Here is a 288,358-nt window from a genome sequence, read left to right on the forward strand (position 1 = left end):
TGGAATTATACGTGCCAAGTGGTTATCACAGTGCCCGCCACTGGCGGAAGATGAGACAATGTGGACGGCGAGGAAATGGGAGCATCGGCTGGAAACCAGGGCTGAAGATAGGATGCGGGGCGGGCAAGGGCACAGCGGAAAGGGTGGGCGAGGGATCCGTGTCCCAACTCGCCGGGTCGCAGCTCTGCCCTGCGAGCTTCCGCCGAGACCGCCCCCCGGGAAGCCGCGTTTCCTTCCTGCAGTCGCGGTACAGCATGGGGCACCGAGGGGCTCACGTACCCAGGAGCGCGCAGGCCTTCCCGAGGGCGTGCCCGCAGCGCGTTCCGCCCCGGAAACACGCCCACTGCCGCCTTGGCGGGCTTTCGAAACGTTCAGGTTTCCTAGCGTCCCGCTGCTTGGGAACTTATTTCTTGCCTGCCAAGCCCGCCTCCACCCGGGCGCGGCGGGACTCCTAGACCCGGCGCTGCGATGAAGAGGACCCGCGAGGAGGTGGATGCGACGCTGCAGATCGCCAAGCTGAACGCGGCCGAACTGCTGCCAGCGGTGCACTGCCTGGGCTTCGGCCCGGGGGCCAGCGGCGCTGCCGCCGGCGACTTCTGCCTGCTGGAGCTGGAGCCCACGCTGTGCCAGCAGCTGGAAGATGGACACAGGTGAGCCCTGGACACACCGCGCCCGCAGCCTCGGGCCGGCCACGTTATTTTCTAATCGGGGAAACTCGGGATGAGGAAACGGCCAGAGAGATGCACTGACTTGGCGGGGGGCTCATAGCCTGTTCCCGAGGAGTCCACGCCTCCGGTGGGCAGTCCAGTTAGCTGCACTGCGGTGATGAGTAGCACTGGTCCAGCTGACTTTGGGGACCTGTGTCAGCGGGAGCAGGTCAGGAAATACTAATACAACCTCAGTGAAGTTTTTGAAGAGTTACCGTTGATTACAGGGACTCTACAGGACACCGGTCATGGTCATTCTACCTTAAAATACAGTGGTGATATCCACTATTTATAGAATTCTTGCCTTCCACTTATATTTATTTTACTCAGACGATAGATAGGAAGTGTTGGGAATCAGCTTACAGACTTGGTAATTGGGTGAGACCCCCACCCACCCCAAAGCAAACTTGCTCAGTAGGGATCTGAAGCTGTTTCTAATTCCAGGTCAGAAACAAAGTTGCTGCAAGATGATTGATTAAAAGTCGAAGTTGAGGTAGTTTTTTTAAAGCAGTCTTGAGAAGTCTAGAGAATCGTTGTATCCCTCCACCCTGTGCAGTCCCAACTCCTGCAAAATAGGAAGCTCCAGCTTGATTCTCTTCTGCACAATTGGTCCTCCGACACCTATATTTTATTAGGCTATTTTTTCTCTTTTTTCTTAATGGAATCCTTTAGGCTGTCTTTCAATTTTCTAACTTTGCCCACCAAAGAGTTTTAGCGTAAACTGGCCATTCTTCAGATACTTACTATATACCTCAAAGTACCTTTAACGGAACTGAAAGAACTTCACTCGTCTGTTTCCATCCCAGCTCAGTTGGTGGAGAGTTGCGAAAGGAACTCAGGTGTGAGGGCTTTCTCTCGGTCCAGTTCTAGTTAATCCAGCTGGCAAAAACAAACAAACAAACAAAGGCCCTGGAAACGTGTGTTTTTAATTTTGGGGTGTAGGGAGGGATGGTATAAACAAAATATTTCAAAGTGGGGGTGGTGCAGTTAGACAAATAAATGTTAAAGACTAGGTACTTGGGCCTATCAAGCATTTATTAGCGCTGGGAATCTAAAAAACCTTTTATTCTTTTCACTTAAATGAAGACTTAGTCAAAAATAAATACACAGTCTGCTATTTCTGGTTTCTTATTATTTATTCAAAAGAAACGAGTTGCGCACAGGAGTATTAAATACTTTACAGACAAGGAAAACTGCTAGAACCAACTCCCCTGTCGTTGCCATCATCTTTGTCTTTAGTCCTTCCTTTTCCTCCCCTTCACCTTCATCCTTTCCCTCTTCCTTCTTTTTTCTTTATCTTTTTTTTGGGAAGAGGGTGGTGGGAACAGGGTCTCACTCTTGTTAGCCAGGCTGCAGTGGAGTGGCACAATCATGGCTCACTGCATGATGGTACCGTGACTACTCGGGCTCAGGTGATCCTCCCACCAGCTTCCTGAGTAGCTGAGACTTCAGATGTGCACCACCACACCCAGCCAACTTTAAAATTTTTCTTTTGTAGAGATGGGGTCTTGCTCTGTTTCTCAGGCTGGTCTCAAACTCCTGCTCTCAAGCAATCTTCTGGCCTCAGCCTCCTAAAGTGCTAGGATTACAGGCATGAGCCACGGTGTCCTTGCTTTTCTTCAACTGTGACAAAATCCCTTTGTCAAAGTCTTTGGTTTAGTCCAGTTTGTAAACATATCCTTTTCATATTTTTCATTCACCACTGCATCCTTTTTTTCATAAGGTCCCAATTTTTTGGCAACACAACTTATGGTTGGGCCAGGATGTGCTGTTTTGATTGTGAGGGAATACTCAGAACAAAACAAGGACGACACTTGGGTGGTACCAGGAGCAGCAGCTTGGCCTTTCTTGGGGAGCTTGTTAGAAATACAGGACCCTGGGTCCCATCCCAGACCCACTGAATCCCACTTTGCTTTTAAACAACATTCTCTAAGATGCCTGTGCATACATTTGAGAAGTACCACTTTAGCATGTTGTAGAAAATTTGACAGCTTGACTGAGGCTTCAAGATGCTTTGTCTTATGTTCTTTCCAGCAGTTTTCACAAAGATGCCATGTAGTGCCATTTGTCCTCTTGGCCTCTGTGGATCTGTCTTGTCCATCTTTAGTTATTTTTCCTTAATGAGGCTCTGGGTGGGCCGTCTGTGTGGCTCTCACTTAGCCCAATGCTTGCTGTGTGGAATCCATCATTGTGCTAGCAGGGGGCAGAGGCAGCATCAAAACTTAATTCTAAGTTCTGTAAGCCTAGAGGGTTTGAGAACTGTTTCTAATGAAAATGTCTACTGGAATGTCAATAAATTATGTATTTTTCCCCCATTTTGCTACAGTCTTGTGATTCGTGGCGATAAAGACGAGCAAGCTGTGCTGTGCAGTAAAGACAAAACATACGACTTGAAGATAGCAGACACTTCCAATATGTTGCTTTTCATTCCTGGTTGTAAAACTCCAGACCAGCTGAAGAAGGAAGATTCACACTGTAACATTATTCACACTGAGGTGCTCTTTTCTGTACTCTGATTTATAAAAGTCTGAGAATGAAAACAGATATGGTAATTTGGTCTTTAAAAACTTTACGTGGAAAATCTATCATCAGGGAGAATCTAAGAAGTTCTTTAAAGAAATTTGAATTTCTCAGCATTTTGCTTGTTTGTTGCTTGTTTGTTGGAGTCTTGTGAACTGGTTTGTTGGAGTCTTGTGAACTTGTCTGATTTTTCCTATTTTGATTTTCAAGTCCCAGACAATTTGATCTTTTTTCTATAATGTGCAAAGTTTGTTATTCAATGACTCATTCTAAAAATCCTACTTATTTTTAGTAGATTTTGCTGTGGATATGTTTTGAAAGGAGACTCCCTCAAACCATAACTGGTTCATTTGATAATATTTATGAGGAGGAGAAATGAAGAAATTTGAGCCAGGTGTGGTGGCTCACGCCTGTAATCCTAGCACTTTGGGAGGCCAAGGTGGGGAGATTGCCAGAGCTCAGGAGTTTGAGAGCAGTCTGGGCAACACAGTAAAACTCTGTCTCTACTAAAATACAAAAAATTAGCCAGGCGTGGTGGCATACACCTGTAATCCAAGCTACTTGGAAGGCTGAGGCAGGAGAATTGCTTGAACCCAGGAGGCAGAGGTTGCAGAGAGCTGAGATCATGCCACTGCACTCCAGCCTGGGCGATAGAGCGAGACTCTGTCTCCAGAAAAGAAATGAAGAAATTTGAGTTTTTGAAGGAAGTGTGTTTCTTAGCTTTGAAGTTGGTTTAGTTCATTAATATCCATCACCAAGTATAATAAATTTTTAATTATTTTGGAGAATATTGATGGCAGTAACCAAACAAATCTCCATTCTGTCTGTTACATATATAACAATCCAAGCATAGCCCTTATTTCTTTGAGAATGACTTTAGGCCAACTATATCCTTAAATACAGAGTTGGAGAGGAACGAAGGGAAAATGCTGGGAAGCTTCAGTGATTCATGTGATGTTACTAGAACAGAGGAACATCCAGTAAATACACTAGGTTGGTTTTTATAGGGTTTTAAGTCTTTCATTGTAATTAACTAAAAATATTGGCAGTTCATCCTATTGTAAAAAAGTAATTTTTCCATCACTTATGTGTTCTGTAGGTGTTTTTGTGAGGGCATAATAATGTCTATAAGAATCTTTGAGCTCTTGCTTGTTATGGAAATTCTATGTACTGAGATTGGCTAAAACTTCAGGATCTGCTAACCAAAGCCATAATCGTGATTGAAACTCAGATGCTTAAAGGGTTACATAAGAAATAGGCTGGGGTTGATAAATGGTGGTAGATACCCAGGAGTAACAGGGAGTGGTTGGGTCTGCAGCAAATGGCAAAGCACAATCCCCAAGTAGGTGGATGGCCACTACTCAGCTGCCTTGTGGGAAAGTAGGCCCAGCATTGCTAGACTTATTTTTTCCAAGTAATTCTTGAAATTTAGATTTTTGGGGTGAAATCTAATTTTTTTAATGTTGGTATCTAATTGAAACACTATGCCAAACCTCCCCTAGCACACAAAAGCATACCACAATATCTGTGTATTGGATGTAGCCAGAAGGCTGCCATTTTTTTGTTTTGCTTTGTTTTTCCTGAGATGATCATGAAACAGCAAACCACTTTTAACTATGGATAAAATCAGTCTGTCAGATTTGGTCCTTAAGCTCTTCTTTGGGAGGCCTTAGATTCAGCAACATCTCCTTCAGGCTCTAGGCCTCATCTTGTCAATCAAGCCTTATCCTAGTTTGAAAGTAGAAGCATCCCCTGTCCTTCCATTTCAGAGTTGGAGGGCATCCCAAAGGTAATCCAGTTTAGCCTTTTTTTTTCTTTTATGAAACACTTTTTTTTTTTTTTTGAGATGGAGTCTAGCTGTGTTGCCCAGGCTGGAGTGCAGTGGCCGGATCTCGGCTCACTGCAAGCTCCGCCTCCCAGGTTTAGGCCATTCTCCTGCCTCAGCCTCCCGAGTAGCTGGGACTACAGGTGCCCGCCACCTCGCCCGGCTAGATTTTTTTGTATTTTTTTAGTAGAGACGGGGTTTCACCATGTTAGCCAGGAGGGTCTCAATCTCCTGACCTCGTGATCCGCCTGTCTCGTCCTCCCAAAGTGCTGGGATTACAGGCTTGAGCCACCGCGCCCGGCCTGAAACACTTATTGAGCAACTACTCAGTGCTAGGAACTAGGCAAGTCCTGTAGGTGCAGGCAAGGATAACAGATACTCATCCATTCTCTGGCCTCTTATCAAATGGATTTTGAGTGGTAGGCTCTCACTATTTCACAAATCAAACAGAGGAATTAGCTGCAGTTCTAACCAGTACAAAGATCTTGCATTCAACAGAAATCTCTCCTTTAGCTTTTGCCTCATTTTGACATGAGCAACACACTCCCTCTTCCCTTTAACGTCCCTATTTGAAGACTATGATAATACCTTTTCTCTGTTTTCTGCTTTTTTTTTTTTTTTGCCTAAGTATATTCATTTTTAGTTGTTTCCACCTGGTTTGGAGAATTGTCACCATCCTGGTCATTTTTTCTGGGCATACTCTAGTTTTCAGAGTATATTTGAGATGTGACACTCAATTATTGATTCTTACAATGTTGACAGTATCTTATTAAGGGGATCTGAAAAGATGGTCTTGAGGATGCCCATCCATCTAGTCAAGATGGCTGGAAAAATACCTTCCTGATACAAAGCAGAATACCTTGGAGCTTCCTTTTCTCAGTACTTGTTGAGGGGGCAGATTAATAAGTTGGAATTTTATATGAAATTTTCCTTTAGAATGGCCCCTAAAAGGTTATGATATATTACAATTTCCAGATCTTTGGTTTTTCTAATAATTATTGGGAATTAAGAAGATGTAGACCTAAGTTAAAGAAGCTAAAGAAACTTTTGATGGAAAATCCGTATGAAGGACCTGACAGTCAAAAAGAGAAGGATTCAAATAGCTCAAAAGTAAGACTCTTATTTTCACTTTTTTTATTTGGAATTTAACAACTATAATCAGAGGCACTCAATGGTCACATTCTTTTTAAAATTTATGTTATATAGCTGTTAAATGCTTGTGTTAAAAAAAGTTACAAAATTTCAAGCATACCCCAAAACAGACAGAGTAGTATAATGACCCCCATATATTCATCATTCACTTGAACAATTAATGTCCTGTCAGTCTTGTTTCTTCTATCCCCTTTCTATCCTTCCATCTTTTTAATTTTTCTAGAGTATTTTAAGGCAGATCCTATATATCATAATGCCATTTATATAGCTAAAAGCTTCTCATATTCTTAACTTTGAAATAATAGTTTTTTAGAGGTAAAAAATTTTTTTATTTAATTAAAAATATGACTAGATGCTCTTGAGAGGGGCATAATGGAAGATATTCTTACTCCAGTGTCAAAATTAACTAATTCCTGAAAGTATGGAAAAATATAAACAAAGTAAAAAACAGTTTTAAAGTGTTTTTTTGTTTTTTTTTTTGAGATGGAGTCTTGCTTTGTTGCCCAGGCTGGAGTGCAGTGGTGGGATCTCGGCTCACTGCAAGCTCCGCCTCCCGGGTTTAGGCCATTCTCCTGCCTCAGCCTCCCGTGTAGCTGGGACTACAGGCGCCCGCCACCACGCCCGGCTAATTTTTTTGTATTTTCGGTAAAGATGGGGTTTCACCGTGTTCGCCCAGGATGGTCTCCATCTCCTGACCTCGTGATCTGCCCGCCTCGGCCTCCCAAAGTGCTGGGATTACAGGCGTGAGCCACTGCGCCCGGCCAGTTTTAAAGTTTTTAAAGTAAAAATGACAGAACTCTGCTGGTATATGAAGATCATGTTTATACTAGAAGTTCCCTTTTTTTCCAATGGGCTCTTCCTAAAACTTTTTTTGGTAACAGCTTTATTGAGATATATAATTCACATACCAAACAATTCACCAATTTTAAAGTGTGCAATTGAATACTTTTTAGTACATTCACAGAGTTGTGAAACCATTACCACCATCACGTTTAGAACATTTTTATAACCCCAGAAAGAAACCCTGTAGCCTTTAGCTGTCACCTTCCAGTACCACTTTCTTCTTTCCCCTTTCCCCTTAGCTCTAGGCTACCACTAATAAACTTTGTCTATATATATGCCTATTCTGGACATTTCATATAAATGGAATCATATAATATGTGGCCTTTTCTGACCGGCTTCTTTCACTTAGCCTAATCATTTCAAGGTTCATTTATGTTGTAGCATGTATCAGTGTTTTGTTTTGTTTTGTTTTGTTTGCAGATGGAGTTTTGCTCTTCTTGTCCAGGCTGGAGTGCAATGGCACAATCTTGGCTCACTGCAACCTCCACCTCCTGGGTTCAAGTGATTTTCCTGCCTCAGCCTTCCGAATAGCTGGGATTACAGGTGCACGCCACCATGCCCAGCTAATTTTTTACTTTTAGTAGAGATGGGGTTTCACCATGTTGGCCAGGCTAGTCTTGGGACTCCTGACCTCAGGTGATCTGCCCGCCTCAGCCTCCCAAAGTGGTGGGATAACAGGCATGAGCCACCACGCCCGGCTGCAGTGTTTTATTCCTTTTCTTGCTGAATAATATCTCATTTTACGGACATACCGATATTTTATTCATTCACTTGTCAGCTAATAGACATTTGTGTAACTTCTACTTCTTGGTTATTATGAATAATGCTTTTGTGAACATTCATGTACAAGTTTTTATGTGGACCTATGTTTTCATTTTTCTTGGGTATGTACCTAGGAGTGGAATTGATGGGTCATGTGGTGACTCTGTATAAGCTTTCAAGCTGCCATACTGTCTTCCAGAGTGGCTGCACTAGTTTCCATTGATGTTGAACACCTCACAGGCTTATTGACGATTTGTATATCTTTGGAGAAATGCCTATTCAGTTTCTTTGCCTGATTTTTAGTTATTTGTCTTTTTATTACTGAGTTGTAAGCAAATTCTTTAGATAGTCTAGATACTAGTCCTTTATCAGATATATTATTCGCAAATATTTTCTCCCATTTTGTGGGCTGTCTTTTGACTTTCTTGCTTTTTTTTATTGCAGTAAAATATACATAACATAAAATTTAACATTTTTGGGGTTGGGGGCAGTGGTTCACACCTGTAATCCCAGCAATTTAGGAGGCCAGGGTGGGAGTATTGCTTGAGCCCAGGAGTTTGGGACCATTCTGGGCAACACAGCAAGAACCTGTCTCTACAAAAAATTTAAAAATTAGCTGGGCATAGTTGCATACCTCTAGTCCCAGGATGAGGTGAGAGAATCACCTGAGCCTAGGAGGTTGGGGCTGCAAGTGAGCCATGATCACACCACTGCAGTCCAGCCTGGTGACAGCATGAGACCTTGTATTAAAAAAAAAAAAAAGAGGCCGGGCGGGGTGGTTCACGCCTGTAGTCCCAGCACTTTGGGGGACCAAGGCAGGCAGATCACCTGAGGCCGGCAGTTCGAGACCAGCCTGACCAACATGTAGAAACCCCGTCTCTACTAAAAATACAAAATTTGCCGGGCGTGGTGGCGCACGCTTATAATCCCAGCTACTCGGGAGGCTGAGGCAGGAGAATCACTTGAACCTGGGAGGTGCAGGTTGCAGTGAGCTGAGATCGTGCCATTCCACTCCAGCCTGGGCAACAAGAGCAAAACTCCATCTCAAAAAAAAAAAGAAAGAAAAAATAAAATTTACCATTTTAAAGTATACAGTTCAGTAGCATCAAGTACATTCATAGTGGTATGCAGTCTTTATCACCATCCATCTCTATAACTTTTTCATTTTCTCAAACTGCAACTCTGTGCTTGTTAAACAATAACTCCTGTTTCTGCGTCCCCTCAGCCCCTGGCAACCACCATTCTACTTCCTGTCTCTATGAATTTCACTGCTTTTAATACCTCAGATAAGGGGAATCATACAGTATTTGTCCTTTTGTGGTGATAATGTTTTGAAGTACAAAAGTTTATTATTTCGGTGATGTTCAGTTGATCTACTTTTTCTTTTGTTGCTTGGTTTTTGGTGTCATTTAACAAGCCATCACCAAATCCAGTGTCATGAAGATTTACCTCTTTGTTTTCTAAGATATACATTGATTTTGTGTAGAAATCATTATACATTAAGAAAAGAAACTGAGCTACTGCATAAATATTGCCTTAATCTGTTCATGTATTTATTCCCCAATATTCAGCAAGAAATCTAAAAACAAAATATTCTTCAAAGGTCTTGAAATATTTTTTTCTTTTTGCAGTATACGACTGAAGATTTGCTTGATCAAATTCAGGCAAGTGAGGAAGAAATAATGACCCAATTACAAGTTCTAAATGCCTGTGAGATTGGAGGTAGTGTTACTTACTACTATTATAACAATGATGACATTGGCCATCATAAAGGAGAGAAGTTTTTGGACATCTTCACCCTACTGCATATAGTTTATTTAATATTCTTTTGGGTTTAAGGATGGTGTCATTTGGGCCGGGCGCAGTGGCTTACGCCTGTAATCCTAGCACTTTGGGAAGCTGAGGCGGGTGGATCACTTGAGGCCAGGAGTTTGAGACCAGCCTGGCCAACGTGGTGAAACCCTGTCTCCATGAAAATACAAAATTAACTGGGTGTAGTGGGGCATGCCTGTAATTCCAGCTACTTGGGAGGCTGAGGCACGAGAGTTGCTTGAACCTGGGAGGCAAAGGTTGCAGAGAGCTGAGATGGTACCACTGTACTTTAGCTTGGGCATCAGAGTGAAACTCTGTCTAAAAAAAGAAAAGATGGTAATATTTGTCTTTCTCGTTGTGGGATAGAGACTATATGTGATCATCTTTACATGAGGTCAGTCTGCTACCAGTGACTTTAATCACACTTTGACTCCTTCCAATTTTTTTGAATTAAATGGTAAAGGAAGAACCATGTTTGATTAAGAAAGGTCCAGGCTGGGCGTGGTGGCTCAAACCTGTAATCCCAGCACTTTGGGAGGCCGAGGCTGGCCGATCACAAGGTCAGGAGTTCGAGACCAGCCTAGCCAACATGGTGAAACTCCATCTCTACTAAAAATACAAAAATTAACCAGGCGTGTTGGTGGGCGCCTGTAATCCCAGCTACTCGGGAGGCTGAGGCAGGAGAATCCCTTGAAACTGGAAGGCGGAGGTTGTAATGAGTGGAGATCGCATCACTGCCCTCCAGCCTGGGTGAAAGAGTGAAACTCCGTCAAATAAATAAATAAATAAAGTCCTTAGACATCAAATAGTCTAATCTTTTATTTTTTATAAATGGTAAGGAAACTAAGGCCTAGGAAGGGCAACTAACTTGTCCAGGGTACATGTGGAGTTAGTGACAGCATATGGCATATAACCCAGGTCCTTGAACTAGCAAAATTAATTTTTTTTTTTTTTGGATGGAGTCTCACTCTGTCACCCAGGCTGGAGTAAAGTGGCGTGATCTTGGCTCACTGCAGCCTCCGCCTCGTGGGTTCAAGTGATTCTCATGCCTCAACCTCCTGAGTAGCTGGGGTTACAGGCACGTGCCACCACATCCAGCTAATTTTTGTGTTTTTGGTAGAGATGGGGTTTTGCCATGTTGGCCAGGCTGGTCTTGAACCCCTCACTTCAGGTAATCCTCCTGCCTTGGCCTTCCAACGTGCTGGAATTACAGGTGTGAGCCATGGTGCCCGGCCCTAAAGCTTTTCTTTTTTTTTTTTTTTAAAAAAAAAAGGCAGATGAAACTATGCATTTTAATGCAGCCCTTTGCATTATTAACAGCATGGGGATGGATACAATTTCTGTAGGGGGATGCATAGATTACTTCTCGCTTTCTTCCTCAGTTTTACATCACACAATCCATTTTTTAAATGTTGCCTTTATGTTTTCAGAGTAAGACTAGAAACATTCTCCCTTAGAAATGGTGGATGTATACTTTTCTTTCTCTGGGGTGGTGGTCCTGCCATCAGTTATAAAATGGCATTTCATGGCCAGGCATAGTGGCTCATGCCTGTAGTCCCAGCCCTTTTGAGGCCGAGGCAAGTGGACCACCTGAGGTCAGGAATTCGAGACCAGCCTGGCCAACATGGCAAAACCCTGTCTAGTAAAAATACAAAAAACTTGGCTGGGCATGTTGGCGCATGCCTATAGTCCCAGCTACTCAGGAGGCTAAGGCAGGAGAATCACTTGAACCCGGGAGGTGGAGGTTGCAGTGAGCTGAGATCATGCCACTACACTCCACGCTGGGCAACAGAGTGAGACTCCATCACAAATAAATAATAAATAAATAAAATGGCATGTCATAATCTCTCACAGGAATAGGAAAGGGATCTTTATGATGCCCAGCCCTTAACTTGGCCCTCATCCACCTTGTACCTCAGAGTCTATCATCTCTTTGGTGAGCTGGACTTCTTTATGAGTATAGAAATGCCTCTGCAGGATAGCTGTGATGAGAGTTATAACCATGGTAGTGCAGCACAGCAAAGATGATCATGAATAGTGAACCTATGACCTTTACCTCATTTGTATGATACTCTAATGAAATGACTGTACCAACTGCAGATTTCCTAATTTCTGTTTAGAATGACAAGATTATTGTGAGATAGTTGAATGTCAAAGCACTGGAGAGAAGGGTGCCATGCTATGTGCCTTTAATATCCCAGCTACTCTGTAGGCTGAGGCAGGAGGATCATTTGAGCACAGGAGTTTAAGACCAGCTTGGGCAAGAGTAAGACCCCATTTCTAAGGAAAAAAAAAAAAAAAAAAAAAGAAGAAGAAAGAAAGCACTTGAGAAAAGCTAGTCATATGTAAAGTACTCTTGAAAAACAACTTGATCTCCCTGAAGATACAATTTAAAATGATTGGGAGAAAAGCTTAAGAAGAAGCACTGTTTACAGAAAGTGAATAGTTGTTTTTTTTTTTTTTTTGAGACAGTCTCACCATTGCCCAGGCTGGAGTGCAGTGGTGTAATCGTGGCTCACTGCAACCTTGGCCTCCCAGGTTCAAGCAATTCTCATACCTCAGCCTCCTGAGCAGCTGGGATTATAGGTGTGTGCCACCGTGCCCAGCTAAGTTTTTGTATTTTTAGTAGACATGGGGTTTCACTGTGTTGGCCAGGCTGGTCTCAAACTCCTGGCCTCAGGATCCCAAAGTGCTGGGATTACAGGAGTGAGCCAGCACACCCAGCCTATTGTCTCATTTTTGCAGTAGGCAAGAGTATGCTGTGACTTTATCAATCTATTAGCTAGTTTACATAAAATGTTCTTTGGGCCAGGCACAGTGGCTCATGCCTGTAATCCCAGCATTTTGGGAGGCCGAGGTGGGCTGCTCATGTGAGGTCGAAAGTTCAAGACCAGCCTGGCCAACATGGTAGACCCCTGTTTGTACTAAAAATACAAAAATTAGCCAGGCATGATAGTGCATGCCTGTAGTCCCAGCTACTTCGGAGGTTGAGATGGGAGAATTGCTTGAACTCAGGAGGCGGAGGTTGTAATGAGCTGAGATCACGCTACTGTACTCCAGCTTGGGTGACAGAGTTGAGACCCTGCCTTAAAAAAAAAAGTTCTTTGGTAAATATAACTTATGCAATTTGTAGGTTATTGGAGGATTCTTGAATTTGATTATGAGATGAAACTTCTGAATCATGTAACTCAGCTTGTGGATTCTGAATCATGGTCTTTTAGCAAAGTTCCTTTGAATACATGCCTTCAGGAACTTGGACCATTGGAGCCAGAGTAAGTATTTTAATTTCTTGTCTATCCAGATTTCCTTAAGGGGAAGGGAGTTCTTTTATAGATTGGAATTAAACCCAGGGCATAAACTATAATAGTTATATTTTGATATCTTTGAGAAATGTTTAAAATTACAACCAAAGAAGATTTGGGAATTTTGGTCACTGGGGTGAATACATATGCATTATCTTGTTTGTTTTTGGCCATAAAAATATAAAGAAATAGGCCAGGCGCAGTGGCTTATGCCTGTAATTCCAGCACTTTGGAAGGACAAGGTGGGTGGATCACGAGGTCGGGAGATCGAGACTGTCCTGGCCAACATCGTGACACCCAGTCTCTACTAAAAAATACAAAAATTAGCTGGGCGTACTGGTGCTTGCCTGTAGTCCCAGCTGCTTGGGAGGCCGAGGCAGGAGAATTGCTTGAACTCCAGAAGTGGAAGTTGCAGTGAGCCGAGATCGTACTACTGCACTCTCAAAAAAAAAAATAAATAAATAAATAATAATAAATAAAGTAAGGAAATAATATGTTTGAGCTATTTTATAATAATAAATGTAAATAAATAAATAAATATAATTATTTATATAATAATAAATATAAAATAATAATATTATTTTATAATAATAAATGCTTACATAATTGATGTTAAAATGTTTAGCATGGGGCCTGGCACATAGTAGCTACTCAGTATATTTTAGTTCCTACTTTAAATAAAATATTATTTGGCAACCAAAATCACTTAGTATTTGAAATATCAAATTTCTTTCTTAATTTTGAGTTGGCAGTGGAGTTAAAATATAGTGCATAAAAATACTTATAACTTTTCAAATGGGTGTTTTAAATTTTTCAGGGAAATGATAGAACACTGTCTTAAATGTTATGGGAAGAAATATGTAGATGAAGGTAAGATTTGGAAAATATTCTCATTTAACTCTTATATGTTAAAACTGGCATACCTTTCTAAAGCCTGTTGGTGTTAAAAATAAGAACTCTGGCTGGGTGCAGTGGCTCACACCTATAATCCCAGCACTTTGGGAGGCTGAGGTGGGTGGATCACTTGAGCCCAGGATTTCGACACCAGCTTGGAGAACATGATAAAACGCTGTCTCCACAAAAAAATACAAAAATTAGCTGGGTGTGGCAGCACAGGCCTGTAGTCCCAGCTACTCAGGAATCTGAGGTGGGAAGATCACCTGAGCCTGGGAAGGTCAAGGCTACAGTGAGCCTTGATTGTGCCACTGCTCTCTGGCCTGGGCGAGAGTGAGACCTTCTCAAAAAAAAAAAAAAAAAAAAAAAAAAAAAGGCCGGCACAGTGGCTCACGCCTGTAATCCCAGCCCTTTGGAAGGCCAAGGTGGGCAGATCACCTGAGGTGTGAGAAGTTCGAGACAAGCCTGGCCAACATGGTGAAAAACCATCTCTACTAAAAATAAAAAAAATTAGCTAGGCGTGGTGGCGCACACCTGTAATCCCAGCTTCTTGGGAGGCTGGGACAGGATAATCACTTGAACCCAGGAGGTGGAGGTTGCAGTGAGCCAAGATCACACCCAGGCTGGAGTGCATTGGCGTGATAGATAGAGCGAGACTCTATCTCAAAAACAAAAAAACAAAAAAAAACGAACTACAGGGTTGTGGAAGTGAGTTTAGGTGTATAATTCCTTTCAAGAAACTGCAGTAAAAAAAGGAAATGTTAGTATAGTATTTAATTATAAGATGATAATTTGAAACTATCTGATACCTTTTCCTTAGGCGAAGTTTATTTTGAGTTGGATGCTGATAAAATATGCAGAGCAACAGCACAAATGCTACTTCAGAATGCAGTGAAATTCAATCTCGCTGAGTTTCAAGAAGTATGGCAGCAGAGTGTTCCTGAAGGAATGATAACTAGTCTTGATCAGCTTAAGGTAATAGCAATAGACATTTCCACCTTACTTCAACAGTTGATTAATTACTAGGTGAATGATACTTGAGTTGGAGCTGAATTTGGAACCAATTTCTTTTCCTAGACACCCATTAGGAGTGCATGTACATCCAATCCATCACATAGTCCTTAAAACCCAATAAAGTATTGGAGTATACTTAACATATTATAAACTACACCTTTTAAATATTTTTAATAATTTTAGTAAGTTGCTGTCACTACAATACAGTTTTAGAACATATCTATCACCTCTGTAAGATTGCTTGGGTCCATTTCCTCTTAATCCCTCTTCCTACTCAGGTATCTTATTTTGTTCCATTTCTCACTATTTGTAGCACCCCCTCCTAGTCCAGACTACCTTGATTTTCTGCCTCTAAACAGCAATAGCATCCCTAGGCAGGCCCCTTGCACTTTTACTTTTGCTCCCTTCCAATCCGTTCTCTGTGGTGCTACTAGAATGATCTTTTAAAAATGCCAGTCAGACCAAGTGTGGTGGCTCACGCCTGTAATCCCAGCACTTTGAGAGGCCAAGGCAGGCAGACCACCTGAGGTCAGGAGTTCAAGACCAGCCTGGTCAACATGGCCAAAGCCCGTCTCTACTAAGCATACAAAAATTAGCCAGGTGTGGTGGCGGGCACCTGTAATCCCAGTTACTCGAGAGGCTGAGGCAGGAGAATCCCTTGAACCTGGGAGGCGGGGGCTGCAGTGAGCCGAGTTTATGCCAGTGTGCTCTAGCCTGGGTGACAGCGAGACTCTGTCTCAAAAAAAAAAAAAAAAAAAAAGTAATAAATAAATAAATGCCAGTCAGATCAGATGAATGTCCTGCTTAAATCACTTTATTTATTTAGTTAGTTTTGATACTGAGTCTCATTCAGTGGCTCAATCTCAGCTCACTGCAACCCCCGCCTCCTGGGTTCCAGGGATTCTCCTGCCTCAGGCTCCCAAGTAGCTGGGATTACAGGCACCCACCACCACACCCAGCTAATTTTTGTATGTTTGGTAGAGAGGGTTTCGCCATGTTGGTCAGGCTGGTCTCGAACTCCTGACCTCAGGAGGTTCGCCCACCTTGGCCTCCCAAAGTGCTGGGATTATAGGGGTGAGCCACTGCACCTGGCCTTAAATCAGTTTAATGGTTGCCTATTGCACTCAGGATTGAAAAAACTCAGAATTCATGTCTTGGCCTATAAAGGCCCTTCAGGATCACCTTCATAGCTTCATCTCTGGCTACTTTCCCTTCTGCTCACTGCATACCAGCCCTCTTTCAGGTTTTCAAGATCATCAAGCTCTCACCTACCTTAGGACCTTCAAACAAAGCTTTTTGTTCTAGAATGATACTCTAATTTCATCTGGTCACCTCCTGCTCATCTGAGTCACTTCATCAAGGAGGCCTTCCTTCATTCTCCGCTTGAAGCAAAGGCCTCTGATTTTACTGTTCGATAGCACGCTATGCTTTCCTTCACGGCACTCTCCCCTTAGCTTGGAAAAATGTTTATGTGGTTCACCGCTCTCTACTTTGATGGCATTTTGTTTGCTGTTGCTTGCTAGTATGTAGCATACTGCTTGGCATGTGGCGTATACTCGGTAAATATACCGTTAGTTAAATGTAAAGATTTGCTTGGTATTTATGGAGTTCTATGTCGAGGCACCATGCTAGGTGCTCAGGAGAAAATGTCATACAAGGTGTCATCATGGTGCTTAGCCTGGGGACTCGCAATGGGGTATGGACACATATTACATGCATAAATCTGTTCTTACAATGCAGAGTGATCTACGCCACGGGAAAGGCGTGCACACGATGTTATGAGAGCAAAGAAAAGGGGCTTAGCTATCAGACTGGTCAATCATGGGTGACTTTCTGAAGGAACAGACGTTTTAGCTGCTGAGTGGAAAGATGAACTGTTGCTCTCTAGATGGTAGGAAGGCCAGAGGTGGAAATCTGGGACAGCATGGCAAAGTTGGGGGGCAAATAAAAACTGAGGCACTGTTGTAGGGATGCATGGGCTGGAGTAAAGGATGCTTGTGAGGTAAGGACACTATGGACTGCGCTAAGGAATTTCAACTCTATCTAGAAAGCTCTTTGAGGCCACTGAGTGACGTTAATTAGAGGGGTTACCTCATTAGAAACGCATCAGTTTGGCCTTTTGAAAAGAATACTATGACAGTAAAGAAGATGGACAGATGGAAGGTTGGTTAGATTTGAAAAAGGATTACTGTGCAGGCTGTCAACACATATGTTCCCAACTAAGAGAGTACTGGTCAAAGAGATAGGTAATGGGGGAATGGATAGAGGAATCCTGAAGTCTTAACATCTATTACATAGACTTCAGTGACCACATAGGTATGGTGTTTGACTAATGGAATCAAAGCTGATGCCTAGGTTTCCTGTTTTCCTAGGATAGTGGAACTAGAGCAGGTTTGGATGATAAACGAGTTCATGTATAGATTTGGATACAGAGGTCTGGGACTCAAAAGAGACATCTGAGCTGAAGATATAAATATTATAGTCATTAGCAAGTAAGTGGTGGCTTAGGCTACAGGTTTAGATGAGGTTACTCAGTAGAGTGACAGTGAAGCAAGTAGAGTGGTTGGGATGGAAGCCTCAGGGAGCTACAACATCAAGTTATGAGGAAAATAAGACTGTGATGTCAGGGATGGAGAGAGATTTAAAGAAGAAGGAGTAATCAACAGTAATGAAGAAAATAGAGGGCTAGGGACTGGGCAAAGTGGCTCACACCTGTAATCCCAGCACTTTGGGAGGCTGAGGAGGGTGGATCACTTGAGGCCAGGAGTTCAAGACCAGCCTGACCTACATGGTGAAACCCCTTCTCTACTAAAAATATAAAAATTAGCTGGACGTGGTGGCCTGTACCTGTAGTCACAGCTACTCAGGAGGTGGAGTCAGGAGACTCTCTTGAACCCAGGAGGCAGAGGTTGCAGTGAGCCAAGACTGCGCCACTGCACTCCAGCCTGGGTGACAGAGCAAGACTCTGTCTCAAAAAGAAAATAGAAGGCTAACACGATGAATCCAAGAAAAGGGCCCACTGGATTTGGCAATGACAGGTTACTGGTGACCTTTAGAACCAGAGCTATCTTGATAAACTACTGGTGGTAGAAGCCAGATTGCAGAGGAGGAAAGAAGTCACTGCTTAAAGGAGCTCTTTGTATGAAAAAGGCTGTTGTAAATCTCTGGATAGTTTAAGTTCCATGTAGCTGACATTTTGAATATCTTGAGCTAAGCTAAACCTAAAGGTAAAAGAATGAGTCATGTTTAAACATTACAACATTACTTTAACTGCTGTGTTTCTTCTCATTTCTTGTAGGGTTTAGCGCTGGTGGATAGACACTCGAGACCAGAAATCATATCTTTGCTGAAAGTAGATGATTTACCTGAGGATAATCAGGAACGTTTTAATAGCCTTTTCTCTCTAAGGGAGAAGTGGACAGAAGAAGATATTGCCCCATATATTCAGTAAGTAATTTATTAAAGACGGATTTTGAGGGTTGTTTTTACGGTGAGTGGCACAGCATTTTAGATTTATGATTGGAACACAATTTTCTTGAGTATTCCCTGAGGATACTGCTTCCCTAGAAACTCTTAGGTGGTGGCTGTCTTCTCTGTCCTCCACAATTATTGCTTCTGGAGGTGGAGTATGTGTTATCTCTGCTCCTCACTATTGCTTCTAAAACCACTTCTTTGCTCTCATTCCTGGAAAACTGTCCCCTTTGAGGGACAAAATATATATCCCACTATGACTCTAAGGCCAACACCCCTCTCTGATTGCCACCTCATGCCTTACTTTATTTAACATTTTGGGAGAGGCCAGATTGCAGTAGAACACGTTAGCCCCAAAGTTACTTCTTACAAAATCTTGAGTCCCCTCATGCTTGAAATCAACTAACACTACAACTTTGTCACTGTGTCACACCTCTCAGGTGTTCTTTCTTCTCTTTACCCAGCTCGAATCCCGTGGCCAATCTTCTTAGCTCTTACTGTCTACACTTTACTCCTGTGGCCCTCTCTCCCTCTTGCCATATCTGTCTGGCAAAAAGCTAAAAAGATTAAACCCAACTTTCTGCTTACTCTGTGCCTACACATGGCCAGCTAAAACTTTCTGGAGAATACTACACAATGAAGCTGCCAGTCTTGCTTAAGAACCTAGTGGTACTTAGAACAGCCCCTCGCCAGGCATGATTTCCTCATGGAACTTCTCTACCCTTGGAGCTTCTTCTACATCTTCTTTTCCTTTTTCATACCAGCAGTACCCTCTGTTTCCTTTTATGATCTTATTTGTTTCAGAACATAGAAGCAGTGCTTCCAGAACAACCTTCTTTCTCACTGCCAAATCAGCCAACCTCCTCATGTGTACACCTACTTCCTTTGCAGTCCTGTGTAGTGTATGAATTTTCCATGCTCCTAAGGCCAGTCTTTCTGCAGTAGGTCCATCTCCTCTGCCTTCTTAAAGACTTGGATCCTCGAGTTACCCCTTTCACCCCTTGTGTTATTATGTCTCCCTCTTCTGGATCAACCCCACCAGCATACAAAATTCTGTAATATTGCCCATCTTGAAAGACAACAATAGCAACCTATTGGACCCCATGTCCTTTGCTCTCCTTCATAAGAAAATGTCTTTTACAAGTTTCCTATACTCACTCTATGCTTTTCACCTCCCATTCTTTCCTTTACTCAATGACATCTTCTTAATCCAATGACATCCGTCTTTCTACACTCAATGCTTAATCATTTGTCCTTGATTACTTGACTTAGCACTATTTGACAGTGTCTGCTTCCTCCTACTTGAAACACAAGTTTCTCCCCTCTTCCTTGGATGAGAGGGGAGAAAACCATCTCTTTTGTTGATGTCTCCCTTTCCTTCTCAATCTTTAAATGTTGGAGTGCTCCGGGTCTATTTTTCGGCCATCTTCTCTTCTGTTTATACTTTTCCTTTGGTGCCCTCATCTAGGCCTGGAAACAAATTTAACGACTTCCTAATTTCATCTTCATACTTGCCCTTTTCCCTGAAGTCCAGATTCCTATATCTAGTTGCCTAATTCACCTTTCCAGTTGGAATATCCAATAGGAATTTCAAGCTTAACATGTTCATAACAGAATCGTTGCTTCTCCCTCGGCCTTACCCCGCTTCATCAATATAGTTAACAGCACCACTACTAATCCAGTTACTTAAACCAAAGTCTAGGAATCATCCCTATCCTTTCCTTCCCCTACCTTCTGGTTCAAACTATGAGCAAACCCTGATGGATCATATTGTACCTGCCTCTGAATTGCTCTCCCCGTTCTATTTTTGCCCCCTTCCCCTTTTTCCTTCTTATACTGTTTAAATATTCAAGTGACAATATAATGAAACCAGCTTCCATAATCAACTCATTGGCTCCTTTATTTATTTATTTATTTATTTATTTGAGACGGCGTCTCACTCTGTTGCCCAGGTTGGAGTGCAGTGGTGTGATCTTGGCTCACTGCAAACTCTGCCTCCTGAGTTCAAGCGATTCTCCTGCCTTAGCCTCCCGAGTAGCTGGGACTACTGGCGTGCACTACTGTACCCAGCTAATTTTTGTGTTTTTAGTAGAGACAGGGTTTCACTATGTTGGCCCGGCTGGTCTCAAACTCCTGACCTCAAGTAATCTGCCTACTTTGGCCTCCTAAAGTGCTGGCATTACAGGCGTGAGCTACCGTGCCCGGCCACCTCCATTATTTAAAACTTACATCATGTTGTACTTTTCCATTAATTAAAACACTCTTAGTGTTTTAATTATGTAATCTTCCCATTACATGTAGAATTAAGTCACAATTCTTTTTCCCTGTGCTTCAAGGTTCTACACGATCTAGCTATTGCCCCTTCTCCAGCTCATGTCCTCCTATTCCTCCCTCTCCTCGTTATGTTCCAGTCATAATCTTCTTCTCTTTGAGGTACAGAAGAGGAAACCAAAGTTCAGGAAGCATTGGTAACCTAGACACGTTCACACAGGTACCCTGTATCCAGGTTCTCTGACTCTAGGCCCTGCTGTATAGGCCTCACTACTGCTTGTATTTCTAATTTAGAGGCTGTGTGATATAATAGAAATAGCATAGACTTTGAAGTTATACAAACCTGGTGGCAGAATTTGACTCTGTCATTTATTACTTGTCTGAGCCATAGTTCCTTATATCTAACATACGGTGAAATAATACATTACTCCTAGTTTTTGTTTTTTGCTTTTTTTTGGTTTTTTGAGACGGAGTCTCACAGCGTCGCCCAGGCTGGTGTAGTGGCGCAATCTCCGCTCACTGCAACCTCCGCCTCCTGGGTTGAAGCAATTCTCCTGCCCCAGCCTCCCAAGTAGCTGGAATTACAGGCACCCACCACCACGCCCTGCTATTTTTTTTTCTCTTTTTAGTAGAGACAGGGTTTCACTATGTTGGCCAGGCTGTTCTTGAACTCCTGACCTTGTGATCTGCCCACATCGGCCTCCCAAAGTGCTGGGATTACAGGCATGAGCCACCCACCTGGCCTACTCCTACTTTTATTGTGTGGGTTAAATGAGATAATACATGTAATGTACTTAATTTAATTAAAACTTAGAACCACTTCCCACCCTATCTCTCCCACAAACATCTACACTTATGTTTGTTGAGAAGACAGATTCGGGGGAGAGAGATAAAATATGTACATAATACTGTATCATAATATGTTGCCTAAAATATTCTTTTTTTTTTTTTTTTTATTGTTCCTACAGAGATTTGTGTGGAGAGAAGCAGACCATAGGTGCATTACTCACTAAATATTCTCGTTCTTCGATGCAAAATGGTGTTAAAGTATATAATTCGAGAAGACCCATTTCTTAAAAGAACAACAGTTTTTCCTTCGGGACTCAAGTTGCTTTATAAAGTTGCTGGATACAAGAAAAATAACTTGTACTTTTATATCTGACTTTTAAAAACCTAGTTTTCTAAGGCCTTTTCCTCCTCATGTTAAGCATTTTGAAACTACTGTTGTTATTTCTTAAATGTTATAGGATGTAGCTTTCAAATTATATTTGTACTATGTACACAGTGTAAACAAGGACAAAAGAAAGTATTGTTTCCTATGTTATGTCTGAGGTCTCTGTGATTTATTTAAAGTTTGGCTTTTTATTTTTAAAGTGTCATTTCTTTATTTAGGATTTGATGTTCTAATCATTAATACATTTTAAGTTTTCCAGAGAACTAAATAGTAATAGTTTCATAGAAGAGAATTCTTTATTCACTTAAATATCATTTCTCAAGTGAGTGAGTTCCCCTCTACTTTTACCCTTCTACCCAAACTGGAAGCCACTAGGTGCTATCAATTATTTATATTCGTTGTTTACATCCATGAAATTGGCTGAATAATTACTCCTCTGCCTGGCGTAGACATGCACTTTGGGGAAAAAATGGGTTTATCATCCTATAATGAAGAATACTGGCACAGGCAGTGCTCACTCGAAAACTTCAAGTAATTTCTAGTTGGTTTTGGAATGCTTGTTAAAGTTCCTTTATAGCTTTATTTTCCTGATTTGTTTTGGTTTAGATCAAAGTGCAAATTAATTTTAACTTAGCTAATGAACTGGTCACCAGGACAGTTGGAGGGGGTACAGGCCAAGGTTAAATGGTCCAAGTTTCAAAAATGTTAATGGATAATCCATAATTAATTAAACAAGGTTTAACTGTTACTGAAGTTTACAAGTTTTTATTGTCACGAACATGAAATACAAACACAATGGCTTTGAAATGTCTTTTAATAAATGTTTCTGCATTTATATGGATTATATGATATATATACATACACAGTATATCGATGTGTAGTCTATTTATTTATTTGTTTTGAGATGGAGTCTCGCTTTGTCGCCCAGGCTGGAGTGCAGTGGCATGATCTCAGCTCACTGCAAACTCAGCTTCCCAAGTTCAGGTGATTCTGATGCCTCACCCTCCTGAGTGGCTGGGAATACAGGCGCACGCCACGACGCAGGGCTAATTTGTGTATTTTTAGTAGAGACAGGTTTTCACCATGTTGGCCAGGCTGGTCTTGAACTCCTGACCCCAAGTGATACGCCTGCCTCGTCTTCCCAAAGTGCTGGGATTACAGGCGTAAGCCACCACGGCTGGCCTCTGGTCTATATTTTATTCTTTTTCTTTTTTTTTTTCCTGAGACAGTCTCGGCTCTGTCGCCCAGGCTGGAGTGCAGTGGAACGATCTCAGCTCACTGCAACTTACGTCTCCCGGGTTCAAGCAATTCTCATGCCTCAGCCTCCCAAGTAGCTGGGATTACAGGCGTGCACCACGCCCAGCTAATTTTGTATAATTTTTAGTAAAGACGGGGTTTCACCATGTTGGTCAGGCTGGTCTCGAACTCCTGACCTCAAATTATCGGCCCGCCTCGGCCCCCCAGTGTTGGGATTACAGGAGTGAGCCACTGCGCCTGGCCTTGTAATCTATATTTTAAAATAAATACTAAGGCAGCAGTGCCTAGTGAGAGCTCTGGAGTGCTGGAGTTTTGACATTTAGACTATCTGCAGTCTAATCACATATTTTAGAGCTTAAATCACCGGACCCAGTGTGTCTGTTGACACAGCAAGCCAGAGGCACGCACCTTCTGATTTAGGGAGACTTCCCACCACCCCACCCCGCCCGGTTACTAGCACCCTGCCCCAGCCTATTTATACCTGGCTCTTCGCAAACTTTGTCCTCCATTCTTCTTAATATGCTTGTACTAGAAAACTACCTTTCCTCCTTTTGTTGCTGCTGTTCTCGCTTCATCCACCAAATAGTTTCTTCGCTTTCCTAAATTTTAACAATTTTTTACGATAAGGCACAGGCGAAAATCGCAAGCCCTGCCCATTGACAAGACTTCCTAGTTCTACCCCCGCCGCCGTTCCACTTCCGCTGACGTCGGAGGTCAGAGGTTTCAGACAAGATGTCGGCCGATGGTCACTTTGAGCATTTGCGGAGAGGAGCATCTCTGTGACAGAAGCTTGTTGACGGCGGCTTCTAGGAGCTAGTCGAAGGATCGAGGTTGAGACGGGCAGCACCCTTCAGTTCGCTCCCCTGGGGACTGGCCGGCTGCGAGACGTGACTTTTGGGGACCGCAGGGGAGCGGGGAGTGTGAGGTGCCAAAGACCAGTAATGCCCTGTATCCCACCGGGAAGCCGGGAAGCCAAGCTCCGCGGGACCACTTCATGCCGCTGACTAGTGTAGAGCCCGCCAGAATGAACAGGAAGAAAGGAGACAAGGGCTTTGAAAGCCCAAGGCCATATAAATTATAAGTATTTTTTCATTTCCCTTCCTTCCTTTTGGTTTTGTTGCCATTAATTACATTTTGTGATTGCTTGAAATTGACTTGGTGGGCCTGGGAAACTAGAATTTACTAGTTGGATGGAAATGGTGTTTGTAAGGTAAAAATGTTTTGAATGACAGTGTTATTCAGCAAATTTAATTCCCGTTGCAGGTTACTTAAGTTTTTTTTCTAAGTACTAGATTGTATTTCTGTAAAATCTGTTTTCGTGACTGTAGCTAGATTTGTAAAAATCATCCCAATTGGTAGAGGTTTTTTTTTTTTTTTTTTTTTTAATTTTTTATTTTTTTAGATGGAGTCTCTCTGTCGCCCAGGCTGGAGTGCAGCGACGCGATCTCGGCTCACTGCAGCCACCACCTCCCGGGCTCAAGCTTTTCTACTGGCTCAGCCTCCTGAGTAGCCGGGATTACAGGCATGTGCCACGATGCCCGGCTGACTTTTGTATTTTCAGTAGAGACTGGGTTTCACTCTGTTGGCCAGGCTGGGCTCGAACTCCTGACCTCATGATCTGCTTGCCTCGGCCTCCCAAAGTGCTGGGATTACAGGCGTGTGAGCCACCGCACCAGGCCCCGATTTGTAGAGTTTTAAAATGAAATATTGACATGCAAGTTTGAATTACTTAGCACATAGTCCTAATTTATACTTGGATATAATTATACTTTAATAAGAAAAATTATTTCTTCCTTATTTTCTTTTTATATTTATTAATATACAACCCATCAGGTCGTCTGCATCAACAACATAAATTTCCAGAGAAAATCTGTTGTGGTAAGTTTATTCTCAACAATTATAAACAGTAACAAGTCCACTATAAAGAGTAACAATCCACCCCTCACAGTACTTAGAAAGTTTATAGTCTTCCAGATAATTGTTTCGAGAATAGGTAAGAATTAAAATTAGGGTCTGTATGATTACAAGTTCCATGGTCCTTCTACTAATACCTATCGCCTCCCAAATTCTCCCTTTCCTTTTTTTTTCAATTTCCTAATTAAAATTTTATTACTCTTTATCTGGTATATAGTGTGAAAGCTTGTATAGCCAAGCATTTTATAATTGTGCATGAAACAAGTATAAGACCATAGCGACATTTCTTCTATGAAAAAGATTAAGATTAATACACTCACTGACTTGGCTTCTAAGAGGCTACTTTTGCTTCTTGACTAGGTGATGTTGCTTTGTAATGAAGTTTTAGACAGAGAATTTGAGATCTAGAAACCCTCTACCTCCCCCCACCCCCCAACACAATTTAGATGTATGAATTGCTGATATAATCAATTTTAGGAAAAAGCTTGAACACTCAAGTTTTTTGTTTGTTTGTTTGTTTGAGACAGAGTCTCGCTCTGTCACCCAGGCTGGAGTGCGGTGCTGTGATCTTGGCTTACTGCAACCTCCACCTCCTGGGTTCAAGTAGTTCTCCTACCTCAACCTCCCAAGTAGCTTGAATTACAGGTGTGCACGACCACGCCCGACTTATTTTTTTATTTTTAGTGGAGTCAGAGTTTCTCCATGTTGGCCAGGCTGGTCTCGAACTCCTGACCTCAAGTGATTCACCTGCCTCTGCCTCCCAAAATGCTGGGATTACAGGCATGAACCACTGCACCTGGCTGAAAACTCAAGTATTTATTTAATTTACTTTCTTAGGGCTACCTTTATTACATAGACTAAAATGTTAATGAGAGCTGGTTTTCCTTGAGTGATGGTATCAACTTCTCTGTCAGATTTGTTACCCATGTATGGACATGTTTACTTAGGATAAGCTGAATAGATAGAAAAATGTCACTTTTCATAAGAGTCATAGAATCTTAGATTTGTAATATTCCTAAAAGGTTTATTAAATCTAGTCTCCTCATTTATGGAATTTCTCATGCAGTCTTCTCTAAGTTATGTACCTTGTATCTTATAGTAGGATACTTGAGTTGTATTATGTTGTATGAATTGGGTAGGAAACACAAGGGAATTAGGGAGTCTCGTTCAGAGGTTACTGCAGTAATCTAGGGGAGAAATGGTGAAGTCCTAAATGAAGATAGCCTTTGTGAAAATGGAATTGAAATAGAGTTGACATGATTGAATTAGTGAACATATATTTAGCCATTAATCTATGTAAGGTATCTTCTAAGGTTAATGTGTATTAACTCAATCTTCATAATTACCTTATGAGGTAGATAATATTTTAATCCTCATATTAGGATTAAGGCATAATTGAGGCAGCTAAAAGAATGGAGGTTAAGTAACTTTCTTAAGGGCATAAAGTTGGCAAATGATAAGAGTTCGATGCACTTTCTTTACATCTGTCATTCCCCCTTCCACCTGTGTTGTCCCACAGGAATCAATAGACAGAAGTTGCACATGACTTTTTCAGGACTGCTATAAAGGGGTTGTGGATGACTTAAGTTTCCCACTGGAAACTTTGGTTGGATGTTGTGTGGGTTAGGATCTTGGCAGGAAGTAAATGGCATATATATATACATATATATATATGTATATATATGCTAATTGAGGGAAATGAATGGACTATTTAGAACAGAGTTAACAGAAACCAACATGAGGTGGAGGAACCCTCTGAGCTATTAACAGTGAGGAACAGTTGCCACTTCCAGGCCTGAAACAACAAAGGGAAGGGGAAGTTACTAGAACCTACTGTAGCCATGGAAAGAGTTACCTTGTAGGAACTGTGTCTTTTAATAGAAGAATGAAGCTACTGCTTACCTGCAGCCTGGCAGAAAGGAATCTGGGGTAATTAATATAAACTTGCTTTCCTTCTGCTTTCCAGTTTCCTTTCTGTGGAAACTGTTGGACCAACCCATCTAGAAGGGTAGAGCCCAGTTAATGAAACTCCTAGGGTATTGAGTAGCGTAGAGAGCAGATCAGGAGGGGCAAAAGGAGAATAATCAGAAGAGTCTATCTTTTTAACCCCAACACATCCACTATTGTCTTTGATTGAGATGAAAAGCTAATGCTGCTAACATGGGGAACTTACAAAGTTCTATGAGCCACTGAAAGAGTTGGCAATGGCTGACTACTTATTTTTTAAGTGAACTGTTACCTGAACACAGCCATCCCCATTTAGTTATATATTGACTATGGAGGTTTTGGAGCTACACTGGCAGAGGTGAGTAGCTGAGACAGACTGTGTGACCCACAAAGCCTAAAATATTTCTATCTGGCCCTTTAAGAGAGAGTTTGCTAACCCCTGAGCTATTCTGTTAGTGTGAGAGATGACAGTTCAGCCCTGTTCCCACCTAAAATATTAGTCACCTCTAGCGTCTTTTATGCAAGATAGTGGAAAGAAAAGTGGTTGAAAGAAATAGTATAAAACTAAATTGTAACAGTCCCTGCTTCCCTTAGCTGGTAGCATGGCCGAAGCTGATATACACTGCTTTATTTCTCCACTCCTTTGGTGTTTCCTTTTCCTTCTGCTGACATTTCTATTGGGATGACCTAGACCCTTGTTTCTTTAGGACGTTCAGTGCTGTTCATGTCTTTATTGGGTTGTTGCAGTTTCTGTTGCCTAGGACTGTTAGGGGGGATCTGAGAGGCATCTCAGGAAATCCCCTAGATTTCAGATGTGATTCTTGTCTGTATTGTATAGCAAAGCTTTAATTTTCTCTTTGGTAGTTGAAATGATTCATTCCAGCCAGAAGAGGACCCCTTTCGCTGCTTTTTGGTTCTTTGGGATGAGGAGCTCAAGGTGGTCAAGAGGTAACCTCAACTTCCAATGGAATGGAATCATGAGTATATGCCCTCCTGGATGCATTCTTCACTTGGGCACTAGGACCTCTCAACACACTGAACCCAGGGTCAGAGACAGGAGGCAAAAATTCCTTCCATGGCTGGGCACGGTGGCTCACACCTGTAATCCCAGCACTTTGGGAGACTGAGGTGGGTGGATCACCTGAGGTCAGGAGTTCGAGACCAGTCTGACCAACATGGTGAAACCCCATCTCTACTAAAATTACAAAAATTGGCCAGACGCAGTGGCTCATGCTTGTAATCCTAGCACTTTGGGAGGCCGACGCGGGCACATCACGAGGTCAGGAGTTTGAGACCAGCCTGGCCAACATAATGAAACCCTATCTCCACTAAAAATAAAATTAGCTGAGCATGGTGGCAGGCACCTGTAATCCCAGCTACTTGGGAGGCTGAGGCAGGAGAATCACTTGAACACGGGAGGCAGAGGTTGCAGTGAGCCAAGATTGTGCCATTGCACTCCAGCCTGGGCAACAAGACAAAACTCTGTCCCAAAAAAAACCAAGAAAATTCCTTCCATGACCTTTTTGGTGTAATAGTGAGAGTAGTCACTCCAACTTTCAACCTTTGGTTCTCAGTTCTGTTTTGGCTAGGAGAGATAATCCTATATATTGTCCACTAATTTAAGGCAGCATCCCGTGGGAGGTTTCTCAGTTGTTGCTGTAACTGAGCCTTCAGCAATTGATCATGCCATCTACTTCTGTGTGATAGAGTACAAGATAAAATGCATAAGTTTAAACAAATGGTTACTCTGTGTATGGAAGGGAAGGGCAGCAGGTTTGAGAGGAAAGATTCATAGGTCAGATTAGAAAATGTTACATTTCATGCACTGTGGGGTTATTGAGATGAATAGTGGGTAGGTGGCTACATGTCTGTGCAGATAAAGGATGGTGAGAGAGATTTGGGAGCCTTTGATATACAATTGTTCATAAAGGGTGTGGAAAAGCTCACTTAGAGTATCTAGCAGGAAGTGAGCATCAGGGAGAAATATCTGAAGAATATGATATTTGAGAAAACTGACACTTGGCCTGTAGAAACCAGCGAAAACCTTTTTTTTGAGACAGGATCTCACTGTCACCTAGGCTGGAGTACAGTGGTGCAGTCACAGCTCACTGCAGCCTCAACCTCCCTGGCCTCAGGTGCTTATCCTACCTCAGCCTCCTGACTAGCTGGGACCACAGGCACATACCACCAGCCTGGCTAATTTTTGTATTTTTTGTAGAGATGGAGTTTTGCCATTTTGCTTAGGCTGGTCTCAAACTCCTGGGCTCAAGCGATCCACCCTACTTCGGCTTTCCAAAGTGCTGGGATTACAGGTGTGAGCCACTGCACCTGGCTGAAAAACATATTTTAAGAAGGAGGAGGCTGGGCGTGGTGGCTCACACCTGTAATCCCAGCACTTTGGGAGGCCGAGGCCGGTGGATCATGAGGTGAGGAGTTTGAAACCAGACTGGCCAACATGGTGAAACCCCACCTCTACTAAGAATACAAAAAAATTAGCTGTGTGTGGTGGCAGACGCCTGTAATCCCAGCTACTCGGGAGGCTGAGGCAGGAGAGTCGCTTGAACCCAGGAGGTAGAGGTTCCAGTGAGCCGAAATTGCACCACTGCACTCCAGCCTGGGCAACAAGAGTGAAGCTCCATCTCAAAAAAAAAAAAAAAAAAAAAGAAATGGTTATTAATTTTAAATGTAAACAGTAAGTATAAACTTGAAAACTGAAAGTAATTCTTGGCCATTAGTGACCACAGCAAGGGTAATGTATTAGTCCATGTTCATGCTGCTAATAAAGACATACCTGAAACTGGGCAATTTACAAAGGAAAGCAGTTTAGTGGAGAACTAATAGTTCCATGTGGCTGGGGACGCCTCACAATCATGGCAGAACGCAAGGAGTAGCAAGCCACCTCTTACATGGATGGCAGCAGGCAAAAAGAGAGCTTGTGCAGAAAAACTCCCGGTTTTTTTTGTTGTTGTTGCTTTTTGTTTGTTTTTTAATTATACTTTAAGTTCTGGGTTACATGTGCAGATCGTGCAGTTTTGCTACATAGGTATACACGTGCCCTGGTAATTAGCTGCACCCATAAACTTGTCACCTACATTAGGTATTTTTTCTAATGTTATCCCTCCCCTAGTCACCCACCCCCCAACAGGCCCTGGTGTTTGATGTTCCCCTCCCTGTGTCCATGTGTTCTCGTTATTCAATTCCCACTTATGAGTGAGAACATGTGGTATTTGGAAAAACTCCTGTTTTTAAAACCATCAGATTGCCAGGTGCAGTGGCTCACGCCTGTAATCGCAGTGCTTTGGGAGGCCGAGATGGGCGGATCCCCTGAGGTCAGGAGTTCAAGACCAGCTTGGCCAACGTGGTGAAACCCCATCTCTACAAAAATACAAAAATTAGCCGGGCCTGATGGTGGGTGCCTGTAATCCCAGCTGCTTGGGAGGCTGAGACCGGAGAATCTCTTGAACCTGGGAGAGGGAGGTTGCAGTGAGCCAAGATCGTGCCATTGCACTCCAGCCTGGGTGACAGAGCGAGACTTTATCTCAACAACAAACAAACAAACCGTCAGATCTCGTGAGACTTATGATCATGAGAACAGCGCAGGAAAGACTTGCCCCCATGATTCAGTTACCTCCCACTGGGTCCCTCCCACAACACATGGAAATTCAAGATGAGATTTGGGTGGGAACACAGCCAAATTGTATCATTGTGCCCCTGGCCCCTCCCAGTTCTTACGTCCTCACATTTCAAAACCAATCATTCCTTCCCAAAGTCCCCCAAAATCTTAACTCATTTTAGCATTAACTCAGAAGTCCACAGTCCAAAGTCTTATCCGAGACAAGGCAAGTCCCTTCTGCCTATGACCCTGTAAAATCAAAAGCAAGTTAGTTACTTCCTAGATACAATGAGAGTACAGGCAATGGGTGACTACAGCCATTCCAAATGGCAGAAATTAGCCAAAACAAGGGGGCTACAGGCCCCATGCAAATCTGAGATCGAGCAGGGCAGTCAAATCTTAAAGCTCCAAAATGATCTCCGTTGACTCTATGTCACATCCAGGTCATGCTGATGTAAGAGGTAGGTTCCCATAGTTTTGGGCAGCTCTGCCCCTGTGACTTTGCAGGTTGCAGCCTCCCGCTCCCGTGACTGGATGTCATTGAGTGTCTGCAGGTTTTCCAGGTGCACGGTGCATGTTGTCAGCGGACCATTCTGGGGTCTGGAGGATGGTGGCCGTCTTCTCACAGCTCCACTAGGCGGTGCCTCAGTAGGGACCCTGTGGGGGCTCTGACACCGCATATCTCTTCTGCACTGGCCTAGGAGAGGTTCTCCGTGAGGATCCTTCCCCTGCAGCAAATTTCTGCCTGGGCATCCAGGCGTTTCCATACATCTTCTGAAATCTAGATGGAGGTTCCCAAACCTCAATTCTTGACTTTTGTGTACTCACAGGCTCACCACTACATGGAAGCTGCCAAGACTTGAGGCTTGTACCCTCTGAACCTACGGCTCAAGCTCTAAGTTGGCCCCTTTCAGCCCTGACTGGAGTGGCTAGGATGCAGGGCACCAAGTCCCTAGGCTGCACACAGCGTGGGGACCCCGGGCCTGGCCCACAAAACCACTTTTTCCTCCTAGGCCTCCCGGTCTATGATGGGAGGGGCTGTGTGAAGACCTCTGATGTGCCCTGGAGACATCATTTTCCTCATTTTCTTGGGGATTAACATTTAGCTCCCAATTACTTATGCAAATTTCTATAGCCGGCTTGGATTTCTCCTCAGAAAATGGGATTTTCTTTTTTTTTTTTTTTTTTTTTTTTTGAGACGGAGTCTCGCTTTGTTCCCCAGGCTGGAGTGCAGTGGCTCGATCTCAGCTCGCTGCAACCTCCGCCTCCCGGGTTCAAGCAATTCTCTATCTCAGCCTCCTGAGTAGCTGGGATTACAGGCGCCCACCACCATGCCAAGCTAATTTTTTGTGTTTTTAGTAGAGATGGGGTTTCATCATCTTGGCCAGGCTGGTCTTGAGTTCCTGACCTCGTGATCCACCTGCCTTGGCCTCCAAATGTCCTGGGATTACAGGTGTGAGCCACCATCCCCAGTCGGGATTTTCTTTTCTATCATTGTCAGGCTGGAAATTTTCCACACTTTTATGCTGTACTTTCATTATAAAATGGAATGCCTTTAACAGTACCCAAGTCACCTCTTGAATGCTTTGCTGCTTAGACATTTCTTCTACCAGATACCCTAAATCATCTTTCGCAAGTTCAAAGTTCCACAGATCTCTAGGGCAGGGCAAAATACTGCCAGTCTCTATGCTAAAAATAACAAGAGTCACCTTTGCTTTAGTTCCCAACAAGTTCCTCATCTCCATCTGAGACCACCTCAGCCTGGACCTTATTGTCCATATCACTATCAGCATTTTGGTCAAAGCCATTCAACAAGTCTCTAGGAAGTTCCAAACTTTCCCGTATTTTCTTGTCTTCTTCTGAGCCCTCCAAACTGTTCCAGCCTCTGCCTGTTACCCAGTTCCAAAGTTGCTTCCACATTTTCAGGTAACTTTTTAGCAGCACCCCACTCTACTGGTAGTAGTTTACTGTATTGGTTCATTTTCATGCTGCTGGTAAAGACGTACCTGAGACTGGGCAGTTTACAAAGGAAATAGGTTTAATGGAGATCTTACAGTTCCACGTGGCTGGGGAAGCCTCACAATCATGGCAGAAGGCAAGGAGGAGCAAGTCATCTCTTACATGGATGGCGGCAGGCAAAAAGAGCTTGTGCAGAAAAATTCCCGTTTTTCAAACTGTCAGATTTCATGAGATTTATTCACTTTACGAGAACAGCACGGAAAGACTGACCCTCATGATTCAGTTACCCCTCACCATGTCTCACCCACAACACATGAGAATTCAAGATGAGATTTGGGTGGGGACACAGCCAGACCATATCAGGTAACTTCAGTGGAATGATGACTGCGTAAGTCATATTGTACTGAATGGAAGAGAGAGTTGGAACAGTGAACACATTCTACTTTTTCAAGAATTTCTCTTTTGAAGGTATGAGAGAAAGATGGCAAAACATTCATTTGAGGGTAGCATAGATCTAAAGACTTTTAAAACCTTGAGTCTTGAACATATTTATAGGCATAGGAAAAACATTCTACAGAAAGGAAAGATTGTAATTATAGGAGAGAGACAAACTGATATTTCTGAGGATACTGTGGGGAGTGGGTGCTGAAGGACCTTTGGATGTATCATTCTTTTTTTTTTTTTTTTTTTTTTGAGACGGAGTCTCGCTCTGTCGCCCAGGCTGGAGTACAGTGGCCGGATCTCAGCTCACTGCAAGCTCCGCCTCCCGGGTTTACGCCATTCTCCTGCCTCAGCCTCCCAAGTAGCTGGGACTACAGGCGCCTGCCACCTCACCCGGCTAGTTTTTTGTATTTTTTAGTAGAGACGGGGTTTCACCGTGTTAGCCAGGATAGTCTCGATCTCCTGACCTCGTGATCCGCCCGTCTCGGCCTCCCAAAGTGCTGGGATTACAGGCTTGAGCCACCGCGCCCGGCCGGATATATCATTCTTAAACAGAAGGGAAAGATGGATACATGAAACAGAGGGGCAAGATAATTGGTAGTTGGCAGAGGAGTGGTTGAATTTAAGGATTTAGGGTGAAGGGAGTGCCAAGAAGATTGTGGTGAGAAACTGGAAGAAGTCAAGGACAGGAGGATTTCAGGCAGTTGAACAGGAGGACTGGTAGAGAAGTAATGAGAAGGGTGAGGAGAGGCATTGTGGACATTTGAGTTCATGTCAGCATCAGAGCAGTTCTAAGCAGTGATGAAGTGCTTTTCAGAGTGTGATCTTGATTCTTCCTGGATGGAAGTGAAGATTGTAGGAATTGAGGTCAGAGAACTTTGAGGCAGTTTTATTGGTTGGATCAGACACATCTATATTCAAGTCACTTAGAGTGATGGGAGACGTGTGTTACAAAAGAAGAGTATGTGACCAGGTGCAGTATTTATACCTGTAATCCCAGTGCTCTGGGAGGCTGAGATAGGAGGGTCCTTGAGGCCAGAAGTTCCAGACCGGCTTGGGCAACATGATAAGACCCATCTCTAGAGAAAAAAATTTTTAATTAACCAGAAGTAGTAGTGCATGCCTGTAGTCCCCAGCTATTCTGGAGGCTGAGGTGAGAGGATCACTTGAGCCTGGGAGGTTGAGGCTGTAGTGTGCCATGATTGCTACACCGCACTCCAGCCTGGGTGACAGAACAAAACCTTGTCTCTGAAAAGAAAAAAAAAAAGAGTATGAGCCTTCAGCAAATGTTGGGGAATTTCATAGACATTAATGAAGAAGCATAGAGGATAGTGTACCTGTAGAGCATGAACACAAAGGATAAACAGAAAAGAATAACAAAAGCATTTATTAAGCATATACTAGATGCCAGCTATAATTTTAAGTGTTTTCCATATAGTAAGTTTTTCAGTTGTCTTTGTTTTTGTTTTGTTTTGTTTTTGAGATGTGATCTTGCTCTGTCACCCGTGTCACAATCACGACTCGCTGCAGCCTCAACCTCCCAGGCTCAAGCAATCCTTCTACCTCAGCCTCCCCAGTAGCTGGAACTGCAGCCACCATGCCTGGCTAATTTTTTAGTAGTTTGTAGAGATAGGGTCTTGTTATATTGACCAGGCTGGTTCTGAACTCCTGGACTCAAGCAATCCTCCTGCCTCAGCCTCCCAAAGTGCTAGGATTACAGGAGTGAGCCCATGCCTGGCTGTTCGGTTGTCATAATAACACTAATAGGCCAGTAATGTCATTATTTTTTATGAAGAAACTGAGGCACAGTGAGCTGGAGTCACTAGCCCAAGATCATACAGTTACTAAGTGGTAGAGCTAGGATTTCTATACAGGGAGTCTACCTCCAAAACACCTGCTTTTAACGGTGACACCACACTGTCCTTAACCTTATAGTGTACGTTAAATAAAATCCTATAAATGGCCTGGAAGTAGTTGTGGAAACTAGGAGAATGCCTATTTTCCACTACCCTCATTTATAGTGAGTGGGAGAGTAAGTAACTTCTTGTCTAGGAGGATTCAGGAGCCATTTCATTTAAGGCAAGAGGGCAGAAAGGGAGTTTTAGAAAAGGTTGAAAGGCACAAAGGGAATGTTTAAAATGGAATGTGGGCTCCAGGAGGATGGTTATCTGTAAAGTGGTGGGGAGAGAGCAAGAAGCAAGGAGTGAGAGGCTAGACGACCTGAGGGGCTTGCAGTTATGCCAGTGGCTAAGGGCAGCAGAGATTGAAGACTTGTAGAGGTTAATGGGTCTGAATGTTTCGGGCAGGTGTAGGTTAGAGCCCTAGGCGGTGGCAGAGGCCTGATGGTGCAAGGAGACTGGGCTTTTCCTATCTTCCTGAATTACATTTCATCATTCTATTATTGTTACCAGAGTTTAGAAAGCCAGATGCTGTTCTTATGTCTCACCCAAGTAGCAATTGACAGTACTTTCTTTAATCTTTTGTTTTGTAGTTGTCTTGGTTCTAATTCTTATCTTTCAGCTGATCCAAACTCTTTTAAATTTAGAATGGTCATTGGATGACAGATTCTAATTAAAAGGAATTCTGGTCATCCTTCCTACAGCTCTTCATAGTTTACACCTTTAAACACAAAATCTTCATCAACTGTATTTTGGACTTTGCTCTTTTGTTCTCTGTGTTTCTAACTCACAGATATGTGCAGATTGTTCTGATTTAAGAGTGTGTGGCTCTCCTCTTACTTGGGAATTGAGAACAAAGGGGCTACAGAATCTCTAGGCTTTCTTGAGCAATTGGGGCTAAATGTTACCTAAAAACAACTTTGCATATTATTTAAAACCCTTGTACCCAGAGGCATTATGGCATAGTGGGATTTGTTTGGAATTATTTAGTTGTGTTTGAATCTCTATTCCCTACTTATTACTGACCTAATTTTTTTTTGCCTTTGTTATCTTATCTGTAAAAAGTTAACTTTTTAAAACACTTTACAGTAATATTTGTAGCTTCTTTGTAAAAAGTATAAAGTAGTCTCTTAGAGTTGGTATTAGGATTAGAGGGAACATAGGAAAGTATCTAGTGTAATGTCTGGTACATGGTAGCAGCCATTATAATCTAGTCCTCTATGGTTGCTATCTGAATTTTCTCTTAAATATTTCTGTTATAGCCTCTGAAATTTTTCTGTTCACTTTGGAGCCCCTGAAATACTGCAATTTCATGCCCTCCCTTGTTTTATGTTTGAGTATATCAGTTTTCAACCCAAGATATTAAAATCAATGAACATATATTCCGTGTTTAATCTGTTCGTCTTTCGCATTGATTCAATACAAGAGGGTGGTGAACAGTCTGTATTTAACTGTTTTTCATGTGTTGGACAAGAGACATTGCTAACATACAGCTAACACGGTAGAACTACATACGGCCTCTGACAGCTAACATGGTCGAACTACATACGGCCTCTGGACGACTTGATAGGAAGTGATCGAACACTGTGACGTATCTGCCGCTCCTGAATATAGCAGCAGATTTTTCCTACTTGCCTTGGTATCTTTTGTAGCTCTTGCCATTTTACGTGTCCTAATTTACTCATGAGCAGAAACTCATACTTGTTGCTTTCAGTGGTATCATTTTTTACCCCTTTTTTCTGACATGTTCTTTCACTCATCAACCTTCTGGTTTTGATTCTCTTTCTGCTCTGTCATTTTTTTTTCTTCCCTTTTTAGATCCTAGTCTGTTTAAAAATTCTGGTTTTTGAGAGTAGCGAGCCCTTTTACTTTTTTCTGACTGCCTAATTTTCACTAATCGTGAATATGAACCACCAGGATGATAAAGTATACATAATTCACACCCATTCAGTCACTAGGACAATCATGTTTGAAAGTAAGATACTTGGAGAGCATACATATGTATGTAGCTATTTGGGATTTTGTGTCTGGAGTGTAATATGTGTGTAAGTGGTAAAAATAAAAGAAATATATTCTGAAACATACCAGTCTTTGTAATGAAGTTGTTATTCTCTATCTTTGCAGGGATTTGTGGAACTGACTGTATTTCCCACAGTTGCAAACTTGAATAGAATCAAGTTGAACAGTAAACAGTGTAGAATATACCGAGTAAGGATCAATGATTTAGAGGCTGCCTTTATTTATAATGACCCAACCTTGGAAGTTTGTCACAGTGAATCAAAACAGTAAGTTATGCACTTTAAAAGTCATTATTTTTAACAGTTTTGAAAAAATGTTTTTAATGATTGGATTAGTTTTTCTCGAAGTATTTTTTTTTTTTAACATTGTTATTAGGCTTTGAATCCCAATCTTTTTGATCTGTTTTACCACTCTGTACATTTGGTTCAAGTGATTTTGCTAGCTGTGCCCAACGTAGTTACTAAGTTTCCCTTCTGCATGTTAAAACTCTAAGGAAGTATTATCTGGGAACTGTAAGTAGATTTTCTTAGTTTTTTTTTTTTTTTTTTTTTTTTTACTTTTACTGTTTTTCTTAACTATTTACTTCATAAATATTGAAAGTAATTTTCAGTGGGTTAGATGGTCACTGTAATCTGTAGACCAGAGGCTACTTCAAAATATTCTGTGAAATATTCTATTGAAAAGTTTTAGAAAGTAGCTAATGAAATTGACTGCCTTAAACTATCTTATATTAGGTCTAAAGTAGCTTATTTCTTCACCTTAAATAAATACTACATCTGTTGAGGCTACTTCTAGTTTTTATCATTAAATATGTATTGCTGTTATCAGTTTTATGTTCTACTTTTTGTATTTCATAGTTTGTTTCCATTTTCTGTGTGTTTGTGTGCTTCATTTTTTGTCATCTTTATGGTTAAATAATACTCCATTTGCTCAGTGTACTATAGTTTGTATAATTATTCTCCAGTAGTTTGGCATTTTGCAGTCGTAAGTGGTGAGTGAATGTTTTGGCACATACAAATTTTTTCCCTTTCATTATTTTACTTGTCATTTCTAATGGCTCTTTTCAGTATTTTACCTGATTGTGCCCTAGTATTTAAATTTATGCTAATTTAAATTAGCATAAATTTAAATACTATCAATACATGTGAGGACACTTACTTTTTCAAAGCTTTGATAACATTGGGTTATGTTATTTCTGTGATTCCTTGTGTTTAGGGGTAGGATGCCAAAACTTTATCATAAACTTTTTAGTCGAGATGATGTTTTAACTAGTCTAGATGTATAATGCCTTAAGGCAGCAGTTCTTAAAGTGTGATTCCCAGACAAGCATCAACTGGGAACTTGTTCGACTGACCAGTTCTCAAACAATACCCTAGACCTGAATCAGAAATTGTGGATAGGCTCCTACAGTTTGTGTTTTAACAAGCTTGCCAGGTAATTCTGATACAGACCAAAACTTGAGAACCACTGCCATAAGGAATTGCAAAGGTTTACAAGGGCGGCTTGTTTTTAGACATATTTATGGTCCCAATAATCATTGGTTTAAAATCTTTCACATTTAGAGAGGAGATACACAAATGGGATTGGAAAAATTCAGGGAATCCCTGATTTACTCCTGTAACTTTCCATTTCACAAAGGTGAGTTGTTGAAATTACATTGCTTTTAAAGCCACATTTGTAGAACTGACATGAAAAGACTTATTACAAAATTATCTGCATCCCTTTTCCCCCAGAAAACAAAAACAAAAACTTCTGCCTTTGAGGAGGTTAGTATACACCACTAATAAATGGAAAGATCACCTGATGAAGAGCAGATAGAGGACCAATTACCTTGCCGGAAGGTCAAAATATCCACCCTATCCAGCCTAGAACTCTGCATTTGATAATAGGGCAAGGTACCTGTTTGTCGGTCACAAAACACAGTGTCTTTACTTCTTTTTTACTAATAATTTGTTGTTGCTGCCCAGGTCTCAAGATAATCTGTTAAGTGTAATGACAGGACTCTTGGTCTGTTAAGGAAGCAAGCTTTACTTTGCTCTTTTTATTTTGATGATATTCCCTAAACATTTTCCCTAAAATTTTTCTCTAGTGATATTCCCTAAATTTTTTCTCTAGCGATAATGGAAGATGCCTCATTACTTTTAGTGTTCTAAGTCAGTGGTTTCGTGGAAGACAGTTTTTCCACGGACCAGGGGGCAGAGGGCGTTTTGGATGAAACTTCCACCTGAGATCATCAGGCATTAGATTCTCATAAGTAGCGTGTGACCTATATCTCTTGCATGTGCAGTTCACAATAGAGTTTGGGCTCCTATGAGAATCTGGTGCTGCTGGTGATCTGACAGGAGGCAGAGCTCAGAAGGTAATGCTTGCTCACCTGCTACTCACCTCCTGCTGTGTGGCCTGGTTCCTAACACGCCACAGACCTGTATATATTTATAATTTAAAGAATGAAGAGGAAGTTCTAAAAGAGAATCTTTTCAAAGGTTAGGCTAGGAAATTGGGAAAGATGGAATGTATTTAAAATTTTTCATTCAACTAGAACCATAGCTCTGTTGGCCATGGCCACTTAGTAAATGCTTGACTAAGAATTGACTAGTATGCATGACTATCCCTGCTTTTTTGCTTAGCTTTAGAATCTTTATTACTCTTTAAGAGAGGTGATTTTCGTATTTTTGCTTCTGTTTATCCTCTGAATTATTCAAAAATAAATTGATTTTAGAGTTTTATTAGACATAAGTTTTAGAAAGTAGCTAATGAAATTAGCATGAAGGGTAAGCAAGTATAGGATGGTGGTGGATATTCACTATTAAGTTACTGCACAAGTCCTAGAGGAAAACTGCAGATTTGTGTCTTATATTTCTGATTGCCATAGCAAAGAGGGTTTTTAAGATTCATAAGACATGACAAAAACACACCAATTATTCAGAAGAAATATTATGTTTATTGGCAGTTAGATGTGAAAAAGACCTGTGAAAGACGTTACTTTTAAAGAGAACTTTGGGAAAGGCAGATAGCTAAGGCCTTTAGCATGCTCCTAGATGCTTCTGTTACTTATTTCTGAAATAACTTTCCTTCTTTAATGAACCAATAAAGCTAAAACAGAAATTAAATATAGCAGTTTTGAAATTAAAAGTGAAACTTCAAATTCAGTAGTAAATTTGATTTTACCATTGATTTTACATACAAGTATGTCTTAACACTGAGAGAAGTAATGTACTATACTATTTAATCACATTTTATTATTTTAAAGTTAAGGTGCCATGCCCTCCCTATTTTTGATTGAAAGAGTGTGTTTACAATGGTTGAGATTCAGCTCCTTTGAACTGTAGGGGAATGTAAGGAAAAGAAACATTTGAATAAGAGGCTGAAAGGCATTTCTATCTATTTTATCCAACTGTTAGCTGACATGTTACATTACGTATACTAACAATTTAAAAACATATTGGTTATGTAATATGTATAAGCAGCTGTCTTTTTGCTTTACAGTTTCTCAGTAAAATAATTCAGCACTTGAAATTTTCCTACATATATTTTGTGTGTGAATCTTATGGATTGTAGATAGATTGTAGATTGTCTCCACAGGAGCTACAGCGCTTCAGTGTTTTTGTTTTTGCTGTACTTCTCTTTTCTTAGAAAAAGTTAAATGTAGACTTTGTCAGGGAGACTTTAACCTACCGTGACTGATAGCTCTTTTTCCTCTTTGTTTTATTCCTAGATAGGCTTTGCCACTTTTTCTTTTTCTTTTTCTTTTTTTATTTAAGACCAAGTCTCGCTCTATCGTCCAAGCTGGAGTGCGATGGTGCTATCTCTGCTCACTGCAACCTTCGCCTCTAGGTTCAAGTGATTCTCCTGCCTCACCCTCCTGAGTAACTGGGATTATAGGCACGTGCTACCACACCTGGCTAATTTTTGTATTTTTAGTAGAGACAGGGTTTCACCATGTTGGTCAGGTTGATCTCGAACTTGTGACCTTGTGATCTGCTTGCCTTGGCTTCCCAAAGTTCTGGGATTACAGGCGTGAGCCACTGCATCTGGCCAGGCTTTTCCACTTTGAGAAGCCCCCAACCTTTTTTTTTTTTGTTTGTTTGTTTTTTAAGACAGAGTCTTGTTCTGTTGTCCAGGCTGGAATGCAGTGGCACAATCTCGGCTCACTGCAACTTCCGCCTCCTGGATTCAAGCGATTCTCCTGCCTCAGCTTCCCTAGTAGCTGGTACTACGGGTGCGCGCCAGCACACCCAGCTAATTTTTTGTTTGTTTTTTGTTTTTGTTTTTGTATTTTTGGTAGAGACAGGGTTTCAGCCCATCGGCCAGGCTGGTCTCGAACTCCTGACCTCATGATCTGCCCGCCTCAGCCTCCCAAAGTGCTGGGATTACAGGCGTGAGCCACCACGTCCAGCCGAGAAGCCCCTTTTTATTTTACTTGAAATGTCCCAACTTTTCAGTGTCAAAAATAAGTTTAATTTCCACCAAGGAGTGGCAGCGGGAATGAAATTACCTATTTTAGTATATAAATGAAGTAATTATCCAGTTATAATTTTTTTTTTAAATTGCTGGGTTTGGTTTTTTTAATATTTTGTAGATTCTATATTTTAATGCAGACTTCTACATGGAGCTTTAACATTATTTCATTAATGTCATGTAATATAAATTGGTAATTCCCTTATTGATTATGGTTAAGTAATATCAATATTTTAACTCAGCTACAATGATGCACTGCCAGTTGGTTTATTAGTATTAGAATTAAGTTATCTTAGAGTTGGAGGGACATTAGAGTTCATTTAGTCTAAAATTCAACATGAAGCCTTACTATATTTCATTTTCTGCTTGAATACTTCCAGTTCGGCAGGGCTCATAATGTATTTTTCTTAATTTTTTTATTTTTTTATTTTTATATTTTTAAAGACAGAGCCTTGCTCTGTCACCCAGGCTGGAATGCAGTGGTGCGATCATAGCTTACTACAGCCTTGAACTCCTGCACTCAAGCCATCCTCTGCCTTAGCTTCTCAAGTAGCTGGGACAATATGTGCCCGCCACCACGTTTGGTTAATTAATTTTTTTTTTATTATTTACTGGATGCATGGTCTCACTATGTTGCCTAAACTGGTTTTGAACTCCTGGCCTCAAGTGGTCCTTCTGCCTTGGTCTCCCAAAGTGCCGCAGTTACAGGTGTGAGCCACCATGCCTGGTCCTCATTATATTTTAAAGCACCCCTTTCATTATTTCTAAATGCTGGAAAGTTCTTTATTACATTGAGCTACAGTTTGTTTTGTCTTAATAGTCACAAACTTAATCCTAACTAAATAAATACCTTTCCCCTAAGTTTTCTTTTCTTCAGGCTACAGAATTATTGAGATTATTCTCAACCATTCCTCATGTTAGAAACTCTTTCTCAATTTATTTCCATCCTCTTTGTCCTTCTCTGGATAATCTCAGATTTGATACTGTGTTTTCTTAAATGTGGTAATCCCTGAACTCTAGATATGGTTCTTCCTATTTGGACTAGATCAGTATATACATTTCAGTAGATCCATTTTGTCCTTTATCTAGATAAAGTATTTCTAGTAGCTTGAAACTCATTCGCCTTTTAAAAGTTGTTTTAGAATTAAAAATCACAAACCAAATATCCACTGTCCTCAAGAGAATCACCTAACACCCACAAGGATTCTTGCAGACTCACGGTAAAGGGGTGGAAAAACATATACCATGCAAATAGAAACCAAAATCAAGCAGGAGTAGCTGTTCTTTTATATCAGATAAAACACATTAAAGCAACATGAATAGACTTTTGTTAAAAGAAGATATACAAATAGCCAACACATATTAAAAAAATTCTCAACATCACTAATGATCAGGGAAATGCAAATTAAAACCACAATGACATACCCCTTATCCCAGCCAGAATGGCCATTATGAAAAAGTAAAAACAAAGAAAAAAACCCATAGATGTTGGCATGGATATGATGAAAAGGGAATGCTTATACACTGCTGGTGAGAGTGTAAATGAGTACAACCTGTGTGGAAAACAGTACGGAGAGTTCAAGTAGATCTACCATTTGATCTAGCGTTCTCACTACTGGCTATCTATTCAAAGGAAAATAAGTCCCTATGTCAAAAAAGACATCTACATGTCTATGTTTATTGCAGCACGATTCACAATTGCAAAGATATGGAACCAGTCTAAGTCCACATTAACTGATGAGTGGATAAAGGAAATGTGGTGTGTATACACATGTGTATACATACACACACACCACATATATAGACACACACATACACACATATATACATACATACACACACACACACACACACCTCATGGGATACTACTCAGCCATAAAAAAGTAATGAAATGTCTTTTGTAGCAACATGGCTGGAACTGGAGGCCACTATTCTGAGTGAAGTAACTCGGAAATGGAAAATCAAATACCATATGTTCTCATTTTTTATTTGTATGTTGAAATCTAAACCATCAGAGTATTCGAGACTAAGCTATGGGTATGTGAAGACATACAGAGTGATATATCTGGATATTGGAGACTCAGAAGCAGGGAGGAGGGAGAGATTTTTAAAATGACATATTGGGTACAAGGTACACTACTTGGGCAACAGGTACACTAAAATCTCAGACTTTCCTTTGTATAATTCATCTATGTAACCAAAAACCACTTGTACACAAAAAGCTATTGAAATTAAAAAAAAAAAAAAAATGAGGCAGCAATCACATTCTGCTTCCTGCCTTGAGCTATCTATTCATGCCTTGAAACTTCTTGTTATGGCCCAGGTAGTTAGTTAACCTAACAGTGTCACATAGGATACTATAACCCAGACCCTATAGCTTAAAAATGTGTAACCAATCACTAATCAATGTTATTTCTTTAAACCCGTGAGAATCCCTGACAGACTGTTTTGTGTCAACCCACTTCCTGTCCCTCTTTTTTGTCTTTAAAAACTTGGATGCAACAGAATTTAAATGGAGGTCATATCCAAGGTTACTTGGGTAAGTCTTCTGAGCAGCTGTTGTCACTTTGGCTCACATAAACTCTCTAAATTAAAAAAAAAAAAAAAAGTTGCATTAGTAGTTGGATCAAATTTGAACTTGTAAGCAGTGAAACCCTTAGGTTTTTTCATAGGAAAACCTGGTAAGGTAGATTTTTCACTCAGCAGCCTTATGTCACGGTTCCAGGTTAAATTTTGTCTTGCTTATTTTTAGAGTCATCCTTATTCATTGTGGTTTTGGCTTATTACTTGCATTTTTCAGTTTGTGAAAATGTATCGAGCTGTTTGCTAGGGTATATGTAGCTTTCTGATTTACTTCCATAAAAGTTTACTTCTATAAAAAAATTTTTAAATAGAGGGAAAGTTTACAAATAATTGAAACTGAAGTTTTATAAAATCTGCACCTATAGTTTTAAGAGGCAAATGTTCTTTATTTGATAAAGGATTATCAGATTATATTAATTTAATATGGATATTTAAAATTCTTAGAGAAAATTATATCTGTTCCCTTAATTTACTAATTTTTCAATATCTATAGCGTTTCTTCTCTTTAAGTTGCATTCCTGTAAGGAGGATTGAGAGATGGGGATGGTAGGGGTTATAGGGCAAGGACATATTAAATACTTTGTAGTCATTATTATTCTGAAGATTGAAAACACATTATAATTTTATACTGTAATTTTTGACTTCTGTGAAGTTATGAAAGAAAACATTTGATTTGTATATTGAAATGTAAACCATCAGATTATTTGAGACTGACTTCCCAGTTGATTCCATTTATAATAACTCATTTTATTTGGACCACTTCACCTTTTCTCAGGAAATGAGGAGATTAAATGAAAATAATTTCCCATAAAAAAACTAATAACTCTAATATGTAATGTTTAAATCTGGCTTTCTTTTTATATAATAGTTATTTTATTTTTGCATTTCCCTGATAACTTGGGGGGGAATACAGGTTTTACAATCATCAAATTTTATGTTTTTGAAATTTTATTGAAAATAAATTATACTCTGTAGATAAAACAGTCGTTAAATTAGATGGTGCGTGCGTTAAGTGCTGACAAGGATTTGGAGCAACTGGCACGTTCAGATCTTGCTGCTAGCAATGCAGAATGGTACTACTCTTCTGAGAGTTTTGTAGATTTTTAGAAAGTTAAATGTGTTTACCATATGACTCAGTAGTCCCACTGTTAGGTATTTGTACTACAGAGATGAAGCTTATATTCACACAAAAACCTGTACACAAGTGTTCATAACAGTTTTATTTCATACTTCCAAAGCGGAAAATAACCTAAATGCCCTTCAGCTGGTCAATGGATCAACAAACTGCTACAGTCTCTACAATATAATACCACTCAATGGCAAAAGGATCAAATTATTAATATATGTAACAACTTGAATGAATTTCAAAAACCTAGTGACACAAGCCAGTCTCAAAAGGTAGCATTCTATGTGATTCCATTTATCTGACAAAAGGATAGCATAAGGGACTTTTTGGGGATGACAGAACTGTTCTATATCCTGATTTTGGTGGTTAACTGAATCTGTACATATGTTGAATTTTATACAACTGTAGACCCCCAGAAAAGGTTTGTTTTTTTTTTGTATGATAATTTTAAAAAAACCCACAGGTGTACCTCCTTTTATTGTGCTTTGCTCTATTGTGCCTCGCAGATACCGTTTTTTCACAAATTGAAGGTTTGTGATAACCTTGCATCAAGAAAGTTTATCAGTGCCGTTTTTCCAACAACACATGCTCATTTCATGTCTCCATGTCACATTTTTGTAATTCTTGCAATATTTCAAACTTTTTCATTATTATATCTGTTAAGGTAATCTGTGATCAGAGATCTTTGATATTACAATTGTAATTGTTTTGGGGATGCCACACATGGCATCCGTATCAGATGGCAAACTTAAATGATAAACATTGTGTGTGTTCTGACTACTCTGTGGACCAGCTGTTCCCTGTCTCTGTCCCCCTCCTCGGGCCTCCCTATTTGCTGAGACACACAATATTGAAATTAGGTCAATTAATAACCCTACAATAGCCTCTGAACATGCAAGTGAAAGGAAGAGCCTCATATCTCTCACCTTGAACCAAAAGCTATAGAAATGGTGAAGCTTAGGGAGGAAGGCCAAAAGCTGGGCCTCTTGGCGCCAGTTAGCTAAGTTGTGACTGCAAAGGAAAAGTTCTTAAAGGAAATTAAAAGTACTGCTCCAATGAATACACAAATGATAAAAAAATGGAACAGCCTTATTGCTGATGTGGAGAAGGTTTTAAAGATCTGGATAGAAGATCAAACAGCCACACCATCCCTTAAGGCCAAGCCTAATCCAGAGCAAGACCCTAACTCTCTTCAGTTCTGTGAATGCTGAGAGGTGAGGAAGCTGCAGAAGAACATTTTGAAGCTAGGAGAGGCTGGTTCATGAGGTTTAAGAAAAGAAACTTTGTCCATAACATGAAAGTGCAAGGTGAAGCAACAAGTGCTGATATAGAAGCTACAGCAAGTTATCTAGAAGATTTAGCTAAGGTTTTTGATGAAGGTTGCTACACTAAGCAACAGATTTTCAATGTAGATGAAACAACCTTCTACTAGAAGAAGATGCTATCTAGAACTTTCCCAGCTAAAAAGAAGTCAGTGCCTGGCTTCAAAGGACAGGCTGACTCTTTTATTAGGGGCTAATGCAGCTGGGGACTTTTAAGTTAAAGCCAATGCTCATTTACCATTCCAAAAAATCCTGCAGCCCTTAACAATTATGCTAAATCTATTCTGCCTGTTCTCTGTAAATGAAGCAACAAAGCCTGGATGACAACAGGTGTTCACAGTATGGCTTACTGAATTGAATATTTTAAGCCCACTGTTGAGATTTCTGGTCAGAACAAGAGTCCTTTTAATATGGTACTGCTTATTGACAAGACACCTGGTTACCCAAGAGCTCTGATGGAGATGTACTAGGAGATTAATACTGTTTTTATGTGTGCTAACGTAACATCTATTCTGCAGCCTGTAGATTAAGGAGTAATTTCTACTTTCAAGTCTTATTATTTAAGAAATGCATTTCATAAGGCTATAGCTGCCATAGGTAGTGATTCCTCTGAGGCATCTGGACAAAGTCAGTTGAAACTCTGAAAAGGATTCACCATTCTAGATGCCATTAAGGACATTGATGATTTAGGGAGGAGATCAAAACATCAACATGTTTGGAAGAAGTAGCTTCCAAACCTCATGGATGACTTTGAGGGATTTAGAGAAGGAAGTAACTGCAGTTGTGGTAGAAATAGCAATGAAACTAGAATTAGAAGTGGAGCCTGAAGGGAAGACTGAATTGCTGCAATCTTTTTTTTTTTTTTTTTTTTTTTGAGACGGAGTCTCGCTCTGCCACCCAGGCTGGAGTGCAGTGGCCAGATCTCGGCTCACTGCAAGCTCCACATCTCGGGTTCACGCCATTCTCCTGCCTCAGCCTCCCGAGTAGCTGGGACTACAGGCGCCCGCCACCTCGCCCAGCTAGTTTTTTGTATTTTTTAGTAGAGACGGGGTTTCACCGTGTCAGCCAGGATGGTCTCGATCTCCTGACCTCATGATCCGCCCGTCTCGGCCTCCCAAAGTGCTGGGATTACAGGCTTGAGCCACCGCGCCCGGCCTGCTGCAGTCTTATGATACAACTTTAATGGATGGAGGGGTTGCTGCTTATGGATGAGCAAAGAAACTAGTTTCTTGAGATGGGATCTACTGGTGAAGATGCTCTGAACATTTTTGGAATGTCAGTGTTCATTGTCAACAATATTTGCTTAACAGAAATAAATTATTAAAATATATTGAGAAGTCTTTTCACTTTCAGAACTCTATGCTTTGTAGTTGTTACCTTGAATAGTTGTTAAAGCCATAGTTATGTTATATCCTTTCTAATTGGTAGAGAGATGGATGAAGATGGAGAAGGAATGACCTCTGTTAAGAGTCTATAGCCTTAATGTTTCTTTAATGGCTTTTCCCATTTTATTTTTCCTTTGATTATTCCGTAGAGTATTTGGAACTTGTCTTTTTATTTTTATTTTTTAATTTTTTTGAGACAGAGTCTCACTCTGTTGCCCAGGTTGGAGTGGAGTGGTGCAGTCTCAGCTCACTGCAACTTCTGCCTCCTGGGCTCCAGCGAGTCTCGTGCCTCAGCCTCCTGAGTAACTGGGATTACAGGCATGCACCACCATGCCTGGCTAATTTTTGTATTTTTAGTAGAGACAGGGTTTTGTCATATTGGCTGGGCTGGACTCGAACTCCTGGCCTCAGGTGACTCACCACCTCTGCCTCCCAAAGTGCTGGGATTATAGGCGTGAGCCACCGTGCCCAGCTCAAACTTGTCTTTTAACTAGATGAAAAAATTATTAAGCTATGGGAATGTCACTAATTTCACCTTGTGGCTACACCTAATGACAGGATGGCAGACACAAAGGTGTACAATAAGGATGTGGCTCATGGTGTTTGTGTATTTCATCTTGTATTCTTGCCCTTCCCATTCCATATCTTTTTTCTGTCTTTCATTTCTTTTGTATTTTTTTTAACTAATTTCAGCGAGGAAATGTAATATGTGTATATATACACATATAAGTTGCTTTTATGGGGTACAGTTTAAAAACCAGTTGAGAACAACATTTTCACATTTCCGTAAGACTTCATCGTATTGTTTTCATCAAATGGGAAATAAGGTCAGATAACTGTGGAACAAATATTTATGTAGTAGTCTCTCCTGACATAGTGAATATAACAGTGAGTCTGCTGAAAATTCTCTGCTTCATTAAGCTTACATTGTGATGCACTAATGGGTGGAGGTAGGTGCTATTACATTGTGAGGAATTGAGTCCCATCCTGATTTGTTTTCGACGTCTTAATTTTTGTCAAATTATAAAGCTTGTTGAATCCATTCAATTTTTTTGCCAGATTGATAGGGAATAATTATTTATTCAATTCTTCACGTATTCTTTACATTTATATCAAAATAGTATAGTGGCTTTGGCATTCCAAAATTAACAAAGAATGTGATAGTCATAGTAATAGTCATGTAACTTGGTGAGTAGAACATATATTCTGTTGTATTCATAGTTTAATAGTTTTTGACATGGTGAGTAGAACAAACCATTACTTGGCTAAAGAGTGTTTTTAGGAATTATATAAGAAGATAAAATGCTTACAAACAATTGGTATCAACTGATATTTAAGAAAATGCTCAGAGGCTGGGTGTGGTGGCTCATGCCTGTAATCAGAGGCACTTTGGGAGGCCAAGGAGAATGGGTCACTAGAGGTTAAGAGTTCGAGACCAGCCTGACCAACATGGTGAAACACCATCTCTACTAAAAATACAAAAATTAGCCGGTTGTGGTGGTGGGTGCCTGTAATCCCAGCTACTCGGGAGGCTGAGGGACGAGAATGCTTGAACCTGGGAGGTGGAGGTTGCAGTGAGTTGAGATAGTGCCACTGAACTCTGGCCTGGGTAACAGAGTGAGACTTCATCTCAAAAAAAAAAAAAGGAAAAAGAAAATGCTTGGTAAGATATATGTCTTATTATCTTATTATTAAAAGTTGGCTCTTTTTTTTTCCCCAGGAGAAACCTCAATTATTTTTCTAATGCTTATGCAGCTGCAGTTAGTGCGGTGGACCCTGATGCAGGAAATGGAGAACTTTGCATTAAGGTTCCATCAGAGCTGTGGAAACACGTTGATGGTAAAGCACCAAGAATATATTGACTATATACTAAAATCATGTTAGATTCAGAGACTAGAGAATTTTACATGAAGACTAATGATGCTGGCCAGGCACGGTGCCTCATACCCATAATCCCAGCACTTTGGGAGGCCAAGGTGGGCAGATCACCTAAGATTAGGAGTTCAAGACCAGCCTGGCCAACGTGGCAAAACCCCGTCTCTACTAAAAATACAAAAATTAGCCAGGCATGGTGGTGGGCGCCTGTAATCCCAGCTACTCAGGAGGCTGAGGCAGGAGAATTGCTTGAACCCAGGAGGTGGAGATTGCAGTAAGCTGAGATCACACCCCTGCACTCAAGCCTGTGCAACAGAGTGAGACTCCGTCTAATAAAAAAAAAACAAACACCAATGATGTCAAAATTGTAAATTAACCAGTTGAAATATACAGAATGGGTTGGAAGCCCTTTTTCTTTTTAAGGATCACTGGCTAACAGGATAATATCAGTTCAGAGCTGTGAAAAAAGCAATTTATTTCACCGTTTTTTAAAGCAAAAAAATATTTTTTTTTTTTTTTTGAGATGGAGTTTTGCTCTCCTCACCCAGGGTGGAGTGTAATGGTGCAATCTTGGCTCACTGCAACCTCCGCCTCCCAAGTTCAAGCGATTCTCCTGCCGCAGCCACTGAGTAACTGGGATTACAGGCTCCTGCCACCACGCCTGGCTAATTTTTGTAATTTTAGAGGAGACGGGGTTTTACCATGTTGGCCAGACTAGTCTCGAACTCCTCACCTCAGGTGATCCGCCCACTTTGGCCTCCCAAAGTGCTGGGATTACAGGGGTGAGCCACTGCACCTGGCGGTGAAAAATATTTTTAAAAAATCATGTAGATAGAACCATTTGTCAAGATTTGAGAACCCGGACAATATCAAATTAGTTTAGAATTATAGCATTTTGTAGCAGGAAAGATCCTGAAAAATCTGGTTCAATTCCTTCTTTTTACAGAAGAGTAATCTGAAGTCTAATGAGAGTGAGTAACCTGCTGAACTTCACTTAGCAAATTATTGGTGGAGTTAAAGCTAAAACACAGGGTTCCTGATACTCAGTCTGCAGACTTTTTAAACCTTCTTTGTGTCTTGTATAAAGTTTTAGCCACTGTAATATTGTACATTAGCTTCTGCCTTGCTTATTTAGCCTTATAAAAATCAAGATAAGGAAGTAAAAGACTTCTTGTTTTGTTTATTGCTTTATGTTGTGGGTGCTGGGGGTGGGATAGGGTTTGTGGAGGAACTTACCCTAATTTAGGGGACAGACGTGGAAGTCGTCATTGCCTTTTTAGTGTTTGGAGATAGTGCATATGATTGTAATGCTTGGAGGGAAATTAGAATCTTACAAAAGCAATGCAGTTTACAGTGAAGAAATCAAGCGTAACAAAATACATGATAATAATGCAAATTCTCGAGTAGTGTTCCCTACTCTACCTCTCATCCTTGTACTCCCCAAAGTCACCTAGGGTTAATTTTGCAGGAGAATGTAATAGGAGAAAGAACTTGAAAAGTAAGTGTGTTAGTCTGTTTTCATGCTGCTGATAAAAGACATACCTCAGACTAGGAAGAAAAAGAGGTTTAATGAACTTACAGTTCCGCATGGCTGGGGAGACCTCACAATCTTGGCAGAAGGCAAGTAGGAGCAAGTCATGTCTTCTGCAGATGGTGGCCAGCAAAAAGAGAGAGAGAGCTTGTGCAGGGAAACTCCCATTTTGAAAACCATCAGATCTTGTGACACTTATTCACTATCGTGAGAATAGCACGGGAAAGACTTGCCCCCGTGATTCAATTACCTCCTACCGGGTCCCTCCCATACCATGTGGGAGTTATGGGAGCTACAAGATTTGGGTGGGAACACAGAGCCAAACTGTATCAGTAAGTTTGGGATTGGATTTGGAAGGTGTAAGTGTGCAGTGTGGGAGTTTTGGACTTTTTAGGCATTGTACGTTGTCAGAAATGTTGAGAGGAGGATATGGCGTAACCAAAGGTGTATTTTGGGAAAATAATACAAGCAATAGTTATAATTGATTGGAGGTAGAAATACCAATAGTAGCAGCCTGTTGAGTTAATATAGGCAGACATATGGTAAAAGTCTAAACTAGGGTAAGTAGTGTGGTTTTTCATATAAATCTCAGTCCTCAATTCCATTTCATGTTCAGCATTAAATCTTTGTCTTTATTATATAGACCACTGTACTTATTTATGTATCAATGTGTGTGTATGTTTATTTGTTGCAGAGTTAAAGGTCCTGAAGATACACATCAATTTTTCTCTGGATCAGCCCAAAGGAGGTCTTCATTTTGTGGTACCCAGTGTAGAGGGAAGTATGGCAGAGAGAGGTGCTCATGTTTTCTCTTGTGGGTATCAAAATTCTACAAGGTAGATTATAGATTCTTAAATATTTCAGTTAATTTTTAAATTGCATTTTTTATGTATAAGCAAGGCATACATTTGGTGTAAAACAAGAAATACTAGTTTTATTCCCTCCCAAATTCAGAGTTCTTTCAAATTACTTTGTTAGTCATTCCTCCTAAAAAAAATTTTTTTTTTTGAGACAGTCTTGCTCTGTCACCCTTGTTGGGGTGCGCTGGGGTGCTATCTCTGCTCACTGCAACCTCTACCTCCTAGGTTCAAGTGATTCTCATGCCTCAGCCTCTCAAGTAGCTGGTATTACAGGTATTCACCACTACACCTGCCTAATTTTTTATATTTTTAGTAGAGATGGGATTTCACCATGTTGGCTAGGCTGGCCTTTAACTCCTGACCTCAAGTGATCCGCCCACCTTGGCCTCCCAAAGTGCTGGGATTACAGGCATGAGCCACGGCACCCAGCCCTCCTTAATGTTACATCTCCCTTATTCTCTCTCATTTTCATGTTTACCGTTCTAAAATAATCATCTCACTTGATTCCTTCTTTTTTAAAAACTTTATATTGAAGTAAAACATACATATAGAAAATTGCACAGAATGTAAACTTCGATGAATTTTCACAAGTGAACAAGCCCACATAATTTACACTTAGACACAATATTACAAGCATTACAGAGACCTCCTCTCACCTGCTTTCATTCTCTACTTCCCCACTTCACATTCTACTTCTCAACTCTGCTTATATATTTATTTATTTATTTATTTTTTGAAACAGAGTCTCATTCTGTTGGCCAGGCTGGAGTACAGTGGCATAATCTTGGCTCACTGCAACCCCCACCTCCTGGACTGCAGTGATTCTCCTGCCTAGCCTCCCAAGTAGCTGGGACTACAGGCATGTGCCACCACACCTGGCTAATTATTGTATTTTTAGTAGAGACGGGGTTTCCTCATGTCTTTAGTAGAGACAGCCTGTCGCACAGGCTGGAGTGCAGTGGCGCAATCTCGGTTCATACAGCCTCCACCTTCCAGGTTCAAGTGATCCTCCTGCCTCAGCCTCTGGAGTAGCTGGGATTACAAGCAGATGCATCATTCCTGGCTGATTTTTGCATTTTTAGTAGAGACAGGTTTCACCATGTTGGCCAGGCTGGTTTCAAACTCCTGACCTCAGGTAATCCACCGGCCTCAGCCTCCCATAGTGCTGGGATTACAGGCGTCAGCCACTGCGCCCAGCCTCTCCTCAGATTATTATAACTCCTCTAAACCAGGTATAATGTCTTACACACTTTTATGCCTCAATACTAAGTACCTACCCTGTCACATAACACCTTACCCGAATTGATGAAAGCTGACTATAAATTTTATATCTGGCTTTACCAGCACTCAGTTTGAATTTATACAATGCGTTACATACTTCAAAAAAGCAGTTTTATAATTTAATCAAATTCTGAATATTCGTTATGCTTTATAAAACTTTTTACTGTAAGCCTTTTTTAGTTTCTAGAAATGAATGCTGCATAAAAACTGACTAATGTGCATATACAAGTTAAAATTATTTTTTAAAACATTGGAAACTAAGAATTGCTTAACTCTTTTTAGGGTTTGAACTGATGGTAACACATAATTTTTTTTTTAATGTTGCCAAATAGTATTTGGAAACAGATTTTATTTTATCAGATTTTTTTTAGGTTGTACAGTAAAAAGCTTCAGTAGCCAAATAGCTAAAGGTTTTGTTTGTTCATTTTCTAGAAATGCTAAAATAACTTGCATGTTGGGAAAGCAATGTAGGGGACACTTTGAATACATTTTCTATACTGTCAATCTTTTTTCTAGATTTTGGTTCCCTTGTGTTGATTCATACTCTGAATTGTGTACATGGAAATTAGAATTTACAGTAGATGCTGCAATGGTTGCTGTTTCTAATGGCGATTTGGTGGAGACAGTGTATACCCATGATATGAGGAAGAAAACTTTCCATTATATGCTTACCATTCCTACAGCAGCGTCAAATATCTCCTTGGCCATTGGACCATTTGAAATACTTGTAGATCCATACATGCATGAGGTAAGTCAGAGAGCTCTCCCCTCTTACTCTTCTCCTGGCCTTTTACTGCTTTTAAAAAGATGGATATTGACTGGGTGCAGTGGCTCACGCCTGTAATCCCAGCACTTTGGGAGGCCAAGGCATGTGGATCACGAGGTCGGGAGATCGATCCTGGCCAACACAGCAAAACCCGATCATTACTAAAAATACAAAAACTTAGCCAGGCATGGTGGTGGGCACCTCTAGTCCTAACTACTTGGGAGGCTGAGGCAGGAGAATGGCTTGAACCCGGGAGGCGGAGCTTGCATTGAGCTAAGATTGCGCCACTGCACTCCAGCCTGGGCAACAGCCTGAGACTCTGTCTCAAAAAATAAATAAATAAATAAGTTTCCTTATCTGATATATATAATGATGTGAATTCTTGAATGAATTTCTTTTAAAATGTTGTATTTAAATTTCAGATTATTTTCCAACAGAGTCTTAGCATTTCAAAAGAGCTTCAGTTATTTAGAGTATAGGTTGATTTCTATAACTAATTCTGTTCATTACTAATGTCATCTTTTTGTTTATCATGTTTTTGCATGTTGTGGTCCCATCTCTGGTATGTAAAATATTGTAAATTCAAAATTAAAGAGGAAGATTTATTCTCTCTTCAACCTATACAGAGGAAAATAGACAGTTAGAAACCCAGTTAGCATACTCAGGAAGACTTCTAGTTTCTTCCCAGCACATATCTTATCATAATTCATTTATCAATTGACAGGCCAAATAGCAGTTTTAGGCCTCCCCAAGCATGAGACTTCTGCTGATTAGAAAATGATTTATTAGTTGTTACCTCTCTTCTTTAGTCTCAACTTAGGTTTTTTTTTTTTTTTTTAAAGAAATATATAAACATGTAATTTGACCATGTATATCTCAACAGCATTTCTTTTAGTCATGTGAATAAAAATTGAGGGCAGCAGGCTTTCAATGAGCTCCTCAGTTTGCCTTTTATATTTTCTTTGCCGAAATTCACAGGATTTGTAAAATCACTCATGGAAAAGATTCAGGATATTTTGTGTTGGTTTTGCTTATGTTGTCTTAACAATGACTCTTTTGGGGAGGGGGGAGGGATTGCATTGGGAGTTATACCTGATGTAAATGACGAGTTGATGGGTGCAGCACAGCAACATGGCACAAGTATACATATGTAACAAACCTGCACGTTATGCACATGTACCCTACAACTTAAAGTATAATAATAATAAATAAATTTAAAAAAAAAAAAAAAACAATGACTCTTTTGAAAGGTTTATCCACTGATAAGATTGGCAGTGAACTTTATTGTCTTTGGTAACTTTAAAATCAATGTTTGATTAGTACCTATTTTGTATTTCAGAAGAATTTTTTCCTACTCTGAGTTATTGAATAGGAACAAGGCAAATGATAGTCAAGAATTGTTTTTCCTGACTTAGTCTTTCTCTGTGTCAAATACATGAGTTGTTACCTGCATTATCAGTAAATTTGCTGTCTTGTAGGTTTGTCTAAAAATGAGTCCTTTTTCTGATGAATAGTATTTTTTATTTGCATACACAAATAAAATTATGATTAAATATCATGATTAATACAAAGGGAATGTTAATCATGATACTGTTTGGGGCCCTGATCATTAATAATACATAGATACTTTTCTCCACTCTTATGGTAGCCTCTAATCTGTTCTTTTAAATGTTATTAGAAGAATAATTGTTATGATAAATTAAAAACTTCCCTTGCCTTTATAATTCTGCAGTAATTAGAACTCTTTAGCATGGCTTTCAAGATCTTCTGTAATTTGACTCTAATAGATGTTATAGTCAAAATAGTTTACTTAGACTTCTCTGATCGTACCTTTTTTCTTCCCATCTTTGACTCTGGGATGTTCCCTTTTCCTATACCAAAAATTCCCTATCAAACTTCTGTTGAACTCAAAAAGATTACAACGGCTTCACACTCCTGCGTGAAACCTTACATGGTTGTTCTAGTCAGTGATCTGTGTCATTGTTGATGGCACTCATGTGGCACAGTATCGGGGGAACCAGCCCCCAGTATTTCAGTGTAGGTTCTTTTCTATTTTCCCTAAGTGTCAGCTGGTCTGAGAAATAAAGAGAAAGCGTACAAAAGAGACAAATTTTACAACTGGGCCTCTGGGGATGACATCACCTATTGGTAGGTTCCATGATGCCCCTTGAGCTGCAAAACCAGGAAGTTTTTATTAGGGATTTCAAAAGGGGAAGGGGGTACAAACAGGGAGTAAGTCACAAAGATGACATGCTTCAAAGGGCAATAAAAGATCACAAGGGTAGAAGGACAGAGCAAGATCACAAGGCCAGGGTGAAATTAGAATTACTGATGAGGTTCCATGTCCTGTTGGGCACGCATTGGCACTGATAAACATCTTAACAGGAAACAGGGTTCGAGAGCAGACAACTGGTCTGACTAGAATTTGCCAGGCTGGAATTTCCTAATCCTAGCAAGCCTGAGGGTACTGCAGGAGACTAGGGCGTATTTCATCCCTTATCATCAACCGCATAAGACAGACACTCCTAGAGTGGCCATTTAGAGGCCTCCCCCTGGGAATGCATTCCTTTCCCAGGGTTATTCCTTACTGGGGAAAGAATTCCGCGATATTTCTCTTATTTGCTTTCTGCAAGAAGAGAAATATGACTTTGTTCTGCCCGGCCCCACAGGCAGTCAGACTTTATGGTTATCTCCCTTGTTCCCTGGAAATTGCTGTTACCCTGTTCCTTTTTAGGATACCAAGATTTCATATTGTTCAAACACACATGTTTTACAAACAATCTGTGCAGATAATGCAATCATCACAGGGTCCTGAGGCGACATACATCCTCAGCTTACGAAGATGACGGGATTAAGAGATTAAAGACAGGCATAGGAAATTTAAGAGTATTGATTGAGGAAGTGATAAATGTCCACGAAATCTTCACAGTTTATGTTCAGAGATTGCAGTAAAGACAGGCGTAAGAAATTATAAAAGTATTAATTTGGGGAACTAATAAATGTCCATGAAATCTTCACAATTTATGTTCTTCTGCCATGGCTTCAGCCAGTCTGTCCGTTCAGGGTCCCTGACTTCCTGCAACAGCACAGATCACAGTAAGAGATAGCATACAATAATTGTGTGACCAAAGTGAGATGTAACCTAATGAAAAAAACCAGAGTTACTATTTCTGTTGCAGGCATTTTTTAATCTCCTAACTGCCATTAAGTTTTTCTGCAGTTTTTGGTATGTAATTGAAATATTAGAGGGGGACTACAGTAATTATTTTTTATATGCAGATAATATGATTAACATTAACAGTTGATAAGATGCATTATTATAACATGCATTATTCACTAGATTAGATATTTATGAATAAGAAGTATGTTTATAATAAGCCTTTGAAATTTAAATCTTTCTTATTATGTGTACATATGAGAAAAAATTTTAATTGAATTTGGAACCAGAGTTATATTTTAGTTGGTCTAAGCATTCCACAGACTTATAATACACCATGAATTTAATTTTTAAGTACAATTAATATTTTATAAATGTGATCAGTAAAAGTAATCACTATTTTCACATTTTCTTTTTTTTTTTTTAATTTATTTATTATTATTATACTTTAAGTTGTAGGGTACATGTGCATAACGTGCAGGTTTGTTACATATGTATACTTGTGCCATGTTGCTGTGCTGCACCCATCAACTCATCATTTACATCAGGTATAACTCCCAATGCAATCCCTCCCCCCTCCCCCCTCCCCATGATAGGCCCCTGTGTGTGATGTTCCCCTTCCTGAGTCCAAGTGATCTTATTGTTCAGTTCCCACCTATGAGTGAGAACATGCAGTGTTTGGTTTTCTGTTCTTGTGATAGTTTGCTAAGAAAGATGGTTTCCAGCTGCATCATGTCCCTACAAAGGACACAAACTCATCCTTTTTGCTGGCTGCATAGTATTCCATGGTGTATATGTGCCACATTTTCTTAATCCAATCTGTCACTGATGGACATTTGGGTTGATTCCAAGTCTTTGCTATTGTGAATAGTGCTGCAATAAACATACGTGTGCATGTGTCTTTATAGCAGCATAATTTATAATCCTTTGGGTATATACCCAGTAATGGGATGGCTGGGTCATATGGTACATCTAGTTCTAGATCCTTGAGGAATCGCCATACTGTTTTCCATAATGGTTGAACTAGTTTACAATCCCACCAACATTGTAAAAGCGTTCCTATTTCTCCACATCCTCTCCAGCACCTGTTGTTTCCTGACTTTTTAATGATCGCCATTCTAACTGGTGTGAGATGGTATCTCATTGTGGTTTTGATTTGCATTTCTCTGATGGCCAGTGATGATGAGCATTTTTTCATGTGTCTGTTGGCTGTATGAATGTCTTCTTTTGAGAAATGTCTGTTCATATCCTTTGCCCACTTTTTGATGGGGTTGTTTGTTTTTTTCTTGTAAATTTGATTGAGTTCTTTGTAGGTTCTGGATATTAGCCCTTTGTCAGATGAGTAGATTGCAAAAATGTTCTCCCATTCTGTAGGTTGCCTGTTCACTCTGATGGTAGTTTCTTTTGCTGTGCAGAAGCTCTTTAGTTTAATGAGATCCCATTTGTCAATTTTGGCTTTTGCTGCCGTTGCTTTTGGTGTTTTAGACATGAAGTCTTTGCCCATGCCTATGTCCTGAATGGTACTACCTAGGTTTTCCTCTAGGATTTTTATGGTATTAGGTCTAACATTTAAGTCTCTAATCCATCTTGAATTAATTTTCATATATGGAGTAAGGAAAGGATCCAGTTTCAGCTTTCTACTTATGGCTAGCCAATTTTCCCAGCACCATTTATTAAATAGGGAATCCTTTCCCCATTTCTTGTTTCTCTCAGGTTTGTCAAAGATCAGATGGCTGTAGATGTGTGGTATTATTTCTGAGGACTCTGTTCTGTTCCATTGGTCTATATCTCTGTTTTGGTACCAGTACCATGCTGTTTTGGTTACTGTAGCCTTGTAGTATAGTTTGAAGTCAGGTAGCGTGATGCCTCCAGCTTTGTTCTTTTGACTTAGGATTGTCTTGGAGATGCGGGCTCTTTTTTGGTTCCATATGAACTTTAAAGCAGTTTTGTCCAATTCTGTGAAGAAACTCATTGGTAGCTTGATGGGGATGGCATTGAATCTATAAATTACCTTGGGCAGTATGGCCATTTTCACGATATTGATTCTTCCTATCCATGAGCATGGTATGTTCTTCCATTTGTTTGTGTCCTCTTTTATTTCACTGAGCAGTGGTTTGTAGTTCTCCTTGAAGAGGTCCTTTACATCCCTTGTCAGTTGGATTCCTAGGTATTTTATTCTCTTTGAAGCAATTGTGAATGGAAGTTCATTCCTGATTTGGCTCTCTGTTTGTCTGTTACTGGTGTATAAGAATGCTTGTGATTTTTGCACATTTATTTTGTATCCTGAGACTTTGCTGAAGTTGCTTAATAAAATACTGGCAAACCGGATTCAGCAACACATCAAAAAGCTTATCCACCATGATCAAGTGGGCTTCATCCCTGGGATGCAAGGCTGGTTCAACATTCGCAAATCAATAAACATAATCCAGCATATAAACAGAACCAAAGACAAGAACCACATGATTATCTCAATAGATGCAGAAAAGGCTTTTGACAAAATTCAACAGCCCTTCATGCTAAAAACGCTCAATAAATTCGGTATTGATGGAACGTACCTCAAAATAATAAGAGCTATTTATGACAAACCCACAGCCAATATCATACTGAATGGGCAAAAACTGGAAAAATTCCCTTTGAAAACTGGCACAAGACAGGGATGCCCTCTCTCACCACTCCTATTCAACATAGTGTTGGAAGTTCTGGCTAGGGCAATTAGGCAAGAGAAAGAAATCAAGGGTATTCAGTTAGGAAAAGAAGAAGTCAAACTGTCCCTGTTTGCAGATGACATGATTGTATATTTAGAAAACCCCATTGTCTCAGCCCAAAATCTCCTTAAGCTGATAAGCAACTTCAGCAAAGTCTCAGGATATTTTCACATTTTCTTTCAGCATCTTGAAATTATTAAAGAATAGATTTATGAGAACATTTATTTATAATTGAGATATTTAGGAAATTTACAATATTAAAGGTAACTGTTTCATTTAGATGATCTTCCTTGCTTCTTCTTTTCAGGTTACTCATTTTTGTTTGCCCCAACTTCTTCCATTGCTGAAACATACCACATCATACCTTCATGAAGTCTTTGAATTTTATGAAGAAATTCTTACGTGTCGATACCCATACTCCTGTTTTAAGACTGTCTTCATTGATGAGGCTTATGTTGAAGTGGCTGCTTATGCTTCCATGAGCATTTTTAGGTTGGTATCTCTTCATATTTGAAATGCCTAAATTAAGGTAATGATATGAAGAAAAGTTACTGATTTTGTGGTCAATTTTAAGACGAGCTTTGACCTTTTTTCTCCAATTTAAATGTGATTGGCTTTGTAGAAAATTTGGTTTTTCAAATTTGTAAATGTAGAAAAACATGAAGACAAGAATTTTGAGATAACTCAAAAGGCTCATCTTCATCCAGAATTAACTAATATTAATATTTTCCCCATTTTAGTCTTGTTTTCGTGAATTCTTTAAAAATTGTACAAATTATTGAATGACTAGTATGAATTTTTTTCTAGCACTATTTAAAAATGTACTGATATTGTCAGAAATTTACTGATATCATCAGTGGAAAATGTTGTGTTCTTTGTTTTGAGCAAAAGTTACTAAGATGAGGAATTTTAACTAAATTTTGAAAAGATTAGAAAGCTGGGATAATTTTTTTTTCTATTTTATATCTAACTTCTGTTGTTTTAAAAGTGGAATTATTTTATTTTCACTGAATAAGTATTTATTTCTTGGTTATAATGAGCTTTCTTCTCTTTTAAATTCCAGCACGAATCTTTTACACAGTGCCATGATTATAGATGAGACACCTTTGACTAGAAGGTGTTTAGCCCAGTCCTTGGCCCAGCAGTTTTTTGGATGTTTCATATCTAGAATGTCTTGGTGAGTAACCTGAAAGTTCATACTACTGAGAAAAGAATCAAGTTTATTTTTCTTTTCTTTTCCTGCATTTAAGCTGACCTTTGCCCTAATTGCAGATAGCTAGTTTAAGAGACACTGTTCTAGATGTATTTAAAGAAAAATGATTGTAAGTTTCATCCTAACTTTTTGGACATGAAATCAATATAATCACTTCTGTGGTTTATAAGGTAAGATTTTGGTAAGACGGTGTCTTAAAGAACCAAATGAATTCTGTAAATAAAAGAACATAAATGTACAGAAAACTGTTGTTAGAATTTTGATGTCAGTGTTCAAAGCAATTGGAAATAACTTAATATTTAATGTAAAATAGTGCTCCTCTGCAGTATTAATAATTATTTAGGGATTTGCCTACTATTGCTCAGCTTTGTACCAGTTTGTTGAAAGAAATGAAAGGTATAAATGCTCTTTCTTTTCTTTTTTATTAACTTGAGGATGATTTAGAAGATAACAGAAAAATTAAGATTATAATTGTGAACATTCTATACTATATAGAGTATATAAATCTTGGTTTTCTTTTTTCGCCTGCTGGAGTGGAGAGGGCAGAGGCTAAACATAGATCTCTTGATTTGTAATTTTCCTAAATCCACATGTAGAAGTTTCATTAAAGAATAGTGCTTGGAACGTAGTAGGCAAAATATGGGTGGCTGGCTGGATGTATGGATGGATGGATGGGGTGGGTGGATGGATAGATGGATGAGTATACAAATGACTAAATGAGTGAGTGATGTTAATTGCCATTTTTCTAGAGAAAGCAACAAAAATGAATGAAGCAATTAAACTTTAGGTTTTAGAATGTCATTATTAATGGCATAATGCATGGGATTGGCAATAATAGCATGTGGACTTTTAGAATTCAACAGTATAGTCCTGACTATGAGCAAGTATTTCCCTAGAGGCAAAGACAGTAAGAACAGAGTTGGGCAGGAGGGAAGCAACACTGTCAGAGTAGAACATATACTCTAGTAATTTATACCTGAAGCAAGACTGTAAAGCAGTCTCATAATTAATGGTAAAGGCAGGTGTGAATAAGGTATAATGAATGGGCAAGCAGAACTCAGCCAGAGGAAGTTGGGGAACCTAATGATTTGTTAATAATTTTCATTTTCTTTATGAAGGCAGGGAAATACACACTACACTTATTCCATTATCCTCTTCGACATTTTCTGAGGAGTTTTTATGATTAAAAGTAATCTGTACTTTGACTTTTTGCTCAGGTCTGATGAATGGGTGCTGAAGGGAATTTCAGGCTATATCTATGGACTTTGGATGAAAAAAACTTTTGGTGTTAATGAATACCGCCATTGGATTAAAGAGGTAATGACAGCTAGATCCCTCATCCACTTACAAGTCAGTAAGACTGTTAATGTTCTCCTGATTTCCAGGTCTCATGTCCTCCATTTTTAATGACTGTAAAATACTTCAAAATACTACTTGAAAATCCCTAATTTTTCCCAGCAAAATGGGAATCGATTTACTGAGAAAGACTAATGGTCTATTTTATCTAATCTCCATTGTCAACATTGGCCCCTAAAAACATTTTTTCCTCTATGGAAGAGAATATTTAAGTTCCTTAAACATCAGATTGGTTGTTAGGTATGTCCCAGCTCCTTTTAGTAGTCATTTGTAATTGTGCTTCCTAAATTTGTTTAGCTTTGTGACCTTAATCTTTCCAAGTCTCATCTGTTTCTTGAGGGCAGTCGTAGTGTCTGCCCATGGGCAGAGATTATTAGACATTATACATGTAATGTGCATGATGCTTTGCACATATTAACTGCTTATATTCTGGCTAGGCCTTGAATGCATTTGTGTTGTCATTTCATGTCTTTTTTTTTTTTTTTTAAACAATTTAAAGATTTGGCCAAAAATATAACATCAATTGTATTTTACTTAGCACATTCTGGTCATATACATAAACATTTTAATCATATCATGCTTAGTGTCTTCCTTCTCAGATGGAAAAATTGCAGCCTTTAATATCTTTATTAAACAAACCTTATCATCTTCCCCTTATTCTCATTTTACATATTATTATCATCCAAGAGTAAACTCAAGCCAAAAAGTTAATTTTCGAATACTTTAAACATCTAGAGCTATTAAGGTATTTGTACATCTATAACTGAAGGAGTCTCTTCTTTATTTCAGAAACTATTAAAGAAGAAGAACAGAATAACACAACACTTAAAATGTTTCAGGCACTGTTACCAATGTTTTATAAATATTAATGAACCTAATTCTCCTAACTACCTTGCTATTATTCCCATTTTATAGATGAAGAAACTGAGGCACAGAAAGAAAGGTTAAATTATGTGGTCAAAGTATACAGCTAGTAAGTAGTAGGCCCAGGATTCTAGCTTGGCTTTTAGTTTCTTCCCTATGCTGTTTGCCACTTTTCTATACTACATCTATATTATTTAAAGCAGTTATGAGTTTCCAATGTTGCAGGAAGTCAGGGACCCCGAATGGAGGGACCGACTGGAGCTGCAGCAGAGGAACATAAATTGTGAAGATTTCATTTTAATATGGACATTTATCAGTTCCCAAATAATACTTTTATAATTTCTTATGCCTGTCTTTACTTTAATCTGTTAATCCTGTTATCTTCATAAGCTGAGGATGTACGTCACCTCAGGACCACTGTGATAATTGTGTTAACTGTACAAATTGATTGTGAAACCTGTGTTTGAACAAAATGAAATCAGTGCACCTTGAAAAAGAACAGAATAACAGTGATTTTTTAGGGAACAAGGGAAGACAACCATGAGGTGTGACTGCCTGTGGGGTCGGGCAAAAAGAGCCATATTTTTATTCTTGCAGAGAGCCTATAAACAGACATGCAAGTAGGGAAGATATCGCTAAATTCTTTTTGTAGCAAGGAATATTAATATTAATACCCTGGGAAAGGAATGCATTCCTGTGGGGGGAGGTCTATAAACGGCCACTCTGGGAACGTCTGTCTTATGTGGTTGAGATAAGGACTGGGATATGCCCTGGTCTCCTGCAGGACCCCCAGGCTTACTAGGGTGGGGAAAAATTCCGCCCTGGTAAATTTGTGGTCAGACTGGTTCTCTGTTCTCGGACCCTGTTTTCTCTTATTTAAGATGTTTATCAAGACAATACACGCACTGCTGAGCGTAGACCCTTATCAGTAGTTCTGCTTTTGCCCTTTGCCTTGTGACCTTTGTTGGACCCTTATCAGTAGTTCTGCTTTTGCCTTTTGTGCTATTCCCTCAGAAGCATATGATCTTTGTTAGACCCTTACTAGCCTTTTGCCCTTTGACGCATGTGATCTTTGTACCTACTCCCTATTCTTACACTCCCTCCCCTTTTAAAACCCTTAATAAAAACTTGCTGGTCTGAGACTCGGGTCGGCATCATAGTCCTACTGATATGTGATGTCACCCTCGGCGGCCCAGCTGTAAAATTCTTCTCTTTATACTGTCTCTCTTTATTTCTCAGCCGGCCGACACTTACGGAAAATAGAAAGAACCTATGTTGAAATATTGAAGGCGGGTTCCCCCAATATTCCAGCACAATTGTGGTAGTGTTTTTTTTTCACTTATGCTTTTCTTTTTTTTTGAGACGGAGTCTCACTCTGTTGCCCAGGCTGTAGTGCAGTGGCACAATCTTGGCTCACTGCAACCTCTGCGTCTGGGTTTAAGTGATTCTTCTACCTTAGCCTCCTGAGAGCTGGAATTATAGGCACCTGCCATCATGCCCGGCTAATTGTTTGTATTTTTAGTAGAGACATGGTTTTACCATGTTGGCCAGGATGGTCTCGAACTCCTGACCTCATGATCCACTCGCCTCAGCTTCCCGAAGTGCTGGGATGGATTACAGGTGTGAGCCACTGTGCCCACCTTCACTTATGCTTTTTTTTTATTTTAATTAACCAGGCATGGTGGCATGTGCCTGTAGTTCCAGCTTCTTGGAAGGCTGAGGTGGGAGGATCACCTAAGCCAAGGTGGTTAAGGCTGCGGTAAGCCATAATCAGCTACTGAACTCCAGCCTGGGTTACAGAGTAAAACCCTGTCTCAAAACAAAACAAAAAACAACCCCCTGCACCCTGCTTTTTTTTTTTTCTGTTTAAAAAAAAATCCCTTTTTTTAAAGTTCGATTTATGTCATGTTAGAGAAGACTGGAGAAGTTTAAAATGATGGATTCCTGACATAATTTATTCCCATTCCTTTTTACTCGCCTGAATTCCTTGAAGCAAAATACAGAGAAGGAAAAAATAAACTTGGAGACAGCTCAGAGAGATTGAGAACAGCCATAAGAAAAAGTTGCCAGGCTGCTGTCCAGCCCTGAAGTCACAAAGTAGGGAAGTCTTTGGCTTTTGTCATTCTGCCAGCTACATGGGCTGCTTTATTTATAAGAACATAAACTACTCTTTAAATACATTTCACTTATTTTAAGAAATTTACATCTGATTTTAGGAAATGAGAATTCAGTTTAATTCTAAAATTTGGTATGTAAAAAAATGTTACTTTACAAATTTTACTGACTCCTATTTTTATATATTTTTTAGGAGCTAGACAGAATTGTGGCATATGAACTGAAAACTGGTGGAGTTTTACTACATCCCATATTTGGTGGAGGAAAAGAGAAGGATAAGTATGTTTATTGTTCAGAGATGATATTATAAATCTTGACTATATATGAAAATTATTTCATTTAAGAGCTAAATAGTATTTCATTATACCTCAGAATTTAACCTTTTTGTTTATTGCTGTCCTTTGCTAAAGCTTACAAACTCGTAAAGCTCTTAAGGTTGGAAGTAATAAGTAAAATATAAAAATAATTTTTAAAATGTCAGATTGATTAAAGTATTTTAAGTTTTAATATGCCACATTTAAAAAAAAAAATTTTATTGTTTTTTTAAGTGAGATCTCACATTGTTACCCAGGCTGATCTCAAACTCTTGGGCTCAAGCAATCCTCCTGCCTTAACCAATATGCTACATTTTGAAGGAGATGTGTGATACCACTTGCCATAGTTTGTTTATGCTACTATAACAAAGTACCACAGACTGGGCAATAATATAAACAATAGAAATTTACTTCTTGTTCTGAAGGCTGGGAAGTTCCAGATTGAGGCACTGGGAGGATTGGTGTCTGGTGAGGGCTGCTCTCCGCACCTAGTTGGCACCTAGTCGCTGCGTCCTCCAGCGGGGAAGAATGTTGTGTCCTCACAAGGTGGAAGGGATGGCAGGGCAAGAGAACACTCCCTTCAGCCTGGAGCCTTTTTATGAGGGCGCTAATCCCATTTATGAGGGTAGATCCCTCATGACTTAATCACATCCCAAAGGCCACCCCTCTTAAAACTGTTGCATTGGGGTTTAAGTTTCAATATGAATTTTGGAGGGGGCACCATCATTCAAACAAACCATAGCACCACTCGTACACTGTGAGAGTATAGTTCAATATAGTGTTTCTGATGGGGAATTTAGTGTGGTACTAATCAGAATTGTACAATGGGTAATTTTTAGATGCAGCAATTCTTCTAGGTATGTGATCATGTAGATATTCTTGTGGCCCAGCATGGGAGCTTATGCCTGTAACCCCAGCACTTTGGGAGGCTGGGCAGGTGGACCACCAGAGTTCAGGAGTTTGACACCAGCCTGGCCAACATGACAAAACCCCATCTCTACCAAAAAATACAAAAATTAGCCAGGCATGGTGGCAGGTGCCTGGTCCGAACTACTCCGGAGGCTGAGGCAAGAGAATCGCTTGAACCCAGGAGGCAGAGGTTGCAGTGAGCCTAGATTGTGCCACTGCACTTCGACCTGGGGACAAGAGGGAGACTCTATCCGCTCCCCCACCAAAAAGAAATTCTTCTTCTAGGCATTTATCATACAGAAATATTTGCACATGTGTAAAAAGATATTCACCATAGCATTATTTTGTCTAGTGATAATTTGTAAACAACTTAAATGTTCATGTATGTCATAAATATTTTCTAGACTATCTTTCTCTAAATGTATGATCCTTTTCATTATGTCAAAAATTTTTATTTTTACATAGTCATTGTGGTCTTTATATCTTCCAGATTTTATATTTTTTCTTAGGAAAGTTTTTCCCATTCCAAAATTATAAAGAGAAATTTTTTCCTTCATTTCTTTTAGTACTTTTTAAATGGTTTTTGTTTTATATATATATAATCAATCCTTAATATACATTTGTGCATGCTTCAGTGTTGGGATATTTATTGGAATTGCATTGATCGTATTGACAAATTTGGGGAGAATGCAAGTATTTACAGTATTGTATCTTCCCATCTAGGAGCTTGCTATTTGTTTCTTTTTATTCAGATTTTCCTTTATGTCCTTAAGTAAAACTTCATAATTTTCTTCCAGTTAAGTTTGTTTTTAAATGTTTCTTAGTACTAAGGAAATTGTTTATATATTCCCATGAGGTTTTTTTGGGTATTTTCTTGATGTGGTCATGAAATTTATTGTTTATTAATAGTCAAATTTGCTGTATTAGGTAAATGTGTTTATTTTTTTTAGTCCAGCTTCCCATCTACACTTTTCAATAAAGCATCCACATACGCTGTCCTGGGAATACTACACTATGTTTCAGTGTAAAGCCCACCTTGTGATGAGATTGATTGAAAATAGGATCAGTATGGAATTTATGCTACAGGTAAGTATTAAAGTTAAGAACTTAACAATGGTAAATAAATATCTGTATGTGTGCAACCTGAATATGTTTCTGTAGAATAGGAGTCAGGACATCTGGATATATAGTTTTGTCTGCCCACTAAGCAACCTGTGCTTTATATTTGCATTTCCTCAGATGTAGAATGGATATCAATACCAGAACAACTTAGCACATGATTTTTATGAAGACAGAATGTAGTGGTTGGGCATGGCATCTCATGCCTATAATCCCAGCACTTTGGGAGGCTGAGGTGGGATGATTGCTTGAGGCCAGGTGTTCGAGACTAGCCTGGGCAATGTAATAAGACCCCATCTAAAAAAAATTTATATTACAAAGTCAGGCATAGTGGCATGATTCTGTAGTCCCACCTTCTTGGGAGGTGGAGGCAGGAGGATTGCTTGAGTCCAGGAGGTTGAAGCGGCAGTGAGCTATGACTGTGCCACTTCACACCAGCCTGGGCGACAGAGCGAGACTCTGTCTCAAGAGAAAAAAAAAATTAGAATTGTCGGGATGAAAGTAAAACATATCTATGCATATGAATTTGTGTTCTGCATTATATTAAGGATGAAATGCCACTTTAAACTGTTTTCAATAGAAAAATGTAAACCAATATAAAAAATGTTTGTTTTTGCTATTGCTAAATTTTGCCATATATTTTAAGCAAGTTTCAGTGTAAATAGTTGTGATTTAGTAGTTGAGAGTGGAAACCAAATGTTCAGCCATTTTTTTTCATTGATAACATTCTTAGAGGCAGGTAAAAAATAATTTTTTTAAAGCATTTTAAGTTTGCTATAAAGTTCAGTTTCTTTAATCTTTCTTTCACCTTGCCTTTTTTTTGGTCTGTTTTGTTTGTTTTTTGAGATAGGGTCTTACTCTGTTGCCCAGGCTGGAGTGCAGTGGTGCAGTCACGGCCCACTGCAGCCTTGATCTCCCAGGCTCAAGGGATCCTCTCATCTTTCTCAGCCTCCTGAGTTGCTGGGACTATAAGCATGCACCATCACCCCTGGCTAATTTTTGTATTGTTTGTAGAGATGGGGTTTCACCATGTTGCCCAGTCTGGTTTCAAACTCCTGGGCTCAAGCTACCCACCTACTTTGGTCTGTCAAAGTGCTGGGATTACAGGCATGAGCCACCGCACCCAGCCTTTAGAATGAAGAACAGAAACATTAAATGAGAGATGGTCCATAAAGAGCCACTCAGGCTTTGGAGTAGTATAAATCCTGATGAGTATCATTAACTTCTTAATTTCTAGCTTCTATGTAAACTCGTAACACAATAAATTATTGGTATTATGTAGGCACCAGCCCCACAGGGTTGGTGGGTTTTTCTGTCCGTGTGCAGAGACAAGAGATCATAGAAATAAAGACACAAGACCAAGAGATAAAAGACAGCTGGGCCTGAGGGACCACTACCACCAAGACGCGGAGACCAGTAGTGGCCCCGAATGCCTGGCTGTGCTGTTATTTGTTGGATACAAAGCAAAAGGGGGCAGGGTAAAGAGTGTGAGTCATCTCCAATGATTGATAAGGTCATGTGAGTCACATGTCCACCAGACAGGGGTCCCTTCCCTGTTAGGTAGCCAAGGCGGAGAGAGAGAGGACAGCTTACATCATTATTTCTTCTATGCTCTTTTCAGAAAAGTCAGAGACTTTAATACTTTCACTAATTTTGCTACTGCTATCTAGAGGGTGGAGCCAGGTGGGCGGAGCCAGGTGTACGGAATGGAACATGAAAGTGAAACAGGAGCATGACTGCTGAAGCACAGCATCACAGGGAGACGGTTAGGCCTCCGGATAACTGCGGGCGGGCCTGATGGATGTCAAGGCCCTCCACAAGAGGTGGTAGAGCAGAGTCTTCTCTAAACTCCCCCGGGGAAAGGGAGACTCCCTTTCCCAGTCTGCTAAGTAGCGGGTGCTTTTCCTTGGCACTGACGCCACTGCTAGACCATGGTCTGCTTGGTAGTAGGCGTCTTCCCAGACACTGGTGTTACCGCTAGATCAAGGAGCTCTCTAGTGGCCCTGTCCGGGCATGACAGAGGCTCACATTCTTGTCTTCTGGTCACTTCTCACTGTGCCCCTTCAGCTCCTATCTCTGTATGGCCTGGTTTTTCCTAGGTTATAATTATAGAGCAAGGATTATTATAATATTGGAATAAAGAGTAATTGCTACAAACTAATGATTAATGATATTCATATATAATCGTATCTATGATCTATATCTAGTATAACTATTCTTATTTTATCTATTTTCTTTATTATACTGGAACAGCTCGTGCCCTTGGTCTCTTGCTTTGGCACCTGGGTGACTTGCCGCCCACAGTATTATATACTTACTGTAATTCTTAATGAACAGTATTATGCAGTGTATCATTAACATTCAATAATGTTTATATGAAGAATGGTTTTGTATTCTGGCTGCTTATATCTTTGCATATTTCTGTTGCTGGTAGTCTTTAGAATAATCTATGTAATAGTGAAATTATTGTCTTCTATAATTGACTATAATAAAGTTATAGTGCGAAGTGAGTATTCTATATAATTGAAAAGAATCTGTTATATGAACTTACTAAATGATTTTATCCTTACAGGTTTTCAATAAACTGCTAAGTCTGGCTAGTACTGCTTCATCTCAGAAGTTCCAGTCACATATGTGGAGTCAGATGTTGGTTTCCACATCTGGGTTTTTGAAATCCATTTCAAATGTCTCTGGCAAAGATATTCAGCCGTTAATAAAGCAGTGGGTGTATCCTTTTCAATAGCAGTTCAACAAAGTGGGGAAGGGAATAAGGTATATGTGCAAGGGGAAGATGGAAGGAGAGGTTTGAGGGGGACTAAAGGAAGTATGAACTGTTTATATTTCTAAACAGTGGTAGAAATAACGATGAACTGTGGATTGTTTCATCTGAGATTCCTACTAGACATTAAGGTCCACACACGTATGTTTATATTTGTAAAGTTTGGCATATTTTAAAGTATTTTCTAGTGAGTAAAGACTATGTGAGTAAAAAAACTGGTTTGATGGTAGGATAGGTAAGTAATCTGCCAGAGAGGCCTGTAGAATTACTTGTGAGGTGCAGTAGTTTGGTGACTTGTGGATGTAGTTAGGGGTTGGCACAATTGGAGTGGTATCTTGGAATTTTGCAATTTTTGCATTTTTCACTTTATTATATTAATAACCTTGTATAGTGGTTCTGCTTCTTTCAAAACACAAATTTGTCAGTGTTTCAGAAATTTTATTTAAATCTGGGAAAGCATTTTTCACAAGTACTTTGAAAACTTTGCGACCTGATTTACAGCAGAGTATGCTCTCAAACTTTGAACTGGTGGGAATTCACTTGAAAATTACTAATACCAAGATGGATAATTTATTTTGTTTAGTACATATTCACTTTTGTATGTAAAATTTCCTTTACAATTCTTCAGAGATCAGAGTGGAGTGGTAAAATTTTATGGAAGTTTTGCATTTAATAGAAAACGAAATGTCTTGGAATTGGAAATAAAACAGGACTATACATCTCCTGGAACTCAGAAATATGTGGTAAGTGTTTTTCCAAAATGGCCTTTGTATTGCTATCTCCTCAGTTTCAATAGAAGAGGGACTTAGGGATGGGTTACTACTTAGAAATTAATGAGATTTTGTTTGCAGAGGATAATTTGTGAAAACATTGGCTTTGTCAAAGAAGGGAAGTGGAGGTACAGAGATATCAGGGGACTCTGAATCTTCCAGTTGCCCTCTTTGGCACCAATTGCCTATCTAGGTCTCCAGATACTCATTTTGTGTAATATCATTTTATATCTTGATTTATATTTCTCTGTACACATAAGCATACATATTGGTATTTTTTAAATCACATCTCTGAACAGTGTGTTGTTTTTTTAAAAAGGGACCACTTAAAGTGACAGTGCAGGAGTTAGATGGATCCTTCAATCATACGCTGCAAATTGAAGAAAACAGCCTTAAACACGATATACCCTGCCATTCCAAAAGTAGAAGGTAGGCATTACATAATAACTATAAATTGAAGGGTAAACTACAAATCTCACAGACTAAAATGCCAAAATAAAAATTCTGTTGTATACCTAATTTTTAAAAATTATACTTTAAGTTGTGGGATACATGTACAGAACGTGCAGGTTTGTTTCATAGGTATACACGTGCCATGGTGGTTTGCTGCACCCATCAACCCGTCATCTGCATTAGGTATATCTCCTAATGCTATTCCTCCCCTAGACCCCGACCGCCCAACAGGCCCTGGTGTGTGATGTTCCGCTGCCTGTGTCCTTGTGTTCTCATTGTTCAACTCCCACTTATGAGTGAGAACATGTGGTGTTTGGTTTTCTGTTCCTGTGTTAGTTTGCTGAGAATGATGGTTTCCAGCTTCATCCATGTCCCTGCAAAGGACATGAACTCATTCTTTTTTATGGCTGCGTAGTATTCTATGGTATATATGTGCCACGTTTTCTTTATCCAGTTTATCATTGATGGGCATTTGGGTTGGTTCCCAGTCTTTGCTATTGTGAACAGTGCTGCGATAAACATATGTCCATGTGTCTTTATAGGAGAATGATTTATAATCCTTTGGGTAATACCCAGTAATGGGATTTCTGGGTCAAATGGTATTTCTGGTTCTAGATCCTTGAGGAATTGCCACACTGCCTTCCACAATAGTTGAACTAATTTACACTTCCACCAACAGTGTAAAAGCATTCCTATTTCTCCACATCCTCTCTAGCATCTGCTGTTTCCTGACTTTTTAATGATGGCCATTCTAACTGGCGTGAGATGGTATCTCATTATGGTTTTGATTTGCGTTTCTCTAATGACCAGTGATGATGAGCTTTTTTTCATGTTTGTTGCCGCATAAATGTTTTCTTTTGAGAAGTGTCTGTTCATATCCTTAACCCACTTTTGATGGGGTTGGTTTTTTTCTTGTAAGTTTAAGTTCCTTGTAGATTCTGGATATTAGCCCTTTGTCAGATGGATAGATTGCAAAAATTTTCTCCCATTCTGTAGGTTGCCTGTTCACTCTAATGGTAGCTTCTTTACCTGTGCAGAAGCTCTTTAGTTTCATTAGATCCCATTTGTCAATTTTGACTTTTGTTGCCAATACTTTTGGTGTTTTAGTCATAAAGCCTTTGCCCATGCCTATGTCCTGAATGGTATTACCTAGGTTTTCTTCTGGGGTTTTTGTGGTTTTAGGTATACCTAATTTTTTTAGACAGAGTCTTGCTCTGCCGCCCAGGCTGGAGTGCAGTGGCGTGATCTCAGCTCATTGCAATCTCCGCCTCCTGGTTCAAGCAATTCTCCTGCATCAGCCTCCTGAGTAGCAGGGATTACAGGCACCTGCCACCACCCCCTGCTACTTTTTGTATTTTTAGTAGTGACGGGGTTTCATCATGTTAACCAAGCTGGTCTTGAACTCCTGACCTCAGATGATCCGCCCACCTCGGCCTCCCAAAGTGCTGGGATTACGGGCATGAGCCACCATGCCCAGCCTATGTATACCTACTTTTTTAGGTAGAGAACATGCTATCAGATATCTTTTTTTCCTCATTTTACTTCCAGTTAGTATTACCAAACATTCTTTGTTTGCTTGCCTTCTTGATGACATTTTTATCTTTAGAATTAAATAACACTTTTTTAACATTTAGCTTTAAGAATCCTCATTTTGTTGGAAGGTAGAGGCTGAGGGGTGAGAATGGAAGTTCGAGTTTTTGGTACTAGAAAAAAATTCAAGACAAATAGGTTCATTCTTACTAGTCTTGTTGGATCAATACCTACAGGAAATATTAGAAAAAATGGTGATTGAAGGGAAAGAGCTCAATATGTCATGAAAAGCCTCTGCATCTTGCTGTGTCTTTTTTGCTTTTTTCTCTATATTATCATGCCCCTTCAGAATCTTCTCGATGTATTTCAAAGGCAAATTCCCACTTTTCTTTAATATATTTTTCAGTTACCACTTATTTGGCACAACAATTAGTATGTACTCTGAATAGTGAGAGATGAGAACATGTCTGTGCTTTGCTGGAGAAATACGAACTTTCAGGAACAGAAGTGTTATACTCATGACTGTGTTTAGTTCACTCAGATAGATGAGAGTGTCTGTTGACTTTGAAGTCCTTTAAAGAACTTGATTCTGAAATCTTACAGTCATTCTTACTCTGAGAAAATTCTTCCTTAAATCAGAGTGAGTTACTTATTTCTTTTTGTCCTATCAGCCTTGGAAATTGGTAACATTTGATTGCTATTCTCAGGTTTTTTTTCTCTGTAATAACAGAATGTCATTTGAGTATTCTCTGGTATGAGGAACACAGGAAAACTTTTCTCCGTGCCTGTTTTTATTTGCCCTTCCCCAGTTAACATAAAAACAGTTGCTTTTGTTTTTGCTTATCTTGAATCTTGTGCATATTAATTGGTTCTACATATGATCAGTACTCTTACGATATTTTATTAGTTAATTCATGTAGGACAGAACTTTGCATATATGCAGCAGACAACTCAGAATTATTCGTTTCCCATTTCAAGCCTGATCCTTTTTCTATTTAAGAGTTTTCTTTACTGATATATCCCCTTTTCTATACAAAATTGCAGCTACCAGTTCTTGGAATATATGTTTTAGGTTGACATTTTATTATATATTTATGCTTCTTGTTAACATTTGATCAGGAAAATAATTTGATATTTACTTGATTCCCACCAGCTTTTAAATAAACACTTTGTTCTATTTAAATTTTATTACATTTGATAGCCATTTTTCCTAAGGATAGCTTTCAATGTTGTGTGAAATCCTTTATTTGAACTTTAGCTGCTGTTAATCTCCATTCAGAATTAGAAATCTCACAGTTTTCTAACCTACTTTTTCTTAAACGTAGGAATAAAAAGAAAAAAATCCCACTGATGAATGGGGAGGAAGTTGACATGGATCTTTCTGCAATGGAGTAAGTTAGTTAACTTAAATATAAGGTTATAATTTTTCTGCATTCTCATTTGTCTACTTCATTATGCATATGTAAAAGCATGTAACTGTCCTCCAGATGAGTGCTTTAAAATTTTTTTTAATAGAAACTCTATGTTAAAACAGTTTATGTAAAATCATAACTAATCAAAGAGATAAAAGTAAGTCTGCAGAGCCTAGGTGAAATTAAGAGGAAATGCATTATGGTTGAGGGGTGGGCATAACTTTGACTAGGCAGCTTTCTTGTTCTCTCTTGGTGGCCTCTAGAGCAGTGCTCAAACTATAACGTGCATGTGAATCAGTTGGGGACCTTCCCAAAATGCAGTTTCTGATCCAGTACTACACTAGTGAGGCCTGATAGTTTGCATTACTCGTGAGCTCCCTGGTGATACTGATTCTTTGTCCTTAGAACAAAGGTCTGGGGTGCCTTAAGTCTCCCTATGCTTGCGAAACAATTTAAAAACCACTGTTCTAAACTTTATGTGGTAATATTTATTGATTGACAGTGTTTTATTTTTAAATATGATACAGCTCAGACTTTCTGATTTTGCCCATTCTGTACCTGTATATTTTTTATAAAACCTCTGTAGTTATTTACTAACTTGATTGCCAGATTATCACTACTGTTTATATACAGATTATGTTCATTTGCCCTTCAAGATCAGTGTTAATTTTTTTTTTTTTTTTTTTTTTTTGAGGCAGAGTCTTGCTTGATTGCCCAGGCTGGAGTGCAGTGGCACCATCTTGGCTCACTGCATGCCTGGCTGCATGCCACCATGCCTGGCTAATTTTTGTATTGTTAGTAGATTTGGGGTTTTGCCATGTTGGCCAGGTTAGCCTTGAACTCCTGACCTCAAATGATCCACCAGCCTCGACCTCCCAAAGTGCTGGGATTACAGGCATGAGCCACTGCACCCAACTGAGATCAGTGTTAATTTGATTTTTTCATAGCAAGTACTTGGCCCGTAGTAAGCACGCAATATTTGCTGAATTTGAATTAATATTACAGATGGTGTTTTTTTTTTTTTTTTTTTTTTTTGAGACGGAGTCTTGCTGTGTCGCCCAGGCTGGAGTGCAGTGGCGCGATCTCGGCTCACTGCAAGCTACAGGTGGTGTTTTTTTCATGGAAGTGTTGACATAGACTAGATGTTTTAAACAGTGTTACTTTCAGAAATACATGCAAATAAATTTGTGATATGCCTCCAAATCAGATTTCAGAACTTGCTGTTTGAAAAAGGCAATCATGAGTCTAGTATTTTTAAAAGTTTTAAGTCAGCTGAACAAGAAATTCGTCTCATTCTTTTTTTCGCCTCATATAATTACAAATCAAAATCACCAAAATAATTTCAGATGGGAAGTAAGAGATTCAGTATCCTTTGTAAAAGACAATTAATATTTTCTTATTTTTGAATGTCCTTTTAACAAGATGGATATGGATCAGACATTGTGAGAAAGTTGATATATGTTAAACATTATGAGGAATTTGTCAGTGCAGTTTTAAAAAATGAATACAGTAAAACTCCAGGCAGTCTTGAATACTACATCTAAAAGGGAACCTGGTTAATAAATGCTTTGTATTTATTTTCTAAATATGTAGATTATAAGTTTAAAAATTAAATTAAAAATAAAATTATATTTTCTTTCAGTGCCGATTCCCCTTTGCTGTGGATAAGGATAGACCCAGACATGTCAGTATTGAGAAAGGTAGAATTTGAGCAAGCTGATTTTATGTGGCAGTATCAGCTCCGGTATGAGAGAGATGTTGTTGCACAGCAGGAATCCATTTTGGCTTTGGAAAAATTCCCTACTCCAGCATCTCGGCTTGCACTCACTGATATATTAGAACAAGAGCAGTGTTTCTACAGAGTAAGAATGTCAGCTTGCTTCTGTCTTGCAAAGGTGAGATTATATATAGCATAAAGGAAATAAAGATGACTATTGTATATATTCTTTATATCTCTGAAAATAAATTAAAATTCACCTAGTCTTTAAATTTACTTGGTAGCTGATTCTTTGAAAGCTTTTGTCAAATGCTTTTAAATTAATAGGACTATTTTGAAAGAAACATGTTTTGACCTGAAAACAGATATGCAGAATAATTTTATAATTGTCAAAATGAAAAGTTAGAGATTTTAAAAATCAAAGAGAATTTTCACCATTTTGTTGAATTGTCAACCACGTTTTTAAAGTGAAGAATATATTTGGTGAGCAATTTCTTGGTTTGAGTGATGTTTTACATTAAAGTACATGAAATCTCTGAGTGTGTGTGCGTGTGTGTGTGTGTGTGTGTGTGTGTGTGTGTGTATGTGTATGTATTTTGTTTTTTTAAATAAAGACAAGATCTCACAATGTTGCCCAGAATGGTCTCAAACTCTTGGGCTTGAGTGATACTTCTGCCTCAGCCCCCGACACAGCTGGGATTACAGGCATGTGCTGCCATGTTCCACTGTATTCAATTGATTGATTAATCTTAATTATCCCACTGTAATAATTATTCACATTGATTTGAGTTTATAAATTGGCATTAGTGATAAGTAACTTAAAATGGTAGACTCTATAATATTCTAGAAAAGTTAATTAAGAAAACCAAATATGTTTCTTTAGATGCAAATTATCTGAAGGTAGAACAAATGGAAACCAGAAAAATGCAGACAAAATTTTGGCCAGGAATAATGTTTTCCAGGTATTTTTTTAAAACTTGATAGTAGGGCCGGGCGCGGTGGCTCAAGCCTGTAATCCTAGCACTTTGGGAGGCCGAGACGGGCGGATCACGAGGTCAGGAGTTCGAGACCATCCTGGCTAACACGGTGAAACCCCGTCTCTACTAAAAAATACAAAAAGCTAGCCGGGCGAGGTGGCTGGCGCCTGTAGTCCCAGCTACTTGGGAGGCTGAGGCAGGAGAATGGCATAAACCCAGGAGGCGGAGCTTGCAGTGAGCTGAGATCCGGCCACTGTATTCCAGCCTGGGCGACAGGGCGAGACTCTGTCTCAAAAAAAAAAAAAAAAAAAAAACTTGATAGTAGGTTCATTTTCCATTTAGTGATTCTTGCCTTCCTCACTGTTAAATCCATTTGTCCTATATTTCAACAAGTTTATAATGGTTTTGATTTCTTTTTAATGATAATAAGTGAGTAGTTTAATACCTATGTTCTCAGATATGTGAGAGAAAGCAGTGATTTTCTTTGATAAAACCATCTGCAGAGAATATAATTTCATTGTTTCTATTAAGATCTTTGTGATCCCTGTATGCTAAAATCTTAGCAGGTCTATAAAATTGTAGAATATGTTGTTTAATCATAATTTCATTTTTTGGGGGCATGATTTTTATATACCCTAAAAATATCAATAGCAAGACATAGGGTAAAGCAAGATACGCTTTTGTAAAGCATGCTTGCAGGCTTAAATAGTAGCACTGCATTTGGCTTCTTGTTCAGTTAGGGTAGATTGAAAAACCTTATTTAAAATTCATGATGATGTTTCTGTCTGATGAGGTTAAAATATTACAATTATGTCTGTCTAAATGAATAAAGACAGACTATTCAAAATATGAGTCTTTTGCATACGTATTTTTCTAAAACGTTAATACTGCCATTTAGAAATTAACTTGTAGAAAATAATTATAAGTACATGTAAGAATTATTTTGACCGAGTGCAGTGGCTCACGCCTGTAATTCTAACACTTTGGGAGTCCGAGGCAATTGGATCACTTGAGGTCAATAGTTCAAAACCAGCCTGGCCAACATGGTGAAACCCCATCTCTACCAAAAATACAAAAATTAGCCAGGTGTGGTTGTGTGCACCTGTCGTCCCAGCTACTCAGGAGGCTGAGGAAGGAGAATCTCTGGAGCCCAGGAAAGCCCAGGACACAGCGGTTGCAGTGAGCTGTGATCGTACCACTGCGCTTTAGCCTGAACGATAGAACAAGACTCCATCTCAAAAAAAAGGAAAAATAATTTTTTTTTTTTGGAGATGGAGTCTGTCACCCAGGGTGGAGTGTGATGGTGCCATCTTGACTCACTGCGACCTCCCCCTCCTGAATGAAGCAGTTCTCCCACATCAGCCTCCCAAGTAGCTGGGATTACAGGCACCCGCCATCAAGCCCAGCTAATTTTTTTTGTATTTTTGTAGAGACGGGGTTTCACCATGTTGGCCAGGCTGGTTTTGAACTCCTGACCTCAGGTGATTCACCCTCTTCGGCCTCCCAAAGTGCTGGGATTACAGGTGTGAGCCACCATGCCCGGCTGGAAAAAGAATTTTTTTGCAGGGTGAGTTTGTATAGTTTCTTGGAAATGGTGATAAAATGCTAAATTGTTATAAATTTCTGAGAAGTGAAGTTGTTGAAAAACCAATGCAGTTATAGTATTGATAACTTTTAAGAAGCTGTTTTATTTAAAAGTATGTTTGCATTGGTAATGGAAATTACTTTGTTTTTTAATTATTTACAGATTGCAAATTCAATGGTGAGCACATGGACAGGACCACCAGCCATGAAGTCACTCTTTACTAGGATGTTTTGTTGTAAAAGTTGTCCAAACATTGTGAAAACAAATAACTTTATGAGCTTTCAAAGTTATTTTCTACAGAAGGTACAGTTTACTTTCTAATTTTCTCATGGTTTTTATATATCTCAATTTAAGTTGGAGACTGTTCAAATAATAGGTGTATTTACTTTCTTTGCCTCTATTCTTTTTTTTTTTTTTTTTTTTTTTTGAGATGAAGTCTCGCTCTGTGGCCCAGGCTGGAGTGCAGTGGCGTGATCTCAGCTCACTGCAAGCTCCGCCTCCCAGGTTCACGCCATTCTCCTGCCTCAGCCTCCTGAATAGCTGGGACTACAGGCGCCCGCCACCACACCCGGCTCATTTTTTGTGTTTTTAGTAGAGACTGGGTTTTACCGTGTTAGCCAGGATGGACTCGATCTCCTGACCTCGCAATCTGCCTGCCTTGGCCTCCTGAAGTGCTGGAATTACAGTCATGAGCCACTGCACCCGGCCTCTTTTTTTACTTTTAAACTTTTTTCCAAACTGATTAAGTGATTATTGATTTTGTGATCTGTGTGCAAGTGACTCATTGGCCACATTAATATTAAAGAAATGTTAAATAAATTAAGAAATTAAATTAAAGAAATATTAAAATTAAAATTAAAGAAATATTAAAGAAATTAAACAGAAATGTTTAATTTGCCTTTTTGATTGGTTACCTGAGGGATGGAGAAGTGAGTAGGCCCTTCTGTTGGCAGTCCTAGAATGTGGACAGCACATCTGAGTCAGAGACAGCACAGCATGGAGTTCTAGTGTTAGTCCCAGTCCACTACTCACCAGCAGTTTGCACATGTACAAGTTTCTTAACCTTCTACACCTCAGTTTAAAATTTATCTTTTTTAGAATTAAGATCAAGTATGTAAAGTGTTTTATACTACACTTATATTAAGTTTTCTATAAGTGGAATTTTTAGAAAGTGGTGGCGTGCTATGGTCTAGTTAGAATCATTGTTTTAGGAAAGGATATGGGAATGACAGGATGGTCAGCATTTGGGCTATTTGGATATCACACATAGAGTTTTTTTTAGTAATTTCATAATAATGAAGGCAGAGATCAGGTTAACTAGATTGAACTAGAAAGGAGGAGTGAAGTTGAAGTGGAGAGAACTAATGAAGCCTGTTCTTTCATGATTTCAGTCAAAGATGTAAGAAAGGATACTATGTTGAGGATGAAGCAAGGTTGAGAAAAGGACTTTTTGAGTTTGTTTTGTACAGAGGAAGAACAAACTTGATGCATGTGTGACACAGGGAAAAGAGCCAGTGGAGAGGGAGAGATGAAATAGTCAAGTGGAGAAAGTAAATAGAGAAGGTTGAGCAAGTTCTGGAAGTGTTAGAGGGTGGGGCGCAGTAGGGAAGTAAATTTTAGAAAAGATAAGAACATTCCTTTTTTTGAGGCAGGTGGAATGTAGATTAAAAACAAGTGAAAAGATAGATGTTGAGGGAAATGTTAGGCAAGTTGAAATGTATTTATGATGGAAAAGAAGTAGATTGCACAGCAGCATTGGGGTGCCTTTTGAGAGTGGAAGCCAGGATGTATTTATAGTAAATCTAATCAGCAGGACAGATCCAGGGTGATCCAGGTTTTGGGAAAGGTAATAATGGTGTGATCAAAGAAGTCTGTGGCATCCTGTTATTTTATTTTTAAGAACTGCTCTGTATTACCATTTCACGAATTTATGGTATGGAAGCAAGTTGATTTCTGTGTCCACCTTATATTTGTCTCATGATGCCACTGTGCCTTCATGTAGCTTAGGTCAATGTTTCAATCTGGAGTTATGAACCGTTAGTGAAGGGATCATGAAATCAGTGCAGTTTTTTTTTTTTTGTTTGTTTGTTTTAAATAAAACAGAATAGGTAGTATTCAGTATAAGCCATTTGTGGTTTACTTTTAAATTTGTATATAGTGCATTTAAAGTGTGTGTGTGTGTGTGTGTGTTAGGTTGTGTTATAAAATGTAGTTTTTCCTGTTAGCTACTGTCAGAAAAATTGGAAAGTCAATGCTTTTATTCCAATTCGCCTTTCTGATAATACTTCTAGTGGACAGGAGAGAGAGAGAGATTGGTACCTAAATGAAACTTGAGTCTCAAAGGGCAGAAAGGGCATAAGACAGGTGTTTCTATGGAAAAGAGCCTCTCCCTCAGTTGTTCCTATGGTACTAACACTGACTATTGTTGCTCTTGTTATCTCTGCTTCTTCAAGCAATAAAATAAGCCATTCTCCTTTCTGACCTCCATTTTAGAGGAATAATTATTTTGAGTAAGAGGGGTTAGTCCATATCTCCCTATGTGCTAAAGACTAAGATGTCTAGTCATCTGTAGTCCTGCCTAGAATTTAATTAGGTTTGTTTTACTGACAGAGTTAACCAATGTGTGTAAGTCATGTTTCTACTTTCTTAAAAATGTTGCCTGTGAAGATTTGGAAAGAGAAAAATTAGGCTGCATTTCAGATGATTTATCATTTTTTCCCTAGGTTGAGGATTGGGTGTTCCTGAGGATTAGGTGTTGGGAGAATCAGTTTGTTCTAAGACTGAGTGGCTCCACCTACTTATGTCGTTTAATCCTGAAAATGGTTGTGAGGAAATGAGGCTCCTACTCAATAGGCAACTAGCTAAAGACACCTAGCACAGAAGGTAGTAGAGTTTAGTTATTGAATAATGGTCCATCTAATGCTGAAATCTGTACCTTTTCCATTGTATTACACAGAAGTAATTCTAAAATCTATGCCTTTTCCACTGTATCACATATAAGCGAATTTATATAATTTACATCACATGTATTTCCTCCGGCAAATGAGGACCAAGGCACATAGCCTACAGAGTGATGTGCAGTCATGCAACTCTTCCCTTAGTTTCCTGCCCAGCTCTTCTCTTATGTTAGAATGCTTTGAGATATGTTGTCAGTGGGAGGGGTTGGGATGTGGAGGTGTTAGGCTCCGTCCAGATATCTGTGTCAGCCCAAGAGTAACTCTTTTCTACTTAGAGTTCAATGAATTGTAGTAACAAAAAGTTAGGTTATGTGCTTTTAAAAGCTCTTTTTTTTTTCTTTTGTAGACTATGCCAGTTGCAATGGCTTTATTAAGAGATGTTCATAATCTTTGTCCTAAAGAAGTCTTAACGTTTATTTTAGACTTAATCAAGTACAATGACAACAGGAAAAATAAGGTGAGGTACTTTTATTTTCTTATCTTCTACAACAGTTTTCTTAGAAAGGCAGAGTAATTTTCTTAATATTACAAAACTACCCAATGGTATTTGTTTCTGAATAAATAGTCTATAAAAATCATCGTTGAGTCCATAGTACTTGAAATTTCTAGAGACAGAGGCATGTAAACACGATTTATTAGAATAACCAGTGGATAAAAAACAAGATTAGTTTTTAAATGTTCTTCAGACCTCTTGTAGTGTGGAGAGGAGTAGTGCATCAAATTTGGGATAGCCAGCTAAAACTTGGTAAAACCTGACAATACAATTTTATTTATATACATTTATTTTTTTGTTCACCTAGTGATACCTAAAAGAGTTCTCGATTGGGATTAACTTGTTTCTTGATTCATTTGACCTTTTTCTTTTTTCTTTTCTTTACCATTATGTCTTTATTCATTTATTTAGCAAATAGCAATTGGGTGTCATGCTTCAAAAATTATTTCATCCTACTTTTTAACAGTCCAACAATCAACAAATGTTTTTAAGAATATATGCTATGCTAGAGAGTGTCCCATGTTACCTGGAATGGAAAGATGGTTGATGTCTTAATGAACTTTATTTATTCATTAAACAACTGCTCTATATTAGTCTGATTTTATACCATCAAGGACACAACCTGGTAGGGAAATCAGACAAGTAAACAGTTGGCAGTCATATGTGATAATTGATCCAATGGAAGTATATATGATTCCCTAGGGGAATGCAAGGTGTAGTCCTCTCTCAATATCCATGGGGGATTGGTTCCAGGACCCCCTTTTTGGATACCAAAATCTACAAATGTTGAAGTCCTTTATATAAATATTTGCATATAACCTATTCACATTCTTTCATATACTTTTAAATCATCTCTAGATTACTTGTAATACCTAATACAATGTAAATGCCATATATATCATTGTTAATACTGTACTGTTTAGAAAAGAATGGCAAGGAAAAAAGTCCATATGTGTTCAGTGCAGGCACAGCCTTCCTTTTTCTTCCCCCAAATATTTTTGATCTGAGGTTGGTGGAATTCACAGATGCAGAATCCATGGATATGGAAGCCACATATACAGAGAGAGGGTCAGATATAGTGTCTACTTCGAAGGATGTAGAGAGAGACTCAGGGAAGTTTAGTATAGAAGTAGTGACCCTCAAACTGAGTCATAAAGATGAATAGGATTTTCCCAGAGTTTGAGTAGGACCAGTCTAGGAAGATTGTTCTAGCAGAAGGAACAGCACATACGAAGACACAAGTAAGTGTTAGGATAAGTCAAATTGATGAAACTTTTAATAAAACATTACAACGGTAAAAAAAAAAAAAAAGTCACAGGCATGTTTATTAAAAGATGACTATTTTAATGAAAATCAGGAAAAAAATATTGCCTCTTTAACATTCAAATAATTTTAAGCTTAAAGACTCCTTTAAAAATTAACATTTTAAAAGAATATGTTAACTCATTTTTTCTTGCCACTGTTTAATACTGTTGACTTCATCTCTGATAGGGTTTATGGTCATTGGTCTCTCCCAGAATAAGGCATATTAGGGACATAGGAGTCCAAGGTTATCTTTTAGTTGCCTTTGTCATGATAGTCCAACCTTTTTTAATGAGTAGTAAGCTCATCTATGCATACTAATTTTAGGAAGCATGTGCTTTTTATTCTTTCATTATTGTTTTGCTCAAATGGCTCAGATTTTCATGTAATTTAATACTAAATTAGAATAATAAAACTAATAACTAGTAACTAAAACTAGTAACATTAAATTAACATAAGTTATCTAGTGTTTTATTTCACTCAATACATAGGTGGCTAAGTAGTTCCCAGGGAAATTTTATCTGATGGATGGTATAACAGGCTGTTTCCCATTATTTCACTTAAAAGTTAATTTCATGATTATGTTAAAGTTTTTTCAGCAATCAACCTTTATTTTTTATTTATTTATTATTATTTTTTGAGATAGAGTCTCGCTCTGTCACCCAGACTGGAGTACACTGGCGTGATCTCGGCACACTGCAACCTCCACCTCCCAGGTTCAAGCGATTCTCCTGCCTCAGCCTCCCAGGTAGCTGGGACTATAGGCATGTACCCCCACACCTAGCTAATTGTTGTACTTTTAGTAGAGACGAGGTTTCACCATGTTGGCCAGGCTGGCCTCGAACTCCTGACCTCAAGTGATCTGCCTGCCTCGGCCTCCCAAAGTGCTGGGATTACAGGTGTGAGCCACCATGACCAGCTGCAGTCAACCTTTAAATTGTGTTGGCCTGCTTGTAGGAAGCCCTCAAATGTACCTAAAACACATAATTACTATTTTTTTTTTAATTACTCTCTGATGCTTGATTTGGGGATTTGATTTCCAATTTTTTTTTTTTTTCTTGAAGCAGGGTCTGGCTTTGTTACCAGGCTGGAGTACAGTGGCGCAATCCTGGCTCACTGCACCCTCTGCCTCCTGGGTTCAAGTGATTCTCCTGCCTTAGCCTCCTGAGTAGCTGAGATTACAGGCACGTGCCACCACAACTGGCTAATTTTTGTATTTTTTTAGTAGAGACAGGGTTTCACCATGTTGGCCAGGGTGGTCTCGATCTCTTAACCTTGTGATCCACCCTCCTTGGCCTCCCAAAGTTCTGGGATTACAGGTGTGAGCCACCACGCTTGGCCTCCAATTTTTTAAATATTTAATAAAGTTCTTTTTTTGTCCTGTCAGGCTTTGTTAGAGGTTTTTTGTTTGTTTTTACCATGTATGTTGCATTAAAATAGGTCCGAGGATCCTACTAGGAGTAAATTGAAATTTTTTAATGAGCCGTTTTATTCGTATGATGCTGGAGTGTCTTTCTAATAGCACCAGGTTCAAATCTCATGGAACACTACAACTACAAGAAGCCAGATGCGTAATTTAGTTCAGCTATTTGCTTTGTAACAGGACTAAGAGCATATAAGGGGAAGTAATTATCTCTGCTGCTTTTAAAGAAGTCCAAAATTGGGATTTTAGGACCAGTTTTACTAATCAAGTCAGTATGTGGTTTTGTAAAGAAATTTTCTCCGTGTAAATCAGGGATGTCCAATCTTTTGGCTTCCCTGGTCCACATTGGAAGAAGACTTACCTTGGGCCACACATAAAATACACTAACACTAACACTCATCAGCTCATAGCTGATGAGCTAAAAAAAAAAAAATTGCAAAAAAACACACAATATTTTAAGAAAGTTTATGAATTTGTGTTGGGCCACATTCAAAGCTGTTCTGGGCTGTCTTGAACAAGCTTGGTGTAGATAGTCTATATGTGTAGATAGTCTACATGTCATAGTAAATATATAAAATACTGGTTAATAGTAGATGCCTTTTAGTTATCTTTCTCTAAGTGAGACACTTAAAGTTCATTTATTTAATAGACATTATTACTAGGTTTTGATGATACTGAGATGAATAACTTATGATCTTTCCAGGTACTTAATCTATAATGAAAGAAATACACAAAAGATCAATTTTTTTTTTTTTCGCGACTGAGTCTCGCTCTGTGGCCCAGACTGGAGTGCAGTGGCGCAATCTTGGGTCACTGCAAGCTCCTCCTGCCAGGTTCACGCCATTCTCCTGCCTCAGCCTCCCGAGTAGCTGGGACTACAGGCGCCCACCACCAGGCCTGGCTAATATTTTGTATTTTTAGTAGAGACGGGGTTTCACCGTGTTAGCCAGGATGGTCTCAATCTCCTGACCTCATTGTCTACCTGCCTCGGCCTCTCAAAGTGCTGGGATTACAAGCGTGAGCCACCGCGCCTGACCAAGAACAGTATTTTTAGTAAGATAAGTATTATGACATTAGGTTAACTAACCTGCTGAGGAAGTGCTTGGAAGGATTAACCCAAATTAAGGATGGGGAAGCCAGAAAAGGCTTCCTGGGAAAGGTTGAATCTAGAGAGAGCTGTAAGTTGATGAGGTGAAAGGACAGGAGAGGAGGAATACATGGTCAATTATAGAATCTTAAAAGTATAGAGAGGGAGCTTTTTGAATTTGAGAGGTTTCAAGAAGATCATTATTTTAGAAGTTATTTTTATAACTTTTGGCATATTTCTTGAAAATGGATCCATCTTCCTCATATTTTTACTTACTTTGTAAGATGTGAATATCTTAACTCCTACTATAAATCCAGTTTCTATTATTGTATAAATTATATAAGTACAAAGAGGATATAGATATAAATTTAAAAGTATATCAACTTTTAACTTGGAACTTATCAGCAAACTGAGCTCTTCAGACTTCTTTGTATTTTTTTTTACATAATAGAAATGGTAGTGTATTATAAGAATAGCTTTAGCACAGTGCTATTTGGAAAAGAATAATCTACTTATTAGATAATTGTGCTATTTAATTTTGTAGCCAAATTGTGCTATTATTTCTTCTCCTATCTTTTTAAAAAAGGAAATTTTTAAAGAAAGGTAACCATAGGGTTTTTTGGTGTTTTGTTTGTTTGCTGTTTGTTTTTGAGAAAGTCCAAGCTTGCTTTTTCAATAATGATGTTGATTCTGATGTCCACTTATTGAGTGCTTAATACGTTCTTAGTACCATAAGTGTTTTTCCTATATTTTCTTATTTTAAGTAATATTATTATTTGAGATGGAGTCTCTCTCTTGTCACCCAGCCTGGAGTGCAGTGGCATGATCTCGGCTCACTGCAGCCTCCACCTCCTGGGTTCAAGTGATTCTCCTGCCTCAGCCTCCTGAGTAAGTGGGATTATAGGCTTCTGCCACCACACCCAGCTAATTTTTATTTTTAGTAGAGACGGGGTTTCACTATGTTGGCCTGGCTGGTCTCGAACTCCTGACCTCAGGTGATCACCCACCTTGGCCTCCCAAAGTTATGGGATTACAAGCGTGAGCCACCAGGCCCAGCCTTATTTTAATTAATATTATTATTTTATATTATGTGTCTTTTAAAATTTTATTTTGTTTTAGATTGAAGAGTTGGGTACGTCTGCAGTTTGTTACATAGATATATTACCTAATGTTTGGGTTTGGACTTCTAGCGTACCCATTACCCAAATAGTAACCATTGTACCCAATAGGTAATTTTTCAACCCTCACTTCCCTCCTAGCCTCTCCTCTTTTGGAATTCCCAGTTCCTATTATTTCCTTCTTTATGTCCATGTGTACCCATTGTTTAGTTCCCACTTATAAGTGAGAGGATATGCTATTTGATCGTCTGTTTCTGAGTTATTTCACTTACGATAATGACTTCCAACTGCAGTCATGTTGCTGCACAATACTATTTTGTTGTTTTTGTGACTGCATAGTACTCCATTCGGTATATATGCTACATTTTCTTTGTTCAATCCAAATTAGGTTGTTAATTTGAGATCTGTCTTTTTGATGTAGGCATGTAACGTAATCAACTTTACTCTTAGCATTGCTTTTGCTGTATCCAAGAGGCTTTGGTATGTTGCATCTCTATTTCATTCAATTTTTTTTTATTTGTCTTGATTTTATAGCTTACCCAAAGGTCATTTGGGATCAAGTTGTTCCGTTTCCATTTGCTCATGTAGTTTTGAGAGTTCCTCTTGATATTGATTTGTAATTTTATTCCACTGTGGTCTGAGAAGATACTTGATATGATTTTGGTTTTTTTGAATTTATTGAGATTTGCATTTTGGCCAAGCATATAGTCAATCTGGGGGAATGTTCCAGTTCAGATGAGAAAAACGTATATTCTGCAGTTGTGGGTAAAATTATCTGTAAATGTCTGTTAGGTCCATTTGGTCTAGATTCTAGTTTAAGTCCAGAGTTTCTTTGTTGACTTTCTGCCTCAATGACCTGTCTAGTGTTTTCAGTGGGGTGTTGAAGTCCTCCACTATTATTGCATTGCTGTCAATCTTTTCTTAGGTGTAGGTGTTGTTTTATGAATCTGGGTGCTGCAGTGCTGGGTGTGTATATAATTAAATCTTGGTTTTGTTTTAAACTTTGTCAGTATGTAATGCCTTTCATTTTGTTTCTTTCTTTCTTTACTGTTGTCAGTTTAAAGTCTGTTTTATCTGATATAAAAATGGCTACTCCTGGCTGGGCACAGTGGCTTATCCTGTAATCCCAGTGCTTTCAGAGGTCGAGGAGGGCAGATCTCTTGAAGTCAAGAGAACAAGATCAGCCTGGCCAACATGGTGAAACCTCATCTCTACTTAAAAATATAAAAATTAGCCATGTGTAGTGGCGCATGCTTGTAATCCCAGCTACTCAGGAGGCTGAGGCAGGTGAATCACTTGAACCCAGGACAGGGAGGTTGCAGTGAGCTGAGGTTGCACCACAGCACTCCATCCTGGGCGACAGAGCGAGAACCTGTCTCAAAAAAAAAAAAAAAAAAAAAAAAGAGTGGCTACTCCTGCTCGCTTTTATTTTTCATTTGCGTAGTATATCTTTTTCCATCCCTTTATTTTGAGTCTGTAGGTGTCTTTTGTCATTAAGGGGGTCTCTTCTAGGCAATAGATAGTAGTGTCTTTTTTTTTATCCAACATGCCATTGTGTATCTTTTTTTTTTTTTTTTAAGAGACAGAGTCTCGCTCTGTCGCCCAGGCTGGAGCGCAGTGGCATGATCTCAGCTCACTGCAACTTCCACCTCCCAGGTTCAAGCATTTCTCCTGCCTCAGCCTCCTGAGTAGCAGGGACTACAGGCGCATGCTGCCACACCCAGCTAATTTTTTGTATTTTAGTAGAGACAGGGTTTCACCATGTTGCCCAGGCTGGTCCGGAACTCCTGAGCTCAGGCAGTCAGCCCTCAGTCTCCCAAAGTGGTGGGATTACAGGCGTAAGCCACTGTACCCGGCCACACTATATCTTTTAAGTGGAACATTTATGCCATTTATGTTCAAGGTTAATATTGAAAAGTGAGGTTTTCTTCCTGTCATACTGTTGTAGGTAGTTGCCTTGGAGCCTTAATTGTGTAATTATAGGATCTGTGAGCTTTCTGCTTGCATGTGCTTTTATGTTGGTGAGCGTCAGTCATCCTTTCATTTCTATGTTTAGAACTCCTTTGAGCATTTATTATAGGTCTGGTCTAGTGGTGATGAATTCCCCTTGATTTGCTTGTCTGGGAAAGACTTTATTTTTCCTTCATTTATGAAGCTTGGTTTGGCAGGATATCAAATTCTTGGCTGGCATCTTTTTTCTTTAAAGAAGTGAAAAATAGACCCCCAATCTCTTCCAGTTTATAAGGTTTCTGCTGAGAAGTCTGATGGGATTTCCTTTATAGGTGATTTGACACTTCTCTCTAGCTGCTTTTAAGATTTGTTCTTTTAAGTTGACCTTGGGTGGTCTGGCCCCTATATGCTCTTGTGAGATTTGTCTTATTTCATTATCTCCCAGTTGTTATCTGGATGTCTTGTCTGGATATCTATCACTGTAGTGAGATTGGGGAAATTTTCCTGAATTAGTTCCTCAAATATGCTTTCTAAACTTACTACTTTTTTTTTCTGCCCCAGGAATGCCTATAAGTTATAGGTTTGGTCACTTTATGTATTCCATATTTCTTGAAGACTTTGTTCATTTAAAAAAAAATTGGGGGCTGGGTGCAGTGGCTCATGCTTGTAGTCCCAGCACTTGGGGAGGCCGAGATGGGCGGATCACTAGGTCAGGAGACAGAGACCATCCTGGCTTACATGGTGATACCCTGTCTCTACTAAAAGTACAAAAAATTAGCTAGGCATGGTGGCACGTGCCTGTAGTCCCAGCTACTTGTGGGGCTGAGGCAGGAGAATCGCTTGAACCCAGGAGGTGGAGGTTGCAGGGAGCCGAGATCACACCATTGCAGTCCAGCTTGGGGACAAGAGCGAGACTCCGTCTCAAAAAATAAAAATAAAAAATAAAAAAGTTTTAACTGGGTTAATTCAAAAGACCAGTCTTCAAACTCTGAAATTCTTTCTTCTGCTCGGTCTAGTATGTTGTTAAAGCCTTCACCTGTGTTTTGAAATTCTTTAAGTGAATTTTTCATTTCCAGAAGTTCTGTTTATTGCTTTTTAAAAAATACATCTATCTGGTCTTTCATCTCCTGAATTGTTTTTCTAGTTTCTTTGTGTTGGTTTTCCACTTTCTCTTGTGTCTCATTGGGTTTCCTTGCAATCCATGTTTTGAATTCTTTATCCATCATTTCAAAGTTTTCATTTAGGTTAGGATCCACTGATAAGTGAGCTAGTGTGTCACAATATTGTTTCTTCATGATGCTGGAGTTGTGCTCATTCCTTCTCATCTGTAGCTGTTGTCACTTCTGATTTTTGAATTTACTTTCGTTTGGATGGGACTCCCTCTCCCCTCCCACCTTGAGGGTGCGACTGTAGAGTATATTGGGTAGGGTATTTTTTTTGGCTGGGTTTCTATTGTATTGGGTTATGCAGTTCAGCCTACAAGCCAGTAGGTGGTGCTTACAGGTAAGAGCCAGCTGTGGTAAAAGCAGATGGGTGTGTACTTGATCTTTGTTTACTGTGTGGTACTCTTTTTTTTGTTTTAGCCCTGACGGGGGTGGCTGGTGAAGCTCCTAGTGAATGCACTGAAGTCTCTGCAGGAGGGCTGCACTAGCTCCAAGTCTTAGGCAGGAACGTGATCTCTTTCCCTGTCACACTCTTGTTCTGGGGCTCATAACTCTCCATGCAGATACACACTGTATCTGTCTCCAGGCCATAGTGTGAGTGAGAATCGCAGAAGGCACCTCTCCCCCCGCTCTCCGCTGGAGTGGTTTCATGCTGGACTCCTCACTCAGCCCAGTACAGACAGCTTTGTGGCTCTCGCCTGTTCTCCAGTGTGGTAATGCTGCTGCTTTGAGCAGAGAGGGGAAAGCGCTCCATCTTTTGGCACAAGCAGGTGGGTGTCAGCTGTGGTGCTGTCAGCTGACTGGGTCAGCTTAAGTCCAGACTCGATGGACCTAATAGACATTTACAGATTATTCTATCCAACAACTGCAGAATATGTATTTCTCCTCTGCACATAGAACATTCCCCCAAATTGACCATATGCTTGGCCAGAAAGCAAATCTCAGTACATTCAAAAAAATCAAAATCATATCAAGTATCTTCTCAGACCACAGTGGAATAAAATTAGAAATCAATACCAAGAGGAAAAAATAAGGAGTTTTTCAATAGGTAGAGGAAGGAGAAAGGTGCCCTGGGGTTAAGAACATATTAACAAAAGTACAAGAGGCATGAAAATGCAGTGTGTTAAAGAAAGAGAAAAGTTAGTGATGCACCTTCATGGTAAAGGGGTACAAAGCTGGAGGTAGTGGACTGGACAAGGCAAACCTCCAAGCCCAGAGCCTGTAAATGGCCTGCTTGATGGTGTATGGGAATCCTCAGGCAGTAACAACTGAGTTGGTGACAGAATACACAGGTGGTGGGAACCCCAGGGTTGATCACAGGCCTGTCAGCATAGGCTCTCAGAAGGGCTCTGGCTGGCAGCTGAAACAGTTGGGTGGGAGCAGGGTGGCCACGCTGCTATTCTTTTGCTGAGGAAGGCAGACTCCCTCAGCTGGAGCAATGGAGGCTGGCTGCTGTGGGATGCGTGACCTGCTTGCACTTCCCTTTTACAGGAGTGGTGGTGTATTTTGCTGTTGGGGACATGCAAACATGCTCAGCCTCCCCCTCTCTCCCTGGCCTTGGGGTGGCAGTGTGGCATCTGTGGTGGCCTATGGTGGTGACAACTGCTGTGGCAGGAGCCAAAGGGCAGGTCCCTGGCTTCTTGGGGCTTGGCTCTCACAACACTGGACCACAGCCAAAATATACATGCAGTGGCAGGGCGGCTGTGCTGTGGACCCAGCGCTGAAGAAGTGGGAACCTGTTTAGCAAAGAGTAGCTGAAGCAGACTTCCTGCCTGCTCCTCTCTACTGTGCTGCCGTATCTGTCTTTGGGTTGTGTGAAAATACCGGGCCTGCCTCCTCCTCCCCTGGTGGGGCAGTAGCAGCTGGCACCTGACTGCTCAAGGACCAAAGCCTGTGGGATTCCACGTAGACTCCAGCAGTCTCTCTACAGTCTCCAGGCAGCTCTCTGTATTAGACTGGAGGCCTGAGGGGCCAAGAGGACTTGGCTCCCTGTGGCTAGGATTGTAAAAGTTCTTAGTAGAAGTGTGGAACCCCAGGGATCTCTCACTCACTCATCCTTTCCCCACATCAGGGAGCTTCTTCCAGCTCCACACTTGCCCTGGTTCAGCTGGCTGCCAGGCTTTGCTCTCCTCTGCTTTCCATGATTCCCATTGCTTCTCTGATGAATTCCAGCATGCCCTCTTAAGATGATAATAGTTGAAATGTTCATATTTACTTGCTACTTTGATTCCTGTCTGTGAGAGAGGCTCCCACTAGTTGCTTCTAACCAACCATCTTGAACCAGAACCTCAGTGTTAATATTTTATATCACTATTTCTATATTTTTATTTCATTTTAGATACTTTTCCTCCACAAAGTTTTATCAGTCACATTATAAGAATTGATGAGATTGGAAGGTAGTCCTATATCCCCCTGTTGTCAGTGGCTGTCAGTTCTGTCTCATATGAATTAAATTTGTGGAGGCTTACTGAACCAGAAGATATATGCAGGTGTGTGTAAATATGTGTAGGCATGTAAATCAGAAAGCATGCGTAACACTTTTTTTAATGATTCTGAGAGCTCTTCTCTACCCTATTTATATACTTTTCCGGAAGAGGTTATATGTACCTACATATATCATGTATCTTCCATCAGCAACTTTTTTTGTTATTTTTTTGAGAGAGAGTCTTGCTCTGTTGCCCAGGCTGGAGTGCAGTGGTGCGATCTTAGCCCACAGCAACCTCTGCCTCCTGGGTTCGAGATTCTCCTGTCTCAGCCTCCCGAGTAGCTGGGATTATAGGCATCTACCACCACACTCAGCTACTTTTTGTATGTTTAGTGGAGATAGGGTTTCACTATATTGGCCAGGGTAGTCTTGAACTCCTGACCTCAAGTGATCTGCCCACCTCAGCCTCCCAAAGTCCTGGCATTACAGGTATGAGCCACCGTAAGTCTTCACTGGTAAGCAAAGCTTCCATAGACTATCCAGCCTTATTCATGCTGTAGCTTTATGATGTAAAATATTTATACCCTTTCATGTCTAACAGGTTTTCTCAACCATGGCACTTCTAACATTTTGGGTTGGATAATTGTTGTGGGGGTGTCCTGTACCCAGCAGCATGTTTAGTAGTATCCCTGGCCTCTACCCATTAAACGCTCTTAGCACCCCTTACCTCAGTTATGATATCCAGAAATCTCTCTAGACATTGCCAGAAAGTCTGAGGGGCAGAATTGTGTTGAGAACCACTGATGTGTAGGGATAATATTAAGAAATATATAAATAGTTTATTAGAACAGATAAATCACTAAGTAGGTTAGCTGAGATAAAGTTGTAAAAATGAATTTATTTGTGAAGTTAAATTGAATGTAATATCATGGTTGTAGTGTATATCACCAAGCATAAGACTTCATTCTTCCTTTCAGCAGCTGTGATACCTGCATCATCTTTTCTATTTCAGTGACCTAGTTCAGGCCTTTGTTATTCTCTGGACTCCAGAAAAAACTCTGTCATCTTGAGCAAATTACTTAATCTCAGTGTCTTAGTTTCTTCTTCTATTAAGAAAAAGGGTGTTATTAATAGTACCTCTATCTCATAAGATTTTTATGGAGATTACACAAGATAATACATATATAGCACTTAGAAGAATCCCTCCAGTTATTTTGCCTATCATTAGCAATTGCAACATTATCATCATTCCTAGCTTAATATCCCAATACCTTTCCTCTTAAAATATTGTTGTAGTTAAATCAGAGTAGTCTTTGTGATGGAGCCCACCTGAGTTTCTTTCCTCCTTATAAAAATTCCCTCCTTAAAAACCTTCAAAGACTGTGCAGTGCTTATAAGTAAATTTATGCATGGCATTCAAAAACATTTTGAATGTTGGTGGTCCCAGTCCACGTCTCCAGCTTTGCACATCTTTTCTGTGAAGTTGCATCAGTAACTTTTCTCTTCCTTTAACACACTGCATTTTCATGCCTCTTGTCCTTTTGTTAATGTTGTCTCCTTAACGCAAGGGCGCCTTTCTCCTTCCTCTACCTATTGAAAAACTCCTTATTTTTCTAAGATCAGTATATCCTCCTGATAGGATGCATTGTTTCATTTTGTTTCATTTTCTTGACTCCTGGAACAATTTGATTACTTTTCCTGTCTTCTTACTCTTGTTTTCTATTTTGCTTGCAAATAAACTAGTTCTTGTCTTGAAGAAGTCGTCTTATCTCTGTGCCTCCAGAACACTTAACAAGTACTAGATGCCTATATTTATGTATTCATTTAATTGTGTCTGTGTGTCACAGTCACTTTCTCAATCATTATCTGGCTACTATTTAGGAAGTATTTAATTTCTCTCCTTTAATCAGAAAGCCCACAGAACTTATTACATTGTATAATAGCAAAAACACAACAAGGGAGATAATTAGATTTAAATTTCCTCTCAATAACCAGATGTTTTATTTCCTTTGAGAACTGTTATACCTGACCTTCTGCCTTCTGGATTTAAAATATGTATTTTTTAAATAAAAACATTAATTAAAAGCATTTTGGTAAGATTCTTTCCTTCCTAGTCTGCTAGTTTAGTTTGGCCTTAATTTTTAGTGTTCCTTTTTTCCCCAATACTTGAATTTCTTTTACTTGAAGAAATTAGAATTTAGGATGGTGGCAAATCACATTATAGTCAAATGGAAAAGGAAAATGTTTTATACATTATGTCATTTTTTTTGTGGAGTGTTTATATAATTTAATTCCTTTATACTACTTTCTAATTTGTATAGTGATTTTACTCACCTTAAATTCTTTGAAATGTGCCTATTCCTGTGGTTTAAGGTGTTTGTCAACCCTTGTTTGACAAAAGTAAGACACAGAAATTGAGAGTCTAAAATTACACAGGGAATGTAATCTGGGAATTGTGCTGTAAGGCCCTGCTACCCATTTGTGTGGTGATGTTTTTAGTATTACCATGCTACCTTACAGCATGCCATTATGCTTGTCATCATTTATGATTTTGTGTGGCACACACTGGTATATTATTAAATTTTATACTTCAGTATTGTTGTAAGGCTCATTGTGTGTTCATTTTGAAAAGAAGGCTTATCAGTTTTTATAGTCAGATGCTGTAAATTAAGTAGTTTTATATGACTTAGTACCTCAGAATACTAAGGATAACATAAATGCAAATAATAACTACAATAGGTAACACTAATAGTTACTAAGTTCTTGTGTGTTCCATGCCTTATGCCAAAACATAGATGATCTAATATCCCCACCAGACCGCTGAAATAAATACTATATTTATTTATTTATTTTATTTTAATTTTTTTGAGACGGAGTCTCGCTCTGCTGCCCAGGCTGGAGTGCAGTGGTGCAATCTCAGCTCACGGCAACCTCCGCCTCTCAGGTTCAAGCAATTCTCCTGCCTCAGCCTCCCAAGTATCTGGGATTACAGGCATGTGCTACCACACCCTGCTAATTTTTGTATTTAGTAGAGACAGAGTTTTACCATGTTGGTCAGGCTGGTCTCAAACTCCTGATGTGATCTGCCTGCTTCAGCCTCCCAAAGTGCTGAGATTACAGGTGTGAGCCACCACACCTGGCCTATTATTATTATTTTTTGAGGCAGATTCTTGCTCTGTCACCCAGGCTGGAGTGCGGTGGTGCAGTCTTGGCTCACTTGAGATGGAATCTTGCTCTGTCACCCAGGCTGGAGTACAGTGGTGCAATCTCGGCTCACTACAACCTCTGTCTCCTGGGTTCAAGTGAGTCCCATGCCTCAGCCTCCCGAGTAGCTGGGACTACAGGCGCCTGCCACCACACCTGGCTAATTTTTGTATTTTTAGTAGAGATGGAGTTTCACCCTGTTAGCCAGGCTGGTCTCTAACTCCTATCTTAAGTGTTCCACCTACCTCTGACCTTAAGTATTCCGCCTACCTCTGCCTCCCAAAGTGCTGGGATTACAGACGTGAGCCACCACTTCCAGCCTTAAATACTATTATTGTCCCAGTTTTCATGTGAGAAGATTGAGGCTTATAAAAGTTAAGATCTTGAGTTACCCAAAGTCACATGATTGTTTTCTGTGGTTCCAGTAAACTGAAGCTATAGAAATTAAAATTTCAATCATTATAGTGGTCTGAAAGCAAAACTTTATAGTGAATACTTTTGGGGTATTTTTTCTTTGGTGGTGTTTGTTTGTATGTGCCTTCTTTTTTTTTCCTGCCCCGTATTTGAACATAAAAATGTTTAGGGACTGTGCAATATGTGTGTCAATGTGAGCTTCTGCCTCCACAGTAGAAATCAAAAGGGGGCAGGTATTCTTCTTCCAGTCCCTTGGCAGTTTGTGTTAGCACAAAATATTCTCAGCATGCTGATAGAATTCATTTGCTTGCTCCGTGTTGAATTTCCCAGGCCACAGCATCTGATTTGCTGAGTATAAATCAAGCCACATCCAGGTCACTTTTCAATAAATTGCTTCTGTGAGAATTGACTGCCATATAGATTAGGATTTGTTTTTTTTTAATGGCTTCCTTCTCTTTTCTGCTTCTCTGACTGGAACTCCCACATCAACCCTCCAGTTTCCTTATGCTTTCCCTCCTATTTTCTATCTCTTTTTTTTTTTTGCTGAAAACTTTGGGATTCTTTTTTCTGTTTTATATTCCAATTTAATTTTGATCCTTATTTCCTGCATGTTTCTTTCTTTTTAAAATAATGTTATGCTATTGGAAGGCATACCTTAATTGATTATTTCTCAGACAATATTAATGATAGCTTTTAAATTTTTTTGTTCCCTACTGGTTTTCTTTTCCTTGAATTCTCTGTTTCTTCCATGTTGGTTTTTTGTTTTTTGTTTTTGGATTTTTTTTTTTTTTTTTTTTTGGTCTTTGTTCTGGTGTCTATTTTTTATTTTGATGCTTCCTTCAAATATCTGATGATCATTGCTTGTGTGTTAATATGTTAAAGTATAGCATCAAATTTGAAACTGTGTTATAGCAATACTGTAGTCTCCTTTTAGAAGTATCTGGCTAAGTTACTGTAAGAGTACCTGAGAAGTAGTGAGTATTTATTCAGTAAGCTAATGTATCGTTATAGTGAATCTCTTTCACTGTTTTCAGAGTGACTGTATGCAAAGGGTGGAGTTGAATATTTACCAGAGGACTTGCTTGTGTTTTGGGAAAAATTTTATTTTATCTAAAATATAATTGTACAAATTTTATTTTGTTAATTTTGATCAGAAGAGTTAATTTTGTTATCTTCACTTAATTTTTCTTTGGCCTAGTTTTCAGATAACTATTATCGTGCAGAAATGATTGATGCCCTGGCCAACTCTGTTACACCTGCAGTCAGTGTGAATAATGAAGTTAGAACTTTGGATAACTTAAATCCTGATGTGCGACTCATTCTTGAAGAAATCACCAGATTTTTGAATATGGAAAAACTTCTTCCGAGTTATAGACATACCATCACTGTCAGGTAGGATTAAATTCCTTACTTTAAACTTATTCTTATAACTATAAAAGAAATTTATTTTCATTGTAGAAAATTGGGAAATATAGTAAAGTAAAGGAGAAAACTAAAATTCTGTATGATTCTACCACCCACAGATAAATTATTAGTATTTGGAGAATGTCCTTATAAATTTTTTCTCTCTTTAATTACATAAATTTTTAATTACTTGAGATTATACTGTATATGTAGTTTTTGTATTGTTTATATCATAAATATTTTCTCATGTCATCACAAATTCTTCATAAGCATTGCTTTGATGTCTGCATACTCTTTTTCCCGTTGGATTTTGTATAAACATTCTCTATTGTTAGCCTTTTTTTAAGATGACTTTTCACTTTTACCAGCTTTATATGGCTGTCAAGAAGTTCTGCCAATTTAAGAGTTTGCTCAAAGTTGATTCAAACATAAACAATTTTAACTTTCCATATAGCGAATATATTACTAAAACATTTGGAGAAAATATTTAAATTATATTTTATGTTAAATACTTCTTTTTCTGAAAACTATTCCTGTTACAAGTATAATGACACTTGAAACTTTGAGTTTGGGAATTTGTTTTCTTTTTTTCTTTCTGGTTTTTTTTTTTTTTTTTTTTTTTTTTTGAGACCGAGTTTTGCTCCTGTTCCCCAGGCTGGAGTGCAATGGCTCACCACAACCTCCGCCTCCCGTGTTCAAGTGATTCTCCTGCCTCAGCCTTCCGAATAGCTGGGATTACAGCCATGCACTACCATGCCTGGCTAATTTTTGTATTTTCAGTAGAGATGGGGTTTCACCGTGTTAGTCAGGTTTGTCTCGAACTTCCAACCTCAGGTGATCCACCCACCTTGGCCTCCCAAAGTGCTGGGATTACAGTCGTGAGCCACCACACCCGGCTGGAATTTGTTTTCTTTTAACAGAATTTAGATATTAATTTTGAATTTTTATCATTGCAAAAATTTATTATAGCTATATGTCACTTAACAACAGGCGTATGTTCTGAGAAATGAGTCATTAGGCAATTTTGTTGTTTATGCAAATGTCATAGAGTATATTTACACAAACCAAATGGTGTAGCCTGCTGTATACCTGGGCTTTATGGTATAGCCTATTGCTCTGTTGCTCTTAGGCTATAAAGCTGTATAGCATGTTACTATACTGACTGTCGTAGGTAATTGATAACACAGTGGTAAGTACTTACATATTTAAACATATCCAAACATATGAAAGGTATGGTAAAAATATGGTATAAAAGATAATAAATGGTACCCCCGTATAGGACATTTATCATAAGATAAATGGAGCTTGCAGGCCTGGAAGCTGCTGTGGATTTATCAGTGAGTGAGTAGTGAGTGAATGTGAAGGTGTAGGACATAATTATTGTATACTACAGTGGACATAATAAACACTGTGGACTTAGACTACACTAAATATATTAAAAACATTTTTTCTTCAGTGATAAATTAATTTTAGCTTGCTAAACCGCCATTGTATATGCAGTTCATCATTGACTAAGATGTCTTTTATGTGGCATGTGACTCTATTACAAAATTGAAGGTGGATTAAAATCACATCAGTTTTTAAATTGATTGCCACAAAGGAATCTCTAATGTCTAGGAAACAAATTGATTCATAATACCTCAGTGAAAGTAGTTAACATACGTATTTTTTTCCCTAGTTGTTTGAGAGCCATACGGGTACTTCAGAAAAACGGACATGTGCCAAGTGATCCAGCTCTTTTTAAATCTTATGCTGAATATGGCCACTTTGTGGACATTAGGATAGCAGCTTTGGAAGCAGTTGTTGATTATACTAAAGGTAATACTTTAGAAATACATGCTTTTATCATTTTAGAAAGAAATATTTACTTTTTAAAGCCTGTGTTACTTATTGGGGTTTTCATAATAGTACAGTACAGATATTTTAATTTTAAATTCTTGACTCAGTGATTTAGAAATCATCTTTGATAAATGTAGAATTCACATAACAGTTAATAAATGAGGGAAAGGAATAAAATTATAGGCATCTTTAGCCTTTCCAAGAAGTCAGTGTTCATCCTGTAGCTTTAATTGGATGTTATTTTAGGAAATAGAAGATTTTTGGGGAAATTTCTATGAAGGATTCAAGAAAACATCTCACACCTGTGTAAAAATTTGTGTCTGTGAAGGTAGAGGATTAGACATAAACACAAACTTCAGTAGAGGAATTAGGCAAGGCATCATGAATATGGAAAAAACATAAGGCCAAAAAATCGCTAAGAGAAGAATACACATATATATATATATATATTTTTTTTATTTAGGGGAGAAGGATACAGAGATGGAAATGTGAAAAAGTCATGAAGAATAGAGCAGGTAGAAGACGAGCAGTAATCTAAGAAATAACAGAATACTCTGGGACTGTGTAAATGAAGCAGACCTATAGTAGTTTCTGATGAAATTTTAATTTTTAAGGCTAAGGGAAAATGTGTGAGTTTCTAGGACTATCAGAACCAGATTATTGTACAAGGCAAAAGAATAGTATGGCCTCCGAATTCTTTAGAATATGAAGAATCAAAAGACAGTGAACAAATGGCTATGTCATTATTAGGGAAAATTATGCCCCAAGATTTTCTGCCTTGCCAAAGTTGTGTTGCTCATGTAGCCTTGGAGAATTAGAACTGCATCTCTTATGTAACATTCTTAAAAACATAACTCCCAAAGATAATTTTCAGCTGACCTGGATGTGAGTCAAAATAATAACTCAAGACTGGTGAAAATGTGAAATGAAAGAACTGGTGATGAATAACTATGCCTGTCAAATACTTAAGCTTAAATATTTGTTAAACTGATTGTAAAATTTAATGTGTATTTCAAAAATAATTTTAAAAAATTATGAAAATAGAAGAAACATGTAAATGTAATCTAAGTCTAAAATTCCAGATTCTAGCACTAAAATATGAGAGGAGTAAAAAACTTAAAATATGCTAAACTTTCGTCTGACTGTGGAAAGAGAAGAAGGGTTGAGAGAAGTTCTTCAGTAGATACTGGTCCATTTTTAAGTAGGGAAAAGTATACTCAAATCTTTGTAATTTTTGGTAAATTTGTGTAGAAATACTTGTTTACAGTCAGAAAATAAAGAGTAATAACATAATGTGTATATTCTTATGTGTTGATCTAACTTCGAAAAGGACTGTCATTTGTGCTTCGTTTTTATTGAAGGTTTAAAATATCCTTTCCTGTTAGAAATAATTATGAAAACAGTGATTTTGTTGTTAAATGTATTTTTTGGCATGAAAGAAAATGTAATCCTATATCCGTCTCCATTTCTGTTTTGACAAGTTTTGAGATCCACCAAATATGCCATTGTTGCCAGTCTTTCCCAAGATGTATGAATGGTTTTTAATGTCTCGTAAATATGAGTAAGATTTTATGAACTTGTACTACCTGAAATGAAATAGAATACTAATATTAGGATTTTCAAAAGAATGCTAAACTTAGATATAATTTAATTGTGAAATGTGAATCTACATTTCACTTTTGTTCATGTCTAAATGTGAACTATGACTTTAGACTTCATGTTTTGTTAAATTGTAAATTTAAATATTGATACTCAAGTTAGAAAATGGAAGAAATGAAAAGTATTGCGAATAAAATTCTGAAGACGCAGCTTTTCAAATTATGAAAGCAAAACTTGTTTGAAAAGGTGAATGGAAATAGCTAGTCATTTTATGTCAACTATATTCGTAGCACTATTTTTGTAACTGCCTTTTATATTATGCTTGAAAAGTAAAACTGTTCTTTAGTCTTAAATGGAAGAAACCACTTGGGCAAAAACAGTGGACTATACTATATAATATAGTTGAGATACCATTGAGTGTCAAACCTCTCCATCATTTAGGCATCTAGGAAAACAATTGTATTTAAACAGATTTTGTCCAGTTAATCATCTGTAATTTAGGGTTCTTAATTACAACTTGCTTTATGTTATGCTTGCCATTGGTTTGAACTTTAGTAAAAAAATATATTCTTGATGCAACTTTATGTCTTGGCTCTAATATATAGCTTGATACTTATAAAACTTACAAAGTGGCTCATTGCATAAAAATGTAAGAGCTTACCTGTAACCTTCAACTCTGATTGAAAACTCAGCTAAGGCAGACTCCTAAATATTAAATGTAAACTCCCTGCTTATCACTCATTATTCATTATTTTATTTGGTATAATTAACAACAAATATATTTTCTTTTATTTTCAGTGGACAGAAGTTATGAAGAACTGCAATGGCTACTTAATATGATTCAGAATGACCCTGTACCCTATGTAAGGTTAGTTCATGTGCTATGATGCTATGATATTTTGTAAGTCCTATAATGAACTGAGTAATTTCAGATTAAGCATAAAATGCTTGTTTATGATTTTTGAAAATATGGAAATATCTTTTGCATTTATTCATGTCCTTTTTTAATTTGATTTTCAACATAAATTTTTTTGAGATGGAGTCTCATTCTGGCCCAGGCTGGAGTGCAGTGGCGTGATCTCGGCTTACTGCAACCTCCGCCTCCCAGGTTCAAGCGATTCTTCTGCTTTAGCCTCTCCGGTAGCTGGGATTACAGGCATGCACCACCACACCTGGCTAATTTTTGTATTTTTAATACAAAATTAAACCACACATGTTGGCCAGGCTGGTCTCGAACTCCTGGCCTCAAGTTATCCACCCCCTTGGGCCTCCCAAAGTGCTAGGATTACAGGCGTGAGCCACTGCACTCAGCTAAAAAAAATAAAATAATAAAATAAAATAATTATTAGCAGACCTTACTTGGCATTTAGAGTAATTTGGGTGACTTGGAAAGCAGCCAGACAGAAACTTCACTTTTCTTCTTCAAGCAAATTAAAAGTATAACAACTTAAAATGCAATAAAGAATAAACTCACATTTTGAAATATTTTATTTACCTATATTACTGATCGGCTCTTACAAATAGAGTATGAGGCCTGAAGGAGAGGAATTGTGTTTATATATAAAGATGAAAATATGGATATGAAATATCCATAAAGATTTATATCGCCATTTATATTACCTATCTGTAAATTGCATTCTGTAATTACATTTCACTTTTATTCTTAAAACCCTTCAGTAGTCTTATTTTACACAGTCTTAAATTTCAAAGCACAAGAGGATGTTAACAGAATCTACATCTTTTAGGTTTATAGACATTAAATTGCAGCCAAAAGGGGTTAAATTATTTACAATCTGGCAGTTTCACTTTTCTCCCATCTCTTTCTCAATTACAAATCCAATTTGATGTCTTACTACCATCAATTAAATGTAAAAATTTCCCCAATTCACCTTCTTTAAAGTTTTGCCAACCTCCATAAGAATTACAACCCAATTTCTTTCTCCCTCACTTATATCCAAGCATTGCAGTTACTCTTAGTAATTTCTCAAACTTGGTCCTAGAGCTGATGTTGATGCTTTCATTAAATGCTAGACTACTGCAGTAGGTTTCTTCTCCTTTCTTTTCTCTAGCCTTTGATGGTGTCTTCTACTCATAGCAGTGGATGTTTTCTTTTCCAAATTTTGTTTTCATTGCATTGCCCTATATTTTAGAGAACTCCATAATATGTTCAGGTAGCCTCTCATATGAGATAAAAACTCCCACTAGTAGAGTTTAAATGTTACCCTCTAGTAGGATACTCTTCTCAACCTCAGCTTGTTTTAAGGAAAACTTTTTACAGTCTTTATATTTAAAATACTTCTGCACATTTCCATGTTTTACAAATATACTATAGTAATCACATATATGTTCATTTTATTATCTCGAATATAGACTTATTGGTCTATATATAGATTTTTTTGCTCTGTGTTAAGATTTTTATACTTACCAATCATTGTACATATATCTAAGCAGAGTGGAATGTTCATTTTAGAAAGTGGGATGGGAAAGATTGGTTAGGATTATGTGGAGTCAGGTTTTAGAAGATCTCATCACACAGTAAGGTGATTTTAGAAAGACCAAATCCACCAGAATTTTTTTAAATTACTCTCTTATCCAAACCCCAGAGTGTTTCAGTGAAAAAACAAGTAGTAAATATTCAGGATGTGACATGGTGTCTTTGGAAATTAAACTAAATAAACGCAAAGCAAGATTTAAGAGAGAAAGTGATAAAATAGGAAGGAGAAACTACAGATAATTTTTCAATGTTCATGGTGTCTCCTACTCATAGCATCTGTCAGTAAATGGTCAGTGAAACTTTGATTTTTTTTTTTAATCTTTCAGGCATAAGATTCTCAACATGTTGACTAAGAACCCACCATTTACTAAGAACATGGAGTCTCCCTTATGCAATGAAGCCCTGGTAGATCAACTTTGGAAACTTATGAATTCTGGTGAGAGAGCAGTGATTTAAATTTTTTTTATTATTGTTATTAGAGTAGTTTGATTTTACAACAGGTTTTCAATTCAGTAGCATTTAGAACTAAAGGTAAAAGTTGAGATTTTTTTTTTCTTTTAAGTAGACTATCACACCTTCACAGTGGTGGCTGTGATAACATTTATTAAGGATACTCACTTTACTCCATAGGGTGGTTAAGGAAACAAAAATATTTATTTATATGAAAGTGTCAAATGGTTAAGGTGCTATAAACATCAGCCTGCAAAGTATTATTATTATTTCAGAAAGTTACAAAGGAGTGAAAAATGTCTTCTCACATCTTTCCCTGACCATCTAGTGGCCTTTTCCAGAGGTAACCAATTTTTTGTGTATCCTTCCAGAGGCAGTCAGTGCATATAGAATAACATACAGACTGTATTTTTTCAAAGTACTTACTGTTATTGTTCTGTACTGTGGAGATCATGATATCTCATCACAGTTTTTATTTTTTAATTTATTTTTATTTTTTTGAGATAGAGTCTCTGTCGCCCAGGCTGGAGTGCAGTGGTGTAACCTCCACCTCCCAGGTTCAAGTGATTCTTCTGCCTCACCCTCCTAAGTAGCTGGGATTACAGGCATGCGCCACTATGCCTGACTACTTTTTGTATTTTTAGTAGAGACAGAGTTTTACTATGTTGGCCAGGCTGGTTTCAAACTCCTGACCTCAGGTGACCCACCCTCCTTGGCCTTCCAAAGTGGTGGGATTACAGGCGTGAGCCACTGCACCCAACCTTGTCACAGTTTTAATTTACATTACTTGAGTGAGGTCAAGAGCTAAGAAACAGTGCTTAGGAGTGCTAGCTCTGGAACCACTTTGCAAAGGGTTGAATTTATTTATTGTGTGATTTGTCTGAACTGTTGTCATTTGTAAAATGTAGGTGATAATGATACCTACTTCAAATCGAATTAAATTAGTATTTGTAAAACACAGTGTCTGGCTCATATTGAATACTCAAAAATGTTATACTAGTATAATGATAGTTATGCTTCTCATATATTTGAGCTATTTGTATTTCTATTTTTGCAGGTTATTCATATTCTTTGCCATTTTATTTAATTGAATTATTGATTCTTTTCTATTGATTTATAAATGTGTATATTTAAAGAAAAATTGCCTTATGTCTGTGATAGGTTGAAATTATAATAATGGTTTTGGTTTAAAGATTCAATAAAAAGCTAGGCTGAAATGTGTTTTGCTTAAAGATAGCAAGAGTTGTTGCAGATAGATAGTGGGAGAGCAGTGGATATTTATGCAATTTTTTTTTTTTTTTTTTTTGAGACAGTCTTGCTCTGTTGCCCAGGCTGGAGTGCAATGGCACGATCTCAGCTCGCTGCAGCCTCTGCCTCCCAAGTTCAGGCGATTGTCCTGCCTCAGCCTTCCGAGTTGCTGGGATTACAGGCGCCCACCACAGTGCCCAGCTAATTTCTGTATTTTTAGTAGAGACGGGATTTCACCATGTTGGCCAGGCTGGTCTCGAACTCCTGACCTTGTGATCCACCGCCTCAGCCTCCGGAAATGCTGGGATTACAGGCGTGAGCCACCATACCTGGCCTATCCAAATATTTAAAAGTTTTGAGTACGTCACTTTATTTGCTCTTTATAATATTGGAAAATAACTTGTCCTGCCTGTCTCATTAGTAGCTACTTCACTGACTCACAATTAAATACCAAATTTTAATTCTTTTATTTTATTACTTAGTTCACTAATATTGAGATGTTAAGTGGTTGTATAACTTCTGTTTTTCGGTTTCATAATAATAGTGCAATACCACCAAGTAAAGACACCATAGTAGATATTTATGTGAAATATAATAAAATTGAAAATAGGATAACCTTGTCCTCAAGGTCTTTAGAAAACAACACATAAAACCAGTTTATACTAAAATATTGCTTATTTTTTTCCTAATGTTTTCTTTAATCTCTGAAAGAATAATTGCTGCTTTTTACATAATGTTTTATATTTGCTACCTTTGGCTACCTTAAAAGATATTATTATTTGTGCTATTTAGACCCAGGGTATTAACACATAAGTTCAGGAACTTACAAAGGTTCATTCAGCAGTTCATATGTGGCAGTAACTCTGCTGTATTGAATATCTTCTTAACCAGAATACATGATTCCTTGATCATGATAAGTTACAAATTTAAAGAAAGCATAGTGAAATATGAAGAATTCTTTTATTATTTTCTAAAGAAGATGTTTTGGACAAAATAAATATGTGTTCAAGATTAATGAGACAATTTTTATAAAACATTTGAAGCTCATTGGAAGGTTTGATTATATGAATGCAAGTTCTGGCTGATGTTTAGTATTTAATTTTAATAGTGTGCAGTGTAGTACAGTTCTGCTTTGGTTTAAAATTCTCTGCCAATATCTAAACCAGTGAGATCAGTGAGGCTATAGTCATAAACAGTTTATTACTCAGTTTTTCAGATTTATAAATGGAATAGTATGAACAATGGGAGTGGCATGAATAATTGGGAGGGTTAAAAAAATGTTTTTCTAGAACACTGGACTAGATAGTGAAGATGGACAAGAGAGAATTGTCATTTCCTTTCCAAGTCTGAACCTTTGGGATAAATGAATGAATCTGATCTAAGAAATCCTTCTTTTATTTGATTAAAAAATCATTAATGGTAAAAGTAATATAATCATGTTACAGAGTTTATCTGAAAAAACTACAAAGAAAGGAAATATTACATAATTCTGTTACATCAACACTATTAAGATTTGGGTATATTTGGCCTTTAGGAAAAAATAATTGTGTGTGTGTGTTGTGTTACATAGTTATAGTTGAAATAAAAGTTTTAAAACAGCATTTTACCATGAGAATTTTTCACATTGCTATATTCTTAATGGTTATTGTTTTAAGAAATGGTAGTGAGGGTTCATCAATAACAAAAGGAACTAGAACATCATCTAGGTCCCCAAATCCAGTGGAACCCTGCCTGCTCCTCATTTTGGGGCTTCTGGGCTATCTAGTCACTTGAGATAAGCATTATCTGGGAAACAAAAACTGTGAACAATGCAGATGTAATTATATTCATTTATTTCTCTCTTTCTACAAAGTGGATTTGAGGTATATTGACTTCACCTAGTTACAAAATTTACTGAACCAATTTAAAATATATAGGAGAGAATATCATGGCTGTTCAGAAGGATCATCTTATCATGTGCTTTTGAAGAATTAGAGTTTGTTTTCTTATTCTGAAGAATCAGAAACTTTTCAACAAGAGAGAGAAATTGTGGTTGGGCTTACAGAAGCAGGATTTCAAAAATTGAAATCAATTTGAGAGTGAGACAGAATGATACTCATGACTTTTAAAAATTCATATGCCATTCAGTTAATACTAGTACTCATTTTAGAAATATTCTAGGGGAATTTGGAGCTGAGAGACTGGTACAGAAACTGAGGACTCTTGGTAGCTGAATCACTTTAGTGACCATACCCCAGAGGGAAGGCTGTCAGACTTAAACTTTTTGAGATCTCAGGGCTGCCTGGTTTCTGCGTGTTTCTTGGTGTGTAGTAACTCCACTTAGCCTTAAATTCTGGGAGGTACTCTGGTATCTTTCCAACAGTTTTTGCTTTGTAAATATATACACACACCGACCTATATATGTGTATATTCACTCATACACATGTCAGATATCTTAACCCATTCTGTATGTAGTTTAATTTTTCATATACATATTTATCTTCAGCATTTTGTTTTTAAAATTTTTAAAGCTTAAAAGTTTAAAGAATAATACAATGCATAATCATATACTTTCAGCTTGATTCACCAGTTAAAATTTTACCATTTACTTTATCTCCTTTCCTTCTGTTTCTTTATATTATATTTATACCCTGTTTTTTTCTGAATCATTTGAAAATAAATGGCATCATGATCCTCTTCCCAATAGTATATACTCCTGAGAATAAGGTCATTGTACATATCCACAATATGATCATCAAACCCCACCCAGTATATAGCCCATATTCACAGTTCCCAAGTTGTTTCCAAAAATGCTCCTTGCAATTCCCATGACAGCTTTTAAATTAATGCTCCACAGAAATATAGTAAACATTTTTAAAGACAAGGATCTTTTACATTATATGGTCTTTGTCCATGGTTGCTTAAGATTCTTAAATAAATAGGTTTATGTTTAATTGAAAATATTTGCCAGGGGCAGTCATTTTTAAAGGTTTCACATATTAATTCACTAGTTTTTTCTTGAGCACTTTCTGTTTGCCACTATGCTACGTTTTCTGTGTATTAACTAAGTATAATGGAAAGAGAGACATAGGAACAGATACATTATAATATGAAGAGATAGTTGCTAAAGAGAACAAACTATTTGGGGAACCCAAAGAAAGGAGCCATGAACCCTGTCTGGAATACTAAAAAGTTCATGGAGAGGTAGTATTTGAGCTAGCTCTTAATGAATGGAAAGGAGTTTTCCAGCAGGATAAATACATTTTGAGGTGGTAGAATTATATATATAAAAGCCTCATGTTCTGAAGGAGTGTTGAGAAAATAGTATTATCTGGAAAGATAGATTAGAATCTAAATGCGAAGGGACTGGGGAGTTTAGGTTTTATGCTCTGGGCAATGAGGAACAGGTGTTGTTAGAACCAGGCTGACTTTGGTTAGCTGTGTGTGGTAGCTTTTTTCCACACAAAGAAATGATTTTCCTCTTCCAAAGGAATATGTATCAAAATTCAGAACATATATGATCCTGCCTTTATTAAGTAAGATACTGAATTACAGGCCAAAATAACAGTAATTTTAAAATACATTAAAAAATTAAAACCTAAGAATTGGAGATTTTTATTGGTGCTTCATATTTAATTTAAGACATAAATACTTTTGCTGGTCTTGCCTAATTGGGTGTTTTTTTAATATCTGAAGAAACAGATCTTCATTGAGGAGATAGTATCTTTGACTCTTTATCATTATGAAGGAAATTTTAACTGTTGCTTCCACATTGACCTTTAGTGTCTGGCTTCCACATTGACCTTTAGTGTCTGGCATATTACTATAAGAATGACATGAAAACATGAATTGTTCAAGTCATTGAATGCTGTTTATTTACATCATAATTTTTAGTGTTTGGAAATTTACAGCTACACTCAAGGGGGTAGAATGAGGGACAACTTCTAATTCGGTTTGATAGGATTTGCTAGGTTTCAGAGTAAGAAAATAAACAGTTTTGATATTAACATCAAAAGGTTTCAAAGTTCTGTCCCACCATCTCTCTCTCCCTAATACCTTCCTTCTTAGGAATGGAAATGGTGGAAGAAAATTAAAACATACTGATTCATCTGCTTAGGAAATTATATATGTATACACACACACATAAATAGAAATGAATTTGCTGTTTTTTTAATTGTAAGATGGACAGAACAGTCAGGATAGTAATACCCAGTGGAAATTGTATTTCTGGCTTAACTGTGTACAAATTTCTAAGCTTCAGTCATCAATAAAGAGTGCTGGATTTATTCAGAAGTGTCCTGAAAACAGTGGCTTTCAAAGTGAGTTTTCTTCTTAGCAGCTTTTTTAGTTGATCAGTTGTTTGTTTGTTTGTTTTTGAGATGGAATCTCACTCTGTCATCCAGGCTGTTGTGCAGTGGTACGATCTCGGCTCACTGCAAGCTCCGCCTCCCGGGTTCACGCCATTCTCATGCCTCAGCCTCTGAGTAGCTGGGACTACAGGCACCCACCACCACGTCCAGCTAATTTTTGTATTTTTAGTAGAGACTGAGTTTCACTGTGTTAACCAGGATGGTCTCGATCTCCTGACATCGTGATCCTCCCGCCTCGGCCTAGTTGATCAATTTTAATAGCAGTTACCTCAGAAAATGAAGAGATGATTTTTCGGTAGGATCAGATTTACTATTTTGGTGGTGTTTGTCTCAAGGCACTTTCTGATTTGAATAGACAACATTAATACTGGGTTTCTTACTTCTTGAATGTTGTTGTTCTGATTCAGATAAACAGGGTTGGTCTCAGAGTATAACTGCTAATGAAGACAGGATGAATAGCAATTTTCCTGGGAGGAGAGACTAGTGACTGTTATTTTGTCGTATGTGATCATTCGTTGCCATAAGTGATAGGGAGAGGGGAGGTAGCTGGAAGATGAAAGATGGGTCTTCAGAATACTGTAACTGAAGGCAGAAATCAGAGGCTGTTTCAGGGCCTCTCTCTAATGGGATTGATTGACTTGGAATCATCGAATTTTAGACCTGATGAGGGGGTCTTAAAGATCATCTGAGTGAACTACTCTAATCATCTCAGTTATAGCCCAGACAGCTGACTTGCCCAAGGTCACAGAGCTAACAGGCAATTAATTAGAAGTGTTTTTCTCCCATTCTGTCTCTCAACTTAATTGAAATATACTAACGTACTAACATGACAACCATCTTAAGATTTTATTCCATGATTTTGAAATACAATGAAATTTTGGCTTTTATCTCTATTTTTTTGCTCTCTCTTGTAATTTTAACAAAAGTACTGCTATTCATTTTTTAGCTCCCTTGTAGTCCCCAATTTTAATATGTAAGTTCATTTTTAGGAGACAGAAAACACTATCAAGAACCTCCCTCAGGAACAAAACAGTGGTGTCCATTCCTTTGTCCAAATTAGAAGTCTAGCAAAACCAAAAACCCACATAGAAATAAAAAGTAACCAAAATCATATTGGAGGGCTTCAGTGCACTTAGCAGCCTTTACTGTGCTGCCTAATCATCCTTAAGCTGATGTTCCAAAACCAAATAAAAGCCCTAGCTCATCAAAATACACATACTCAATTTGTCTTTTAAAATTAACATATATATTTTTAAATGTTAAGGAATTCACAATTGAATGACTCATTTTGAGATCTTCGACAGCATATAAAAGTTCAGGCTGGTTTTTGCACACACATGATTAAGCAATATTGATCTTCAAGGTTTAATTTTCTTCCAAACAGCAAATATACTCTAAACTGTTCTATTTTTTTTTTTCTTTTAACTGATAAAATGGCTAAGATTCACTCCTTTTCTTGTTATACCCGTGGATAGAGAGATACAGCTGCTCTGGATTGCTTACTCCTGGCATTTCTTCCCTTCCCTCAGAGGGTTGAGACCGTCTAGCCTTTGCTAATAGAAGCCCCCAGGAATCTGATAACCTCCTCTCTGTGGAGCGTCTATATATGTAAAATGCTTTGAGGAGGAGAAATGAATGCCTACAAAATAATACTACCTCAAGCTGTTGAAGTGTCCACATATGCATATTCCAGGAAGGGAAAATGGGTTTCCAATGTAAAATTCTTGCTTTTACTGTGTCATGTTTTTTCCATTACTTGGTTCTCTGTAGCTCTTGCCTCTCTCTTGCTTCTGCCAGTGTTATATGTCACACAGCAGCAAAACTGAAAATGTCTCAAGTAGGAATGATGAGAGCTGTTTCACAACATTATAGCATGCACAGTGGCCTAGTACAATGCACTCTCTAGTATGAAAGTGAATTTACAATTTTTCCTGTTGCAGATTTGCATATAATTAATAGCTACCTGTTAGAGTAAATGTGATGAGAATTACTATTAGTTGATAATGTATTTACTTATACTAATATTTGTTGTTGACAACCACAAAGTTTAATATTTATGATATCCAAATTTTTTCCTTTTTGTTTCTCCTTTTTAAATGTGGTACTCTTTGGAAACAACAGTTCTTGGTAAAAATTAGGTATTTATAGGGCCTTCCTTCCCCCCTTCCGTCTCTCCCTTCCTTTCTTTCTTTATTTTTTGAGACAAGGTCTCACTCTGTTGCCCAGGTTTGAGTGCAGTGGTGCAATCTTGGCTCACTGCAGCCTCCGCCTCCTGGGTTTAAGCGATTCTCCTGCCTCCCCCACCCAGGTAGCTGGGATTACAGTCATGCGCCACCACACCCAGCTAATTTTTGTGTTTTTCAGTAGAGAGAGGGCTTCGCCATGTTGCCCAGGCTTGTTTTTAACTTCTGAGCTCAAGCCATCTGCCCACCTCGGCCTCCCAAGGTGCTGGGATTACAGGCATGAGCCGCCATGCCCGGCCGGGCTTATTTTTCTTCTCAAGAAGAATATCCACTTTTCTTCTTTTCACTTATTCTATACTCTTCAAGTCATTTAAAATTCTGACTAGAAACCATAGAGGTTGTGTAATCCTAGTTGACAAATTTCATCTTTTCAGTCTATTTGATGACAATATCTACTGGAGTGTTCTACTGGGGAGAAAAGGAAGGTGAAAAAACCCTGGTATCAATGTGCTGTGATCTGTCATTGCTATGGGGTAAGGTATGACTTGAGACCAAAACTCCTATTTTGGAGATGAAAAAACTGAGACTCAGAGAAATGGAAAGAACTTGCCTCTAGTGTCTGAACTAGGAGAAACCGAACTTCTACCCAGGCAGTTATTTTCTAGTCAAGCCCATGTCTACTGCCCGTTGTCATGCTTGTGGTTTGCTTATTTCTGTTATTTAAAAATCAGAAATAAGTTCTCACTACAGTAACACAAATATAAAGGTGTTTAGCAAAATATTTTCCTCCTCTTCAATAAGTCCAATAGTAGTTGCATGGTTTCTTACTATATGTAAAACCTGAAAGTAGTAAGTTCTAGAGATCAGAAAATTTGTTTCCATGATAGGGAATGTAAAGGCTCATGGAGGCTGTCTTCCTAACAGGCTGTTAATGAAGAGAATCAGACAAGATGAACAGAGAATGAGTGAATGTGGGATAATTACTGAGGAGAGAGAATAAAAAGGAAGATTTAAGGCTACAAAAAATACGATTTTTGGGGCCGGGCGCGGTGGCTCAAGCCTGTAATCCCAGCACTTTGGGAGGCCGAGACGGGCGGATCACGAGGTCAGGAGATCGAGACCATCCTGGCTGACATGGTGAAACCCCGTCTCTACTTTAAAAATACAAAAAACTAGCCGGGCGAGGTGGCGGGCGCCTATAGTCCCAGCTACTCGGGAGGCTGAGGCAGGAGAATGGCGTGAACCCGGGAGGCGGAGCTTGCAGTGAGCTGAGATCCGGCCACTGCCCTCCAGCCTGGGCGGCAGAGCGAGACTCTGTCTCAACAACAACAAAAAAAAAAAAAAAAAAAAAGACAATTTTTGGAATGTTAGATTTTTGGTTCATGTCTAGTATTCATTTTGTAAGATGAAAGGTGTGATAAAGGTTTTTCCAGTTATAAAGTTCCTTTTGTTGTACAGGTTCTGGGACAGTTAAAATGTATGAATCAATGTGCATGTTGACTTAATTCTTTATTACGTACTTTTTAGGTACTTCACATGACTGGAGGTTACGGTGTGGTGCTGTGGACTTGTACTTCACACTTTTTGGCCTCAGTAGACCTTCCTGTTTACCCTTGCCAGAGCTTGGGTTGGTTCTTAATCTAAAGGAGAAAAAAGCTGTCTTGAATCCTACCATAATTCCAGAGGCAGTAGCCGGCAACCAAGAAGCTGCAAATAATCCAAGCAGTCACCCACAGCTAGTTGGATTTCAGAACCCTGTAAGAATCACATGTATTACAGAAGATGTAGTTTCATTATATAGAGCCATCTAGAGAAGAGAATTGTTTCCTGTGAACTAGTGAATTTTATAGCCACTAACACAGTTTATTGTGTCCTTTGAAAACATGCTGGCTGACATTTGATTAGCACTGTGCAAATTATAAAATGCTACTGGCAACTATAAAACTGCACATAACAAATGATGTGCTCCTGGTCCCTTTACTCCTATTGTGATAATCTAATGATTTTTTTTATACTTGAACATAGAATTTCTTCTCTGAGTAGCAAAAGATAGAAATGAATATTTAACCTTTTTTTTTTTTTTTTGAGACAGAGTTCCATTCTTGTTCCCCAGGCTGGAGTGCAATGGCTCAATCTCAGCTCACTGCGACCTCTGCCTCCTGGGTTCAAGCAATTCTCCTGCCTTAGCCTCCTGAGTAGCTGGGATTACGGGTGATTGCCACCATGCCTGGCTAAGTTTTTGTATTTTTGGAAGAGACGGAGTTTCACCATGTTGTCCAGACTGGTCCCAAACACCTGACTTCAGGTGATCCACCCACCTTGGCCTCCCAAAGTGCTAGGATTACAGGCATGAGCCACCACACCCAGCTGAATATTTAACCTATTACATATTAACCCATCTTGTCCCATATGTGTTAATGGCAAGCCATGTGAAAACAGGGGCCTTGTCTTTTTAAAATTGTTGCTCTGTGTAATGCCTAGCACAGTTCTAAACATATGATAAATGCCTGGCAAATGCTTGTTGAATGAAATAAAGAATGAATGAATGAATGACGAGGTAAATTAATAATCTGCTGATTTGGGAGGAGACTGTGTGTTACATTTTAAAACGTTTTATATATATACACACAGACACACACACACACACAGAGATATATATATGTTTGTTTGCCTTCAGAGAAGCTTTTATTTCTGCCTCTGTATTATAAAATTACCATTTTGTAGAAAGACTTATAAGATACATATTAATCATTTTACTGTAATTTAAAGGAATTTTTCCTGAAATGTTTTTTTATTGATGACAAAATGTCTCCAATACTTCAAGCTTCATTTTTCACCAATATTTAGACCAGATTACTTGCCTGGCAATTCCCTACTGGTGTTTTGACACTTTAAATTGCAGATTCTCTCTATGCTAGTTAGTAATAGTTCATGTTAAATTTGCTTACTCACCTAAATTTTCTGAAGTATCATCATACTTATTTGTTGTCGATTTAAAATATGTCCTAGAGTTTGGGTTATGAAGAAGTAAGACAAATACTTACATAGAAAAAAAAAGTCTCATTAAAGAGCTCTTTCAGATCTACATATTTATCAGCCTGTGAAAATGGATATATTTATAATTCTTGCTCATATATGTTAATTAATCCACATTCACACTGCAGGTTAAGAGGAGAAAATGCATCAAAGGACATGTTCTTTGGGGAAAGCTCTGAAAGTTCACTTAAATACCTCCCTTCTCCCCCTAAAAAAGACCAACAGACAAGAAAAGATTACATTTATTTTAAGCCCATTGCTGATAATTTCTAGCCACTGGGCATGCTCTAATCTGCATGGTTGCTATAGCTATTAGTTTTCAGCTGTAATATGAGCTACTCGTTTTCAGAAATCTAATTTTCATCTTGAATATTGCCGCAGGAAGATGATCACCTTGCCAAGGAAGCATCATGTAATATATCAGCTCATCAGCAGGGAGTGAAGAGGAAGTCTGATACACCACTGGGGTTCCCACTAGAACCTGGTCAAATACTGGAGAAGAATGAGGATAGCAGTAAAGTCAAACTCAAAATCAGAGTAAGAAATACAGGTTAAACCTGTATTAACAGTGTAGGATATTCACCTTCTTGTAAATCTTTTTGAATACTTGCAGTGGTTTTTCCTTAGCAGGAACACATGCGACAGACTGCATTATAAAACTCAAATGTCCTTCTGAGACATTCGAACCAAGCATTTAACTTATATTATCGCATAATTCTTCTCTATTTGGGGGAGGAACTATGTGTGCACGTTTCACCACAACTCATCACTTTTTCCCACAAAATAGGAGTAGATTTTAGTTGCTATTACATTTCCAGTAATTTCTAATTGGAGGCTGGACCACAAAAATTTTCTTTCTCTTAATATCTTTGAAGAAAGAAACTACTTTTTACTTTAAGATTATATGGGGGTATATCCTATGGCCTCTCTGCTACTTTTCCTAAGAGCTAAGATCCAAACATAACGTGATGTAATGGTTCTTTTGTTCCTCTGTTTTATGTGTGTATGTGTTTTAGTTTTCAAGTTCTCAAGATGAGGAGGAGATTGATATGGATACTGTTCATGATAGCCAGGCCTTCATTTCCCATCATTTAAACATGCTTGAAAGGCCGTCAACTCCGGGTAAGATTAGTATTCTGCAGTCATTGAGGAGATGGAGACATTGATTGATACCAGTTTTTTAATGTGTGTTACTTTATTTTCAAATGAACAAATATAAAGTTTAAAATTAGCCAGCTTAAAATATTAAATTGTATCAGGTTGCAACAGAAATTAGCAAAATAACAAATAGAAAAAGTGCTGCTTTTGGCTGTTTTATTTTGGTCTTTTTTAAGTATTTGCTTGTATAAAATCCATCATTCAGATTCTTTCTAGTAGCTCTGATTTCTTTTTTGTGTGTGTATGTTGTAGACTTGACTTCATGTAACCATAGTTAGATTAATTTTTTTTAACTGCAGTTAATGCTGCTTGTAGCACCACTTTCTCTTTTTGCCTGCCTATCTCATATAATATTATGTCAGTCATTTTCATAGGTCATTCAAAAAGCATCATGTTTTCTTTTGAAAATACTACCTAAGGGCCGCGCATGGTGGCTCACGCCTGTAATCCCAGCACTTTGGGAGGCCGAGGCAGGTGGATCACGAGGTCAGGAGTTCAAGACCAGCCTGGCCCAGATGGTGAAACCCCGTCTCTACTAAAAATACAAAAAAATTAGCCGGGCGTGGTGGCACGCACCTGTAATCCCAGCTACTCCGGAGGCTGAGGCAGAGAATTGCTTAAACCTGGAGGAGCAGAGGTTGCAGTGAGCCAAAATCGTGCTACTGCACTCCAGCCTGGGCAACAGAGCGAGACTCCATCGCAAAAAAAAAAAAAAAAAAATTCCTAAGACAACATAGAGAGTCAATATATTAAAATTTACCTTGTCATTTCCTTGTTGATAGGCATTAGGTTGTTTTTCCTTTTTATATATTGTTGGTAATTCTGCACTTTATCTTTTTGTTAAATTATGTTTCTTGGATAAATTCCCCAAAATGTATTTTTAGTGAAAAGATTAATGTTAGCTATATTGTGAGATACATGTCTTTAGATTTTCGTAGCTCTTGATACTTATTGCCATGTTTTTTGAGAGATTATACCAGTTCATATCATAAGCTTTTTCTAATTTTTAAGAAATAAAAGCCTTTGATTAAAGTTACGACATACAAATATCTGCGTACGTGCCACCCAAGTTAACATGTACACAATATATCATGCACGGATGTTTCCTATCTCTTTATCCCTGGTCCTGTTCTGCCTTTCCACTACAAGTAACTACTATCTCACATTTTCTTTTTTTTTCTTTTTCCTTAATTTCATTCTGTTGCTTTTCTTTATAGTGTTCCACATAGGTATGTGATCCTGTATGTTTAGTTGCACTTGTTTTTTGAATTTTTTAAGAAATGGTATAACATGACTTGCTTTTTTTTACTCGGCATTATGTTTCTAAAATTCTTATTGGTATATAAATTGTAATTCTTTAATTTTCTTTATGATCATTATCTGTCATAGCACTTGTCATCAGTGTAATAATTCAGAACTTTTAGAGTAACTGTAAAATAACACGTTTACTGTTTTTGCTTTTGGGGCTTTTTTTTTTTTTTTTTTTTTTAAGATAGAGTCTCACTCTGTCGCCCAGGCTAGAGTGCAGTAGTGCCGTCTCTGCTGACTGCAGCCTTTGCCTTCCGGGTTCAAGTGATTCTCTTGCCTCAGCCTCCCAAGTAGCTGGGACTACAGGCGCGCACCACCATGCCCGGCTAATTTTTGTATTTTTAGTAGAGACGGGCTTTTGCCATGTTGGCCAGGCTGGACTCAAACTCCTGACCTCAAGTGATTCGCCTGCTTTGGCCTCCCGAATTGTGGGGATTATAGGCGTGAGCCACTGTGCCCTTCCAAGTTTACTTTTTAATGCATTTCTTCTATTATGGGTATGACTGTTTGTCTCTTTTTTTCTGGGTAATGTTTCTATTTTTTTGTTTGGAAATCTTTTTCATTGCCCATGGTTGTTGTATTTTAGGATGTTTACATATGAATGAGATTTTTTTTTCTCTTTCGTTTTTAACGTGTTACATTTGTGCTAAAGACTTTATTACTCCTGTTGCTTTGCTTTTTATTTGGCTTTTTGTTTTAATTTTATTTATGAGACCTAAATTATTTTTTCATTATCTAGTAATCTAAGATGAGCTACTAGAATTTGAGAACTTGCTGCAGGTAGGACATGAATCTAAGATACATTTGAAGACTGATAGGTCATGAATTCTTTGGGTTTTATAGTTGAAGCTTAACAGTTATTTTATCTATTCTGTCCATTTAAGTAGACAAGTAGAGAGATGCTAAGTGACTTGCCCTGGATGACATACCCAGGTAGTGGCCAACTAAGGGCTAAATCTTAGGACAAGTGAAGGAATGTGACAAGTGAAGGATTTAAGACATAAAGAGATAAAATATCTTACTCAGAATGTATTTCTGATTTTTTTGATAAGTTTGGAATCAAAACCTCAATCTCCAGATTCCACTACAGTGCTGTTCACATTACGCAATTAGACCATTTTCTGTTTTAAATGTCTTCTATAGTCCCTAAACTATCTTGGATCTATTTGTTGAGTAAATTTTATAATGGTATTTGTTACCAAAATTTGGGGGGCTGGGCAAACTACTCTATACAGAGTTCCACATAAATAATAAAAAATATGAAATGGTTCCTGCCCCAGAATACAGGGTTTAATTTATATGTTCAGCAAGTCATTCAAGCTTATTGCCTCTCTTGAATGCTTTATTCTACTCAGACTTAAGCTTACAAGAACCATGACAAAGGATTAAATTAAATGAGATTTTTAGTAGTTTTAAAATAGTTTTTTTTTTTCTTCTAAAGGCACAGAGTCGCACTCTGTGGCCCAGGCTAGATTACAGTGACATGATCATAGCTCACTCCAACCTCGAACTCCTGGGCTCAATACATCCTCCCACCTCAGCCTCCCAAGTAACTAGGACCACAGGTACATGCCACCATACCTGGCTGATTTTATTTATTTATTTTCTGCAGTAGAGATGTGGTCTCACTGTGATGGCTAGGCTGGTCTTGAACTCCTGGCCTCAAGCGATCCTCCCTCCTCAGCCTCCCAAAGCATTGCCATTAAAGGTGTGAGCCGCTCCACCCAGCTAGTATTCTTTCAACTGTTAGAATTTTACTGTGGATGAACTGTTTCTGTCTTTAAGGCTAGTTTATAAAAACCTGTCAGCCTTTTTTTCTTTTGGGAAACAAAGAAATAAATCCCTCTTTTTTCTCGTTTGGCATTTTAGGGCTCTCGAAATATCGGCCAGCTAGCTCCCGATCTGCTTTAATACCCCAGCACTCAACAGGCTGTGACAGCACACCCACCACAAAACCCCAGTGGAGTTTGGAACTTGCACGGAAGGGAACAGGTAAAAATAATTAATCAGAATTAATATTATTTTGTTGAAGAACAAATCTATAAATGTAATAGAGTTACTTCATCAACTTTAAAAAACCCTTTAAAATTACAGATCTTAGGATTTGGCTTTTTTTGTAATACATTGAGCTTATATTATCTAACTTTAAAGACTATTTTAAAATAGACTTTTCTTTTTCAAAAGTAATGTATTCCTATTATAGAAAACTTGGAAATAACAGAAAATTAAGTGAGAAAAAAAAAATCCCCCATATGCCATTTAAAGATAATTTAAAAGATAATGCCATTTAATTATTATGAACATTTTGCTCTTTCTTTGCCATGCTTTTTCTAAGAATATTATGACAAATGTCAACTTCAATAGAAACCATTTAATTTGTACCTTTATAAAAAAAAAATAAAGGCATGAAATAAAAAATCAACCACTTATCCCCCACTCATATAATTGGTGATTCATTCATGAAGACTTGATGCTATATTCCCTTATATCATTTCACAGTAATTGGGCTTAAGTTTGTGGAATGTACTTTAATTCAGATGTGTTTGTTACCTATTCTGTTTCACATTGTTTTCTGCTTATTCTGTTTCATCACTTACAAAGAGAGGATTATAATCCAAATGAAGTGCAAACATTTGATGCAGATGAACTACCGTGAAACAAAGATTCAGTCCTCAAAATCTGAAGGAACAGGGAATGAAAAAACAAGATACATAAACAAAATCATTTTTAAAGAATAGTTTTTCCAGAAGTAGACAGACTTTACAGTCTGTGAACTTCTGATTATATTCCAGTTGATGGATTTTGGTTATATAAATTATGTTTTTATCTAATATTTTAAAGAGTGCTGTTTATTGCTTTGAGGAACTTATGAATCAACTGTTATTAATAGGGGACTTCAAGTGTTGGAACCGAACTGTCGATTCCCCCCTGGGCAGGGGTCGCCGCGAAGGATCACCGACATGAGATTCACAGCAGAGAGTTATTTATTACTAGCGCGCTAGGGTCCCAAGCTCTAAGTTGGCCCTGGGACCCCGACTGCTTGTTACAGGCTGTTTATATAGGCAAACACAAGTTCAAACACAGTTTATGGCGCGAAATTCAAACAAAGCTTAAGGCGCAAAATGATTGGGTCTAGCTATGGCCTGAGCAAGGTGTCTTATGCTAATTGGTTAGAGCAGGACCTTATGAGGTTTTTTTCCTGGAGTTGTTGATTCCGGGAACTTCGAGGCAGGGTGGGACCCCCGGAATTGGCAGGGTGGGACCCCATGAGGTTGGGTCCTTATCGAGGCAGGGTGGGACCCTATCCAGAGCCACCTGGTGTTAATTTTTTTCTATATGAGGCCTAGTTTCTAAGTTTTATGAGGCCTAGTTTCATTCCCTCCTCTTTTTGTGTCAGAGGCTCAATCTTGAGCCTCTTCTTCAGTCCTGAGGGTCTGGTATTGTTGGGTCAGAACCATAGCATGTACTATGTTTAATCTATTTTTAATAAGGGTGAGTAAGCGGTTGAGTATGCATGGCCCGAAAGTCAGGATGAGCGTGAGCAGGATGAGGGGTCCTAAGATGGTGGAGATTAGGGTGCTAAGCCAAGGGGATTGGTTGTACCAATTTTCAAACCAATTCTGCTGAGATTCTCTCTCTTTTTTTCTCTTGTCTAATCTTTCTCTTAGTTTTGCCATAGAATCTTTAACTACTCCTGAATGATCTGCATAAAAACAACATTGCTCTTTCAGGGCTGCACAGAGCCCGCCCTCTTTCAGAAAGACAATTTCTAGCCCTCGTCGGTTTTGTAATACAACTTCAGACAGAGAAGTCAAGGACTCTTCAAGTTTTGTGATGGATTGTTCTATGGCTCTAAGGTCTTCATCTATGGCTACTCTAAGTTGTTGCAGATGATGGTTACCATGCACTAGGGCTGCTGTCCCAGTCCCAACTCCAGCCGCTACCCCAATTCCTAACATTACGGCGAGGGTGAGGGAGATAGGTTCTCTCTTTGGTCTAGTATGAGTTTTTTGCTCATACCGGAGATCAAAGGAGTCTCCAGAGTGATAGTATACTCGGGGAACAACTTGTACCAACACGCAATAGTGGGTGCCACTGCTAAAAACGGCTGTGGATATACAGGGGGTGAGCCCAGTGTTGCAAGCCCACCAGTCCGTCTCGGAGGGGACCAAATAGTGATTGGAGCTGGGTACTGTCAAGGTTACATTACAAAGATGCTGGTGACTAGGGGGCACTTGGCCTATGCAGGTTCCCGACCCAGAAACTTCAGCCAGGGTTAGTTTTCTTTGTTGTTCCCATGCGCATCCAGTAGGATTGGCGGAGTTAGTGAAATTATTAGTGGAGGCAATGCCTTCATAGTAAGGGGGGCCTGTTGCCAGACATAGCCAGCAAGAGGAGGTAAATTCTGGCTTTGTCTGGTTTAAAGCGAAATAGGAGCCCTTTATGAGATTTAGGAGCCTGTCACCTATTCCCAGGTCAAGGGGCCCGCGGGTGACGTTTTGGGCTGAGGGTGTGTATTTAGAGGAGGTGGAGATTAGAGGCGGGGAGGTGCTTTTAGGAGCTCTTGGTTGGGGCTCTCTTGGTGCAGGAACCAGGGGCTTCCTTGTTTCTGATAAAACTTGGTTTGGTCCTACTGCGACAGGGGTTGTGATAGGGTTGACTATTAATTTGATTTGGATAGGGATTCCATACAGTGGCTTTTGGTATAAATATAGGCCCCATATTAACCCAGATATCCAACGGTTATCAGATTTTGCTGCATCTTCAAACTTGATGCGGACCAGATTGCAAGTTTTTGAATATCGGGTTCTGGTGCAGCGCTGGACAAAGGACATGGTTATGTACCAGGGTTTCGTGGCCCATTTCCATTCTCCATCATTAGTAGTTATACAGGACCAACTAGCGCAAAACAGGGCATTTATTTCTCCACAGGTTTTTCTCATTTCTCCTGTCCTGAATCCGGGACAGGCATAGAACCCGTTCCGGCTTACGGACACCCTTCTAGCCTGTTTTCTCCATTCTCCCCCTTCCATGTCATCTATCTTTGCTATTTTGTCTAGGTTGAAATAGAGGTCAGGGAACCAAGTCCCCATAGGAGCAATTTTTGAGGTTTTATCTAAGACCTCATGAGTACTAAAGTCAATTACCTGCCAGGTCAGGTTATATGGCCGGTGGGGGTTATTACTGTCAGCGACGCAGGGAAGGAGGGCTAGTAATAAGCAAGGGGCTAGACACGAGAGAGTCTTATCTTGAGCGGGTCCTCAGAGCGTCGGAGTCTCCATGTCTTAGGTGGAGTTGGTCCGGGCGTCTCTAGAGCAGCCTTGGCGTGGGATGCGTGGATCCAAGTGGAGATTCCGTCAACCTTTATGGCTGTGGGCGTGGTCAGGAGAACAATGTAGGGTCCTTTCCACCGAGGCTCTAGTCCTTGAGTGCGATGCCGTCTAACGTAGACAGAGTCTCCCACCTGGAAGGGGTGACTGGTCTGTGGATGTCCTGGTTGGTACAGTTCTGCCAAGGGGGCCCAGATTTGGGCCTGTACTGCTTGGAGTCCTTTTAGCCGGGCCTGTAGGTCAGTCTTAGGATCGGAGGGGGAGAAGGAATTAAGCAAGGTTGACAAAGGGGGAGGTCCTCCGTAGAGGATTTCATATGAAGTGAGCCCAAAACGGTTAGGCGTATTTCGGGCCCTTAACAGAGCTAAGGATAGGAGGCGTCTCCAATCTTTTAAACCAGTCTCTAAGGTCAATTTAGTAAGGGTCTCTTTTATTGTTCTATTCATTCTTTCTACCTGTCCTGAGCTCTGGGGTCTATAGGCACAATGTAATTTCCAATTAATCCCCAATATCCTGGCGAACCCCTGACTTACCTGAGAAACGAAGGCCGGCCCGTTATCTGACCCAATTACCTTGGGAAGTCCGAATCTAGGAAAGATTTCTTCCAAAATTTTCTTGGCTACTATGTGTGCCGTTTCTTGCCGGGTGGGGTAGGCTTCTACCCATCCTGAAAAGGTATCTACAAACACCAGTAAGTACTTATATCCAGCATAGTGAGGTTTTACTTCAGTGAAGTCTATTTCCCAATAGACTCCTGGGCGGTTACCACGAGTTCGTTTCCCTTCTGGCACTCGGGTAGCCCCAGCGTTTACCTGCTGACAGACCTTACAGGCAGATGTCACTTGTTCTACGAGGGTACTTGCCTTTGGGATTAGAAAGTCAGTTTTTTCAATCAGTAATTTTAGCTTTCGATTACTCAGGTGTGTCCAGGCATGCATCTGCTGGATCATTGCCAGGGCCTCCTTTTGGGGAAGGACTATTTTTCCTCCTTTTTCCCAGTTTTTAGTGTCTTTGTTTTCTATAGCCCCTATGGCCTTTGCTTCTTCCTGGTCTTCTGGGGTATAAGTATGTTCAATAGTTATGTGGCTGGTTTCGTCAGGTTCTGTGGCTAGGGTCAGTACTTCCGCCATGGCGGCTTGCCTGGCTACTTGGTCAGCCTGTCTGTTTCCTACTGCGACTGGATCCTGTCCTTTCTGATGCCCGGGGCAGTGAATTATAGCCACTTCTTGAGGAGGAAAAAGGGCTTTTAATAAGGCAATTATTTCAACTTTGTTCTTGATTTCCTTTCCTTCTGAGGTTAGGAGACCTCTTCTTTCATAGATACTTCCATGAGTATGAGCCGTTGCAAAGGCATACTGGCTATCAGTATAAATGTTAGCTTTCTTTCCCTTGGACAGCTCTACGGCCTTGGTTAGTGCTATTAACTCAGCCTTCTGTGCAGACGTGCCAGGAGGTAGTGATTGTGCCCAAATGGTGTTGTGGCCATCTACTACCGCCGCTCCCGCCCTCCGGGTACCTGAGTCAAGGTAACTGCTGCCGTCTGTGTACCAGGTGTGATCCGCGTCTGGGAGTTCTTGGTCTTTAAGGTCTTCCCGTGTTCCATGGGTCTCAGCCAGTACTTGCCGACAATCGTGTGGGCTTGGTTGGTCTTCTGGTACCGGCAGCAGCGTAGCAGGGTTTAGGGTGACCGGAGGGCCAAACTGGACGCGGTCCGTGTCCAGTAGGAGGGCCTGGTAGTGGGTTAGGCGTGCGTTGGTTATCCACCGGTCCGGGGGCTGCCGCACTATGGCCTCTAGAGCATGTGGGGTAATAACAGTCAGTGGCTGCCCAAGGGTTAACTTAGCAGAGTCCTTGACCAGCATAGCGGTGGCTGCCATGATACGAAGACACGGGGGCCAGCCAGCCGCCACAGGGTCCAGCTTTTTAGACAGGTATGCTACCGGTCTCTTCCAAGGCCCTAATTTTTGGGTCAAGACCCCTTTGGCAATCCCTTGCCTCTCGTCCAGGAAGAGGGTAAAGGGCTTTGAGGTGTCCGGTAACCCAAGGGCCGGGGCAGACAAGAGTGCTTGTTTTAGTGCCTCAAAAGCCAATTGATGCTCTGTCTGCCAGGTGAAAGGGGTGCTTTCCTTGGTGAGTGCATAAAGGGGGGCGGCCAGTTCAGCAAAACCGGGTATCCACAAGCGACAGAACCCAGCAGTTCCCAAGAATTCACGTACCTCCCTGGGATTTCGTGGTGGTGGAAGGCGAGCCACTGTCTCTATGCGCCCAGGAGTGAGCCACCTTTTCCCTTCACTCAGGATATACCCCAGATATGTTACCTTGGTCTGACAGAGCTGTGCCTTCTTGGCGGATGCCCGGTATCCTTTTTCACCCAGTGCCTGGAGTAGATGCCTGGTACCTTGTATACAGATTTCTTTTGTAGGAGCAGCCAAGAGGAGGTCATCCACATACTGGAGTAGAGTCACTTCTGGATTTTGGGTCCGGAAGTCGGTCAGGTCTCGATGAAGAGCCTCATCAAAGAGAGTGGGAGAGTTCTTGAATCCTTGGGGAAGCCGGGTCCAGGTCAGTTGGCCCGAAATTCCTTTCTCAGGATCCTTCCACTCAAAGGCAAAGAGTTCTTGGCTTTGGGGGGCCAGAGGTAAACAGAAGAAAGCATCTTTTAAATCTAATACTGTATACCAGTTATAGCCTGGTTTTAAGGTGCTGAGTAAGTTGTAAGGATTGGGGACCGTGGGATGGATGTCCATGGTTCTTTTGTTAATTTCTCTCAAGTCTTGGACAGGCCTGTAATCCTGAGTACCAGGCTTTTTTACTGGCAGAAGAGGAGTGTTCCAGGGCGAGCGACAAGGTCGCAACACTCCGAGTTCTAGAAATTTGTTAATGTGCTGCCGAATTCCTATATGAGCCTCTCGGCTCATGGGATATTGCTTGATAGACACGGGCACCGCCGTGGGCTTTAAATCAATTATGATTGGGGCTTGATACTTAGCTAGTCCGAGTCCTCCCGTTTCCGCCCAAGCTTGGGGAAAGTCTTGCAACCAAATATCAGGGAGGCTAGTGATGACCGGAGCGTCGAAAAGCCGATGCTCATCTTGCAGAGACACAGTTAAAATTTGGATGGGCTGACCGTCCCGATCTAATACTTGGGCCCCAGTCTTGGAGAAGTGGATTTGGGCTCCGAGCTTGATCAGAAGATCTCGCCCTAGGAGGGGGTAGGGGCATTCAGGTGCCACCAAGAAGGAGTGTGTCACCATTCCTTGTCCAAGATTAACTGTCCGGTGGTTAGTCCACTTGTGCAATTTTCCCCCTGTTGCCCCCTGGACCCAGGATGTGCGGGAAGACAGGGGCCCGTCTGCCTTTGTCAAAACTGAATGTTGGGCCCCTGTGTCCACCAAGAAGGTGGTGGGATGCCCCCCTACAGAGAGAGTTAGCCGGGGCTCGGGGGGGGCTCCAGAGCCTTGACACCCCTATTCGCTATCTTCACCTAGGGTGAGGACAGCGTCAGGTTTCTTTTGGTCTTTAGGACGCTTGGGGCAATCTTTAATCCAATGTCCCCGTTCTTTGCAGTAGGCACACTGGTCTTTTTCCACTTTTGGCCGCCTCCGCTTCTCTCCCTCTCTCCCTGGTCCTTTCTCTCTCACAACTGCCGCCAGGATTTTTGTTAAATGCTTATCCCTCACTCGGTCCCTACGATCCTCTCGCTCCATCTGTTCCTTCGCTAACCTAGCTTCCTTTTCCTCAGGGGTTTCTCTCTTATTATACACTTTTTCTGCCTCCCTAACCAATTCCTGTAATCCATAGGTTTGGATTCCATCTAGCCTTTGGAGTTTTCCTTTTATATCTAATGCAGCTTGGTCTATGAATGCCATAGCTACGGTAGCCTTATGTTCTAGGGCCTCTGGATCGAATGGGGTATACATTCGGAACCCTTCCAGAAGCCTTTCCATGAAGGCTGCCGGGCTTTCGTCCCTTTCCTGAGTTATGGTCCTTACCTTGGCCAAATTTGTGGGGCGCTTTCCTGCCCCTTTGAGACCCGCCAACAGAGCCTGGCAATAGATTTGGAGACTCTCCCTACCTGGTGCTGTTTCATAGTCCCAGTCTGGGCGGGTGAGGGGAAATCCCTCGTCTATTTCATTGGGAAGTTAGGTTGGGAGACCTCCTGGTCCTGGCACATTTTTCCGGGCCTCCAGGAGGACTCGCTGCCTTTCTTCAGTGGTTAGGAGGACCTGCAAGAGTTGCTGGCAATCATCCCAAGTGGGCTGGTGAGTGAGGAGAATGGATTCTATCAACGAGGTTAGGGCCTGGGGGTCTTGGGAAAAGGAAGGGTTATGGGTTTTCCAGTTGTAGAGGTCAGAGGCAGAGAAGGGCCAGTACTGGACCGTGCGATTGACAGTACGGAGGGGAAAAAGGGAGGATTGCCAAGTGGAAGGGCCATCTGGGTCCTCAGTCCGCCGCAAGCGGAGACGTGGAGGTGTTGGCGGCGGCGTCCGAGGGGTGAGCTTGGGCGGGGCTGGAGAAGGAGACGGGGTGGAGGGAGGGGCCGAGGGAGAAGTTGGAGAAAGGGTAGGGGCCGAGGCGGTAGAGGAAAGAGCTGGGGACAAGACAGGGGGCAAGGGTGAAGCGTAAGGTGGAGGTCCCAGAAGGGGGTTCTGGGGTGGAGGAGGCAGGGGGTCAAGAAGGAGGAGATCCCTCTGGGGTTCATCTGGGAGGACTGGCTTAGGCGGGTCCGGATTCCGATTCTTTGGGGCTTCTAAGGCAAGGAGGGTAGATTGGGATGGGGAAGGGGAATGGAGGAAGGGTTTCACTCAAGAGGGAGAATTTCGGACCAGATCCTCCCAAATAATTATGTAGGCCACCTGGTCCTGGTGTCCGAGTGGCCCAGGATCCATCACTTTTGCTTTAACCTGCAAGATAATTGAGAGGTTAAATGTTCCGTCTCGGGGCCACTCCCCATGGAGGGTTGGCCATTCGGACGAGCAGAATGTTTTCCATCGTCCCTTACGGACTTCTACAGAGAGGTGGTGGGCTCGAGCCCGGACGTCAGGGAAGTGAGTCAGGGTTAGAGACAAAGGAGTCGTCAACGTCTGTCCCATTTCGTCCACGTATAACAAGGACAAAACGAAAGTAACAAAAATAAAGACCAGACAAGTAAGGAGAAGCCGCGCGGCCAGAGAGTGGCGCCACAAGATCACAAAATATTCAGACGGCAGGGGCGGCCTGCCTACAGATTTGAGGAGGCTGACTGAGTCGTCAGCCTTCTCCCAGACTACCGCCAGGGCGTCCCCCGGGGCGTAAGTGGGAAGGTGCCGGACATGTCTGTCCCCCTTCCCCACTTAATTCAGAAGGAGTACTCCCCAGAGTTCAGAGTTAGCCGGCAAGACAGACAGAACAAAACGAAAGTACCTGGTGGGTCCGTTCAGTCAGCAGTCCGTGGCCCGGGCCAGATGGTTCTCCGCCAGATGGGTCGGGGGTCCTCGGACGACCCCACTTCCCGGCCAACGCACCAAATGTTGGAACCGAACTGTCGATTCCCTCCTGGGCAGGGGTCGCCACGAAGGATCACCGACACGAGATTCACAGCAGAGAGTTATTTATTACTAGCGCGCTAGGGTCCCAAGCTCTAAGTTGGCCCTGGGACCCCGACTGCTTGTTACAGGCTGTTTATATAGGCAAACACAAGTTCAAACACAGCTTATGGCGCGAAATTCAAACAAAGCTTAAGGCGCAAAATGATTGGGTCTAGCTATGGCCTGAGCAAGGTGTCTTATGCTAATTGGTTAGAGCAGGACCTTATGAGGTTTTTTTCCTGGAGTTGTTGATTCCGGGAACTTCGAGGCAGGGTGGGACCCCCGGAATTGGCAGGGTGGGACCCCATGAGGTTGGGTCCTTATCGAGGCAGGGTGGGACCCTATCCAGAGCCACCTGGTGTTAATTTTTTTCTATATGAGGCCTAGTTTCTAAGTTTTATGAGGCCTAGTTTCACAAGCAAAAGCAGCACGTTAAACTGTTTTGATGTTGAGACCCCCCAGACTGTTGATTACTTACCGTTCTTTGTGTGTTCTGTGCATTTATTGGAATAGATTCACCCAAAATATGTTTCAGAAGGAAATCAGCTGGGGACTTTAGCCCTTACTTTAATGAGTGAATTTTGATATTTCTTGGCCCTTCCAGAATTTTTGTATTCTTTTGGTTTTGGTTTTGGTTTTGGTGTAATTTTGCTTTATTATCATTATGCTTATTGAAATTGTACTAGATGTAAAGAATTTTCTACATTTTTAAATATTATAAAGCTTAGAGAATTTCAAACTCCTTGACACAGTTTGAGGAGGATGCTTCTGCTTACCTTTAAAAGAAAAAATTCTCTCTGAATTTCCAAGAGTCTAATCAATTTCTGTTCCAAAAAGAGTCAGAATACGTTTGGTTTTTCTTAGCAGTGTGGCACATTAACCTATGTAGAAGCAAATCTGAACACTTTTTTTGTGCCCACCAGTGTGCCTTTTTTATCATTGTTCCTTATTGCTTTTAAAAATACATTTTCACTTTTTTTCAGGTCTTTCTTTATAGGCTTTTAGTTCTCATGACATCATATGGGAAGACTGGGGAGAAAGAAACACAGCCCTAATGGTGGGGAATAGGAATGCATTAACATTTTAATTTTGGCTGCTATTAGTGTAGGGTCCTTTCTTGGCATGAGGCAAAAATGTATACCAGTTAGATGGACTGATCTAGTAATCATAACTTTGAATATATTCTTTAATGTGACTATAATTTCCTTTAAATGTCCTTTTGCTATTCAGTACTCTGAGGCCACTGAGCAAGTCTTAAAATTCAACAGTGATATTATAAGAATGTAGAAAACCTTCATTTTACAAATAACAGTGTTTTGAAGGTTTATTTGTAAATATATTTATTTTAGAATTTTGAATGCAGTTTTTCTATAGTTTTTTCTTTTCTTTTTCTTTTTTTTTTTTTGAGACAATCTTGCTCTATCACCTAGGCTGGAATGCAGTGATGCGATCTTGGCTCACTGCAACCTCTGCCTCCTGGGTTCAAGTGATTCTCATGCCTCAGCTTCCTGAGTAGCTGGGATTACAGGCGTGCATCACCACACCCGGCTAGTTTTTTTTTTTTTTTTTTTAGTAGAGACAGGATTTCACTATATTGGCTAGGCTAGTCTCAAACCACTGGCCTCAAGTGATCACCAGCCTCAGCCTCCCAAAGTGCTAGGATCACAGGTGTGAGCCACCAGGCCTGGCAACATTGTTGTATTTGTTAAGTAACTTTCCCAAAATAGCTGGACAAAAACCTTACAACTTCTACCATACATCAAGAATACAAATATCAAACCTAGCCCTTGTGTGTATCGACGTTTCTGTGAGAAGATTCACTCAGAGCTCCAACTTTTGGCATACGGGAAGCACAACTTTAGCCTAACCCAAGTCAAGTCAAAATGACAGTGAAAAAGGAATTTCTTCTCTTCCTGCCTCCCAGCAGGAGCTGAAGATCTCTTACCATGGCAGCCGACTTTCTTGGGGTTGAGAGTTGCCGTTTCTTGGAGTTGAGAGTTGCGGGTTTAGGAGGGAGACAGCACTGGTGAGGGAAGCTGTGACCTCTCTTCAGTCTCTAGGGATTCTAGATTAGAGGTCACAAATGAGGTTTTTTGGCCCATATGCATGCAGTTCATCAAGCTGAGGCATCTTCCTGTAAGTCTCACAAAAGTTTTTTAACTAGATAACTAAAAATAAAGAGGTTACACATAAAAATATGGATTTCCTTTTACTCTGATGGAAGACATTCGGGAAACAAAGAAAAAAGAAATTCTGGATTTATAGCTTTTCTTGAAAAAGAGTGAGAGGCCCTTTTAGTAAGGCATATTAATCTCTTATGCTGCACCCAGTAGTCTGTTTACTCATTTATGCTGTTCCTCAGGCAAAGGCTTTTGAGTTTCCAGCCTCTGCTTTTTATTTTATTTTAATTTAATTTAATTTAATTTTAATTTTATTTATTATTTGTGAGTTGAGATGAAGTCCTAGATGGCCCCCTTAGAGCCAAGGAGCCAGATGATAATTGAGAACTGGAATGTGTTACAGTCCTTGTCTAGGAGGGATAGAAAAAGAATGTGGATTTAAAGAAGAGACGGAAACTGTTAAGTAGAGGACACGTTATGGTTTACTTTTTAACCTTGCTTCCCCAGTTCTCCCTTTCCTTGCATTTGATAGTAGAATATTTTAGGGCAGGATCATATGTGGGTATTAGATTAAGCCATTGGGATGAGAAGGGAGAAATGGCAAGAGTATTTTCCTTCATTACTTTATTATTTATTTTCCTTTTCCTGAGGTAAGGAAGGGGATACAGAGAAATGGCCATTATGGTTCCCATGGTTTTAGGGATGAACATACAATATTCTCTCCCTTTTCACCACAGCAGCTCCCTGTCTACTACTGCAGAGCCTGAGGTGACTGGACTGTCTGCCAGGTTGCTGTAGGGATTGCAGTGCTGGAGAGGAGAGGCCAGGCAAGGGGAACAAGGAGCAAGGGAATTCCCTAGTGGTTTTTGTGGGAAGGAAGCGGAGAGTTTCTGCAGCTGCCTCGCTAGGGCTGCAGTATTATGTAATGCCTTCTTGCATAAGTCAGAAGAACACAATTCTGGTAAATTTTTTAATTAAAAAAAAAAAAACACACAACTTTTTTAAAGCTTGAGAGCTTGCCCTAGAGGTCTTTCTTTTGAAACTAATATGAAAAACAGCCTTTGATTTTTTTATCCTTAAATTATAATGATATAATTCTACATTTTTTTACAGTGATCTAAACAATCTGAAGAATAGAACTTACACCTTTCCTAATGAAAACTGCAGGTTTTGTGTTAAATTTAAATGTATACCTAAGGTGAATGAATTTACTGGAATTAGCAGATTATTCACGGTTTCTTATCAGCACTTTCATCACATGGGCTGAAAAGCTTCCACATTAGACTTACATTAAGTACCTCTTTCTGTTTGTTTTACATTTGTTAACTCGACTGCAGCTAACCCTTATCCATGGTGCGTTTTATTTGGTCTCCAGGAAAGATTTTACATTAGTAGAACAATACAACTCTGAACATCTCTTTTGTTCTTTCCATATAACATGAAATAGGAAAAATTTTTTTATTGTGAACTAAATGTATCTCCTTTCTCTCATGTATTTGCTATTTAGAAGAGTTATGTGTATTTCACTTTAGTAAAAGGACTTTCATTAGCCTAAAGATGAGTGGTGCCTGTGGATGGACAAGTTAGCAGGCGTCTTGTAAACCCCTGAAAGGATATGTGAAATTATGTGTGTAAATGTTTGTATCAAGGGATGGTAATATATGTATTGTCTTGATAGAGTTCTATAGATGACTTCATTATGCTCCTGTGAGAGTAAACTTTTGTGTGTCCCAAATCTAATTATAAGGAAATTACACTTTCTTACCACCTTAGATTAGACCTGGTAAACATTATTTAGGAAAGATAGATAATAAGCAAAACATATATATGTACATATATATATAGAGTAAAAGAATATATAAACATATATTGTCTATATAGAGAGGGAATAAATAAAACATATTATATATACAATTGTATATATAATATATATACTTCATACAATTATAGTATATAGTATACAATTATAGTAAATAGTATAAATGAAAAGAGCTAAAGGTTGTTTGTGATGATAGGGTAGCACAGATCATTTGTTCTCCTGTTACTGCCAATTAATATATTTGTATATGTGTCTTTTCACATATGCATGAGCATATTAACGGGATTAAATTTCTAGAAAACTTTCTAAAGGAATATAAGCATGTAACACTTTCATGGTATTGCCAGATTGCTTTAATTTCTCCTTTAAAAAAAAGCTTTGGGCCAGGCACAGTGGCTCATGCCTGTAATTCCCGCACTTTGGGAGGCCAAGGTAGGTGGATCATTTGAGGTCAGGAGTTCAAGACCAGCCTGACCAACATGGTGAAATCCCGCTTCTACTAAAAATACAAAAATTAGCCGGGCGTGGTGGTACGCACCTGTAATTCCAGCTACTCGGGAGGCTGAGGCAGGAGAATCTCTGGGAGGCGGAGGTTGCAGTGAGCTGAAAGCACGCCACTGCACTCCAGCCTGGGCAACAGAGCGAGACTCTGTCTCCAAAAAAAAGAAAGGAAAGAAAAAGAAAAAAGCTTTATTATAGAGAACTGTAAAGTAGTCAGACAAGTATAATGAGGCCCCTGTATGTATTACTCAGCTTCAACAATAATTGGTTCATGGTCAGTCTTATTTAATCTTACCCATTTCTACCCTTCTGAATATTTTGAAGTGAATCCCAAATATCATATAATTTTATTCATAAATTATTTAGTATGTATCTCTAAAAGGTAGCACTTTAAAAAGTCATAACCACAGTAATGTTATACCTAAAAAAAGTACTAATTCTTTTATGTCATTAAATATCCAGTCACTGTTTAAATTTCAGTTGACTCTAAATACCATTATTTATTTTTATTTTTTACAATTTATTTGTTTAAATCAGTGTCCACATAAGGTCCACATTCCAGTTGGCTGATACAGCCTTTGTATCTTTTTTAATCTAACATTTCTAGTTCATACCTTTTTTCTTTTCCTCCCTTACAATGTATTTGTTAAAGAAGCCAGAGTTTTGTTCTGTACTTTTTATTCTAATGTTTCCAACTCATACCTCTTTTCTTTTCCTCTCTTGCCATGTATTTGTTAAAGAAACTAGGTTTTGTTCTGTACTTTTCAAGTCTGTATTTTATTAATTTTATACCCATGATATAATTAGCATGTTAAGTTCTCTAGTTTCTGTCAATTTGTAGTTGTATCTAGAATTCTTATTGGATTCAGGTTTATAAAGGGTGTGTGTTCTTTAGTCTGGAAGCATACAATGTCTGGTTGACTCTTTGAGGTTAACCACTATAGATGTTCAACCTAGATTCCTTAATTCATTAAGTTGCAAGATAGTGATATTTCAATTTATACTTTCATTTTTATTTATAAGCTGGATTACTTCTGTAAAGCTAAATTTCTCCTCGTTTACTATTACCCAGTGGTATAAGTCTATAGGAAAACAAAGCTTAATTATTCTATGTATTTAATAATTTTCAAAATAATGAGTTATTGACTAGCAATCTCCAATGCTGATCAGTCATTTTCAGTCTGTCACAATTATTGTCCTTATCATATTCAGTTTGTTCCATCTTTGGACTGAATTCATTTGATAAGACTTTAACTTCTTTGCAGTTACACCCTGTGTTTCAAGCTCATCTTGTAAATATTCTGCCATAGACCTGAGATTAGCCATTTGTCCTAGGAGCCCTGGTTTCTAACTCCTTTGTCCTTGGTGCTAACTAATCCATTGTCTTCTTAGTAGACTTCATGTATCTCAAGAAAAATGCAAGATTTATTACCAATATTTCTTTGATGCAAAGTGTAAGGCCACTGTCTAGACAAAAAAAAATGGATTCACTTTTGAAGTGGTTTTAAGTATTCTTTGGAAAGATTATACCTACAAATGCTCATTTGCCCATTAGGCAACTGAGAAGTACAGGTTCCAACATAATGATTGGCTTTCTGCAATCCAAGTAGTTTGGTAGGTATTTAGGATTAAATGGTAAAACTTCTCTCTTCTCTGAAATGCAGAAGAGAACCTCAAGCTCCCAAGAGTGCAGACAGCCAACGAGAAAGCTGCAAAGTCTGTTGATATAGAATGATTAAATAATGAGATGGAAGCTAAAGGAATTTGTTCATGAGACTTTAAAGCTTCTTATTACTTCTTATCACCCACCTGTGTATTCTGTTAGGTGTTGGCCTATTTTCCCATATTTATAGAATCAGGAACATATTCATGCAATTTATGTATTAAAATCCGAATTAAAATATGGTAGCATATATGGCTGAAACTAAATCAGATAATCCTCAATATTTTTGTTCTTTTAAAGAATATCTGGGTGCCAATTATTACAGAAGATATAGTTCCCCAAACTTGCCTCTATATATAAATAAGATATTTAGCTTTTACTTTAGTATTAGTTTTGGCTTTATTACAAAGATCATTAGTATAAGAAATAGAATTTGAGGATACTAAAATGTGAATAATCTGTGAGAACAGAAACTTTAATTTGTTCACATGTTCTGAAATATTAGAGCAGTGCCTAACACAGAGGAAGTACAGGAGTCAAATACCACTTGAATGGATGAGCTATAATAGTTTTTGTGCATTATTCTTCTCTCCTCAAAATCAGTGACCTTCAGGTTGTATTTAGTTGGACTAAGCTCACTTGACATTTAAAAAGAAACACAACTGTATAATTCTGTTATATTAATTAATTCATTCATTTAACAAGCTTTGTTAAGGGGGCGTGCTAGGGGATGATAGAAACTGTGCTATATGTTGGGACACAAAGATGAAAAAGACAGACTTCCTGTCCTCAAGAGGCTATCAGTTTAATGGAAGAGACTCAAAGACAACAGAAATACAGCAGTCCATGTTTGTGTAGATGGACACTGTAGCATCGTGGTTAAGATTAAGACCCTGGAGTCAGGCTCTTCAGATTTGTAGCTCAGACCCGCCAGTACCACCTTGGGCAAATTACTTAAATCTCTCTTTGACTTAATTCCCTTATCTGTATTATGCTGTGGAAACATGAAGGAACCAGTTCCTTTGGGAAATTTGAAGAAAACCTTTCAAAGAAACATTTGAGTTAGGTTTTAAATTATTGAAGAGACTAAAATGTTCTTTGTTTCGTTATCTCTTCCTTTAGGTTGCAGCTTAACCATTACTTTCCTGGAGAACTTTGCCTCTCTGATCCCCCCTTCCCCCAACTAATTTAAGTCTCCTATTGTGCTCCTGTTTCACTTTATGTTTTGCCTTTTTATTTACTCAGGTTCACTTACTCAATTTATTTCTTATTTGCTAGTCTGCTATCTCCTAGGAGGGAGGAGGGCTGATATCTGTCTAGTTTATCCATATTTTCCCCAGTTCCAATTAGTTTCTGATGTTTGTTAAATGAGTATATCAGTTAAACAAAGAATAAGGAAAGAAGGACATCCCAAGCATAGGGAATAGCATTTAGAAATACACAGTGTTATGAAAGGTTTAGCCTAGAGTAGTATATAGAAAGGAAGAATGGGAGGCTGGAAAGGTAACTTCAGGACAGATTACGAACTGTCAATAAGTAAAATTAGTACTGCAATGTAATTTTTAGAAAGCTTCTATGGTGATATCTGTTTGGGTGAAAACCATGATTTGGGGACAGGTTTGGATCAAAATTAGTGCTGAGAAATTTACTTTTTAAAAAAAAGAAACTACATTGAAATCTATTTTAGTGAAAAGTCTTTTTTTTTTTTTTAAGCTAGTTTGGATTAATATATATAATATATATTTTCAGAAATTCCTGCACTGAAGTCCAAGGAGTTTGTCTTTTGTCCTGTCAGTATAACCAACTGGGTTTTTAAGCAGATAAAAAGCAGCTTTGTTTAGGAAGACCATGATGCAGCAGGGTTTCCCAGCCTGGACACTGTTGACATTTTAGGCATAATTCTTTGTTGGAGGTATAGGGGTGTGTTGTGCATTTTAAGATGTTTGCCAGCATTCTGGCCTCTACTCGTAGGATGTCAGTAACAAAATATCTCTGAACATTGCCAATTGCCAATTTTGTCCCTTTGGGGGCAGAATCACCCCTGGTGATCTGAGAACCACTGCTGTGAACTACATATACATTAGACACTTAACCCATAAGATACTTCAGGCAGAGAAACCTTAGTGACTAGGAGGAGACTAGTACCAAGTACCTATAATACTAGTACCCATAACCCCGATGAGGTGAGGTGGTCTGAATTAATACAGTTGCAGACTGGATTAGGATGGCGGGTGGATTTAAGAGATACTTATGAGAATCAACAAGATTTGGTAACCAGGTAGCTCTGGAAGGGAGGGTATCTGAGATGAATCTTGGGCTTAAGTTGGCTGCATATAAAGCAATGCCATTAACCTATGGTAATAGAGATTTGTTTCTCAGAGTATGGCCCAAGGATTATAGGCCTGTGGGTCTGGAGGAAAAAGCAAATCTGTACACTAGAGTTGGAGAACTACTATGATAGATTCCTAGACTGATAGAATGTTAAAACTGTAGAGAACCTTTGAGGACATTTGATCTAGATTTTTAGATGATAAACTAGGCCCAGAGAGATGAAGTATAGCTAAAGGCTAACAGGACAACCTAGTCTAGAGTATGGGCCTGCTAATTCTGTTTCTTTCTTTGTAGTGACACTACTCTCATCTGTGTAGAGAGACAGATGTTCCCTTTATAGACTCCCCACCTTTTCTGGGTTTCTTAAGCTGTGTGTTCTGAATCTTCTTAGAGTTCATGTTGTCTATCCCTAGAAATTGTCTTAAGGAGCTATACAAATGTTTGATTTTCACTGAGATACCATTATCAGTAGCTAGAATATCATGTTTATGTGTATATCAGTTGTTCTCCAGATGGCACAAAGAAAATAGAGTCATCCCTTGCTATACACAGGGGGGATTAGTTCCAAGACCCCTCCCCGGTGTACGAAAATCCATGCATACTCAAGCCCTGCAGTCGGCCCATATGAGAAACCAGCTTTTCTATCTATACGCAGGTTTGCATCCTTCAAATCTGTATTTTCAATCTGCGTTTGGTTAAAAACAAAAAAAGTCCACATATAAATGGGCTCATGCAGTTCAAACCCATGTTGATCAAGGGTCAACTGTATTGTCATCTCCCCCTCCCCAATACCTTAGAGCAGAAATGTAGTTGAGTGAGTTATGTTTTCATTGACCAGTGTTGGTCGTTTGTTGTTTGTTTATTAAGATGGAATCTCACTCTATCACCCAGGCTGGAGTGCAGTGGCATGATCTCGGCTCACTGCAACCTTGGCCTCCCAGGTTCAAGTGATTCTCCTACCTCAGCCTCTCGAGTACCTGGGATTACAGGCGCCCGCCACCATTCCTGGCTAATTTTTGTATTTTTGGTAAAGATGGAATTTCACCACATTGGCCAGGCTGGTTTTGAACTCCTGACCTCAAGTGATCCACCTGCCTTGGCCTCCCAAAGTACCGGGATTACAGGAGTGAGCCACCGCGCCCAGCCCCAGTGTGAGTCTTAACTTATAACACCATGTGTAATATTGTTTTTTCATAATACTTAGAAAATACTAATTTTTAAAAGATTATTTGGTAACACACTGGTATATGGCTGAATCGGTAGACTATAAGGGACTATATATTCAACTTCCTGGCCACAATGCTGAAAAACTGTGTGTAACTAATTACATGTCTTATTTAGATACTTCTCTCATTCCTAATAGAAGTGATAAAAATTTAGGAATCCCTCTTTACATACTGTCATCACCTTCCTCCTTCTTTATTCTGGCTTTCCCTATTATCAACAGGAATTCATTTGGGTATTTTTAATCTTGAAGGTAAAGAACAATCACCTTTGGAGATGGGTATGCATCCAGTGGCAAGCGCTCCACTCTCAGTCTTTACTAAGGAATCTACAGCCTCCAAACACAGTGACCACCATCACCACCATCACCATGAGCACAAGAAAAAGAAGAAGAAGCACAAACATAAGCACAAACACAAGCATAAGCATGACAGTAAAGAAAAGGACAAGGAGCCTTTCACTTTCTCCAGCCCTGCCAGTGGCAGGTCTATTCGTTCTCCTTCCCTTTCAGACTGAGAAGGGGACAAAGAGACCTTTCCTTCCATGTCCAGAAGAATGTATGTAACTAAAGCTTTGTCCTCTCTGATGAATGATAAAAGGGAGGGGGGAAAGGATTTGCCTCTCCTACAGAAATTCTGAATTCATTTAAGTACTAAGCATTTGATTTACATTATTTATACAGTTGGGATCTAATTAGGAAAATGTGTTTTGTAGTTCTGGATAGACTATTTCTTCCGCTGTTTCCTCCTCAAAACATACACACAGAGCAAACTCCTTTTCATAAAAGCCCTCATATCCACTGGCAGTCCCCATTCGCATCATGCTCTCCATGTGTACTGCCAGAGTCAATTATGTTTGAAAGCCTTTGGTGGATGTTATGGGGCAAAGTATGATTTACACAGAAGCAACTGCCAAATCCGTGGTGCAACCACTATCTCCAGTGAAATATTGTATAACACCATTTGGAACTACTGAAAAGACAGAGGCTTTTCTACAGGGCTCTTCCTTATTGCACCATTTTTGTATTAACCATAGAAACTAAGCATCAGAATTTATGTACAAAGAATATGTTATTTTTCCTTTTGCTCTGAAATACTGAGATTTGGGGAAGCAAATCTTTTTTAAAAAAATTTTGAATAACTATCTTTTGATAACACATTCGGCAGTTATGATGTTGGAATTTAGCAGAACTATCAAATCCAAAATTGTTTTCAAATCAAGATGTTTAAATTATAAGTTGTTTTGTTTTCCAGTAAGTATGAATGAAAATATTCATATGTAAAATATGTTTTGCTAAATTTGGACAATTTACACACCCAACATTTACTTTTTCCAAAATTATTTCTGTGGGACACAAAGTATACCTTTAAAAAGGTGACCTTATATATTGTTTATTAACATAGAAATAGACAATTTGGCTCTCATACCATAAGCATTTTAAAACACATATGAAACGTTTTGATTTCATTGTATGGTGGTGTGTTTTTATTTTTATTTCTGAATTTTCCATATGCTTTAATACTTGTTTAAGAATATTTTTATATCTGTTCCATTTTTATCATTTCCCTTATCGTTAGAAAGTTTGACAAAAATACTTGAATATTGGTTCTCTAAATATACTTTTAGTTGTGTTTAACTTGTTTAATAAATAACTTTTTAAGTTGATCATTCTGTCTTTGTAGCTTTTTATATCTTGTGTTACCTTCTTGTGTGTGTATATGTAATAAACCTCTCCACATACTTTGCAGAGAGCTTTGTGAATAGGTGGGATTTTTAGCTGGCCTCACTAGGAGGAATGATTTCAGTAGGCGGAGATGGAGTAAAGTTCTCTCAGCAGAAGAAACAGTATCTTCAATGGTATGTAGCAAAGCATGGGTGTGTTCAGGAATTAGAAGGCTGTGTGGTTGGCCTGGAGTTTAAGTGCAAAGGGAATATGATCAGATATTGAAGCGCCTAAATGACAGTTATTTAAAGTTTCAATTAATTGAATGTTGTCCAGCTGAAATTATTTTTGGAAAATAGGATATTTTAGAGTGTATAGTGATACCATGTATAGAATTCCCAACTTTGAAAATTCTAAGCACACATTTCAAAATAATTACTTGTGTTATAGGAAGACATTGATAAATAATAGCTACCTATTATAATTCAAGCACCTCTTGTATGCTAGGCATTGTACCAGGAAGTTTGTGTTATGTATATTATTTCTTAATCAGATGTTTATATTAGATGTTTCTTCCAAGGAACATTTTTTTATGGTGAAGTCTCGATTATTTAAGCTTTTATTTGGGAGCAGACAATGCAAAGGTATTTTATTCACATTTTTGAAATAGATAATTAAACACAATGCAGTTTCAATCTAAGTCTCCAGTCTCTTTTCCCAGAGGCAGTACTTTTTGACAGTATTATATATATCTTTCCAGCACTCGTCTATATATATATTTCCATATATTTTTACAATATGTACAGATTTTTTAAAACAAGCAGTAGCATATAATACAGACTTGCAGAAATTGTTTTAATTATGCTTTATCTTTTATGGCTTTTGCATATTATTGCATAGTTACAAAGAACTTCCTTATTCTATGATTATATAATTCTTTCACTTTTTTTAAATGTTCTTAAAATTTTATGTTTCAGGTTTACATTCTTCATCCAACTTGAATCCATCTGCAATTTATTTTAATAAAAAAAGAGGGGCTCAACTTTTTTTTCCTTCTATTTAATTTTTTCTTTTTTCTTTCTTTCTTTTTTTTTTTGTTTTGATAGGGACAGAGTCTCACCATGTTGTGCAGGCTGGTCTTGAACTTCTGGCCACGGGCCATCCTCCCACCTCAACCTCCCAAAGCATTGGGATTACAGGCATGAACCACCACACCCAGCCTTGCCTCAACATATTTTTTAAGTTCCCTTTTAATTTCTTCATTGACTCATTGGTGGTTCATGCATTCAAGAGCATGTTGTTTAATTTCCATATACTTATGAATTTTCTGAAGTTCTTGTTTTGACTTCTAGTTTCGTAATTGTGGTCAGAAAAATATGATTTCAAGTAGAATTTTCAGAATTTTGAAATGGACTGAAATGTAATTGAATTGACAGAAATCAAGAAGATTTCAGTCTTCTTAAATTCACTGAAGCTTGTTTTGTGCCCCAGCATGTTAGATTCTGGAGAATGGTTCATATGTGCTCCAGAAGAATGTATACTCTATTGCTCTTGGATTGAATGTTTTGCTTAAGTCTGTTAGGTACATTTGGTCTAAAGTGTTAAAGTTCAGTGTTTCCTTGTTAATATGTCTGAATGATCTGTCCATTGTTGAAAGTGGGGTATTGAAGCCTCCTTCAGTATCTCCTGCAATACTATATTACAGTCTATCTCTCCTTCAGATCCTTTATTAAGATGCTTTGATGTTGAGTGCATATATATTTACAATTGTTACACCCTCTGAATGAATTGGCCCTTTTGTCATTTTGTCCTTTGCCTCTTTTTTATAGTTTTTGGCTTAAATTCTATTTTGTCTGATACAATTTTTAATGTCACCCTGATACGTATACTATTTGGACTATTTTTATCATCAAAGTATGGTTTCCTTTACAATTATATATTATTCTAAAAATTTTATTACTACTTAAAAATCAGGGCTTAAAAGTATTTTTACTGTCCCGGGCACAGTGGCTTACGCCTGTAATCCCAGCACTTTGGGAGGCCGAGGAGGGCAGATCACAGGGTCAGGAGTTTGAGACCAGCCTGACCAACATGGTGAAACCCCGTCTCTACTAAAAATACAAAAATTAGCTGGGCATGGTGGCACGCGCCTGTAATCTCAGCTACTCAGGAGGCTGAGGCACGAAAATTGCTTGAACCCGGGAGGCAGAGGTTACAGTGAGCTGAGATTGTGCCACTGTGCTCTGGCCTGGGCGACAGAGTGAGACTCCATCTCAAAATATATATATATATATGTGTGTGTGTGTATATATATATATATTTACTATAGTAAAATGACACATAATTAATGAGACCTCCTTTGTTTATCATACTAGAATATTGTGGCTTTATAAAATTTCCGAGCAACTGCTGTTCCATATACAAATTTTTAAACTTATTACCTGTGTAACTTAACCACAGTAATTGAAGGTCAGTCCACTCAGCATTGTTTCTTTCTGAAACAAACTCGCTTTATTTGGTTTAGCCCAGTAATCTCTAAACATTTTTGCTTTTTTATTCCATTCATTTTCTTTAAAAAATGAGTGTACATATCTAATGCATGTATATTTATTATATGTAAATATATATGTATTAATATAGTATGTTCATTATAAAGTATATGTAAAGCTGAGCATGGTGGCTCATGCCTGTAATTCCAGCACCTTGGGAGGCTGAGGTGGGAGGACGGCTGATGCCAGGAGTTCAGTATCAGCCTGGGCAACACAGCAAGACCCCATTTCTACAAAAAATGAAAATGAAGACAACCAGGCATGGTGGCATGAGCCTATAGTCTCAGCTACTCAGGAGATTGAGGTGGGAGGTTCGCTTGTGCCCAGAAGTTTGAGGTTGTAGTGAGCTATGATCATGCCAGTGCATTCCATTCTGGGCGATAGCACAAGACCCAGTCTTAAAATTTTTATTTTTTTCTTGAGACAAAGTCTCACTCTGTTGCTCAGGATGGAGTGCAGTGGTATGATCTCAGCTCACTGCATCCTCTACTTCCCAGAGTTAAGCAATTCTCGTACATCCGCCTCCCGAGTAGCTGAGACTACAGGCATGCACCACTATGCCAAACTAATTTTTGTATTTATAGTAGAGACAGGGTTTCACCATGTTGTCCAGGCTGGTCTCAAAACTCCTGACCTCAGGTGATCCTCTCACCTCAGCCTCCCAAAGTGCTGGGATTATAGGTGTGAGCCACTGGGCCCGGCCAAAAAAAAAAAAAATTATATTTTTCATTTTCATGTGTTTACTTTTGAGGCAGGGTCTTCCTTTGTCACCCAGACTGAAGTGCAGTAGCACAATCACAGCTCACTGCAGCCTCAACCTCCTGGGCTCAAGCAATCCTCCCGCCTCTGCAACCCAAGTAGCTGGGACTATAGGCACCCACCATCACACCTGGCTAATTTGTATTTTTTTGTAGAGATGGGATTTTGCCATGTTGTCTATGGTCTCGAACTCCAGAGCTGGTCTTGAACTCCTGAGCTCAAGCAATCCACCCGCCTCAGCCTCCCAGGGTGCTGGGATTACAGGTGTGAGCCACAATGCCCAGTGAAATTATAATTAAAAAAAAAAAAAAAGAAGAAAGTGTCACGATAGGATAAAGATGAAGTATTAGGTTGGTGCAAACGTAATTGTGGTTTTTGCATTACTTTCAATGGCAAAAACCACAAATATGTTTGCACCAACCTAATAAATTATTTGTTAATGTCCTGCAGTTTGTGATAGCTTCATACTAAGTACTGAATTTATGAAGCCCCAATGTAAACTTAGTTCAAGGTTCATTAGTAACAAAAGTTTGTCAATTCATAATTCAAATTATTTTAATTTTTTTTGCTTTTTTTCCTCAAATCTGACTATGAGATTAAAAACTTACCATTTATCTTGCAATATTTAAGTACTTTTTATGCCTTAACTATTTAATTTTAGGCCAGGCGCGGTGTCTCACACCTATAATCCCAGCACTTTGGGAGGCTGAGGCGGGCAATCACCTAAGGTCAAGAGTTTGAGACCAGCCTGGCCAACATGGAGAAACCCCATCTCTACTAAAAATACAAAATTAGCCAGGCGTGGTGGCGTGCGCCTGTAATCCCAGCTTCTCAGGAGGCTGAGGCAGGAGAATCGCTTGAACCTGGGAGGCAGAGGTTGCAGTGAGCCGAGATCGTGCTGCTGCACTCCAGCCTGGGCAACAAGAGCGAAACTCTGTCTTAAAAAAATAATAATAATAATTTTAGCAACAGCCATATGAGATAGGTATTATGATTATGATAAAGACTTTGAGGCACGGGGAAGTTAAGCCAAAGGTCACAGAGTTTGTATGTGATCGCATTTGGATTCAAACCCAAGGGCCTGGCTCTATTTGTGTTTCCTAGATATGTGCTGCCCAATGTGGTAGCCACTAGCCTATGTGGCTATTTAAATAATTATATTTTTAAAATAAAACTTTAGTCCACTTAGCTATATTTCAAGTGTTCAGAAACAAGATAAACCTAGTGACTATCATGTGGATAGTGCCAATCTAGAACATTTCCAGCATCACAGTAAGTTCTATTGAGTGAAACAATTGGTTACCATGTTTTATCTTTTAATGTAGCTTTGGAAGAGCTCATCCTATGAGATGAGCGTTAGTTTAACTTTTTTCAGTTATTTGTCCATGCGTGCATGATTGTTATTATTTTCAATCCACTGTTTGTAGGAATCTTTGAAGGACAGTTGTCTATTTTGTAGTGTTTAATTAAAACAGATGATACGGGCCAGATGTGGTGGCTCACGCCTGTAATCCCAACACTGTGGGAGGCTGAGGCAGGCGGATCACTTGAGGTCAGGAGAGACCAGCCTGGCCAACATGGCAAAACTCATCTCTACTAAAAATTCAGAAATTAGCTGGGCATGGTGGCATGCACCTATAGTCCCAGCTACTTGGGAGGCCGAGGCAGGAGAATCACTTGAACCTGGGAGGTGGAGGTTGCAAGTGAGCCAAGATCACACCACTGCACTCCAGCCTGGGTGACAGAGTGAGACTCTCTCAAAAAAAAGAAAGAAAGAAAACTAGATGATAGGCCAAGTGCAGTGGCTCATGCCTGTAATCCCAGCACTTTCCAAGGCCAACGCAGGATTGCTTGAGTCCAGGAGTTCAAGAGCAGTCTGGGCAACGTAGAGACTATTTGTCTCTACAAAAAGTTTTTTTAAAAAATTAGCCAAGCATGGCCGGGCACGGTGGCTCACGCCTGTAACACTTTGGGAGGCCGAGGCAGGCGGATTACCTGAGGTCAGGAGTTCGAGACCAATCTGGCCAACATGGTGAAACCCTATCTCTACTAAAAAGAAAAAAAAGAAAAAAATTAGCTGGGCGTGGTGGCACACGCCTGTAATCCCAGCTACTCAGGAGGCTGAGGCAGGAGAATCACTTGAACCCAGGAGGCAGAGGTCGCAGTGAGCCAAGATTGGGCCACCACACTCCAGCCTGGGTAACAGAGCAAGACTCAGTCTCAAAGAAAAAAAAAATTAGCCAAGCGTGATGGCACATGGCTGTGGTTCCAGCTACTCGGGAGACTGAGGTGGAAGGATTGCTTGAACCTAGGAGATCAAGTCTGTAGAGAGCTATGATCATGCCACAGAACTTTAATTAATTCATTAATTAAATATAAATATTAACCAGATGATATCTATAAGTTTATCTAGCTGGACACATATAAACTGCAATATGCCAAATACTGGAATGGGTGAGAGCACCACTGTCACCAACCCCTTGATACTGGGAAATACCTAAAATAAATAAATGAATAAAAAAATGTAAATAGTAAAGAGAAAACAAAAACCAGATGATATATTTAAGTTCATTTAGCTGGACACATATAAACTGCAATATGCTAAATACAAAAATGGGTGAGAACACTGTCACCAACCCCTTGATACTGGGAAATACATAGTCTGATGCATGATTCAGGTGAGAACCTCAGTGTCAATTTTCAGAAATAAATAAAAGCAGAGGTTCTACTATAGTCTCCCTTTGTCTCCTGGATGCTTCTCGGAGTATGTAAGCACCCTACTTTGGAGGTCACTATTCTAAATCCTTTTTCTTACATTCCTGACCTATTTATTTACCTCTTCAGTGTTTTGCCATTTTATCATTTGTCTGTCTTCATCTTTGCAAAGGAATAAGCAAGTCTTCTATCAAACTCAGCAGAACTATTGCTCAGCAGGGGAACAGAAATCTTACAGGGACACAGATGTTTACTATGTGAAATACACGGCCAGGAGACCATAAAGAAAGGATGAAAATAGTTCTCAAGTTGCTTTGTTTGATTTCCTTAAAATATTGTCTTGACTGCTTCTGTGACCAGGTAAAATTCTTTGTAATGGTTTTTGCAAACATATTTTCTGCATGTAGTGCCACATTTTCTGCACCATTTTCTTTAGAACTTTAAAAAATGTATGCATTTATAAAAATTGCATTTTAATTGATTTTTTTCTTAAACAAGATAAGATCTGATATCTATCCAGTTGTTCATGTATGTGAGACAACGGAATGGAGGTAAGTGTAATTTCTTGTGCAAGTACTTTTCAAACAGCCGTGCAGTTTTATATGTTTGTGTTAAAGTGAAAGATGGCAGGAAAGTAATAGATGTCATGCCCTGTAAGACAATGCTGTCCTTTTTTTTTTTTTTTTTTTTTTTAGGCAAGGTCTTTGCTTTGCTTCCCAGGCTGGAATGCAGTGGCACAAACACAACTCACTGCATCTCCAGCTCAAGTGATCCTCCTGCCTCAGCCTCCCAAGTAGCTAACACTACAGGTGCATGCCACCACACCTGGCTAATTTTTGTATTTTTTATAGAGACAGGGTTTTGCCATGTTGCCCAGGCTGGTCTCGAACTCCTGGGCTCAAGCAATCTGCCTTCTTCAGCCTCCTAAAGTACTAGGATTAGGAACATGAGCCACCGTGCCCAACAATGTTGTGCTTTTCAGTGAGAGCACAACTGGGCATTTTAAATTGCCTTGAGACAATCTCATTTTATATTTTTCAAGGAAACTGGCTTAGGTATTTTGTGTAGAACTGTCTGTCCCACACTTTACTGGACAGTTAATATCTCTGGTCTGGTCCCTCCCCCCAATCATCATGAACATATCCAGTCATTAGACAACCATAGACTCCTCACCTGTCTTCAAATGCCCCTCCTAGTGATGGGTACTGCTCGAGTTGAGAAATACTGGGCTAACCACATTCTCTTCCGACTCTCATTACTGCCTCTCAGCTTATAATACAGAGGATTATACAATTATAAAATTGGATTAAACACTTTCATTCCAAAAAACAAAAGTCTTTCTGTTTCTAATAATCACTCTGATTCATAAGCATTCACCGTGTGCCTGGTGCTGTGCTACACACTTCATATGCATATTCTCATATGCTCATTGTACCGTGTAAAATGAGTGCCAGCATCCTCATTTTACAGACGAGAAAACTATCAAGTGCACCGTACGTGATTAAAATTTATCACCCAATATTTATTAAGTACATTCTGTGTGCACAATACTGAGATAAATTCAGAACGAGGTAGGCAGATTTTGTCCTCAAGGAGCTTGAAGTTGCACAGCTAAGTGGAAAGGCCAAAATTTTAACCCAGGTCTGTCATTTCTAGAACAGCATACTGCCTCCTATTTCTACCACTACCTCCACCTAAATTATCTTGAAGAGAAATTTAGCCAAATTAATCATAATTGAACTGTAAATAGATTTAGAAGAAGACATCTACGACTATGTAGTAATTTCTCTAGTCTTTCCCCTCCTCAGGGCTGCTGTAGTCTATATATATAAACAGGCCCCTCTAGAGTAGCACAGTGCATATCCTGAGTGGCCATAAATAAGAAAGAGCCCAGTCTCTGCCTAGAATACTTTCTCCACTCTCAGTGTCATGCTTTGTATAGTGACCACTCAAATACCTGCTCTGACACATGGGGTTTTCAGGTTCTAACCAACCAGCCATCATTTCTTCCTCCATCCCTCTCTTTTCCCTCCTTCCCTGCTCCCATTTTTCCTTCCTTCATTCCCTCCACTCATGCATACGATATTTTGGAATGCCCACTGTTTTTCCATGTTCTAGGAAAATGATAAAATATTCAATAAAACATACAGTCCCTTTCCTCAAGGATCACACCGCTCAGAATTAACCCTCTCACTCCTTTTTCAGTGTATGTATAACTCTCCTAGTATTCACCATAGTGTGTCTTTCAGTGCTTTTACCGTGATATTTGTTTGGAACATTATTTAGATTAACACTGATGTACATGGACTTAAATGACATCCTTATCTTGATTGGTGTGATAATTCTAAGTCTGCATGCTAGTGTATAAGCTAATAAGCAGGGTTTTGTGCAGCAGACAATTTGATAAAACATTTTATTTTCCTTCTCTCAAACATTGAAGATCAGCCTCTAAAAGCCTTTTTTGATTTTTGAACAAGGATATCTAGTTGCCTATACCAGATATTCTATGTAATATGCATATTAGATATTAAGAATACAGTAGGAAAAAAAAAAAAGGAAAAGCCTCAGCAAATTGGGTAGATAAAAAAGGTTGAAAAAATGTTATTATTTCTCAGGATAAACTTTTACCCCAAAACATGTTATTTGAATGTGTGAGTGCCCTTTTCCATTCAATTATGAGTCACTGAGGACAGGGGTCATGTCATTATCCTGTTTATGATGTTTATTCTCTCTTCACCATCTGGTGCCACTGCCAGTCACTGTTTGCACTTTTGAATTGAATATGAAAGCAGAAGGTGACTTTATCAGCCAGAGGAGTAAACAATGTTGTGGAGAGATCATGGCTCTGGAAAACAGGAAACCTGTGTTCTATGCCCAACTCTGTGAGCACTCAGTGCTGTGTCCTGAATAGATTACTCAGCCTCACTAGAGCCAGTTTCCTTGAAAAATATAAAACAAGATTGTCTTAAAGTTTCTTGCTAGTTGCCAAACTCTTGTGATTATACTTTTGACACTAGGTAGTAAATACATAGAGAAGACTACATATTGCATAAGAAAATCTAGGTTATAAAGTCCTTATTTCAGGACTTCAAGATAGACAGCCTTGACTGCTTTTATTTGAGCTTTGTTAAAAGACATATTTTAGCTGCAGACCACCTTCGTATACTCTGAGCATAGGCACGAGGTACTATGTAGTTAGATATATGAACATGAACACTTCCAATGAACTGGAAACTGTTTTTTCTATTCTTTTTTTTGTTTGTTTGTTTGTTTTTGAGATGGAGTCTCGCTCTGCTGCCCTGGAGTGCAGTGCAGCCTGGAGTGCAGTGGTTCGATCTCGGCTCACTGCAAGCTCCGCCTCCCGGGTTCAAGCCATTCTCCTGCCTCAGCCTCCCAAGTAGCTGGGACTACAGGCGCCCACCACCACACCCTATTTTTTTTTTTTTTGTATTTTTAATAGAGACGGGGTTTCACCGTGTTAGCCAGGATAGTCTCGATCTCCTGACCTTGTGATCCGCCTGCCTCAACCTCACAAAGTGCTGGGATTACAGGCGTGAGGCACCGCGCCCAGCCATACTGTTTTTTCTTGCCTCTTTGGACAGGTCCATTTCCACCCCCAGGATCTACTCACAGTGATGTTCATCTGTGGCTTTTAGAACTTTTACAGACTGCAGAGTCATCAAGGCTCATACCCTAAATGCCTGCTGAGAGGCAGATCCTGTGGAGAATATAGCCCCTGCCTGCAAGGAGGCTAGGTTCTATTGTAGAGTTAAGATGTATACATAAGTGGCAATCATAGAAACTTGAATCTGTAGTCTAATCTTAAACTAATCATAAAGGAATGAGAGACTTCAAATCAAACCATGGGGATGAAGAGGGAAGCCTTGCCAAGTTCTCTGCTCCAGTTGTAAGTATGCTCTAGAATTTCTGGTGAAGATTTTTCATTGCATGCCTCTTGAAACTCTTGGGCCCTGCCTGTAATCCTATACCAGAGAACCTTCTTGTCCTTGAAATCCAGTGCCCAGAAAGCGAATCCAGGACTCAGAGAACAATGCCAAGACTGACCCTGTGAATCCCAGATGCTAATCTGTCCATAGCAAGTGAGAAAAATTAGGATAAGGGAGGGAGATTTTGATAAAACTCATTCCACTTAAATAGTGCTGTTTACACTGAAAATAAATATTTCATCGTCCTTGCTTGGTGTTAAGAAGTCCTTTTATGAAGTTACATCAGTGGTAGGTGGTTGGGTGGTTGGTCATTATGATTGTTACTTCAGTGTTCCTTCTTGGCAAGGTCAAAGTTGATCATCTTCATTTTATTTTGTTTTTTAAAATATTTTTGAGATGGAGTTTTCCTCTGTCACCCACGCTGGACTGCAATGGCGCAATCTCGGCTCACTGCAACCTCCACCTCCTGGGTTTAAGCAAATTCTCCTGCCTTAGCCTCCCGAGTAGCTGGGATTACGGGCATCTGCCACCACGCCTAGCTACAAAGTTGATCATCTTCAAATTGCCTAAGTCTAGCAACTAATGCTTTCAGGCTTTGTCGACATAGCTGGTGTCTTCATGGAGCTTATCTCCTGTTTTTTTTTTACCCTCTGGGAAGAAGTTAAGTCAGTAATACTCTGCTCATTTTATGGTTGAGCAAATAGACTTGGAACCATGTGTTCTACATTTTCTATTAATGTAATACAGGCTTTTCCTGGCATTGATTAAAAATCTGCTCTCCAGACACTTCTGTACACAGTAATTAGATCCATAGAGTTATTCTACATGAAGTCACCAACTCACATGTTTCTCACACCTTGCAAATGCAGAGCTAAGTCCTTTCACGTAGTAGTGGGCATGAAGGGAGGCATCATTCTCTAAACGTTGTGGTTTTCATTAGTAATGATAAGTTGTTTTAAGTGAAAAGTAGAGATGTCTATTTTCCTGGCAAAAACTTCTAACATCTTTAGAATATCTTGCTTTGAAGGGACAGTTCACACATCAGGTTTTGATTCTCGTTCAGTTATTTCCATTCTGAGAGGAGCCAAGTATTGTCCTGAAAGGTCAATATTCCATTTTCATGATTAATTGAACAATCGTGCTTCATGGCTATTTTTCTGTTGAATACAGTTTTCTCTTAAATACAAATTTTTTTTTTTTGTTGTATCTTAAGTGGTTTCCTGGTGATTCAGAAGACTTAGCCCCAGAGTTGGCCATTTGTCCACTTCTTATTGCCCTAATTCAGCTGCAGGGGCTCCAGCTGAGCCATACCTTAGTATATCTATGAAGGAAAAAAATGTGTGAATCTTAAGTGTAAAAAAGGGAATTCAGGAACAATTGAACCCTTTAACAGCCTCTCCCCAGAGGTCCTAATGAATTTTTATATTATTAATGCTTAAGTTTTGGAGTCCACAGGACTGCCTTTGAATCTTGTCTTTCTTGAATAGAAACTACGTGATTCAGGGTAAGTTGTTTAACTGCTTCATTTGCAGAGGAAAACAGCTAATATTTATTGGCAGTGGATGAGGACATGGTCTGTGTTAAAAGCCTGGCATGAATGCTGTCAGTTCTCACAATGCCATGAGGTAATGTGAGAGACGCTGTTTAGATGCTTACCCAACAATATTCATTCTTCTCTCCCTTCCTGACAGAACCCCAGTTTTGTGTGGGCAAAATGTGTCTCCTACATACTTCCAGCTTGGGTGGCTGTATATGATAGTACTGGCTATGGAGACATAAGCAGAAATCTGCAGGGGTTCTGCCTTGGCTTTCCCAATCAGAAGAGGGCTCCTGGAGCCTGGTAAGCAATTCTGCTCCTCTTGCTGCCCTAAACACTGACATGATGCCCAAGATGCATCTGCTGTCTTGTGCTCCCAAAGAAAGGGCAGAAGGAATCATAGATATCATCCCTGACATTGTTGAAATGCTAAACCAACATTTACAGTCACTGTTCTCCAGACTTTTGATTATATAAGAAGAATAAACTCTCATTTGTTTACACCACTATTGTTACAGGAAAGGGGTCCTAATCCAGACCCTCAGAGAGGGTTCTTGGATCTCATGCAAGAAAGAATTCAGGGCACATCCATAAAGTGAAAGCAAATTTATTAAGAAAGTAAAGGAATAAAAGAATGGCTACTCCACAGAGAGAGCAGCCCCGAGGGCTGCTGGTTGCTCAGTTTTATGGTTATTTCTTGATTATATGCTAAACAAGGGGTGGGCTATTCATGCCTCCCCTTTTTAGACAATATAGGGTAACTTTCTGGTGTTGCTATGGCATTTTTAAACTGTCATGGCGCTGGTGGGAGTGTAGCAGTGGGGTCGATCAGCGGTCACTCTCTGGTCCCTGTTTTTGGTGGGTTTTGGCCAGCTTCTTTACTGTGACCTGTTTTATCAGCAAGATCTTTATGACCTGTATCTTGTGCTGACCCCTGTCGCATCCTGTGACTTAGAATGCCTTAACCATCTGGGAATGCAGCCCAGTAGGACTCAGCCTCATTTTACCCAGCTCCTATTCAAGACGGTTCACACGCCTTTGACACTTTGGCCAGGTATTCGTTTACTTGTAGTTGAACACATTCCTAGCTGCTACCGGAATTACCCATCTCCAGATGAAGAAAATGAGGCCCAGAGATTTTAAATAATTTGTCTGATTGACACAGCAGGTCAGCGATGGAATTGGATGTCAGCCCCACAAGGCTGACTTCAGATCCTGCATTATTAACCACTCACCTTGTGGTGTTTGGTAGGATGCAATAAAATTACTTCTATGAAGCACTTCGGCATTAGCGTGGTATCTGGAATGTGGTACATGCTTATGAAAATGTTAAGACCTTTCCCACAGTCACAGCTTTGTGTTAGTGCTTAACAATGCGTTTCCCATGGGAAACAATGAGCATCAAACCAGAGCTGCCCATGCTTAAACAATCAAGCTTAATGGCTATAGTAGGTGCTCAGTATGTTTGCTGAGTGAGTAAATGAGTAATTCTCTTAAAGAAAATTTTCTAAGCATCACCCTTAGGAGGTTACTGTATGCATCTTTTATGAGGATGCTAAAATGTTGTTACATATTAGCATAGATCAGAAGTTCGGTGTGTGAACCCTGAATATCCGAGATAGGTCTCAATTAATTTAGAAAGTTTATTTTGCCAAGGTTGAGGATGTGCACCCATAACACAGCCTCAGGAGGTCCTGGTGCACAGCCTCAGGAGGTCCTGACGACATGTGCCCAAGGTGGTCAGAGCACAGTTTGGTTTTATACATTTTAGGGAGACATGAGACATCAATCAACATATTGAGATGGAAATTGGTTCAGTCTGGAAAGGCGGGACAACTCAAGTAAAGGCAGGAGAACTCGAAGCTAAGTGGGGAAGAGGCTTCCAGGTCATAGGTAAAGAGACAAATGGTTGCATTGTTTTGAGTTTCTGATTAGCCTCTCCAAGGGAGGCAATCTGATATGCCTTTATCTCAGTGAGCAGAGGGGTGACTTTGAATAGAATGGGAGGCAGTTTTGCCCTCAGCAGTTCCCAGCTTGATCTTAGCTTTAGTGATTTGGGGCCAAGATTTATTTTTCTTTCACAGGTGAAAGCTCTGGAAGCTAGAGTAACTCCGGTTCAAATCCAGCCTCCACCACTGACTAAAGAACTGTGTGACATTGGACAAATAGCTTACCTCTCAGTGCCTGTTTCTTTACCTGTGAGATGGAGAAAATCATCTGAATTGCCTCATAGTAGTATTGTTAGAATTAATTTAAATAATACATTCAAAAATATTAAAAGGGCCTGGCAAAGCACTCAATAAATGTTAGCTGTTATAACAGTAATTATTAATTGTTTTCTCTCTCTTTTTTTTTTTTTTTTTTTTTTTTGTGAGACAGAGTCTTGCTCTGTGGCCCAGGCTGGAGTGCAGTGGCACAATCTTGGCTCACTGCAACCTCCGCCTCCTGGGTTCAAGCAATTCTCTGCCTCAGCCTCCCGAGTATCTGGGATTACAGGTGCCCGCCAACACAACCGGCTAATTTTTTCTTTGTATTTTTTGTAGAGATGGGGTTTCACCATCTTGGCCAGGCTGGTCTTGAACTCCTGACCTCGTGATCCGCCCACCTCGGCCTCCCAAAGTGCTGGGATTACAGGCGTGAGCCACCACACCCAGCCAATTATTGTTTTTGCGGATTCGTATGGATACTACCAAAAGTGGTTCCACTGAATGAAGACAAGTTGAAAATAAGATCCTCATGTATAGGTGCAGTAATTCAAATGTGAATTTATGATACCTTACCCATATTCAAATATAGCGGGGTCAAAATAAAAACTCATGTATCTCAGCTTGGTGTTAGTACCTACATGCTTGCTTCCCATTATAAAATATAAATTCACTTTGAGTCTTGGTGGTTGCCCTTTTTTTTTTTTTTGGTAGAGACAGGGTCTAACTATGTTGCCCAGGTTTGTCTGAAATCCCTGGGCTCAAGCAATCCACCCACCTAGGCCTCCAAAGTGCTGGGATTACAGGCATGAGTCACTACTCCAGGCCGGTGGTTGCCTTTTAAAACCAAAAAGAAAAAAAATGTATACTCTTACCTTGACAAATTATAACATGTCTTTCCCATCTGGTTTCCTCTCCCCATTCTGTTTTTATATTTGCATATAAATTTATTTGAGAGGAGTCAAGTCATCTTGATCAGGAAGAAATAATGTCACTCTGCCTTATTGGCAATTATTATTACAACTTAAAAATGACACAACAAAAATTAGCAATTATAATGTTAACTTATGGAATTCAATTTTTAAGAAGGGACTAAGACTTCTAGAAAGGTGTAAAGAGATCTACAGCCCCATTCTCCAGTGAAACAACCATGCTGGTAAACATTATACAAACACAACAATTTAAAGTCCCTGAAAACTGTCCTAAGAACATACAGCAAATGAAGCAATATTTATTCAACAAAATCTACTAAATATGTAAAGCAGCAAGAGTCAGTGACATTTGAACCATGACCTGCTCTCTCCCTTCCTCTCCTACCAGCTGAGTTTGATGGAAGCTCCACTCCAGGCAAATGTGGCCAAAAAAGACACTATATCACTTGATTGGTTCCCAGTCAAGAGATATAGTACCTCACAAGGAGGGACAGGCCAAGAGCATTTTTAATCTCCTCTAACTTCAGTTGACACAGGTTCACCATATCCTGAGAAGTGCAGCCAAGAGAGTGGGGGCTCCCTTCCTCAATCCGGCCCCAACTCATAGCTCAGGGGCTATTTCCTCCACCCCATCTAGGACTCTGCTCAAAAAGCAGAGGTGTCATTCCAAGAGAGGCAGGCCACTTGTCACTGTTCAGCACCTGGATCAATGGCTCAGTGACTTTGTTCAAGGTAGGAGAGGTAGTCATAAAGAATGCTCTCTCCCAAAGGAGTTGGCTTTATTTGAAACAGAGGGGGAAGTTCAAGCCTAAGGGCTCTCTCTAAAACAATGGTGATTTGGTAAGAAGAGATTAAGAGGGAGCTGGTAGCTCTTTGAGAACAATCTAAACTATAGGCCATATTTATGAGAGAGAACCAGAAAAAGAGCTGCTAAGAGCCCTCCTGAAATGAGGGAAGAAAAAATAAAAAATTTTGCTTGAATTTAATTAGATCAAACTGTGTCACAATTTATGTCCCAGGGCATTGTTGGAAAGATTAGAACAATCAGCAGTCAATTGGTGGAGCCTAACAGCTGGGTGTGATATAATAGGGACAGACAACTAAACAGAGAATCAGGGAAAGAGATAGTCAAAGAGAGCTCTGGTAAGGCCACTTGTATCCCAGGGTGTCATCCCATATGGGGGAAATTAGATGTTATTAAAATAGTGTAACCGAGTCACCAAACAAACAAGCAAAAAAAAAAAAAAAAGGGCGGGGGAGAGAGAGGGAGAAATCAGTATTCAGAATTGCTGCTGTATATTACCTAAAATGTACTGTTTATTAAAAGAAAAGAGGGCAAAAAAAAAACAAACAAAAATAACTCATACATAGGAAAAAAAGCAGGCAACAAGACTGCCTATGAGGGGTCTAGATGTCAAATTTAACAGATAAAGACTTCAAAGCGGTCATAATAAATATGTTTAAAAAAGTAAAGAAACAACGCTTAAAGGTTTGAGACACTGCAGCTTTTTTTTTTTATCGTTGCTCTTTGTGCTATGTATCTTCTTTCATTCTTTTACTTTTTATCTGTTTGTATCTTTTTTTTTTTTTTTGAGACAGTTTTGCTCTTGTCACCCAGGCTGGAGTTCTATGGTGTGATTTCGGCTTACTGCAACCTCTGCATCCCAGGTTCAAGCGATTCTCCTGCCTCCGCCTCCCAAGCAGCTGGGATTACAGGCATCCACCACTATGCCTGGCTACTTTTTGTGTTTTTAGTTGGCCAGGCTGGTCTCAAACTCCTGACCTCAAGTGATCTGCCTGCCTTGTGCTCCCAAAGTGCTAAGACTACAGGAGTGAGCCACTGCACCCAGCCTGTATCTTTGAATTGAAACTCTGTCTCCTGTAGCAAAAGAGGCTTGAAAATAGACAAAAAGTTATTAGATATACAAGGTCCCTCTTTATCTCTAGTAGATTTTTCAATGTATTGGGAAAATATAATAATTATAAACGTGTATGTACCTAACAATAGAACTTCAAAATACATAAAGCAAAAATTGACAGAATTGAAAAGACAATTCAACAGTAATAGTTGGAGCTATAAATAGCCCACTTCCAATAATGGATAGAACCACTAGGCAGAAGATCAGTAGGTAATAAAAGACTGAACAGTACTATAGCCATCTAGAGCTAACAGACATCTTTATTTTTATTTATTTATTTAGTTTTGAGACAGGGTCTTGTTCTGTCACCCCGGTTGGAGTGCAGTTGTGTGATCTTGGCTCACTGCAATCTCCACCTCCCAGGCTCAAGCAATTTTCCTGCCTCAGCCTCCCAAGTAGCTGGGACTACAGGCATGTGCCACTATGCCCAGCTAATTTTTGTATTTTTAGTAGAGATGGGGCTTCACCATGTTGCCCAAGGCTGGTCTCAAACTCCCAGGCTCAAGCAATTTGCTTGTCTTGGCCTCCCAAAACACCAGGATTACAGGCATGAGCACATGTCTGTGCACCCAGCCACAGACATCTTTAGAACACTCTACCCAACAAAAGCAGAATATGCATTCTTCTCAAGTGCACTTGTAACATTCTCCAGGATAGACTATATGTTAGACCATAAAGCAGCCTCAATAAATGTATAAGGATTGAAATTATACAAAGTATATTCTCTAATACAGTGAAGTGAAATGAAAATTTAATAATAGAAAGAAATTTGGAAAATTCGCAAATAGGTGAAAATGAAATAACACCCACCTAAATAACCAATTGGTCAAAGAAGAAAGTACAAAGAAAGTTAGAAATACTGTGAAACGCCAGGCATGGTGACTCATGCCTGTAATCCCAGCACTTTGGGAGACTGAGGCAGGTGGATGACCTGAGTTCAGGAGTTCAAGACCAGCCTGGCCAACACAGTGAAGCCCCATCTCTACGAAAAATACAAAAATTAGCTGGGAGCAGTTGCGTGCACCTGTAATCCCAGCTACTTAGGAGGCTGAGGCAGGAGAATCACTTTAACCTAGGAGGCGGGGGTTGCAGTGAGCTGAGATAGCACCTCACACTCCAACCTGGGCAACAGAGCAAGACTCGGTCTCAAAAAAAAAAAAAAAAAAAAAAAATTAAATACTGTGAAATGAATGAAACTGAAGACTCACATGTAAAACTTTTGGGATAGAGCTAAACATTGCCTAGATGAAAATTTATATCTGTAAGTATCCACCTCAAAAGAAGAAAGATCTCAAATTAATAACTTTCCAACTTAAGACATTGGAGAAAAAAGAAAAACTAAACCCAATTCAAGCACAAGTAAGGCAAGAATAAAGATTATAAAGATTAGAGTAGAAATTAATGAAATGGAACATAGAAAAACAATAGAGAAAATCAACAAAATCGAAAGTTGTTTCTTTGAAAAGTTCAACAAAATTCTCAAACCTTTAGCTAGATTGACCAAGCAAATAAAAAGACTCAGTTACTAAAATCAGAAATAAAAAGAGGAGACAGCTCTACAAATGTTACAGAAATAAAAAGGATTGTAAGGAAAGACAATGAACAATTGTATGTCAACAAAGTAACCTAAAAGAAATGGAAGATTCCTAAAAGACACAAATTATCAAAACTTTTTTTTTTTCTTCAGGTGGAGTCTTGTTATGTCGCTCAGGCTGGTCTCTGACTCCTCAAATCAAGCAATCCTCCCACCTCACCCTTCTGAGTAGCTGGAATTACAGACATGAGCCACCACTGTCTCAAAACTATCAAAACTGACCCAAAAGAAATGGAAATCTGAATAGACTATAACAAGAGATTGAATTAGCAACCAAAACACTACACACACACACACACACACACACACAGAGACGCCCAGTCCCAGATGACTTTATAGGTGATATCTAGCAAACATTTTTTAAAGAGTAATGAAGACCAGTCCTGGATGTGAGAGTGATCTCGCTGCAACATCTGTTACCCCATTAATCACCAGGGTTGATTCACCTGATCTGGCTGGCTAGGCGGGTATCCTCTTCCTCCCTCACTGCTCCATGTGCATCCCTCTCAAAGACTGTACGCTCAGTGGAAGAGGACAACCATCCCCAGTAGAGGAGGACCAGTCTTCCATCAAGGGTATACGAGTAGCTGCGCTCCCCTGCTGGAACCCCCAAACAAGCTCTTAAAGAGGAATGAAGACCAATCTTCAAAAACTCTTCCAAAAAAATAGAAGAGGGAACACTTCACAACTTATTCTTTGAGGCCAGTATTTCCCTAACACAAAGAAACACACAAAGACTTCACAGAACCATCCGCCAATATCTCCTATAAATAGAAATGCAAAAATCCTCAGCAAAATACTTGTAAACTAAATCTGGCAATGTATAAAATATATTCCACATCAAGACCAAGTAGAATGCAAGGCTTGTTTAACATCTCAGGACCAATCAATGTAATACACCACATCAACGGAAGAACAAAAAACACATGGTCATTAAATATATGTAAAATATTTAACAACATTCAGCACTTTTTCATAATAAAAACACCTAGGAAACCAGAAATCAATGGGAACTAGTTGATCCAATAAAGAATATTTGTGAAAAATCAATAACTTGCATCATACTTAATGGTTAAAAACTAAAAGTGTTTCCTCCTAAGATTCAGAAAAAGAAAAGGTGTCTGCTCTTTCTATTTCTGCTCAGCATTTTGTGGAGGCTCTAGCCAAGATCATTAGGCAAGAAAATAAAATAAAAGACATTCAAATTGGAAAGAAAGAAGTAAAACTATCTCCATTTGCAGATGACATGATCTTGTATATATATAGGAAATTAAAAGGAATTCACTAAATACTATTGAAATTACTAAACTATATTGTAGGATATAAGATCATATACAAAATTCAATTGTATATGCTTGCAATGAACAATCTGAATATATTTTTGAAATTCCATTTATTTATTTATTTATGAGACAGAGTCTCGCTCTGTCACCAAGGCTGGAGTGCAGTGGCATGGTCTCGGCTCACTGCAACCTCTGCCTTCCAGGTTCAAGCAATTCTCATGCCTCAGCCTCATAAATAGCTGGGATTACAGGCACCTGCCACCATGCCTGGCTAATTTTTGTATTTTTGGTAGAGATGGGGTTTCACCATGTTAGCCAGACTGGTCTCGAACTCCTGACTTCACGTGATCCACCCACCTCAGCCTCCCAAAGTGCTGAGATTACTGGCATCAGCCACTGCGCCCGGCCAAATTCTATTTATAATGTCACTAAAAATGTATTAATTTAACAAAGTAAGTGTGAAACACTCTGAAAACTACAAAATGTTGAAGGAAGTTAAGTTGAAAGGTTAATATTGTTAACAGTATCTTCTGAATCGACCTACAGATTCAATATACTCCCTATCAAAATTCTAGCTGAATTCTTTGCAGAAATTGACAAGCTGATCCAAATATTCTCATGGAAAATGCAAGGGACCCAGAATATATATTTTTTCAAGTATAAAGAATGAAGTTGAAGGACTCTGATTTCAAAACATAAAACTATAATAAGGCAATGTGATAGTATTATAAGTATAGACATATAGTTCAATGTAAGAGGGTCAAGAGTCCAGAAATAAACCCTCACATTTACAGGCAATTGATTTTCAACAAGAGTGGAGAGTAGTCTTTTCAACAAATGGGCTGGGATAATTGGATAGCCACATGCAAAGTAATGAAGTTTGGCCTCTACCTCTCACCACATACAAAACTTAAATTGGATCAAAGACTTAAATATAAGAGCTGTAACTATAAAACCCATAGAAGAATAGTGGAAGATTAAATCTTCACGTCCTTGGATTTGACAATAATATCACAACAAAATCACAAGAAGCCAAAAAAAAAAAAAAAAAAAAATGAATTGGACTTGATCAAAATTTAAAACTTTTATGCTTCAAAAGACACTTCAAGAAAATGAAAAAACCTACAGAATGGGAGAAAAGTTTTGCAAATGGGATATATCTAAAATATGTAAAGAACTCTTACAACTACATAATAAAAAAGACAAATAACCTGATTATAAAATGGGCAAAGTATGTGAAGAGGCATTTTCCCAAAGGAAATATACAAATGGCCAATAAGCACAGGAAAAGATGCTCAATATCATTAACCATCAGGAAATACAAACCACAGTCATAATGAGATAGCCCTTCACACCCACTAGGATGACTAAAATTAAAAAGACAGACAATAATGAGTGTAGACAAGGATGAGGAGAAAATGGAACCCTCATACATTACTGGTGGAAATGTAAAACAGGGCAGCCACTTTGGAAAAGCTTGTCAGTTCATCAAAAGATTAAACATAGGCTGGGCGCGATGGCTCATGCCTGCAATCCCAGCACTTTGGGAGGCTGAGATGGGCAGATTGCTTGACCCCAGGATTTCAAGACCAGCCTGGGCAACATGGCAAAACCCTGTCTCTACAAAAAATACAAAAATTAGCTGGGCATGGGGCCATGCGCCTGTGGTCCCACCTATTTGGGACACTGAGGTAGAACCATCTGAGCCCAGGAAGTTAAGGCTGCAGTGTGCTGCGATCGCGCCACCGTACTCCAAGCCTGAGCAACAGAGCAAGACTCTGTCTCAAAAAAAAAAAGAAAAAAAAGATTAAACATAAGAGTTACTACATGACCCAGCGGTTACAATCCTCAGTAATATATCCAAGAGAAGTGAAAATCTATCACTCTTGTATGAAAATGTTCGTAACACCTTTATTTATAATGACCCAAACAAAAGTGGATACAACCCAAATGTCTATCAACTTATGAATGGATAAATAAAATATGGCATATATAAATATGGTGGAATATTATTTAGCAAGAAAAAGAAAATCCTGATGCATGCTACAACATGGATACACCTGAAAACATCATGCTAAATGAAAGAGGCCAGTTACAAAGGACCTCACATTGTGTAATTCCATTTAAATTAAATGCCCAGGAGAGGCAAATCTATAAAGAGAGAAAGTTGATTAGTAGTTGCCTAGGGATGGGTGGGGTGTCAGGGAAGGAGATGAGGGTTCACTGCTAATGGGTGCAGGGTTTTTGGTTTGTTTGGTTGTTTTTTTTTTTGTTTTTTGTTTTTGTTTTTGTTTTTTTGGTGTAATAAAACTTCAAAATTGTGATAGTTGCACAACTTTTTGAATATATATACTAAGAACCATTGAATTTTACAGTTTAATTGGGTGCATTGTATGTTATATGAATATATCTCAGCCAGGCATGGTGCCTCACATCTGTAATCTCAGCACTTTGGGAGGCTGAGGTGGGAGGATTACTTGAGCCTAGGAGTTCGAGACCAGGCTGGGCAACACAGTGAGACCTCCTGTCTACAAAAAATTCTAAAATTAGCTGAGTATGGTGGCATGTGCCTGTAGTCCCAGTTACTCCCGAGGTTGAGGTGGGAGGATTGCTTGAGCCCAGGAATCTGAGGCAGCAGTGAGCTATGATTGCACCACTGCACTCCAGCCTGGGCAACAAAACGAGACTCACTGTCAAAAAATAAAATAATAAATATATCTCAATAAAGAGATTATTAAAAGGGGGCATTGCTAAGAGATACATGGCTGTCAGATGGCAGAGACAATTATGGGGAAGAGCTAGGGAAGCCTTCGTCAAGAAGTGGGATTATAAACTAGAAAAGGAAGAAGTCTGGTAATCTAGAGAGTGACAGGATTTTGCTAGAGAAGCAATAGGACTGGGAATTTCACGAGTATCCAAAGAGAGTTGAGTGATGGGGGAGGACAATGAAAATGTTAAGGATTTGAGGAAATGCAAAATATTCCCATACAGTGTTTGCCAATGATCACCTGCTTGCAATGATTTTAATTGCTTGTTTTCCTCTTTGCAAATTGGAAAATGTCATATTTGATTTAATATCTGCTTGTGTCCCCGAAGACAAACATTTTTTTGACATTGAAATGCAGCCAGTTGGAATCAATGGTCACTCAGGGTCTGGATTGCACCAGAGCTTGGTTTTCTCCTCAAGGAGAACAACTGCTGGAAATGTACTGACCTCAAACCATTTCATGCAAAAATGAACCAGATTTTAAAAAATCTTTTGATGCAATATTACAAAATTTCACAACCATAAATTAAGATTTATTTGCCAGAATATGCTCTTATAATTTGAACTTTCTTGAGAGTTACTTAAAATTAATGACATTGGTCTGCTCTTTTAGGGTAGTTTGGACTTGGCACCCTTTCAGCCATTCCGTTTTTGAGAAATTTACTCTAGTTTAGTCAACTGGATGGTGATGCTTTCATTTATCATCACTTTAGTTTCGTAGTTTCCTCTTCCAAGAGGACTTGATTTGTTTGCTATATTCCAAAGGAAACAGAAGAGTAATTTAACCCTCTACCACGAGGTGGTGATAAAAGGTTGTAGGTGCATATTTGTAGCACTAGATTTAATGCAATCATTTTTATTCACCTAGCAGGGAGGTAAGTACTGGAGACATGAGGGTTAAAGGTAGGACAAGGATAGTCCATTGTCCTTAAGGAAATTGTGATCTAAAGGGACAGGCACTCCTAGAAACAGGTCATTTCAATACAGTATGGTAAGTATTATGTTAGAAAGGTGCTGGACACTCTAACCAAGAGAAGGGCATCAAGCAGGCAATGGTGGACAGAGATAGTAGGGAAAAAAGATTTGTGAGGGAGAGCTTTTCAGAGGAGATAACCCAGACTTTGAAATTATGTGTCTGAGGCAGAAATAGGCACACATTCTCTCTTTTTCACATCAGACATTAATCTTTATTAAGTGGTAAATAATATTTTTGAACAATTTTAAAGAAAACAGTGACAATGTTTTAAAGAGACAGTGATACAAATTTTAGTTGGGAATTTCAAATGCAACAAAAACCAACTGAAGGCCAGGAATGGTGGTTTACATAATCCCAGCAATTTGGGAGGCCAAGGTGGGAGGATTGTTTAAGCCCAGGTTGCAAGACCAACCTGGGCAACATAGGAAGACCCCATCTCTACAAAACATTTAAAAATTAATCAGGTATGGTAGTGCATGCCTGTGGGCCCAGCTGCTCAGGAGGCTGAGGTGGAAAGATCGCTTGAGTCTGAGAGGTCACCACTGCACTCCAGCCTAGGTGACAGAGTAAGGCCCCATCTCAAAGAAAGAGAGAGAGAGAAGAAAGAAAAAGAAAGAGAGAGAGGAAGGAAGGAAGGAAGGAAGGAAGGAAGGAAGGAAGGAAGGAAGGAAGGAAGGAAGGAAGGAAGGAGGGAGGGAGGGAGGGAGGGAGGGAGGGAGGGAGGAAGGAAGGAAGAAAAGGAGGGAGGGAGGGAAAGAAATAGAGAGGAAAGAAGAAAAGAAAGAAGGACAGAAGGAAGGAAGGAAGGAAGGAAAGAAAGGAAGGAAGGAAGGAAGGAAAAAAAGAAAGAAGCAAAGAAAGAAAGAAAGTCCAACTTAAGCAAAAAATAAAACATAAAGAATTTACTGGATCTCATACCTGAGACATCAGGCTTCAGGCACACTTGGATCCAAGAATTTATAACATAACATTGTTATTTCTCCACTCTATGGATCTGTTTGTCTTTGTGTGTTAGCCTCATTCTCTTCTATTGCAGATATATTTCATGAAGCTGAGGTGAGATGAATGTCAGTGGTCCTGGGTTCATGAATTCCCAGCTTAGCAACCCCAAGACAAAAAGGTTTGATCTTTCATCCTTTTATATGGAAATCTTACAGGCAGATCTGTGTGGCCATGTCTGCCCTTTCCAGGCCTTGCTTGGGTCATGTGGTCATCTCTGGATTGATCAATGGGTCGAGAGGATAGGATATGATAACTCACCTAGCCTGGGTCACTTTTTCACGTCTAGTAGAGGAAGTACTGTGCAGATATCGCCAGGACCGCACGAAATGGTATAGAGTGGGGAAGAGTTCCTTAATGGAAAAGGAATTCCATCACCAGAATTGTGCAGTCCTATCTATAGCAGAGACTGCTGATGGCCTCCCAACGTCTGCTCCTCCTTTCCTCTATGGAACCATCCTCAACATTTTAGTTATGTGTGTGTCCACTCAGATTAAAAGCATATTTCTCAGACTCACTTGCAACCAGGTATGGTAATTTGATTAAATCTGGCCAATGAATGTAGGCAGAATTGTTGAGTGGCAGGATTGCTGAGTGGCAGCTTCTGAAAATCATTTTTTAAAAATAATGATTATACACCCTTTACCTCGCTTTTTTTCTTAGTCCTTTCCTTTAAGAAGAAGGATATGATGTCTGGCTCTCTACCTGACATACTGAACCATGAAGAAAGGGTCACACCATAGAGTTTCTGAGAACTTTGTAAACCAGTCACCATACCTTTCCTGTACTGTCTAGCTCTAGACTTTTAGTTGAAAGAAAGAAATGTCTGTCTTGTTTAAATTACTGTGTTTGATACATACACATTACAATTCACCTCAGGGCAATTCGATCGTTTCTCCCTGTTAATATTCTTTCCTCAAACCTTAATTGTAGTCTTAAGTCTACATAAATAGTATGATGCATTCATTAATAAAAATGTATTAAGACCTACTATGTGCCAGTTCTAGGCACTGGGACTACAACAAGGAACTAAACTGTTCAAGCAGCCCAAGAAGCTAATATTGGGCCGGGCACGGTGGCTCACGCCTGTAATCCCAGCACTTTGGGAGGCCAAGGCGGGTGGATCATGAGGTCAGGAGATCGAGACCATACTGGCTAACACAGTGAAACCCCGTCTACAAAAAATTAGCCGGGCGTGGTGGCAGACGCCTGTAGTCCCAGCTACTCAGGAGGCTGAGGCAGGTGAATGGCGTGAACCCGGGAGGTGGAGCTGCAGTGAGCTGAGATCGCGCCACTGCACTCCAGCCTGGGTAACAGAGCGAGACTCCATCTCAAAAAAAAAAAAAAAAAGGAAGCTAATATTATAGTAGGGAAGAAGAAACAAAATGATAGATATATAATTTATAAATGGTGATACATGCAAAGAAAACCGAAGCGTGGTTAGGGAAACAGAGGGGATATGGAGTGTTTGGTGTTATTTTATACAGGATGCTATAGGAAAACCTCTCTCTGATAAAATAATATTTGAATAGTGACCTAAATGAATGGAGGATGTGATAGTTAGTTTTGTGTGTCAACTTGACTGGACCATGACGTGCCAGATATTTGGTTAAACCTTTCTTCTGGGTGTACCCATGAGGTTGTTTCTGGGTGAGAATAACATTTGAGTTGGTAGAGGGAGTAAAGCAGATTTCCCTTTCCAGTGTAGGTGGGCCTCATCTAATCCATTGAAGGCCTGAGTACAATAAACGGCTGAGGAAGAAAGAATGCTTTCTCTCTGCCTGTGTTTTAGCTGGGACATCAGTCTTCTCCTGCCTTCAGATGTGAACTGAAACTTACACTGTCAGCTCTCCCGAGTCTCCAGATTGCCAGCTGAAGATCTTGGACTTCTTAGCCCTCCATAATTACATGAGACAATTACTTGATCTCTTTTTGGCATGGAGAAAAACAATTAGAAGGCCAATGAGTTTAGAGCAGTAGTTCTCAAATTTGTTGCTAACAGGCCCCCTTTACACTCCTATAAATTGTTGAAGACCTTGAAGAGCATTGGTCATATGGATTCTGTTGATATTTATCAGAAAAAAATTTATTTTTTTCTTTTTCTTGCTCTAGTCAATTCTGAAGGCATATTAGAAATTAAAACTCAGAAAATTAGAAAATAGTTACTGATTCACTTTAAATTAGTATAATAGACATAATACATGTTCATATAAGTAATCTTTTTATTTAAATTAAATTATATTTTCCAAAATAAAAATAATGAGAAGACTAACATTGTCTTGCATTTTTGCAAACCTCTTCAATGTCTGACTTATTGGAGGACATTTCGATTCTCATAGCTGCTTCTGTATCCAATCTGTTTTAGGATTTTGTTTTGGTTTTAGCATATTTTTAAAAATATGGCTTCACACAGATTCATGGCTGGAAAAATGGAAGAATATTTTAACAGCCTTTTTAGATCTTTGTAGTTATTCTTCCCTTTAATACTACCTCAAAACTCAACAAGTGGCAGTCTTTTGTAGAGTAAATGCAGTGTGGAATCTAAAACTATATTGATAAACTGTTTGTGCTCTGAGAAAACGAGCATGAAAGCAACATCTTAGTATTAGAATAAAAGTAATTTTGACCTCCCAGATCCCTGAAAGGTCATCAGAAATTGCACTTTGCAAACCACTGCCCTAGAGCATAGTGAGGAAAGAGTGAATAAAGATGTTATCAGAGAGGACAGTTCCAGTAGATATCTGCAGGGACTTGCGGGTTGTAATGAGGACTTGGGGATTTATTCTGAATAAAATGGGAAGTCATTGTAGGGTTTGAGCAGAGAAGTGAGTTGATCTAACATGGAGAGGGTCCACTCTCTGTGTCCTTATTCATCTGGTGGATAGATAATGGGGGGTCCTTACAAAGCAGAGAGGCCAGCCAGGAGGCACTTGCAGTAATCCAGTTGAGAGATGATGGCAGCTTGGACTACAGAGAACATGGCAGAGGTGGTCTCACTTGCCAGATAAACATCCGTGAAATGATAGAAATGGAAATGTATCTTTGCCTGAGGTGGGTTTGACCTTGTGTTAAAGTTGATTCAATAATTTAAGCAAAAGCCTCAACTTCCCTTTTTTTTTTTGGAACAGGGTCTCACTGTCGCCAAGGTTAAAGTGCGGTGGTGCAATCATGGCTCACTGCAACCTCCGCTTCCTCGGTTCAGGCAATTCTCGTACCTCAGCCTCCTGAGATTACAGGTGAGCACCACCACACCCAGCTAATTTTTTATTTTTAGTAGATGTTTCACCACGTTGGCCAGGCTGGTCTCAAACTCCTGACCTCGAGTGATCTGCCTGCCTCGGCCTCCCCAAGTGCTGGGATTACAGGCCTGAGCCACAGTGCTTGGCCTATTTTCCTTTGTGATGCTCCTGATTGTCTATTCTTTTTTTCTGAGATGGAGTATGGCTCTGTTGCCCCTGCTGGAGTGCAGTGGTGCGATCTCAGTTCACTGCAACTTCTGCCTCCCCAGTTCAAGGGATTCTCCTGCCTCAGCCTCCTGAGTAGCTGGGATTACAGACATGCACCACCACACCTGGCTAATTTTTGTATTTTTAGTAGAGATGGGGTTTCACCGTGTTTTGGCCAGGCTGGTCTTGAACACCTGACCTCAGGTGATCTGCCTGCCTTGGCCTCCCAAAGTGCTGGGATTACAGGCGTGAGTCACTGCACCCAGACCTGATTATCTACAAAGGTTCTTGACGTCTCAACAAATCAGAGTATGTCAGAGTATAACAGAATCTCTGAGAACATCTTTGTCAATAATTTAAAAATTTTACTCTAGGGAGCCATAGGATCTCAATGAAGGTAGCACATCAATAATTATAGTGGATTAAAGCAGGATAGTGCATCAGGGGACGCAGTAACTCCACTTTCATCTGTTTTATTAATGGGATCTTTAAAAGCTTTTGTTTAAGAAAAGGGATCTGGAGCCAGATGCAGTGGCATGCACCTATAGTCTCAGCTACTTGCAAGGCTGAGGCAGGCAGATGGCTTGAGCCCAGGAGTTTGAATCCAGCTTGGGCAACATGATGAGATGCTGTCTCTAAACACAATACAACCAAAAAATTAAAAAAAATAAAAAAAAAGAAGAAGAAGAAAGGGAAAGGAAAGGAAGAAAAACATTCTGTTGTTAAAATGACTTCATGACTCAGTCGGCATTCCACTGTGTCAAGGTACAGCCTCAGAATCCTTTTAAACACCTTATTCCATTTATGTACTAAACATGGATCAGAATGGGCATTTCAGATGAATAATATTTGCCATTTCTCATATAAGCCCAAACTTGGTATCTTATCATGTCATTAATTTCAATGTCTCTCACTTTGATTTCACTAGTTTCTACTTTATACCCAACCTGCTTTTATGACTATAGATCTTTCAGTGATGTAGAGATTATAAATGGTCAAGATAAAGAAATATTTGTAGAGTGTTCAGGGGTTGAAAACTCAAATGCTTTCAGAAAACAAACAGGCAGCAGGCAAAGAGCAGAGTCTAACGTGGGAAGAGAGGTGAGCCCTGGATTAACTGGGGGACAGATGTCTTGGCTAATGATATTCAAGTTCAAACTTTAAACAAAAAAAATTTTTGGCAAATAATTACAATAACTCAAAGAAACAAACAAAATATTCCACAATACCTATGGGCTCTTTTTCGACCCTCTAAAATCTCAAACTGGTTCAACATACCTATTTTAAGGATCCTTCTCATAGAGGTGCCGTGACTTGGAAGGTTATGCAGTTTGGGGCTTTAGAGCTGAGATTTTAGAGTCAAACTGATCTGGTTTGTATCTTAGGACCATAGTTGGCTAGGTACATAATCTTGGAACTTCTGTAAACCTCCATTTCCTCATATACACATCTACAGGAAGCAGCTTGCCCAGGGCCTGCTAGAGTTAAGTGTTCAGTAATGGCAGGTGTGTTTGCTGTTATCGGATAGGGTCATTGGATAGGGTCACACACGAATTGTTTGTGGCAAAGCTGGAAGATTTTCCGTTATTCTGAGATTTTATTATACATTGAGTAAGTCTACCACTGGACTTCTGACCACTGTGTGTGTGTGTGTGTGTGTGTGTGTGTGTGTGTGTGTGTGTGTGTGTCTGCACACATATGTACACACGTGCACGTGTCTGGATGCTGCTTTTAAGATATAGAAATGAAGAAGATTGGAAAAAGAGAGGACATGACCAAGGGGATGATCTGAATGTGGGATGGCTATGGCAGGGCACATGGTTCCCTTTAGCCTGATGTTTCTCAGGAACATCTGTTTTGCCTTAAGCGTGGGGTCCCTTTGGGAAATGTTTTTAAAGGAAGCCGATCTTTTCCTCAGGTTTCCCCCAGCTCTGCCATGTGATTAGGCAGAGGCCAGTGGCATTCAGAGTTTGTGCACAGGCACCTCTGCCTCTTGGGAACACCAATTTACTGAGAATAAGCATGGATGGCTGCATGGCTGCCAGGAGGGAACAATGTTCCGTCAATTCAAACCTAGAACAGATTTGAACTAATGCCCTGGAATTAAAAAGCCATCCTGTCTCTGGCTGAATAGAAAATGCAGTTCTGAAATGCAGTGTTCAGCATGCTGCCCAGATAGGTTTTCTCTTGCAGCATACCCTTCTCTAGAGTGTTAAGCACTTTATGGAATATCTGTTGGTTGTTTGGGTATGATATGGCTTTGATTAAATCCTATTCACAATTCCGGGGAAATGTCCCATAAGTATTCATACAGTGTGGGTTTTTGGTTTCTAAAAGGGCATGCTTTTACCGAGTACCCACTCAATCAATTCAGGGTGTGGACACTTAATGATTAATCACTTATAATTAAATAATTTGCAATGTGCTCAATGGAGGGAGATGGTGTGGTGTAATACAGTGAGGGCATTGAAATTAGAAGGGCAAATCCCAGCTCTCTGCTTTCTAGGTGTGTGACTTCACCACGTCATTTAAGTTTCTCTTTCTGTATCTATTAAATGGTTGTAAGCAACATCTCCCAGGCAGGGCTGTTAGGAGGTTTCAACTGCATAAAGTGTGCTGAGGACCCAGCTCCATGTCTGGGACTTGGTAGGTGTTCTGAACACCATATTACCATCCTCTACTCTCCAATGCCCTGATGAACAAAAATAATGAGTCACATTTATACAGCTTGAATCAGCAATACATGCATTAGGTTTCTTCAGTTGAGAAGGAGCAACTGTCATTAGTTTTTCTATAACATTGCAAGTACTGAGAAGTGAGTCCTACAGAGATCTGAGGAACCTTTTTAACTTTCCAGGCTTTCCAGTGATCAATGATAGTCTGCTTTGGAAAAGTGCAAAAAATTTAAAAAGCTGCAAAGACAGTCAGTAACTGATCTGATGACGCCAAACACATGAGGATAGATTCACAATTCTAGCAGGTAGAAAGTCAGATGGGACAAACTTCAGAGTTGGCTTAAGTCTGTTAAGGAACTTCTATTGAGAATCAAGAAAGGTAAGTTTGAGATTCCTGGCCAGATGTGGAGAAATTCCAAAGAGTCAGGCACGATGACTCCCTTGGGGTTCCTGGGACCCAGGCTGCCTGGGAGGGTCACAAGTCCCAGACTCCACTGAGAGATCCTGGCGTGGGCTTTCTGTGTTCACCTATTCTGCTAGATGGAGCTGAGCCTGCAGTGATTTGAAAGCAGATACCCACTAACTACTGAGCTCAGGCACAAATTGTCCTCACCTTTCCTCACCTCCTGAAATACTCATAATTGCCTCAGTGTCTATCTTTTCTTTATGTGAAAGCGCTTTAAAAAATTTTTTTTGAAACAGCTCGCTCTGTTGCCCAGGCTGGAGTGCAGTGGTGTAATCTTGGTTCACTGCAACCTCCGCCTCCTGGGTTCCAGTGATTCTCCTGCCTCAGCCTCCTGAGTAGCTGGGATTATAGGCGCATGCCACTGCACCTAATGTTTGTATTTTTTGTAGAGACGGGTTTTCACCATGTTGCCCAGGTTGGTTTTGAACTCCTGGCCTCAAGTGATCTGCTTATCTCGGCCTCCCAAAGTGCTGGGATTATAGGCATGAGGCACTGCACCCAACCTGAAAGTATTTGTCTAAACTAACCACTTTCTTCTTCTCCCTCACCAAAATTAAAAAATAAAAATTAAAAAAAAAAAAGACATTTCTGGGAGGGAAAAGTTTTCCAGTTATTACCTCGTATGTCAGATTTGAGGTTTCCAGGGAGACAGCTCCAGAGTGAAGATGAAGACATCGGGCTGGTGAGTTCTGAAGGAGGAGGTGCCTGGCGCCCAACACACTCTCCGGGGAAGTGCTTCAGGAGGTGTGGTCTGAACATCTACATCACAATCCCACCTGGACTGCTTACTACACATTCAAATTTCTGGACGTCATCCTGCACTCCCTAAACAACCTCTCAGAGGCAAAATTTGGGAATGTGCCTGTTTAACAAGCTCTTAGGGTGATCTCATTGCAGTAGTGTTTGAGGGCCTCTGTCCCCGTGGAGGGGCCCTGGGGGTGAACCACGTGCAGGGTTTTTTTTTTTTTTTAGACGGAGTCTAGCCGTGTCACCCAGGCTGGAGTTCTGTGGCACGATCTCAGCTCACACGTGCAGTTTTAAGCAGGTAAATATAGGATACTTTTGCTTACATGGTTGCCCCTGAAGACAAAATTCCTCTGTTGTACTTCACCACTTTGCTAGAGACATCCTGCTACCACTTGTCTCCACCAGGTAACGAGGTCCTGCTGTAACTGACTGAGATGGAGAGGCAGAAACAGAAAGGAGGATGTCCTTTCTCACTTCCTCTGCACCCACTTCTTATTCTACCCTAACAAAGGCACTAGTTACTCCCAGGTGGAAACCTACAGACTCTTTGACCCTGATTGCATTCTGTAGAGCCCTGCTGTGAACACATCTGAATCCTGTTGTTTGGAGATTCAAGGAGAAGAGAAAAGGCAGTTAGCAGCTTCCCTCAAGGTCATCAGTACAAGGCAGAAAGATCTCCAGCCAGAGCATTAGCACAATGGACTGCAACTCAGAGACTCACTGAATTCCTTTCCAATTTTGCAGGAATGGTTTGGGTATTCCGTAAGTTCTGTGGCAACCTTTTCTTTGTTTTGTCTTGGCAGAGCTGAAGGAAAACTACAGTGGGGGTAATTTTCCATATTTTTACCATAAATTTTTAACTATCCACTAGGAAAGAAATAAAGCAGTAAATTGAATGTTCTGGTCTTAAGAGAGACTCATGCAGAGAGGAAGGAAACTCACAAGGCCCTAATGACATCATTTACTAAGAAAGTCCTTAGAAACTGTCAGCGCTGCCAATGGGACTCAACTGAGAAGGTATCTGAAGGAAATTAATTGATTCCTGTTTTTGTGTTAGAGTGGAAAGGGGATTAGAAATAATGAATAGCTGCTTTTACCTTGCCACTCGTCCTCAGATTTGCAAACAGTAATAAATGTCCTGAAGTATCTTCTGAGAGAACTAGTTCAAATAAGTGAAGAGAGATACCTCTGGTGGTCTTAATTTCTAATCAGAAGGCAAGGATTTTATACTTTTTTTTTTTTTTTAGAAAAGTAGTAATATTCAATAGGAATGGCACAATCTAAACAACAACAAAAAAAAGAAAAGTGGTAATATATATGCTGAGGTTTGAATAGTATAACTGCAGCTGCACATGAAGAATTTAATGATGGCTTGTATACGTTGTGAGCTTTCTTACAGTTTTTATCTCCACTTTTCATGTTAGTCAAATCAAGATTGCATTAAAGTCTGTGCATTTTATTTCATAATAGTCATAATTTCATACATGGAGCGTTGACTTTGTGTCAGGCATTGTACTAACACTTCACAAGAGATCCAAAGAAATGGGTATTCTAATTTTTATTTTACAGACAAGAGGAAACTGAGATTTGGAGATGCCCAAAGGAAAAAAAAAGTAAGTAGAAGATTTGCGATTTGAAGCCAAACCACCTAATTCCAAAGTCTGTAGAGTTGAGACAACTTTTGTTTTGTTTTGTTTTTTTGAGACGGAGTCTTGCTCTGTCGCCCAGGCTGGAGTGCAGTGGCCGGATCTCAGCTCACTGCAAGCTCCGCCTCTGGGGTTTACGCCATTCTCCTGCCTCAGCCTCCCAAGTAGCTGGGACTACAGGCGCCCGCCACCTCGCCCGGCTAGTTTTTTGTATTTTTTAATAGAGACAGGGTTTCACCGTGTTAGCCAGGATGGTCTCGATCTCCTGACCTCATGATCCGCCCGTCTCGGCCTCCCAAAGTGCTGGGATTACAGGCTTGAGCCACCGCGCCTGGCCAAGTTGAGACAACTTTAACCCTATAGTTTCCTTAGGGATAAAATACTTCTTTATTTTATAGGGACTAAGATAAAGAGAGAGTTTTTTGTTTTTGTTTTTTTTGACATAGTCCCACTCTGTTGTCCAGGCTGGAGTGCAGTGGCGCAATCTCAACTCATTGCAACCTCCCAGTTTCAAGTGATTCTCCTGCCTCAGGCTCCCAAGTAGCTGGGATTACAGGCATGTGCCACCACACTTGGCTAATTTTTGTGTTTTTAGTGGAGACAGGGTTTCACCGTGTTGACCAGGCTGGTCTCGAACTCCTGACCTCAGGTGATCCACCTGCCTTGGCCTCCCAAAGTGCTGGGATTACTGGGGTGAGCCACCATGCCTGGCTGAGATAGAGAATATTAAAGGAAGGAGACAAAAAATAAAAAAGGTGTCACTTGAAAAAATGGGCGGGGACTGTTAGCATCTGATGCCTCTTTTTGAGTCATTTTAGCTTTGCGTTTTAGTTGTGTTCTTTCCCTAACTGTGTATGTTCTGAAGGGCAAAGTACAATGTACTTGACTCTGGGTTTTCTTACCTATAAAAGATGGAGTTGGGCCGGGCGCGGTGGCTCAAGCCTGTAATCCCAGCACTTTGGGAGGCCGAGACGGGCGGATCACGAGGTCAGGAGATCAAGACCATCCTGGCTAACACGGTGAAACCCCGTCTCTACTAAAAAGTACAAAAAACTAGCCGGGCGAGGTGGCGAGCGCCTGTAGTCCCAGCTACTCGGGAGGCTGAGCCAGGAGAATGGCATAAACCCGGGAGGCGGAGCTTGCAGTGAGCAGAGATCCGGCCACCGCACTCCAGCCTGGGTGACAGAGCGAGACTCCGTCTCAAAAAAAAAAAAAAGGCCGGGCGCAGTGGCTCAAGCCTGTAATCCCAGCACTTTGGGAGGCCGAGACGGGCGGATCACGAGGTCAGGAGATCGAGACCATCCTGGCTAACACGGTGAAACCCCGTCTCTACTAAAAAGTACAAAAAAACTAGCCGGGCGAGGTGGCGAGCGCCTGTAGTCCCAGCTACTCGGGAGGCTGAGCCAGGAGAATGGCGTAAACCCGGGAGGCGGAGCTTGCAGTGAGCAGAGATCCGGCCACCGCACTCCAGCCTGGACGAAATGAACATTAAATTCTTTCAGTTTCCTACATGCTATAAGAATACATGGTCCCTGCCTTCAAGAAATCTGCCAACTCAGGTCAGGAGCAGTGGCTCAGGCCTGTAATCCCAGCACTTTGGGAGGCCGAGGCAGACAGATCACTTGAGGCCAGGAGCTTGAGACCAGCCTGGCCATCATGGCAAAACCCCATCTCTACTAAAAATACAAAAATTAGCAGGGTGTGGTGGTGCATGCCTGTAATCCCAGCTGCTCAAGAGGCTGAGGCAGGAGAATTGCTTGAACTTGGCAGGTGGAGGTTGCAGTGAGCCAAAATCACGCCACTGTACTCCAGCCTGGGTGACAGAGTGTATTTTTAGTGGAGAAAGAAAAGAAAAAGAAAGAGAGAGAGAGAGAGAGAGAGAGGGGGAAAAGAAAGAAAAAGAAAGAAAGAAAGAAAAAGAAAAAGAAAGAAAGAAAGAAAGAAGGAAAAAAAGAAAAGAGAAAGAAAGAAAAAGTCTCTAGGTAGGTAAAAAGATACAAAGATGCTAGCAATGCATGATGCAAATAGAAGTTCAGGGTAATAATTGAAAGCTCTCTTAAGGTGGTCTTGGAGTCATTGCTAAATGATTTGTAAAAACTAAGGAAGGCATAACACTGAGAGATGACAAGAGTACTGTCATCAGAAAAATTTCTCCAAAGGGATAAAACATAAACTGGGCTTCAAAAATGTTCAGCCCAATTTGGAACTTTAAAAAATTTAGAAGATGGATACATACTGTCTAATAAATAAAATACTATAGGAGTAGGTGAAATTGAAGAAGAACTAAATAGGTAGGGAAAAAGATGAGAACAAAGGTCGGCAGGGAAGCCCTTGCCCTAATATAGGATAGTTTTTTCATTTTACATGTTCCCATTAATATTTCATATGTGTTTATCTAACATCACACCGTATCATCACCATCTACTTATGGTCCCTTTGTTTAGTCTGGAGCTCTCTGTCAATACTTCTCTATCTCCATACTTGGCACAGCACCTGCACTGATGATGCACTTAATAAATAACTGATTGAAAGAATGTTGGCACCATTTGGAGATGTTTATTCATTCATTAAAAGAAGACAACTCTATTGAGCATTTTGTGGGTTAGGTATACCATGCAAAGGTTTAAGCAAAATTGGTCCTGTCCTCACATTTCTTCATAATCCCATTCATAAATATCTGAAATGTGAAGTAAGATGGGAAGAATGCCTCGAGGGAAATTTTGTGATTGAAACCCTGCCAATTTGGATGGACCAGAAGGAAGAGTTCAAGTAACTTTTCAACTCCTAATGCCTAAAGAGAAGAGAGAACAGGCAAATACAATCCGGAACAGCTAATTTTTGGTCTCATTTCTCTATTTTCAGGGTAGATTAGTTTGCTCAGTTCTTGCATATTGACTCGTAAATTTCCTCTACTACTCCAGCATCTTGTAAGGCTATAAACAAGAGACTAACAATCATGTTCTGACTTTTTGGTAGAAGTGTATTTAATTCTAGAAGAATGCAGAATGTATATAAAAGCAATGCAATAAGCATTGCTTCCCATCATTGACTGGAAAAAAAAAACTTGAATGCAAATGCTGGCCTTGAGATTGGGAGGAAAAGGAGAGAGGAGGCTGAAGGAAAAATGGGTTGGTGTTTTAATTTCCATTTGTCACTTCATAGAGAGTTAAAGCATAGGAAGTCTAGGTAAGTGATGGTTTCATTTTAAAATTAATCCACTCATTTTATTACCAACACAAATGGTGTGCTTACATCGTGTCCAAGGCACTATACTAAGCTTTCAGAGACCCAACCCAGAGACTTAACATCTGTGTAAATCTGAGACAGAATATACAAAGTGTATAAATGTGCTCGAATGGTCATAACAAAGTGTCACAGACTAGATGGCTTAGATAAGAGCAGTTGTTTTCTCACAGCACTGGAAGCTAGATGCCTGAGATCAAGATGGCGGCAGGGTCAGTTTCTTCTGAGGCCTTTCTCTTTGGCTTTTCCATGGCCATTTTCCCCTTCTATCTTCACCTACATTTCCTCTGTATGTTGTCTGTGTCCTAATTTCCTCTTCTTAGAAGAATGCCAGGCATCTTGGCTTAGGGCCCACCTGTGTGACCTCATTTTACCTTAATGACCTCTTTAAAGTCCCTAACTCCAAATCCCATCATGTTCTGCGGTACTAGGGGTTAGGGTTTCAACATATGAATTTTAGGGAGATACAATTCAGCCCATAATACTAAAGCTTCAAACATCCTGTCCCAATTCCAGAAGGGGAAGAGCTTGGGGCTTTCAATTTTATTCAAGTTGTTTTTTTCTAGCTTTAAAAGGTAAATAAATATATGTTCTTCTCAAAAATTAAAAACCAATTCAAAACATTCAAAGCATTAACATTTAACATTTTCCATTCACTCAGGATTTTGCTGTTTGATAAAGATGGTCATTTTTCCATTTTTTGGCACCAGGCAGTGTTAACCAGCCCTGACTGTTTTGTTTACTAAGTCCTTAGTTACAGCTTGGGGTTGACGTAGAATGTCTTGCTCTGGAAATGTGTACACATTGTACAAGCCCTAAAAGAGAAAAAAAAAAAACCATGATACTTTGCTGGCCTTAGTTTAAGATTTACTATAAAGGAGGACTTCAAGGGTATTAAGAAAGGGGATACATGATGCTGAAAAATTCCCTTCCAATGGGCACAGATTAATTGTTTGGACTTGGATAAGAGAAAACATTGTTATTTGGAATTAAGGGGAACAATGTGACATTAATATTGTTGGTTGTGCTTATCAACAGGAACCTACATGCTTGTTAAAGTCACTTCTGTTCCCATAGAGGACAATTCCATTTTTGAACTCAACAACAATATAAGAGATGTCATGAGGCTCTTGTATTGGTTGGAATTAAACTGAACTGTGGGAAACAGGAAATAAAGGCAATAGCTTAAACAAGTAGAAATGCATGTCTACCACACATTCAAGAGGTCTGTGGGCAGGAGCCAGTGGTCCATGGTGCAAGTGGCCTAAACAGCTTTTTTTTACTGATTGTAATGCTGAGTACAGCTTCTATTCCAAAATGACCTCTGGAACCATAGTGGTTACATGTAAACTCTAACCAGCAGGAAGGAAAATATAATGAAGAATAATGGGTCTCCTCCTGTGAAGAACACTTCCCGGAAATTTTATATGCCACTTTTGCTTATATCACATTGCCAAAATTTAGTTGTAGGCCTAGATAGCTGCAAGGGAGGCTGGGGAATGCAGACTTTTTTCTGGGGAGCCACTGGCCTCCCTAAATATGAGGGTTTCAATTACTGATGAAGAGGAAAAATCAGGGAGAAAACGGGCAGGAACTGACACAACTCCAAGCTCCTAAAAACAAATTTCACTGCTGATATTTCAGTAGGTATTTTTTTAAAAAAATACAAGGTGTGGGGTGGGGCGCAATCCACTGGTCTCTGATCTTATGATTACAATTGCAGACTTTATAATAAACATACCTGATTGTGCACTGGCACTGCAAATTACTCCGTGTGTGAGTTTGGCACACACATGGAGTGATTAAGGCACATAATGCATGGGGTACTGGACGAGTTAAGCCACAGTCCCTGGCACATGTGCAGTATGCAACAATTGGTGGTGTTTATTGTTATTGTTGTTCTTTTTAATTTCCCTATTGATAAAATGTATACCCCAAAACATGTCTAATAAAAGATATGCCATTTGGGCTGGGCATGGTGGCTCACATCTGTAATCCCAGCACTTTGGGAGGCCCGAGGCAGGCACATCACAAGGTCAAGAGATCAAGACTATCCTGACCAACGTGGTGAAACTCCATCTCTACTAAAAATCCAAAAAATTAGCTGGATGTGGTGGCATGTGCCTGTAGTCTCAGCTACTTGGGAGGCTGAGGCAGGAGAATCTCTTGAACCCAGGAGGTGGAGGTTGCAGTGAGCCGAGATTGCACCACTGCACTCCAGCCTTGCGACAGAATGAGACTCTGTCTCAAAAAAAAAAAAAAAAAAAAAAAAAAAAAAGATATGCCATCTGCATCAGTTCATTCTCCTGCTGCTATAAATAACTGCCTGAGACTGGGTAATTTATAAAGGAAAGAGGTTTAATTGACTCACAGATCCACAGGGCTGGGGAGGCCTCAGGAAACTTACAATCATGGCAGAAGGGGAAGCAAACACATTCTTCTTCACATGGTAGCAGGAGAGAGAAGTGCTGAGCAAAAGGGGAAAAGCCCCTTATAAAGCCATCAGATCTCATGAGAACTCACTCACTATCGAGAGAGCAGCAGCATAGGGGTAACTTCCCCCATGATTCAATTACCTCCCATTAAGTCCCTCCCATGGCACATGGGAATTATAGGAAATCAAATCTCATGTACTCACATTTCAAAACACAATCATGCCTCCCCAACAGTCTCCCAAAGTTTTAACTCATTCCAGCATTAACCCAAAAGTCTAAGTTCAAAGTCTCATCTGAGACAAGGCAAGTCCCTTCTTCCTATAAGTCAGTAAAATCAAAAGTAAGTTAGTTACTTCCTACACACAATGTGGGTATAGGAATTGGGTAAATACACCTATTCTAAATGGGAAAAATTGGCCAAAACAAAGGGGCTATATGCCCCGTGCAAGTCTGAAATCCTATCGGGCAGTCATTAAACCTTAAAGTTCCAACATGATCTCCTTTGACTCCATGTCTCACAACCAGGTCACACTGATGCAAGAAGTGGGCTCCTACAGCTTTGGGCAGCTCCACCCCCATGGGTTTGCATGGTCCAGCCCCCTTCCTGGCTGCTTGCATGGGCTGGCATTGAGTGCAGCTTTTCGAAGCACACAGTGCAAGCTGTTGGTGGATCTACCGTTCTGGAGTCTGGAGGACAGTGGCCCTCTTCTCATAGCTCCACTAGGCAGTGTCCCAGTGGGGACTTTGTGTGGGAGCTCCTACCCCACATTTCCCTCCCACACTGCCCTAGGAGTGGCTCTCCATGAGGGCTTGTCCCTGCAGCAAACTTCTGCCTGGACATGCAGGTGTTTTCATACATGCTCTGAAATATAGGCGGTGGTTCCCAAACCTCAACTCTTGCCTTCTAGTACCCACAAGACCAACAACAAGTGGAAACTGCCAAGGCTTTGGGGCTTGCACCCTCTGAAGCAATGTCCTGAGCTGTATGTTGGCTCCTTTTAGCCACAGCTGGAACTGAAACAGCTGGGATCCTGGGCACCAAGTCCCAAGGCTGCACACAGCAGGGGGTCCCTGGACGATTTTTCCCTCCTAGGACCTCCCACTACCCATCATGTCTCTGACATACCCTGGAGACATTTTCCTCATTGTCTTGGTAATTGGTCTTTGGCTCCTCATTACTTATGCAAATTTCTGTAGCTGGCTTGAATTTCTCCCTAGAAAATGGGTTTTTCTTTTCTACTGCATCATCAGGCTGCAAATTTTCCAACCTTTTATTCTCTGTTACCTCTTGAATGCTTTGCTGCTTATAAATTTCTTCTGCTAGATATCCTAAATCATCTCTCTCAAGTTCAAAGTTCCATAAATCTCTAGGGCAGGGGCAAAAAGCTGCCAGTCTCTTTGCTAAAGCATAGTAAGAGTCAAAAGTCACCTTTTTTCAAGTTCCCAACAAGTTCCTCATCTCCATCTGAGACCTCCTCAGGCTGTACTTCAGTGTCCACAGCATTTTGGTCAAAACCATTCAACAAGTCTCCAGGAAGTTCTAATCTTTCCCACATTTTCCTATCTTCTGAGCCTTCCACGCTGTTCCAACTTCTGCCTGTTACCCAGTTCCAAAGTTGCTTCCACATTTTCAGATATCCTTATAGCAGCACCCCACTAATGGTGCCAATTTACTGTATTAGTTCATTCTCATGCTGCTATAAATAACTGCCTGAGACTGGGTAATTTAAAAAAGAAAGAGGTTTTATTGACTCACATTTGCACATGGCTGGAGAGGCCTCAGGAAATTTACAATCATGGTGGAAGGGGAAGCAAACACGTCCTTCTTCACATGGCAGCAGGAGAGAGAAGTGTCAAGCAAAGAGGGAAAAGTCCCTTATAAAACCATCAGATCTCGTGAGAACTCACGATCAAGAGAAGAGCAGCATGGGGGTAACTGCCCCCATGATTCAGTTACCTCCCACCAAGTCCCTCTTATGACACATGGGGATTATGGGAACTACAATTCAAGATGAGATTTGGGTGGGGACACAGCCAAACCATATCACCATAGGATCAGCTGGAGGAGAATGCGTACCTTGCAAGCTACAGTCACTACAGTGCCAAAACAAGGAGATACTCTTTGCTTCGAATTAAGTTGGTTTGGGGACACATGGCTGTGAATATTCTGTGTATATAAATCCTGGTCCTGTGGCCCCATGGAATAACCTTTTCCTCTTAAAATTCTCTGTGAAGAGAGGCTAGGTGCCCTGGATAAAAATAGCATAAAGAAATTCCAGAATCTTTAAATATCTTCCCATTATACATTCATAAAACATAACTTTTTCTCCTATTTAGGAAAATTGGAAAGTCACTGGACCCCTTTCCACCAATATCACTGGTTGGTTAGTTTTGAATCAATCGAGCCCTGAAATTGAGCATCAGTTCTGTACTCCAGCCTTGGTGTGTTCTTGGGCTCTTTTTTAAAGAGGCACATGTGTTGTGGATCCACCTGCAATGACCTCAGCCTGGAAAAAACAGCCTGGTAGAATGAACATTCATTGACCATATGTTATGTGATAGGCATTTTACTGAGCAGCAAAAAGCACTGATGTCTTGTGGGAGAGACTAGAGCTGAAAAAATAATCTAAGAGATTAGATGATACCCTCAGAAAGAGTACTTATGATATCATCTCCCAGATCAAGGAATTTGGGTATACATCAACATACAGAAGTTGGAAATGAACAAACACAACTCGGTATAGAAAATTTTCTGTTAAAGAAAGTACAGGGGAAGCATAAAGAGATTTTCATTGTTGCCCTTCATTTGGTACCAATTTTGTGACTTCTATTAATTTAGTTTCCATTCATTGGTACTTACCATGGCCAAGAATGCTACCAGCGCAGTGTGGCTAATTTGCAGGACAGAGGCTGATAAGCTAACATTATACCAAAACAGTCCTAGGTAGAATAATTATGTTTTGCATGGCAGCCAGAATTTGTAAAAGGAATCCAGTCACAGTTTTCTAATAGGAGTCCCTAATAAACTATTATCTGAAAACATGACCTTTTTTTTTAGGTTAAGGCATTTGTTAATTTAATATAACCTGACTTGAAAGTTAGCATAATGGAAACAGGTTGGCGCTTTGAATCCAGGATAGGATTGTATGTAAATCTAGCTTTCGCTATTATCTGCAGCATGATTGTGCAAGGGTTACTGAAAGTCTCTTAGCCTCTATTTCCTCTTCTGGAGGATTTTTCTGAAGATTAAGTGAAATGGAATATGCAAAACAGTAGTGTATTTCCCGGTATGTATTAGATTCTTACTTAATATTTGTTTGTCGTCTTCCCCTCCACTCTCATTTCTTACTCCCCAAATTGCTGTTGCCAATTGTCAAATTCAGTGGGCGATTTTTAGTGCCTGTTTTGACACTTTTCAACATTTGACCCTGCAGACTACAAATCCTTCTTTTTTTTTTTTTTTTTTTGGAGAAGGAGTCCTACTTTGTGACCCAGGCTGGAGTGCAGTGGTGCGATCTTGGCTCACTGCAGCCTCTGCCTCCCAGGTTCAAGCAATTCTCCTGCCTCAGCCTCCCGAGTAGCTGGGATTACAGGAGCCCACCACCATGCCCAGCTTATTTTTGTATTTTTAGTAGAGACGGGATTTCACCATGTTGGCCAGGCTGGTCTCGAACTCCTGACCTCAGGTGATCTGCCCACCTCTGCCTCCCAGAGTACTGGGTTTACAGGCATGAGCCACTATGCCTGGCCTACAAATCCCTTCTTGGTACTCTTTCTCCTGTTGATTTTTCACAACGTGACTATCTCTGCGTTTTCTTCCCACCTTTGCAATTCTACCCTTAGTGAACTCAGCTTTCCCCACAAGTGCTTTAAAGACTGGTGTTCTTTAGCTTACATCATAACCTTCCTCTCACTTTATACTGTCTTTCTTGTCAAATTAATCATGGTTCTAGCCGCCACAACTTTCAATCTACTGGTGACTTCGAAATCCATACCTGCTGCCCTGACTCCTTCTTGAATCCCAGTTCCATGTTCCCAACAGCCTGGTTGATATCTTCCTCTGAAGGTCCCAGGCCCTTCAACATATTAAAAAATGAATTCGTTCCCTGTGCTGTATTTCCTGTCTCAGTTAATGCATGGCATTTACTAAGTTACTTCTTCTTTTCCACTAACCCTAAACTTCCCTTTCAATCTGTCACAAAGTCTTGTCAATTTGGTCTGCAAAATTTTTTTCCAGACTTTTCTTCCTGTCATTACTGCTACCCCCATCCCCCTCAGTTCAGTTTTGCTTCATCTCTGTTCTTGTTTTTGATGACTACATTCGCTTCCTAATTGATTTCCCTGCCTCAATTCTCTTTCCCCTTCTAGTCTCTCTGTTGATTAGTTTTACATCAATATATTTTCTCCTGCTTAGCTGTTTTAAAGCTAAAGTTTAAATTTAAAATGCTGGTTAGAAACAAAGAATTAAAGCCATTTCCACCCCAATTCTACCTTCTAAAATGAACTGAACAAAAGAAAAGAGCATTTCATCTTCAGATAACTTAGAAAATACCTATAGTCCCCAAACTCTGAAGAATAATTGCTAAACACAGTCAAATTTGGATCTAAGGGGAGGAAGACACTTACAGTTGTTGAAGTCGAATAAAAGAGAGAGATGAGTCTTTGAAATTTAAACATTTTATTTGGGAAGAAAGAATTTCAATTCTAAGGCCAGGCCTGGTGGCTCACACCTATAATTCCAGCACTTTGAGAGGCTAAGGGAGGTGGATCACCTGAGGTCAGGAGTTTAAGACCAGCCTGGCTAACATGGTGAAACTCTACTAAAAATGTAAAAATTAGCCAGGAGTGGTGGTGCATGCCTGTAATCCCAGCTACTTGGGAGGTTGAAGCAGGAGAATTGCTTGAACCTGGAGGTGGAGGTTGCAGTGAGCCGAGATTGTGCCACTGCACTTCAGCCTGGGTGGCAGAGTGAGACTCTGTCTCAAAAAAAAAAAAAAAATAGAATTTTAATTCCAGACAAACATGCAGACCAGGTGGTTTTCGGTATGTTGAAAGAATAAAGAGAAGGTCAGAAGTTTTATTTTTTTAAAAAGATAAGTGTTATGTATTTCTCTTTGACAAAGTTCATTGGCACTGGTAAGGTTTTTGTAAGCTTTGCAAGTTTTGATTGGTAGGTGATGGCAATGAGTAAGACTATTCTGAGTCACAGCAGGTTGTTTCATCAGCTATTAGATAAAACTGCTTTCAGCTTATAGCTGACAGTTTCGGCAGCCAAGCTCACAGAGAATTACATTCTTTGAGCAACGTTATGTACCCTGAGTACTTTTTCCTCCTGATCCTTCGATTCTGATTTAGTTGGGTGTGACAAGGCTGACCCAATTTGTATAATCAACTTTCACATCGTAAATCCACATTTCCACAGAGGTCTCCAAAAGGAGGCAGCACATCCCCGAAAAGTCAATTGTGCCTGAAACAGCAACACATGTGGTTGTGCGTAGGCTAGGAGAGCATCCTTGTCCCTGTTCCGTACTGCAGAGCATCATGGGCAGCAGAGTCAACAGAGAATCCTACTACCACACCACCCTTACAGGAATTCTCAGTGAGAGAGAACACCATAACCCTCTCAGAGGGTGGATGGCATCATATCAGAGCCAACTGAACAACGCAGGCAGATGCATAAACACCCAACACTTGTGACAGAGGAGGCTTTACTGTGTGCCAGGCAGAGCTCCTGTTCTTCCATCAAATAATTCTCCATAAAGAAAAACAAACTGCAGATAGATCAAAGAAGACGAAAACAGACCATGTAATCAAAAAATGAAAAGCTGAGAAAGAATTAAAAAAAAAAAGAAAACAAATAAGAGCAGAACTAAGAACAAGCATACATATTATGACAAGTTTAGTGAGGGTAAAATCATCTATTAAAAGAAAGACATAAAGAAGGAATGATAAAATAAAATCCAGATCTCATACCATACAGCAAAACAAGATCTTAATTTATCAAAAGCATAAACATGATCTAGGAAGTCATAAAAGTGTGAAAGAAAACATGAGTGGATTTAAAAATAACCTTGGCGTGGAAGAGATCTTTCTAAGCATTGGATAGAGCCCAGAAGCCATAAATGAAATGGTCAATTTTCTTATTTCCGTAATATATAAATAGCTCTTATAAATCAGAGAGGAAAATATAACAAACTAATAGAAAAATTGGCAAGGAAAAATTTAAAAAGTTGTTCTTAGACAAAGAAGTGCAAATGGTTTATAAACATATAAGCCATTGGCTATCTTCACTCAGTTAAAGAAATGTAAGTCAAAACAAGGAAATAAACAATGTTCAGTTATCAGATTGGCCATGACTTAAAGTTTGATAGCAGAGTTATGTAAAGCATATACAGAAGTAGACACAGTCATATTCTAGTGGTGGGAATATGAATAGGTATTTTTTTTTAATGGGCAAGTTGAAAATAGCTCTCAGATTTAAAAAGCACATACCCTTTGATCCAGCAATTCTGCTTTTAGGAGTTTTTTTCTGCAGGGATACTCCCACATGGTTGCAAAGGGTAGATAGTGCAAGAATGGATTGAAGCCTTGTTTGTAATAATAAACAATTGGGGACAACGTAAAAATCTGCCAACTGGGGCCTACTGAAAAGATGATGTAACAATCTAAAGTATGGAATACCATATAGCTATTTAAAATAATGAGGTGAAATTATGCATACTGAAATGGAAAGATCTCTATGCTATATTGTAAAGTGGAAAAGAAGCAAGTGTGATAGTGTGTAAATATTTATTCACTTAAAAGACTTATAACAGTATTTATTATACATGGACAATTTCTTGAAGGAGAAGGAATAAAGATTTGACACTGGTTACCTCTGAGCCATAGACCCCATAGTCTGGGATAAAGAGAGGGATCGATTTTTTAAATTATATCTTTCTGTACCACTTGAATTTTCTTTTACTACATCATGGTTTTTATAACAAGGATAGAAAATACTAAAAAGAAAATATAATAAAATACAAAAGAGAAAATTTCAAAGGTCTTTAATGAGATTTGCCTTGAACCTGCATTATTTATAGAACTCAGTCTAGGTGCTCTGCATGATAAGAGCTTGGTGAACTAGCCCAGTTCACCATGCCAGCCCCATCTCTCAGCGTTTCTCTCATTTATTGTCTTCTTACCATTCTTAACCAGTTATTGTTTCTTGAGCACACCATGGCCTCCATGTATTTATTCATCTACCTCTTTTGTATAAAATTTCTCTTATTCCTCCCCGGAAAATGTTACTCATCCATTAAATCCCAGTTCAAATGATAACTCATCTATGAGGTCTGAGCCGATTATTCGAGACTATTCCATTGTCCTCGCTCCTGTAGGGGAGACCAGAATTGTTGTCTCATGCACTCGGAGTCAAAGGACAACTGGATGACACTAAGTCCTCTACAGAGCACCCTGACCAGGTCACCAGTTGCTGTGTAAATTGGCTCCAGTTCCTTGGGACTTCTGGGCATGAGATTTGCATTCAGTGAGAGTTTGGCTTTAAACTTGCTTTGGCAGGTCATCAGACAGAAAGAGGAAGGGTCAAACACATATGTTAACATCACGTAAGTGTATGTGTTTTACATAAACTATTGTGTTCAGTTTTTATAGCACCCCTTCAAAGTAGGTCTTATCCTTGTTTCGCAATGGAAAAACCTGAGGCTCAAAGAGGCTAAGTGAGTTACTCAAAGTCAGTGGGGAAATTTGGTCTCAAATATGAGACTTTCGGTTTCCAAAACCTGTGTCTGTTCCACTCTGGAATTTGTGTTTGGATAGGAGGCAACAGTGCTCTCACGTCAGAGGCTCCATCCTCCAGTTTTCTCTTTTCTTCTGATACGAAGGTGAGCAGAGACCAGGCTGAGGGCAGGGGCATGGAGGCAGCATTGGCAGCAGGGTGGGGGAAGCTGGAGGAAGTAGGTGTGGTGATCTCCATTCTGCATGCCATTTGTTTGTTAATTTTCTCTCCATGAAAGTCCTGGATTTGTTGGATGCTCTCCTGGCCCTGGTTCTGTCCTTCCAAGGGCCAGCTGGGGTAATACTGTTTTCTGAAATATCATAGGGTGTATGATTATTAATACTTGGCAAACTTTGGCCTAGGAATTATGAAACACGTGCCTGTTTGTGAGGTCCCTTCACATGTTTCTAATCAACCAACCAGATTTCCCTTGAATCTTTTATGGCTTCCCTGAAATTTGTAGTGGAACTGGAAGCCAAGTGTAGCTCTGAGCCAATTTGTGGTTGCTGTAATAACCGTCCCTTTTCCTGACTTCTTCAACCACTTAGTGAAAATTATTATTGCAGGAAAATTTTTTAGTCATACTTTCCAGGGGGTTGCAATTTCTTTACTTGTCCTATGGATAAACATTATATTAGAGCAGTATGGTTGGATGGGTCTTTGCATGTTTTACAAAAGACACAACACTGACAGTAGGAATTAAATGTACTGGAAATTTTCTAAGTAGGATGAACTGCACCTTCAATTCAATTCAAGGAACATTTTGAACACCTCCTATGTATAAATTCACCTCCATGAATGTAAGGCATAACAAAGAGGAGTATACAGACACGGTTACTACCTTTGTTTCTTATGAAAGTTCACAACTTAAACTGAACACATCTTAAAGAGAACTCAATATCTTTTGCACAGTTCTGAGCTTGGATGATAGCACCACCAGGGACCCAGTGCTGAAACTAGAAACTCTGGAATCGTTTCCAATTTTTCTCCTCCCCTTACATCCATCAAGTCCAAGAGATTTTGACCTCCTAAATGTTTCTTGATTCTGCATTTTCATGTTCACTGCCATGATCCCTTCCCTGGTCCAGGCCTTTATCATGTCTTGCCTGGACTGTTCCAGTGGCTTTCTCTCTGACTTCCCTGGCCTCAGGCTCTCATATTCCTTACTCTGCCAGAGTGATTACTCAAATCACAAGTATGAGCATGTCACTCCCCTGCTTAAAATGCTTCATGAACTCCCTATCCCCCATAGGGTGAAAACCAAACTCCTCAGCAAGACATTCAAGGCCTTCTACGATATTGCTTTGGCTGCCATGTTGGGGAAGGGTGGGGAGACCTGTGAGTGAGACATCTTAGAAAGACTGTTACCTTTTCATATAAAAATGTCAAGACTCAAAGGAAAGAAACTTGACATTTTTTCATCTGTAAAATCTGAAAGTTGTGGTTTTGGATGAGCTAAGATAGATTCTCAATCCTTAGAACTGCACCTCTACAAGGGCGTTCTGTAAAGGCAGAGAAAAAAATGCTTAAGATGAATGTTGGACAGTAGGTAAGAAGAAACAGAAGTTCAAAATGTTTAATATATTTATGCATCCATCCATTTATTCATTCATTCCTTTGATCAACAGATATCTGTTGAATACCTAGACAAAGAGATTACAAAAGAACATGGTACAGACCTGCTCTCAAAGGAAGACAGATAAATAGGCAATTAAAAGACTATAGAGGCTGGGCGCGGTGGCTCATGCCTGCAATCCCAGCACTTTGGGATGCCAAGGCGGGTGGATCACGCGGTCAGGAGATCGAGACCATGGTGGCGAACATGGTGAAACCCCGTCTCTACTAAAAATACAAAAATTAGCTGGGTGTGGCGCCGTGCGCCTGTAATCCCAGCTACTCAGGAAGCTGAGGCAGGAGAATTGCTTGAACCCAGGAGGCAGAGGTGGCAGTGAGTTGAGATTGCGCCACTGCACTCCAGCCTGGTGACAGAGCTAAACTCCATCTCAAAAAAAAAAAAAAAAAAAAAGACTATAGAATGATCTTTCTGTATGAAAAACACTTGGTGCTTTGAGAACACATATTTGAGGCACCTAACCTATTCCAAGAGCGTCAGGGAGGATAATGTTTAAGTGGAGAGCAGGAAGAAGAATGTGATTTACCCAGGTGAAGAGAGAAAGAAAGAGAAGTTAAAATGGAGGAGAACATGGGTAAAGGCTCAGAAAGAAGAGAGAGAGAGAAATTTTGAGAAGCTAATATGGTGGGATTATAGTGCTGAGGTTAGGATGGAAGCAAGCGTAGGGACGACTAGATCTGAGTTTACAACAGTAAGTAATAGACCCTCTGGGGCACCTCTAGTTCTCACTGGATCTTAGGCAAAAGTAGGCCATTGCCCAGGTTCATGGCTTAGCATGTGGGTTCCAACCCTACTCAACTTCTTAGCTAGGTGCCTGTGTCTGTAGGCAGCACTCTTGGCCAGATCATTTTAACCTATATTAAGGAGTTGATGCTTTCTCTTCAGGACAGTGGGAAACCCTGCAGGGCATGACTCAGAGGAACTAGGTGGTAAGATTAGAATTTTGGGATGATCTCTCTGGCTGCAGCATGGGAGGTTTCTTAGAAGATTTCAAACTGGAGTCAGGGAGAATGGTTAGGAGACCTACTCGGTGGTCCAGATGAGAGATGATGGTGGCCTGACCTAAAGTTGTGGCATTCACTGGCATCAGTGCCATCATGACTAATTAAGAGAAGTGTATCAGCAGCCTTCAAGAGGCAAAAGTGTTACTCTTTCTCACCAAAGCCTGTCTTGGTGAGAGACGCACAATAATGGATTTGCTGAACCATGATTTAGACTCAATGAGAAAATAGATTCTTCTATTTTTTAAAAACAACTTTACTGAGGTATAAATAATATATAAAAACTACACTTATTTAATGTATACAATTGATGTGTTTAGACATATGCAAATATCCATAAAACCATCAATACAATCAAAGTAATGAACGTATCCATCACCTCTATCCAAAGGGAAATAGGTTCTACTTCTTTTTTGAGACAGGGCCTGGCTCTGTCACCCAGGCTGGAGTGCACTGGCGCCATCACAGCTCACTGCAGCCTTGACCTCCTGGGCTCAAGGGATCCTCCCACCTCAGCCTCCTGAGTAGCTGGGAGTACAGGTATGCACCACCACACCTGGCTAATTTTTAATTTTTTTTTTTTTTTTTTGTAGAGACAGAGTCTCACTTTGTTGCCCAGACTGGTCTGGAACTCCTGGGCTCAAGTGATCTTCCCAAAGTGCTGGGATTACAGAAATGACACACCGTGACTGGCCTGGAAATAGATTCCTAACAATAGAAATTACACAGAGCAGTAGGAAGAGAAACAGAACGAGATTTCATCTGTCTCCTAAGCTGGCCCAAAGGAGCATCCCCTTGCTTCCTTCAGTTGTGTAATAACCTCGCTTGAGCCTGACAAAAACATTTATGTCTGTGACAACTTATTCCATTTTTTCCTTCCACGGGGCTATTGAAGACTTTCATTCATTGCCTCAAAAAGCAATTCATGCTTTCAGGATTGTGCAATTGCACCGAGTTAAATTTTTACAGGCCCTGGTGTGGGTGAGACATGAAACTGCAAGACAAGGGTGTGAGAAGTGCAGAGAGTCAGGCAACAGTGCGATTAGCCATGGGGAGAATTTGGGTTGGTGTGTGTAAATATCCTCAGTTACCAGCCCAGGGGTGTTTGGAGGGCTACCTTGACCTGGAAAAACCGCTAATGAACACAGTCACTCAGATTTTTCTCTAGTTTTCTCTTTTTTTTTTTTTTTTTGAGACAGAGTCTTGTTCTGTTGCCCAGGCTGAATCACAGTGGTACAATCTCAGGTCACTGCAACCTCCACCTCTTGGGTTCAAGTGATTCTCCTGCCTCAGCCTCCCGAGGAGCTGGGATTACAGGCACACACCACCACACCTGGCTAATTTTTCTATTTTTAGTAGAGACAGGGTTTTGCCATGTTGGCCAGGCTGGTCTCAAATTCCTGACCTCAAATGATCCACCCACCTCGGCCTCCCAAAGTGCTGGAATTACAGGTGTCAGCCACTGCATCCGGCCTTTAGATGTTTCTCTAGTTTTCTAACCAAGTTATAAAAATTCTGTTATTTTGACCAATGGAAAAATCCCTGCCACAAAAGAGCAAAGTATATTCCTAGAGTTTTCCCTACCTAGACATTGGGATGCTCAATAAGACCTACCTTCTCGCCGGGCGCGGTGGCTCAAGCCTGTAATCCCAGCACTTTGGGAGGCCGAGACGGGCGGATCACGAGGTCAGGAGATCGAGACCATCCTGGCTAACACGGTGAAACCCTGTCTCTACTAAAAAATACAAAAAACTAGCTGTGTGAGGTGGCGGGCGCCTGTAGTCCCAGCTACTCAGGAGGCTGAGGCAGGAGAATGGCGTGAACCCGGGAGGCAGAGCTTGCAGTGAGCTGAGATCCGGCCACAGCACTCCAGCCTGGGTGACAGAGCGAGACTCCGTCTCAAAAAAAAAAAAAAAAAAAGACCTACCTTCTCTGGGGCCTCCTTTTGTCCTCTCAAAATTCCTTTCAGAGTTAAAATTCCATGCTTTCATGAAATGTTTGCATTTTCAAGTTTCAGCACACAATAGGATCTCAATGCATATCTGTCAAAGGGAGGAATGAGCATTTTTTTTGTGCTAGACCCAAGGCTAGACTGGGAGACACAAAGATAAGGGAAAAAGGTCCTTATTAATTAGTTGCTCACAGTGCAGCAGCCGAGATGGTCACATACACAGGTGATAATCGGGCACTGCGGTAGGCGCTGTCCTAGCTGGAAAATCATAGAGGAGAGAATGACAAGGGGGATGGTGGAGCTGAATCTGAGCAAAGGTTTGCCAGATGTGCAGGCAAGCCCGTTCAAAGCAGTGGAAGTGAGACAAAGGTTCACTAATTATGCTACACAACTTGAAATAGACATGCGATGCTTACATGCAAGAACAGCTCCCCTGGACCTTGCAGGATAATTGTCTGACCAGTTGACAGCAAAATGAAGACACCCTGTGGCTCCTTGCTGCAGTGTCTGATGCAGACAGATGGTTGTGTCTGACCAGTAGATAGCCCACCGAGGGTCAGCACCCCAAGTGCTGATTTCAAGTGTATTTTGGAGACACTTCCTGAGGGCTTGTATTCAGATATATTTAGGAGACACTACATACAGGTCTGGCACATAAGAATAGTACGAAGAAAATAAAGAAATTGTGGGAGAGGGGTGCAGGTGAATAGACCATCTGCCGTTGGTGAACAGACCCAAGTTCTGTAAAGCCAACAGACTCTGCCTACTAGTGGCACTGCTGAATATATGGTAGGAAGAACTAGATCCTTTCCATCAACTTAAAAAAAAATGTATTTAGACAGAGTCTCACTCTGTCACCCGGGCTGGCGTGCACTGGCACAATCTTGGCTCACTACAACCTCCACCTCCTGGGTTCATGCAATTCTTGTGCCTCAGCCTCCCAAGTAGCTGGGACTACAGGTGCTCACCACCACACCTGGCCTTTTTTTTTGTATTTTGTATTTTTAGTAGAGATGGGGTTTTGCCATGTTGGCCAGGCTGGTGTCAAACTCCTGGCCTCAGCCAAGCCACCCACTTCGGCCTCCCAAAGTGCTGAGATTACAGGTATGAGCCACCCTACCCAGCCTTCATCAACTTTTTGTGCTAGGAATGAACCTAACCCATCTCTCCCTTCACTCTTTATGAATTACTCTTCAACTTCACCTAAATTTTTCCACTGTCCCAGCTCACAGCAAGCAGAACACAGGCGATCATCTGGTGGTAGAATCCTGCATGGTGTGTGAAGTTTTCCTAGACTAATGGTTTGCAGTACTTTTTTTAAAGCATCAGAACCCCCATTTGATATTAAATAGTACTTAGAAGAACAATATATAAACAGCTGTGGTCAAGCAACAAGTGTAATCGTGCATTGGTATTTACAATGTCCCAGGTGCCCCTGCTATGCCCTTGTATGTGTGCTTTTTCATTTAATCTTCACAATTCTATGATGTGGTATCTATAAAGTAGGAATTACTTCTATCCTTTTTTAAGAGATGGGGAAGCAGGACATAAAAAGTTACAGCTAATGTGTGGCAAATCTAGATTTTGACTCTGGAAGTTTGCCCTCAATGCGGGGTCCTGACAGCGCAGGAGGTCCTGTTCATATGGCCCAGCTGGGACGGGCTGGGGAGGCAGGAGGCACAGCTGAGCCCTGTTGGAATCCATCGCTCCTTCCCGCTTTTCTGGGGTAACAGGTGTAGCTAAATGTCTCCATTCTCCTTCCTCCTTACACTCTCTTACCTTGGAGCTTGGGAATTTGGATGATTTATCAGGCTGCTGTGAAATATGGTCTAAGAAATATTGCCTTGGTTCATCCTTCAAGATCTCTACCAAAGTCCATATTCCATCGTGTACACGCAATGGGAAAGGGATGCTATGGCCAAATGGGTCTTCAAAAGTGGAAGTTAATGCCAATCACAACAGACCAGGTGTTGTATGATTCTATTTGTATGAAATGACCAGAATAGGCAAACCTGTAGCAACAGAATTCTGTCTCTATGAATGGTTACTGAGGCCTGAGAGAACGAGGGACACGTGGGGAATGACTGTTAATAAGTATGGGGTTCCTTTTTGACTTGGAATGATGAAGTGTTCTAAAATTGATTGTGGTGATGGTTATATACTTTTGTGACTATCCTAAAAACCATGGAATGGTACCATTTAAATTGGTGAGTTGTACATTATGTGACTAGGTCTCAATAATGCTGTTAACAACAACAACAACAACAACAACAACAAAATCACCCAAAAATGAAAGTAGAGCATCGCGTCTAAAGTTCATTAAGCGTGTTGCTTCATTTCCTTCTACAACATCTGTGGAATGCCATTGCTGACTAGGCAGCCTGCCACACATGGGGCACAGGAGAAAAGAGCTCTTGGTCAAGAATAATCATGACACAGCAGCAGGAAGCAGCCTTGACTGCACTAATAGCATGTCATGAGCAAGCAGAGAAGAGGCCCAGAGCCTGGCGGAGGAGCTTGTGTTGAGCCCAAACCCGGGTTTTACCAGTAGGGAAACTCCTTAGGGAGCCAGGCTGGGGCATGGATGTTTTAGGAGAGCTAGAACCACTTGAAAGATTGGGAAAATGAGAGGGCAGGGCTTGTTTGGGGGTTTGTATGCCTAGGTAACAGATTATGTGAGGAGAGATCAAGGAGAAGAGGACTAAAGATAACCAGAAGCTGAATGACCCATTCCCTGAATCATTCACTCATGTCTTCACTTCTTTATTGAGCCTCACCTGTGTCATGCAGAGGTTAAGTCAGTGGTTCTCAAGCTTGGCTTTTGGAATTACCTGAATCTCACTTCAGTGACAGCTGGTCTGAGTGTGCTTTGGGCATCAAGATTGTTAACAGCCTGGGAGATTCTAATTTTACTTGATGTTGAAATTCAGTAGGCTGTATGATGGAGACAAAGAAAACATTTTAAAAAAAGATTAAGGCAAATATGGTCCTGGCACCTGGCGTGTACAATCAACAATGCTTTCTGAGTTGCCTAGTAGGTATGAGATACCGTGCTGAATAAAACATAAGAGTCTCAGCCCTCGTGAAGGTTCAGACTAGTGGCAACAACAGAAAATAAGCAAGCGAGCGGACTGAGGAGCTTTTCATTACAACATGAGGTAAATGATATGAAGGAAACAGGAAAGGTTAAAGGATAGCCAATAATGAAGAAAAAGATGGCACATTAGACTGGCTGGTCAAGGAAGAACTCTTGCTTTTTTTAACATTTACTTACATATGTACATATAAATGCATACATATGTATGTACAATCATCAACACGAGCTACCATCTCCAAAAGTTCCTCATGCCCCACTGTGATTTTTTTTTAAATTTACTTTACGTTCTGGGATATGTGTGCTGAACATACAGGTTTGTTACACAGGTATACATGTGCCATGGTGGTTTGCTGCACCCGTCAACCCGTCATTTAGGTTTTAAACCACATGCATTAGGTATTTGCCTTACTGCTCTCCCTCCACTTGTCTCCCACCCCCCGACAGGCCCCGGTGTGTGATGTTCCCCTCCCTGTGTCCATGTGTTCTCATTGTTCACCTCTCACTTATGAGTGAGAAAATGCACTGTTTGGTTTTCTGTTCCTGTGTTAATTTGCTGAGAATGATGGCTTCCAGCTTCATCCATGTCCCTGCAAAGGACATGAACTTATTCTTTTTATGGCTTCATAGTATTCCATGGTGTATATGTGCTATATTTTCTTTATCCAGTTTACCATTGATGGACATTTGGATTGGTTCCAAGTCTTTGCTATTGTAAATAGTGCTGCAATAAACGTACATGTGCATGTGTCTTTATAGTAGAATGATTTATAATCCTTTGGGTATATGCCCAGTAATGGGATTGCTGGGTCAGATGGTATTTCTGGGTCTAGATCCTTGAGGAATTGCTACACTGTCTTTCACAATGGTTGAACTAATTTACACTCCCACCAAGAGTGTAAAAGCGTTCTTATTTCTCCACATCCTCACCAGCATCTGTTGTATCCTGACTTTTTAATGATCACCATTCTAACTGGCGTGAGATGGTATCTCATTGTGGTTTTGATGTTCATTTCTCTAATAACCAGTGGTGATGAGCTTTTTTTCATGTTTTTTGGCTGCACAAATGTCTTTTTTTTTTTTTTTTGAGATGTGTCTGTTCATATCCTAGGAAGAACTCTTTGAGCACGTGACATTAAGTCAGCACCTAAAGTATGAGTAGAAACTGGCCTTGAAAGATCTATGGAAGAATGTTCCTGGAAATGGGCACATGCTGGGTGCATGTGCTGTTGTTGTTGTTACTGTTGCAAGGAACTGGCACATATTCAGACTCCATGAGGAAACGTGGTCTGTGGGAGGGACTTTAATGTGTTTATAGGCTGTGATGTTTTATTTATCCGTGTATGTCCGGAATCAAAGATGCTTGATTATAGTTGTTTTATAAATGCCTACTGAATAAATGAACTGATGATATCAGCAGAGAAGAAGTGGAAAGGAAAGGCAATGGTTGATGAAAGAGTTTTCCAAAGGAAGTGGGAAGAGAGGGAATCTATAGTGCGCAGAAAAAGAGGTATCTCTGAGGTAGGAGGGGAGGAGTGGAGAATCGATACATTTTTCTGGTGCAGGGACAGGAAATAGAATTTCCTTCTGATAGCTACTGTGTTCCTTATTGGGAGAAAAGAGTTTTTTTGCTGAAAGGAAGCCAGGTGGGAGTGGGATCAGGGTTCTAAAGAGGTGGAAAGAGTTACTTTGCATACTTAGAGAAGTGAGATGGCTGGGGACATTTGTAAGAGTTGAGGTGGTGCTGAGTGCCCAGCCAGGGGTAGGCCAGACATCAATGGTGGTGCCAATGGTCATGATTTTGGAATGATGTCTAGCTCTAGCAGATAGCTACATCTTGGGTGGAGAATTTGCAGATGGGTATGGCAATGGTAGGACAAATAAATGAACAAATTGAAGTGGAAGGAGAGACAGATTGAAATTGATATAAAGACTAGTCTAAGACATAGAAGAAGTATTGTCAAGAAGGAGCTGAGGTCAGACGCAGTGGCTCATGCCTGTAATCCCAGCACTTTGGGAGGCCAAGGCAAGTGGATCACTTAAGGTCAGGAGTTCGAGACCAGCCCGGTCAACATAGTGAAACTCCACCTCTACTAAAAATACAAAAATTACCCAGGCGTAGTAGAGGGCGCTTGTAATCTCAGCTACGTGGAGGCTGAGACAGGAGAATCGCTTGAATTTGGGAGGTGAAGGTTGCAGTGAGCCGAGATTGTGCCACTGCACTTCAGCCTGGGTGATAGAGCAAGACTCCATCTGAAAACAAACAAACAAACAAACAAACAGAAGAAAACCCTGAATATAAGAAGAGGAAGGAACAAGGGATAAACTTCTAATGAGTCCAAAGCCAGAAGTATGATGAGAATAAGGCAGCGAGAGAACTGGAAGAAAGAGAGTGCCTTGTTATTCCACGGTAGGCACTGCACATTTTAAAGTACTTTAAAATTTAATAGCTATCTTTTATTGAGTATAACTCAATGCCTGAAGAAAGGCTAAGGGTTTTATCTACATAATTTCATTTAATCCTCATAGTATATATCACAATTCCAGTTTTACTGATGAGAAGACTGAGGCTTGGTGAGGTTAAATGTATTGCTCACATTTTTGCAGCTAGGAAGAAGAAACTGCATCTATCTGATGAGGCAAATGCTGCTAACTACCAAGCTAAGTGATGTTGATCTGTATCTTTTTGTTGTTGTTGGAGAACAATGCATGCGTGACTCCTGTATCCTTTTCTTGTGAGTTGATACCCCAGAGCCAGTTATATTAACACATTCAGCCTTGCAAGATGAAGTCCACATCCCCTAGAGTGACACAGGAGGCCGGTCAGAGTCCATCCCACACCCTTTTCTCTAGATTCACCCTCTCACACCGTCTGCTCCTGCTTGCCCCGACTATTTTCAAGTTCGCTGAACGCACCACGGCAGCTTTGTACCTGGTGCTGTCTGGGTCGGTGATGTCCTTCCCCCTCTTCTTCTCCTGGTTGGCTCCTGCAAATCCTTCAAAATTGAGAGTGAGTGTCACCCCCTTTCCCCTTTTCTGAACTGAAAACAGTGAAGGTACTATTGCCTTTCACACTGGGCAGGTCTAGGTCTGGGGCTTCTCTGCAGACCTCCACCATAACGCTCCGTTGCTCCCAACCCGGTCTCCATCACATTAAAATTCTGTGATGCTGACTGGTTGTCCAGTGTTTATTTCACAAGCTCACAGCCCCTTCCCTTTTGTTTAGTATGTCACTGTCTGAAAGGACCCAGAAATAAGATAGAAAGAAGTACTGATAGTGGTTAGTGATGGACTTTGGTAGCAGCCCTGGGGACACCTGGCTTGTACAGCTAAGTGGCTAGTCTGGTTACCACAGCATCCTTATAGCAGTAAACTATTTTTTTTTTTAAATGTAGCCAATCAATTCAATATATCTGTGAATGTCAAGGAACAAAGCATCTATTATCTAATAAAACAATTTCTGATGCTCACTTTTGTAATTCAAAAATTAAAATAACAGTAGCTACTGTTGCTTTATATTAATTGTGTTTTCATTAGTAGTGTGGGTCACTCAGCAGGGTGGTGGGTGGTTTCGTGGATGTGGACGGGATGCCAATTAAGAAGACCTTGATTTCACTTTCTGGTTGGGTGACTGGGCAAATATTTTTCTGAGCTTCTAATTCCTTATGTGTGAAATGGCAGTAGTAGGAGAGCCTCCCCCGCATTGTTTGGGAGGCCAAATGACAGCATGATTGTGAAAAGCCCTTTGTAAACTGTAGCGTGTTTTAGAAAAAAAAAAAAAAAATGGTGGTGATATTTTCCAGAGTGTCAGAGGAACGTATACAACACAGGCCTGCCCCTGTTTGACCTGGAAATGCTAGTTCAGGGAATGCATTAACAACACAGCAGGAAACTTCTGCAGCGAAATCCTTCTGGAAACAAGAGACTGAATCCTACAGAATGAAAGAGAAATGGCAACCCAAACCTCACAGAGGTTCTCCTTGAAAGGTGAAAAATTAACTTAGGCACTGTCGGGGGTGAGAATGTGCACGACGGCCCCCGTCTTCAGCCTCCCGACACTTTCCTTCCCCAAAGCCATTTTAGTCAAAGGTCATGTGTGTGTCTTGTCAAAGGCCAGCTTCCAATGGAATCATTGTCCCTCGGGACAGCGGCCCCCTGACTACATCTGCATTGGAGAAATCCCAAAAGCAAACGGCCCAGTGCAAACAAGAGCAGTCCGCAGCAGCCGTCCAGAGCACAGCTCCCAGGTCGCGGGGCTGCAACCCAGGCCGCGTCCGCAGCGCCCGGGCAGGAACAGGCGCCGAGACTCCCGCAGCATGACCCGCCACGCCGATCGGGTACGGTATGCGCCTCTCTCTACCCGTCCTCCATTGCTTGGGCTCCCGGGTCACAGCTGCCATTCTGTCAAGCAGAGAAACCTTGCAAAGGGCCTCCAGGTTTGCCGGAAAACGGTCCCTGTTGGGCTGCGTTCCCGTGCACTCAGCTGGAGCAATTTGCAGGCGCGCAAATGCGGAGCTCAACTCATTTCGAGTTTTCGTTGCCAGAGAATGAGTTTGTAAATATCGAGTTTGTCTCTGGTTTCTGGAAGGCGAGCCGGTCCGACTTGCAGAGGGGGACTGTGGAGGACTCTCGGTTCACCACGGCTCCACACTGTGCAAGCGGGCGACCCTCAGCCTTACCAGCTGCAGGGCACAGCGAGTTCTGTCCTGGGCGGCGAGACGGCCGGGCTTCTTGTTTATTACCTGTGGGACAGTGGCTTGGCAAGAAGGACGGGGATTTTTAAAACAATATGTTTAGTAAGGTCCTCTGGACTCCCACACTTGCCTCCAGGAAACAGAATCATCTCCCTGAAGGAGGGAGCCCCTTCCCCACAACGCGCCCCTCGCAGGCTCCACAAAGATGTTGATTGACGTGCACAATTCGGCACAGCCAGTCTCTTGGCTCTTTGTCCTCTTCTTTTTGAACAAGCCTTTCAAAAGGATCTGGCTAATTTTGGATAAGACTAGAGGGAGCCCTGGGTTTCAACTGATTATGGGTGCTTTTGATCTGGACTTGGAAATCTCCAAGGGCGAACACTGGGGAGCGTCCGCAGGGGCAGCGGGCACAGCCGGTCTTCAGGTGCGGAGCGGGGGTCAAAGGGTTCCAGCGATGATTGCTGAGCTTCCACACTCTTGTTTCGTTTTAACAAGTGAAGCACGAGCCACTTCTCACTGATAGGGGGAATGGAAACAAAAGCCGCTCTAGTGCCCAGCAGGATGGAGAGGGAAGCCAATGATGGTATTGCTTATGTATTTATCACACACCCAGTTCCACGGGGCGCAGGAGCTTTTCTGCACTTCTGCTCATCAGGTATTTAATGGAACTTCTGGTTTCCCCTGCAGTGGTCACCTCTGGCTGTCACCTCAGTTTTCTGCTCCTCTTCCCACTAAACTCCTTGAAAGAGTGGGTGGCATTTGCTGTCTCCTTGTCCTCACTACCCTTTTGCTCCTTCACACCCAGTCACCTGGCGTCCACCCTCACCTCTGAGGGCCAACCTTTGGCAAGGCCGCCGAAGACCTCCTTGTAGCAAAACCATAGAGCATTTTCAACTCCCCCGCACCCCCACGTACACACACAGCCTCTGTGTCATTTTGAACTATTGGTCCTTTCCTCTCTCTGTTTTTGACTGTGTCCTGGATGCTGCAATCTCGTGCTTCCCTGGCTCCCTTCTGACCTTTTGAGTTACAATTTAATACTTAAAGGGCTTCACTTCATAAATGTTCGTGTGCACTGCTCTTTCTTCTTAACTCTCTTCGCTTCTCATCCTGCAGTCTCTCTGGATAATCTCATTCACTCCAATGGCTTCAACCACTACACATACATGATGTCTCCCAAACCTAGCCTAATCTTTCCCCTAAAATTCCAGTCTCTACTTTGATGTCCCATAGAGCACCTTAAAATCAGCGAGTTAGGACCTGGATCTGTCTTCTCCCTTCTTCTCCCAGGCCTGCTCTTCCTCTTCTCTTTGCCACTGCTTAAATGGCATTCCTCAAGTTGTCCAAGTCAGACACACCGGAATCACCCTAGGTGACTTCTTACCTTTCATTCATGACAATCATCACCAAGCCCTGTCTACTCTCATTGCTGAGTATAATTCATACACATACTCGTGTCTCCACCTCCCCACCACTGTTATAGTTATGGCGAGTATTCCCTCAAATTCCATTCTGGCCACAACTTCCCATTAGTCTTATTTGGGGTCAGTCTTGCCCAGCGCATACCTACATTTTGTCTCCACACTGTGTCAAATGATCTTTCTTTCTTATATTTTGAGATAGAGTCTTGCTCTGTTGCCCAGACTGGAGCACAGTGGTGCCACCTCAGCTCACTACAACCTCCACTTCCCAGATTCAAGCAATTCTCCTGCCTCAGCCTCCCAAGTAGCTGGGATTACAGGTGCCTGCCACCATGCCCAGGTAAATTTTTTTTTCTTTTTCTTTTTCTTTTTTTTTTTTTTTTTTTGCATTTTTAGTAGAGACGGGGTTTCACCATGTTGGCCAGGCTGGTTTCGAACTCTTGACCTCAAGTGATTCACCCACCTCGGCCTCCCAAAGTGCTAGGATTACAGGCGTGAGCCACCGTGCCCAGACTGTGTCAAATGATCTTTCTAAAATGTAATAGGATCATGCAGTTCTTTTTCGAAAAGTCTTCAGCAGATTCCATTTTTATTTTCTTTCAAGAATAATTTTGGTGGATACATGTTCTCCACAACTTGCCTTTTACCTTCCTCTTCATTTTTATATCTTACTACTCACTCCTCCAGATTTTATGCACCATTTTTGTACATTTTATATACATTTTGTCCATATCATATATGAATTTAGGGATGTTAAACTATTTATTAAATAAGACTTTCTTTCTGTACATCTATGAGGTCTGTGTCTAACCTCTATTTTTATTTAGACCCAGCTGAAAGCCCCTTTCTCTTGGAAACTATGCAGATCATCCTTCCCAATGGGTTACGTGGCCCCCACTTGTTCTCCCAGAGCTTCCTTTGTTCCTGTGGATCAGAGCACTTACCATTCTTTATTATAACTATCTATTTACTTGTCCATCCCACACCAGTCCTTAAGGATCAACTCTTTTTGTCTTAGTATCATTACAGTTAGTGCTTAGACCTAGCTCGGATGCTCAATGAATTTCTGTGCAATTTTTGTGAATGACTATTTATGTTTAAGCATTGAATTAGATGACAGAGATACAGAAGCTTTCAGGAAATTATCATCTATAATATGCTAAGGAATAAAGATTAAGTATGATTATCAGGGAAAACATAGTTTTCTACTTATTTAGCAATGGAAGGGTTTAGACTTTCTGGATATTTGAGAATAATGTCTCGAGTCTCTGGGTCTATCAGTTCCCTTTCTAATTCACATCTCAACGGGTGGGCTTCTCCTATTGCTATTGCACCTATCCTAACCTTCCCCAAGGAAGAGCTGCAAGAAAGGCCTCTTGCAGTTTTGGCTCTGTTGACTTTGTGAAGGCAAAGGAGTCTTCTTTAGGCTGGAACCTGGCTTGGGACAAGGACACTAAAGGCCTAGATAGGTGGGCTTCTAAGAGTCCTTTGATAAGCTTGATCCAGAGAAGGTATCCAGGACCTCAGAATGGGCCCGTGGGCAAGCCCTCTAAAAACTCTTTAGAAAGTGATGGAGAATTTGGGATGCTAGAGATAAGTAAATGCAGCTTTGATTTCCTAAAGAAAGAGATGCGTGCAATCTAAACCTTCAGACAGAAAGGTGAATGGTGATTAACTTTGATAGGGAGTTATTTAAACTTGAAGTTGTTCTCAAACTGTTTGAGAAGGTCCTTTTCAGATATAGATACACACTACTTAGTGTATCCATACACTAAGTAGAAAAAAATGCAGGATACACCACATATTGCACTTTGTATGAACTTTCAGTGGGTTCATTACAAGTCAACTCTGAGACTCCTTTGAGTTGTAATGAACCTCCGGTTAGGAATCTCTAATCAAAGGAATTAATTAATTCCACAGATATTTGGGAGAGTGAAGTAGGTGGCGAATAGTGGAGCCAGCATAAATCAAATTATGCATGTTTTCTTTTTTGAGATAATCCCAATATCATGTGTGCTAATGACCATGAACTTGGAGTCACAGGACCTGGGCCCACATCCCTGTTCTGGCACTTGCTACTTGTGTAATTTTCTGAGAGATGGTTTTATTATCTATTAAAAAAGAATAATAGGTACTGGAAGATTTAACTAAAATAAAGTATGTGAATGCACCTGGAACATGGTTATACTCAATAAACTGTAATCAGTTGACAACATTGATTTCAGGAAGGCACAGATTCTGTCATCTTCTTCTGGATTAGAAAAGTGCATATGTCACAATAGCAAAGACTTGGAACCAACCCAAATGTTATCAGTCTATCAATGATAGACTGGATTAAGAAAATGTGACACATATACACCATGGAATACTATGCAGCCATAAAAAGGATAAATTCATGTCCTTTGCAGGGACATGGATGAAGCTGGAAACCATCATTCTCAGCAAACTATCGCAAGGACAAAAAACCTAACACCGCGTGTTCTCACTCATAGGTGGGAATTGAAGAATGAGATCACTTGGACACAGGGCAGGGAATATCACACACCAGGGCCTGTCGTGGAGTGGGGGGAGTGGGGAGGGACAACATTATGAGATATACCTAATGTGAATGACAAGTTAATGGGTGCAGCACACCAGCATGGCACATGTATACATAAGTAACAAACCTGCACGTTGTGCACATGTGCCCTAGAACTTAAAGTATAATAATAATAATAATAAAAAGAAAAGTGCATATGGATTGGATTAATGACTGGTTGAATGCATTTGTTAAAGGAGAGCTGATTAAACTATGGATTGACATGTGAATGTCTTTAGTGGCATGCTACTGGGCTCTGTCTTCATTCGTGTTTATTCAGCATCACTGATATCTATAAAGGCATAATATAAGGCTCCCATTTGCTAAGAGAAAAGGCATAAGGATTAGGAGTCCAAAAGTTATCAATAAGTTATAATCTGTTTTGACTTTTAACTTTTGGGGTATGTGTGCAGAGAGGGATATAAAAAGTCTTGTGCATGGATCCCAAAAGTCAATTGCAAATTATTAGGTATGTGTGTATGTGTATGACAGAGGGGATAGGAAGGAGAGGGGGAGGGAAAGGGAGATTGAGAAAGGAAGAGACAGAGAGAGGAAGAGACAGAAAGTTAGAGAGAAGTGGCAGTTTCATATAGTTAAGGTTTAGAGATTTAAACTGATAATAAAATCAGTAGTGATATGTTTCTTTTAAAACAGAGTTTTGTCGTATTAAAAGAGGTCTAGAGGCCAGGTGCGGTGGCTCACACGTGTAATCCCAGCACTTTGGGAGGCGGAGGCGGGTGGATCACGAGGGCAAGAGATGGAGACCATCCTGGCCAACATGGTGAAACCCTGTCTCTGCTAAAAATACAAAAATTAGCTGGGCGTGGTGGCAGGTGCCTGTAGTCCCAGGTACTCGGGAGGCTGAGGCAGGAGAGGTGGAGGGTGCAGTGAACTGAGGTTGCATCACTGCACTCTAGCTTGGGTGACAGAGTGAGACTCTGTCTCAAAAAAAAAAAAAAAAAAAAAAGAAAGAAAGAAAAAGAGGTCTAGAGTATAGAACATGAGACATGATAGTCATTGTACTCTGTATTGTTCAGAACATATTCAGAACAATCGTATCTAGTTCTGGGTGCCAAACATAAATTTATTAGCAACTGTATTGTCTATTATTATCTGAGCACCTACTATGTGTCAACCACTCTGCTAGATGTTGAAGACAACAGTGCTGAAGAAGACCTGCTCTCATGGTATTTACAACGGAGCAGAGGTGTTCGATGAGGAACCAGGTGACTTTAATTCAATATTCTACTTGCTTTGATAGGGGAAGCTTAGGTCCCCATGAGACCACCTGAGAAGGGATATTTAATCTAGACTTAATGGGACCAGGGTAAACATTCTATAGGAAGTGATGTCTACATTGAGACCCAAAGGCTGAGTACAGATGAGGGTGAAGGTGATGGAGGGAAGAGGGCTGCAAGCAGAGGTGTCAGTACCTTCAGTGGGCTGTGCAAGGGACTAAAGAAGGAATGCAAGAGAGGGGAGGGGATGAGAGAAATGAGACTGGAATGGTGGCTGAGGCCAGAATGACATGACACTGTCCTTCTTGAAGCTGTAGTTGATCTTTACGAAAATGGGGAGCCCATGGAGTTTGTAAGCAGGGCAGTGTCACAATCGGTTTGGGGCCTTGGAAAGATCAATCTTGCTGCAATGTGCACAATGAGTTGGAAGGATGGCTGGTAAGAGAGAGACCACCTAGGAGGCGCTGTGTCATATAAGCAAGAAAAGACGGTGGCCCTAAACAAAAGGGCAGCAGGGAAGGTGACAAGAGTGGATGAATTCAAAAGCTAATTAGGCGTTATAAGAGTATGGTGACAGACTGCAGGAATGCTGTAGGAAGGGTGGGTGTAGGAGAAGAGAAGAGAAGATTTAGAGGGTCACAATGTCTGTCTTTCCCTCTAATGTGGAAGGGAGATAATCATTGTGTTTGTCTTTGAGAGGGCAGGATGAATGAATAAACGAGCCAAATGAATAAGAGACACAAGGAGATACATTTCAGCTCAATACAATAAAGAATTTTCTAACAGGCATCCCAAGGCAACGAGTTCTTTGTCACAGAGAAATTTAAACAGAGGCTTGATAGCAATTCTTGGAAAAGTTGGAGAGGCAGGAATATGGTTAGCCAGGCTGGAGGGCATTGACATTTCTTTTCAACCCGAGGATTTCAAGATTCTGTGTATAAAGTTCACATATCTGAGCTTGGCATTTAAGGTGTCCTGGGATCCAGTCCTTTGTTAGGTGGCCATATGTCCTGGTTTCCTGGCACGGTCCTAGTGTATGCTTTTGTTTCCTGCAGCTATTAACAGCAACTTTTTTCCTGCTTGAAGAGATCTTAGTTTGAACAATGAATTTTATGACCATCCAGCTCTATGACTTGATTTTCCTCCCTCGACCACTGACATTCTTTTAGAACTCCCATGAACTACTCATACTAAACTATTTGTTACTCTCAGAGTAGACCAGGCATTTTACTACAAGTCGGTTTACTTATGCCATTTCCTGTGTCAGGAATACCCTTCCTCTCCATTGTCTGTGTACCTCCTGGAAAATATACATTTTCATTAAGTCCTAATCTAAATCAAAAGGTAAGTCCTTCATTAAGCGCTTTTTTTTTTTGTAAGACAGTTTTGCTCTTGTTGTCCAGGCTGGAATGCAATTGCAATGGCCTGATCTCGGCTCATCACAACCTCCGCCTCCTGGGTTCAAGCAATTCTCCTGCCTCAGCCTCCCAAGTAGCTGGGATTACAGGCATGTGCCACCATGCCTGGCTAATTTTGTATTTTTAGTAGAGATGGGGTTTCTCCATCTTGGTCAGGCTGGTCTTGAACTCCTGACCTCAGGTGATCCGCCCACCTCGGCCTCCCAAAGTGCTAGGATGACAGGTGTGAGCCACCATACCCAGTCTTTTTTCTTTTTAAATTGTCTTTTTATAATGTGATAGGTTGCATTATATTGCTGAATATATAATTATTTTTATACTTTTTTGAGCCCTTTCCCTAAGTTATCATCTCCTAGAAGTAAGGTACTAAGATCTTTCAAAAATACAGTAACCCATTGGAATGAATGGTGCTTTGTTTGAAGCAATAAACTTTCAGAGGGAAATTTTCATTTATTAAAAAAGGTCATATTTTCATTATATGAGTGATGCATGCATTTTGTGGGAAAAAAATCAAAAAGGGAAAGTACAAAAAAGAAACAAAAATTATCTACAATCTCACTATTTAGAGATAAGCATATTAGCACATTAATGAATATCCCTTCTATATTCTTTTATGTGTATGTAGCCTTAAAATTGGAATTGTCCATAGCCTTCTGTAACCTGCTTGTCTTTAACAGCATACCATGAATATCGCCCCATTTCATTATATATTTTTCAAAAACATAATCTTCAATGGGTGCCTTGTATTCTAGATGTAGCTGCCTCATGATTTGTCTGGCAAACTCCTGCTCGATATCAGGCTATTTCCACATTTTTGATGTTGCGAAAAGAACTATAATGACCAACGCCCAAGAGAAATATTCATGCATCCATTTAGTCTGGGACATTTATATTTTTCTAAGATGGCAAGACAATTATTGATGGAAAGAAGAATATTGAGTCGCTAAGAAAGCATGAGTTAAAAACAAAAAGGGCTAACTTTGCCTTATGATTTTAAATGATGATTTAAAAACATCATTTTTATTTTATGTTACATATATCGATTATATATGAGATTTTTATATGTGTGTATATATACTTATTAGTCCTATAAGTTAATGAAGGTACTTTGTCTGATTTGGAAATGTGTCAACAATCCGTAGGCTTAGTACAGGAGGGATTGAAAACTGATAAGTAAATGTCTTGAACAGAAAATTGAGTCTGAAATCTAAAAACTTCAGTGTTTTTGTATCAGTGTGAGACATAATTTTGTTCATAAGCTAAATATAAGGGAAAGTGACATGTTTGCTACAGAATAAAGATATTTTCGTGAAAAGAGGGGCACTGTCTAGTGTTTTGGTGTTTGGAGAAGGTATTACAGACTTGAATCCTTATTCCAAAGTAAATAATTTATCATCTTAAAGCAGAAGGTGTCCATTGTAGAGTGGAATGTTTTTATCTGAGGAGAAGCAGGCTTTGGGACACACTCTGAACCCATTTGACCGCTTTTTTTTTTTTTTTTTTTTTTTTTTTTTTGAGACGGAGTCTTGCTCTGTCGCCCAGGCTGGAGTGCAGTGGCGCTATCTCGGCTCACTGCAAGCTCCGCCTCCCGGGTTTACGCCATTCTCCTGCCTCAGCCTCTCCGAGTAGCTGGGACTACAGGCGCCCGCCACCTCGCCCGGCTAATTTTTTTTGTATTTTTAGTAGAGACGGGGTTTCATTGTGTTAGCCAGGATGGTCTCGATCTCCTGACCTCGTGATCCGCCCGTCTCGGCCTCCCAAAGTGCTGGGATTACAGGCTTGAGCTTTTTAATAGAATAGATGAAAGATGTTGTTATGGGTCGAATTGTATCCTCTCGCAATGCAAATGTTGAAGTCATAATCCCCAGTTCCTTAGAAGGTGACCTTATTTAGAGACAGAGTCTTCAGAACGGTATTCAGATTAAAGGAGGTCATGAGGATGGGTCCTAACCCAATATGACTGATGTCTGTATACAAAGGAGAGATTTAGACACAGGAGCAGACACAGGGAATAGATGGTCATCTACAAGCCATGGAGTGAAGCCTCGGAAGAAGCCAACCCTGCCGACCGACACCTTGATCTCAGACTTCTCATCTCCAGAATGTGAGATGATGTGTTTCATTGCCTTTTGTTGTTGTTGTTGTTTTGTTTTTGTTTTGACTCACTGCAACCTCCACTTCCAGACTTAAGTGATTCTCCTGCCTCAGCCTCCCAAGTAGCTGAGACTACAGGCATGTTCCACCACACCCGGCTAATTTTTGTATTTTTAGTAGAGATGGAGTTTTACCATGTTGGCCATGTTTGTCTCGAACTCTGACCTCACGTGATCCACCTACCTCTTTCTCCCACAGTGCTGGGATAACAGGTGTGAGCTACTGAGCCCGGCTGATACATTTCATTGTTTAAGCCACCCGCTACTTTCTAATATGGCAGCCTGAGCTAACTAACACACATTTCTTGAAAGCATAATGTCCTTAGCATGGTTTTAGCTGGTAACACTCAGTACAACATTATTTCACTTTCCAGTCACCAGAGAGTTTGCCTTTCTTCATAGAAATGATCGGGACAGTGCTTTGCAGTTTCACAGCTTGCAAAGGATTTTCATTTCTATTATCTCCTTGACCCTGACCAAAGCGTGTGAGATGGGAATTCTCTTCCTCTCTGTTTTAGAGAGAGAAAACAGAAGTTCAGAGAGACTAAGTGAATTTTTCAAGGCTGCACAGCTTGGAAGTGGTAGTGCGGAAACTCAAACATGGGTCTTCTGATGGTAAATACTGTGCTCTTTTAAGTAAAACTCAATGCATTCATCTTCATGGACATGTCAAATATCATCTTCCTTCTCTGAAGTTTGAAAAGACATAGATTGTAGCATGCTGAGCCACATTTCCCCATTTTTATAACTTTCGTGAGAATGATTTTATAAGCCTTCTTGTTGGAATATATCTGAAGCCTGAAGGCACCTAGTGTGCCTGCGTCATTATTATCAAATATTTACCAGGAATCCTTGATTTAGGCCCCTGTGTTTACTTGCAAAGAATATTTCGTCTCCACTTTGGAGCTTTGTTTACTGACAAAATAGGCTTTCTCAGTACACAGTTTGATTACCCACAAATCCAACTGCAAAACTTTGGATATGTTGGATATATTTGAGTTTTTCCATCATTAATACTGTTCAGATATTAATTCAACATAGTGGTGCGAGGGACGCCTACATTTTCCTGGAAGCTGCTCGACTTTAATCAGTAGGAACAAATGCAAGATTATCGTACTTTTTCCTTGGGTGACCTAAGCTTGTTCTTGGCATCCGTGAGTGTAGAGCGCGGGGATGTCTCAGAGTGTTTCAGTGGCTTCTACACAGGGGAGTTATTAGTTTTTAACCTTGGGGATAATTCCATAAGAATGCAATTCTTTTCCTCCCTGAAAGAACAAAATACTGCTTATCTTAGGTTATCCCTGTTATGCAATAAAACCAGTGGTTCCCAGATGGTGAAACTTATCTAAGAGATCTATAGGTAGGGGTTGTTAGATTTAGCAAAACTCAAAAAAGACAAAAACAACAAAATCCCAGGATGCCCCAGTTAAATTTCAATTTCAGATAAACAATGTATACTGTTTTAGGATAAATACATCCCCAATATTGAAAATACTAAAAAAGTATTGTATCTGGCAACTCTATCTGTAAGACAATTTTGTGGGTGGAGTGTTAATAATTCTTCAATATTTTAAAAGTCTATGAAAATTATGCATGTACCCAAGGAAGACTCCAGAGGTTATTGACAATGTGTTAAATTTCCTTGAGTTTGGTTGGGAATTTTTTTTTTTTTTTTTTTTTGACCTAACTTGAAAAAGCACTGCTCATCTCATGTGGGAACCACAACAATTATACTACCCGTTTTCTTTTCTTTTTTCTTTTCTTTTTCTTTTTCTTTTTTTCTTTTCCTTTTTCCCCTCCCCTTCCTTCCCTTCCCTTCCCTTCCCTTCCCTTCCCTTCCCTTCCCTTCCCTTCCCTTCCCTTCCCTTCCCTTCCCTTCCCTTCCCTTCCCTTCCCTCCCCTCCCCTCCCCTCCCCTCCCCTCCCCTCCCCTCCCCTCCCCTCCCCTCCCCTCCCCTCCCCTCCCCTCCCCTCCCCTCCCTTCCCTTCCCTTCCACCGCCCTTTCTTTCTTTCTTTCTCTTTTCTTTCTTTCATTTTTTTTTTTTTTTTGACAGAGTCTCTCACTCTGTTGCATAGGCTGGAGTACAGCGGCACAATCTCAGCTCGCTGGAACCTCTAACTCCCAGATTCAACTGATTCTCCTGCCTCAGCCCCCTGAGCAGCTGGGATTACAGGTGTGTGCCACCACACCTCGCCAATTTTTTAAAAAAATATGTTTGGTAGAGACAAGGTTTCACGATGTTGGCCAGGCTGATTTCGAATTCCTGACCTCAAGTGATCCTCCCGCCTTGGCCTCTCAAAGTCCTGGGGTTACAGGTGTGAGGCACCATGCCTGGCCTATACTACCCATTTTCAGTGACTTGTATTCTAGGGATCATGCAAAGCCCATATGTTATCTCTTGCAATGCTCAAAATCAGGGGTTGGTTAACTATGGCCTGCAGGCCAGATATTGTCCTGCCTGTTTTTGTTGTTTTCTCCAGCACATGTCAAAGTTTTATTTCACACTTGCAAAGCAAAAGAGAGTGAAAAGAAAAAGCTGGTTCACAAAAACAGTCTTAGGAAAGGGCGCTATTAGAAATAGAAATATGTAGATCAATCTCAAATTTCAGCTGCATCAGAGTCACCTGGAGGGCTTGTTTGAACACCTGCTGCTGAGCCCCACCCCTAAAGTTTCTGATCCAGTAGGTCTGGTGTGGCCAGAGGATTTACATTTCTAACTAGTTCCCAGGTAATGCTATTTTGACTGGTTTGGGATCACACTTTGAAACCCATTGGTCTAGATTCTAAATAAAATTATTTGTTTATATATCTATGCAATTTGCTTTATTGTTTATTTAATTGACAAATCGTATGCATGAGATACAATGTGATGTTTTGATACACGTATACACTGGTGAATGTATACATTTAAAACTAATTAACATTGGTTTATCACCTCACATCCTTATCATTGGTGATGAGAATGTTTAAAATCTGTTCCCTTAGCAATTTTCAAGTATATAAAACATTATTATGCCTTAGTCACCATGCTGTATAATAGATCTCCAGAACCTATTCCTCCTGGAGGAATAAGATATCTTTTCTAACTAAAACTTTATACCCTTTGACCACCACCTTCCCATTTCTCCCACCCCTAGCCTCTGTAACCACTGTCCTATTCTCTGCTTGTATAAGTTTGATTTTTTTAGATTCCACATATAAATGCAATCACGTGGTATTTGTCTTTCTGTGCCTGGCTTATTTCATTAAGCATAATGTCCTCCAGGTTCATCCAGATTGTTGCAAATGACACGCTCTCATTCTTGTTTAGGGCTGCATCGTATTCTATTGTGTATATATACCACATTTTCTTTATCAATTCATCTGCTGATGGACACTTAAGTTGATTCCATATTTTGGCTATCGTGAATAATGCTGCAATAAACATAGGAGAGCAGATATCTCTTCAACGTGCTGATTTCATTTCCTTTGGACGTACACCTGGTAGTGGGATTGCTAGATCATATGGCAGTTCTATTTTTAATGGTTTGAGAAGTCCCTACACTGTTTTACTTAATGATTGCACTGATTTACAATTCCACGAACAGCGCATAAGGGTTTCCTTTTCTCCACACCCTAGCCAACACTTACTGTCTTTCATGTTTTTGATCGTAGCTATTCTAACAGGTCCGAGATGATATTTCATTGTGGTTTTGCTTTGCATTTCCCTGATGATTAGTGATGTTGAGCACCTTTCCTGTACCTGTTGGCCTTTTGTGTATCTTCTTTTGAGAAATGTCTGTTCAGGTTCTTCATTCATTATTTTTTATTTTACTTTAAGTTCTGGGATACATGTGCTGAATGTGCAGGTTTGTTACATAGGTATACATGTGTCATGGTGGTTTGCTGCACCTGTCAACCCGTCATCTAGGTTTTAAGCCCCACAAGCATTAGGTATATGTCCTAATGCTCTCCCTCCCCTTGCCCCTCAGCCCCCCACGATCCCTGGTGTGTGATGTTCCCCTCCCTGTGTCCATGTGTTCTCATTGTTCAACTCCCACTTATGAGTGAGAACATGCGGTGTTTGGTTTTCTGTTCCTGTGGTAGTTTGCTAAGGATGATGGTTTCCAGCTTCATCTTTATATCAGGTTGTTTTCTTGCTATTGTATATTTTGGATCTTAGCCCCTTATCAGATGGATGGCTTATAAATATTTTCTGTGAATATTTCCGTAGGTTGTCTCCTCACTCTGTTCACGGTTTCCTTTGTTGTGCAGCTGCCTTCTGTTTGTGTAAATAAATTTTTAATGGAACGTAGCTACCCCATTTGTTTCCATACAGTTCGTGACCACTTTCACGCTACAACAGCAAGTTGAGTCGTTGTGACAGAGATTGCTGTATGGCACACAAGACCTAAAATGTTTTTCTGGCCCTTTACAGAAACTTTGCCTACAACTGCTCAAAACTCTCTTTGAAACAGTACTGTTATTCTTATTTCTAGAATGAAACAAATGGAAAGCTGAAACTTGAGAAAGGTCTCACAGTTCTTAGAATTCAAACCAAGATCTGTTTGAATTCCAAAGCTTCTGCTCAGAAGCTAACCCAAGAGGGGCTGGTTGTTTGTTACCTTTGTCCTAAATTGATAAACAAAGGGGAAACTGATTTGTGACTTCTTGTTAAATACTGTCCTTTTCAAAGACAAGACAGATGGTATAGTGTAGTGGTGAAGTTCTCAGGCTCTGGGGCCACACTGTTTACATCCCAGCTCCCCCAATTCATTCCTCTGTATTTCAGCTTCTAACCCTATAAATTACAGATAATGATAGTACCTATTTGCATGATTGTTGCCAGGTTTAAATGAGATCACGTCTGAAAAGAAATTATAAAAGCACTTGACATGTGGTCCACAAGACATTTGTTATTTTAATTTCAAATAACTATTTTTTCAAAGTAGGGAGCCTATGGAAATGAAAACAAAGAGCGTGGAAAGGTTGTCAACCAAAGCATCTCCTGTGGCTGGTTGTTAGAACATTTCCATCAGGAAGTTTCTAGAGCACGGTGGCCCCTCCTTTTCAGAAGATAGGTAGGAGAGATACTTTTTCAGTTTCTCAATATTTATGTTTATACTTAATACTTTGGCCTGACCACATTTCTTAGTCCCTTGGCCAGTCAGGGTTGCCTTGAAAAGGCCTGTGGTGAGATAAGATGTTTATCCAGTGATTCCTGGACGCTGAACCTCTTATTATTGTTACCCCTGATATTTATAGTTCCAATATCTATTCCTGGTGGCTCCAGATTGATTAAAAATGTAGTCAGAGCTGCCAGAGAATGGCCTTCTTAAATAATACAAGACAAGCAATTTTCCTCAGAAACACCTCAATTTGATCCTTAGGCAAAAGAAAGAAAATCTATCAGTTTTTTCACCGATATCCTTCATCCTTTGAAGCATATTTTCTTATGGAATCACTAGGAATAAAATCTGTGTGTGGTTTGTTAAGCATATTAGAATGGACTTGATCGTCTGACGAGATTAGGAGATAAAGTCGTTCCCTGAAAGGGATGGGAATGGAAGGCTTGAGACATTGTCCATGAACTAGTCAATGGATAGATGATATGATGTAGTCAATGTCCTGGCAGGGAAGCCTGGAGGCTTTGCTGAAGTGAAGCGTCATGAATGTGTGTGGATAACATCAGCAGGGGTTTGCAATTTTTCCAGCACGTTTTGGGTGCCTTGGAAAGGGGGTAAGAAAATGGTGTTATTTATTCTAGGGTTGGGGATTAGTACCGCACTAGGAAGTGAGAAAATTCTTGAGAACTCTGTTTTTGTTTTTGTTTTTTTTTTTAATTGAGACAGAGTCTTGCCCTGTAGCCCAGGCTGGGGTGCAGTGGCAGCATCTCAGCTCTCTGCAATCTCCCTTTCCTAGGTTCAAGCAATTCTCATGTCTCAGCCTCCTGAGTAGCTGGGATTACAGGTGCACACTACCACGTCTGGCTAATTTTTGTATTTTTTTGTAGAGATGGGGTTTTTCCATGTTGCCCAGGCTGGTCTTGAACTCCTGGCCTCAAGCAATCTGCCTGCCTTGGCTTACCGAAGTGCTGGGACTACAGGTGTGAGCCACTGTGCCCAGTCAAGAAGTCTGGTCTTGGGTGCCCAGGTTGGGGAGGGATGGAGGTAGAAGGGCCCAGCAACCCTGCTGCCATTGACAGAGGACAAAGCTGCAGGACAGTTGCCTGATCCCTCTTCTCCTCTGCCTCAAACCTCCAAACTCCAGTTATATTTTCCTTCCCCTTTCTTCAGCATTCTCTTCCTTTGTCAAATCATTCAACCAATGTTAGTTGAACATCCCTATGTGCCAGGGACAGTGCTGGGATCTGGGGACTTAACGGGAGGGACATAGACTTGGCATCTACACTGGTGGAACTCATAGTCCTATGGTCGGGGGTGGACAATTCAGGAGTTGGGTAAGTGCTCAAGGCATAAGCATAGGGGAGAGAAGGATGAATGGGAGGGGACAAGGTGGTCAGGGAAGGTCTCTGTCTGAGCTGAGAACAAAGGATCCAGTGAAAACAGGGGTGGAGAAATAGGAGGAGTTACATTTTCCAAACTTAACCAGCTAGTAAAGTGGCAGTGCTGAAGTTTGAACCTAGATGTGCCTGACTCTAGGAACTGTCTGCTTTTAGCCCGGGCAACACAGTGAAACCTCTTCTCTACAAAATATTTAAAAATTAGCTGCCATGGTGGCACATGTCTGTAGACCTAGCTACTCAGAAGGCTAAGGCAGGAGGATCCCTTGAGCCCAGAAGTTTGAGGCTGAAGTGAGCTATGATTGCACCACTGCACTCCAGCTTGCGTGACAGAGCTGTTTGAAAAAACAACAAAAACAGAAGCCCCAGTCCCTACCATTATACATGCAATATCCATATAACAAACAAGCACATGGACTCCCTGAATCTGAAATACAATTTTTGAAAAAAGAAATGTAAAGTATTTAAAACAATGCCTGGCACATAGTAAACACATAATCAATATTATATGTTATTATTTTAAAAACTGTCTACATTTCACTAAATCTTAACAAAAACGTTAAACTTGCTCTCCAAGCATCTATATGTAACTGTATTGTGTTGCCGTGAAGGAACTTGAACAGCAACAAGACAAAAAATCATTCATTCACCCATTCTAATCATTTACTATGGCGTAGCCGCTTTGTGTGTGTAAATGCACAAGGCAAAATCCTATTGTGCAGCTGTGAGCACCAATGCTGAGGAATGCTGAGAAAAGCATTGTTAGCCTGTGGTTGGGGCAAGACAGCAAGAGTCCACACACTCTTCCAATTCATCACAATGCTCCCTTCACGCCATAGGATGACAGCTCTCATTGAAATGCAGGGCATGTACATCCCACTTGTTGATTCCTTTCATTCCTAGACAAACACAAGTCTAATAAAGAGGCACACATGTCTGTCCAGGTCACAAGCCTGGTTGGGAATGCGGGTATTTTGGAGAGGTTAGGCTGATGCTAGCATGGTGCCATTGCATCCTGAACTTCAAAAGTCCTTTAGCACTCTGGTGTTCAAAAGTCACGTTGACTGCACTGCTAATTACGTGCTGCAACCCACGGCTAAGGGACGATGAGAAGATCTGGAAATTAGAATTGGCAGACTTCGACTTACAAAGTTCAACACTTTCTAAGCCAGATGTTGTAGAACTTTTGGGAGATGATGGAGATGAAATCTCTGTTCTTAAGAAACTTTCAATTTAGTAACAAGAATTTCCAGTAGAACAAACTCAATAGAGGAGGCATGGTATGGTGTAAAAATCATGGACTTTGAACCATGCAGACTGGGTTTAAATCATTTCTCAACCACAGACTAACCATGTGGCCTTGACCAAATTATTTCATCTTTCTGAGTCTTGGTTTCTTCATTCATAAAATGAGATTATAGTCTAGCAGTGGTGGCTCATGCCTGTAATCCCAGCATTTTGGGAGGCCGAGGAGGGTGGATCACCTGCAGTCAGGAGTTCGAGACCAGACTGGCCAACATGGTGAAACCCTGGCTCTACTAAAAATGCAGAAATTTAGCTGGACATGTGGGTGCCTGTAATCCCAGCTACTCGGGCAGCTGAAGCAGGAGAATCACTTGAAACCGGGAGGCAGAGGTTTCAGTGAGCTAAGATAGTGCCATTGTACTCCAGCCTGGGCAATGGAATGAGACTCCATCTCAAAAAATAAATAAAATAAAATAAAATATAATGGTATTATATAAATACTTCATGCGATTCTATAACTACCTTGATAGATAGCAACTATTATAATCATTGCTGCGATATTGACTACTGTTATTATCAGAATATAGCAAATTCCTGCTGTATAACTGATGTGGTGACTGCACAAATTACTCAAACTCTTCATCTATAAAATATGATAATTCTAACTGCCTTATTTGTGTAATTCAGGCGGTAACTGTATTCTGTCATAACCAATTAATATATTTATATAGTTTCTGTTTTATTCCAACCAATAAAATGTAAGCTTTGTGACCAGAGACTTGGATTCTTGTGTTAGTTGCTGGACTCTTTTGTGCCTAGATCAGTGCCTAGACCATAGTAGATTCTCAATAAAATATGCTGCTGTGCAAATAAGTGAACAAGTAAATAAATGAATGGTCGATCTTACGTTAAATGTTCAGCAAGGCCGGGGGCGGTGGCTCACACCTGTAATCCCAGCACTTCGGGAGGCCGAGGCGGGTGGGTCACGAGGTCAGGAGATTGAGACCATCATGACTAACACGGTGAAACCCCGTCTCTACTAAAAATACAAAAAATTAGCCAGGCGAGGTGGCGGGCGCCTGTAGTCCCAGCTACTTGGGAGGCTGAGGCAGGAGAATGGCGTGAAGCCGGGAGGCGGAGCTTGTAGTGAGCCGAGATCGCCCCACTGCACTCCAGCCTGGGTGACAGAGCGAGACTCCGTCTCAAAAAAAAAAAAAAAAGAAAAAAAGAAAACTTCAGCAAATGGTAGGCTCTTGGTACATGGTAGTTGTTACTGCGTTTAGTATCATTATTATGATTAGAATATGGTGGGTGCCGTGAGAGGAACCAATACAGAGAGATCGCCCCCAGCTCTGTCAGTCGGCGATCCTTGTTCTTAGCACTGGCATGTCATCAATTGTGTTGTAGTTGGGAGAAACAACCAGGCCATTGTCAATAGTAAGGTCACATGAGATGAATTGCGAAAATAAGGGTTTCTGAATTTTTATCAATTCTTAGGAGGAAAGGGAAATAGCTGCAGAAAGGGAGGGAAGATTGAAAAAAGGAGAAAAACAACACCTTTTGCAAAATATTTTATCACATGAGACCATAGGCTACAAGTCTGTGATCAGCATTTACCCAGCCCCAAACTTAAAAGGCATGCAAAACCAGCTGCATCAGTCAGATGACACAAAGAGAGTATTGGTGTAGTGCTCCAACCTGCAGCTGGGAGCAAAATGAGAAACTGCCCATGACAGAATCAGTTCTGCTTCTGAACTGTTAAAGGGACTAGGGAAAAACTTCTCAGCTGCCCCTCACGTGAGAGATAGGAGGAGTTTCTTTCTTTTTTTCTTTTTCCTTTTTTTTTTTTTTTTTTGAGGGACGGAGTCTCGCTGTGTCGCCCACGCTGGAGTGCAGTGGCGCGATCTCGGCTCACTGCAAACTCCGCCTCCCGGCTTCACGCCCTTCTCCTGCCTCAGCCTCCTGAGTGGCTGGGACTACAGGCGCCCGCCACCACGCCCGGCTAAATCTTTATTTTTATTTTTATTTTTTAGTAGAGACGGGGTTTCACTGTGTTAGCCAGGATAGTCTGCATCTCCTGACCTCGTGATCTGCCCGCCTCGGCCTCCCAAAGTGCTGGGATTACAGGCGTGAGCCACCGCGCCTGGCCGAGGAGTTTCTTTTAAAAGTAATAAAACTAAACGTCCCATTGCATAGTGTGCTGTTGCAAGAAATGCCTAGAAACTGGGCTCTGGCTGGACGGACCTGAATTTGAATGACCTGAATCTGTCCCTTGCTGGGTATGTAAATTTGGGCCAGTTACTTAAACTTCTGTGAGCCTATGCAAAAAAGAGAAACCAGTATGTATTTTGCAAGATCACGGAGAAAATTCAGTGAGATAATCTCTGTACAACATCTGTGACATTTCAGTTCTTCAATATATGGTGGCTACTGTTATTAGCAATTAATGTTACATGGATTATTGTATTTAATTCCCACAGCAACCCTATGAGGAAGGGACTATACTCAGTCTCATTCACATATGAAGAAATGAAGGTCTAGAGAGGGTTCCTAACTCAGTCGAGTCCATAGAGCTAGTGAGCATCCAAGTCATGATTCTAATCAAACCATACAGTCCAGATTTTCAGCAATTAACAAGTTGTACAGCATCTTTCATAAGAGCAATGGAAGCTTAGCAGGGCAACATAAGGTCCAGAACTTCTGGCATTCTCTTGCATAACACTCTGGTGGCAATCTGAGGTGATTGTATTTCAAATATGCAGTGACTCTCTGTTTACAAAGGATTATGAGAGACACAGACGTGTCGGAGAGGCAATGTAAGGTCAACTTGGTCAGCTTATTGTATGTCTGTCTTCTTGATCAATCCAAAAAAACATTGCTTCATCTCTTGCTTAAGTCCATCATAGGATTTTGTGAAATGTGTTTCTTTTTTGTTTTCTTAGCTTACCCTTGACAAGTGTTCTCTGTATTTGGCATACATTAAATTGTGCATACCAATATTTTCTTTCTCTCTCTGTTTCCTTCAGGAGGTGAAATAGTAAGAACGAGGTATGTATAAAGATCCTTACCTTTCCTTTTGATTTATCCAGGAAAAAGTAAAATGAAATTCTGATTATTTAATTTAATTTAATTTGAGTAATTCTTTTTCAGTTATTATAGGTAGAGGACTCAGCTCTCTGAGACAGTTTAAAGAAGAGAGAAAAATAGTAGATGTTTAGAGTTGGAAAGAAGCTTAGATGTTATATAGCCAAACTGCTTCTGAATTTAGATACTTTGTAAGAAATCCTGACTACCACCACCTAGCCTTTGCTGAATAGTGAGTGTTAGTTCATTTTTTATAACTGTTTCATTATCTCTCTTACGAGACGAAGTACGCTTCTCTGTAACTTCTAGTTTTGCCTAGAAAAAGCATGCATGGGAGCCTGGGTATGGTGGCTGAGGTGGGAACATTGCTTGAGGTGGGAACATTGCTTGAGGCCAGGAGGTATAGACCAGCCTGGACAACATAGCAAGACCCTCTCTCTCTCTCTCTCTCTCTCTGATATTTATTATATAGAATAAATATATAACATTATATATAATATAATAATATAGATTTATATTATTAAATTTATGAATATAACAATATAAATTTATACCATAAATATTTTATATTATATATCTAGATATTAAATATATAGATGTATCTCTCTATATAATTATATATTAAATATTATATAGAGATATATATCTCAAATAATATAATTATATATTAAGTATTTTATATAGATACATCTATATTAGTATTATAATATAATAATATAATATTATATTATAATATATATAATATAATATAATAGTATTATAATATAACACATAATATAATCTAGATATATAACTATTGTGTATAGATATAAAAGATATCTCTATATATCTATATTATGTTATCATGAATGTAATATATGTAGAATACCTAATATTATATATAGATATTTATATTATATGTCTCTCTATATAATATATAATATATCTCTGTATATATTTATAGATATATAATACATAATATATAATATATTATATATCTCTAGATAATATAACATATAATAAAATATTATAAAATATATAAAGATATATAATATATAATTATATTTTATATAGATATATAATCTATGTACTCTATTATATAACATATTTTATAGAGAGATAAAAATATATATAGAGAGATGCATAATAAAACCTGTGCATTTTGCATTAACCTTCGAATGTTTGAGGAAGAGCAATGCACACCCACCTTCTCCCCTCGTGTATACCATACGTTCAGGCTGCACAGTCACAAGCATGCTCATTAAATATCCATTTCCTGACCAGCAGTAAGAGTGAGAAACATAAATTGGACCATGTCATTGTCTGATTAAATCCCTCCAGTGGCATTTCATCACATCCAACATGAAACATGAAGCCTGTGAGGTCCTGCATAAACTAGCACCTGATTACTTCTTTGACATTGTCTCTTACTGCTGCCCCATCTCTCACTCCACTCCAGCCACACTGGCCTGACTGAGCACACTGGGCTGCTCCTACCTCAGGGCCTTTGCACTTGCTATTTTTTCCAAGACACCTGGCTTCCCCCTCACGTCACCCAGGTCTCTGTTCAAATGTCATCCCTTTGGAGAGATCTTTGTTACTGCCTAACTGAAAATAGCTCCACCCGTTACTCCTCTGTTTTCTTGCTCTGGAGCTCTTTTTTCTTTATCGTTTATCAGCTACTTGACATTATTTTCCTCTCCTACTAAAATGTGGGATTGCTGGGGCAGAGGCTGCATCCTCAATGCTTGACCTATACTAGGTGCTCAATAGAAGTTTGCTGAGTAAATAAACAAATGAATGAGTGAATTAATGAATCAATTGGACGATAAGGACCTCTCCTCATCCTGGTCATGCCTTTCTTAATGCTGTCTAGTTTTGTAGTGACCTCTTAAAAGGAGCTATCCAGAGGTGAACGCAATCTAGATGGAGTCTGGCTAGGCTCAGCTGAAACTTTCCCCTCCTGGATGTGGGCAGTAATCATTATTAAAGAGGCCTAGGGGCCAGGCACGGTGGCTCACGCCTGTAATCCCAGCACTTTGGGAGGCCGAGGCGGGCGGATCACGAGGTCAGGAGATCGAGACCAGCCTGGCTAACATGGTGAAACCCCGTCTCTACTAAAAATACAAAAAATTAGCTGGACATGGTGGTGGGCGCCTGTAGTCCCAGCTACTCGGGAGGCTGAGGCAGGAGAATGGCGTGAAGCCGGGAGGCGGAGCTTGTAGTGAGCCGAGATCGCCCCACTGCACTCCAGCCTGGGTGAGAGAGTGAGACACCGTCTCAAAAAAAAAAAAAAAAAAAGAAGCCTAGGACAAAATGAAGTCATTTAGGGTCGTAGCCAAACATGGGCTTCTATAGAGCTTGCAGGTAACACAAATGCCTAGGTTTCTTTTACAAGAATTGCTGTTAGTGCTGCTCTCTCCCAGTGCAAGGTTGTATAACTAAATTTTGTATTCTGTTTCAAGAAAGTTGTCCCAGATAGATTGATCTGGCTGTCTCTCTCAGATCTTGTTTTTTAAACTCTTGATTTCAACCTGTCGATATACTTTTGAATTTTGATTCAGTCCATGGTACATTGTATGTGGCAGCTACCTATCACTGGAATATTGAGTTCTAGAACATATCATAGATCTGTGATTCAGGAATCAGGAGGCTACCATCTCTGTCACCTCCACAGGTGTGTCTTGATGCTTAGGAAGCTGAAGAATAGATACTGAAACAATATTGCAGAAAACCTAACATTTCTGATCTTGTTTGCACAGATAACTAGCTGAAAGGGACAGGAAGAGGTATCTCAATTCTGCTGTCCAAATCTCATGTGCATAACGACAGTCTCAGGAGCATAGTTGGCAGAGTCTATAAACTGTTTCTATAACCTTTTCTGCAAAAAATCTGCAGGAGACGAAGGCAGCCTGGATGTGGGATGAATGGATTGAGGGAGCCAATGCTCAGGATATGGCATCTTAACAAACTGCTGACTTCCTGCTATGGTCTGAATGTTTATGTCCTTCCCAAATTCATACACTGACATCCTAACTCCCAAGGTGATGATATAAGGAGGTGGGGACTTGGGGAGGTGATTAAATCATGAGGGTAGAGCCTTCTACCCTTGACCCATGAATGGGTCAATGTTCTTATATAAAAGACCCCACAGAGACCCTTACCCTTCCATAATGTGAGATTACAGTGAGAAGACAGCCTTCTATGAGGAAGTGGGGTCCTCACCAGACACAGAATCTGCTGGTGCCTTGATTGTAAACTTCCCAGCCTCCAGAACTATGAAAAATACATTTATGTTATATATATATGCCACCCAATTTATGGTATTTTATTATAGAAGCATGAATGGACTAAGACACTTTACCATCTCCCAATTAAAACATGCCTTTTATCTCACTATCCTTGATATCAAATGGTACTTGACACAGAGTAAGCTTTCAATAAGCATTAGCTAATACTGCAGTGGATGCTTACTAAATCTGTGTTGAACCACTATTATTTTAATTTGGAAAACTCTGGTTTCAAAAATTTAGGCGATTGTCTGATAATGACCAGCCTTCTCTCCGAGTTCTTAGGATTTTGAAATGACACGTCCAGGATGCCCAAGGTTCTGGTCACTTTTCCATTTGCAACCTATTCTTTTTGGGAGTCACAAGAAGGTCAGCCTACCATAAAGGTTAATCTGTGGCTTCTATTATCTTCTGAATTAGGAAACATTATCAAGTATCAAGACTCATCAAACATTTATCGGATCCTCTGCCTTTAGTAGACTCAGGTTTCTTTCAGCGCACAGTTGAAATTTCCATTCCTTTGAGGTCTTCCCAGGTTTGTAATTCTTATTGGGAAATTAAGAGAAAAGATGATTCCCCCACTTAATAGGCACTTGAACTTGGGCAAGTTGTTTGATATATTTGAAGTTGTTTTCTTATCTATTGACAGTGATAATACTGTGAAGGTTTTGTAAATATTAAATTATGCACTATGTAAATGTCCCCAGTAGGTTGCCTGGCAAAGTGCAAACACTTACTGAATACTAGCTACCACTTAAAAGAATGTTCTGTGTCAAATGTGGTACTACGTATACATATTTACTTTTTCCTTTCTCTTCTCCCTTTCTGAAATTTTTGAGTCTTTGCTCCTGGAATTTCCTTTGCGTGCAATGCCCTTTCCCTCTTTATCGACGTAAGAATCCCCTGTCTATAATTCAACCATTATAACACATGCCCATCTGCCATATGAGCTGTCCTGATCTCCCTGTCAGAGGTCCTTTAGCTCTGTGACATATCTATGGACAGCCTTTCTGTTTTATTGATTGCAAAGCTGGAAGAGTGAGTGAGCCTTGATCTATCTAACATTAACTCTGGTTCATAGGGCTTTTTTTTTTTTTTTTTAAAGAAGTTTTCTTCAAATGAAGGGTATTATTGTTCTTAAATTCTCACAACTGCCTCACAAACTCTGTTTACAGTTTGTTGCCATTAAGTTTCAGGATACTTGAGATGTGTATGCAAGAACTAGGGTCTCTTCTAGGCTGTTTTGTTTAAAAGTAAAACGAAACAGAAAACCTGGTGGAAGAGATATGGCAGAGGGCCAAGTTGCTCTGACAAAGTCCCAGTAATTCTTCTAATTTTGGGGGATGCAGAGGGTTTCATCACACACACAGGGGCTCATTAAGAGCAGTCCACACCATGACTCAAATGCATCAGTCCTCCTGTTAATCATCAGGTTCAGAGGATAGCCGGGTTGACTCTGGGGACAGCGTTGAATGCATGAACCTGAGAACTGAAAATCAGGATTAATGTTCCTTTTCTGTGCATCCAGATGCTTTGGAATTTGCTTCTCTTCTGGTATAATCTCACTAGTTCTTTTTTAAAATAGCAGCTTTTTTGGGGATATAATTTATATATTATACAATTCACTCTTTTAAACTGTACATTTCAGTGGTTTTAAATATATTTACAGAGATGTGCAAACATCACCATTATGCAATTTTAGGACATTTCATCACTCCAAAACAAAAACTCATTCCTGATAGCGGTCAATACCCCATCATCTGACAGCTGCTAATCGATTTTTTTCCCCTGTGGGTTTGCCTGTTCTAGATGTTTTATATAAATGGAATCATAAAACGTGTGGCTTTTGTGGCTAGCTTCTTTCACCCAGCGTGATGTGATGTTTTCAAGGTTTGTGATGTTGAAGCACATATAAAGGCTTCATTCCTTTTCATTGCTGAGTAATATTTCACCCTATGGATATACCCCATTTCTTTTATTCATTCATCAGTTGGTAATGCTGCTGTGAACATTTGTGTTAAAGTTTGGTGTGGAAGTATGTTTACTTTCTCTTGGGTATATATATAAGAGTGGAACTTTTGAGTTATATGGGTAACTCTATATTTAACATTTTAAGGAACTGCCAAACTGCTTTCCAAAGTGACTGCACAATTTTACAATCTATTTTTCCACATCCTTTCTAACAGTTTGTATTAACTGTCTTTTAAATTTTAGCATCCTAGTGGGGGTAAAGTGATATCTCACAGTTTTGACTTGCATTTTCTAATGATGTTGAACAAACTTTCATTTGCTTATTGTCCATTTGTATATCTTCTTTGGATAAATGTCTATGCTAATCCATTGATCATTTTTAAAAAAATGGATTATGTGTCTTTTTATTGTTGAGTTCTAAGGGTTCTTTGTATGTTCTAGGTATTTGAACATTATTAGTTATATGATTTGTAAATATTTTCTTCCATCCTGTAGGTCATCTTTTCACTTTCTTGCCATATTGACAATAATGTATTCCAATTACAAAAAAGCAGATCTTCCCAAATTTAGGTCTTCTTTAATATATCTCGATGATTTTCTCTAATGGTTAGTGTGTAAATCTCACTTACTTTGTCAAACTGATTTCTAAGTATTGTAGACCTTTGATACTATTATAAATGTAATTTTCTTCTTAACTTTTAGATTGTCTATTGTTAGTGTATAAAAATACAACTGATTTTTGTATTTTTGTCTTATTTCAAGCAACATTCGTGAACTCATTTTTACTAGTTTCACTTTTTATTTTTGGTAGATTCTTTAGGATTTTCTATATACAAGATCTGTGAATGGAGATAGCTTGATTTCTTCCTTCCCAATTTGGATGGCGTTCATTTATTTACTTATTTGCCTAATTCCTCAGGCTGGAAGTACAAAGTTGACTAGAAGTGGTAAAACCAGATATTTTTGTCTTGCTCCTGATCTTAGGGGAAAGCATTCAGTCTTTCACCATTAAATATGATGATGTTAGCTCTGGATTTTTTGTAGAAGCCTTTTATCAGGCAGAGGAAGTTGTCTTCTCTTCCTAATTTGTTGAATGCCCTTCACTGTTGGGAAGGGGAATCACAGAAATGGCAGTTTTGCTTCCTCCCTGAGACAGTTCCACTGTGCTGGTAAGCACGTGATGACACCTTTGCAGCGGCAAGTGTAAACTTCCTTTTAGGTTTGAATCCAAACACATTCATTGAGTTAAAGCTCAACTTTTTGGGGCTTTCCAATCCAAATGGAGGGGCTTTATGATTGTGGTTGAAATGTGTCCTTCAAAGCTGTTTCCAGAATCACCCAACCCTTTGCCAAATAAGAGCTGCTCATTTTCTCATGAGGTTAAAAAGAATGTGAAAAAGGTGGATTGAAACATTATTAACTTTACTTACATATAATCTCTCCATAAAATAAAGCGATTTTCTTAGAACCTATGTCACTACTAAGCACTCTATGCCCAGCACTTTGGAAGATGCTGAGCGCATGACAGCAGATGACGCAGACCTTACTCTCTTATATATAGAGTAATGGGGAATATTTGTTTGTTTTCGGTGTTTTAGCACTGAGATACTTGCTTAACATGCATTATATCATTTGGTCTTCATATCAACCCTGTGTGAAAAGAATAATTATCTTTTAATTTTTTAATTTTTTATTATACTTTAAGTTCTAGGGTACATGTACACAACATGCAGGTTTGTCACATATGTATACATGTGCCATGTTGGTGTGCTGCACCCATTAACTCGTCATTTACATTAGGTATATCTCCTAATGCTGTCCCTCCCCACTCCCCCAACCCCACAACAGGCCCCGGTGTGTGATGTTCCTCTTCCTGTGTCCAAGTATTCTCATTAAGAACAATTATTTTTAAAAAGAAACTCATGTTTTAGAGAAGTTAAGCAAGGTCTCATGCTTGAAATGGGCAGACTCAAGGCAGTTGGACTCCAGAATTCAAACTTTTTTTTTTTTTTTTTTTCCCCCAAGATGGAGTTTTGTTCTTGTTGCCCAGGCTGGAGTGCAGTGGCATAATCTCGGCTCACTGCAACCTCTCCCTCCTGGGTTCAAGTGATTCTCCTGCCTCAGCCTTCCAAGTAGCTGGGATTATAGGCACCCGCCACCATGCCCAGCTAATTTTTGTATTTTTAGTAGAGATGGGATTTCGCCATGTTGGCCAGGCTGGCATCGATCTCCCGACCTCAGGTGATCCACCTGCCTCTGCCTCCCAAAGTGCTGGGATTGCAGGTTTGAGCCACTGTGCCTGGCCACAGAATCCAAACCCTTATTCTCCATAGCACATTGCTTTTTTCCCCTGCTCTCTAAGAATTTACGCTCTCATTGCGGAGACAAGAAATACTGAAAAAACAGGGAACCCTAAGAGAGAAAAGTATTCATTTTAAGATTTTATTTGGAAACAAAATTGTAATGTTAAAAAAATGGCTAAACGTCGCTTAGCCTGCTAACCCTCCTTTACAAGTGAAGAGACTTGGGTTTGCAGTGACAAAGCTAGTAACAGAGGAAGGACTACAAGTCAAATTTCTTTGTGCCAAGTAGTTTACTTGGGAAATATTTATTGTGTTCCTATTATATTCCAGGCAGGGTGCAAAGCTCTGTGAAGTGCAAGGATAACTGGTCCCTGCATTTGGAGAGATCAAAAGGGATAGAGCTGTCTTAAAAGAGATTGCAGACAGGCTGGACGCAGTGGCTCACCCCTGTAATCTTAGCACTTTGGGAGGCTGAGGTGGGTGGATCACGAGGTCAGGAGTTCAAAACCAGCCTGGCCAAGATGGTGAAACCCCGTCTCTACTAAAAATACAAAAATTAGCCAGGCATGGTGGCGGGCGCCGGTAATCCCAGCTACTTGGGAGGCTGAGGCAGAGAATTGCTTGAACCCAGGAGGCGGAGCTTGCAGTGAGCCAAGATCATGCCACTGCACTCCAGCCTGGGCAACAGAGTGAGACTCCGTCTCAAAAAACAAAACAAAAAAAGGAGATTACAAACAATATGGTAACACAGCCCATTGTTGTTCTGTGTGAACAGGAGGGCAAAACTGGGGAGGCTCACAGCAGAGTGACACCTGACTTGAATTTTCATAAATATGTTGGTGTTTGCCAGGGAAATTAGGTGGAGAAGGGCATTCTAGGCCAAAGCAACAACGTATGTTAAGGAATGGAGGTATGAAAGAGTACAACTTGATCAAGGAACAGAAAATAGTTCTCTAATTAAGAAAACTTAACATTTATGAACACTATTCTATGCTGGGCATTGTGCTAGGTGATTTACATGGATTATTTCATGTAATACTCTCAAGAATCCTATGAGATGGAAACAGACAAGAAAACTGAGTTTTAGGATGGAGAAGTCATTTGCCTAAGGGTCATATAAGGTCTCACAGTTAAACTGTGGTCTTGCTGGGATTTGAATTCAGGGAGTTTAGTTTTGGAGCTAGGGTCCTATGGGCCTGGTTAAGCAGCTTGAACTTACCCTCTAGGTCAGTGGTCCTTAAACTCGCATCAGAAGCACCTGGTGGAGTTGTGAAACCAGATTCTGGCCTTTACCCCAGAGTTTCTGATTCAGTAGGTAAGAGGCAGGCTCCAAGTATTTGCGCTTCTAACAAGTTTCCAGGTGATTCTAACCTTGCTGGTCCAGGGACCATACTTTGAGAACTGCTTTGATAGGCAGCCAAACAGAAAAGTTTTAAGTTTGGGAGGAAAATCATTAGATTTGCATATTGTTTAGGGCTCTCTGGGTGATGAATGGGAATAAATTATAAAAGAGAACTTAATGAAATGGTGGTCAGAGGGACAGAGAGTACAAACAGGAAGAGCAGTTATGAAAGGACCTTCTTTTTTTTTTTTTTTGAGATGGAATTTCGCTCCTGTTGCCTAGGCTGGAGTGCAATGGTGCAATCTCAGCTCACCGCAACCTCCGCCCCCGGGTTCAAGTGATTCTCCTGCCTCAGCCTCCCGAGTAGCTGGGATGACAGGCATGTGCCACCACGTCCGGCTAATTTTGTATTTTTAGTAGAGATGGGGTTTCTCCATGTTGGTCAGGGTCATCTCGAACTCCCAACCTCAGGTCCACCTGCCTTGGCCTCCAAAAGTACTGGGATTACAGTCGTGAGCCACCGCGCCTGGCTGTGAGAGAACCTTCTAATGTGTGTCCAGAATAATGAAGCTGAAGGGATGAACCTGAACGTTATCACATAGGAAAATAATTTAGTAACTAACAGCACCTGATAATGGATGGCAGTAGTTGTCATTATTAACTAGAATCTGTAGACATGGTGTCTGGCAAGAAAAAAGGGAGGAAAGGATTGAAATGAACAAAAAGTGAATTGAATTTAAGGTTTTCCTGAAAAGAAGTGAAATCGGGAGGGTGAACTGGTTGTGTAGGTATCTGCATTTTGGACATGTTGAGTGGAGGCCCTCGTGTGGTGTAGTAGAGAGGCGTCACGCTGCAATGGAAAGAGGACTGAGCTGGCATAGGAGACCTGGGTTTTAGAACTGGCTCAGTCAATTATTTGACCATTTTGGAGATGTCCCATACTCTTCGAACCTCCATTTCTTTATCTGCAAGTGGAGTTTGTAGCCTGCCTATGTGAGTGAGACTGGAGGGTAAAATATGGGAGTCGCCAACCCTAGGGTAAAACTTTCGGTAATACAGTTGTTTTTCCTAATTATCCTGTCACTCATTTGTGTTCATATATCACATAGACACATTACAAACTAGGCTCATAAATGAAAAACTTCATGTGGCTTACAAGCCTGCTGGCGACTCAGCCCTTCTGCAAGGGGGAAATGTTCTCCATTCATCTGGACACTTAGCATGCAGGGTTTAGAGTAGCTGAAAAGAAATAGTTACGTTGAGTTTTGAGTTTTTTAAAATGTTTTATTATGAGCTAGAGTTAGGAACAAAGCTGAGTTATTTCCTGGGGGGGAATGCTTTTTAAAACCTCAATATGAATAAATGCATTTTTAGTGTTTAAAGTCCAGTATATATATGTGTGTGTGTGTGTGTGTATATGTGTATATATGTATATATATGTGTGTGTATATATGTATATATATCTGTGAGTGTGTATATATATATATACACACACACATATATATTTTAGTAATCTCCAGTCACAGCAGAAAGTGTTTTAAAGCTATTAGCTCTGTGCCTTGTTTTAACTATTTAATTCTAGGATGTTAGCAAATGGATACCTATCTCCATATCTTTCTTATGATCTAATTGAAAAGAAGTGACTTCACTGCGTATATATATGGTTATCATAATCATTAAGTATCTATTAATTCAGGAGTCACACTTAATACCTTTCTGCCCCTCAACTCCCATATCCAGTTCATTAACAACTCTTTTTTCCTAACTCCCCCACTTGTCTTCCTCTCCACGCTGCCATAGCCTCCTTGGTGCAAGCTGTCGTGATCTTTTGTCTGGCTTACTGCCAAAGTTTCCAAACTGATCTACTATATCCATTCTTGACTTCCTCTGATTCATATCTACACCGTACAGAGATTAATGCTTCAAAATCTGATTAAGCCTCCCCCTGCTTAAGCCTTTTAAGGGCTTTTTGTTGCCTTTAGGATAAAGACAGTATCACCTAACATGACCTCAGAGGCCCCACATGACTGGCCTCTGTTAACCTCTCCAGTCTCACTTCTCTTATACTAACTTTTGCTCTCCCTGCGCTAGTCAGACTGGCTGCCTTTTTGTCTTGTGGATGTGCCATGCCTCCATCTTACGCAGAATCTTTGTCGGTTCTCTCTCCTCTGGTCTGGAATTCTTTGCTCCTCTCCTAATCTGGTTACTGACTCCCACACACCCTTCCAATCACAGCTCAATGAACACTTACTCCACAAATTCTTCTCTGACTCTCTTGACTAGGTAATCTGAATGATATTTGCCCAAATAGTGATTTACCTCTATATTTCTTCATTTTCCAGAGTTGTAACTTTACATTTATTTCTGTGCCTACTTGATGAATGTGGAGAGTAGGAGCTATGTGTGGGCCAGCTCCCTACATAGTACGACTGGTTCCCAGAAGAGTGCTTGGTACATTGTAGAAGCTAATGAATATTTGTGCAATATTCACACAGGGCAGAGATTGTTCTGGTGTCGGGGATCATACTTAGATTCCATAGGGAGTAAATGTAATGCATAAAATTTATGCCGTAAGTTAAAATCATTGAAAGATGCAACAGTGTTGATGTCAGCTTTCGATTGTGTAACAATTAATAGCACAGGCTAATTTGCATTTGGACAGGTATATGCCGTTCTTCTGCTGGAGAATCCTGTGGGACCGTAGACTACCCATAAAACTTTGCTTCTGTGGTTTAGAATTGTAATTGTACGACTTATACATATTTGCAGCCCTGGATTGTGGGAGCAATTGAGCCAGCTTGTCCCTCTATTAGCCATCAAAATTTTCTGCTCAGTTTAGACTAGTCAATTCTTTTGCAAAGATTGTTGTCCAGTTTTATTTTTATTATTTTTTTTTAAATTTTTTTTTTTTTTGAGACGGAGTCTCGCTCTGTCGCCCAGGCTGGAGTGCAGTGGCGCGATCTCGGCTCACTGCAAGCTCCGCCTCCCGGGTTCACGCCATTCTCCTGCCTCAGCCTCCCGAGTAGCTGGGACTACAGGCGCCCACAACCGCGCCCGGCTAATTTTTTTGTATTTTTAGTAGAGACGGGGTTTCACCGTGGTCTCGATCTCCTGACCTTGTGATCCGCCCGCCTCGGCCTCCCAAAGTGCTGGGATTACAGGCGTGAGCCACTGCGCCAGGCTGTTGTCCAGTTTTAATCTGAATTTTCTAATAGCTTTCAACCACAGCAAAACTTAAAAACAAGACAACAGACTTTTAAGATAGAATAAGAAGACTATCTATGGTGTTTTCTTACTTTTGTAGTGTATGTGCTATAGTTATTGCTAAATGATACTACAGAAAATGACATGGTTAATAATTGTCTAATATACATAATCTTAGGATTATTCTGGGAATAATGTTAAATTGAGTGATGCCAGTTCTGCATAATGAGAAACTCTGGATGTACATACAGTTTCAATCAGTTCATGATAATTAATTACTTCAGGAAGCAAGAATGATAACCCTCTATCACTTATCTTTCAAATCTCACTGTTAACCTCAAGCCCTCTTATCTTCATCAGGGCTAGGGAACAAGGACTCATAGAATAATTTCATGAAAAGATAGATTGTACATTTATATAAATGTAACTACTGTATTACAATTAAGCAATACACACACTGCTGCTTTGTGTCACCAGCAAAGCAAATAAAATACTACTCTGCTTCTTACAGTTCGGAGATGAGTCCCCTGGAGGAAAAGCCATAGTTTGTCTTTAAGAGATCTAAACTTTATTGTCCAATTAATAGTGAATGCTATTAATAACATTAAAATTCCACTATGAATTAGACCAAACAATTCAATATGCAAGGCATAAATAAATTAATTCAAAGTAATTTATTATAATGCTCTACTTCTCTAAATGTGGTACTTATCATTTTTTTTGAGGAAACATGGATATTGTATTTATTAGACAAAGGCTTTATGTCAACCATCATTAGCATATTTAAAAAGCTAGAAATAAAAACATGAACAAAAAGTAAAGCAAATGAAGAGAACAGTTTCCCTAAACAAAGTATGTCAGTAAACAAATAATTCAAAAAATAAACAAATAGAAATTCTGGAGCAGAAAAGTACACTAACTTAAATAAAAAATTTTACTAGAGTGATTTAACAGTACATTTGAGCAGGCAGAAGAAAGAAGTGGTGAGCTTGAAAATGGATATTCAAAAAAGTATACCAAAAAGTCATTTAAACCCCAAAGAAGGAAGTAATGGAGAAATTGAGAAGCAAAACTTCTAGATTTCCTAGAAGTCTCAGGTCATCATGCAGTTATAAATAGTTCAAGGCATCAAGTGGAGCATGGCCTAAAATTAAAGCTCTATATTATGTGCTGCCTGGATGTCTGAAATCAGGAGGACCTCAGATGATCTAACTGCAAGTTCCTCCTCTCAGTGGATATGATCCTCTAGCTGTCAGTTTTTCCTATCTGGGAAACATAGTTTTTGTTTATCCCTAGGTTGAATTTTCCTGCCAGACCACAATTGTTGAAGCCAGTCAATCACATCTGCTGCAGGAACCAGGTCTTATCTCCATAAATGTGGTTCTTATCCGACTTTCATCAAAATAACCTATTGTGCCAGTTCTTGTCTGACCTCTAAACTCCTCTTTCTTCTCTCCACCTGCCAGACCTAATGAATCAGGATCTTGATAAGCAGGGCATAAACCTCAGCATTTTAAACAAGCCTCCAGGGTGATTCTGATGCCCAATAAAGTTTGAAAACCACAGAATGATTTGTAGGGACTGAGACTGTTGAAAGATTTGTTTCTAGTTCTAGGTTTTTTTCTGCCAGGGGGCAGTGTTCTCTGAAATATGGCTGGGTTAATAAACCATGTTGGAAGCTAATTTTTCAGTCTTTCTTATGCACTTCTTGTTTACTGAGCCAGCCACATGGGTCCTTATTACAAAATCTTAAACATCGTAGCAAGTGAACCTCTGGTAATTTAGTTTTCTTACAAAAGGTTTTGGACAAATTCCAGTCATTTTAATTGAATTTCTCAACCTACTTTATGCATTATCAGGCTTTTTTGTTTTTTTCAGTTTTAGGTAATGAGGGATAATTTTATTTTGTAGTTAATTTGATAGTCGAGGTAGGGACTTTGGTCATCTTGGTCATTCTCCTGACAGTTAATTTATAACAATAATCTTGCAGTAAAAATCTGTTTAACTGTGGCAAAATGATGTGTGTATGCACATGTGTGCTTGTGTATGTGCATGTATGTATATTAACACGTTCCTTATGCACCACAAGCTGGTAAAAGACAAAGTTCTTTGGCAGAACGGTTAACAGAAATAGTGGCTGAGGGCTGGGAACGGTGGTTCATACCTGTAATCCCAGCACTTTAGGAGGCTGAGGTGGGCGGATCACCTGAGATCAGGAGTTCGAGACCAGCCTGACCAACATGGTGAAACCCTGTCTCTACTAAAGATACAAAAATTAGCTGGGCGTGTTGTCATGCACCTGTTATCCCAGCTACTCGGGAGGCTGAGACAGGAATCATGTGAACCCAGGAGTGGAGGTTGCAGTGAGCCGAGATGGAGCCATTGCACTCCAGCCTGGGCAACAAGAGTGAAACTCCATCTCAAAACAAACAAACAAACAAAAACAAAAAACAAAGAAATAGTGGCTGAGGTCAACTCTTTTGGATAATGGGTAACAAGCAGATCAACTTGGCTATTACAGCTTTTTCCCCTGCACAGATAGTCTGCATATAAGAGAAAAATAAATGGATGATATTCAGCTTCTGAACTCTTTTTTCCCAAGGGAACCCTCATTGTCTTCTAGCTAGGTTTATACAATATAATCAGACAAAGTCAAAAGTTGTTAGACTCTGGCGAGGGAAAAGAAGAGGCTGTTTTTGTTTTTTGAACATTTAGAGCACTGTGGCATGTAATGAAATAACAGGATTGCCTTGATATTTTTCTTTGGGGTTTATTGTTTTCCTCTATCATGGCAGGCTTGCATCTTGAAATTTAACATAAATTATAGAAAAATCTTACATGGAGTTGACATCTTTTATAAGCCTTGCTAAATACCCTACTCCAGATTTGTTCAGTATGGCATACAGACAAAAGCAAGACGCTTACATATAAAAATGTATAAGCCTGTCCTCTTTGCAAGAGTGCAAAACTAAAAGGATTTTAGAAAGGCAATGAACAGTTTGGCAGTATATATGTTTTCTTCTTTTCAATTAGGTATTACTAGATTCTAAGAATCTATAATGAAACCCAGGCCTACTATACAACCCCCTATAAACAAGTTTTTGCTTTTGTGCTATCATGTTTTATTTGAGCAGAGCCACTACTCTGTTAGTAATTTGTTGCATGGTAAGTCTCGTATTTGTTTACACACGAACACATGCGCTGTGCAAGAAAGATGGTCTCTGGACCTGCTGAGGAAGAGGCCAAAAACAAATCTTCCCTCATTTGAATCCTGAAGGCATGTAATATTTAAACAACTTTCCGATTTAGAGGCCTTGATTTTTTCTTTTGAAAGTGTGCTGGTTGCCAAATTGCTTAGTAAAGAAACTTTAGTAGCCACAATAGCCTCAAAGGACACAGTACTTGGTGGCTACATTTAACCAAGAAATAACTAGGGAAACAATTCTTTACATTTCAATTATTGCTGCCATTGAGATTTCCTTCCTAAATTCAATTGCTAATAAAGCTTCCCAGGCCATCCCCTTCCCCCCACACATCCGCGTCTCAAAAACCGCCCCCCTCCCCACCGTGCCCCGCCGCTCCTCCCGCCCCCCGCCACCCCCCCACCCCCTCACCCCCCCTGCCACCCCCCACCCCCCCCACCTCCCGCCCCAAACAAGCTGACAGTCTTTTCGGGAAGAAGAAGCAGAGACTGAAGTTATTTTGTCCGTCCTCCCAGGGCAGAAGGACTTTATGCTGCGTGGCTGGCATTTCCAGTATTTTGATAAAAGTTACTTCTCTAAACTTGAACGACAGCATGGGGAAAATAATGTTATCTTTTATGCTAGTTACAATTTTGCGAAATTTCATCATGAGAAACTTTCAAGGAGGCAGAAGTAGCTGAGAATATGATACTAGGGACAGGGTCGCTCAAACTGGCAGCAAAATAAATAGATAGGAAAGACAGGAACGTTATTAGGTTTATAAAGGATAAAACTTTCCTTGCTTAAAAAAATAAAGCGGTGAGGTTGACGCCATTGAATGACTGCATTGTAAACCGTAAAAGCTTAAAGCTGGTTTGGAAAGCCCATGCACTGCTCTGTTTCCTTTTTATCGGATGAAATGCATTTGGTTTCTTTTTGACAAATCATGTTTTTGTGAGGAAAGGAAAATGAACATGCACTGTTATGGGCCACGGCAATGTAAGAAACCCTCCTGTTGCCAGAGGATACCACATGAAAGTGTCTGTGGGTTAGGGGAGGGACCTGTAAGGGGGCGGGGATGGGGGGGGTGGGATGAGAGCTTAAACCTCTTATGCTCAGAGCTGCGATTTGTGAACACCCTGTGATGTAATCAAGCTCCGGACAAATCAGAGAAGTCTGTCAACCTCCCAGGTGGGATTGCTTACAGTTAATAGACTAAACCCGGAGCCCCAAACCAGTGCACTCCGTGAAGGCAAAGAGAACACGCTGCAAAGGGCTTTCCAAGAATCCTCGACATGGCAAGGAGGAGCTCGTTCCAGTCGTGTCAGGTGGGAGAACGGAGGAATGACAGGGGACATGCTTGATCTTCAGAATCAGTGACTGACTGGCATTCTCCTTTTTGTTGTGCAAATTAAGATAGCACCTTATTATGCAATTTGGAAGTGGTAGGATTGGGTGGTGATATTGAAGCCATTTGAATCGCCTTCGTGTAATTTGATTTAGTCTTGTCCAGCTGTATTTGACAACTTGATCTCTTTATTCTCTTAGATAATATCCCTGTTCACTTTTGCCATTGGAGTCAATATCTGCTTAGGATTCACTGCACATAGAATTAAGAGAGCAGAAGGATGGGAGGAAGGCCCTCCTACAGGTAAGTGTCGAAATGATTTGCATTTTCAATTCTTTAAAAATATTGCATACCGTGTAATCAATGTAAGCTTATTAAAATATTTATCTTTAATACAGTCTTGCAGTATAACTAAGTTAGTCCTAAATTTCTCTGAGTAAAACCACTTATGTGTATAATTCAGGTGGAAGAGTGTGGTTTTCATTAGAGAACATTTATGATTGTCTGGTAACTGGCTGTTTCCATTTTTGTACGTACTCAAATTTGTAAATGTTAGGATACAATTAAAGCTCTTGTTCACAGACAAGGCTAAAGTAGAAGTGGTGAGAACAGGTGTTGGTTTAATATTGGAGCTACCCAAGTCTGATTTGCTGTCACATAATATAGGATGTAGTATTTGCCACCAGAAAGTTCTGACATAGGAAAAAGGAATGGAAGTACAAAAGGCAGTGAGCTATCTTTATGAAACTTCAGAAATTGAGGACTTTAAGATTTACTTAAAATTGAAAAACCATAAAAGACAGGAGGTGCTTAAAGAGTTTTCAAGATTGATTTGTCCTCATTGTGTTTTCTTTTGGCAAAGGAAAGATAAGTTTTAATAGTGTACCTTGACTTAATAGAACCAAAGTGAAAGAGTTTCTTTTTACAATACACTACACGGTAAGTAGTGTTCCCATATAGTGTTCTCATAAAGGAGCTCCTTGTGCAGACAGAGGGGGCTTAACTGACCAGGTCTTAAGTAATGAGTTGGTTAATTTCCTGGAAATTGGAGCTCGTGATGGTTTTAGAAATAAAAAATTACATTTTAAGTAGTGGGCACTCTAGGGAGCAATATTTTCTGGACTTTTCCTGACATCCCAGCATGTTTGTCTGTCTTCCTGTGAATTTTGTGTTTCTCTGTATTTCTTGATCTGACTGTTAACCATCACGTGCCTCTGTTTAGCCAGCTTGAAATTTTATTATTAACCAAGTTAGGACACATACATTGATGGAATACTAAATCTTCCTTACATCAATTAAGTGACTTTTGAATCATGCCAGTAGGTTGAAAGAATAATATTAGAAGTGAGTTAGTGAATTGAAGTGGGGTGTGGCTGGGGTGAAGAGTGAGAAAATAGATCATAAAACTTGCAGCCCCAGGGAGCCAAATGGACAAAATGAGCCGTCTTCTGTTGGGGAGGCAGAGGACAGTGGATCACTGAGCTAGAGAATGCTGTTTTTATTAGTAGCAAATGCTCTCTTCAAAGGCCTCTTTTTCACTCCCATTAACACTGACTGTGACTGAACTGACAGGGGAATCAGATCCTTAGCATCGTCATGTGGGAAAGCTAACAACTTGAGAGCCAACTTCTGGTTCTTTTCAATGAACACTAAAGGGATTTTTTTTTTTTTTCTGTTTCCTCTTAATATATTACTCTGGCTAAAACTGAGATTGAAAGAATTAAATGCTGTTTCCTTAATGAATGCAAAATTGAGTCACTCATTATTTTTAAAATTGACTTCTTTTGGAAAATGGTCATTAAAATCCTAGACTGGTCCCCTGGAGTCCTGTAACTTGCTGTGTGGTGGTGGGGAACTCACTTGTGAAGTCTGTTGCCTTAGCGGTACAATGAGGAGCAGACTTAGATGATTTCTACTTTTCTTTCTGGATTAAAAAAAAATCCCAGGAATTATTCTGTTTCATTGCCTCTTGAATGTGTGTGCTCACTACTGGAAAACTTGAAAAGTATAGATTGGATTTATTAGTCTTTGAAAATATTTTGTGTATAGTAAATTATTTCCACATGTTATAAGAACAGCTATACGAACTAATGAATAAATGCCACTTCTAGAAAAATAATATAGTCTATATTATAATTTGTAAACCTAAAGGGTCTTAAGTATGCACACGAATTTGCTCCTTGAATTATTTAATTATGTCATTGGTTATTTTAGGCCTTTATGATATCATCTAAAATAATTTATTAAACTTTTAACTATGTGAAGCTGAGTCTTAGAATACAATGCAACTTAACTCTGAATTGTATGGTTTGGGTATGCCTGAACACTTTTTAATTTTTCTTTTGATGTAGCTCATCTGCTTTTTAGGAACTGTGGTTGATTTCTCCTGACTAAAAATCAAAGATGTACTTAGTAAACTAGGTAAAAGCATACTGTAGACAGTGGAAATATCTTTATCTTTTTAAATGCTGCATATGCTTAGAAAGGCTCTCTCTCAATTGATACATGTGACTGGTTATTCTGACAATTAGAAAAGCCTTCCCATCAGAAAATACTGGGTGAATTTTATAAGCCTGTAAGAAGAAGACACTAGGAGGGGAGGCAGCCATGCCCATTTCCAACAACACTTTCAGGCGCCAAAGAAATCCTGGGAAGCTCAGTGCTCCAAGAGTGCAACAAATAGAAGGAACACAAAGGGTATTGATATATGGCTAGCTTTGGATTGATCAGAGTGAGATTCACCATTCAAAAGCATGCAGTTGTTTAGTAACCATAGCTTCTCAGAGTCCTCAACAATAGCTGAGAATGTTCTGCACACATGGATACCCTCGCTGCTGTACTATGGACTGGGGTGTTAGTTTCAAGGCTGTGGCAGTGCAAACAGACTGTTATAATTAATTAACTAACACACTTGTTATCTGGATTTATTGTTAGGATAGGAAATAATGGCTGAACAGGATTTTTTATACCAGGTCGTAAAAGATTTATAGATTTATTAGGAGACATGAAATGGGAAAAGCTACTTATAATTCTGTTGGGTAAATACAATGGGCATTCAGGTGAATGAGATAGTGAGATGGCTAGAATAAATTTTCAAAGAAAATATAAACCTGCGATTTAGTTTGACATCTTTGTCTCATATGTCTGAGGTGGCCCACTTGATTTGCCTTTAAGACTGCAAGAGAATTTATTTGTCTACAGGTGTCTGCGTACTCACGTGTGCTTGCAGTGTGTATGTTTGTGGTGTTATGCAGGAGTCTATTTCATTGAAACTTGTGATTTAGAAACTGTCTCCAGGTGGAAATAGAATATCCTCTTTGATATGTAAGTACTTTAATTATTAAAAGACAAAAGAAAATTTGTGAGCTTGTGAATAGCTGGCTAACAGAGACTTAAAAGCTCAGTTTAATTCATCCTTGTTTTTAGTGGCTTGAAAGGAAAGTTGAAAAGTATGTGAATGAAATTCATAGGTTCATATGAAATGTAGACTGTCTCTAACAACTTTATGGGTAAACCTTTTCTTTGAGACTCATAGGGAAATCAGAAAATGGTACTAGGAGTGAGAAGGTTTATGTTCATTTGATAATTTTAGAAATTTTGCTCTACAATGAAAAGCTGTTTAAATGTTGGCACAGGAGAATGTAGGAAACTGTAAAGGGGACATAGATCAGCCATTTGCTCGGTGAGCAAAACTGTCGTGAGGAATATCCTCTCATGGGGCTTTATGTGAAATTTCAGGTAGAAATTAGGGAGTTTAAGTCAATGGAATGAAATTATCTGAACTGGAAGCTAAGGAGGGTACAGATTTTTCAGTGCTTGGTTAAATGGAGCTGTAGTGTAGTGATTTTTCATTTATCTGAAAACTGTAGAGACTCCTCTGTCTAGTTTACATACTCAGAAACCTCAGTCTTCCATGAAATTCAGCCTAGATTTTTGAATCAATAAAATCAGCAAATATTCCCCAAAATTATATTTTGAAAAGAACTTCTAAAATTTGAAACCTATGTACAAAAATTTGAAAAAATCGTTTGTTAATGAAAAACATACTGTAGTTACAGTAAGATGATCTAAAATTTTATCCAGGCCTTTGCTAACTTATACAAGGCCTAGAGATCTAATTTTCCAACCAGGAAAACGGGGATAAAGTTGCTTTTATTTATCTGAAAAAGTTTTTGAAAATGCCTTTAAGGCTGATGAGAACTGTAAGGTGTTAAGTGTATGATAATGCATTTAATTAATCTTCAATTAGGTTTGAAGACCAGTGTTTAAACTTATACCTTATTGAGATAACAATACCTTTAATTTTAAATGACAACATTTCATTGTTTGGTAGCAGATGTGCAAATCATTCAGATTTATGCTGCTGATGACCATTCAATTCTATTTAAGTGGTTTAGATGTTGAATTAAAGTTTTTCACTTTTAACTTCAATTACATAGAAATCTTTTTTTTTTCCTTCTAGTTTGTGAGCTCTATATGAGGACATTGTATGTATGTATGTAAGTATGTATGTATGCATTTATTTTTTGAGAGAGACAGTCTCATTCTGTCACCCAGATCGGAGTGCGGTGGCGTGATCTCAGCTCACTGCAGCCTCCACCTCCGAGGTTCAAGCGCTTCTTCTGCCTCAGCCTCCCGAGTAGCTGGGATTACAGGCGCCCGTCACCACACCCGGCTAATTTTTGTATATTTAGTAGAGATGAGGTTTCACCATGTTAGCCAGGCTGGTCTCGAACTCCTGACCTCAGGTGATCCACTTGCCCCGGCCTCCCAGACTGCTAGGATTATAGGCATGAGCCACTGAGCCTGGTCAGGACATTGTATTTATAAATGTTTTGAAAGCACGGGTGTTTAAAAACTTCCCAGGTGGACCTATTTATTAAAAAAAAAAAAGTTTATGAAATCTGGCCTAGCAGCTGTGAAGAGAAGAGTACAGTGATGTTGCAGTAATGGATGTTTATAAAAAGTGATGTCTTTAGGAAGCAAAGATACTGACATGTAGGCCTGTGTGTAAGCTTTATTTACTACAAGTGAGGTCAGAAGCATCAAGAAAAAATGGCAAATTCAATACAGAAAAAGTATGACCAGAAAGAATGAACCATATACTCCAGAAGAGACATAATACAGTATTAATTCTAGAGCTGGGCAGCATCTTGAGTGCCACGCACACTGTCCTCTGCCTTGCCCTGTGGGTTATGCTTCAAACGGGGCAGCAGACACAGGGGAACTTGTCCTGTTTTAACGCTCTTGAGAAAAGGAGGTGGTATAACCACAGCTGGTAACACATTTTAAGGTTTTACTCTCACTTTCAGGAAACACCTGGGCTAAGAACCAAGGAGAATGGGAGGAACAGATAGACAGCAGTATCATAAACAGGAGCAGACAAAGCTTAGAAGAACCTTCCAGCTTTAGGCTAAGCTAAATGTTTCCAGACTTAAATACTGCCTCTTCTATTGGCCATCATCCAGATTTGAGTATTTGCATCTTGTGGGGGGGATTTAGAGGGAAATATGATTGAGCCTAAGATGAAGTAGTGTTTTGGCTATAACTTTTGTCATCAGTTAGGCTCCTTCCAATAATTTAAATCATTATTATTATTATTATTTGTATATTATGGAACAAATGGCACTAGAATTCTTTTTTCGTTGTTGTTTTTTGAGATGGAGTTTCACTCTTGTTGCCCAGGCTGGAGTGCAATGGCATGATCTCGTCTCACCGCAACTTCTGCCTCAAGCGATTCTCCTGCCTCAGCCCTAGCTGGGATTACAGGCATGCACCCCCATGCCCGGCTAATTTTGTATTTTTAGTAGAGACAGGTTTTCTCCATGTTTGTCAGGCTGGTCTTGAACTCCCGACCACAGGTGATCGGCCTGCCTTGGCCTCCCCAAGTGCTGGGATTACAGACATGAGCCACCGTGCCCGGCTGGCACAAGAATTCTACAACCCTACCTCTTTATACATATTGTAAGATGGAATATTTTAGACATTAAATTGACTTAAGTAAAAGTAATTGTACCTGTTTCTGTCAGAATTATGAATTTGAATGAAATAAAGTATGTTTTACCTTGGTGTTTCTTTAAATCATGAAATTATGCTTTTGTGAAAAATAAGAAATGCATTGCATTGTTGTTATACATGTCATATATGTACATATGTGTATTTTAAAATTTGAGGTCTCTATTTTTAAAAAGAACACTATATAAAACTATAAACATTTGTTTTCCAAGATTCTGGAATTGACTTGCATCTTTGAAGTAAAATAATATCATTTTTAATGGTGTTAATTAGTTAAACATGTAATTTATAAGACAGCAACAGAATTTGAATCTCATAAAGGTATTAGCAAATACCTCATAAGAAATTCCAAGTCTCATACTTATCACATATTTCTGCCTTGATACATTTGAGAGTACTTTTTGTTTGTTTGTTTGTTTGTTTTAGTTGTTTTCTGAGTTTGTATGGTGATCTCAGTAATGATGAAAAGTTTGGGATACCACAGGTTCATTGATGTTTCAGTTTTCATCCCACCTCTCAATAAGTTATGCATCTGAAGTGCTTATATCAATGTTCTCTTGATTTAGGTCAAGTAAAGGAAGACAACAGATTTTAAAGCTCAGACTTCTAATAAATCAGATAATCTTTCCCTATTTGACATTACATCAGGTACAATAAAGAGAGAAGTCCTAAAAACTTCAAATGCATGCAGGAACAAAGGACTAAGGGATGAGCAGAATGTTCAGATAGATGGCTTGGGTGAGCCTAGAAATGAGATTTAACATCATTCTCCTTCTGCTTCTTGCTTTTTCTTGATTTTAAACACCGTAGCCTGGGTGCAGGGAGAAGGACAGGGAACGTGGACACTCCAAGTATACTGACTTGATTTTTATCAACTACATGAATGTATTATCACCCCAAAACTATGTACCTCTATTATTCATCCATAAAAAAGTGATTAAAAAAAGAATATAAAGGTGGATTGCAGAACTCCTAGGAAAACAGTTGGGACTAGAGCTTGTCATGAAAGAAGATGGCTGGGATGGAATAGACCCTGGAAAAGCAGAGTGAATATTCCACTCTATTGTTCTATTTTATTTATTTGTTAATTTAATCATTTTATTTATTTATTTTTTGTACACTCAACTCATCAAGATTGTCTTTTCCATTGCACACAGGAGTGTGTGGCATTACTGAGGTGTCACCATACACTCGCTCTGTTTAAAAGAGTTAGGCCGGGCATGGTGGCTCACGCCTGTAGTTCCAGCACTTCGGGACGCCGAGGCAGGCGGATCACGAGGTCAGGAGATGGAGACCATCCTGGCTAACATGGTGAAACCCTGTCTCTACTAAATATACAAAAAATTAGCTGTCTTTACTAAAAATACAAAAATTGCTGGGTGTGGTGGTGAGTGCCTGTAATCCCAGCTACTCAGGAGGCTGAGGAAGGAGAATCCTTTGAACCTGGGAGGCAGAGGTTACAGTGAGCTGAGATTGCGCCATTGCACTCCAGCCTGGGCAACAAGAGCAAAACTCCATCTCAAAAAAAAAAAAAGGAATGAAAGACACAGGGAAGAGATGATTATGATGAAGGAAAGCAAGGCGCGTGGTTGCAGGACAATTTCAAATGCATACAGGAACACCGCACATCTGTAAACAAATTGCCTTTAGATCTCTTTGAAGTATCTCAGCTATCAGCATAGCTAAGCTTATTTATTTAAGCTTATTTATTTAAGCAGCTCATGGGAATGAATTCTACTGAAAATTTACTAGATAGATGTTGAAATGAGTCTATCTAAGCGGTATCCTTAAGGAATATTCTATTGTAAGTACTTTCCTTATATTTATTTTTACTGTAGGACTTTCTCTATTTTTTTTCTTTTTTTTTTTACTTCTCAACCCCTCCTGCCTCCATGGTTTCTTATGGTTCAGCATGCACTGTTGATAGGTTGGTCAAAGACAATAGAAAAATGTGGTTTATGGACCTCTGCATTGGAAATGAATATTATTTTCTAAACTGAACTGGTATGGTTTGTATGTCTTTCAACATCCTAGGAGCAACCATGCAAAAGTGTTTCACATCTCATGGTCTGGTCAATCTGTTTGCTTTAGTTGAACTGATCTGATGCCTTAAAGCCTGGGATTGGATGACTCTGACTTTAATGAGGACAAAGGACAAAGAATGTTCAGATAAATGGCTTGGGCGAACCTAGAAGTGATATTTAACATCTGTTCTCCTCCTGCTTCTTGCTTTTTCTTGATTTTAAAAGTAAGACATATGAATTATAAAAATGAAAAATTCATAAGCATGTAAATAAGAAAAATTATAAATCGCATGTCAATAATATTTGTTAGGATATTTACATATATTATGTGGTATATATTTTATACATAGATACACAAGCCCACATGCACATATATGGTATATATTTTGTACATATATACACATATCCAGACACACATCTATTATATGATATATATTTTGTACATATATACATACCTACACACACATATATGGCATGTATTTCATACATATGTACATATACCCACACAGACATATATTATACACTATATATTTTGTACATAAGTATACGTACCCACACACACATATATTGTATGGTATGTATATATAATGAGAGAGAAGGAAAGAGAAGGTAAGTAAGCAAACAAAAGACCAGGCAACTACATGCAAATTTGTAGAATGTTAGAAATTTCAAACAGGAAGGTAAAAATCTTCTTCCTCTCTTTCTCATTTTTCCTAAATGTAATTCCATAAGCTGTTTCTTACAGAAGGAAAAAATTTATTCACACCTGCATTTTAAAAATGTGACACAAACTTGGACATTTTCTCCCTCCTTCTGCCCCACTCTGTCACTCACTCGTCTCTAGTTCTGGCTCTGTTTTTAGTTCTATCTTCGTTTCTATCCTTATTGTCCTGTTTATCTCTATTTTTAAACACAAAGTCTAATATATAGCACTCTACCCTGTATTTATTCTTTAAACAACTTATTTATATCTTTTGTAGATCTCTCCATATTAGCCTACACAGATCTGACTCATTCTTTTTAAGGGGTGTGCAATAGCCCACTTATGGATATAGTGATTCTTTCTTTCTTGATGGGAAAAACAACTTTGGTTGATTTCAGGGTCTCTACCTGTAACAAAAGGGCTGCAATGAACAATGGACATTTTTTTGTACATGTAGCTTGGCAAATTTTGCAAATATGTGTAAATGGTAAATTTCTAGTAATAGAATTTCTGGGTGAAACATTTATAAGCATTTTAAAATATTGATAGGTCTTTCTAAATTACGTTCTACTTTACAAAAATTTTAATTCCTAGAAACATTTATGAGACTGTTTATATTTTCCATTTATTAGAAATTGTTTTGTATATTGAGATGAGACTCTAACTTAATTATTTCTAGTCCCTACTTTCTGATGGGGCCCCATCCACAACATTAATCTACATATTTTCTTTTCTTCTTTTTTTTTTTTTTTGAGACGGAATCTCCCTCTGTCGCCCAGGCAGGAGTGCAGTGGCGGGATCTCAGCTCACTGCAAGCTCCGCCTCCCGGGTTCAGGCCATTCTCTTGCCTCAGCCTCCTGAGTAGCTGGGACTACAGGCGCCCGCCACCTCGCCCGGCTAGTTTTTTTGTATTTTTTTAGTAGAGACGAGGTTTCACCGGGTTAGCCAGGATGGTCTCGATGTCCTGACCTCGTGATCCGCCCGTCTTGGCCTCCCAAAGTGCTGGGATTACAGGCTTCAGCCACCGCGCCCGGCCAATCTACTTACTTTCTAGTATCAAACTGCTTTGATTATTTAACTTTAGAATATACTTTGCTATCTAGTCTTTATCAAATTACTTTTCCTTTCAAGAGGTTTTCTATTTTAAAATATTTTATTTTTAAATAAACGTTTAATATTTTTTCAAGTTTCATGAACTCTCAATATTTTTGGCTGTGATTGCATTGTCTTCAGGTTTGTTTGGGAAGAATTAGTATTTTTATAATATTGATTTTTTTACCTTTAAGGTAGTATGTCTTTCATTTTAATTAGGTCATATGTGTGTGTGTGTGTGTGAGAGAGAGAGAGAGAGAGAGAGAGAGAAAGAGAGAGAGAGAGAGAGAGAGAAAGAGAGAGAGAGAGAGAGAGAGAGAAAGAGAGAGAGAGAGAGAGAGAGAGAGAGAGAGAGAGAGAGAGAGAGAGAGAGAAAGAAAGAAAGAAAGAGAGATATCTCGGCTCACTGCAATCTCTGCCTCGCAGGTTTGGGCAATTCTCCTGTCTCAGCTCCTGAGTAACTGGTATTACAGGCACCTGCTACCACGCCGGGCTAATTTTTGTATTTTTAGTAGAGACCAGGTTTTACTGTTTTGGCCAGGCTGGTCTCAAACTCCTGGCCTCAGATGGTCCACCAACCTCAGCCTCCCAAAGTGCTGGGATTACAGACATGAGGCACCTCCCCCCACCTTAATTAGATCTTACAATTTTTTTTTTTGGTAGAGTTTTCTTATGTTCTTCATGTAGGTTCTACATACATATGATTAAATTTATACCAAATAAAATACCTAGCTATTTTATCATTTAGGCAGTACTGAGAATGAAACTTCCATTTAATTTTGAAACTATATTGTGTGCATATTACAAATTTGTGGAATTTTTATCTCACTGAATCCTTTTTTCTCCCAAATTTTAGTTGATTCTTTTGATTTTTACATACACTTATATCATGTGAAAATATTGATGGAAGATTTTTTTGAGAAGCCGAGATTGTAGAGCTTGTATTTGTAAAACACCAGCTGAAACTGTAAAAGTCTTCTATTTCAATCTCATATATTCGGTCTGTTCTTGGAACATTTGAGCTGAATTTTCCTTGCAAAAAGTTTTGGATTTTTAAATAGGGACATGCTCTCTTGTTTCTAAGGATATAGATCAAGGTACGTTCTCTGTGGTCATCGTTAGCACCCATGGGGCACTAACCATCACAGATTTGCAGTAATAATAATTATAAATAGTAATTGAACCAATCGCCAACACTTGTTACTCTTTCTATATGTCTGACATGAGGTTAAGTGTTTTACATGGATTGATTCATTTAATTCTTATTTCAACATAGAGTTACTTTTATGAGTCCCCCACTTTACAGATGAGGAAATCGTAGAACAAGGAAGTTGGGCAGCCTGCCCAGGGTACGTGGGTAGCAAGTAATGGAGCCAATCTTCTCCTCCAGAGTCCACTGCAGCATCACACCACGCAGCTTCCCAGTGCCACCTCTCCGTGGTGACACGACCACTCTCCAATCCATTGTCTTTGCCTCTTGTTCTTTGCAGTGCTATCGGACTCCCCCTGGACTAACATCTCCGGATCTTGCAAGGGCAGGTGCTTTGAACTTCAAGAAGCTGGACCTCCTGATTGTCGCTGTGACAACTTGTGTAAGAGCTACACCAGTTGCTGCCATGACTTTGATGAGCTCTGTTTGAAGACAGGTATGTAACTAATGAGTCCTCTCTACCTTCAAGTAGATGGCTGAAAGGCTGCCTGCTATTGTATGCATTCTGGAGTGGCCACCCTGCTTTGATCTATCCAGATTGTGGGTTTTAGTTTCGTTTGTTGAATGATCATTGGTTGTATGAAGAGCATACCCTGTGCCAATGACCATTGTTTCCACACAAGATCCAGCAGAGCGAGGTTCTTTGCAGCTGCAGTCATGATGTACTGGTTTTGGAAATGGTTTTTTTTTGTTTTCGTTTTTGTGTCTTCACCATCTTCCTTTCTATCTCTTGCTGTCAATTCCCACATTCACTGCTAGGGCGTGTGAGCTCAAATTGCGTATGTTCTTTTTTATTATTTATTTATTAAGCGACAGCGTCTCACTGTGTTGGTCAGGTTGGTCTTGAACTCCTGGCTTCAAGCAGTCTTCCCACCTTGGCCTCCCAAAGTGCTAGGATTATAGGAATGAGCCACTGTGCCCAGCCTAATTGTGTACATTCTTTTCTTTTCTTTTTTTTGAGACAGAGTCTCGCTCTGTCACCCAGGCTGGAATACAGTGGCATGGTCTCAGCTCACTGCAAGCTCCACCTCCCAGGTTCACATCATTCTCCTGCCTCAGCCTCCCGAGTAGCTGGGACTATAGGCGCACACCACCACGCCCGGCTAATTTTTTTGTATTTTTAGTAGAGATGGGGTTTCACTATGTTAGCCAGGACGGTCTTCATCTCCTGACCTCGTGATCCTCCCACCTCAGCCTCCCAAAGTGCTGGGATTACAGGCGTGAGCCACTGCGCCTGGCCTGTGTATATTCGTTTAAAAAATTTTTTTTTCTTGCTTAGCCAGCTTCTAGCATTTGTTTTACTTCATCTTATTGTATAGTAACTGTTAGTCTGCCTGTCATTCCCTACTGTCTGTGCAAATGGAAAATTGTTATGGAATTCTGTTTGGAGTTTCATGCTCTGGGTAGCTCTAAAATCTTCCTCCACACTTTTTGTGACTTTCTTTACATTTCTTGTGTACTGGAACAGTTATTAGGATATACAGGCTTCTATATGAATGCAGATAAGTTGAGAAAAACACCTCTGGGGACTTCTGCCATCCCACCTACTAAGTTTTCAAAGCCCAGTATTTCAGATAGGATTTTTTAGATATCTTGTAAGCTATCCACCATGCTTCTGGACAATACCATATTCAAACTATCTGAGAAAGACAACAGTCAATCCTGTTCTTGACATCACCAGAAGCAGTTTCCACAGTTTCCTTGGCCAGATATTTCTTGTTTTTGGACTTTTAAGCTTAGACAATTCTTTCAAAGGCCTAACTCTTACTATCATTGCTGTTAGCTTGATCTTTCAAATGTTATCATTAGAAACAGATATTACCGTGTTTTGCTTAAGTGGTAACTCTTGATTTATATGAAATCCAACATAAACTTCCTTACTAGTTCTAATTGGTTTTCCTCCTGCGATCCTGCAATAAGAACAGCTTCATTAGGCTGTTTTTTGCAGAATACATTTTCCAACCATTTAACCACTTTTTTGGGGGTTGCTTTCCTTTGGAACTTCTCCCAGTTTCTTTTAGTTGTGGGTCTGCAAACTAAATTGCTGGGACTATTGTAAGCTGAATGTATAGATGGAACAGATGTTCCAGCAGAGATTTTTGGCTCTAAAACATTATTTCAAGCCAGCAATCTGTGTTTGCTTGGCACTAAGGAATTTACTAATGTTTTATGTTTCCTCCTTACCTTGAGTATCTTGTCTGTGGCATGTAAAATCAAACTTCTGGATTCCTGGTCTGAGAATTCTTTGCAAAATGTAATGAATCCCTGACTCTAGCTTAGCTCTCTTTTGAATGTAGTTCATGCCTTTGTTCCTCAATTTTTTAAGGATGGGATATAATAATATCTTATAGTCCATTTCCCTGTGTACAAAGATAACATATCCTGAATGTGAAGGAATCAAATATCAAATAATAATAAAAGGATGAAGAGAAAAACAAAAGTCTCTGAGATTCTGTTTTGCTGAGGGAGCACTGCCTAGAAACAACCACAGTGTTTCAGTGAAACTTTGATAACTCTGTGTGTGTTTTCAGTATGTATCTATGTATGTATGTATATTTTTCCAACTGTATGTATATATATGCATGTGTGGGAAAGTATCTGTATTAATAAATCTTTATACACATCATCATTTTGAATGGCTACGTAGTATTCCATTGAACTGTTGCAACCTAATTCATTGAGTAATTAAATGAACATTTCCCTGAGTTTTGCTATTATGAATGGTGTATCAATGAACATAATTTATGCATATTCATACTTTTGCCTATTTTCCTTAAGATAAATTTTTGGAAGTGGGATTTTGGGGTCAAAGTATATATGCATTTTTAAAATTTAAATATACATTACAGAATTATACTTCTGAAAGTTTATGTTTCTACCAAATGACACAAGGGCCTTTCATCACTTCCTTTTAAGCATTGAATATTCTTATTTTTAAAAATATTTTTAAAATAATCTGGTAGGTGACCTCCTCCTTATTTTCCAATAAGGTTAAATATTTTTTATGTTTATTCCCATGTTTGAAAATTACACAGATGACTGACTTGTCCTTTGTGTATAGTTCACTTTAAACTCTGGAATTATTTTTGATTTTATTCGTACATAATAGTTCCTCAATAAACATAGCTTATTAATAATGATATTCTTTTGTAAGTGATGTAGACATGATTTTCTTATGGAATTAGGATTAGAATAAAAGTTTATTGGTGGATAGAATCACCTTGAATTGAAAAAAACCCACAATATCTCTAGTCAAAGCAACCTTAGAAAATTGCTCATCATTTGGGAAGAGGAGGTTATGGGAAAAGCAATTCTAAGCACTTAATCTGCTCGAGAAGAGAAGGGAATGGAAACGGGATATTGAAAAATCAGAATGGCTGGGCATAGTGGCTCACATCTGTAATCTCAGCACTTTGGGAGGCTGAAGGAAGCGGATCACTGGAGGTCAGGAGTTTGAGACCAGCCTGGCCAACATGATGAAACCCCATCTCTACCAAAAATACAAAAATTACCCAGGCATGGTGGGAGGCTCCTATAATCCCAGTTTCTTGGGAGGCTGAGTCAGGAGAACCACTTGAACCTGAAAGGTAGAGGTTGCAGTGAATTGAGATTGTGCCACTGCACTCCAGCCTGGCTAATAGAGTGAGACTCTGTCTCAACAAAACAAAACAAAACAACAAAAAATATCAGAGAACAGAATCAGGATGCAAGGGTAATTCTAAAAGAATAAAAATTAAATAGAAGTTGCATAGTTTTCTGGCTAATGATTGACCAAAAGGGGCAGGGGTAGCACTTATACCAAACAACTAATATCTCTTTTTTTTTTTTCTTTTGAGACAGAGTCTCCCCATCGCCCAGGCTCGAGTGCAATGGCGCGGTCTTGGCTCACTGCGACCTCCGCCTCTCGGGTTCAAGCGATTCTCCTGTCTCAGCCTCCTGAGTAGCTGGTATTACAGGCATGTGCCACCATGCCTGGCTAAATTTTTTGTATCTTTAGTAGAGATGGGGTTTCACCATGTTGGCTAGGCTGGTCTCGAACTCCTGACCTCATGATCTGCCCGCCTTGGCCTCCTAAAGTGTTGGGATTACAGGCATGAGCCATTGCGCCTGGCCCGTAATACCTCTTTATTAATGTATTCACCTAACAATAGTTTCTCTTGGTAGAATATTACTAAGAGGCAGGATTGCTTTCAAAATCATTCCTTTCCACTTATGACATATTTTAAGAGATAAAGACCTGAAGTGTTCATATGTATTTTAGCTCAATGACACCTTTCTTGACCATTCTACTTCCTGGAGTAGCACCCCTGTTTCACCCTGTCTTTCTGTATCAGTGCCACCTGTTACTTCCTTCACAACACTTGGCACAAGCTGAAATGACCTTGCTTACTTGTTTACTTGCCTATGATCTGTCTTTTCCAATGGGAGTGTAAGCTCCATGAAGACAGACCTAGTCTCTCCTGTTCTTTATGACATCCTAGCACCAAGAACATGGAAAACATGGTATAAGAGTCAATGAGTAAATGAATTAACTATGAAAGTTCTCAATACAGTAGTTCTGAATTTAAAGAGTTATATTTTATCTCCATAGTCATTTCCAATTCAATTTAATACATATTCATTGAACACCTAGCAGGTACAGCAAGGCCAGGCACAGCCTCCCAGGTTTACAGTCTGCCACTGGAAATAGAAGAGCAAAGAGAGAGGTGTTACTTTTCCTGCCATGGAGCTTACACTCTAGCAGATGAAAAAGTCAGAAAACACAGCACTCCTTTTAAAATGGAAAGGTTGTTTTGCTGAATGTAAGAATTAAGCAGTGAGCCCTCAATCAGAGGGAAATCTGTAACCCATTTACTTGGCTTGTTGAAAGGAGGAACTCTGACCTGTCTTTGTAGGTAGGACCACACTTGGTCAGTGGTTAGAATCTTGAGCAAACATCGTAATGCCCCCTTTATACTCTTCACATCCTATTTAGGACTTTAACCTCCAGGTGCAGATAGAAACCATGTAGTTGTCCTGTGATTTGTGTTTGAATCACACTGATTAAGGCTAAGCACAGCTACTTTAGGCAGGGCGCGGTGGCTCATGCCTGTAATCCTAGCACATTGGGAGGCCAAGGCAGGAGGATCACCTGAGGTCAGGAGTTTGAGGCCAGCCTGGCCAACATGGTAAAACCCCGTTTCTATTAAAAATACAAAAATTAGCTAGGCGTGGTGGCATATGTTTGTAATCTCAGCTACTCAGGAGGCTGAGGCGGGATAATCGCTTGAACCAGGGAGGCGGAGGTTACAGTGAGCCGAGATTGCGCCATGGCACTCCAGACTGGGCAAGAAAGCAAGATTCTGTCAAAAATAAATACATACATCAAATAAAAATAAAGCTAAGCATATCCACTTCAGAAAGTAAAAGAGCCAAGCTGTAGAGGCTGTCCCTATAATAATAGGTAACCCTATCACAAACTTTCGATGCCATAAATGTGTTGGATCCTTTAGGACAATTGGAGAATGGTAGGGATACTTGCTTGCCTTTCAGGGCCCCGTTTTTCCAAAGGAACCCAATTGCATTGTGATGCTGTTCTCTGATTTGAAAACTTAGAAATTCATTTTATCCGTAAGTTCTCCAAATGTCATCTGGGCCTCAAGCCAACTCAAATTTCACAAGCAGAGTAAATGATGTGAGATTTTCTCTCTCTTCATTGGAAATCCTGTAAGCAATTGTGGCTTCTTTCATTTGGTTAGTGTGCAGCAGTGAAAATGTTTTATTGGGATGATTTTAGCCCGTGGCTGGGAGTGTACTAAGGACAGATGTGGAGAAGTCAGAAATGAAGAAAATGCCTGTCACTGCTCAGAGGACTGCTTGGCCAGGGGAGACTGCTGTACCAATTACCAAGTGGTTTGCAAAGGTACGTGTTTCTTTGGATTGGCCTGAGCTTTAAAAGAATAAAAACTGGAGGTGCTCCAGGAGATCCTGGATGCTAGGAATAGACCACACTGGATATGAGTGTGGGAGGAAGGAATGAATTGTCCTTTTTAATTTCTCATGCTTCTTCATTAGTTTTGCTACTCTGCATTTCACTGATCTGAAGTAAAAAGGAAAGAAACCAGAATTTCTTAATTAGACAGAACCATAATAATGAAGAGATTTCTAAATTTCCTGTCTTGGTTTTAGGTCAAGTTTTCTAGAAGCAGAGCCTGGGACAGGAATTTGGTACGTGCAGTTAATTGAGGAAATGGATATACTGCAGGAAAACCATGTTGGAGGAAAGGGAAACAGGATAGGGAAGTAGGAGTGTGGAGAGGCAAGTGAGGACGTGCTTTTGGTTAGCCTCACCTCCCTCTATTGCTTGCTCTGAAGAGTAAATCCAAGTCGCTACTCTTGAGGCAAGGGGCCAGGGCTTTTTCATCCATTGGATGTAAGTTGTTCACCAAGGCATTGGCAACGGCCCAGGGATGGGGGTACTTGCTGGTAAAGGGGATGAGGGGACCAGCATTTCCTGTTATACCCCAAAGCCATATATGCATGAGTGTTGGCTTTGTCTGGTTGATTGTGGAATATGATGCTTTTATTCCAATAATTAACAATAGTCAATGGACTACAGAAAATATAAAAGATGCACTTACTCTCTTTAATGGGTTTAAGTTGCCATGCAACCCACTTATAGAAGTTGATAGGAAGATCCAATAATCTTTACCTATTGTTCGTAAGTCACTTTTTAAATTTCTAAATCAAGTCCTTTTCATTATCTCTGATGTGGAACTTTTAAGAAGAAGTTCGTTAAAAGATTTCAGGAAAAAAATCAAGTCAGTTCTGCAATATGTAAGGTGTTTAGCTGTGGCAAGAGGGTATTATATTAATATATTTGAAGAATTTCCCCATACAAACAATTATTGTATTGTTAATTTCCCCTACCCAATAATTATGCTTTTATTTTGAAGCATAACATTGGTTGAGAATTTATTTCCCTTTCCTTTTTAATTTTCCTGTGCAGTAAGTGTACTAGGAAGCCACAAAGGCTATTAGAAATAATTTTTTTTTTTTTTTTAAAAAGAAGCCCTTGGTATCATTGATCATTGAATCATTAAGCATTGGCTTTTACTGGTGTAAAATTCTAGTTTCAGTACTTTTGTGAGGCCCACATGTGTGCTCTGGGTTACTACATGTGCACTAAATATTCTTTATTTTAAGGAGTATAGTAGTTACCCCATTGTCTAGTAGTTAGAGTCTTACTGACCAGAGAAGATTTCCAGTTCTCTCTACATGGGACCAATTTCTCCAATGTGTTGGTTACGAATTTTACTTCTGTTCAGGACATGTAACTTTTGTTTGTCTTAAAATAATTTAAGGCAAATTCTTTTTGATAATTTTTATTTTCTTCAAAGGAAAGCGTATTTTTTATTGGAGGCCTTTTCTGTTCTCTATTCTCGATAGTGGTAACTCAGGAAAGACAGGTGTATGCTCTTAGATCTTGGTGGAAGATAAAAAGTGAAATTCAGCATTTTTTTTCCTTTCTAAATTCAAGGGCTGTATGCAGATTTATTGGCAAATAATCTTTCTATTGTAATGTTCCATTTATTATCTCTGTAGATTCTAAGCTTTTTTTTTCTTTTTCTTTCTTTCTTTTTTTTTTTTTTTTTTTTTTTTGCATCTAAAGGGATGTTTTGCCATGCTTTCTATGTCTTTGAGATCTCCAGTGGTGGAGAAAAGAATGTTCCATCTAATGACCAAACAGTTTATTTCTGGAGGGATACAAACATGAAATTTTGTTCACTGACGCCACTGGTTTTTTTAATCTACAAACCATTTAGACTCGGAAGGCTCAAATAAACACCTCACCACTTGCGGTTATTAAATCTTAGCTTTCCCATCATGTATGGGTGTACTTTATAAGCCAAACCAGAAACTAGAGTTTTTTTCAGTTTTTTTTTTTTTTTTTTTTGGTGATATCCCATAAAGAAAGTATCAAACAGGACACAGATCCCAGAATTGCGAGCTTCAAGGCATGGCATTTGTAATTAGATTCAACAATACATTTACCCGTTTTTCCTTATAGGAGAGTCCCATTGGGTTGATGATGACTGCGAGGAAATAAAAGCTCCAGAATGTCCGACAGGGTAAGTGTATTTTATGACTATTTTGAAGTTTTATGTATTAGCTGATAAACTCTCACAGGAAATGAAAAGTGTTTAGAAACAAAGTGAAGCTGAAATCCTCTTAAACAGGCAAACTTATGAGTACTTAGGAGGAATTCATCAGTCGAAAGGTTGAAGGTACGTCTTGAAATGGTGACAGTTTTCTTTCCCCCAGTTTTCTCCAATCATCTCTGCACATACTATGGGGTCTGAATATCCCCTATATTCCACCTCAGCTGAAGATTTTACAAAGTGCATCTGAATATTCTGGCTAAGACTTTTTTCAGTATTGTTTTTTCTGGAGTTCTTGTTTTGCCTATTTTGGGGGGAGTGGGGAATGAAACAGGAAGTCTAGAGAACCTTTAAAACTATGTTATCCAATAAGTAATTATTACTTTTTGATTACACACCTGTAATCCCAGCACTTTGGGAGGCCGAGGTGGGCAGATCACTTGAGGTCAGGAGTTTGAGACCAGCCTGGCCAACATGGCAACACCCCGTCTCTACTAAAAAAAAAAAAAAAAACAAAAAACAAAAAACACACACACACAAAAATTAGCCAGGCATGGTGGAGCGCATTTGTAATTCCAGCTACTTGGGAGACAGAGGCATGAGAATTGCTTGAACCCAGGAGGCGGAGGTTGCAGTGAGCCAAGGTAGTGCCACTGGACTCCAGCCTGGATGAAAGAGACCCCCTCTCAAAAAAAGAAGTCATCCGAGACAGTGGAACATCCGGCTTCCAAATGGGAACCTTTATAGCACCAATGACCAAAGAGAGAATTAAATATGGGTGATGTTGAAAAAGGCAAGAGAATTTTTGTTCAGAAGTGTGCCCAGTTTCCACACTGTTGAAAAGGGAGGCAAACACATGGCTGGGTCAAATCTCTGTGGTCTGCTTGCAGGGAAGATAGATCAGGCCATTGGATTATCTTATACAGAGGCCCATAAGAACAAAAGCATCACCTGGGGAGAGAATACACTCATGGAGTATGTAGAGAATCCCAAGAAGCACATCCCTGGCATACAAATGATCTTCACAGACACGAAGAACAAGGCAGAAAGGGCAGCCTTGAGAGTTCATCTCAGAAAAAGCTACCAATGAATAATAACAGGTCACTGTGTTGTTTGTTACAAAACAGAAATGTTTCAAGACTTTTTAATTCGTACCATAACTTCACAGATCTCATACACAAGAATTCAGATAATGAATGACTGACAGAATATTTTTGTTGGGCAGTCTAGATTTAACCACGACTGGCTTGTGGTTAAATGGTTAAATGAATATGTTCGGTTTTTAAATTTAATTTTATTTTTTTGAGATGGAGTTTCACTCTTGTTGCCCAGGCTGGAGTGCAATGGTGCGATCTCAGCTCACTGCAACATCTGTCTCCCCTGTTCAAGTGATTCTCCTGCTTCAGCATCCCAAGTAGCTGGGATTACAGGTGCCCGCCACCACGCCCAGCTAATTTTTGTATTTGTAGTAGAGACGGCGCCGGTCTCAAACTCTTGAACTCAGGTGATCGGCCCGCCTCGGCCTCTCAAAGTGCTGGGATTTTAGGCGTAAGCCACTGCACCCGGCCGAAATTTTTTCTTGGAAATGATTGCTCCCATTATTGAGAATCACTAGGCGTAATGGCAACTCTGTGGCAATAACGTTTCTAAAAGCTTAATGTGTTACTGTTTAAGGTTTGTGCGCCCTCCATTAATCATATTCTCTGTGGACGGCTTCCGTGCATCATACATGAAGAAAGGCAGCAAAGTCATGCCTAATATTGAAAAACTAAGTAAGTAATTTCCATACTCTGTGTTCTCATCTGTAATCCAGGATCTCCATAGTAACCAGTGGGCTGTGGGCTTTGAGATCTATGAGCCCGTAGTTTTAAACGTGTTTTATTATTTGAAATACAAAAGCGAAGGCAACACGTGTCTGAGTGTTTATAAAATGGATTTTCTATAAGCAATTCCTGTTGGTTCTCTTGTTCTAATATTTGCAATTCTCTTTCCAGGGTCTTGTGGCACACATTCGCCCTACATGAGGCCGGTGTACCCAACTAAAACCTTTCCTAACTTATACACTTTGGCCACTGTAAGTATTTCTTCAAATGATATATGTTCAAAGGGCTGATTTCATCCTGGAATGACTTTAAAGGGGAGACTTTACTTTTAAAATGTGTTCCTTAGTGTTCAAAGAAAATCTTTCTGTTTTCCATCTTATCTGGGTCGTTTGTTCACAGCAAATGCCTTTTACAGCTTTGTGGGCAATTGAACTTCATTCCAACTTTAAAGCTGAAACCTTTTTTCAGGTGCAGTTCTGTCTGAACATATACATTAAGCTTCTCTCAAATACCACAGGCTCTATTGTTTATTTTCTGAATTTGCAAATAAAAATGTTGACTTCAGGGCTATGTTTTAGTTTTCAGGTACTTCAAATTCTATCACTCGTTCTTTAAAACATAATTTATTTATCTTTTTGAAAATTGATTTGGAGAGGAATAGAATTTAGAAAGAAGGAAAAGTGTATTTAGAAATAGAAGCTTCTTTGGAGGCACATGTATACATTCCAAACTAAAGGTTAATTTATAATAATGAAAATTATTGTCATTTTATTAAATTATAGCAGTAAAAAACCCCAATATTAAGTTTCTTATATCAAGTTTCTCAGATGGCTTATAATTTGTCCCATAGATATTATTCACATTTGCTCAAACAGATACGCAGTGAAGGTTATATATGTCTTATATAATTTTGGAAATTAAGTATTGCTATAAAACCTTCTATGCTAAGAAAATTTATACTAGAACTAATGTATGTGGATTATTGTATTGTTATTTTAACAATAAATTTGCTTTTACAAAAAGGGGCTGTATCCAGAATCACATGGAATTGTTGGCAATTCAATGTATGATCCTGTATTTGATGCCACTTTTCATCTGCGAGGGCGAGAGAAATTTAATCATAGATGGTGGGGAGGTCAACCGGTAAGTTTTGCATTTATTTTGTGTGTGTGTGTGTGTGTGTGTGTGTGTGTGTTCATGTATTGAAACATTTCATCCTCAAATTTGTTAGATGTGGAAAAAATGCATATAATTTCCTCATACTTGGCAATGTTTCCATCTTTTGATACTTTTAATATACATATAAACATGAAATATGTGTATATATGCATTATATATGTATATATGTATCTGGATATATGTGAATATATGGTATATTTATATATGTATGTATACATACAAATGTGCACATAGAATATACATGTATGTATACATATGTGTATGTGTCACTGTGTGTATATATGCGTGCATGTGTGTGAGGCTATGATTATAAAAGTGTGAGATGATGAATGTCTTCCCTAGGATTATGGTGGTGACAATGGTGATGAGGTGAACTTCAGAACCATTTTGACAAAGAATAGATCTCATTGATTTCCCAGATTTAAGGGTATAATGAAAAAGAGAAGTGCATGACTATGACTTCCCCAATATGTTAGCCCCGATGCTATAATAACAGAAACAGGGAAACTTGCTGAAAAAAGGGAACTCCCTGAAATCCACAGTAAATTCATGAATTCTTTTATTTAATCTATTTTTTAAAAATCATGGAAGTTAAATATAAAAAGCAGAATCCTACCTTGATACTGAAATAGCAAATTAATACTTTGAAAAGAAATCACCCTGTTTACTTCGGATCAAATGACTGGGCAGAAAATAAAAAGGGTTGTAGGTGGCTTTCTACTTAATGTTTTTCCTGTGACCGTGTGTATGGTTACGCAACTTGCTTTGGTCAGACATGAGCAAAGCAACATAAAGCCACAGTTGTTGAATGTGCAGAGCTGGGCTGAAGTGTACAAGCTTCTGGCCAGAAGGATCAGAATCACCTCAGAACATATCCCAGGGCACACAGGCAATCAGAAACATGTAGAAGTAAGATGGTAAGTGGTCCCATCTCATGCCAGTTCTGACTGGAGACGGTGGCTTCCTGGAGCACTGGTTAGAGAAGAGGGCTGGGAGAACTTTGTGCACTCAACCGTGGCGTGACTGGTGGGCAGTGTCTGCACACATCCATGTATCCACCATGCCTCAATGATCTTGTACCTGGAAATGTTTGCTGCAATTTATGGACAAAATAAGGACTACAAATAGAAATTTTTTCTTAAGGTATCTCACTTTAAGAAAAGGTCATTTGTGATCAAAATATTTATATTGCATAATAGGTAAATCAGTATGCAAGGATAAATATGAGCTTTTTATTAAAAAAATAAACATTGGAAGACTTCTTGTACATCTGCAGAAAAGTTTCTTTATAATAGATGTTCTGATTCTGCTGTCTTTATTCAGGCTGGACTCCCAGAAGTCCATAATGGCCTAGGGTGTGATCATAGTGAAATTTGTTGACAGGGTGGATTTTTCAAAGTTTATGATAGGGGAATATTTTATGAGTAAACAAAATGATTGAAATTAGAGCTCCATTAAGATTTCACTAGTGGGTCTTTTATATTAATTTGATCATGGAAACAAACTTACCTGAAGAACCTTAACGGATTAGAGATAAATAGTAATTTTATCAAATTGGATCACCTTACATCAACTGTTGACATAAGGTTTGCCCTGGGTTAGGATGACTCAGAAGAAGATGAGGCCACATATTCATTAACTTCTGCAAAAGCAGAGCAGAGGAAATGCTGTTAACCTGCCCAATGAAGTGAAGTCTCTGTTTCAACTCTGTTTACCTGTTTCCTCACTAACTCCCAAAGTTGACGCATCTGACCAAGTTTAGTACTCTCCTCATGCTGACCAAGATTTGTGGTGAAATTGACTTACGTTTCTGTCATCTTGGGCAAGATGGCCACCATAAGAATTCCTAGGAGGGGCCGGGCATGGTGCTTATGCTTGTAATCCCAGCACTTTGGGAGGCTGAGGCGGGTGGATCACGAGGTCAGGAGTTTGAGACCAACCTGGCCAACATAGTGTAACCCCATCTCTACTAAAAATACAAAAAATTAGCCAGGTGTGGTGGCGGATGCCTGTAATCCTAGCTACTCGGGGAAGCTGAGGCAGGAAAATTGCTTGAACTGGGAGGTGGAGGTTGCAGTGAGTTGAGATCGCACCATTGCACTCTAGCCCGGGAGACAGTGCGAGATTCCATCTCCCAAGGCAGATGGATCACAAGGTCAGGAGATCGAGACCATCCTGGCTAACATGGTGAAACCCCGTCTCTACTAAAAATCCAAAAAAAATTAGCCGGGTGAGGTGGTGGGCACCTGTAGTCCCAGCTACTCGGGAGGCTGAGGCAGGAGAATGGCGTGAACCCGGGAGGTGGAGCTTGCAGTGAGCCGAGATCGTGCCACTGCACTCCAGCCTGGGGGACTGAGCAAGACTCAGTCTCAGAAAAAAAAAAAAAAAAAAAAAAAAATGGAATTCCCAGGAGCATAGTAACTACAATTTAAAAGCACATTTTATTGAAATTTGGCATATTGGAAAAACATATAGACAAAGTATTATTGTTTTCTATTATACAGTAGGGTGTTCTATTATACAGTAGGGTGACTATAGCAAATAACAATGTAGAAGATTTTAAATGTTACTGAAAAGAAATGATAAATGTTTAAAGTTATGGGTATGGTGATTACCCTGATTTGATCATTATATAATGTACACATACATTGAAACATCACACTGTATCCCATAAATATACACAATTATTATATATCAGTTATAAATACAAAATAATTAAAAAGAAACTTTAGTCAAAGTATAAGAATATAAGCAACTAAAAGTACTATAAGGAAAATAATTAATGAATATTCTATAAGCATGTATACCATCCTCTCAGAGGCTTCTATATTTTAAAATCACCAGTGAAAAAATATTTATAAAAGTCTTACAAAATTTTATACATATAAGAGAAAATATTTATACAAATCTTAGACTGATAATTAAATTAAACTCAATTTATTTTTACTGAGGGACTAAACCATGCAAGACATTTAGCCAAATGGCATAGGGGTCAGATTACGTTGTGAATAAGAGCCACTTCTTGTCCTAGCATAAACTCTAGTAGATGGGATGAGGCATTTGTACAATGGCCATTTGAAAATTCGAATCTCACCAGGCATCTTCCAAAAATAATTTAATCTTTCATAATTTGATTTAATCTTTTTTTTATCCTTGATATAGCCAATTAAGCAAAGTCTAGTCTGCTTTTAATTTGCTAATACTCAGCATGCATTGCTAGAAGCAGTCATTTGCTGTAGGACCCTACATTTCTCATATGTAGTTTAATGCAGTTCCTTAAGTGGCTTGGTTTCTTTGGAAATTCTCTCTGCTACGGTCCTGCAATTTCTAATACAAAGATGCTTCCATGGGGTTGTTCCCTGTTCAGTTTAATCTGGATTCTCAGCAATGGGAGGAATGAATGGGATTCCTAGGAGCTGACTAAATGTGGAGATTTGAGAAACAAGTCTAATACTCCATCATGATCCAAGTCCTCTGAAGTCAGCATTTCTGGAGTAAGATGTTTCTAAGAGAAGCAGATTGTTATTTTTTAAAATGTATTATTATTATTTTTAATGAGACAAGGTCTCAGTATAGTTACCCAGGCTGGAGTGCAGTGGCATGATTTTGGCTCACTGCAGTCTCAGCCTCCAGGGCTCAAGCAACTCTCCCACCTCAGCCTCCTGAGCAGCTGGGACTATAGGCTCACACTGCCACGCCTGGCTAATTTTTGTATCTTTGGTAGAGACAGCATTTCGCCTTGTTGCCCAGGATTGTTTCCAACTTCTGAGCTCAAACGAGCTGCCTGCCTCAGCCTCCCAAAGTCTTGGGATTATAGGCGTGATCCCAACTGCAACTGTCCAGCAGATGCATTCTTATTACTTAAGTTGCTTGACCTCTAGAATTGCTCTCTGTCAGTATCGGTGATACAATGAGTTGGAACAGAAACCATTTTAGTAAATGACTGCAGTGTAAAAATGCAAGAAATGTGTGTTTAAGACAGAGACAGCAAGGAGAAGAAGAATGACACAGAATAGGGGTGACTTTCCAGGCCAAAAGGGATTGACTTGATGGAAAGTACAAGTCATTGCTAACCTCTTTTTATCTGTTTTATTGTCCTGATAAAGGGACATTTCTTTTCAGGAACATTTAACCTATTCTTTATTCTGTCGTTTCTTTTCCATATACTACTGTAGACCTGCAGTTTTTTTCTCCTTGTACTGTATCCTAATGTCCCTAGTTAGGGCGAGATCTGCTTACCTGGAGCCTTTGCTTACCAGCCTCTTATTTTTCTTCCAAATTTCAGCTGAAGTGTCTGTCCCCAGGAGGCCTTCCTTCCCTCAGCATTTCCAGCTCTGGCTAAGCAAAGTGACTCTCCTTTGGGCTTTTATATTTTTTCTATCATAAATTTGACAACCTCTTATTATTATTATTTTTTTTTGAGACAGAGTTTTGCTCTGTTGCCGAGGCTGGAGGGCAGCGGCACAGTCTTGGTTCACAGCAACCTCCACCTCCCGGGTTCAGGTGATTCTTATACCTCAACCTCCTGAGTAGCTGGGATTACAGGCACGTGCCATCATGCCCAGATACATTTTTTTGTGTTTTTAGTAGAGATGGGTGTTTCACTATGTCAGCCAGGCTGGTCTCGAACTCCCGACCTCAAGTGATCTGCCTGCCTTGGCCTCCCAAAGTGCTGGGATTACAGGTGTGAGCCACCATGCCCGGCCTGACCACCTCCTTTTGAAGTTGGTTATTCACAGGTCTGCTTTACCCTGTGGGTCCCATGCAGATAGGGACTTGGTGTATTTCTGTTCTGAAGACCCAATCCAGAGCCTGGCTCTGCTGTTGTGTTTTGGATGGAAATGTTCTTTGCTTCCTTCAGGGGCATGTTTTGCCCGTGCTTCCCCTAGGGTAGGTGGGCTTAAGGACAGCCCTCCATCTCAGCCTCAGCAGCTCCTGGCCATATGCCAACAGCTTCCTCACTCACCTCCTTCTGGCCCTAATCACGTGGAAAGCAGCTGCATCGGGCCCCAGTCTCTTCTGCTGCTTCCCCCAACCCTCACATCCTTAATGTGTTCTGATTCTCAGCAATTGATCTGCTGAACCAAGTGCCCCACCCATCCCCTGGTCTCCTAGAATTCTGTTTATCCTAGCTCAATGCTTTTGAATGCAAAGGAATGATTTTCCCTCGAGGAACTGCTAGAAAGACTACACTAGTAGTTTATGTTTTTTGAAAAAATGTTTTTGGCTAATATTTTTCTTTTTCCAAACTTCTCCTTTTCTCCCAAAGCTACATGCTGAATCTGAGAAAGTGTTGAATTTCATATTTAACCCACTTGGTTCCTGTAGAGGAAGCTTTTTTGATTCCTGATAAATAGCGTATCACAAGATACAATATCATTCCCATTTGTCCCCTTTTCACAAAGCAGCATCTAGGACACAAATGTCGAAAGCTGGGCCTCCTGATAAAGGAAAGCAATGCAGGGAGTTTTGGGATTAGAGGGAGAAAGCCCAAACCCAGTGTTTACTTAAGCTTATTTTTTTAGCTGTGTGATTATTATTATTATTATTTTTTAAAGACAGAATCTCGCTCTGTCATCCAGGCTGGAGTGCAGTGGTACGATCTCAGTTCACTACAACCTCTGCCTCCCAGGTTTAAGCGATTCTCCTGCCTCAGTCTCCTGAGTAGCTGGGATTACAGGTGCCCATCACAAGGCCTGGCTGATTTTTGTATCTTTAGTAGAGACAGATTTCACCATGTTGGCCAGGCTGGTCTCAAACTCCTGGCCTCAGGCGATCCACCCTCCTCCGCCTCCCAAAGTGCTGGGATTATAGGCATAAGCCACTGCACCTGGCCTGATTTTTTTTTTTTTTTTTAAACCACCCTTTGAAGAAATTTATATTGCATTCAAATTCGAGAAATTTTAACACTTATATCTCTGAATTAACAAGGAACCGGGAAGCTTCTCTCTCTCTTTTTCATAACCTTATCGGCTTGTATTCACTTTTCTTTTCTGGACCAATATTTTAGTGCCTTTTTTTTTCCTCCCCTTGGGAAGAAAATGTGCTTTTCATTTTAAGTATTTTATCTTTTTTGTTCACTTTTTATACTTTTCTGATCATGCTCTCAATTTTCTTTTTGAAAATGTGGTCAACCTGACTTTTACCAGGAATCAGGCAGAATTTTTCTGCTTTTTGATTTTTTTTAGAAGAAATACAAATTTTACCTTTAAATTGCCTCCATGGTTTACACTGTATGCTTCTAAGACACACTGCTTTTTAAAATTGATTAGTTTTTTTTTTCTGATTACAAATAAGTTGATTGTCACTGTAAAATTGTTGGAAAGTACAGAAAAATATAAAGAACAAATGATCTTAATTTTGCCATCATAATAATTTTAACATACCCTGTCATTTTCACTCTGAATGCTCCTTCCTTTTGACACTATTAAAACCTCTTCAGTGATCTTTTTTCCCTGAGGATTACTGAGTTAAATTAACTCTCAGAGCTTCCTGTCGCCCTGATAATGCCACCATCAGCATGTATTCTACAGTATAATATTTGAAAGTGCAGGGTCATTATTTGACAAATTTGTATTAAACAATTGTTTTCCTTTAGGAAACTCCACATTAATCTTAAATTTCATAGATGCCAAGTATTGCCTAGTACAATCTCCTCGGAAATAGCAAGGCAGTACATCTAGGAAGTTGTTTGGATATTGAATGTGCTAAGATTGTGTATGTGCAATTAAAATAAGTATGAAAATAGATCGCTTAATATAAGGAACTGGCCTCTTTGGGAACCAGCATGGTTTTACAGTGTGTCCAGCATTTCATTTGAGCTCATCTTCTTGCTGGTGGAGGTGCTGGAACAAGAATGAATGAAAGTCCAGGACACATTCTGAACCCTGGTTGGGCTGGGGTTCCTGGAGGATGCCAGAATTTGTCTTTAAAGTAGAAAGAGCTTTGGACTAAATGGAGTGAAGGGCTGTCAGAGCAATCTGAGATTCTTACATCTCCGAACATCCCAGGGAACCAAAAGTCTGGCCAAGAAGGTCTGGTCCCTCAGAGCCATGTGAATAGGATGAGGTCCCTACCTCTCCCAGGCTGATGAAATTCACCAGCAGCTCAGAACCCACAGACTGAAGAGTGCTCTGTACATTCTCCTGCCCCATCCCTCATTTGCCAGCTACAGTAGCTGTGAGTTTGGGGCTGAGGATTTCTAGAGGCTCCAAGGGGTCTGGAACCCTTTTCAAGCTTTCCCAGGGCAGGTATCCCAGATGATTGTGAAACAATGGCTAAGCTCCTGGATGTTCTCCACCTCCCAGTTACCCATTTCCTGAAAAAATACGTTGTCACTCTTTAAGGATACTCTGAAAGGCTGGAGACAATGAAACCAGAAAAGGGATTGGCTATAGTTCCCAAATCATTTTTGTTTTGGTTTGAGGCAAACCACAGTTCTCTCTCTTATTTGCTTCTATTCTCTTTCCTTAAGTGAGGGGGTTTCTTCTCATAGACTTCTGTTCAGTGGGACACTTGCCATCTTAGGCTGTTTTTAATGTTACTAGAATAACTGGATTATTTATTTCCATTATTGCATAACAATAAAGACGGAAATTTATCGAGTGTTTGCCAGATGTTAAGACACTGGTTTAAGGACTTTAAATGTATTAACTCATTAAAGCTTAGAATAATCCTATGTGCTAGATAATATTATTTACATTGTAAAGGAAACAGAAACACAAAGATATTAAGTAACTTGCCAAAGGACTACATGGCTGGTAAGTGACAGAAACAAGGCTTAAAATCCAAGCTGTCTGGTTGCAGAGCCCAGGTTCTAAATTCCTATATCTTATGCCTCCCCAATAGCACACGGTGTAAAGAATATTTTAAAAACCTTAATGAAGTGCTTGGTTCACTTAACTTATTCTAGGAACTCTCGTCTAAAATAATATTTACTAAAAGGCTAGGTAAAAGATACAGGAAAAATCAAAATTAAAAATTAGCCTTCTTCCCCCTTCTCAATCATCTAGTTTAAACTAAAACAAGACAAAGAGGGTTCCAAAATTCTGACATCTGGGTGCCAAATTGGGGCAGTCCCTGAGTCTTTCAATAGTAAAGGAAACATATGGCTCATTCTTGGGTCCTTTGATGAGCAGAATTCTGCTGCGTCAGTTAATTGTTCAAAACGATGATCAGAAAAGACAGGTACAGGAGAGAGGCTTTTGAGATAAAATAAGAGTTTTAAAAATATGTCACTAGAATCATAGCAGGAGCTTTTGAGAGCTTTTGCAGAGAATATATTGAATAATATTTGTGGAAATAATGATTCTGACTTCCAGATGTGAAAATAAATGGTTGCAAAGAATGGGAAATTTATGTTGGGGTGTGAGTGGAGTATAAGATATCTGATCTAATGTGTTTTAAAAACTTTTTCTTTTTTGACCAAAACTCAGAACACATTTTAAGCCGCTTATATTTTCCTCATTAGCTATGGATTACAGCCACCAAGCAAGGGGTGAAAGCTGGAACATTCTTTTGGTCTGTGTAAGTTACCTTTATTTTGTCAATGTTTATAAAATGACAGCTGTGACTCCATTTATAAAACATCAATTTAGTTTTTATTTTGTTTCAGTTAAATGTGAAAATATAGAATTTTTGAATATTTACTAATTCAAAATAACCTTCCAGGTGTTTTTTTTTTTTTTCCCCCTGAGGTCCTCTCTCTGTGCCTCATCCTACCTTCTCTTTCTCCTCTAGCTCTCCTTTTTTCCATCCTGTCTCTCTCTCTCTCTTTTTTTTTTTTTTTTGAGACAGAGTCTTGCCCTGTTGCCCAGGCTGGAGTGCAGTGGCGTGATTTCGGCTCATTGCAACCTCGGCCTCCCGGGTTCAAACGGGTCTCCCCTCAGCCTCCTGAGTAACTGGAATTACAGGTGCCTGCTACCACTCCCAGCTAATTTTTTGTATCTTTAGTAGAGACAGGGTTTCACCATGTTGGCCAGGCTGGTCTCAAACTCCTGACCTCATGATCCGCCCGCCTCTGTCTCCCAAAGTGCTGGGATTATAGGCATGAGCCACCGTGCCCGGCCCCATCCTCTCTTAACAGAATGTAAGTAAGATGGTCTCTCCTCCTTCTGGATGTCCTTTAGATTTTTCTATTCCTGTCTGTAGGTTTTTGGTAACTTGCCATCTAGGACATGCATATTTCTCTTAGACTGTTTATGGCAGTGGCTTTCCTTATCATTTTCTATAAATATATGAGAACATATTATATTTATTTTGGTTCACAACTTAAAAAAATCTAGATGATCTCAGGCCTCTGGGGAGCCTATGGAGTGGTCTAGAGATTGAAAGTTCCAGACAGGAGACTGAGGGGAAGCCTCTATTTTCACTTCATTTTCCCACTGAACTCCAGGATTTTTCTAATAAGAAAATGGGGCTCCTTCCCATCCCTAAAGAAGTGATGGGGGATTAAGGAGTTAATGTTCATAAGCCTTAAGATGAATCTTACCTAATAAAAGTATCAACATGTTGATGATTTTTAAGGTTCCTTAGTAAGAAAAGGAATCTGTTTCAACTTTCACGGGGATTTTGTTCCCACTGAGATGTTCTTTCCATCTTTTTTTTTTTTTAAACCACCTAAAGCTGTTTCCATATTTGCCTCTATGCCTAACAAAAATCTGACTATTCTATAATAGCAGTGTGCTGAGAGCCATCGCAGGCTCAAATTAATCCAGAACGGTACTGTCTATATTCTCTAAAATCAGAAATAAAAGTAGCTTTTTCAGATTTGAAGGGCTAAACTGAAATCGGATTTGGTGATTTGAATCTAGCACAGAGCGTCTCTTTAAAAGATTTCTTTCTTTTTTTTTTTTTTTTCTAAAGAGGTTTCTGAGTTGAAAAGTAAGTGTAGGTAGGTTAGAAATGATACTGCTTAATATAAACAGCATGTTGATTTACCAATGTTATCCTATGCCTGACATTTCTTTAACTCTTGACTGTCATAGATGCTTATAGAAGTAATTTCTTCTGCTCTGTAACATATTTGCCTGGCAGAATGGAGAGTAGCCAACAACATAATTAATACTGAGTCCCCACCTTTGCCCCCCTGAAACTGCTGCAAAGCCTCATTGAAAAGGCCCAGTGTTCTGGTTTTGAATGGCAATTTTCTCCACCCATTTGAAACCACTTATAAGAAGGTGGCTTTTGTATGCTCCAAAGATGTCTGTAGCTTTCATTTGCTTCTCAGACTATTATTTTATCTCTGTATCCTGAAAGTGACTTGGATTCATTTTTTTCCCTTTTTTTTGAAGCATTTTACAACTTTAAAAAATAAGATCACACTTTCAGTTAGGAGAATATATATGTCAAGGAAATCTACACAGTGTATATTCTGAAAACTTAAAAAAATTTAGAACCTGATTCAAACCATAGACTTAGACTTTGAAGGCCATATTTTTAACATGGTTCTGTACTGCAACCTAGAATTAGTCTTGCTTTTTAATGATAGTATTTCATTCCGAAATAATCTTCGGCTGATGCTCCATTCTTTTGTGCCAATTCATGTTCAAAGACAGTAATTCCCACTATGTATGATTGTTTACGTTGATTCTCATCCCAGCTTGGCTGCTTATTAGATTGGTGACCTTGGACTAGTGATTTAATCTCTCAACAAATCCATGTCCTCATCTTCAAATAAAAGTTATAGTATCTTCGACCGGGTGTGGTGGCTCACACCTGTAATCCCAGCACTTTGGGAGGCTGAGGCAGGCAGATCACCTGAGGTTAGGAGTCAAGACCAGCCTGACCAACATGGAGAAACCTAGTCTCTCCTAAAAAAAAAAAAAAAATTAGCCAGGTGTTGGGGCGCATGTCTGTAATCCCAGCTACTCGGGAGGCTGAGGCAGGAGAATGGCTTGAACCTGGGAGGCAGAGGTTTTGGTGAGCTGAGATCATGCCATTACAATCCAGCCTGGGCAACAAAAGTGAAACTCTGTCTCAAAAAAAAAAAAAAAATATATATATATGTATATTTATATATATAGTATATATATTTATATATGCATATTATATATAGTATATATATTTATATATGTATATATAAAATACATATATATATAGTATCTTCATCATGGGATGTTGCAAAGATGCAATGAGCTAACATATTTAAAATGCTTATGCCAGGCATGGTGGCTCATGCCTGTAGTCTCAGCACTTTGGAAGGCTGAGGCAGGTGGATCGCTTGAGCACAGGAGTTTGAGAACAAGCTGGGTAACATGGCAAAACCCTGTCTCTACAAAATATACGATAATTAGCCAGGCATGGTGGCACATGCCTATAGTCCCAGCTACTTGGGAGGCTGAGGTGGGAGGATCACCAAGCCCGAGGAGGTTGAGGCTGCAGTGAGCTGAGATGGCACCACCGCACTCCAGCCTGGGCAACAGAGTGAGACCCTGTCTCAAAAATAAAACAGGCTGGGTGCGGTGGCTCACGCCTGTAATCCAAGTACTTTGGGAGGCCGAGGTGGGTAGATCACAAGGTCAGAAGATTGAGACCCTCTTGGCTGACACAGTGAAATCCGGTCTCTACTAAAAATACAAAAAATTAGCCGGTGGTGGTGGGTGCCTGTAATCCCAGCTACTGAGGAGGCTGAGGCGGGAGAATGGCGTGAACCCGGGATGCGGAGCTTGCAGTGAGCCGAGACCACACCACTGCACTCCAGCCTGGGCGACAGAGCGAGACTCCGTCTCAAAAAATAAATAAATAAATAAAACAAATAAAATGCTTATTAGGGTACTGGTACATAGAGAATAACTAATAAGTGGTATTTGTTTTCTTATTCACATTCTGTCTTTCAACATTGACTAGACAAAGGCTATATGTGTCTTAAGGTAATTTGCTCCCCTTTACTAGTAAATACTTAATTTAGTCTTTTTTTTTTTTGACCATGTCTAATATACTTGGTCTCACGACAAATTCTCCATCAATCAGTGGTGGTGAAGACAGCAACATGTACCCTATTTCTTTTTTTGCTCTTTCTTGGTCCGATTTATTTGTGCTGTCTGTGTAGGGTATTTGAATATTTGAAACACTGTTGGCTAAGGGCCATGTCCTTTTGGTCTCTGAGGCTATTTCATAAAGATAACCTAGAACTCCTAGGAAACTTAGGGACGACCTTGCCTAACTCCTCATTTAAGAGATTAGAGGCCGGGTGTAGTGGCTCATGCCTGTAATCCCAGCACTTTGGGAGACCGAGGCGGGTGGATCACTTGAGGTCTGGAGTTCAAAACCAGCCTGGCCAACATGCTGAAACCCTGTCTCTACTAAAAATATAACAATTAGACGGGCGTGGTGGCAGGCACCTTTAATCCCAGCTACTTGGAGGCTGAGGCAGGAGAATCACTTGAACCGGAGAGGTGGAGGTTGCAATGAGCCGAGAGAGCAAGACTCTATCTCAACAACAACAACAACACAAAAAAAAAAAAAAAAAGAAAAAGAAAAAGAAAAAGAGAGAGAGAGAGATTAGAACACTAAGGCCTAGAGAGGTTAAATGTTGCACCTAAGGTCAGAGGTAGAATGGCTACTCAGACCTCCAGCATCCTCATCGTATTCTCTTAACACAAACACAATCAGCCCCTGCCCAGAAAAGAAAAGAATAATAGCTTGCTTATCTTTCTCCAAGCAAAACGGCGACTCCTCCATAATAGTGTTTTTGGTAGGAATATCTTTATTTATGTTTACACAAATGCCTTAAACCCAATATACCCTTAACAAATATTTTGTGAATGACGATATCATCTCCGTGGACCTGTAAATTCAGTATATAACAATAAAAGCTAACATTTTTCTAAACCCTTTCTATGTGCCCAGCACTATTCTAAATGCTTTAGATGTATTCTCTTTTCAACTTCACAACAACTTTATGAGATAGGTACTACTATTATTGTCCTCGTTTTCCAGAGGTATCAAAAGTTTAGATAACTTGCCTAGTCTTATCACCAGCATTTGCTGGAGTCAGGATTCAAACCCAAGCACTCTGGCCTCATAGCTGGCGCTTTTAATTCCCTGTCTACCATTGTTCAAGTACCCCATCCAACGAGGGCATTCAGGGGTGAGCATTCTGAGCTTGACACAGATTCTGTTAGTTTGTATTTTTCCATTAGTATTAAAAGTGGATTCATTAGGGCCCCATTTCTGTGGCTTAACACCAATTACATAAAATAAAGCAGGTTTTAGGCAGGTAGTGAAATAAGGTAAAATGAAAAGGCTCTGGCATTCCCTCTTTTTTTTTTTTTTAACTTAGGAAAGAATTCAAAGTATGCAATTATTTTGCTTAGATACAAAGGATTTCTAAAGCTGAAGAATTAAATTCCTTAAGTGATTAACCTAGCTTTGCTCTGCCTATTTCTAATTCAATTACAGGATATAATGGACAGGGTCACATTTATCCAATAGCATTGGGATATGTTTAAATTTGGACTCATTTTATGGCACACATGATTTTCTGGTCTTGTGTGATAGTTCCAGAAAGAGAGGATGCCTGGGGAATGACAAATCCCTGTAAGCTGGATGGTGATGGGGGAGGCAGAGAGACCACTTGATGAGAGCCCCTGCTTGAGGATTTATCGTTCTCCCAGCTCTCTCACTGCTCATGTCCACTGAGAGTAAAAGTTTAAATGGCTCACCAATGTTCCACAATAATTTTTCCTGACCACATTTAAACTTGTGCTTTAGTTTGAATTCATCACAAACATGCCTCTAAAGCCTGGTCTTGGATGGGGGAGTGAAAACGCATTTTGAGGTCCCTGTTGGGAAAGAGTGGATGAATTTCCCCTGACTAAAGCTCTCTCTCAGCTTGTGAGCATCTTAATATAACTCAGCCTGGGGCAGTACTGTCATGTTAGCTGCGAGCCCTTAGAGCCCTTAAAGCTAGTGCCAGACTTAGGGTAATTATATTTCAACAGAGGAAAGAAACTTAAACACAAAAGTCATTGTGGATGAAGATTATACCCTTTTTGTCAGTCTCTTAATTATATGTGCCTATTCTTTTTTTTTTTTTTGAGACAGAATTTCACTCTTGTTGCCCAGGCTGGAGTGCAATGGTGCAATATTGGCTCACTGCAACCTCTGCCTCCCAGATTCAAGCGATTCTCTTGCCTCAGCCTCCCAAGTAGCTGGGATTACAGGCATGTGTCATCATGCCTGGTTAATTTTGTATTTTTAGTAGAGATGGGGTTTTGCCATGTTGGTCAGGCAGGTCTTGAACTCCTGACCTCAGGTGATCTGCCTGCCTCGGCTTCCCAAAGTGCTGGGATTACAGGCATGAGCCACTGCACCCAGCCTATTCTTGGTAGATTTTTATAGGGCTGCAAGAAAATGGCAAGAATACCTTCCCTAACCCATTATTTTATAGAGGAAGAACTTCAAGTTTCAGGTTAGGTAATATTTCTAAAGTCATACTGTTATTTAGGGGGAGAATGATGACCAATTATGATCATTAATAAAAATATGTTTTTAAAGAACTTACTGTGTCTTAGGCACTGGACATGCCCTTTCCTTGTCTTGTTTCATTTCATCCTTACAACCAAGCTGTACAGTATCCTTTGTTGTTAGCTTTATCTTACCGATGAGTAAACTGAGACCAAGAGGTCAAGAGAGGTCACACTGCCAACAAGAGGCGGATTGGGGATGTAAGTACTGACCCCTTTATGGCCACAGCTAAAGGCTCGACAGAATAAATGACAATGATTCTGAAACCAGGGTCCTCTCTGCTTGTAGTGGAGTTTCTGATTAGCAAGACAGGTTCCTCATTTTGACTGTGAATCAGAGTTTCCAGTGTAGTCTTCTGTGGAAGAGGTTGAGCAACGTAATATGTTGCAAATGGAAATAGTAGTTTAAACGCTAATTCGAAAGAGGGCCTTTTACTACAAATGAAGTGAAAACAGATGGTGGTAAATAGAGAGCATTTGGCCTGGGTGCAAGAGCAAGCACTCATCAGGCTTGAGTTTGTGGAAATGAAACCTAACAACATGCTTTGCTTGCTTTTACCCTCCAGTGTCATCCCTCACGAGCGGAGAATATTAACCATATTGCAGTGGCTCACCCTGCCAGACAGTGAGAGGTATTTGTTTCTCTCTTTCTTCTTTCTTCAGTACATTTCCATCTTAACTTAGAATTGCATGAAACACTAGACTGTGGAATAGAAGCACACCCAATGTTTGGAATTAAAAGTTTTGTGGTTCTTAGCCTTAAGTGTTACTTCCCTAAGAAGGATACAATAGACTTTGGTTATTGGGTCCATTTAATTACTGGATTACTGCAGCTATTAATTCTGTCCACTACAGCAGAGCCGAAGGAAGTTTCTGGCTTTGATAAATGAACCAGCAGCATCCCAAGGATTGCAGAAGTATCGAGAGAGACGCTTGTCTGTAATGGAGTTAGTTGTTCTTTCAGGCTTCAGATTGCACAGCCCATGTGAATTACCACCAGGCTCTGTTACCTTGAGGGTCAAGGACCCGAGTACATGTTCAAGTTTTCCTTTGTGACTTTTGAGTCCTGAAGGTGGTTCCAGGCAGTTACCACAGATGGGGTGGTGGTCATAGAAGCAATAGGAAAAAAAAAAAGTTTTCCATGCTAATATGAATAGTAGTTAAAGGATAAATTAAATTTGAGAACATTTTTTAAAAGTGTGTTTTTAAAAAATATGTGATATTTTTTGTTACATGTGGTTTAGGAGAGATTCTGAACCTTCCAATTTTCTTATAGGCCTTCGGTCTATGCCTTCTATTCTGAACAACCTGATTTCTCTGGACACAAATATGGCCCTTTCGGCCCTGAGGTTAGTGGTTTAGCATCTGCCTGAGAAGAACCTTTGGCCCTGGGCTACCTGACCTACTGACCTTATTTCAGGATTTGTATAAAGTCTGGACTGATGTTTGTATCTACAAGGTTTACGCAAAGTCAAATAACTACAGGACTAAAAATATTTTTTTGAAAATCTTAAAACTACCTGTTTCTCTTATAGGAGCTTCATTTCAGATTGCTTTGATATTTAAATAATAATATATCCTGAACTTGATGTTAACAGGAAATGGGGTATATTCTAGTCTTGTGGGCGTCAGTTGGAGGGTGAACAGTCAGGAAGGGTTGGCATTTGCCTTCAATGGGATAGGCATGGAAAAAAATCTTGAGATGAAACCTGCAATACAGAACATTGTAAATGAATTTCAGCACCCTTAAATGATTAGGCAATTTAGAGAGGGTAGATCAGCTCAGCGGCTCCAATAACCTTAGCAGATATAATCCAGTCAATCTGGCATAAGTTATGGTAATGGACTCTTTTGAATTTAATACATTTTGGCAGAGATATATATACTGTGAAATTGTCACCACACTCAAGATATGAACATATTCATCATCCCCCAAAGTAACGTAAATTCTCGAGAGAAATATACCGCTAAATGAATCTGCTTATTCAGAGCAGGGTGAGTTTTAAAAAATTTTTTTTTGAGATGGAGTATTGCTCTACCACCTAGGCTGGAGTGCAGTGGTGCGATCTTGACTCACTGCAACCTCTGCCTCCCAGGTTCAAGTGATTCTCCTGTCTCAGCCTCTCAAGTAACTGGGATTACAGGCGTGCACCACCATACCCGGCTAATTTTTGTATTTTCAGTAGAGCCAGGTTTCTGCCATGTTGGCCAGGCTGGTCTCGAACTCCTGACCTCAGGTGATCCACCTGCCTTGGCCTCCCAAAGTGCTGGGATTATAAGCATGAGCCACCACACCCAGCCGAGGGTGACATATTTTTATCAAAGACTCAGCCATCATCGTGGAAGGCAATCTGTAAGGTAGTATCCAGTATAATTTCAAATTCAGAAGGTGGGAAAGGAATGGCTAGAAACGTTCCCACATTTCAGCATAGATAGTAAAAAATACGATGGAGTTTGCAAATCTAAACTTTTACATATTTTTAAATATTTAAGTAGCCTAGTAACCCATAGCATACTGCTGACTATAATTACGTTCATTGTTTTCAGATGAATTAGAGATAAGGTAAACATATCTTGCTTTAAGTATTTTTGACAAATTGCAGCATGTAACCAAGGAGTCATAAGTATTTCTAAATGCTTTGACATCAATACAGAGGTGATTTATTTAAGCACTAGTAACTAATAGCTACGTAAAACCATTCTTAGTTTGTCTTAAATCATTAAACTTATATAAGTCAGATGCTCTTTTTCTGTCCCTTTGAAGTTTAACTCATCTTGTATGATTGTGAAACACAAATGATAAAATGAGATAAACATCTGCATGCACGATGCCAGTAAACAACACCTAAGGAAGAATGGCTGTTTTATCTTTAGGATGACTTTCTTGGAGATTCACCTAAAGGGAACAAAAGGAACCACATTTTATCAAAATGTTCACAAAACAAAACAAAACACCTAAGCAGTTCCATGTTCCCTACTTAAAAGTTTGACTTCTTGGGTAATAATATCCCGTCAAAGAACCTGTGGGGTAAGCAAAACAGGGATTGGTATAGCCATTCTTTTAAAAGTAGGACTCTGGTACTTTCGCTTGACTGCTAAGTAGAGAATTTGAAGACAGCACCACAGAACTTTTGACTCCCAGACCACAGTCCCTTCTATGGAACCATTTAACCCTCCTTCAGTCCAGGAGATAAGCAAAGTGGTCAGTTAATAACTATGTTCAAATTATACAGAACATTTTATTTATGGCAAAAGTTGGCTTTTAATAATACAAGTGAGGTATAACTCAAACTTTAAAAGTTATATGGCTTGATGATAAATGTTCTTAATCAATAAACATCTTTAGGTTTCTAATACGTGTAGTTCAGTTACAATTACATGCATGAAAGTGTATGTTTGTGTGAATTAAGAAACAAACACGTTTTTTTGAAAGTACTGAGTAGCAATAAATGAAGCAGGATACAGGATGCTTTAATTTCCTATAATAATTTTTCTATGCCCAGGGTTGCTCATAAATATATAAACAGAGATTTTTCCTATAGTACCTTTGAATTAAGAGTTGAAAGTACTCATGTTATGTTTTTTTTCAGTATTACTACTTCTTGCAGCTAGGGTATTTTCATATGTCTACTGGGTAAACTCATCCATCCCTCATTCCAATTGGGTATCTTGGAGTATATCTTCAGTAATGGTAATCTGATAACCTGGTCATTTTCTTCTCATAAGGGAAAGGATATTTTCAGATTTCAATTATTTCTCATCTAGTTCTAGGAATCTTATTTTAACTGAAAGAAAAACAAAATTGTTTACACTTTTAAAACATGAAACCAAAGCAAGTCAGCAAAAGTTCTCTTCTATTGTAAGCTAATTGTTTTATATACCTATGTATCCTATATGCCTACCTATATATCATTATTTACACTTATTATACATGAAAAGATTATAACATACTGGTTGAAAGATTATTTTAAAATCAGTAACATATCTTTTACATGTAAGAAAATAATATATTTGAAATTTCATTGAAATGATTTTCACTAGCAAAATGTTATATGCTATAATAAGATGAATTCCGTTGAAATTTGTGCTTTATTTGCTAAATATTTGAGTACACATTTTTTCAGGATGATTCTCAAAAGCTATTAAATGAGATGACCAAACATTGAGCTAATAACTTCAAGAAATGGTGTATTGCTCCTGGTTTCAGAGTGTAATGGTGAATGTTAAAAAATATGCTTGCTTTTGATTATTGGCGCAATCTTTTTCTTTTTGACCTTCTATGCTTTTTCTGTGACCCCTTGTTCGGCTGCTCTTCCGGGCCTAGAGTCAGAGCTTTGGCTGGCTAGTCTCTACCTTCAGATGGCAAAGTATCCTGAAATGCAGGGAAATTTGCACCTGTACCTCCCATCCTCTTAATAACCTCAGGCTAAAATTTCTAAATTCAGGCTAAAGTATGGCTGGTCAGTGAAAACTTAGCTCTCATCTACCTCTAACATTTGAAGAAGGAAATACATGCAATATAATCACTGGATGAAAACCCAGTTTGACTAAACCCTACTCTTCTGCTCCTCTAACCTGCTGCAATCGGAAGGGCTCACCTTTGGAGTCTTTGGAATGTTGAGGTCTCTTGCAAATGGCATAGAGTTTGATGGGCCGACTTGAACGCTAGCAGAATGTATTCAGTGACCATGAAATGGAAAATCTTCTTTTACTTTTGCTGCTTTTCTTATGGAGATTTGCCTAAAACTAGGAGCATTAAAAAACAAACAAACAAAACCAAAGTCTTTGGGGCTGTCTTTTGATCGCTCTAGCGGAGAGAGAGGATGAGACAGAAACAGAAGTGCCTTTGCCATGGCTTGCCCTGGAAACAGTGAAATCGCATGGCAGATGTTCCCCTTCTTGGATACACTAACATTGTTCCTCCTCCTGCCCCTTCCTGCATCTGAATGGCTCTCAAGACAGTCCTCCCGAGAGAAGTCAGTGAGGTAGACAGCAAGGCTTGCTGCTTTAATTCACCTTTGCACCATCAGCAAATCAGGGGCCTGTTTTTCCTCCAGCATTTGGAAATCCCAAAAGGTTATCTTCAGTTTATGTGTCGACTTTACTGCTCTCTGGATTTTCAAAACAAAATCCATAGCAGGCAACTCCCCTTAAAAGCAGGTTTCTGATAGCAAGAGCATAAGTAGACTCTTTCTTGGTCTGTATATACCAAGACAAAAAAGAGATGACTTTTTGATGACTTTTTAGATTTTACCTAATTTTAAAAGAGACTTTAACTTAAAGTTCCTCTGTACTAAAAACCTCAGTTGTCAGTGAGTTCTCTCCTGCTGAAAATCCTGATTTGTGGGAGTACGTTTATGATTAAGGAGGATTGCTTATTATTTATGTTTCATTCCATCCTTGGTTTTAAAATTTTTCACTGGATCCTTGCCAATGAAGGTGACAGTTGCTTTGACATATTTGCTGGCGTGAACAGAAAGATGCCTGTCAGATTCTGAATTGGAAACACTTACATGAACCTCATTGTCATCTTGAAATGACCAAGTGGCTAGTATTTGGCCTACTTTTAAGTTAGTTCTTTATAAATGGAGAGCTTTTCATAACCAAAAACCAGTCTCTCCCTAATGCAGGAATTATGGAATACAGAGCTTGTCTAATGTCACCTTCACATACATCCACAAATATCAGCCAAAAGAAACCCACATGACTAGATTTTCTTGAATTGGATTCTTGTTCTCAGTGAAGAAGCTGTGACAGCAGCATCAACATCAATTTAGGAGGCTTCTCTCCATGGAGTTCCTCTAAGCATCCATCCCTCATTCCAATTTTTTCTCACTTAAGGAGACTTAGTTATTCTAACTGAGACTCTGCTCATCCCAGATGGGAAAGTGTAAGCTTTATATCTGACTCAGAGGGACAGACGACTTCTGAGTCCAGCCATCTCTATCCGCCAGTACAGGAGAGTAGTTATGGCTCACCTTTTACTCCGGCTAAGAGACCTAAGAGGAAAGTTGCCCCTAAGAGGAGACAGGAAAGACCAGTTGCTCCTCCAAAGAAAAGAAGAAGAAAAATACATAGGATGGATCATTATGCTGCGGAAACTCGTCAGGACAAAGTAAGTTTATCTATTGTTCCAAAGCTTTGTGGCGGGCAGGTCTGAGTTGAAGGTTGCCTTCAGTGCCTTGGTTGGAAAATCGGCTGAGCAAGTTTTAGAAAACTCTGGTGCGTTGACCTTGGCTTTGAGTCCAGAAGAATGTGGTACTTCAGAGGTTAACAGTGATGTGAAGACTGCCTGAACTCAACATGACAGAAAAAAAGAAGTCTTATCCTTTTTTTAAAAGAGTTAGTTGCCCTAAAACTAGTATTAACATTTAGGCTGGAGTGACTATTAAGATTGGTTTTGTTTGTGCTTATTCACAGAATCAGTCACATGGTTTGTGGCCCTGGTTCTTGAGAACAACCCTGCAAGGTAAAAGGGAGTATTCTCAAAGCCAATGTGGATTAGAACTCAATAGGAAGTTGGCTTAGATTAGGGGTCTGCAACTTCAGAGATCAGAAAAGGTGTAGATTGTAGAGAAGGAAATAGCTAAGACAGAAAGAAAGAGAAAATAATGGGCGGATAGAGTTGTATGTAATTTCCACAAGTAATGTCTACTCTTCCCAGTATGTTCAGAAGAGCCTGTCAGTTGTTGCTTTTACTAAAACCTTTGAATACCTCTGAGGCAATATCTTATTTGTGATCCTCTGAACTGATCCCTAAGAAGTAGGTTCTGGATTTTACCTGAGTCATCCTGCTGAGTAAAGGAAAATAAGTCATTGCCAAAGATCAAAACATGTTGTGCATTTGGTATTTCTTTATCTAGACAGAGATCTTCAAGGAGAGCATGATTTTCTCGGAAGCAAATACCACTTTGTTCCACACCTATTAGTCCCTTCCGATTATATTACACATCTCTTTCTGAAACTTTCAACTGTGACTTCCTCCTTGGGATAGGACTTGAAATACTGACTCCTGTCATGAAGAATAAAACAAAAGTTTACACCTGATTTCCCTAATGAAATAATAAGAGGAAAGGTCTTGATTCATCTGAGAAGATGCTAGTGGAAGATGATATGTGTCTGAGTAAAAATGATATTCACATCCCTTCTGTTCTTATCTTAATCATCTTGGGTATATGTATGTGACTGTGAGCTAAGCTATAAAATTTCATCTAAATATACTCCCTGTATCTTTCTATTCTTTGTCTGATGAGATGTTTCTTAAAAATCTTTCCATTGCACAGCTAAAGATGAAAGAGAGACGGAGAGCCTCTAGTATGTGAGAACATTCATGCTGTTAGAAACTTCCATTTGAAGTAAGAAAATGAGAGATGGATAATGTTTCTTAGGCTTTGGAAATGGTCTTCAGGAAAGAATTGGGTTTTCGTATTTTGTTAAAAAGAAGAAACCTTCTAGAACAAACTCATGGTTCATTTCTGTTTAAGTTAGGACTCTTATAGATTCTTGTTTCACTCAAAATCAGCTTTAAAAGAACTAAAGTGAGAAGTAATAATTTATTTCTTAGAATAGGTTCTTCTGTTAAGAATCTATTGCTTTCAGACGCCAACATTTAAATTACTTAGAACAAGATAGATCTCATTGTATTAGTGATATTCTAATTTATTATCCAGTGGAGGGTTATGATTTTAACCTCAGGACAGCTTTGCATTCACTTAGTGTCTATCTTCTTGCCATGGTTCAAAATCTAATGTGATTTCACTTAGGGAACTGTCCATCTGACTTTCTGTCATCAAAACTCTTGGATTTAAAGGATGCTGTCACATTTTAGAAAGTGATTTTATCTCTTACAGAATTTTCATTAACAATATTTTTGACATTTTTATATCAAAGAATCTTTAAAGGGATTGGATGAGGAGAGGTTTTAATTCTCTCAAAAGAATACAAATATAATGTGCTTAGATCAGATCTCCATTAAGAATGGCAGGTAAATCTCCCCAGACAAAGCTCTGCCTCTGGGCCGGAAGTTTTCTTTCCAAAATGTTCTAGGGGTAGAAGATCTATGAGAGACTGAAAGGGAAAGAAAGAAAACCCTGTGGGGACTAACTTGCTTCTTTTTCCCAGATGACAAATCCTCTGAGGGAAATTGACAAAATTGTGGGGCAATTAATGGATGGACTGAAACAACTAAAACTGCATCGGTGTGTCAATGTCATCTTTGTAGGAGACCATGGTAAAGCTTTGTTTTTTCTTCGCTAATAGGATAGATGGATAATGTTTCTGATCATATTGAGGAAAAGAATCCTTGCCCTTAGAAGCCGAGATTCCATTCTTAACCTCCTTTCCCCTTTCTTTAAGATGGGGATAGAAATCAGGTCATGATTCAAAAGTATGAGATGACCTGAGAGATCCCTGGGTTCATTTTGATCAAAAGCTGGGACTTCTTATATATTTCTGTTATTTGCAGGAAAGACCTTTCTACAAAAATCTGTCTCTTATTAAAGTGATGCAGACAGTTTCCTTGTGATATTAATAGCTTCTTCTGTGAATGTGACATATCAGGTGATAATCCCCATCCCTGCCAGCCACATCCCCAAAAGGAGCCCATGGAGTTTATATGGTTAAAAAATACATCCAAATATGATAAAGAAGCAGAGACATAGGATTCTTGTCAGAGAAGTGGCATGTAAGTCAAATGATTTCCCTGAATCCACCGAGGGAAGTCAAGCTCCAAACCAGAAGGCCCTGCTGTGATTCAGATGAGTGATAAAGAGAGGAAGAAGCATTATAGGAAGTAGTTCTTCTAAATCACTTTATGAAGTAGAAAAATTTATGACCAATTCTTTGAGGAGATCAAGAGCATCATAAACATTATGTGACTATAAAGCTGGGTGGGGGGTGGGACTCAGAGACATGCAGACTCAGTTCTAGAGAGTGTCTCCTGTATTCCGGAACTATTAGATTGAAACAATAACGTTGGAATTTGGGGCTTCTCCCTTCTAGCGGAGTTTGGAAGATGAAAATTGGCTGACTCTTTGGCAGTTCTGTTAAGAATGGCAGGCAAATCTTCCTAGCTCTGGTCCTGAAGGTCTTTCTAGAATGTCCTAGAAGATCTATGAGAAATTAGAAAAAAAAAAAAAAAAAAAAGCTAAAGGGATTAACTTTCTCCTCTTGAGTGGGCTAGATGTAACCCTTTGCAAAGTCACGCTCCATGCGTTTGGCTTGGTGGAGAGCTACACACAGGTCAGAGAAGTTGGAGCATGCGTCAAAGCTGATCCAATTTAAGTTGCCCAGAGGTGTCAAGAGCATTTGCTCACATGCTGGAGCCAGATGTCTTAGTAGAAGGGTCCCAATGAGTCATGTGCTGAGGCATTGTAAAGGTCATGGGTAGGTTAAAACCTTGGCTTATCAGTGTGCAGGCTTCCAAGATGAGCAGATCCATTTGGTTTGGGACAACTACAGCACTTCTTTTTTTTTTTTTTTTTTTTTTGAGATGGAGTTTCACTCTCATCGTCCAAGGTAGAGTGCAATGGTACCATCTCGGCTCACTGCAACCTCCACCTCCTGGGTTCAAGTGATTCTCCTGCCTCAGCCTCCTGAGTAGCTGGGATTACAGGCACCTGCCACCAGGCCCAGCTAATTTTTGTATTTTTAGTAGAGATGGGGTTTCACCATGTTAGCCAGGCTGGTCTCGAACTCCTGGCCTCAGGTGATCTGCCCACCTTGGCCTCCCAAAGTGTACAGCACCTCTTTCTTAAAAGGTGGTATGGTTTAGTGTTTTAGGGCATGGTCTTTGGAGTCAGAATGAATTTTAGTGGAGTTCAAATTGCACTGTGTCACTTAACATCTACATGACACTGTACACCTTTTGTGGCCTCTCCAAGTCTCAGTTTCCTCATCTGTCAGGCGAGAACATTAACACCCCTCCACAAAGTTAGTCTGCAGAGTGAAGACTGATGATGCTTAAGGAGCACTTAGCACAGTGCCTGATGGACTTCAAAAGTAAGGGAGATTTTTCACATTTGGGGTGCCATAAGGGACTGCCTAGAAATAAAACAAATGGGAGAGGCTTTCAGCCCTCTATTAATATGTATTTGGGGACTTTCCCTTCCCGGGCGAACATTGTACTAAAACATAGCAGCTCTTCGTTGCTCTATTTTTCTTCCTAAGGGTTTAACCGTTAAAGTGCAAGATATATAATCTTTATGCTATGTGTTTTTTCTTGCTTTTCATTCCAATTTGTATTAAACAAGGGAAGGTTCTGGATCTGGGATCCCAGGAGGTGATTATTTGAATTTTACCAGATCTGGGGTACTCTGGGTTGTATTTCCTTATTTTAAAAGCTTAGGGCATCCTTTACAGGATATGAATATATGAATATTCTCCAACAGGATTATTTTCCCTGTTAGAGAATATTCATATGTTGAATTGTACTTAGCAATATATTAAAACGTTCCAGGTCATCTCATACATTTCAATAAGGTCTCTAGTAGCCTCCATAGTCTATGATGCTAAGATTTGAGTTTACAACAATGTTTTAAATAAAAGCATTTTGATAAAGGAATTTTCCTTGGTGGGGACACGCAACAAATCTTGGGGTGGAGGAGAAATATTTGTTGTTTTAAAAAATTCCCTACCTAGAACCTTCTTGTGCTTTAGTTGCTAGCTTTCAGTTCTGACTAATTACATTGTTTACAACTTGTTTTCAATGTTATTTTGTTTTTCAGTTTGGGTGGTCATTGGAACTGACATTTTTCTTTCTCATCTCTTGTTGCCAGTATTGTTTTGTCAGTAACATCCAAGGCCACCAGTGGAGACAGTGAGGACTGGTGATTATGTACTCAAGACAGGAGATATATTAGAGAGTTGGAAAATGCCATTTTGTGAGAGACACAGAACTGTATATTCCATTTATGCCTCCCCCAACTGGGAAGAGTTTGAAGCAATCTAGGGTTTTTTTTTTTAAAGAATAGATATTTTTCATAAAGACTCTGTAAATAGTTGTGTTTATTGTTGTTGTTGTTGTTTAAATCATGGTGACTTCCTTTGTCTTGCTGTTCTGGCTGCATGACTTAAAATGTAATTGAGGTAATGCATTTTCACCCTTCTGTGCTTGCAAGATGACATGGCTAAGTAAAAGTCTAGAGAAAAGATTATACAGAGAAGCCTTAAAACATTTAAAGTCAAATACAAAAATCTCAAAAGTCAGGGCTCTTCCCACTAAGTTATTGAAAACTAACTAAAGAGATGCCTGATGTTATCTTTAGTGTCTATGTTAAGATTTTCATTTCAATATTACCTGAAAATACTCTTTTTTCTCCCTCCCTATAGGAATGGAAGATGTCACATGTGATAGAACTGAGTTCTTGAGTAATTACTTAACTAATGTGGATGATATTACTTTAGTGCCTGGAACTCTGGGAAGAATTCGACCCAAATTTAGCAATAATGCTAAATGTAAGTTGATTCTTAAAACATTAAGTGGTTAGAGTGGTAATACAATGGAATAGGTAAAGGCTTGTTTTCTAAAGCTGAAATACTTAGGTAAAAATTCTGGCTCTGCTACCACTTAGCTGAGTGACCTTGAATAAGTCATTTAAACTCTAAGCCTCGGTTTTTTCTTCTGAAAAATGGGAATGATAAATGCTGCAGCTATCTGTAGAAATTAATCTATGCATATTGCTTAGAGTGGTTCCTGGCACATAGTAGCATTATATAAATATTTGCTCTTATTCTTATCATGTGGAAATTGCACTTAGTTTGAAGCATGTTCATGACCGCAAACTTCTGTTTATAAGGTAAGAATTTTTTCAATAAAAAGTTCAGGCTGGTCCTTTATAGCCAAAACTAGAGGATCTGTGTAGGGGTTGGAAGAACCACATTTGGACTGTGAGGGTTCCTAGGAGCCTTGTGGAACAGAGCCCATTCTCTTTGTAAAAATGACTGGTAGAACCTAGTAGGAAAATATATTAAGCCCTTGGGAAATGGCAGATGAAAGATTAGAAATAAAAATGAACAGGAATAATCTTGTCACTTATGTTTTACATGTTCCGGTTATGATCTACCACTGATACAAACTTAATTTGTGGACTAAGATTTTTAGGTGCTGTCTACCCAGCTTTTGAGAAGTCCATAGTTTTCTTGGGGTTATGTCACACTTTGAAAAAAAAATTCTTTAAGGTTTTTAGCCTTGGGATTAAGAAACCATTGACACCAACCTTACAGCTTTGGAAAATTAAGTTTTTCCCTAACTACGTCCCTGAGTCAACACAAATGGAACTGTTCCAAGGTCAGCTCCAGGCAATGTTGTGAAATAAACAAAATGTGGGTGTTTCTGCCCTCTCTCCTCCATGACCTTTCCTGCTCCTGTGTTCTCCCTTTTCTGCCCTCACTTAGACAGGACACAGTCACTATGGCGCCCCTTGATTTTAGTATTTGCACTTCAGGGCTATGCAAAAAAGATTTTCTCTATTTTTAACAGTATTTATGACATTAGTACATGTAATAGGGAGGTTGGTTTGGAGGGGGAAAAAAAAAACTTCCCATGGCCCATGAAATCATACCTATCAATGATGAAAAGCTTTGAACCTTACAAGGACACTTTCCAATGTGGTTTCATTTTGTGGGAGACAGTAGCATGGGGTGGTGACAGGCACAGATGTCTGGGTTCGTATCTCAGCTCTGCTCGGTACTCACCATGTGAGCGCCCTGTACCTCTGCTTCCTCATTTACAATGTAAGGATTGTTAGGAAGATTAAATAAGAGATGGTGTTTACATAATTTAGATCAGTGCTTAGCACATAGTCAAAGCTATATACAGGTTGGATATGATGATGGTGTCTTAGTCATACCACTATTTCTGAGACTCTGCTGATCCCAGATGGGAAAGTGTAAGCTTCACACACACACACACACACACACACACACACACACACACGCACTTATTTAATCATTTTAATAGCATTGTGTGATAAGTGTCACTATCCCTTTTATAGACAGTAGAAATCAAGGCTCAGAGAGGGGTGAAGGTACTAGCTTCAAGGATGGTGGTTAGTAAGTTGCAGGTCTGAGATTTGAAGCCAGAATAGCTGAACCACTGCCCTTTGTTCACACAAAATGAAGACTGTTAGCCTGAAAAGAATGAGTTCTTCAGAACTGAAGGATTGATGTCCCCAGCATGGACTCTGGCATTGGATATTTCCTAGTAATTCTCTGGGACTTATCTGAGTACATGCTATTTACTTTTCTTCATTATCAAAGACCATGAACTTACTCTGTCTCGTCCCTTTGAGGAATATGATTTATGAGGCCTGGCTTGCTCAGTCAGATTGCTTGAGTGCCAGAGTGCCAACTCCTCCTCCTTCTGAAAACCCATTGGCTTAGTGAGAATTTGAACAGCATTTACCTCCCAGGGTTACTGTGAATGACCAGAGAGAAAGTGCCTGCAAAGCTCTCTCTTTTTTTTTTTTGAGACGGAGTTTTGCTGAGTTGCCCAGGCTAGAGTGCAGTGGCTCCATCTTGGTTCACTGCAACCTCTGCCTCCCTGGTTCAAGCAATTCTCCTGCCTCAGCTTCCCAAGTAGCTGGGACTACAGGCGCCCGCCACCACGCCTGGCTAATTTTTTTGTATTTTTAGTAGAGACGGAATTTCACTGTGTTAGCCAGGATGGTCTCGATCTCCTGACCTTGTGATCTGCCCACCTCAGCCTCTCAAAGTGCTGGGATTACAGGCGTGAGCCACTGCGTCCGGGTACCTGCAAAGCTCTTATAGAAAGACAGGTACATAGTATGAAATCTATCTGGGCTATTTTTATTTCATTATTACTTATTTGGTTTCCAGTAAGAGATGCAATTAAGGCCAATGGAATACACATTTTAGTTTTGGTTTTCAAGCTTTAGAACTAAGATTCTGAAAATACTCTTTGGAGTCTGTATATGTATACCCCAAGGCAAGTTTATTCATGCATTTTTGATGAATATGAACAAATATTTATTAACAAATGTGTATTGAGTGTCTGCTCTGCACAGGCCCAGGGATGCAGCAGCACGTGATACAGATAAGGCCCACTCCACTGGTATTTAGATGCCAGGGAGGGCTGCCTCGTGATAGTTGCTATCTCTTCTGAACACAACTTTCGTTTTCTGCTGATTCTGTAATAACATACTGAAGCAAACTTCCTGAAAACAAAACAAAATCCAAGCAACCTACAATCTCCTCTTTCTCCCCACATTCCGCCCAAAAGGGGAGCTTCAGATAATAGAATCCCGTCCACAGTTTATGCACAGCCATCATTTACATAGTTTTGCTTTCAGCTAGTTCTGAGTATTGACTAAAATCTTTTACTTGATGCTATTGAAAACAAAGGAGGTGCACGCACGTGTGCGTCTATGACTGGAGAGGTGCGGCTACCTATGTAATTACGCCCGGGATATAACTAGGGAAACAAAACTCTCTTTTAAAAAATAACTCAATGGATTAGAAGTTTATTCTTAAAGTGGGTGAAGACTTGTTTCAAAAATCTGCAGATAAATAATAAGTTACATTAAAAGCCCCAAATGCCCAGTTTAGTTCCTGAGGTCAAACTGCAAATAAACTATGTCTTGAGGGGAACCATTAAGGGGAACTTAAAATAAGAAGCAATTTACCTAGCAGTATCCTGGTGCTATGGAAGGAGGAATTCCCTCCAGAAGAGCTGAACTGGACCTAGGAGGGCAGTTTACTGTAGGATTTGTTCCACTTGCTTAGCTGCATTTCAATAACTGAAATGTTGAATACCCACACACAATTATTTATCTTTCAAACAAAACACTAAAGTGTTAGTCTTCTGTGGGATGGAAGGAGAAGGAACTGAGTATCTTGCTGCATAAACGATTTCTCTTGGTAAAGATTGTTATTTCTTCTGAAATCTTTCTCCTCTCTTTGAACAGATGACCCCAAAGCCATTATTGCCAATCTCACGGTAAGTGTTGCCAGTTGTCCCGCCTCTGCCCTCCCCAGGCCTCTGCCCCTGGAGCAGCCTCCCTCCCGTGTGTGACTCCCCCCAGCGGTGGGCAGGAGGAACACTTTCCTCACTGCCCTGCCATCCTGTATATTTGTTTCCTTAAGAGCTTTCAAAACTTCTGGCCTGTGGTCAGCTGCAGGCTCCCTAATGGTCTTGGCAATGATACAAACGGAGACTATCTGATCCTTCCATTAGAACTGAAAAGTATTCATTCATGATTAAACAAATCTTTACTTTCTCTGAACCAGAACTGCCCACCCACTCTGCTCCATTGTTCCCGGATGCTGGGTAGCAACCTTAATAGCTCAAGAGCATCTAACCAGATAAGCCTAAACCTATGTGCTCCTCGCCTCCCACTGACACCCCGCCCTCAACCACTTGACTTGAAGGAGTTGGGAAAGGCCTAGGAGTGTGAATTGCTCTTAGTGATGGTCTCACAAGCCAGGAATGCATCTTAAAATTCCTAACTCTCCTCGGATAGCCTGTCATATCATCTCCAAGGTTACTTAATCTCTTTCGAATCTATTTGTTTTCAGCGTACATTATTTGATAGAAACAAATTTCATTTATTCCCTAACTAACCTTTAGTTAGGCTTAAAATCTCCTTCAGCTTTCTAGAGAAAGAATTTGTGAGAATTTTTCCAAAAGGCATTCCATCTAAAGTCTGATTTCCATTTCTATTTCAGTGTAAAAAACCGGATCAGCACTTTAAGCCTTACTTGAAACAGCACCTTCCCAAACGTTTGCACTATGCCAACAACAGAAGAATTGAGGATATCCATTTATTGGTGGAACGCAGATGGCATGTTGCAAGGTATCTGGTATATGGGCTATTTCTGTTTCTCATTTCCACAACCACCCTTTTGGCAACTGGAACTATTTTATCATCCTTAGTCATCGCTGAAAGAAATATCAGTTGGAAATCTCACTGTTTCCAAAGATTTTGTGGGCTACGTAAACCATCAGTGATGAGACAACATATCTCTATGTTCTGGGTCTCAGCGTCGTGGTGTGTCTTTGTGGTCTGTCAGTGCATCTGTGTGTGTGTGTGTGTGTGTGTGTGTGTGTGTCTCTTTCTTTCTTTGAATTTACATTCTAACCTCTATTCTTACTACTTGGGTAAGTCAAAAGTATAAATGGGACCTTGCCCTAGTATATTGGGTTGATTTGATCTCAGTTGTTGAGACTTTGCTTGTAGCAATATTTATAGAGGACTTCAGAAAATGTTAACGTTAAAAACTCTGTTATTGTGGGCACTTTTTACATTGCTTTAAATATTCCCGATGTTTGCCTTCTATTGAACTACAAGAGACTCTCCAATGTTGAAGAGAAGGTTCCTTGCTTTTGAATGTGGTCTAGGACATGTCTGGAGGCTCTAACAACTTGCAATGAGTTAATTATTAAGGATTTATCCATTTTCACAGAGACCTGGAAGTAGCTGTTTCCCACTCACTCTTACTCCAACTTTCTGCTTAAGAAAAGTGCTGTTAATTTGTCTATCTCAATAATTGAACAACTGCCACATGCACTCCAGCTAGGTACTAGTTTGCAAGAGAGAGAAGATAACAAGAAAATATTTAGAAACTCTAAGTTCTAAGAAGAACTTAGAACTCTAGAAACGTGTATCAGTATGGGACGCTTAGAGAGACGCATGGGACAGATATATAAATATCATGCT

The 288,358-nt window shown here is 39.7% G+C and overlaps 3 protein-coding genes and 1 non-coding gene across 17 annotated transcripts in view; 3 read left to right on the top strand and 1 right to left on the bottom strand.

The window, feature by feature from the left end:
- The first annotated feature begins 371 nt into the window (after positions 1–371).
- LOC105468524 (DNA replication and sister chromatid cohesion 1) lies at positions 372–22,596 on the top strand. Of its 2 annotated transcripts, XM_011718742.3 has the most exons (9): positions 372–650; positions 3,034–3,202; positions 6,028–6,162; positions 9,441–9,531; positions 12,755–12,893; positions 13,741–13,793; positions 14,638–14,792; positions 18,130–18,278; positions 21,542–22,593. In XM_011718742.3, exons 1-9 carry the CDS (start codon positions 469–471, stop codon positions 21,648–21,650), a joined length of 1,182 nt encoding a protein of 393 aa, XP_011717044.1. In that variant the 5' UTR covers positions 372–468; the 3' UTR covers positions 21,651–22,593. The 2 variants fall into 2 exon arrangements, with proteins under 2 accessions (XP_011717044.1, XP_070923986.1); XM_071067885.1 differs by lacking the exons at positions 12,755–12,893; positions 13,741–13,793 and having other exon boundaries at positions 21,542–22,596.
- A 1,106-nt stretch (positions 22,597–23,702) lies between these two features.
- Positions 23,703–143,412, top strand: LOC105468525 (TATA-box binding protein associated factor 2). 4 transcript variants are annotated; one of them, XM_071067881.1, is made up of 27 exons: positions 23,703–24,081; positions 24,828–24,882; positions 36,901–37,061; positions 49,390–49,508; positions 51,770–51,911; positions 53,733–53,964; positions 60,152–60,336; positions 60,908–61,021; positions 62,275–62,374; positions 65,586–65,671; positions 67,566–67,701; positions 70,307–70,461; positions 71,142–71,256; positions 71,603–71,712; positions 74,592–74,657; positions 76,321–76,573; positions 79,120–79,260; positions 82,261–82,371; positions 97,692–97,885; positions 99,576–99,715; positions 102,134–102,203; positions 104,156–104,265; positions 113,587–113,816; positions 115,477–115,632; positions 116,112–116,217; positions 119,431–119,553; positions 138,370–143,412. In XM_071067881.1, exons 1-27 carry the CDS (start codon positions 23,999–24,001, stop codon positions 138,630–138,632), a joined length of 3,756 nt encoding a protein of 1,251 aa, XP_070923982.1. In that variant the 5' UTR covers positions 23,703–23,998; the 3' UTR covers positions 138,633–143,412. The 4 variants fall into 4 exon arrangements, with proteins under 4 accessions (XP_070923982.1, XP_070923983.1, XP_070923984.1 ...); XM_071067883.1 differs by lacking the exons at positions 23,703–24,081; positions 24,828–24,882 and adding exons at positions 38,358–38,433; positions 38,529–38,690 and having other exon boundaries at positions 36,939–37,061; XM_071067882.1 differs by lacking the exon at positions 115,477–115,632 and having other exon boundaries at positions 23,704–24,081.
- Positions 143,413–198,254: 54,842 nt separating this feature from the next.
- Positions 198,255–288,358, top strand: part of LOC105468526 (ectonucleotide pyrophosphatase/phosphodiesterase 2) — a 118,439-nt gene continuing 28,335 nt past the window's right edge. For 4 of the 10 annotated variants that reach the window (XM_011718744.3, XM_011718746.3, XM_011718745.3 and 1 more), the window contains exons 1-16: positions 198,255–198,411; positions 235,228–235,330; positions 246,352–246,507; positions 251,848–251,973; positions 254,122–254,182; positions 255,887–255,984; positions 256,207–256,286; positions 257,059–257,178; positions 265,685–265,740; positions 272,249–272,314; positions 272,959–273,031; positions 277,642–277,797; positions 279,804–279,912; positions 283,011–283,136; positions 286,607–286,638; positions 287,367–287,494. In XM_011718744.3, coding sequence (XP_011717046.3) covers positions 198,391–198,411; positions 235,228–235,330; positions 246,352–246,507; positions 251,848–251,973; positions 254,122–254,182; positions 255,887–255,984; positions 256,207–256,286; positions 257,059–257,178; positions 265,685–265,740; positions 272,249–272,314; positions 272,959–273,031; positions 277,642–277,797; positions 279,804–279,912; positions 283,011–283,136; positions 286,607–286,638; positions 287,367–287,494 — 1,511 coding nt within the window. In that variant the 5' untranslated portion in view covers positions 198,255–198,390. Of the gene's footprint in view, positions 198,412–234,859; positions 235,008–235,227; positions 235,331–246,351; positions 246,508–251,847; positions 251,974–254,121; positions 254,183–255,886; positions 255,985–256,206; positions 256,287–257,058; positions 257,179–265,684; positions 265,741–272,248; positions 272,315–272,958; positions 273,032–277,641; positions 277,798–279,803; positions 279,913–283,010; positions 283,137–286,606; positions 286,639–287,366; positions 287,495–288,358 lie in introns of those variants that run through there. The other 6 variants (XM_011718748.3, XM_011718749.3, XM_011718753.2 and 3 more) reach the window with 4 other exon arrangements.
- On the bottom strand, positions 242,157–242,234 carry LOC112424421 (small nucleolar RNA SNORD55/SNORD39). The gene has a single exon (XR_003015166.1). It is a non-coding gene; the product is annotated as a small nucleolar RNA SNORD55/SNORD39 (small nucleolar RNA).

Source organism: Macaca nemestrina, chromosome 8, assembly GCF_043159975.1.
Source record: "Macaca nemestrina isolate mMacNem1 chromosome 8, mMacNem.hap1, whole genome shotgun sequence".
NCBI lineage: Eukaryota > Metazoa > Chordata > Mammalia > Primates > Cercopithecidae > Macaca > Macaca nemestrina.

Excerpts from the sequence above, each read along its gene's own strand:
- LOC105468524 (XM_011718742.3), top strand. The coding sequence starts at position 469 with ATGAAGAGGACCCGCGAGGAGGTGGATGCGACGCTGCAGATCGCCAAG. Across the intron at positions 9,532-12,754 it reads AAATGCCTGTGAGATTGGAG|GTTATTGGAGGATTCTTGAA; the intron begins GTAGTGTTACTT and ends TGCAATTTGTAG. Across the intron at positions 14,793-18,129 it reads CTAGTCTTGATCAGCTTAAG|GGTTTAGCGCTGGTGGATAG; the intron begins GTAATAGCAATA and ends CATTTCTTGTAG.
- LOC105468525 (XM_071067881.1), top strand. The coding sequence starts at position 23,999 with ATGCCGCTGACTAGTGTAGAGCCCGCCAGAATGAACAGGAAGAAAGGA. Across the intron at positions 76,574-79,119 it reads CTTGCTTCTGTCTTGCAAAG|ATTGCAAATTCAATGGTGAG; the intron begins GTGAGATTATAT and ends AATTATTTACAG. Across the intron at positions 115,633-116,111 it reads AAGTCAAACTCAAAATCAGA|TTTTCAAGTTCTCAAGATGA; the intron begins GTAAGAAATACA and ends TATGTGTTTTAG.